General features: G+C 39.8%; 10 protein-coding genes and 2 long non-coding RNA genes across 19 annotated transcripts; 3 read left to right on the top strand and 9 right to left on the bottom strand.

Moving 5' to 3' along the window:
* Positions 1-2,848: 2,848 nt before the first annotated feature.
* On the bottom strand, positions 2,849-17,505 carry stum (stum, mechanosensory transduction mediator homolog). Its single transcript, XM_034162064.1, has 4 exons — positions 17,084-17,505; positions 8,510-8,692; positions 5,186-5,194; positions 2,849-3,015 (listed from the first exon to the last, which is right to left on the bottom strand). The coding sequence occupies exons 1-4, from the start codon at positions 17,292-17,294 to the stop codon at positions 2,981-2,983; spliced, it is 438 nt and encodes a 145-aa protein (XP_034017955.1). The 5' UTR covers positions 17,295-17,505; the 3' UTR covers positions 2,849-2,980.
* Positions 17,506-25,463: 7,958 nt separating this feature from the next.
* LOC117502920 (monocyte chemotactic protein 1B-like) lies at positions 25,464-26,863 on the bottom strand. The gene is made up of 3 exons (XM_034162065.1): positions 26,646-26,863; positions 25,725-25,836; positions 25,464-25,615 (listed from the first exon to the last, which is right to left on the bottom strand). The coding sequence occupies exons 1-3, from the start codon at positions 26,722-26,724 to the stop codon at positions 25,474-25,476; spliced, it is 333 nt and encodes a 110-aa protein (XP_034017956.1). The 5' UTR covers positions 26,725-26,863; the 3' UTR covers positions 25,464-25,473.
* Positions 26,864-35,110: 8,247 nt separating this feature from the next.
* Positions 35,111-36,034, bottom strand: LOC117503332 (EH domain-containing protein 3-like). The gene is made up of 3 exons (XM_034162552.1): positions 35,836-36,034; positions 35,193-35,749; positions 35,111-35,140 (listed from the first exon to the last, which is right to left on the bottom strand). The coding sequence occupies exons 1-2, from the start codon at positions 35,962-35,964 to the stop codon at positions 35,222-35,224; spliced, it is 657 nt and encodes a 218-aa protein (XP_034018443.1). The 5' UTR covers positions 35,965-36,034; the 3' UTR covers positions 35,111-35,140; positions 35,193-35,221.
* Positions 36,035-52,179: 16,145 nt separating this feature from the next.
* On the bottom strand, positions 52,180-53,769 carry LOC117503393 (monocyte chemotactic protein 1B-like). The gene is made up of 3 exons (XM_034162606.1): positions 53,552-53,769; positions 52,631-52,742; positions 52,180-52,521 (listed from the first exon to the last, which is right to left on the bottom strand). Exons 1-3 carry the CDS (start codon positions 53,628-53,630, stop codon positions 52,380-52,382), a joined length of 333 nt encoding a protein of 110 aa, XP_034018497.1. The 5' UTR covers positions 53,631-53,769; the 3' UTR covers positions 52,180-52,379.
* A 5,757-nt stretch (positions 53,770-59,526) lies between these two features.
* On the top strand, positions 59,527-71,168 carry LOC117502746. The gene is made up of 3 exons (XR_004558395.1): positions 59,527-59,612; positions 67,774-67,775; positions 71,157-71,168. It is a non-coding gene; the product is annotated as an uncharacterized LOC117502746 (long non-coding RNA).
* On the bottom strand, positions 60,244-78,501 carry LOC117502745 (EH domain-containing protein 3). The gene is made up of 9 exons (XM_034161853.1): positions 77,409-78,501; positions 74,036-74,212; positions 73,187-73,284; positions 66,484-66,625; positions 66,297-66,396; positions 64,983-65,153; positions 62,782-62,946; positions 62,139-62,695; positions 60,244-62,087 (listed from the first exon to the last, which is right to left on the bottom strand). The coding sequence occupies exons 1-8, from the start codon at positions 77,633-77,635 to the stop codon at positions 62,168-62,170; spliced, it is 1,608 nt and encodes a 535-aa protein (XP_034017744.1). The 5' UTR covers positions 77,636-78,501; the 3' UTR covers positions 60,244-62,087; positions 62,139-62,167.
* Positions 78,502-83,347: 4,846 nt separating this feature from the next.
* Positions 83,348-92,865, bottom strand: LOC117503173 (interleukin-20 receptor subunit alpha-like). 6 transcript variants are annotated; one of them, XM_034162364.1, is made up of 8 exons: positions 92,708-92,865; positions 90,650-90,773; positions 87,578-87,774; positions 87,318-87,493; positions 87,093-87,237; positions 86,806-86,945; positions 84,669-85,695; positions 83,348-84,464 (listed from the first exon to the last, which is right to left on the bottom strand). In XM_034162364.1, exons 1-8 carry the CDS (start codon positions 92,754-92,756, stop codon positions 84,202-84,204), a joined length of 2,121 nt encoding a protein of 706 aa, XP_034018255.1. In that variant the 5' UTR covers positions 92,757-92,865; the 3' UTR covers positions 83,348-84,201. The 6 variants fall into 6 exon arrangements, with proteins under 6 accessions (XP_034018255.1, XP_034018257.1, XP_034018258.1 ...); XM_034162366.1 differs by having other exon boundaries at positions 83,348-84,455; XM_034162367.1 differs by having other exon boundaries at positions 83,348-84,455; positions 84,879-85,695.
* A 5,831-nt stretch (positions 92,866-98,696) lies between these two features.
* si:ch211-278j3.3 (E3 ubiquitin-protein ligase RNF19A) lies at positions 98,697-118,420 on the top strand. Of its 3 annotated transcripts, none has more exons than XM_034162808.1 (10): positions 98,697-98,840; positions 106,302-106,868; positions 108,075-108,559; positions 110,300-110,505; positions 110,666-110,807; positions 114,067-114,229; positions 115,617-115,731; positions 117,049-117,180; positions 117,330-117,600; positions 117,961-118,420. In XM_034162808.1, exons 2-10 carry the CDS (start codon positions 106,716-106,718, stop codon positions 118,223-118,225), a joined length of 1,932 nt encoding a protein of 643 aa, XP_034018699.1. In that variant the 5' UTR covers positions 98,697-98,840; positions 106,302-106,715; the 3' UTR covers positions 118,226-118,420. The 3 variants fall into 3 exon arrangements, with proteins under 3 accessions (XP_034018699.1, XP_034018700.1, XP_034018698.1); XM_034162809.1 differs by having other exon boundaries at positions 110,660-110,807; positions 117,351-117,600; XM_034162807.1 differs by having other exon boundaries at positions 110,660-110,807.
* On the bottom strand, positions 117,689-136,417 carry LOC117503552. The gene is made up of 3 exons (XR_004558587.1): positions 136,303-136,417; positions 129,337-129,342; positions 117,689-117,700 (listed from the first exon to the last, which is right to left on the bottom strand). It is a non-coding gene; the product is annotated as an uncharacterized LOC117503552 (long non-coding RNA).
* Positions 124,358-178,814, top strand: si:dkey-71h2.2 (low density lipoprotein receptor adapter protein 1). The gene is made up of 10 exons (XM_034162810.1): positions 124,358-124,614; positions 156,562-156,704; positions 159,949-160,061; positions 167,189-167,303; positions 167,539-167,611; positions 167,723-167,809; positions 169,719-169,846; positions 171,231-171,265; positions 176,525-176,553; positions 178,580-178,814. Exons 1-10 carry the CDS (start codon positions 124,530-124,532, stop codon positions 178,624-178,626), a joined length of 855 nt encoding a protein of 284 aa, XP_034018701.1. The 5' UTR covers positions 124,358-124,529; the 3' UTR covers positions 178,627-178,814.
* An 8,967-nt stretch (positions 178,815-187,781) lies between these two features.
* Positions 187,782-225,908, bottom strand: fndc4a (fibronectin type III domain containing 4a). Its single transcript, XM_034162811.1, has 6 exons — positions 225,488-225,908; positions 211,978-212,093; positions 208,805-209,009; positions 193,436-193,525; positions 190,585-190,718; positions 187,782-187,936 (listed from the first exon to the last, which is right to left on the bottom strand). Exons 1-6 carry the CDS (start codon positions 225,561-225,563, stop codon positions 187,895-187,897), a joined length of 663 nt encoding a protein of 220 aa, XP_034018702.1. The 5' UTR covers positions 225,564-225,908; the 3' UTR covers positions 187,782-187,894.
* A 12,326-nt stretch (positions 225,909-238,234) lies between these two features.
* blk (BLK proto-oncogene, Src family tyrosine kinase) lies at positions 238,235-251,157 on the bottom strand. The gene is made up of 13 exons (XM_034162501.1): positions 251,098-251,157; positions 249,889-250,209; positions 249,736-249,766; positions 248,710-248,803; positions 246,273-246,371; positions 245,620-245,723; positions 245,360-245,509; positions 241,842-241,994; positions 241,568-241,747; positions 241,263-241,339; positions 240,032-240,182; positions 239,749-239,880; positions 238,235-239,475 (listed from the first exon to the last, which is right to left on the bottom strand). Exons 2-13 carry the CDS (start codon positions 249,982-249,984, stop codon positions 239,273-239,275), a joined length of 1,470 nt encoding a protein of 489 aa, XP_034018392.1. The 5' UTR covers positions 249,985-250,209; positions 251,098-251,157; the 3' UTR covers positions 238,235-239,272.
* Positions 251,158-263,456: the final 12,299 nt, after the last annotated feature.

Below are 263,456 nucleotides of genomic sequence, written 5' to 3'. Positions count from 1 at the left end.
CACAAAATAATTTGACTAATTTGACTTTTTTTTTTTGCATGTTAAAAGATGCCAACATGCCCCAAAATAGATTCACTGACCCTCATCTGTATTTATCAGAACTCAAAATTCCAGAACTGAATACGTAATAATTCTTGCAGAAATTCTGCAGACCTACCGACTCCATTAATTCTAATTGCAGGGGACAATAAATTGCTCATATGCCATTATGGTCTTTAGTCGTAGAGCCCATATGCACGTGTTTATTCAGGAGTCACACAAATATTTACACATTGTTTACATAAAAACCTGCACACGTACTAAAAGTGATGTTTGCAGAGTATTTTGCCCTGCAGGATTCCTGCTTTCCACAGCGTAAACAGTCCGATTTTGCTTGTCAGCTGGAAATGGGAATACGCTCCTCTCCTGCTCCGGTGGTGGTGGCAGCGTCCCCCGTGCATGGCTGTGAATTTGCACCTGCTGTAGTTTCAAGGATGAATTTGCAAAGACTGGAGAGGTATGCAGTTTGATGCAAGCTGTGTTCAAAAATTTGTGTTAAAAAGGGCTTGGAGCCAGTGTTTAAGGCCAGTACTGATTCAGTCTCAAATGGCTTGTTTTAGGTCTTTGTGACATATGTCACAGAAGTCCATATCTGGATGCCTGTGTTCCTTTTCCGTATAAAGCAACAGGCACAGAGTTGTTTCTTAGAGATCTAAAAATCTAATATCTTTTTAATGGCATTTTAAAAATATCTGTCTTTCTATTGAACCTCACTGGCCACCGGATCCAGACTTATGACAGAAACTGACCGACCACATCTCCTGCAACTAATGTCCATCATCAATGTGATTTTATTCCCTGAAACAAGACCAGACATGTCTAATCGATGTGTTCAGCAAGTTGCAGACAGGTCGATGGGAGATTACAAAAACAAAAGTGTGTTTTTTGTCCATTGATCTAATACATTGAATTTCACCAAATTTCAATCGGTTTCTCTTCATTATATGCCCTTTTATTTTGAAGATGTACAAGATGATAGCATGTATTGTTTTAGAGTTATCCCTTTAACAAAGCCTGCTTGTTTTTAGATGTGTGTGTCTAACCAAACTCACTGAGGAGATTTAACCAAATTTTGCACTTTTGCTAAGTCCCTCCCAAGGAAGAGTCCACTAAATTGTCAGATTCTGGGCTCAAAGGTCAACATGCAGGGTCAAAATGTTTGTCAAATGTGGGGGTGTGAAGTTTGGCGGTGGGATTTTCTAAATTTTGCAAGTCATAACTCACAGGTGATTGACCCATTTTGTATTATAAGCAACAGGCTGGTCATCGTGATGTCCCAAGGTTCTTGAAATGGAGCAATATTTCCACCTGGTGGACATTTACCATTAATGCAGGTATAATAGATTTTCACCAAGAGCTCTATCGGTTATCCAGCTCACGCCCTATGACTGCTGGGATTGTGGGACCCTTTTGAAATATTGATAAGTAAGTGCTGTTGACCTAACATATTCAAAATTGTCCAAAAAAATTTGTTTACTGGTACCGGAAAATGTTTGATTGGAGGGATGCATGACCTCAATGTTGATGTTGTACTTTAGCTGCAAACTGCAAAGCTCTCTAGAGACCAAAAGGAAATTGAAAAGAAGGACCCCCCCGACACACACACACACACACACACACACACACACACACACACACACACACATTCAGCTGTTTAAACATAACTGCCATCATCTTATCACTGTATATATATATATATATATACTACAAATGCACCACTAGTCAACTTAGAAAAAGAACGCTGGCCTTGTTCTTCTCCTACATCTGAAAAACACTAACATTTTTACATCTTATTTGGTGCAGCCGATCATCCGAGCTGTTATTTTCAGGAGTCTTTAATTAGATGCATCACTCTAAGGTTAAATATCCCCTTAACACTGATTTACACATTTAGGAGATGTGAAAATTCTTATTGGGTAATTATGCGGAAGGATGACTCGCTTAGAGCACGCTGATCGCAGCCCTGTAATTTTAGGTCGACACTAATCTTGTGACTAACGTTGCGTGGAAAGGAAATGACAGCAGCCGCGTCGATCGGTATTGCACGTGGAACAGCGGGAAATCTCAGAACAGAATTAACTATGCTGTACATTTTCAGAGCAGCAATACGGCGAGAATACCACATTTGGAAATGACACCTCCACCACAGCAATGACATACAATGATTAAAAAAAAAAAAAAAAAAATTAAAAAGGAGTTCCAAATGCATGAGCTGAATGCTTGTTTAAAGTATTGTACAGCAAATCTCAATGTGTTTTCTGCACTTAAAGCAACAGTCTTGGATTTACGGGCTTTTTTTTTTTTTTTTTTTTTTTTTTTTTTTTTTTTTTTTAAGAGAAATTGAATATAACCCTTTTTTTTTTTTTTTTTATGAAATGCCGGTTCATACACGTTGATTATCACAATAGAAAGCAAACGAGCGCAAATCCTTATTGACAAAGAAGGAAAAATGTGAAGGAAAACCAAATCATAACCTGCAATCTGCAACCTCATCACTAGATGGCAGTAAATCATGCACACTGTAGCTTTAAAAAAATTATTTCTGAGATAATAATAAAATTCAAACATCAATACTCAATCAGTAAATTGTTCTCCTTACACACAAGAAAATATGTATGTTAATTTCAAATAAATCAAATATCAAAAAACAATATATTGAACGTGACAAAGTAACACTGTTAATTTTTGTTTTGATGTATCAGTTTAACTTTCCCCTTCCTTTTTCCTTTAATCTCATGTTGGCCGGGTTAGCAGCGAGCAATTGCGATTTCCCGACAAAGAAGACAACTCTTTGGTCAACAAGTATATTTCTTCTGTTGCGCTTCTGTCTTTCTCTCTTTGTCAGAGTTTTAAGGACAGAGGAGCCGCCGGCGGAAATCATGGGGTTCAAAGAGGTCAAAGCGTCCACGTGATCGGTTGGCTAACCCGCGATCGGCTCCTCTCAGACGTCCTGAGGGACCCCCTGGTCTCTGCAGCCTGGGGGAGCAGGATAAAGATAGAATCAGTTCCTGAATGCAGGTCACACTTCTGCAGAACATCACTTTGTGTGAGAAGGCACTGACTGACTTTTCAAATACCGTAGAACAGGCCTTTTTTGACATAGCTGTATTTTTCCCATACCACTCCATACCAACAGGGGATGAAAAAAGTTGCTGAGTCACCTAGTGTAGTTACTCACAGTGCAGGAAGACAACTCCTAAAGGACACTTTATCACAAAGATGCGTGGTTAGCGAATTTAGCCCAAAGGTCCCCCACAGATTACCAAATTAGCCACTTCCTTATTGACCCTCCCTAGCGACTACAAGTCCTACTTAGTGACTAGCAACAAATCATCATTACAAAGTACGCATCAATCTTCCCCACCCAAGCTTTCTGTCATATCCAGATTAGATGTGATTACGTCATCACATAATCTTTTTAAAGACATTTCACAGACTGGTGAGATGTTTTTTTGGAAACGCTGCCCAGAAGTTGTTACATTGACGTAAACATAGCTGTCAGTGTTTGTAATTTATTCTGTGTTCAAAACCCAAGGAAGCTCGGAAAGACCCGATATAAAAAAAATCCCTACTTCTAGAAAAAGTGCGTTCATGAAATTACCGCTGAGAATATGGATGTTTTTGTTGATGTGTGGTGCTGCTAGCTTAACTAATTGTACATAAAATGTGAATATATTACATATAGTACCAATGTCTTTTCAAATTTTGATTTTAAAGGTACATTTTTGCATTTTTAGCATTAGTAACATTGTTGTCTAACCAGTCGCAAATGAGGGTACCATAGCTGTGACGTCAACTCAGAATACTCGGCTTGCTTCATTTCCTAATGAGTTTCCGAGTGAAAATTCCAGTCCGACTGAGCATTTGAAGCATTTTTTCCCTGAGCTAGAGGTAGGAATCTCTGACCTAAGTGTTTTCAATGCAGCATTAGCCACGGTGGCTAACACAAGCTTCTCATTTTAGAATTACCTTTCAGTTTTTTCTATGCCTGTAAACATATGAAATTGTCATTGGAAAAACATCCTTATAAAAGTGTGCTTATTACTTGTGTATAAAGTTTAAAAACTCAAAAGTGAGGAACTAGTTTTCTTAAATTTTCCCAGCCATTATTTTTGTTAATAAACAAGCTCCTTAATGGCCTTCTAGCCAAAATTGTTACCATGCATGTTGTTGCACAGCGTTTGACAACATAAAGCTTGTGTTAGCCATCACAGTTACCGTAGGTCTTGGCAGCTTTGTTTAAATTAACACAATTTATTGTCCCAATACGTTATCTACAGGGGTGTTTGGCTATTTTGCCAGTCACATGATTTCAAGGAACTGAGTCTCTTTTATGAAAAAACCACACTAGGCAGAGTTGCTAATATCGCTTGGAGAGGCTAACAATTGTCAGTAGCTATGAAGACTAAAAGAAAACACAATCATGAGGTTTGTTTCTAACCTTTTCTAAATTGATATCCATACAGTAGTTTTGCATCTTTGTTCAAAGTGTGTTTGTTCACTGTTTGCTAAGCTTGGTGCGGACATGCTAGCAACACGCTGCTTTCACATTAGCAGAGAAAGTAGGAAATAAATCTCATGTGTCAAAAAAGTGATTGATTATCGCTGGAAGACTGTTGTCAACTAAAGAGTACGAATAGAAAGTTTAGTTTTAGGGACTTAAGAACTCAGAAAATAATTCATTTGGAGATGTGAAGTGAAATTCCACATGGCAATTTTAGCAATAGCAACAGCCACCGTTTTAAGGCGCCTCCAATGTGCAAGTAAATGTTAAAATGACAATCAAAATGCAAATTAAACTTATTTTATCATATGCTATAAATTTAATGTGAAATAAATATCATGGAATTAATTTTTTTTAACTTACTATAATATTTATAGAAATGTTTGCTTGTACAAAGTCAATTTTTATAGACATTTTACAATTAAATAGAAATAAATACTTAGATTTCAGCAAACATTACTTACAAAGATACTAAATGTGAGTGTGGGTGAAATATTTTTATATTTTATTTATATATTTTTATTTTTATATTTTGAAATATTTTAGTTCTTTGCTTGGCAAATCTGGTTAATCTCATGGACATTATTTTATGGACGAAAAAACATGTCTTTGAATGGGGGAAAAACAACCAAAAAAACCTACCGTCAGAAACTTTGGGTCATGAAGACACGGAGCAGAACCATAGGAGAAGAGACAAGAGAGACACATTAGTAATTACAACTAGAAGCTTCATTTGTTTGAATCCTTTACAAGTGTGTCATTTTGTTGTGAAGATAGATTACACACTTCATTTTTCTACAGGCACATGACATGATCAAATGAACACGAAACAGTTTGCAGGATCGATAAGCAAAGCGATAGAGATGGGAGCAAAACTGAAGACAGAACAGAGGCACAGAGGGAGACGGGGGAGTAGGCCGAGAGTGGGAGGAAGCATGTGAGAGAGAGAAGGAGAGGGAGCAAGGATGGAGCCAGATCAAGTAGGAACATCATTAGCTGGAGAAAACCGGAGAGTGGGAAGAAAAAGCAGAATCTCGAGTTATAAAGAGAAAGAGGGAACAAAAGCGTGATCATATTTAACTTGACAAATGTGCCACATTATCAGAGCGGTTCATTGCATAGACTTAAAAAAAGGACAGAAAGTTAGAGTGAATGCCTGGAAAAGAATCGCTTTAATGAATAGCTGAATAATTTTTGTTGGAAGCAAACAAAAGTATGTGAACAGAAAAGTGTGACGCCAAAAAAGTGGTATAGCTAGCTTGATGGGGTAAAAAAGATTAAGGTGGATAGATAAAGATAGACATACAGACAGATCAAGCCAGATAAAGACCAAGATAGAGCAATGAGTTTAAGTTTGAGACTACTAGAGCTAGGTAGCACAAAACATAGATGTAATTGAGTAGAGATAACCAGGTCATGATAGACATCTAGATGCCTAGAGATATAGATAATGTAGCTCAAGCTAGATAGAGTTAGCGTAACAAGATAAGAAGAAAATATAGGATTTAGGGATAGATATCAAAATACATAGAGCCAAATTAAGATAACTAGAAATAAGGATCAATACCTCAATTAAGAAAGATCAAGTCAGATAGATCACAATAGAAATAGATCAGATAAGCATTGAGTTAGCAACTACAGATATAGATCAAAATAAAGATAGAGTTGGTGTGACAAATCTAGAGATAGCTCAAGCTGGATAAAGACTGAGATAACCACAGAAAGATGAACTAGATAGATAAATAAAATGTATTGAGATAGATGCTATAGAGATAAATATAGATAAAGAAACATCTTGATCAATATTGAAATGAACATATCTACAGATACATGAGTTGGGGGCAACTAGAGATAGATAGCTCAAGATATAATAGAATTGGGTGGCAATAGAGACAGGTCAATATAATTTGATATAGATAGATAATGTAACTCAAAATAGGTGTGAAAAATAGATGAACAAGATCGATACTAGGGATAGATCAAGATAGAGATAACTAAGGAGACAGATATCTACATCATGTAGATACATGTACAGAGTCAGAGATAGATCAAAATATACTCAACAAAAATATAAATGCAACACTTTTGGTTTTGCTCCCATTTTCTATGAGATGAACTCAAAGATCTAAAACTTTTTCCACATACACAATATCACCATTTCCCTCAAATATTGTTCACAAACCAGTTGAAATCTGTGATAGTGAGCACTTCTCCTTTGCTGAGATAATCCATCCCACCTCACAGGTGTGCCATACCAAGATGCTGATTAGACACCATGATTAGTGCACAGGTGTGCCTTAGACTGTCCACAATAAAAGGCCACTCTGAAAGGTGCAGTTTTGTTTTATTGGGGGGGGATACCAGCAGTATCTGGTGTGACCACCATTTGCCTCATGCAGTGCAACACATCTCCTTCGCATCATCCGTGAAGAGAACACCTCTCCAACGTGCCAAACGCCAGCGAATGTGAGCATTTGCCCACTCAAGTCGGTTACGACGACGAACTGGAGTCAGGTCAAGACCCCGATGAGGACAACGAGCATGCAGATGAGCTTCCCTGAGACGGTTTCTGACAGTTTGTGCAGAAATTCTTTGGTTATGCAAACCGATTGTTCCAGCAGCTGTCCGAGTGGCTGGTCTCAGACGATCTTGGAGGTGAACATGCTGGATGTGGAGGTCCTGGGCTGGTGTGGTTACACGTGGTCTGCGGTTGTGAGGCTGGTTGGATGTACTGCCAAATTCTCTGAAACGCCTTTGGAGACAGCTTATGGTAGAGACATGAACATTCAATACACGAGCAACAGCTCTGGTTGACATTCCTGCTGTCAGCATGCCAATTGCACGCTCCCTCAAACCTTGCGACATCTGTGGCATTGTGCTGTGTGATAAAACTGCACCTTTCAGAGTGGCCTTTTATTGTGGGCAGTCTAAGGCACACCTGTGCACTAATCATGGTGTCTAATCAGCATCTTGGTATGGCACACCTGTGAGGTGGGATGGATTATCTCAGCAAAGGAGAAGTGCTCACTATCACAGATTTAGACTGGTTTGTGAACAATATTTGAGGGAAATGGTGATACTGTGTATGTGGAAAAAGTTTTAGATCTTTGAGTTCATCTCATACAAAATGGGAGCAAAACCAAAAGTGTTGCGTTTATATTTTTGTTGAGTGTACATAGAGATAGATCAGGATATAGATAGACAGATATAGAGAACTAGTGATAAATAGTTAAAGCTAGACAGAGATAATTAGAACGAGATATTGATAACTAAAGAATTCAATGGATCAAGATTTAAGTAGAGATACACAGAACCAAAGCATAGTGCAGATAATGGAGATGACTTTCAGCTTTAATTTGGGGTGTTTACATCCACATTCAGTGAAGACTGTGGAATTGCAGCCTCTCGGTCCGTTTTCAGGAAACAAAATGCAAAAACAACTAGGCAGTTTTAAGACTTTCCGTCATATGTGACTGAAGTTTGCACCTGGACTCCTCCTTGGTGTGTGTGACACACTCACCATTTGGAGTGTAAAGTGTTGAAGAAAGAGACAGAGGACGTTCACCCCAACTTCCACCGACTCTTTTAAGAATAGTCTTATAACATTGCCTATTTGTTTGTTTTTTTTAATCTTCTTGTAATTATTTTGCTTGTACAAAATTGTACAAATTGTTTTATAGATTTGTTTTTACTGCATGATATGGGGATCTTTTTTAATGTTGTTATAAAGTGCTTTATAAATATTTTTATTATTATATTATTAGGACATATTGTGCAAATGCACAGGTGCCTGTTTGAAACTGAATAACTGCACATATGTATAATGCACTTGTAAATATCTTTGCATGCAAGATTTGCATGAGTTGACGCCCCTAATGCATATGCACACCCACCTATGGTCCTTACTGCCTAAAATACCCCCCCCCCCCCCCAAAAAAAAAGCATTTAGATGAGAATTCTACTGACTTGCCAGGATGACCATGTCCATTCCCCAGAAGATGCTCATGATCCATCCGACCATGATGACCGCTGTCAGTATCTGGATGAGAGCAGCTGCCACGTTGAGCCAGAACACGCAGCACACGCCTCGCTCGGAGACCAGCTCGCTGCGAGCGCCGCACAGCACCGTGAATGCAGAGATGAAGGTTCCTGTGGGAACATCAAATTAACAATTACATCACCGCCTCACCCTGTCAGCACATCCCACGCAGTTTGTTTCACGCAATCATGCACGCATTGATGTCTGACGGGTCACAAAGCATAAATTATAAAGTTATTATACTGTAGTTTTTAGGAAACATATACTGCAGGAGTTTCAGAAAGGGACGTTAAACATCACTGCTGAAAAAATACTCCACAGAAATGAGCCTGAACATTTTTTTTTCTTATTTCCTCTCCCATTCTCCAGGAATCATGTGGGTGTGCCACAGGGAGCCCTAAGTGACTCAGTGGGTGTATCTCACAGAACAAGTTGGTGCTCAACTGTGTGCTTCTGTGTCATATGTCACAGACATCCAGAACGAGCCATTTCCCGCCTAAATTTGTCTTATCAGAATGCACGGTGGAACTTCGAGGATGTTTAAATTGAAAATCAAACACGTTTAACTGTTAATGCAGATGGAAACTGGTTTTGCAGTTTGTCTCCTTTAAAATGTGCAGCGTGAATGTTGTTGTCTTGATAACACTGAACACTGTTCCTGAAAATGACCTGTTCTGATCTTTGACCTTGAGCCAGTGGTATTTTGCTGTATCTGAGTTACTGCCGAGGCTAGAGAACACGTGCATCTTAAATTACACAAAGACCACAAGTTCACAAGTTTCTCTTTGGTACCATTGAACATTGATCCTGGAAATGATCTCTTCTGATCTTTGACCTTGAGCCAATGATATTTTGCGGTATCTGACTAATTGCTGAGGCTAGAGAGCATGTACATCTTAAATTACACAAAGACCACAAGTTCACAAGTTTCTCTTTGGTTCCATTGAACATTGATCCTGGAAATGACCTGTTCTGATCTTTGACCTTGAGCCAGTGGTATTTTGCTGTATCTGAGTTACTGCTGAGGCTAGAGAACATATGCATCTTAAATTACACAAGGACCACAAGTTCTCAAGTTTCTCTTTGGTACCATTGAACATTGATCCTGGAAATGATCTCTTCTGATCTTTGACCTTGAACCAATGATATTTTGCGATATCTGACTAACTGCTGAGGCTAGAGAGCATGTACATCTTAAATTACACAAGGACCACAAGTTCACAAGTTTCTTTTTGGTACCATTGAACATTGATCCTGGAAATGACCTGTTCTGATCTTTGACCTTGAGCCAGTGGTATTTTGCTGTATCTGAGTTACTGCTGAGGCTAGAGAACATGTGCATCTTAAATTACACAAGGACCACAAGTTCTCAAGTTTCTCTTTGGTACCATTGAACATTGATCCTGGAAATGATCTCTTCTGATCTTTGACCTTGAACCAATGATATTTTGCGATATCTGACTAACTGCTGAGGCTAGAGAGCATGTACATCTTAAATTACACAAGGACCACAAGTTCACAAGTTTCTTTTTGGTACCATTGAACATTGATCCTGGAAATGACCTGTTCTGATCTTTGACCTTGAGCCAGTGGTATTTTGCTGTATCTGAGTTACTGCTGAGGCTAGAGAACATGTGCATCTTAAATTACACAAGGACCACAAGTTCTCAAGTTTCTCTTTGGTACCATTGAACATTGATCCTGGAAATGATCTCTTCTGATCTTTGACCTTGAGCCAATGATATTTTGCGATATCTGACTAACTGCTGAGGCTAGAGAGCATGTACATCTTAAATTACACAAGGACCACAAGTTCACAAGTTTCTTTTTGGTACCATTGAACATTGATCCTGGAAATGACCTGTTCTGATCTTTGACCTTGAGCCAATGGTATTTTATTGTATCTGAGTAACTGCAGAGGCTAGGGAGCACATGTACCTATTAGATTACAGGAGGACCCCAAGCTTCTCTTTGGTGGCAGTGAACACTGACCCTGAAAATGCACCTGTTTTGATATTTGATCTTGAGCCAGTAGCACTTTAGTATATCTCAGTAACTGCTGAGGATAGAGAGCACATATACGTCTTAAATTACAGGAGGACCCCAAGTTTCTCTGTTGTGGCAGTGAACACTGGTCCTGAAAATAACCTGTTTTCATATTTGACCTTGAGCCAATGGCAGTTTGCTGTATCTGAATAACTACTGAGGCTAGTGAGCACATGTATATCTTAAATTACACAAGGACCCCAAGTTTCTCTTTGTTGGGAGTGAATGCCAATCCTGAAAATATCAATAATGTTGATATTTGTTGATACCTTGAGCCAGTAGCAGTTTGTTATTGCTCAACAATTCACTGCATTTATTTTTACGCATCCAGTGTAAAAATGTCAACAGTCACAGATAATTTTGTACTGGCACATCAGGTTTTACATCAATAGCAAGACTGTACAACCAGTCGGAAAATCTGTATGTGCTGCAATTTTCCAGCATAAAGGATTGTGTGCTGTTGGAAAAGTATGTAGGATTATCTTGAAAAAGGAAAATGATACACACACCACAAACATATACGCTGACGTGCTCATAAAAGTGAATAGGCACTAGAATATTTATTTTCACATGCCCTACAGTGGCCTTATCGAGGGTGGATTCCAAAACTTTGGAATAGCACAATCCCAAAATAGTAGGCCACGCCAGGGAAAGGGGCGGCGGGGGGAGAGGGGGGCGACTTTGCTCTCCTTTTCGATGTTGTTCATTTTAAAGCATCTGAAAACAAGCGGGGGTGGTCCGAAATCAGATTCCACATTGGGCCGATATGGATTGATCAGACAGGAATTTTACTTTTTTTTTTTTTTTTTTTTTTTTTTGCAGTCTCCGAGGCCTCGCCCCCTCAGCAGATACTCGGGTTGCCGCCCACCTCCACACACATGATGTACTGAGTTACACCAGCTGGCATCTGAACAGTTACATACAACAGATTTAGAAATTCTCCTCAGACTTGGGATAGGGCAGTGAATGTACTGCTTCAACAAAAGCTGGAAAAAAAAAACAACAACCAAACAATCCTTTAATCTTTGTCGGCGAAATCGACTGTTCCTTCATGTGTGAAGAGCTTTGGAATCTTTTGTATGTGGGAGAATATGCATGCCCAGATATCACCCAGGCTAATGACTATAATTACACAAAGAACGCTGCCACACACCCACTGCTCATGTGGGAGGTTAATGGCGGAGTGTAAGTGTGTCTGTGAAGGATGGTGGAAGATACACAAAGGGACAGACAAGAAAACCGAAAGAGGAAAGGAGTGATGGATCGAGAAAAGCGGGCTTACTGTGGAGAAGTAGGGAAGGGGGTAAGAAAGGGACGCTGCTATTTTTAGCTATAAGTAAAGCATACGCTGACTGACTGACCAGAATTTACGCACAAGCAAACGTAGGAGCTTATTGCGTATTATTGACAAAATTTTTGACAAAAGTAAAAAAAGAAAGGAGAAAAATCCCAAATTTCAACACATTTCCCTCAAACCTCCTTTATCCTAAGTGTAACCCTAAAATATGTCAAATTCACAGCCCATGGGCCAGACGTACATGGATCAAAATACAGGTGGAACTGGGTGTTATTCCAAGATTGTGACAGTATAGTGTGAAGAAATTTTAGTTCAGTGATTAATTTATACTTTATATTTGTTGTCATGAGTATATACTGTATATATATTTATATATGCATATGTATGCATTTTTATGGTAAAAGGGGTGGGTGTTTATATGCTTTTGCTTCTGTCTACACCCTTTGGGCCACATTTGTACGCCGTTAAATTGTTCTCTTGAAGAGCTTTTTGTTATTTTTGAGTCTGTGTGCCAAATAAATTCATTCATTCATTCATTCGAAAAATGGACAAAAACTGCCATTGTTGTGTTGCTGGTTGTTCCAACCGCAGGGGCTTCGTTTTGGGGGAAGTAACCGATATTTGCCACTGTGTTATCCATAGATTCAGTCACGTCTGTGTAGCTTTCGGAAGCGAGCATGTCCATGAACTTCTCCCAATCACTGTACTTATTATACTTCTAGGCAGGCCAACTAGCTCACTGGAAAACCTTTGGTTTGCTCCTTGATATGTACTTAATAAATTCATACTTGCACAATGTACAATAGTGTAGTGAAGTCAAACTTGCAAACTATGGAGATGAGTAGCTCATACAGGTTCCTAGCGATGAGTATTCATACACCCTATGGATTGTAACGTTGTGCTTTTTTCCTAATATAATAGAAAGCTCGTTCGAGGATTCAGATGCAGTGACAGATTGTGTCATATATATATATATATATATATATATATAATTTATTTATTTTATTGTCTAAGATATTGGGTCTTCTAAAATGGGAGTGTTCTTGTAAAAAAAAAAAAGAGTTGTGTTTACTGAAATCTGGTGTTTCCCAAAATATATTCAGATTTATTTTAAGAGGTGTAGATGTTTTTACACTCACCGAAATATTTAACCCTAACTTTTAAGATTTATGTAATTTTATTACATGATAAATTCCCATTTACTTTTTTTTTTTAGATAATTTTAATACAAACCTAACAAATAAACCTTACATGATGCATATTCATTACTGTAATAAATCCTATTTATTTTAAATGCATAATCTTCAGCTTTATGTATTTAGTGACTCTAAATCAATAATAATGACAGTATTTATTTAAAATACATAAAGTATATTGTTTGAATTGCATAATAATTATGTTACCTATACAAGATAAATGGCATAGGTAACATAATTATTAAAATATTTAAAGTATTTAAAATATATGAAGTATATTGTTTGAATTGCATAATAATTATGTTACCTATACAAGATAAATGGCATAGGTAACATAATTATTAAAATATTTAAAGTATTTAAAATATATGAAGTATATTGTTTGAATTGCATAATAATTATGTTACCTATACAAGATAAATGGCATAGGTAACATAATTATTATGCAATTCAAACAATATACTTTATGTATTTTAAATACTTTAAATATTTTAATAATTATGTTACCTATGCCATTTATCTTGTATAGGTAACATAATTATTATGCAATTCAAACAATATACTTCATGTATTTTAAATAAATACTGTCATTATTATTGATTTAGAGTAATTATATTTTATTAATACTAAATACATAAAGATGAGGATTATGCATTTCAAATGAATAGGATTTATTACAGTAATGAATATGCATCATGTAAGGTTTATTTGGTAAGTGTGTATTAAAATGATCTAAAAAAGTAAATGGGAATTTGTCATGTAATAAAATTACATAAATCTTAAAAATTATGGTTAAATATTTCTGTGAGTGTATATTCAAGTCGATTTTGCAACATGCAGCCTGTTTTGCTCTTGTAATATTTGTGCCGTGAGCGTTCAGCAGTCTGGCAACTATGAGCAAGTTTGCTGTTCCACAAAATGACCTGGATAAATCCTAATCTTCTTGGTAATAAAAGTGTCAGGCAGCATTATGTGCATGAATGTGTATGTGTGTGTGTGCTTTTTAAAAAAAATCATAATCATGTGTACACTCTGACTTCAACTCTTAATTCAGTTACACATTTCAAATTGAATTGCGGCTGCAGGTTGAGTCGAACAAGATGCTGTTCTCAGTCCCAATCAGTTACACGTGAGCGCACATGCACCCGCACGCATTGTGTGCATAACAGCATTGTCATGGCAACTAGAGGCAGCTATTCAATGAAATGTCAAGGCATTCAGGCATATCTGCACAATCACAATCATACGTGTGCACACGCATGCCTACCATAGGTGTCACTTTGATGCTTTAGGGACAAAAAGGTTGACGCGCACAGATGGCGATAGTTTTTGCAGTCATTGCAATTGCATCGTTGCAATTAGGAACAAGCAGGTCCAAAGTTGGTGATGGTTTTTGCAGTTTTTGGACTTTTTTTTGGTCCATTCCGTAATGTAGTTGGTGTTTATTGTAGAAAGGTTGCAGCTCATGCACTGGTGCATCTTTGGATCGTGAGCAAAAATAAAATAAAAAATAAAAAAAATCAAGCAGAGTGTAGAAAGGTTTGGTATCTGAAGCTTCAAAGCAATTGAAGGAAAGAGGAAGGCATATGAGTCTCTAGAGTTATGAGCAATAATTGAGAGGTGAGCAGAGGACACGACTCATCATGGCTTATTTATTGAAGGACTCAAGTGATTGCTATTGAGATTTACCCTCATAATTCCCTCAGATGAAGATCTTTTTTGTGTATTTCTCTTTTGTTTCTCTTTATTATACAATGGTATCTCTCACACAAAACAGAATTCTTTTTTTTTTTTATCCTACCTATTTTTCAGTAATTAAAGGGTCATATTGTCCAAAAATCTAATATTAATAGTTACGAACGGCTTTTTCATATTATATATCCTTAGAATTTGGCACAAGTTTTATGCTGGATGGATGCGTTTGATTGGATGAGCATGGTGGGATTTGAACCCTAGAGTTCCACGCCACCCTGCCCCGCCCCATCACCCTGCCGGTCCACCTTTGAATGAAGATGTCTACCTAAAATTTAGATTTGAAATCACTTGTTTTACACAAAACAAGTCTACATCTGGACCCCTGCTTTGGTTTGTTGGACACGCCCACTCCCACACATTCTTCGATATTTAAAAATAGGTTTTACAAGAGTTGGACTGAATTTATAAGAGACCTTATGATTTATATTAGCGTGCCCAAAATGTTCAGAATATGACCCATTTGAGGTGTATTTATTCTTTTGCATGAAATGTTGCCACCAGATGCCAACGATATCTAAAGCAGTTCACCGAAACGCATTCAGCGCACAGCGCATGCTGCTTAACTCTAGTTGGGGAGCAAGCTCTGGTGCCGCGTGTCATCGCACTCAACACACAACAAAACCACCCTTTGTTGTACATGGCAACCACTCAGGCAGATAAGTGGTCCATCACCACTTCTTGATGGTGAAACATGGTCTTCTCCAGCTACTGGGGTCATCAACACTGAGGAAATTAGGTCAAAACTTCAATTTGCTAGACCACCTGCAGTTCAAACTGGATCAGTCTGAAAGTTCTACCATGCAAACTAGACCAACAGGAAAACAAACAAATGGAGCTGGAATTTTAAATTTTCAACTTTCACATCTTGCGGCAAATTGAAATTTTTAAAATTCCAGCTCCCGTAGTTTGTGGTCCTATGAGCCTAGGTTTCATCCTATAAAATGTAGACGAATCCAGTAGAAATGTTCGGAGGGCCAGTGAACTGAAGCTTCAACTTGATTTTCACAATTTCCACTTCCTGTGGAAAACTGTAGAAGGAAATTTAAAATTCTAGCTCCATTCATTTGGGGTACTATATGGGCTGAGTTTGCATGGTGGAACATTCAAACCAATCCAGTATGAGTGAAAATTGTGGAAATCAAATTGTAACTCTGGAAGGGAATTGGTAGGATTTTACCCATTTTGATGCCATATTGATTCAGCCTATCGGTCTGATTCTTTTCTGATTGCCTTCTTCTTCTTCTTCTTTTCCCAGCCACTCTCGTTAGGTGTCACCACAACAGATCAATTGTTTCCATCTCACCTTGTCCTCTGTATCTTCCTCTGTCACACCAACCACCTACATGTTCTCCCTCACCACATCCATAAACCTCCTCTTTGGCTTCCCTCTTCTCCTCCAGCCTCAGCATCCTTCTCCCTATATACCCTGGGTAACTCCTCTGCACATGTCCAAACCATCTCCTAATCAATTTTCTTGTGGAAAAATGAAAGCAGACAGAGGTTTTCACTGCCTATGGAACTGTTTTCGTGGCTGAAATCATGAGACGTGAGCTTGCAATGTGGATATGAGACAACCATAGAATTGATAATATGTGGCGCATATAATTCGAATATATTGAAAAAATTTGGAACCAATTCACAAGTGGAACTGCTTCTCCATTCCCATCTGTAATTGAAACTTGGATTTCCTCGTGCTATTGGGTTTCTGATTTAATCCGTCTGAATTTTATACCATGCAAACCCGGACCATAGGGCCAAAGCTAATGGAACCAGAATTTCAAATTTCCATTTGTAATTTCTGCAGGAAGTTCTTTTTGGATCACAGCCAGAATCTGCAATTCGAAACTTGGCCAAACTACTCCTCAACTACTCCTCTTGTGTTTCTCAGTAGATCACTCTAAAATTCACAAAGCAAACTTGGCCCCCAGGGTGACAAACTAATGGCTCTTGAATTTTAAATCTCTATCCACGGGTTAACTTGTTTCTTTTAACCAGACTAAATTTAGGCAAGATGAATTCCCGAATGCCTCATGACTAAAACTCTCCACATCATCTGTAGCTGAGCTATTTTCCACCCATATAACATTACCACCTTCTGTTTTGTACCTTCCTTTTATGGACCAACTTTTTTTCTCTCTCTCTCTGTGGCTCATCTGGCATCCTAAAAAGAACACATAGGATTCAGGAAAAAGAAATTTCCAACTCACCCAGTCCAGGGATGAAGGTGTTGAGAAACAGACAGATGACAGCCAGAGGGAAAGGCATTGTGGGTATGGCAGCCCGAAGGGGTCCTTTCTTCTCCCTGACCTCCACCACCACTCCTCCCCCTACAGTGGGCGCCCCGGCCACAGCTTTGGCTCCTAGGTTGTCTCCAGGCGCAGCTCTCACCTGCTCCGTCACTCCTTCTTTCTGAGCCATCGGTTGGTTCGTGCTTTGTTTTCCTCACTGGTTTTAAGACTAAAAATACCCAGCAGTAAGTCAGTTGATTGGTTTCTGCAGCTGAAATTAAGCGTGTTTCCTTTCAGTCTGCAGATGCAACCAAATTTTGGGTGGCTGAAATGTTGAGCGGTAAAAATGTGGCATAAAATCAAAAAAGAGTTAATCAAAAAGAGTTAAAAGAGTTAATCAACAAAATTCCAAGGTTGATTTCTTAATATTGCATTGTCGTTGTTATATATCTTGTGTCAACCTTCAGTTACCAGCTTGAAGTTACCTCACAGCTGTTCAGGAGAATCTGAAGCTGCATTAATTCCTGCAAAAAATCTCACTTGTTCTCATTTAAGTCCCTCTTTAAATCCTCAAAAGTGACTGAACTGTCTCACCAGAGTTCAGTCACATTTCATTCGGAGTCCATAACATGTTATTAATATGATTGCAGAGGAATGCAGAAATCAGCAGCAGATCCTCGGAAAAAAAATCTTCAAGAAATTGGCAAAATCTCCTCTGAAGTCTTTCTTTGAGTTCTTGCAGCAGAAATCGCTCCCCAACTGCACACCTCTCCAAGACAGAGAGGAGAAAGTGGCCACAACCTCCCTTTTTCTACTATCTCTCTTTCCTTCCACTCCCTGCTTTCTCATTTAAAGGAACAGTACACTTATCTGGCATTACAGTTCAGCAAGGTCACATCCAGAAGACTGTCTCACAGCGACTGACTTTAAAAATCGCATACGGAGAGGCTTCCCACAGGGCTCGTGTTCGTTTGCATCTATCCCTTCAATCCCAGCAGATTTAAGCCGAGAAGCGCGTGAGGAACGAGCCCCGGGACGCCGTTGAGGGGTAAAGGTCGTAACATCTGCTGGAACCTTCGCTGCAAGAGAGGAAAGCGGAATTGACAAGAAAAAGGCATAAATGAAGAGGAATGAAAGCATGGAGCAAGTGGATGAGGGAGGAGAAGGAGAAAGATGATGGATGATGGAACAACGATGAGATGAAAAGGCAACCAGTGTCAATAACTCAGTAATTATTCATGCAGCACAATCCCCCGTAGAACAGAAGCATCTCTGCATCTCCTCAAGCCAGCGTTAGACTCTCATTTGTATTTTTCCGCTCCTCATATGCTCTTTCAACGTTGGCGAGAAGTTGTATTAAAAACGACAGAACGTTTCTTTCTATGACCGATTTTGTCTTCGTTGCCTCTTTTCCCTCATCTTTATTTGGTCTCCTAGCAACCCAGGAAGCCCTGCGTAATTACCAGGGAGATATTGATCTTTCGGTCTTTCTTTACCAACATCCAGCTCCCAGATTCCCACTTTAAATTTCTTAGTAATCTCTGACACGCTCGCTGTAAAGCTGTTGTTCTCTGATTTGTCTCCCAAAGTGGCATCGCCTTGTGTTTGTGACACTCTTGAGCTCAGTAATTGCTGCATTGTTCAGTTGAACACTTGCAGCGTTGAGCTGTATTTCCATGACGACCGGAGAAAAAAAGCGGTATGGCGGTTCTGTGAAAGTGAATGTTTGTTTTGACATGCGTGTAGTGACAAGCATCACAATGACCTTTGAGCACCGTGTGTCCGGGTTCAGAGAGGTGGTCTTGATGGTGGTCTCGATGGTGTGGGTGCGTGTACGACGCAGGCAGGACGTGGACGGTGCACAGGAGCACTGCCTGCCCTTGCCCTGTTGGATGATGTCAGATGGGGCACTGGTGCCACTTTTGACTGGCCTGTTGCCAAGGAACAGTAGCCACTGCAATGGCACCCCGCCCCCACATACACACATACATAACCCCCACACACCAACCAGCTCGTAACCCTAACCCCCCCTAACCCATACTAACACAGCCAGGATTTTCTCATGTAACCTCAGTGTTACAATTACAGAAACCTTTTTAGCTGTTAAAATTTCAGAAGCGTTTCCTGTTTTTCCATTTCACAGTATGACAGTTTACTAAACATCAATATCACACTGCATTAGTGGCTTTAAAGTGTGAAACATTGAACTAGAACACAGATTGCTTTCACCTGCATCAGGTGGGTTACGATACTCATAACTAAAAATGTATTTTTTCTGCTAAAAGGTCAGTCTTCATATGGAACAAAAACTGTTGCATTTTGGTTTGGATCAGGATTAGAAACACAGAGCTCGGAATTTTAAAGTTTCCAAACATTGCAAAATTGGGTATTGAAAATATCCATCTAAGTACAAATAATAATAATAATGATCGTAATTATTATTACGATCATTATTATTATAATAGTAATATCAATATCAATATCTGATATTATTTTTTTCATATGGCAGGACTCGCATTTAACCTTTATTTAACCAGGTTAGTCCCATTGAGATCGAGACCTCTTTTGCAAGGGAGACCTGGACAATTATATAGTTTCCAATTCACCTAACCTGCATGTCTTTGGATGTGGGAGGCATCCAGGAGGGATCCCAAGCAAACACAGGGAGAACATGCAAACTCCACACAGAAAGGCTACGGGTGGGAATCGAACCCATGACCTTCTTGCTGTGAACTAACAGTGCTAACCACTAAGCCACCGTGCTGCCAATATTACTACTACTACTACTACTACAAATAATAATGATAATTATCATCATTATTATTATTATTAGGGGTGGTGGCCAAGTGGTTAATGCACTTGGTTTCAGTGCAGAAGGTTCCGGGTTCAAATCCCACCCCTGCCACATTTCTCCATGTAATGTGGATTTGCGTCAGGAAGGGCATCCGGCCTAAAACCTATGCCAATTCAACATGCAGATCCTTCTTGGATTTGCTGTGGCGACCCTAAGTGCAAACAAGGGAGCAGCCGAAGGGTCTTATTATTATTATTAGTAGTAGTAGTAGTAGTATCATAATAACAAAAATATTGTTATTGATATGAATTTAATCATAATAATAATATAGTACTATATAACAATAATTATTGCATAATTACAATATGATGTTATTATTATTATGAGCAATAGTAGTGGTATTAATACTACTATAATAATAATAGAAATATGATTTGGGACTTGAAGGTTTTACCATTTTTTTGTAACTTCAACTGTCAGTGATCTGTATCTTTTACACCTTTATTTTATCTGATGCAATTTTATATATATATATATATATGTATATGTATGTATGTATGTATATAAAACAACCCTGCAGTGTGATCATGTGTGACTGACATATTGTCTATTTACATGCTGTCACACTTTGTTGCTATAAAAAAAATTCTTGCACATTCGACTCGGCGAATCTCACTTCTGACACGTGTTTGACTTGTTCTCTGTTTTGACTGTCTCCCCGGAGTTTAATTTATGTTGAGCTTGCCAGTCATGAAAAGCTGACATCACATGCCAGTTCTTTATATATGCATGTTTGCATGTTCCTGATGGCACCCCATTGTGTCCGCCACCTTGCGCTGGATCATCCCCATAGCGTTCACACTGCTTTTCTCCAACCTTTCATCTGCAGACTCTCTCGGGTGACTCTCGCTGGCTTTTATGTCTCTGCGGTTCCTCTCTTCATCGTGAATCCTTTGTGTTGTTATGTATGTGTGCACCACTGTACTTTTATTTATGTAGTTTTGTGATTCTAACCCTTTAAGAGCGAGAGAGAGAGAGAAATATTGTCCTGGCACCTGAGCGTAAATTAAGTATAGTGTTTTTACTGTGTCAATTAACACAAACAAAGTATTGAGGTAAAACTAAGAACTCCCAAGGGACCAGGCAATATAGTCACGTGGGTGTGGCTATTTCTGTTTCATTTCTAGTCCCATCTAGTGGTGGGTTGATGGAATTACAGCAGATTGAGTCGAGCTAAGCTGTCACAAACAATAATAATAATAAAAATGAATTTTATTGAGTTGGTTTTTGGAAACTGTCACACAAAATCCAGGTCAGGGTCCATCTGATTCCCTGAACTATATCTTTTCTGTCAAGAGTGAGTGATTTCTCTTGCTTCTGTTTGCCCAGCACATAGCCAGCAATTTTCTTCCCCAGCTGCAATAAAATTAATGATATTTTGAAGTCAGTAGCCTGAGGTTTAGTGATTTATTAATTATTAAGAGTGCCCAACAATCTTGCTTGTTTGCTGTGCTAAAACATGCCAGTGGGAGTGCTGTTACACTAAACTACAAATGTCTTGGAAACCAATGGGAGCAATTATGCCATCTCTCATCATTTTTATTTATTTATTTTTTTTTTTATTGTGACCAGACGATAACGATCAGCTCAAAAATCAAATCAGGTGTCGCCAGGCCTAAGGTCTACTGCGCACACTAATTTCATTAAAATCCATCCATAGCCAGACAAGCTAGGATGAAACCTTTACTACTGGAGGTAATAAAGGAGCAGGAGCCTCGTGCACAGCCACAAACATTTGTTCTCATCTGCGATGGATCTTTAGATGAGTGCATCTTGAGTAATGGCAAATCAGGAGAAATGATGGTTTGTCTTTCTGTTTGTTTCCCATCTCCTTTCAGGTCCTTTGGCTGATTTCAACCAAACTTGACATGTGGATGAAGCCTTACCTGAAAACTGGTAACTGCCAACAGTTAAGGTTGTGGGGTCAAATGTCAAAATTTAGATTTATTTATTTATCCGCTCCAGTGTCCACCAAACCTATGGAGGTTGGTTCTGGAATCGCTCAGGTATCTAATTTGCATAAAAATTGACCAAAAATCAGTCACTGGGGTCAAGATCACGGGGGTCAATGATCAAAATTTTAAATTTTCGGGCTGATTTGCCTAAAATTTGGCACCTATATGGAGATGGGATCTGGAATTCCCCAGGAAAGGTGAAATTGGTGAAACCTTATGGTCATTGTGATAAGGCTCAAAGGTCAAAATTAAAGTTTTTCCATCCAAATTGGCCCAGACATGGAACAATAGATTGGAACAATCGTCTTCCTCAACATGTTTTGGTCAACCAAGGAAAAGACATTTTGTGTAGAGGCCTATTTCACCAACAAATCATACCCTTTGAAGCATATCTTTGAAAGAACATGACTTTTATGCAAAGCGACTAAGATAACTGAAACTTTGGGGAATGACCGTACACATACTGAAGTTTAAATCCAGCAAATTTCAGGAAACTTGCTGGACCTTTGTAGGATTTATTAAAATTTTATGGGTTCTGGATTTTTTGGGGGGGGGGGGTAGTGACCCTGTATATGTAGGCGTATTGTGGAATTGTCCAACAAGTTCACATTCACCAGAGGCCAATCATTGGAGGCCAATGTCATGTCTGCCTGTTTGTTTTGTTGGGCTACTCCTTCCCAGGTTCTTTAGCTGGTTTCCACCACACGTGGTATGTCAATGAAGAGTGACCACAAAATTACCCTAAAAGAATTAATTTTGGTCAAGATCATGGAATTTGATTTTCTGCTCCATTTGGGTCAAATGTGTCACAAAGTTGGTTGGATTTGAGAAGGATTCCAGAAGTGCCCTGGCAAGGTCAGTGTGAGGTAAATATGCAATTTGGGTGAAGATCAAGGTCAGTGGGTCAAATGTCAGATTGCCGCAGTCCTTGTCTGCATGTCTATGGGTACTAGCACCTCGTACTTTACAACCAGTGAGATAGTAGGAGCCATGAAAACTCACTCTCAAAACAGTCATTTTCTCTTGAAAATTGACAAATGCTCCGTGAATCCAGGTGTAATACAAAACGTCAGTCTGCTGTCCCAGTTTCACCCTGACAATGTGCATATGTGCAAATTTAGTAGGACACCTCCAAGTTTCCCTTCCACTTCTCACCAATTAGTATTTTACAGTATCTCAGAACAGAACTTTGAATGATGCATGGAGATTTTTTAAACACTACCAGACTGTTTTGTCTTGCGGTTTGATGCTTTGATGAACGTCAAACATGGGACAACAAGAGGTGCACCAACCGCCTCGTCTCCTGCTTTTCTTCCCCCCCTTGATGCACATTAACATGCAAATTCATGCAGCGAGATCCGCCAAAATCTAATTAGACTGTAATCACCTGTGGTGCGAGAACAAGGCTTCCGTCATGTGCTCCTATACTGAGTACACCAGCAGCATGGTGACAGAATGTGAAAACACAAATCTGGGTCTGGATCTATTAAAAGAGCGCAAATGTGATGATGTCACTGCATCAACATAAGCAAGAGCAGCTTTTTAGGTCAGTTAGTGGTGAATTTTTAAATTTTTTTTTGAAGTGTGTAAGAAATTAATGATGGTAATTCATCTTGCCACCAGCTGCATCATGTCCCTCATGAAATGTAATGAGAGAAAATTAAACATTAGAGCTTAATAACTAACAAACCCGAAAGGATTTTAGCGAATTGATATGGCTGATGAATTGTGCACGTCTCACTGAGTTAGTGCTGTTAAGAGGATACAGTTTGAAATGAAACCATTCTTCTTTCAGCTGTAGTCCACCTGGAACAGTGAGGCTGAAAGAGCTGTTAGAAATGAAAAGAGTACAACAGTGGCACCTGCTGGCCACACGTGTCTATTCCAGAAGGTCAGGCAGATTTGTTTATTATCTTGATTTTTATTTTTCATCATATGTAACCATTTTCCTTCTGTATTACATGAGCATAACTTGACAGAGAGGTGTTTGGCTAATGATTCTTTATATTCTGTAAAGTCGGCCGAGTTGGTAGAACTCAAAAAAATTGATGTGACTGATTAACTTAAAGTTTTTAAGTTCATACACTAAAAATGATCAGAACTGAAATAATTTAAGTTCATCTTCCACATATTTTGACAGCAGCAAAATGAAATAAGATCAACTTTATTCATCCTGAAGTTAATTATTTATCAGTTACCATAAAACTTATTTTGTTTGAGTAAACTGAATTTGTTCATTTGAGTGAAATCAACTAAAGTGAGTCCAATAATATGACCTCACCTCACTGCTTCTTTGTGTTATTGTGTGAAATGCTTAAAGTTTTAGGATGTTACAAACTAAACAAGTTAATTTTACTTCAAGCAAATTAAGTTTTGATTCAGCTTGTTTAATTTAGCTGCAATCAAATGATATATGTAACACCAACTTCATATATTTAAGTTCTAACAACTTATTTGTGAGTGCATTATGCCCGGATTTACTGTGTTCAGTAAATACAGCAAGGGAGTTATTTCTTTGGTGTCATGTTTATTTATTTACTGTAATTTTCATGGAAAAAATATTCAGTTGGATCCAAATAGAACCTTGGGGTTCCTGAGTAATTTAAGGCAATAATCTGCTCTCTAACCTCAGTGGTTACTGAGCTACAGTGAGTAACCTTTTCATTGGGGTCAAAGGTCAACACATGCCATGTCTGCTCCATTTTAAGAAATATATTTAACTGAAGCAAAAAGAAAGCTGGTGTCACTGAATAATTTAACATGGACATCTGCTCTCCAGCATCAGTATTCTGATACAGCAAAGGGTGGATTTTGGGGGGTCAAAGGTCAAAACAGACATGTCGTCTCTGTCAGGACAAATGTTAAATTGGACCAACAATAAACTTGGGATCACTGAATTTAACTCCAAAATGTACTGTCTAATGACTTTTATGATGTTTGCATGTTACCATGGCAACACTTCTGATGTAATGTTCCATTGCAACACATCAAAACATCAAAGCTGCAAATAATTTGACACCACAAACTAATAATTTGGCACTAAAGTTAAGGCTGAATGCAGAGCAGTTCCTGAGATGGCGTGCCACAGAGGGAAGCACACACCTAATTTATTTTTTATTTACTTTTGAATTTGTACCATTTCTAGTCACATCAGTGCATGAAAGGTGCAACATTTTTTATTGTCTGCAGTTTAAGATGTGTGTGCATGCTGTTTTCCAATATAAAACCAAAATGGGATTCATAGATTGTTTATATGCCTTAAAATGGAAATCACCTGTAATTTGTCAATATTTCAGCATCCTGTGGATTGCTAAACCATGTGGAATATGAATCTGTTGTGCAAAGCATATGAGAACAAATGTCACACACAAATGCTTATTGTATCTGAAACAACAAAGACAGAGCTGATCTTTCAGTACACCACCCAAGCCATCAAGTGCATTATATTATTAAAAGATCTGAGTAATTATATGTTTCATTTTAATATTTGAGACAGAAGAAATAGAGAAATGTGTGATAGAAGCTCTGTTAGGTGGCTTTTTGCACAGAGTGCAGGTGGATCAGTCAGACTGCTCGGCACTGGGTCCAGATCCACGATTCTTCGCCATAGCAGTTTGGACCTTGGTTTTGGCCTTGATGATTTTCTGTACCCACGGCTGCGCCAGTTCGGCACAAATTTCAACGCCATTAAGCATCTTGAAGCTGGAACACAGATATCACAGATTTGTGTGGTCCTTTGAGTTAAAACACCAACACTGAAGCCTGGATCACCTAAATAAGGTTTTAGGGTTCATTTACAGGAGACACTCACACTACGGCGTCTTTGGAACACATTGTGTTTGTGCGCTTGAAGCTCACCACCTTGTTCTTATCCAGACGTTTGGAGATGAAATTAAAGCAGCACTCGTCTGGACCAAAGGTGCCTGTGGAACCAAAGACAGAGACCAAGATGTTATGAACAAAAAGACACAAAAGACTGAAAGAGTGACATCCTCTCAGAAAACAAGTGGAAAATCTACCTATATTTTTAAGTTTTTAAAATCATCTATTTATTGACAGTCCTGTGCCAGTATTATATACCATTGAATTTTTAATATTTTAAATGTCAAAACATTAATTTTCCAGAAATAAAATTCAAGGTGTGTTCCATTTTATTCAAGCAACAAATGAATTAAGTAACAAGCACTAATTTCATATAATTAATAATAGTAATTACAATAATTACATTTATAAAGGGCCCGATACATAACTGAATAAGCACTATTGCTGATGATCTATAAATAAAAAATGTTTTAAATAAACAACCTTAAAAAGATGTGATTTTCTTGTAAAATGCAGGCCACATATATATTTTTAACATACAGTCTGTGATTTTTAATTATTCTCCCCATCCCACCCAAAAAAGTATTTTTAAAGCTCAAAAATTAAAAAAAGGCCAAACATTTTACTTTGAATTTACTTAAAAAATGTTTTAATGTTATGGCCACTGTAAATGCGCCTAATATTTTTACACAGTATTGTGTGTTGGAGTCTTAATCAGCAGTTTTGCTATAAAAAAAAAAGCATTGAATTAAACTGAATAACACATTGTAAAAGTGTAACTGGGTCTCTTGTTTTACTGACTGCTATTAATACTTCACTTATGGCTCACGCACATAAATAAATTCAAATGAAACGTATGATTGATTATTTTCAAAAACATTTTATGAAAATAAATCTCAAACTAGCTTACGTGAAGATGCCGAGACAGCGAGAATGGAGAAAAGCAAGGCGCACATCACCAAAGGGACAAATTTCTTCATCGTTTTCATCGTTGTGATCGATCTTTTCTGTCTGACTCTACGCTTTGATCATTGTGGACGGTTTTCTCAATATCTCTGACTTTTATTGCTCCAGTGTGGGTTTGGTGGTTGAAAGTATGCAAGGTCGAACCTTTTCCATGACAAAACATAACCCTTCATATGAAACTACCCAGAATGCAATCAAACTCATGTGGTCAGTGGTTCTCAGTAAAATACAGAAAAGGGAGAGGGAGGGGGGTGTAAAACCATGAGGTAAGGACATTGTGGGTGAAGGTATTTTCCATGAAATACAAAATCTAAAAGCACTTGAGTGGCTGTGCATGTATGTGCATTCGTAAACATCTGTGCACGGTGCAAATGCACTGTGGTTTGCAGATCTGCTGCTTCATGTGGTTAAAATATGGTTTCAAGTGAAATGAACTATGTATATTCTTAAATGTTAGTAACATGTGGAAACAAATGTTCATCTTCTCTAAAAGTTTCTGATTTCCTTTTTTTAAACTGTGTGTTCCATGTGGTTTTTGCTGGTACAAAAACTTAAATTTATATTTACTGATTGTTACACGTTGGACATTTGTGCTTCAGTTAACCACCTTGAGTGTCTTAACAGGATCTTCCCTGTTTTCAGAAGGCCCGGTTGTCAGAAAGATGTGTCTTTTGGGGCATTCAATACTTTGGTCATAAATGTATATGTTTTTCAGAGACTTTACTTTTGCAATGAACATTGTGTAACAATTTATTGTAATAATGGTATAAAAAAGGTGTTTTGTTGGCTAATGTAGCTGTTGTTCACGGTTTGTTTGTAGACTTCTGTGCAGTTCCTCTGCTTGCAATGTTGAGATAAGTACGTGTTCATATGCATGCTATTAATTCAGACTGGTGTTTATTTAATTTTTAAATTATATTTTAAATAAAGTTGAAGACATTTTCTACTTTTCACTGTTGTTCAGAGGTTTTTCTACTCAAACCCAACTGATTTTCTAGCTAATGAGCCTTCTGACTAATGGGCCTTCTGAAAATAAGGTGGGTACCGTAGTAACTTAGTTCAGCGCTAACTAATGTTAATACTTAGTGTTTGGGAACAGCAGCAAGCAATGCAAATTTGCTGAAACTAAATTCTCATTCGTGTCAGCTTTAGTCAATTGAATTCACTCGCACTACTAATTTACTAAAATGATGGCTAAGCGCAAGCTAGCATTAACATATGTGACTAATCAAACTCACTAGTAATGCTAATTTGCTTATGTGTTACCTAAACTCTCACTAATGTCAGCTTGACTCAAATTCACAGCCAGCAATAATTTACTAAAATGATGGCTAAGAGCAAATTAGCATTGACTAATCAAATGTATGAGGAATGCAAATTTGCTAAAGTGTTAGCTCATACTCTCACGAGCACCACTAGCTTAGCTTATGGCAAGCTGAAAGTGGACATTCTCGTTTTGGCCGAACGTCTATACAGTTTTTGTATATTCTGTGTTTATACGTGCCCTCCGCCAACATGCTTGATGAATTCCTGCACAAAAAGTAGTTCCCACATAATTATGATATCTGACACAAGAACCTGTGTATATGGTGTGTTTTTACAGGTAAATGATCGTACGTCACACTCATAAAGCAGCACCTTCTCATGTTGACAAATTCAGCGCCATTTTGCAAACAACTGGACACTGGGTGGAGCAGGGTGGTGTTAGCTAAACTCTCACTAAAGTGTTACTAAGTGTTAGCAAAGCCGCATAACTCATGTCAGCTTTGGTTATGCAGATTCAGAGCTAAAATGTTAGCTAAGCATCAGCATTTGCTTGACTGACTAATCAAATACTCACAAAAAACATTGCGTTTGACATGCTAAAAAACAGAGTCGCAATGCTAATATGGGCCTTTGTGATCAAGAAATGTGAAAGTGTGAATAAATCTCATTGCTATGCATGAAAAGTAGAGCAACTTCATACATCAAAATCAGCTGTGGAATGGAATGTGGAATGAACCTTATAGGTTGGTATAAGGTTCATTCCACCACATTAAGCAACATGTGGTGTTTTTCTACAAAATAGACATACGTAAACATTAAATTGGTAGATGGTGTCAGCATAACTTCCCTTTCTGACAAGTCAAAGTGAAACCTGTGTGGTTTTTTTAAGTGAGACAGGGGTGTACAACATTAGTACATAGCCACATCCCCTTAAAAAAAGATGATATAAACGATTGCCATATAAATATTTACCATACAAATTTAAAAAGTACAATGGAAAAAAAGCACAATAACACCAATTCAATGGCATTCATTGTCTAGTCTAATTTGAAAACCTGTCTTTAATAATGAGTGAAATAGACCATGTAAAAGCTAAATCAATTTAATATACTTTATCACCCACACAGGGAACTTTGTCTTGGGTATATGTAATCAATCAATAAATGTATTCATTCATGAACAAAATCGAAATAAAAAAATTAAATTGAAAAATGTTTCCTCTTTACAGCTGTTTTTCACTATTAATTGAGATTTTTATGCACTGATGTATTAATATGTTGTATGTATCTGTATAATTTGCATGTGTATTGCACTGGATCTGTGTGATAATATGCACATACAATATTTAGTATATTATCTCTGACAATCTCCAATAAAATACAAGAGGGGAGATTTTTTTTGAAATTTGAGATATTTTCACTTTCCAATCTTAAATTCTACATGGTTGCCAGTGTTTCACAGCTGCATGAAAAAATTTCATTTTATAGAAAAATAACTAATGAAACTAAAAAATAATACAAAGATGACGTGCTTTGATAGCATTTCTTTGAGTATCATACTCTTATCTTTATAATATTAAAAAACATCATCATGCTATTGTGTGTAGAGAGAGAGAGAGAGAATGTTTTCAGCATGAAACATTAAAAAATTACTTTATACTACCATAAATAGAAATCATAATGGTTGATGAAGAAAAGTATTAAAAATACATCCAAATCACTGTGATTAAACAATAAGACCTTTTATTGTTTTTCTTTGTAGCCGCATTTGCTATATCCGGTCATGAATACATGGGATAAATTCATATCATTCATTATTCACATGATGTGCCTGCATTATGGATTATTCATCAGTTCTCTGACATACTGTTATTTTGAAATGCCGTACTGACGTCATCTCATTCAGTTTATGCACGTGACGCCTGACCACTATTTTCCAGTTTTCCGTGACTGTTCTGTTTCTTCTAATGGTAAAGTATTCTCTTCATGTTCCGTTTGTTTTTAATTTTGAATCTCTGGCTGAAATTTGTCTGAACTTTGCCCGTTTGTTCTTGTTGTTTTTTGTTTCATTTTTATTTTTGCTGCCTCGCCCCCTGCTGGCACAATCAGTCACTACATTTTAACAGGCACTGACACTTTCTATATTTTTTCTACATATGAACACTTTTTACCTGCATATTCTCTACTATTTCCACATTTATTGAAAACAGCGTATTTGAAAGCCAGTTCTCTCATTTTCTTCGTCTCAAATGCCATTATAGATATTTATTGATCGCATGGAATGCACATGATCTATAAGTCATTTACTGACTGGTTACTATTTAATAATCCAGTATCGAGAAAATATTTTTTTTATAATGTATAGAATTAAAATAAGTGGCCTAATCTGGAAAAAAATGTAAATTAATTCAAACTTTTCTGCAACTTTTGGTCCATAGACAATTATAAATAAGTGAGAGCCCCAACTGACAAGTTCACTTCAAGCTGCATTAGTGCAGCGGATAAGATAATATTTAGAGGGGAATCCTGCAAAAGGTAATAAAAGCATCAAATTCGGCAGAAATACTCCTCAGACAATCCTCTTTTGAAAAAACTGATTGGCCACTTGAATTTTCAATCGTGGTCAGGTAGGGGTCAATTGAAGAATTATACAGAGGTCAAAATTAAAAGATGCTCCAATCATATTGAAAATATTCCACATTATTGCCTGATCATAAAGATTCCCAAAAGGTATAGTTTGGACTATCTGTGACTGAATTCTATGGAGTTTACAGGGATAAAAACAGCAAGAATGGTGACAAAGGTCAGTTTCATTATGTACAGGGGTCAAAGTTAAAGGTTGCTCCAATTTTGGTAAAAAGTGATGCAAATTACTAGTTAACACGGTTTTAAAAAGGAATAGTTTGGACCATGTATCATCCTTACTTATCACGTTACGGGGTAACATATGTCACATGTCATAGAATCCAATAGACGTTGACCTTGTTTGACCTTTACTTTGGAGACCAAGCATTCAACACTGTCACATTATTCCATTTATTAATCCTATTAGCTCAAACCAATAATTTGCATCACACACCCTCCGTCTCACATTGAACCAGTCATTGTGATGTAGAAGGTGAAGCTCTTACGGTGCATCCGGAGTGCTTCACTTTTTCCCACATTATGTTGTGTTACAGCCTTACTCCAGAATGGAGTAAATCCATTTTCCTCCCTCAAAATTCTATTCACAACACCCCATAGTAAGTAAGCCCCTTTGGCTCTCCCTTGTTTGCAGTCGGGGTTGTCACAGCAAATCCAATGTGGATCTGCATGTTGAAATGGCACAGATTTTACGCCAGATGCCCTTCCTGACGCAACTTCACATTACATGGAGAAATGTGGCAGGGGTGGGATTTGAACCCGGCGCTTTCTGCACTGAAACCAAGCGCATTAGCCACTTGGCCACCACCCCTGCATTCACAACACCCCATAATGACAACGTAAGACATGAAAAAATTTTTTGCAATTTTTTTTTCAAATTCATTAAACAAAATAAACAAACAAACCTGAATGTCATCTATCTTGTATGTTTTCCAACTTTCCCCGCATCCGCCCACTGCTAATTAAGTCAAGTGTGTGCAGCCAATCAAGACCAAGGAAACGCTAGACCTGTCTCATCAGCTGTGGGTGCAGCAGGTACGCATGGACACCTGCAGAGCAAAGTGATGTCCAGGAACTGAGTTGGTGATCCTCGATCTTAAACACTGAATCATGAATGTTTCCATTTAGTCTACATGCACTGCACAACCCTTTATGATGCAAACATCAAAGCATGAAAAAAATGTGATTATGAAGCACTACTGAACTATTTTCAACATCTTTGAGACATTTTATTGTGATCTGATAACATATAGTAGAGATTTGCAGGAAAAGGATCAAAATGTTCATAAAAGGAAATAAAGTTGGTAAAATGATACTTCTTGTTTAATATTGTTTGTTTTTAAAATCACAGTTTGATTTAATGGACTACAAACTGTTAACATCTATGACCGTGAGGCAGTCGGAGTCCGTGGACATTTTTAAGTCAAGACTTAAAACCCATTTTTAATTCTCATTTTTATGAATAGTTTTTATTTTTTTATGTTTTATTCTTTTACTTTTGTTTTTTTTTTTTATTTTTTAAATTCGTTTTTAATTATTTAATTTTTATATTGAATTGTTCTGTGTGAGGTGCCTTGAGATGGCTTTTGTTGTGATTTGGCGCATTATAAGATGATTAAATTGAATTGAATTTGTTCAATTCAGACCAAAATTGTTAGACAAGATCATTATACTATAGGTTTAAACCCCTCCCAAAATTCCATGCACAGTGATGGAAGAACAAGACTACGTGAAATTTTGATCTGTATAAAATTTTTGTTATTAGAAATTATTCACCTTTTAGAACCAATAATAAAAAAGAACTGCTTCAGATGATTTATTTTGAAATGTTTCAAACACAAAATGAGACAACTGCTTGATATAAGTCTGTTTTAAAACACTCAAAAGTGTAAATGACCCACCGGCTTCATACAACAATTCACTGCATGATTCACAAAAGGCCCGAAATGAATGCCAAATGAAACAATTACCGTACCGCAGTCAATGATTCATTCTTTTGGCATGATTGACACAATGAGACAAATGCTTCAGGAGACGGGTCAATATTTCAAAACACTAATTGAAACACTTACTTCATAACACAAAGTGCTTTCAAAACAGTCCAGAACTTATGGGCATTTTTGCTGAAAGAAAGAAAAAAAAAACCCTTCCTGGCTACACCCTCTAAGGCTCTTTATAAAGACAAATTAAATTTAAATTTGTACAAGCATGAAGCCACGTTTTTCCTCCAATAACACAAACATTAGGAAATGAGCATTTTGTTTTGAAGAATCTGTGGATTGATTCCATATTAGTCTATTATCGATTCATCACCTCTTAACCAATAACCCACTTTGACTCAACAGCCTATTTAGAACTTAACATATTAATTACAAGCAACACTGATACATGAGGTCACAGACAAACAACAGTCAGGACGTGTACACGCAGAACCATAAATGTCCTTTTAAACACTCAATATCAGCTGTTTGGTGGGAAAACAGACATTTGATAGAACTTGTGCACAGTCATTTTTTAAAATTACATTTGATACACTAGTCGAGTTAATTGGGAATGACTTAATATAGTTGGCTGCAGCCCTACAGAACAATTTAGTTGTGTTTCTGCTTAGCGTAGTTAAAATCGTGCAATTGTCGTTCTTTATTTCAAAAGCCCCTGTGTATATATATATATATATATATATATATATATATATATATACCTACAGCAAATGATGTGATAAATTCAGTACGTCGAATTACCAATTGAAGCTAACTTTTATGTAACTAAGTTGTGTGTATGTGCGTGTATACACACACATATACATACACACACCCTAGAGCTCTTGGCAAAATTCTCTTGTACTTGTCTTAAAGGTAAATGTCCACCAGGTGGAGATATTGCTCCATTTCAAGAACCTTGATTACAGGCTGCTGTGTCCCACAGCTACCTGTATTCAAGGTTCTGACACTAGCTGGAAGAGATGTAAAAACTGTCCATCAGGTGGTACTTGAGGACCAGGTTGAAAATCACTGGCTTGGAAAACTGTGGGATCACAACCCAAAGGATGGTCTACAACCTCTAAACACAAGGACTGTTGCTTTTTTTTTTATGTTTCTTTGGAGTATTGGAGCCATAGTTTTCTTTTAGACAAGTCAGATACGTGAATATTTCCAAGTGACTGAATATTATTTGGATTTCATTTGTGTCCATCATGAAGAAATGCAGAAGTGTGTTCTTGTGATGTTCTGAGTTCAGTGGTTCTCAAAAACTGAGAGACTGTGCAAGAGGGAGAATCATGGGGGAGGCAATGAAGACAACCATGACGACTCTTGAATTATAGGCTTCTATGACTGTGATTGGAGAACCATTCAGAGCTTCATGTTGGAGTGGGGCAGAGAAGAGTGGTCATGCCAAAAACTGATCAAATCCAGGCTTCAATCTTAAGAGTCTTAAGAAAGTGCTGTTTGCCACTACCACTATAGGTGGTACCAGTAATTTTGAGCATGACTATGTTTTAGGTGCAAGTCCACCAAACTACCAACTAGAGGTACTCAACAATTGGATAGTAAATGTGCACATCAGATTTTTAAAAGGTTTGAACATTTAGCCATAAATCACAAGGATGGGTACAGATGTCATACCAAATATGAAGGTAATCCACCATGGTGTTGTTGACATCTTGGCCAAAGATCTTCAAACCTTTGATAAATATATTCTACCAGTTTTACGGATGTAAAAATAATTTTTATGTGCTTTGGTATCAAGCCAGATTTGAAATTATTATGCCAATTAAAAAGGAGTAGTTTCTGTAATCTACCTCCAGACAGATTAGATCATAAATGCTATAATCAATAATCCTAAATGGTCCTTAAGAATCCCCCCAAAAAAGAGTGTATGTTTCATGAACCAATCTGTTGACAGCTTCTGCATATTTTCTTGAATTCCTGGTGGAGCCTTAACATAGTTAATTTGTTGCCCTTAGACATTTTAGCATTTTATGCATTTACTCCACTGCTTCCTGATGAATAGTGCATTGAAGAGTTGGAATGGCATCTGGATTAGTTTCTTGCAGCTTTGCCTGAATTAAGACCCTTAACCCATTGTAATTGGTAAGGTCCAATCAGCACGTCACACGCATTGGACACCCTGTGTTGTGATTGTCCAGTATAAGGAACCTGCAAACTTTGTGTGTTAGACAAAGCTCTTTGTAAATGTTATTTCTGACCTGCCACTGTATTTGCACATAGTTCTCGTGGGCAGTAAATGTAGCCTAAATAAGAGCTCTAAATACCAGCATGTAGCAACATTGTTGTTAAAATGTACTGCATTAAAATAATGAATGAGCCAGATGTTTCCCTTGCATGGTATTTTGCAGCTAGCATGCATAGAATAGTATTTATATATTACTTATATCAGAATTGGACTCAAATGAATATTTTCCTTTCAAGGGTAAGGAATTGTTGCATACATATGTACAGAAGACATCAAGCCTGCACTTGGTTGGTTAAATGTTGTTTTGATTACAATGCTACTGGAAGATTCCTTTTTTTTTTTTTTTTTTTTTTTTTTTAAGTAGCGAGTGAGCTGCTTGGATGTTTGTGAGATTGGGGATGGGGTAGTTCCGATATATTTATTCTGGTATTTTCCTCTTTGTTGGAGGTACCAGGTGTGCCGGCAGCTCTGCTGGCAGTTCATGTCCCTCCAGTTTTACTTTTATCAAATGATTTGCCAAAGCAAATTCCTCATCATCAAGCATGCCATCCTTATCAATATCTGCCAACTTCCAGATTTTTCCAAGCACTGTGTTGGGCAATTTGGACTTCACCATTTCCTTCTTGGCGTTGGCTCCGGTTACTTTCCCATTGATTGGGGATAATGTGTAGAAAATCTCGTCGTAGGCAGGTTTGTCACGTGCGACGACCCACTCTGCTTCGTCAATGCCTTCGCCGGCTCCTTCGCCGTAACCGTGGCCGAACGGGCCGTGTAAAGTGCCATCGAATGCCCCGCCTTTCACAACTGGGTTTGGACGTTGGGTTTCCTCTTGTCGGACCAGGATCATTAAGCTCGCAATGTCATGGGCCAGCATGTCATCGACTGCCTCCAGGAGTTTGGGCTTCAGAGGCTGGAATCTGTTAAGATCCTGTGCTTGGAGCTGGTCCTGGGAAAGATGATGGAACAGTCACTCCTGTGTTACATCTCATTCATGCATGATATAAATCTGTTCCTTTGCTCCGCCCCCATTACCTGCATCTTCTTCAGATTAGGGAAATCTCCAGGTGATATCTGATGTTCTCTTTCTATATGTTTGTAAATGTCTCCGAGACTTGCGATCAGTTCTTTTTTCTTGTTCTCCTTCCCAAACACAGACGGCATCTCTTTCTTCAGCGAGCTGATGATATAAGCATGAACCTATGTTTTGGAGACAAAACATGTCTGTCATTAAATGAGAAAGGCACCGATTACAGCCTTTGGGACCTTCTTACTTTATTTGGTCCAAAATGCAAAATTATTACAGCTTGGGCACACACACACACACATATATATATGCTTCTGGACTGTTGTCCAGGTTCATTACAAAATGTAAAAGCATCTCCTTTAAGAAAAATCTTTATTCACACATACATACATGACACGAGTACAGCTAAAGAAAAAGGAGAAAACATCACTTGAATTAATATTCACACAATGGCTAAAACCACAATATGAAATGTTTCCCCCAATTTTCTGAAGAATCTTTTCATTAGTGCGATATGATCAATAAAAATTAAAAAAATTATTTTCAAAATTGTATTTCTTATCTTGGCCACTTTATGTGGCTCCACCTCTAAATTGCACAACATTTTCAACAGGTTTCGTGAAAAATTGTTCTTTTCTGAATAAGCAAACATAAAACACAGGCAATGAACATAACCTCCTTTGATAAGGTAATAATTTTAACAATTTTTTAATCTATGTATTTTTCTTGTTTCAGTTTTTAAATTGTAATATGGATGAATATTGCGAGCTTCTGACTCCACTTTCTGTCCTTGAAGCTCATCGTATGAACATAAACACTATCAGTTGAGCAACAGGAAAAACATTCTCAAATCTCACTTTGAGTACACACTCTTCCTCCATGTTTCCTTGACCTGACTTGCTACCAGAAAAAACAGGAATAAGTCACTCAATATGGAATCACATTTGTCAGATTCTATCTCTTCGATGACAGCAGTTATCTTTTTCTGTCAAGGTCAGTGGCAGGACATGAAGAAATGTTGGACAGAACACGGAAATACATCCACGCTGACAATCTAAAGGTCTGGACTATAAATCCCAACATAGTCTTTAATGCAGAAAGGTTTCAGAAAATGACTTGAATGTAGGTGTAACCCTAAATTGGAGAACTTTAAATTTTTCTGCCATGTGCTGGATGGTTTTTCGGTGATGGATTACAATATTATCTGAATGATTCACAGCAGTTGCGTAGACCAAAACTCAAGTAACATGGTCATACCGCCACACAAGCCCGCAAAAATGATTTTGTACAAATTTAACTGCAACAGAAAAGAAAGCAAGGGAAGTGTTCGACCAAAGAACAGTAATGTATTAGATTGATCCGGAAATGACCTGTTCTGATCTTTGACCTTGAGCCAGTGGTATTTGTGTATCTGAGTTACTGCTGAGGCTAGAGAACATGTGCATCTTAAATTACACAAGGACCACAAGTTTCAAGTTTCTCTTTGGTACCATGAACATTGATCCTGGAAATGATCTCTTCTGATCTTTGACCTGAGCCAATGATATTTGCGATCTGACTAACTGCTGAGGCTAGAGAGCATGTACATCTTAAATTACACAAGGACCACAAGTTCACAAGTTCTTTTGGTACCATTGAACATTGATCCTGGAAATGACCTGTTCTGATCTTTGACCTTGAGCCAATGGTATTTTATTATCTGATAACTGCAGAGGCTAGGAGCACATGTACCTTAGATTACAGGAGGACCCCAAGCTTCTCTTTGGTGGCAGTTGAACCTGACCCTGAAAATGCCCTGTTTGATATTTGACTTGAGCCAGTAGCACTTAGTATATCTCAGTAACTGCTGAGGATAGAGGACATATACGTCTTAAATTACAGGAGGACCCCAAGTTTCTCTGGTTGGCAGTGAACACTGGTCCTGAAAATAACCTGTTTTCATATTTGACCTTGAGCCAATGGCAGTTTGCTGTATCTGAATAACTACTGAGGCTAGTGAGCACATGTATATCTTAAATTCACAAGGACCCCAAGTTTCTCTTTGTTGGGTGAATGCCAATCCTGAAAATATAATAATGTTGATATTTTTGATACCTTGAGCCATAGCAGTTTGTTATTGCTCCAATTCACTGCATTTATTTTTACCACCAGTTAAAATGTCAAATGTCAGTCACAGATAATTTGTACTGGCACATCAGGTTTTACATCAATAGCAAGACTGTACAACCAGTCGGAAAATCTGTATGTGCTGCAATTTTCCAGCATAAAGGATTGTGTGCTGTTGGAAAAGTATGTAGGATTATCTGAAAAAGGAAAATGACCACACCACAAACATATACGCTGACGTGCTCATAAAAGTGAATAGGCACTAGAATATTTATTTTCACATGCCCTACAGTGGCCTTATCGAGGGTGGATTCCAAAACTTTGGAATAGCACAATCCCAAAATAGTAGGCCACGCCAGGGAAAGGGGCGGCGGGGGGAGAGGGGGGCGACTTTGCTCTCCTTTTCGATGTTGTTCATTTTAAAGCATCTGAAAACAAGCGGGGGTGGTCCGAAATCAGATTCCACATTGGGCCGATATGGATTGATCAGACAGGAATTTTACTTTTTTTTTTTTTTTTTTTTTTTTTGCAGTCTCCGAGGCCTCGCCCCCTCAGCAGATACTCGGGTTGCCGCCCCTCCACACACATGATGTACTGAGTTACACCAGCTGGCATCTGAACAGTTACATACAACAGATTTAGAAATTCTCCTCAGACTTGGGATAGGGCAGTGAATGTACTGCTTCAACAAAAGCTGGAAAAAAAAAAACAACAACCAAACAATCCTTTAATCTTTGTCGGCGAAATCGACTGTTCCTTCATGTGTGAAGAGCTTTGGAATCTTTTGTATGTGGGAGAATATGCATGCCCAGATATCACCCAGGCTAATGACTATAATTACACAAAGAACGCTGCCACACACCCACTGCTCATGTGGGAGGTTAATGGCGGAGTGTAAGTGTGTCTGTGAAGGATGGTGGAAGATACACAAAGGGACAGACAAGAAAACCGAAAGAGGAAAGGATGATGATCGAGAAAAAGCGGGCTTACTGTGGAGAAGTAGGGAAGGGGGTAAAAAGGGACGCTGCTATTTTAGCTATAAGTAAAGCATACGCTGACTGACTGACCAGAATTTACGCACAAGCAAACGTAGGAGCTTATTGCGTATTATTGACAAAATTTTTGACAAAAGTAAAAAAAGAAAGGAGAAAAATCCCAAATTTCAACACATTTCCCTCAAACCTCCTTTATCCTAAGTGTAACCCTAAAATATGTCAAATTCACAGCCCATGGGCCAGACGTACATGGATCAAAATACAGGTGGAACTGGGTGTTATTCCAAGATTGTGACAGTATAGTGTGAAGAAATTTTAGTTCATGATTAATTTTACTTTATATTTGTTGTCATGAGTATATACTGTATATATTTATATCATATGTATGCATTTTTATGGTAAAAGGGGTGGGTGTTTATATGCTTTTGCTTCTGTCTACACCCTTTGGGCCACATTTACGCCGTTAAATTGTTCTCTTGAAGAGCTTTTGTTATTTTTGAGTCTGGTGCCAAATAAATTCATTCATTCATTCATTCGAAAAATGGACAAAAACTGCCATTGTGTGTTGCTGGTTGTTCCAACCGCAGGGGCTTCGTTTTGGGGAAGTAACCGATATTTGCCACTGTGTTATCCATAGATTCAGTCACGTCTGTGTAGCTTTCGGAAGCGAGCATGTCCATGAACTTCTCCAATCACTGTACTTATTACTTCTAGGCAGGCCAACTAGCTCACTGGAAAACCTTTGGTTTGCTCCTTGATATGTACTTAATAAATTCATACTTGCACAATGTACAATAGTGTAGTGAAGTCAAACTTGCAAACTATGGAGATGAGTAGCTCATACAGGTTCCTAGCGATGAGTATTCATACACCCTATGGATTGTAACGTTGTGCTTTTTTCCTAATATAATAGAAAGCTCGTTCGAGGATTCAGATGCAGTGACAGATTGTGTCATATATATATATATATATATATTTATTTATTATTATTGTCTAAGATATTGGGTCTTCTAAAATGGGAGTGTTCTTGTAAAAAAAAAAGAGTTGTGTTTACTGAAATCTGGTGTTTCCCAAATATATTCAGATTTATTTTAAGAGGTGTAGATGTTTTACACTCACCGAAATATTTAACCCTAACTTTTAAGATTTATGTAATTTTATTACATGATAAATTCCTTCTTTTTTTTTTTAGATAATTTTAATACAAACCTAACAAATAAACCTTACATGATGCATATTCATTACTGTAATAAATCCTATTTATTTTAAATGCATAATCTTCAGCTTTATGTATTTAGTGACTCTAAATCAATAATAATGACAGTATTTATTTAAAATACATAAAGTATATTGTTTGAATTGCATAATAATTATGTTACCTATACAAGATAAATGGCATAGGTAACATAATTATTAAAATATTTAAAGTATTTAAAATATATGAAGTATATTGTTTGAATTGCATAATAATTATGTTACCTATACAAGATAAATGGCATAGGTAACATAATTATTAAAATATTTAAAGTATTTAAAATATATGAAGTATATTTTTTGAATTGCATAATAATTATGTTACCTATACAAGATAAATGGCATAGGTAACATAATTATTATGCAATTCAAACAATATACTTTATGTATTTTAAATACTTTAAATATTTTAATAATTATGTTACCTATGCCATTTATCTTGTATAGGTAACATAATTATTATGCAATTCAAACAATATACTTCATGTATTTTAAATAATGTCATTATTGATTTAGAGTAATTATATTTTATTAATACTAAATACATAAAGATGAGGATTATGCATTTCAAATGAATAGGATTTATACAGTAATGAATATGCATCATGTAAGGTTTATTTGGTAAGTGTGTATTAAAATGATCTAAAAAAGTAAATGGGAATTTGTCATGTAATATTACATAAATCTTAAAAATTATGGTTAAATATTTCTGTGAGTGTATATTCAAGTCGATTTTGCAACATGCAGCCTGTTTTGCTCTTGTAATATTTGTGCCGTGAGCGTTCAGCAGTCTGGCAACTATGAGCAAGTTTGCTGTTCCACAAAATGACCTGGATAAATCCTAATCTTCTTGGTAATAAAAGTGTCAGGCAGCATTATGTGCATGTATGTGTGTGTGCTTTTTAAAAAAAATCATAATCATGTGTACACTCTGACTTCAACTCTTAATTCAGTTACACATTTCAAATTGAATGCGGCTGCAGGTTGAGTCGAACAAGATGCTGTTCTCAGTCCCAATCAGTTACACGTGAGCGCACATGCACCCGCACGCATTGTGTGCATAACAGCATTGTCATGGCAACTAGAGGCAGCTATTCAATGAAATGTCAAGGCATTCAGGCATATCTGCACAATCACAATCATACGTGTGCACACGCAGCCTACCATAGGGTCACTTTGATGCTTTAGGGACAAAAAGGTTGACGCGCACAGATGGCGATAGTTTTTGCAGTCATTGCAATTGCATCGTTGCAATTAGGAACAAGCAGGTCCAAAGTTGATGGTTTTTGCAGTTTTTGGACTTTTTTTTGGTCCATTCCGTAATGTAGTTGGTGTTATTGTAGAAAGGTTGCAGCTCATGCACTGGTGCATCTTTGGATCGTGAGCAAAAATAAAATAAAAATAAAAAAATCAAGCAGAGTGTAGAAAGGTTTGGTATCTGAAGCTTCAAAGCAATTGAAGGAAAGAGGAAGGCATATGAGTCTCTAGAGTTATGAGCAATAATTGAGAGGTGAGCAGAGGACACGACTCATCATGGCTTATTATTGAAGGACTCAAGTGATTGCTATTGAGATTTACCCTCATAATTCCCTCAGATGAAGATCTTTTTGTGTATTTCTCTTTCTCTTTATTATACAATGGTATCTCTCACACAAAACAGAATTCTTTTTTTTTTTATCCTACCTATTTTTCAGTAATTAAAGGGTCATATTGTCCAAAAATCTAATATTAATAGTTACGAACGGCTTTTTCATATTATATATCCTTAGAATTTGGCACAAGTTTTATGCTGGATGGATGCGTTTGATTGGATGAGCATGGTGGGATTTGAACCCTAGAGTTCCACGCCACCCTGCCCGCCCCATCACCCTGCCGGTCCACCTTTGAATGAAGATGTCTACCTAAAATTTAGATTTGAAATCACTTGTTTTACACAAAACAAGTCTACATCTGGACCCCTGCTTTGGTTTGTTGGACACGCCCACTCCCACACTTCTTCGATATTTAAAAATAGGTTTACAAGAGTTGGACTGAATTTATAAGAGACCTTATGATTTATATTAGCGTGCCCAAAATGTTCAGAATATGACCCATTTGAGGTGTATTTATTCTTTTGCATGAAATGTTGCCACCAGATGCCAACGATATCTAAAGCAGTTCACCGAAACGCATTCAGCGCACAGCGCATGCTGCTTAACTCTAGTTGGGGAGCAAGCTCTGGTGCCGCGTGTCATCACACTCAACACACAACAAACCACCACCCTTTGTTGTACATGGCAACCACTCAGGCAGATAAGTGGTCCATCACCACTTCTTGATGGTGAAACATGGTCTTCTCCAGCTACTGGGGTCATCAACACTGAGGAAATTAGGTCAAAACTTCAATTTGCTAGACCACCTGCAGTTCAAACTGGATCAGTCTGAAAGTTCTACCATGCAAACTAGACCAACAGGAAAACAAACAAATGGAGCTGGAATTTTAAATTTTCAACTTTCACATCTTGCGGCAAATTGAAATTTTTAAAATTCCAGCTCCCGTAGTTTGTGGTCCTATGAGCCTAGGTTTCATCCTATAAAATGTAGACGAATCCAGTAGAAATGTTCGGAGGGCCAGTGAACTGAAGCTTCAACTTGATTTTCACAATTTCCACTTCCTGTGGAAAACTGTAGAAGGAAATTTAAAATTCTAGCTCCATTCATTTGGGGTACTATATGGGCTGAGTTTGCATGGTGGAACATTCAAACCAATCCAGTATGAGTGAAAATTGTGGAAATCAAATTGTAACTCTGGAAGGGAATTGGTAGGATTTTACCCATTTTGATGCCATATTGATTCAGCCTATCGGTCTGATTCTTTTCTGATTGCCTTCTTCTTCTTCTTCTTTTCCCAGCCACTCTCGTTAGGTGTCACCACAACAGATCAATTGTTTCCATCTCACCTTGTCCTCTGTATCTTCCTCTGTCACACCAACCACCTACATGTTCTCCCTCACCACATCCATAAACCTCCTCTTTGGCTTCCCTCTTCTCCTCCAGCCTCAGCATCCTTCTCCCTATATACCCTGGGTAACTCCTCTGCACATGTCCAAACCATCTCCTAATCAATTTTCTTGTGGAAAAATGAAAGCAGACAGAGGTTTTCACTGCCTATGGAACTGTTTTCGTGGCTGAAATCATGAGACGTGAGCTTGCAATGTGGATATGAGACAACCATAGAATTGATAATATGTGGCGCATATAATTCGAATATATTGAAAAAATTTGGAACCAATTCACAAGTGGAACTGCTTCTCCATTCCCATCTGTAATTGAAACTTGGATTTCCTCGTGCTATTGGGTTTCTGATTTAATCCGTCTGAATTTTATACCATGCAAACCCGGACCATAGGGCCAAAGCTAATGGAACCAGAATTTCAAATTTCCATTTGTAATTTCTGCAGGAAGTTCTTTTTGGATCACAGCCAGAATCTGCAATTCGAAACTTGGCCAAACTACTCCTCAACTACTCCTCTTGTGTTTCTCAGTAGATCACTCTAAAATTCACAAAGCAAACTTGGCCCCCAGGGTGACAAACTAATGGCTCTTGAATTTTAAATCTCTATCCACGGGTTAACTTGTTTCTTTTAACCAGACTAAATTTAGGCAAGATGAATTCCCGAATGCCTCATGACTAAAACTCTCCACATCATCTGTAGCTGAGCTATTTCCACCCATATAACATTACCACCTTCTGTTTTGTACCTTCCTTTTATGGACCAACTTTTTTTTCTCTCTCTCTCTGTGGCTCATCTGGCATCCTAAAAAGAACACATAGGATTCAGGAAAAAGAAATTTCCAACTCACCCAGTCCAGGGATGAAGGTGTTGAGAAACAGACAGATGACAGCCAGAAAAGGCATTGTGGGTATGGCAGCCCGAAGGGGTCCTTTCTTCTCCCTGACCTCCACCACCACTCCTCCCCCTACAGTGGGCGCCCCGGCCACAGCTTTGGCTCCTAGGTTGTCTCCAGGCGCAGCTCTCACCTGCTCCGTCACTCCTTCTTTCTGAGCCATCGGTTGGTTCGTGCTTTGTTTCCTCACTGGTTTTAAGACTAAAAATACCCAGCAGTAAGTCAGTTGATTGGTTTCTGCAGCTGAAATTAAGCGTGTTTCCTTTCAGTCTGCAGATGCAACCAAATTTTGGGTGGCTGAAATGTTGAGCGGTAAAAATGTGGCATAAAATCAAAAAAGTTAATCAAAAAGTTAAAAGAGTTAATCAACAAAATTCCAAGGTTGATTTCTTAATATTGCATTGTCGTTGTTATATATCTTGTGTCAACCTTCAGTTACCAGCTTGAAGTTACCTCACAGCTGTTCAGGAGAATCTGAAGCTGCATTAATTCCTGCAAAAAATCTCACTTGTTCTCATTTAAGTCCCTCTTTAAATCCTCAAAAGTGACTGAACTGTCTCACCAGAGTTCAGTCACATTTCATTCGGAGTCCATAACATGTTATTAATATGATTGCAGAGGAATGCAGAAATCAGCAGCAGATCCTCGGAAAAAAAATCTTCAAGAAATTGGCAAAATCTCCTCTGAAGTCTTTCTTTGAGTTCTTGCAGCAGAAATCGCTCCCCAACTGCACACCTCTCCAAGACAGAGAGGAGAAAGTGGCCACAACCTCCCTTTTTCTACTATCTCTCTTTCCTTCCACTCCCTGCTTTCTCATTTAAAGGAACAGTACACTTATCTGGCATTACAGTTCAGCAAGGTCACATCCAGAAGACTGTCTCACAGCGACTGACTGTTTAAAAATCGCATACGGAGAGGCTTCCCACAGGGCTCGTGTTCGTTTGCATCTATCCCTTCAATCCCAGCAGATTTAAGCCGAGAAGCGCGTGAGGAACGAGCCCCGGGACGCCGTTGAGGGGTAAAGGTCGTAACATCTGCTGGAACCTTCGCTGCAAGAGAGGAAAGCGGAATTGACAAGAAAAAGGCATAAATGAAGAGGAATGAAAGCATGGAGCAAGTGGATGAGGGAGGAGAAGGAGAAAGATGATGGATGATGGAACAACGATGAGATGAAAAGGCAACCAGTGTCAATAACTCAGTAATTATTCATGCAGCACAATCCCCCGTAGAACAGAAGCATCTCTGCATCTCCTCAAGCCAGCGTTAGACTCTCATTTGTATTTTTCCGCTCCTCATATGCTCTTTCAACGTTGGCGAGAAGTTTATTAAAACGACAGAACGTTTCTTTCTATGACCGATTTTGTCTTCGTTGCCTCTTTTCCCTCATCTTTATTTGGTCTCCTAGCAACCCAGGAAGCCCTGCGTAATTACCAGGGAGATATTGATCTTTCGGTCTTTCTTTACCAACATCCAGCTCCCAGATTCCCACTTTAAATTTCTTAGTAATCTCTGACACGCTCGCTGTAAAGCTGTTGTTCTCTGATTTGTCTCCCAAAGTGGCATCGCCTTGTGTTTGTGACACTCTTGAGCTCAGTAATTGCTGCATTGTTCAGTTGAACACTTGCAGCGTTGAGCTGTATTTCCATGACGACCGGAGAAAAAAAGCGGTATGGCGGTTCTGTGAAAGTGAATGTTTGTTTTGACATGCGTGTAGTGACAAGCATCACAATGACCTTTGAGCACCGTGTGTCCGGGTTCAGAGAGGTGGTCTTGATGGTGGTCTCGATGGTGTGGGTGCGTGTACGACGCAGGCAGGACGTGGACGGTGCACAGGAGCACTGCCTGCCCTTGCCCTGTTGGATGATGTCAGATGGGGCACTGGTGCCACTTTTGACTGGCCTGTTGCCAAGGAACAGTAGCCACTGCAATGGCACCCCGCCCCCATACACACATACATAACCCCCACACACCAACCAGCTCGTAACCCTAACCCCCCCTAACCCATACTAACACAGCCAGGATTTTCTCATGTAACCTCAGTGTTACAATTACAGAAACCTTTTTAGCTGTTAAAATTTCAGAAGCGTTTCCTGTTTTTCCATTTCACAGTATGACAGTTTACTAAACATCAATATCACACTGCATTAGTGGCTTTAAAGTGTGAAACATTGAACTAGAACACAGATTGCTTTCACCTGCATCAGGTGGGTTACGATACTCATAACTAAAAATGTATTTTTTCTGCTAAAAGGTCAGTCTTCATATGGAACAAAAACTGTTGCATTTTGGTTTGGATCAGGATTAGAAACACAGAGCTCGGAATTTTAAAGTTTCCAAACATTGCAAAATTGGGTATTGAAAATATCCATCTAAGTACAAATAATAATAATGATCGTAATTATTATTACGATCATTATTATTATAATAGTAATATCAATATCAATATCTGATATTATTTTTTCATATGGCAGGACTCGCATTTAACCTTTATTTAACCAGGTTAGTCCCATTGAGATCGAGACCTCTTTTGCAAGGGAGACCTGGACAATTATATAGTTTCCAATTCACCTAACCTGCATGTCTTTGGATGTGGGAGGCATCCAGGAGGGATCCCAAGCAAACACAGGGAGAACATGCAAACTCCACACAGAAAGGCTACGGGTGGGAATCGAACCCATGACCTTCTTGCTGTGAACTAACAGTGCTAACCACTAAGCCACCGTGCTGCCAATATTACTACTACTACTACTACAAATAATAATGATAATTATCATCATTATTATTTATTAGGGGTGGTGGCCAAGTGGTTAATGCACTTGGTTTCAGTGCAGAAGGTTCCGGGTTCAAATCCCACCCCTGCCACATTTCTCCATGTAATGTGGATTTGCGTCAGGAAGGGCATCCGGCCTAAAACCTATGCCAATTCAACATGCAGATCCTTCTTGGATTTGCTGTGGCGACCCTAAGTGCAAACAAGGGAGCAGCCGAAGGGTCTTATTATTATTATTAGTAGTAGTAGTAGTAGTATCATAATAACAAAAATATTGTTATTGATATGAATTTAATCATAATAATAATATAGTACTATATAACAATAATTATTGCATAATTACAATATGATGTTATTATTATTATGAGCAATAGTAGTGGTATTAATACTACTATAATATAATAGAAATAGAAATGAAGGTTTTACCATTTTTTTGTAACTTCAACTGTCAGTGATCTGTATCTTTTACACCTTTATTTTATCTGATGCAATTTTATATATATATATATATATATGTATATGTATGTATGTATGTATATAAAACAACCCTGCAGTGGTGATCATGTGTGACTGACATATGCTATTTACATGCTGTCACACTTTGTTGCTATAAAAAAAATTCTTGCACATTCGACTCGGCGATCTCACTTCTGACACGTGTTGACTTGTTCTCTGTTTTGACTGTTCTCCCGGAGTTTAATTTATGTTTGAGCTTGCCAGTCATGAAAAGCTGACATCACATGCCAGTTCTTTATATATGCATGTTTGCATGTTTCCTGATGGCACCCCATTGTGTCCGCCACCATTGCGCTGGATCATCCCCATAGCGTTCACACTGCTTTTCTCCAACCTTTCATCTGCAGACTCTCTCGGGTGACTCTCGCTGGCTTTATGTCTCTGCGGTTCCTCTCTTCATCGTGAATCCTTTGTGTTGTTATGTATGTGTGCACCACTGTACTTTTATTTATGTAGTTTTGTGATTCTAACCCTTAAGAGCGAGAGAGAGAGAGAATATTGTCCTGGCACCTGAGCGTAAATTAAGTATAGTGTTTTTACTGTGTCAATTAACACAAACAAAGTATTGAGGTAAAACTAAGAACTCCCAAGGGACCAGGCAATATAGTCCACGTGGGTGTGGCTATTTCTGTTTCATTTTCTAGTCCCATCTAGTGGTGGGTTGATGGAATTACAGCAGATTAGTCGAGCTAAGCTGTCACAAACAATAATTAATAATAAAAATGAATTTATTGAGTTGGTTTTTGGAAACTGTCACACAAAATCCAGGTCAGGGTCCATCTGATTCCCTGAACTATATCTTTTCTGTCAAGAGTGAGTGATTTCTCTTGCTTCTGTTTGCCCAGCACATAGCCAGCAATTTTCTTCCCCAGCTGCAATAAAATTAATGATATTTTGAAGTCAGTAGCCTGAGGTTTAGTGATTTATTAATTATTAAGAGTGCCCAACAATCTTGCTTGTTTGCTGTGCTAAAACATGCCAGTGGGAGTGCTGTTACACTAAACTACAAATGTCTGGAAACCAATGGAGCAATTATGCCATCTCTCATCATTTTTATTTATTTATTTTTTTTTTTATTGTGACCAGACGATAACGATCAGCTCAAAAATCAAATCAGGTGTCGCCAGGCCTAAGGTCTACTGCGCACACTAATTTCATTAAAATCCATCCATAGCCAGACAAGCTAGGATGAAACCTTTACTACTGGAGGTAATAAAGGAGCAGGAGCCTCGTGCACAGCCACAAACATTTGTTCTCATCTGCGATGGATCTTTAGATGAGTGCATCTTGAGTAATGGCAAATCAGGAGAAATGATGGTTTGGTCTTTCTGTTTGTTTCCCATCTCCTTTCAGGTCCTTTGGCTGATTTCAACCAAACTTGACATGTGGATGAAGCCTTACCTGAAAACTGGTAACTGCCAACAGTTAAGGTTGTGGGGTCAAATGTCAAAATTTAGATTTATTTATTATCCGCCTCCAGTGTCCACCAAACCTATGGAGGTTGGTTCTGGAATCGCTCAGGTATCTAATTTGCATAAAATTGACCAAAAATCAGTCACTGGGGTCAAGATCACGGGGGTCAATGATCAAAATTTTAAATTTTCGGGCTGATTTGCCTAAAATTTGGCACCTATGGAGATGGGATCTGGAATTCCCCAGGAAAGGTGAAATTGGTGAAACCTTATGGTCATTGTGATAAGGCTCAAAGGTCCAAATTAAGTTTTTTCCATCCAAATTGGCCCAGACATGGAACAATAGATTGGAACAATCGTCTTCCTCAACATGTTTTGGTCAACCAAGGAAAAAGACATTTTGTGTAGAGGCCTATTTCACCAACAAATCATACCCTTTGAAGCATATCTTTGAAAGAACATGACTTTTATGCAAAGCGACTAAGATAACTGAAACTTTGGGGAATGACCGTACACATACTGAAGTTTAAATCCAGCAAATTTCAGGAAACTTGCTGGACCTTGTAGGATTTAGTAAAATTTTATGGGTTCTGGATTTTTTGGGGGGGGGGGTAGTGACCCTGTATATGTAGGCGTATTGTGGAATTGTCCAACAAGTTCACATTCACCAGAGGCCAATCATTGGAGGCCAATGTCATGTCTGCCTGTTTGTTTGTTGGGCTACTCCTTCCCAGGTTCTTTAGCTGGTTTCCACCACACGTGGTATGTCAATGAAGAGTGACCACAAAAATTACCCTAAAAGAATTATTTTGGTCAAGATCATGGAATTTGATTTCTGCTCCATTTGGGTCAAATGTGTCACAAAGTTGGTTGGATTTGAGAAGGATTCCAGAAGTGCCCTGGCAAGGTCAGTGTGAGGTAAATATGCAATTTGGGTGAAGATCAAGGTCAGTGGGTCAAATGTCAGATGCCGCAGTCCTTGTCTGCATGTCTATGGGTACTAGCACCTCGTACTTTACAACCAGTGAGATAGTAGGAGCCATGAAAACTCACTCTCAAAACAGTCATTTCTCTTGAAAATTGACAAATGCTCCGTGAATCCAGGTGTAATACAAACGTCAGTCTGCTGTCCCAGTTTCACCCTGACAATGTGCATATGTGCAAATTTAGTAGGACACCTCCAAGTTTCCCTTCCACTTCTCACCATTAGTATTTTACAGTATCTCAGAACAGAACTTTGAATGATGCATGGAGATTTTTTAAACACTACCAGACTGTTTTGTCTTGCGGTTTGATGCTTTGATGAACGTCAAACATGGGACAACAAAGGTGCACCAACCGCCTCGTCTCCTGCTTTTCTTCCCCCCCTTGATGCACATTAACATGCAAATTCATGCAGCGAGATCCGCCAAAATCTAATTAGACTGTAATCACCTGTGGTGCGAGAACAAGGCTTCCGTCATGTGCTCCTATACTGAGTACACCAGCAGCATGGTGACAGAATGTGAAAACACAAATCTGGGTCTGGATCTATTAAAAGAGCGCAAATGTGATGATGTCACTGCATCAACATAAGCAAGAGCAGCTTTTTAGGTCAGTTAGTGGTGAATTTTTAAATTTTTTTTTTGAAGTGTGTAAGAAATTAATGATGGTAATTCATCTTGCCACCAGCTGCATCATGTCCCTCATGAAATGTAATGAGAGAAAATTAAACATTAGAGCTTAATAACTAACAAACCCGAAAGGATTTTAGCGAATTGATATGGCTGATGAATTGTGCACGTCTCACTGAGTTAGTGCTGTTAAGAGGATACAGTTTGAAATGAAACCATTCTTCTTTCAGCTGTAGTCCACCTGGAACAGTGAGGCTGAAAGAGCTGTTAGAAATGAAAAGAGTACAACAGTGGCACCTGCTGGCCACACGTGTCTATTCCAGAAGGTCAGGCAGATTTGTTTATTATCTTGATTTTTATTTTTCATCATATGTAACCATTTTCCTTCTGTATTACATGAGCATAAACTTGACAGAGAGGTGTTTGGCTAATGATTCTTTATATTCTGTAAAGTCGGCCGAGTTGGTAGAACTCAAAAAAATTGATGTGACTGATTAACTTAAAGTTTTTAAGTTCATACACTAAAAATGATCAGAACTGAAATAATTTAAGTTCATCTTCCACATATTTTGACAGCAGCAAAATGAAATAAGATCAACTTTATTCATCCTGAAGTTAATTATTTATCAGTTACCATAAAACTTATTTTGTTTGAGTAAACTGAATTTGTTCATTTGAGTGAAATCAACTAAAGTGAGTCCAATAATATGACCTCACCTCACTGCTTCTTTGTGTTTTGTGTGAAATGCTTAAAGTTTTAGGATGTTACAAACTAAACAAGTTAATTTTACTTCAAGCAAATTAAGTTTTGATTCAGCTTGTTTAATTTAGCTGCAATCAAATGATATATGTAACACCAACTTCATATATTTAAGTTCTAACAACTTATTTGTGAGTGCATTATGCCCGGATTTACTGTGTTCAGTAAATACAGCAAGGGAGTTATTTCTTTGGTGTCATGTTTATTTATTTACTGTAATTTTCATGGAAAAAATATTCAGTTGGATCCAAATAGAACCTTGGGGTTCCTGAGTAATTTAAGGCAATAATCTGCTCTCTAACCTCAGTGGTTACTGAGCTACAGTGAGTAACCTTTTCATTGGGGTCAAAGGTCAACACATGCCATGTCTGCTCCATTTTAAGAAATATATTTAACTGAAGCAAAAAGAAAGCTGGTGTCACTGAATAATTAACATGGACAGTCTGCTCTCCAGCATCAGTATTCTGATACAGCAAAGGGTGGATTTTGGGGGGTCAAAGGTCAAAACAGACATGTCGTCTCTGTCAGGACAAATGTTAAATTGGACCAACAATAAACTTGGGATCACTGAATTTAACTCCAAAATGTACTGTCTAATGACTTTTATGATGTTTGCATGTTACCATGGCAACACTTCTGATGTAATGTTCCATTGCAACACATCAAAACATCAAAGCTGCAAATAATTTGACACCACAAACTAATAATTTGGCACTAAAGTTAAGGCTGAATGCAGAGCAGTTCCTGAGATGGCGTGCCACAGAGGGAAGCACACACCTAATTTATTTTTTATTTACTTTTGAATTTGTACCATTTCTAGTCACATCAGTGCATGAAAGGTGCAACATTTTTTATTGTCTGCAGTTTAAGATGTGTGTGCATGCTGTTTTCCAATATAAAACCAAAATGGGATTCATAGATTATGTTTATATGCCTTAAAATGGAAATCACCTGTAATTTGTCAATATTTCAGCATCCTGTGGATTGCTAAACCATGTGGAATATGAATCTGTTGTGCAAAGCATATGAGAACAAATGTCACACACAAATGCTTTATTGTATCTGAAACAACAAAGACAGAGCTGATCTTTCAGTACACCACCCAAGCCATCAAGTGCATTATATTATTAAAAGATCTGAGTAATTATATGTTTCATTTTAATATTTGAGACAGAAGAAATAGAGAAATGTGTGATAGAAGCTCTGTTAGGTGGCTTTTTGCACAGAGTGCAGGTGGATCAGTCAGACTGCTCGGCACTGGGTCCAGATCCACGATTCTTCGCCATAGCAGTTTGGACCTTGGTTTTGGCCTTGATGATTTTCTGTACCCACGGCTGCGCCAGTTCGGCACAAATTTCAACGCCATTAAGCATCTTGAAGCTGGAACACAGATATCACAGATTTGTGTGGTCCTTTGAGTTAAAACACCAACACTGAAGCCTGGATCACCTAAATAAGGTTTTAGGGTTCATTTACAGGAGACACTCACACTACGGCGTCTTTGGAACACATTGTGTTTGTGCGCTTGAAGCTCACCACCTTGTTCTTATCCAGACGTTTGGAGATGAAATTAAAGCAGCACTCGTCTGGACCAAAGGTGCCTGTGGAACCAAAGACAGAGACCAAGATGTTATGAACAAAAAGACACAAAAGACTGAAAGAGTGACATCCTCTCAGAAAACAAGTGGAAAATCTACCTATATTTTTAAGTTTTTAAAATCATCTATTTATTGACAGTCCTGTGCCAGTATTATATACCATTGAATTTTTAATATTTTAAATGTCAAAACATTAATTTTCCAGAAATAAAATTCAAGGTGTGTTCCATTTTATTCAAGCAACAAATGAATTAAGTAACAAGCACTAATTTCATATAATTAATAATAGTAATTACAATAATTACATTTATAAAGGGCCCGATACATAACTGAATAAGCACTATTGCTGATGATCTATAAATAAAAAATGTTTTAAATAAACAACCTTAAAAAGATGATTTTCTTGTAAAATGCAGGCCACATATATATTTTTAACATACAGTCTGTGATTTTTAATTATTCTCCCCATCCCACCCAAAAAAGTATTTTTAAAGCTCAAAAATTAAAAAAAGGCCAAACATTTTACTTTGAATTTACTTAAAAAATGTTTTAATGTTATGGCCACTGTAAATGCGCCTAATATTTTTACACAGTATTGTGTGTTGGAGTCTTAATCAGCAGTTTTGCTATAAAAAAAAAGAAGCATTGAATTAAACTGAATAACACATTGTAAAAGTGTAACTGGGTCTCTTGTTTTACTGACTGCTATTAATACTTCACTTATGGCTCACGCACATAAATAAATTCAAATGAAACGTATGATTGATTATTTTCAAAAACATTTTATGAAAATAAATCTCAAACTAGCTTACGTGAAGATGCCGAGACAGCGAGAATGGAGAAAAGCAAGGCGCACATCACCAAAGGGACAAATTTCTTCATCGTTTTCATCGTTGTGATCGATCTTTTCTGTCTGACTCTACGCTTTGATCATTGTGGACGGTTTTCTCAATATCTCTGACTTTTATTGCTCCAGTGTGGGTTTGGTGGTTGAAAGTATGCAAGGTCGAACCTTTTCCATGACAAAACATAACCCTTCATATGAAACTACCCAGAATGCAATCAAACTCATGTGGTCAGTGGTTCTCAGTAAAATACAGAAAAGGGAGAGGGAGGGGGGTGTAAAACCATGAGGTAAGGACATTGTGGGTGAAGGTATTTTCCATGAAATACAAAATCTAAAAGCACTTGAGTGGCTGTGCATGTATGTGCATTCGTAAACATCTGTGCACGGTGCAAATGCACTGTGGTTTGCAGATCTGCTGCTTCATGTGGTTAAAATATGGTTTCAAGTGAAATGAACTATGTATATTCTTAAATGTTAGTAACATGTGGAAACAAATGTTCATCTTCTCTAAAAGTTTCTGATTTCCTTTTTTTTAAACTGTGTGTTCCATGTGGTTTTTGCTGGTACAAAAACTTAAATTTATATTTACTGATTGTTACACGTTGGACATTTGTGCTTCAGTTAACCACCTTGAGTGTCTTAACAGGATCTTCCCTGTTTTCAGAAGGCCCGGTTGTCAGAAAGATGTGTCTTTTGGGGCATTCAATACTTTGGTCATAAATGTATATGTTTTTCAGAGACTTTACTTTTGCCAATGAACATTGTGTAACAATTTATTGTAATAATGGTATAAAAAAGGTGTTTTGTTGGCTAATGTAGCTGTTGTTCACGGTTTGTTTGTAGACTTCTGTGCAGTTCCTCTGCTTGCAATGTTGAGATAAGTACGTGTTCATATGCATGCTATTAATTCAGACTGGTGTTTATTTAATTTTTAAATTATATTTTAAATAAAGTTGAAGACATTTTCTACTTTTCACTGTTGTTCAGAGGTTTTTCTACTCAAACCCAACTGATTTTCTAGCTAATGAGCCTTCTGACTAATGGGCCTTCTGAAAATAAGGTGGGTACCGTAGTAACTTAGTTCAGCGCTAACTAATGTTAATACTTAGTGTTTGGGAACAGCAGCAAGCAATGCAAATTTGCTGAAACTAAATTCTCATTCGTGTCAGCTTTAGTCAATTGAATTCACTCGCACTACTAATTTACTAAAATGATGGCTAAGAGCAAGCTAGCATTAACATATGTGACTAATCAAACTCACTAGTAATGCTAATTTGCTTATGTGTTACCTAAACTCTCACTAATGTCAGCTTGACTCAAATTCACAGCCAGCAATAATTTACTAAAATGATGGCTAAGAGCAAATTAGCATTGACTAATCAAATGTATGAGGAATGCAAATTTGCTAAAGTGTTAGCTCATACTCTCACGAGCACCACTAGCTTAGCTTATGGCAAGCTGAAAGTGGACATTCTCGTTTTGGCCGAACGTCTATACAGTTTTTGTATATTCTGTGTTTATACGTGCCCTCCGCCAACATGCTTGATGAATTCCTGCACAAAAAGTAGTTCCCACATAATTATGATATCTGACACAAGAACCTGTGTATATGGTGTGTTTTTACAGGTAAATGATCGTACGTCACACTCATAAAGCAGCACCTTCTCATGTTGACAAATTCAGCGCCATTTTGCAAACAACTGGACACTGGGTGGAGCAGGGTGGTGTTAGCTAAACTCTCACTAAAGTGTTACTAAAGTGTTAGCAAAGCAGCATAACTCATGTCAGCTTTGGTTATGCAGATTCAGAGCTAAAATGTTAGCTAAGCATCAGCATTTGCTTGACTGACTAATCAAATACTCACAAAAAACATTGCGTTTGACATGCTAAAAACAGAGTCGCAATGCTAATATGGGCCTTTGTGATCAAGAAAATGTGAAAGTGTGAATAAATCTCATTGCTATGCATGAAAAGTAGAGCAACTTCATACATCAAAATCAGCTGTGGAATGGAATGTGGAATGAACCTTATAGGTTGGTATAAGGTTCATTCCACCACATTAAGCAACATGTGGTGTTTTTCTACAAATAGACATTACGTAAACATTAAATTGGTAGATGGTGTCAGCATAAATTCCCTTTCTGACAAGTCAAAGTGAAACCTGTGTGGTTTTTTTAAGTGAGACAGGGGTGTACAACATTAGTACATAGCCACATCCCCTTAAAAAAAGATGATATAAACGATTGCCATATAAATATTTACCATACAAATTTAAAAAGTACAATGGAAAAAAAGCACAATAACACCAATTCAATGGCATTCATTGTCTAAGTCTAATTTGAAAAACCTGTCTTTAATAATGAGTGAAATAGACCATGTAAAAGCTAAATCAATTTAATATACTTTATCACCCACACAGGGAACTTTGTCTTGGGTATATGTAATCAATCAATAAATGTATTCATTCATGAACAAAATCGAAATAAAAAAATTAAATTGAAAAATGTTTCCTCTTTACAGCTGTTTTTCACTATTAATTGAGATTTTTATGCACTGATGTATTAATATGTTGTATGTATCTGTATAATTTGCATGTGTATTGCACTGGATCTGTGTGATAATATGCACATACAATATTTAGTATATTATCTCTGACAATCTCCAATAAAATACAAGAGGGGAGGATTTTTTTTTGAAATTTGAGATATTTTCACTTTCCAATCTTAAATTCTACATGGTTGCCAGTGTTTCACAGCTGCATGAAAAAATTTCATTTTATAGAAAAATAACTAATGAAACTAAAAAATAATACAAAGATGACGTGCTTTGATAGCATTTCTTTGAGTATCATACTCTTATCTTTATAATATTAAAAAACATCATCATGCTATTGTGTGTAGAGAGAGAGAGAGAGAATGTTTTCAGCATGAAACATTAAAAAATTACTTTATACTACCATAAAATAGAAATCATAAATGTGTTGATGAAGAAAAGTATTAAAAATACATCCAAATCACTGTGATTAAACAATAAGACCTTTTATTGTTTTTCTTTGTAGCCGCATTTGCTATATCCGGTCAATGAATACATGGGATAATTCATATCATTCATTATTCACATGATGTGCCTGCATTATGGATTATTCATCAGTTCTCTGACATACTTTTATTTTGAAATGCCGTACTGACGTCATCTCATTCAGTTTATGCACGTGACGCCTGACCACTATTTTCCAGTTTTCCGTGACTGTTCTGTTCTTCTAATGGTAAAGTATTCTCTTCATGTTCCGTTTGTTTTTAATTTTGAATCTCTGGCTGAAATTTGTCTGAACTTTGCCCGTTTGTTCTTGTTGTTTTTTGTTTCATTTTTATTTTTGCTGCCTCGCCCCCTGCTGGCACAATCAGTCACTACATTTAACAGCACTGACACTTTCTATATTTTTTCTACATATGAACACTTTTTACCTGCATATTCTCTACTATTTCCACATTTATTGAAAACAGCGTATTTGAAAGCCAGTTCTCTCATTTTCTTCGTCTCAAATGCCATTATAGATATTTTATTGATCGCATGGAATGCACATGATCTATAAGTCATTTTACTGACTGGTTACTATTTTAATAATCCAGTATCGAGAAAATATTTTTTTTTAATAATGTATAGAATTAAATAAGTGGCCTAATCTGGAAAAAAATGTAAATTATTCAAACTTTTCTGCAACTTTTGGTCCATAGACAATTATAAAATAAGTGAGAGCCCCAACTGACAAGTTCACTTCAAGCTGCATTAGTGCAGCGGATAAGATAATATTTAGAGGGGAATCCTGCAAAAGGTAATAAAAGCATCAAATTCGGCAGAAATACTCCTCAGACAATCCTCTTTTGAAAAAACTGATTGGCCACTTGAATTTTCAATCGGTGGTCAGGTAGGGGTCAATTGAAGAATTATACAGAGGTCAAAATTAAAAGATGCTCCAATCATATTGAAAAATATTCCACATTATTTGCCTGATCATAAAGATTCCCAAAAGGTATAGTTTGGACTATCTGTGACTGAATTCTATGGAGTTACGGGATAAAAACAGCAAGAATGGTGACAAAGGTCAGTTTCATTATGTACAGGGGTCAAAAGTTAAAGTTGCTCCAATTTTGGTAAAAAGTGATGCAAATTACTAGTTAACACGGTTTTAAAAAGGAATAGTTTGGACCATGTATCATCCTTACTTATCACGTTACGGGGTAACATATGTCACATGTCATAGAATCCAATAGACGTTGACCTTGTTTGACCTTTACTTTGGAGACCAAGCATTCAACACTGTCAACATTATTCCATTTATTAATCCTATTAGCTCAACCAATAATTTGCATCACACCCTCCGTCTCACATTGAACCAGTCATTGTGATGTAGAAGGTGAAGCTCTTACGGTGCATCCGGAGTGCTTCACTTTTTCCACATTATGTTGTGTTACAGCCTTACTCCAGAATGGAGTAAATCCATTTTTCCCCCTCAAAATTCTATTCACAACACCCCATAGTAAGTAAGCCCCTTTGGCTCTCCCTTGTTTGCAGTCGGGGTTGTCACAGCAAATCCAATGTGGATCTGCATGTTGAAATGGCACAGATTTTACGCCAGATGCCCTTCCTGACGCAACTTCACATTACATGGAGAAATGTGGCAGGGGTGGGATTTGAACCCGGCGCTTTCTGCACTGAAACCAAGCGCATTAGCCACTTGGCCACCACCCCTGCATTCACAACACCCCATAATGACAACGTAATGACATGAAAAAAATTTTTGCAATTTTTTTTTCAAATTCATTAAACAAAATAAACAAACAAACCTGAATGTCATCTATCTTGTATGTTTTCCAACTTTCCCCGCATCCGCCCACTGCTAATTAAGTCAAGTGTGTGCAGCCAATCAAGACCAAGGAAACGCTAGACCTGTCTCATCAGCTGTGGGTGCAGCAGGTACGCATGGAACACCTGCAGAGCAAAGTGATGTCCAGGAACTGAGTTGGTGATCCTCGATCTTAAACACTGAATCATGAATGTTTCCATTTAGTCTACATGCACTGCACAACCCTTTATGATGCAAACATCAAAGCATGAAAAAAATGTGATTATGAAGCACTACTGAACTATTTTCAACATCTTTGAGACATTTTATTGTGATCTGATAACATATAGTAGAGATTTGCAGGAAAAGGATCAAAATGTTCATAAAAGGAAATAAAGTTGGTAAAATGATACTTCTTGTTTAATATTGTTTGTTTTTAAAATCACAGTTTGATTTAATGGACTACAAACTGTTAACATCTATGACCGTGAGGCAGTCGGAGTCCGTGGACATTTTTAAGTCAAGACTTAAAACCCATTTTTAATTCTCATTTTTATGAATAGTTTTTATTTTTTTTATGTTTTATTCTTTTACTTTTGTTTATTTTTTTTTATTTTTTAAATTCGTTTTTAATTATTTAATTTTTATATTGAATTGTTCTGTGTGAGGTGCCTTGAGATGGCTTTTGTTGTGATTTGGCGCATTATAAGATGATTAAATTGAATTGAATTTGTTCAATTCAGACCAAAATTGTTAGACAAGATCATTATACTATAGGTTTAAACCCCTCCCAAAATTCCATGCACAGTGATGGAAGAACAAGACTACGTGAAATTTTGATCTGTATAAAATTTTTGTTATTAGAAATTATTCACCTTTTAGAACCAATAAATAAAAGAACTGCTTCAGATGATTTATTTTGAAATGTTTCAAACACAAAATGAGACAACTGCTTGATATAAGTCTGTTTTAAAACACTCAAAAGTGTAAATGACCCACCGGCTTCATACAACAATTCACTGCATGATTCACAAAAGGCCCGAAATGAATGCCAAATGAAACAATTACCGTACCGCAGTCAATGATTCATTCTTTTGGCATGATTGACACAATGAGACAAATGCTTCAGGAGACGGGTCAATATTTCAAAACACTAATTGAAACACTTACTTCATAACACAAAGTGCTTTCAAAACAGTCCAGAACTTATGGGCATTTTTGCTGAAAGAAAGAAAAAAAAAAACCCTTCCTGGCTACACCCTCTAAGGCTCTTTATAAAGACAAATTAAATTTAAATTTGTACAAGCATGAAGCCACGTTTTTCCTCCAATAACACAAACATTAGGAAAATGAGCATTTTGTTTTGAAGAATCTGTGGATTGATTCCATATTAGTCTATTATCGATTCATCACCTCTTAACCAATAACCCACTTTGACTCAACAGCCTATTTAGAACTTAACATATTAATTACAAGCAACACTGATACATGAGGTCACAGACAAACAACAGTCAGGACGTGTACACGCAGAACCATAAATGTCCTTTTAAACACTCAATATCAGCTGTTTGGTGGGAAAACAGACATTTGATAGAACTTGTGCACAGTCATTTTTTAAAATTACATTTGATACACTAGTCGAGTTAATTGGGAATGACTTAATATAGTTGGCTGCAGCCCTACAGAACAATTTATAGTTGTGTTTCTGCTTAGCGTAGTTAAAATCGTGCAATTGTCGTTCTTTATTTCAAAAGCCCCTGTGTATATATATATATATATATATATATATATATATATATATATATATATATATACCTACAGCAAATGATGTGATAAATTCAGTACGTCGAATTACCAATTGAAGCTAACTTTTATGTAACTAAGTTGTGTGTATGTGCGTGTATACACACACATATACATACACACACCCTAGAGCTCTTGGCAAAATTCTCTTGTACTTGTCTTAAAGGTAAATGTCCACCAGGTGGAGATATTGCTCCATTTCAAGAACCTTGATTACAGGCTGCTGTGTCCCACAGCTACCTGTATTCAAGGTTCTGACACTAGCTGGAAGAGATGTAAAAACTGTCCATCAGGTGGTACTTGAGGACCAGGTTGAAAATCACTGGCTTGGAAAACTGTGGGATCACAACCCAAAGGATGGTCTACAACCTCTAAACACAAGGACTGTTGCTTTTTTTTTTATGTTTCTTTGGAGTATTGGAGCCATAGTTTTCTTTTAGACAAGTCAGATACGTGAATATTTCCAAGTGACTGAATATTATTTGGATTTCATTTGTGTCCATCATGAAGAAATGCAGAAGTGTGTTCTTGTATGATGTGTCTGAGTTCAGTGGTTCTCAAAAACTGAGAGACTGTGCAAGAGGGAGAATCATGGGGGAGGCAATGAAGACAACCATGACGACTCTTGAATTATAGGCTTCTATGACTGTGATTGGAGAACCATTCAGAGCTTCATGTTGGAGTGGGGCAGAGAAGAGTGGTCATGCCAAAAACTGATCAAATCCAGGCTTCAATCTTAAGAGTCTTAAGAAAGTGCTGTTTGCCACTCTACCACTATAGGTGGTACCAGTAATTTTGAGCATGACTATGTTTTAGGTGCAAGTCCACCAAACTACCAACTAGAGGTACTCAACAATTGGATAGTAAATGTGCACATCAGATTTTTAAAAGGTTTGAACATTTCTAGCCATAAATCACAAGGATGGGTACAGATGTCATACCAAATATGAAGGTAATCCACCATGGTGTTGTTGACATCTTGGCCAAAGATCTTCAAACCTTTGATAAAATATATTCTACCAGTTTTACGGATGTAAAAAATAATTTTTATGTGCTTTGGTATCAAGCCAGATTTGAAATTATTATTATGCCAATTAAAAAGGAGTAGTTTCTGTAATCTACCTCCAGACAGATTAGATCATAAATGCTATAATCAATAATCCTAAATGGTCCTTAAGAATCCCCCCAAAAAAGAGTGTATGTTTCATGAACCAATCTGTTGACAGCTTCTGCATATTTTTCTTGAATTCCTGGTGGAGCCTTAACATAGTTAATTTGTTGCCCTTAGACATTTTAGCATTTTATGCATTTACTCCACTGCTTCCTGATGAATAGTGCATTGAAGAGTTGGAATGGCATCTGGATTAGTTTCTTGCAGCTTTGCCTGAATTAAGACCCTTAACCCATTGTAATTGGTAAGGTCCAATCAGCACGTCACACGCATTGGACACCCTGTGTTGTGATTGTCCAGTATAAGGAACCTGCAAACTTTGTGTGTTAGACAAAGCTCTTTGTAAATGTTATTTCTGACCTGCCACTGTATTTGCACATAGTTCTCGTGGGCAGTAAATGTAGCCTAAATAAGAGCTCTAAATACCAGCATGTAGCAACATTGTTGTTAAAATGTACTGCATTAAAATAATGAATGAGCCAGATGTTTCCCTTGCATGGTATTTTGCAGCTAGCATGCATAGAATAGTATTTATATATTACTTATATCAGAATTGGACTCAAATGAATATTTTCCTTTCAAGGGTAAGGAATTGTTGCATACATATGTACAGAAGACATCAAGCCTGCACTTGGTTGGTTAAATGTTGTTTTGATTACAATGCTACTGGAAGATTCCTTTTTTTTTTTTTTTTTTTTTTTTTTAAGTAGCGAGTGAGCTGCTTGGATGTTTGTGAGATTGGGGATGGGGTAGTTCCGATATATTTATTCTGGTATTTTCCTCTTTGTTGGAGGTACCAGGTGTGCCGGCAGCTCTGCTGGCAGTTCATGTCCCTCCAGTTTTACTTTTATCAAATGATTTGCCAAAGCAAATTCCTCATCATCAAGCATGCCATCCTTATCAATATCTGCCAACTTCCAGATTTTTCCAAGCACTGTGTTGGGCAATTTGGACTTCACCATTTCCTTCTTGGCGTTGGCTCCGGTTACTTTCCCATTGATTGGGGATAATGTGTAGAAAATCTCGTCGTAGGCAGGTTTGTCACGTGCGACGACCCACTCTGCTTCGTCAATGCCTTCGCCGGCTCCTTCGCCGTAACCGTGGCCGAACGGGCCGTGTAAAGTGCCATCGAATGCCCCGCCTTTCACAACTGGGTTTGGACGTTGGGTTTCCTCTTGTCGGACCAGGATCATTAAGCTCGCAATGTCATGGGCCAGCATGTCATCGACTGCCTCCAGGAGTTTGGGCTTCAGAGGCTGGAATCTGTTAAGATCCTGTGCTTGGAGCTGGTCCTGGGAAAGATGATGGAACAGTCACTCCTGTGTTACATCTCATTCATGCATGATATAAATCTGTTCCTTTGCTCCGCCCCCATTACCTGCATCTTCTTCAGATTAGGGAAATCTCCAGGTGATATCTGATGTTCTCTTTCTATATGTTTGTAAATGTCTCCGAGACTTGCGATCAGTTCTTTTTTCTTGTTCTCCTTCCCAAACACAGACGGCATCTCTTTCTTCAGCGAGCTGATGATATAAGCATGAACCTATGTTTTGGAGACAAAACATGTCTGTCATTAAATGAGAAAGGCACCGATTACAGCCTTTGGGACCTTCTTACTTTATTTGGTCCAAAATGCAAAATTATTACAGCTTGGGCACACACACACACACACATATATATATATGCTTCTGGACTGTTGTCCAGGTTCATTACAAAATGTAAAAGCATCTCCTTTAAGAAAAATCTTTATTCACACATACATACATGACACGAGTACAGCTAAAGAAAAAAGGAGAAAACATCACTTGAATTAATATTCACACAATGGCTAAAACCACAATATGAAATGTTTCCCCCAATTTTCTGAAGAATCTTTTCATTAGTGCGATATGATCAATAAAAATTAAAAAAATTATTTTCAAAATTGTATTTCTTATCTTGGCCACTTTATGTGGCTCCACCTCTAAATTGCACAACATTTTCAACAGGTTTCGTGAAAAATTGTTCTTTTCTGAATAAGCAAACATAAAACACAGGCAATGAACATAACCTCCTTTGATAAGGTAATAATTTTAACAATTTTTTAATCTATGTATTTTTCTTGTTTCAGTTTTTAAATTGTAATATGGATGAATATTGCGAGCTTCTGACTCCACTTTCTGTCCTTGAAGCTCATCGTATGAACATAAACACTATCAGTTGAGCAACAGGAAAAACATTCTCAAATCTCACTTTGAGTACACACTCTTCCTCCATGTTTCCTTGACCTGACTTGCTACCAGAAAAAGAAACAGGAATAAGTCACTCAATATGGAATCACATTTGTCAGATTCTATCTCTTCGATGACAGCAGTTATCTTTTTCTGTCAAGGTCAGTGGCAGGACATGAAGAAATGTTGGACAGAACACGGAAATACATCCACGCTGACAATCTAAAGGTCTGGACTATAAATCCCAACATAGTCTTTAATGCAGAAAGGTTTCAGAAAATGACTTGAATGTAGGTGTAACCCTAAATTGGAGAACTTTAAATTTTTCTGCCATGTGCTGGATGGTTTTTCGGTGATGGATTACAATATTATCTGAATGATTCACAGCAGTTGCGTAGACCAAAACTCAAGTAACATGGTCATACCGCCACACAAGCCCGCAAAAATGATTTTGTACAAATTTAACTGCAACAGAAAAGAAAGCAAGGGAAGTGTTCGACCAAAGAACAGAGTAAATGTGATTAGAGACATACAGATTCCGAACATAAATCTACAAAATCAGAGAAACCAAAATTTTCTGGTTGTTAAACTGCAGTTATGTTAGAAACGTCTAAGATTGTCATACAGCCACTCCAGCCAGAAGAAAGAACCTGTTTTTCATTTCCAAAGCCTGAGTCTGGTGGCTCCCTACCCTACGACTGCTTGTATTACTGGAGAAAAGATATCAACTTTACTTATCCCGAAGGAATAAACAAACATTGATTTTTTTTGATGCATTAATTTACAATAAGTACAACAAATTTATATGAAATGACTGGATGACATTTGCATAAGATGTTTGATAATATTGCACATAACTCTGAGGAACTGAATAACTGAATAAATCTGTTAATCTGTATTCATCCTGCAGAAGTGGGAGAAATAATACAGTCTGATTGCCACAGGTAGGAAAGACCTCCTGTGGAGTTCTGTGGTGCACCTCGGTGGTCTCAGTCTATGCCTGAAGGTGGTCTGACAGGACATCAGTGTGGCATACGGGGTGGGAGGTGTTGTCCGGGATGCTGAGCAGTTTCCTCAACATCCTCCTCTCTGACACCTCCACCACAGACTCCAGCTCAACCCCGAGGACAGAGCCAGCTGTCCTGATGAGCTTGTTGAGTTTGTTTGTGTCAGCGGCCTACAGCCTGCTGCCCCAGCACACTACAGGTGTAGAAGATGACACTAGAGACCAACGAGTGATAAAACATCTGCAACAAATGTCTGCAGACACTGAAAGTACAGTTGACTCTGAGCTTTCTTATACACAGCTTCTGTGTTTAAAGTCACTAATCTAGATCTGCTCGTGTGCTGGTTTCTTTCATTACCTTACCTTGGCTAGTCTTGCCCTCTTGATCAGATCGTTGAGCTTGCGAAGAGCCGCATTCCTCGGTAAAGACTGAATGTCCTTGAACAAATCCTGCTCCTCTGCTTCAAATAGCTTTCTGTTGTCAGGAATCAACAGAGGGTGGGACCAGAATGAACCGATGTACACACGGATCACCTGTCAGCAAGGGACAGTGCATGACACAACATAAATCACAGCATTCTGCCTCAGGCAGGTCTATAAGTGAGTTTGTTGACCATTTTCAAAATGAAGAGCCAGTAACTGACCGGTAAATCACATCAGAGAAATTAAACTTACTGAAAAGTAAATTATGGTTTTCTATTGCATTATAAAGAATCATTTGCTCAAGAACAATAGGAGGTGAATAAGTACAGTAGTGTGTAAATGTCTTGGGTATGATTACAATTTTTTTAATAATGCTGCAAAAATAATGAAAAACTCCTCAATATCAAATAGTTTACAATAAACAAATATCTGGTTCAAGAAGCCTTTACATTTAAAACTGGTTTTACAAGAACTTCACGTTAATCAAACCACATATTATTAACCTGATTGTTGTTTTTGTAGAATCATGCAATCATATGGTTTTTTTTTCCAAAAAGGTCTGTTATATTCTTTTGTAGAATCATGCAATCATATGGTTTTTATCCGAAAAGGTCTGTTATATTCTTTTGTAGAATCATGCAATCATATGGTTTTTATCCGAAAAGGTCTGTTATATTCTTTAATATACTACTTTCATTCATAAAATAAACATAATTCTGTAGCTTTTTTCCCTCTTTCAATTACCATTTTGAATTTTAATCAGTATTTTACTCAGTTATTATTGAGGGAACAGGAATCTAAAACATTTACAGAGAAATAAAATCTGTGTGGCTTGTTAAAGGCCTTCAGATGGGAATGTAAATAATATTTTCAAGAACAATTCATATTTTTCAATATTTTAACATACTTGAGGTACAGATAAAGTGGCAATACATCCAAAAACATTTTAAATCTTAAATAGGGAAATATTTTTCAAGGAATTTAAAGATTAATACATTTTATAGAGTTGGGTTGTATAAATGTAATTAAGTTTTACATACAAATTGATGCACCATTTATACAAACAAACAAAACAAAACAGTACTTTTTGGGTCAGGTTTGGTTGAATTTGATACCTGATACCAACAAATATTCAGTTATATAGTGAAATTTATTTAAAATGTTTACACACCCCCGTATAATAAAATTTGGGGTGGGAAATTTGACTTTTCTATCTCATACAAGTGTCCTGTAAGAACTCTATGGTTACTATACCTCAGGAGTATTGACTATTTTACCAAGTGACCACATCAGGGCGCCATACACTCTCATCAGCTGCTGGGTTTCTATTTGGTCAGCTTTGTTCAGCACAACCCTGGAGAAATGACCACAATGATTATGTTGAAAAATGAAATATTGCAGACATTAACACTGCAGAGATATGTCGTTGAAAATTTCCTGCCTGATCTTGTCTTCGTGGTTCTTTAGGGCCTTTATCACTTCAGAGAATTCATCAGATATGTCCAGCTTGTGAGCATCAAAGAGTAAAATGATCCGGTCCACTCGCTCTGCAAACCACTCTAACACTGCCGCAAAGTCATAGCCTGAGATGAGAGTAACGGAGAACAGCGACACGTTGAGGGAAGAAGAAAACAAGACCATAGATGATCAACTTCCCTTTTTTAATAGAGCAAATAAATGCAAATTTTCTGAGATATAGCTTTTAAAAGGTGATGCAATCATGAAAATATGCACTAATATTCAACTGGATCCTGTTTTTAAGAAACGTGCTCATCATGGAAGCACCGTTTACTCAAATTTTATTGATCTTTGTGCCAAAATGTTACATTTTTGATGATGCAGAATGTAAGTTGATATTTAATTTGGGGTTTCTTTGAAAATTGTGTAAGATTCATGGTGCTGCTTTTACGTTTCTAATAATACAGTGCCTCAGTGATGATGATATACTGAAGTGGTATTTTTAATTCATAATACTTAGTAGGTGCCACTTATGAAAAATTGTGACTTCCTGCATCAAAGGTATTTTTAGTTTTTGAAAACAGGATCCCTGCCCAGCTGTAATGCTTGCATTGTCATTTGAAAGATGTTTGACTTTATTTGCTGCAGTTTTTCCTCATACAGTATTCTGTCAACATACAACCACAGGCAGAAGCAGCGTGTAAAAGACATTGCAGTAAAGGGACAGACATTGATTGCGTACCACGTTTGATCAATCTGGTGACATTGTATGCGAGCCAGATTGTCTAGAGTCCAAGAACTGGACCGTGAACCTCACCCGTGGTGTTGAAATATTCCCAATACAATGGCTCCAGTGTGATAAGACTGGAAGCTGATATTACAACATGTTGACAGAAAAGACAGAGGACAGTCCCATCAGTATTAACAGCTGATAATTTGAGCCTCAGTGTTTGAAGGGGGGAAATTGGACTTGATTCCAACGTAGCCGTGATAAATGGAGTAATTCCTGCATGAGTTTATCCAGGTCTTTTAACTTTCTGTCCCAGTCAAGGACAGCTGTGCTTCCTAACCTCCTGAAATTCCACAAGATATGAAAACAATGAGTAAACATGATAAAGGATTAGTGAGGTCAAATTTCCAACCGCAGCAGCCAAAGTAGACAGTAAAAGCTGCGAGAGAAGTGATTATCATGTTAATGCAGCAAACGTCAGCTTGACTTTCTGCAGAGCTGAGTGTGTGTGTGTGAAATACACAAGAATAAATCTAAGACTAGTCGTGTCTCAACATACAAACACGGCCATAAAACAAATTCCACTTTTACATACTTTGACGTCTGATCTTTGCCATGACTGTGGCTGCGTTGCTGTTCTTCCCAGCAAAGAAATTATGGCAACACGAGCCCCTAATGACGCTTTTCAGTCATTGTGCTCAAGGACTGTCAAAAATTCCCAGCTAGGATGGGAGCAAATGTTTAGCAGTAGCAGCGGTAAATATGTAAACATGGAAAATGTGTGCGTATCTGGATCCTGTCGGAACAGGCCGGGTACAGTAAAGACAGAGCGAGTGCACACGGCTGTTTGAGCCAAGCTACAATAGGCACGCCTGCAAGACAGAGATACCTTGAAATGTAGAATTTTGGTGGATTTTTCTTCACGCAGAGTACTTTTCACATTAAGATACGATTGAATGTGCATTTTATTTAGCATGCAGAAAGGATTAGCATTTACTGGTTTTCGCATGATCCCAATTATGTCACTCTGTGGGTGGCACTAGAGTACGACAGCATTTTAGGGCCACATTGAGGTTTTTTTTTTTTTTTTTTAAGACTTTGAGAATAAAGTTAAAATTTTATGAGAAAAAACTCGTAATATTCCGAAAATAAAGACATAATATTCCAAGAATAAAGTCCTAATTTTATGAGAAAAAACTCATAATATTAAATTATAAAATTACAAATTTATTCTCGTAATATTAGGTTTTTTTCTAAAAAAATGACAACTTTATTCTTGTAATATTACGACTTTATTCTCGTACTATTATGATTTTTTCCCTCATAAAATTACAACTTTATTCTCGTAATATTATGACTTTATTCTTGTAATATTACAAGTTTTTTTTCCCTCATAAAATTACTTTATTCTCGTAATATTCTGACTTTATTCTCAAAGTCTAAAAACAAACAAACAAACAAAAAAAAAAACAATGTGGCCCTAAAATGCCATCGTACTAGAGCAATACCAAAACTAGTTTATTTATTTTTTCTTGTTAAAAAAACAAACAAACTGGGAAACATGAAATGACTTGGATGCTTTAAAAGGGCCATATTATCGATCACACAGTATAGCAAGTTCACACAAATAATCATACCTAAAAAAATGATTAAAGTTTGCAGACAAAAATACTACATGAACACTAAGGTTATGCATCTGTTAAAAATTATATGCATAACTTAAAAAAAATCCCTCAAATGGAGTGTTTGTGTGCCTCTTACTTGGAATGTAAATGGTGAATTCTTTTTTTTGCTCCCCCTCTTAATGCGGTAACTTCCACATGCACAGATATTGAATTGTGAGAGTCTAAAGATGTTTAAGATATAAAACCTCCAAAATAAAAGCATTACCAGGTGGATCTGGTTAAAACATGATCTTGCAAAATATGACCCCTTTAATGGCATTTACTCCTTAAATTACATTTTCATGTGTACAAGTGAGCAGTTTGCTTTAACTGTGGTAAAATATTAGGGTCAAAATCCCTTTAGGACTTTTCTTGTCTAGATGAGGAATTAAAAAAAAAAAAACCAGTCACTTAAATTTGTAATTACATTATGTCTAAAACCACGTGACAAGTGTCTGGTGAAGTTTCCAATTCTTCAAATTCAAGATATCAGATTTTCCTTCTTTTTTTTTTTTTGTCTTTGCAGCTGGAGTAAGCCCAAATTTTTCTACAATACCTCCGTAAGGACATTTATGTAGACAGCTATAACCTGAAGACTCCTTATCTGCACACATACACAACAAAAAAATGACACTGATGTGAGGAAAGAAAGTGATTAACATACAGTGGACATGCAAATTAACTGTGAAAAAAAAACTAGAATGGATAACAAACCACTAGAATGGATAACATGCAGTAAACACAGTAAATTGGACAGGCAAAAAAAACAAAACCATGCTGACTTAGAGTCTCACTTGTGCATGTAATTTATTTATTTTTTTTAATGTCCAACAGACAACAGCGGGGTCAATCCACCACGCTGTGTTGTTTATTTTGTTTGACAGACCAAATGGGAAACAGGGTCTGCTCACTCCTGGCCAAGACAAAGCAATCATTCTCACAGCCCGAAGACGACTTTCTCATGACAAATGTTGGGTTTTTTTCCCCCCGTTTTGAGGAAAATTCAGACCCAACCCTGCTATGAAGTAATGTGCTGAACTCAGCGACCTGGGTTTGTTTCACGATACTGATGAGGCACAAAGCACGAACAAAAGAACTATTGCCTTGAGTTAGGGTAGACACGGGGATGCGGGGGGGAAGTGTTTGCGAATTCTTTATGAAAAACAGCTGTCGTGCCTTATTACAAAGTAATAAACTAAACAGAGGTAAAATTGCTTTTTAATCACTATCAAATTGTTGGGTGGGCCAAAATAAAAAGGAATGCAGGCCAAATATGGCCCACGGACCCCAGATTGGACACCGCTCATCTAATGGAACCAGCATGTATTTTGAAAACAACTAGACCCTTGTAACAAGAACTAATCTAGTGATCTAAAAACAACATACCAAGCAGGAATTCTACCGACAACTAAAATCACAGAAGACGTCATGAGCGATACTCCTCGATGACACGCCGGTCTCCGTTGTGCTAAGAATTGCATTCAGGGCACGTACACGAGTGAAAAACGCACATCGGGTAATATGAGGGTAAAGGAACACAATGGAATACAAACAGAACAACTGGGAATGGAGAGACACAGAAGAGCAGTGTGAAGAAAGGAGCACAGCAGGGACGTAAAATATGGCACCGCTTTTTGTGAATGTTTACTGTTGGCATGGCGATAGCAGCGGCTGCTTGTCTTTCAGACCGAAACCTCACAAGGGGGGCGCGCTAATGGATAATCAGGCACGCAAAATAATGGGGATTAAAATAAATGTGGACAATCTACGTAGTTACGGTGCTTCTGGAAACATCTTATGTTACAGCCTTATATCAAAATGGATTTTTTTTTTTCCTTAAAATTCCACACACAGTACCCCATAATGACAATGTGAAAAAAGTGTTTGTTTTTTTTAGATTTTTGCAAAACTATATATATAACTATATATTTTGCAAAAAAATTATTTATATATATATATATATATATATATATATATATATATATATATATATATATATATATATATATATATACATACATACACGAGGTCTATTAGAAAAGAAACCGACCGTTTTATTTTTAAAAAAAAACTATATGGATTTGATTCATATGTTTTTACGTCAGCCAAGCTTGAACCTTCGTGCGCATGCGTGAGTTTTTCCACGCCTGTCGGTGACGTCATTCGCCTGTGAGCACGCCTTGTGGGAGGAGTAGTCCAGCCCCCTCGTCGGATTTTCATTGTCTGAAAAGTTGCTGAGAGACTGGCGCTGTGCTTCATCAGAATTTTTCAAAAACTGTGAGGCACATCCGAGTGGACACCATTCGAGAAATTAAGCTGGTTTTCGGTGAAAATTTTAACGGCTGATGAGAGATTTTGGATTGTTCCTATCGCTGTAAGGACTTCCCACGGAGCGGGACATCGCGCAGCGCTCCGAGGCGACGTCGTCATCCTGTTTCAAGCTGAAAACCTCCAAATTTAAGCCTCTGTTGACCCAGGACGTCGTGAGAGAACAGAGAACTTTCAGAAGAGGTCGGAATCAGCAGTTTATCCGGACATTCCACTGTTAAAGGAGATTTTTTAATGAAAGACGTGTGGACGGATTGGCGCGTCGGCTCGCAGCCGGCGCGGTGCGCCCGCCACAGGAAAAACACCTCCGTTGGAAGCCTTAAGGACAAGTTGGAACATGCCCTGCTGTTAAACAATTTCTCAGATACTCACTCAGCTGAAAGCCAGCAAAAGCCGCCTGGATTTTACAAATGGTTATCAACACGGAGGTGTTTTTCCTGTGTCGGGGGCGCCGCGTCGGCTGCGCGCCACGTCGGCTCCATCCGCATGTCTTTCATTAAAAAAAATCACCTTTAACAGTGGAATGTCCGGATAAACTGCTGATTCTGACCTCTTCTGAAAGTTCTCTCACGACGTCCTGGGTCAACAGAGGCTTAAATTTGGAGGTTTTCAGCTTGAAACAGGATGACGACGTCGCCTCGGAATGTTGCGCGACGTCTCGCTCTGTGGGAAGTCCTTACAGCGATAGAAACAATCCAAAATCTCTCATCAGCCGTTAAAATTTTCACCGAAAACCAGCTTAATTTCTCGAATGGTGTCCACTCGGATGTGCGTCACAGTTTTTGAAAAAATTTTGATGAAGCACAGCGCCAGTCTCTCAGCAACTTCTCAGACAAAGGAATTCCGACGAGGGGGCTGGACCACTCCTCCCACAAGGCATGCTCACAGGCGAATGACGTCACTGACAGGCGTGAAAAAACTCTTGCATGCCCACGAGGGTTCAAGCTTGGCTGATGGAATCACACGTGATTCAAATCCATATGTTTTTTTTTTTAAATAATAAGGTCGGATACTTTTCTAATAGACCTCGTATATATATATATATATATATATATATAAGTATTCACAGCCGTTGCCATGAAGCTCAAAATTGAGCCCAGGTACATCCTGTTTCCATTGATCATCCTTGAGATGTTTCAGCTTCATTGTAGTCTACCTGGGGTAAATTCAGTTGATTGGACATGATTTGGAAAGACACACACCTGTTTACATATAAGGTCCCACAGTTGACAGTGCATGTCAGAGCACAAACCAAACACGAAGTCTTAGGAACTGTCTGTAGACCTCAGAGACAGGATTGCCTCGAGGCACAAATCTGGGGAAAGGTTCAGAAACATTTCTCCTGCTTTGAAGGTCCCAATGAGCACAGTGGCCTCCATCATCTGTAAATAGAAGAAGTTCAGATCCACCGGGACTCTTCCTAGAGCTGGCTACCCATCTAAACTGAGAGATCAGGGGAGAAAGACCTTAGTCACTGAGGTGACCAAGAACCTGATGGTCACCCTGTCAGAGCTCCAGCATTCCTCTGTGGAGAGAAGAGAACCTTCCAGAAGGACAACCATATACTTATATGCACATGATTTTAGCTTTCTATTTTTAATAAATTTGCAAAAATTTAAAAAACTTTTTTGATGTTGTCATTATGGGGTATTGTGAGTAGAATTTTTACAGTTACCTTTTGCAATCTGTTTCTAAAATACAGACTTAACATCAAAGCAAAAAAAAAGTATTATTTCTGAAAGACATGGCAAAAGATCGATTTCCTGAAAAGCTAAAGACACAACGGGACAAATACGTATAAAACTGCTGCCATTTCTTTAAAATGAATGAAGCATAATTCAGCTACAACAAACACATTTGTCACAAAGGAAATGCCCACAGCATTGTGTGGATCCATTCACTGAACTGACTGAAACTTACAGACACAACTGACAAACTGGAAAGAACAAACTTCTGCACATCACCTCGGCTGATCCTCTGTTTCTCTCCGGACAGGATTCCAGGAGTGTCAATCACACTGATGCTTTCCAGCACCGGGTTCGGCAGCTGAGCACAAACAAACCTAAGAGACAACATTAAGGCCAGTTAAGACCTCTGTCGCATATGACGTGTGGAAATATGTGATCTTTGCATGATGGCACGACTGACGCGTACTCTATGCAAGAACCAAAAATTCAAAATGCATCATTTTCATCATAAATTAGGGAGGAAAGGTGGTTAACTGAATGTTATAACAGATATTCTGCCAGTTGTTGACTGTTTTGGGTGATTTTCTGTAGTTGTCGGTAAAACAAAGGGATCACAATGAGGAAAAATGCCTATTTTAGCTGTGTCGATCGTATGTGGATGGACGTATGCTGGCATCAGGAGGGAGTTTGCATTGTGCAGATGTCACCATAAAAGTATAAAAGCTTTAAACAACAAACATCCTCCCATGCCAGACCTCTTCCTCGCTTTTTCCACATTGATAAAGCTGCTCTCTTCTTTCTCCAGCTGCATAAATAGGAACCATTCTCACAGTAAACACCCTCTTCTGTCTCCGTGCAGCAGCAGCGTTAAGTGAGGATAGGTTTTAGTCTTCCTCTTCCAGAAGGATGAGCCTACAAAGATGACTGGCCGCCTTTCTTTCTTCTTTGGCAAACACCCACTAACAGAGGGAACGCCTGACCAGTCAGCAGAGGGAAATTCAATCACCCTGGAATGTTGACCCGTGGTGTGGATTCTCGCTCTCTCTTTCACGTATCTGTTGCACCATTTTCGACTCTGCGTTCCTACATTTCGGGCCACCGCGTTGTGTACGTGTGCACGTTTACCTGTTGAGGAATGCGTTTCCGAACGCGTTCAGCTTTCTGAAGGGCTTCTTAGGGTCAACCACCAAAGCGTTGCCTGGGATGACACCCTCTATGTCGCCATGCATCACCGCTATGAAGGAATCTGTGGTGGGTTCAGGCCCGATACGCATGCCAGGAAAATCCTGCTCCAGCAGGTAGCTGTAGGCGAGACAGGAACAAATACCGATAACGCACAAGACACAGCATATGGCAAAACACTGCATACAGAAGTAAAAATAAATAAATAATAATAAATAAACAAATAAACAGTTGGCACTCTTCTCTTTACAACCATAAGAATAGATTCACATCTTTGACCAGATTTAGTGAGATTCAGTGAACATCCTTGATCATTCTGTGTCTGTTAGTGAAGCTTAGGGCTAGTGGCCGGCGATCACCTTAGTATTTCCTGTTTTTCATGTTTCATGCTGACAAATTATACTGTATTTCTTATCTTTCTGATGCTTGATTCTGTTTTCTTCTCTCTGTTTAAGGTGCAGCTCCATCCAGAGATGGGTGTAGTATTTGTGCTGGAGACCCTCCTGTCCTGTGCACCAACAGCATTTCCTGTATATTTGTTTTGTGAATTGTTCTGTAATTTATGTCTGTAGCATGGCCCAAGCAGAGGGTCACCCCTTTGAGTCTGGTCTGCTTGAGGTTTCTTCCTCAGAGGGAGTTTTTCCTTACCACTGTTACTCTGGAGGATTAGTAAGGCCAGACCATATTTGTGTGGAACGCCTTGAGGCAACTCTATTGTGATTTGGCTTGATATAAATGAAAATAAATTGAAAACCGAAATTAAATTTGACCAGAAAAACTGGTTTTTAAATTAAATTTTTTTGTCAGTCACATTACACTCAAATAAAATATTTGATTCTGACTGTGTTCTAGTTTTAGGCTTTTAAAAGGATTATTATTCTGTCCCTAGAAAATGACACTTATGCTGTAACCTTGGTCAGAAACTAGACACACTAGATACGTAATGACGACTGTTACATGCATACTCGCGGAGATGCCAACTTTGCCATGACATAAATGTTCAAAACTTCACGTTGCACATTTCAGGGGAGAAAAGTTAATTCGGTGACATCACATGAACATTAGTTTGAGAATCCCAACAATGTATTGAATGTGAATGCAGGAAATAAAAAGTGGATTCAGACGCCAGATTTACAGCTAAGAGGTCCATAATACTTAAGCGTGAACGTTGGATGTTCATGCATTTACATTGCTTACAGATGTCAGGTGCCATCTGTACATCTTTTGCATCCACACCTTGTCAGAAGAGCCAGCAGCGCCTGGCAGAGCCGTCTCTCTGCACAGCGTGTCTCACAGTGGGAGTCATCTGCTGGTAGGTTGTGCAATCCATACGCACAACCACATGCATCGACACACATCATGCTGGTTTGATAACACAGCCAACCTAAGGGCTCATGTGCAATAGCGAGAACTTGCTCGTGGCTCTTTTCCAACATAAATTCTCAGAACATCTCAAGCAAAGAAGAACTCGCTGTAGATGTTTTGCACTTTTGTTCACTGGGTTCAAAAGGGACAAAAAAGGGGAAACTGATTAAAATCAGATTTGAATAAATGGTCTCAGACTACATTACAAACAGTGACCTCCAAATACGCCTGCCAAAGTGTGGATGGTTAACAACATCAGGCCTAAGTTTCACCTATAACAGAGTTTGTATTTTACTAGGGGAGCTAGTACGTTTTTAGGTTCCTTAGATGACCCCAAAACACAATCCAAGATGGTGTCCAAGATGGCCACCAAAATAGGGTTTTTTCACTTAAATACCAATGATTTCTGTCATTATTAAGTCTATTGTTTGTTCCTACTATGTATTTTAATGATAAGGGTCTATTGGCAGCCATTTTGGACACCATTTTGAATCATAAACCCATGAATGAATTTAGTTTAGGCACAAATGAGTTTGCTGTGACCTGCAATGGTCTTCCCATTGAATCGCTGTGATATTTAAGCTGTTTATATGTTGTGTAAAGATGTTTTAGTGAAAAAAAAACAAAAAACTATTTTGGCGGCCATCTTGGATAACTGGCTTGAGGCCAGTTTTTATTTTTGGGAACATCCTGATTGTGTTTTGGGGTTATCTAAGAACCTAAAACAGTTGGTTTGGTTTAGTCCGGGGGGGGGGGGGGGGGGGGGGGGGTGCAAAGGTAGTGGTCATAGCTCCCCTAGTATTTTATCTGCATGCAGTACAGTCACAGATGTGTGACGGTATTTAACCTATAATTCAAACCATATTTTACTGCAAAGGTGCACAAACAATTTTGCTAAATATCACCCCTTTAACATTCCAAAACAGGCCATTTATAGTCCTTTTTGCCAATGCAGTACAAATGCACATATCGTAATAGCTGGATGCACTTGTGTGGCAAGATCCAGATCCTGTAGGACCTTTGACAGCCATACCTCTAACAAGTACTGCTGTTGTGTATTTTTTTTTAAAGGTGTGCCGTTTTCAAAGTTCTTCCTATTATTTTGAGTAAAGTTAACAAGCTTCACGTGGCCTCAGTGACATCCCAATGACCCAATCCCAGCTCAGAAGGTGTAACCCCGCCGATACGAAATGGCTGAGAGCTAATCAGCATCTTTCTTCTAAATTCTGCACATGACCGTTACAATGCTGATGGTGCAGAGTCCAGCTGTGAACTGGGTGGAGAGAGATTTAGTGAAAATCAGAAACAGGACACAGGAAGAGGGAACAGGAACGTGTGCAGAGCGAGAAATCACTTCACATTATCCTTTCTGTGGGGTATTAGAAGTCCGTAATTACCCACAGTGTTCTGTAGGCGTGGGAAGAGGATCCGATCCATCATCCAGCTGATGATATCTGTGTGTCACACATAGGGTCAACAAAACCTGACATCTTCAACTTACTGCCTGAAGACACAAACTGTCTGCTTAAAAAAAAGGCAAGACCACAAACGAAGGGCACTCATTGGAGAGCGTTCTTCAGCCAAGGCACAACTGGCTGATGCATATTAACCCCAACCTCTAAACATATATATGATAACCACCATAACCACCTGAGACTGACTTATTATCACTTGATCCACAGTTATCCTGCTCTCTGCTGTGTTTTATGAAAGGTCTTGTAAATACTGCTTGCTATAAGAATTGGACAAGCACTCATTAGAACTCATACCTTTGCTCAAAGGCAATAGTCTAGGGGCAAGTGATAAAAAAGTTTAGATCTGAGAGCATCAACTGCCACTTTGGGACTGTCCTAGTCTCCAGTTCCATTTCAGTCTCTCCATAAATTTCTATATAACACAGTATTTCATACACAACCAGTGTTTTCCTGTATGTCTGCATCTGGCGTCTTACCGTATGAAGCTGGTCTTGCCCGTGGAGTACTGGCCCACCAGTAAGACCATGGGCTTGTTGTCAAAGTCTGCATCCTCTAGGGCTGGGGAGTGGAACTCATGGAATTTGTAGCTCTCCTCCAGCGGCAGGAGTTTTGTTTTATAGAGCTTCTTCAGTCCTTCACTGACGGTCTGGAAGACTTCTGGCTCCTTTTTCCGCCGGTCGTCTTTCCCAAGCCAACTGAACATGGTTGCTGATGACTTGTTTCTGGACTTGTCGACCTTCTAAAATGCTGTCTGTTGATCAGCTTGTCCGTTTAAAGAACTAATTTTGTCCTTATTAAAGTTTACAGATACTAACCTTGAAGGTCAAGGTAGAAACATGGTAACGTCAAGACAAATACATGCATGTGTTTTGATACCACTTATTTTATTTCAATCTGTTGCTCAGTAAGTGCTGTTTAAATGTAAATTATTAAACTTAGATGGTAAATTTCATTAAAGTAGAAGGATAAAAATGATTATATTGTTAAAACGTTTTTTTTTTTTACACGTTCTTTTATTAATTTTATTGCACCTGTTGGGTTCAAAATAACAGTATCCTCCTGTACCAAGTGTTTTTCTTTATAATGATGTAGATTTTGAGGACAGGTATTTAATTTTGTTGTTCTTCCAATTTTAAGAAATAAATGCTTAATTTAAATTGTTGTACAGATTGATCACCATTTTGAACACCGTTTCAAATTATTATCGGTCAAAGTCCAGCCAAAAAAACAAACAAACAAACTATCAATAAAAAATACCTCCAATATGGTTTATTTTGTTTATCAGTAAACAACCCGAGCAGCCTGAATCAGGGCGCTCGCGCGCATCACGTTACCGTCCGCGAGATCCGTCCGCGAGCCCAAACAATAAAAGATGCTTCCAGACAGCGCAGCGTGGGGAAAAAGGGAAAAAAAACACGAGCGGGCTGTTTTTGTTTTTTATTATTATTATCGGTGCTCGGTGCAGCAGCTTCGCTCCAGCAGCTCCATTTAAACGCCGCCGTCGAAGAAACCCGAACGCACCGGAAGTGCCTCACCGCCGGCTGTCCGACCCACCGCGGCTCCGCCCAGTGATGCGGAACTGACGTCGACAGCGCGCCCTCTACTGGTCACACAGTTGGGTAGGTGGATATTTCACCGAGATATGAAATGGTCTCCGTGAATTTTGTGAGAAGGGTTTGGCTGCAGCACATGCACTTTCTGTCATGTGCGCGCTCTGCCACACAGATTTCTTTTTTAATAAGTTTAACTTGTAATCTTGTAACTAATCTACTTCAACTGCAACCAGGAAGTGGTTCAGTCGTTACTTTTCTGGGTGGGCAATCATGTGCCATAAAGGGCCGAGACACTGCAGGTTTTCTGTGCAACCAATCACCTCAGCAGGTGATTTCATTAATGATCATGTGTCTCAGCAGGTGATTTCATTGACAACCAGGTGTTTATGTTCAGAGCAGAAGCTCATCACCAACCCACCTGCTGAGGTGATTGGTTGCACGGAAAACCTGCAGTGTCTCGGCCCTCGATGCCCACGGTAAACTTTGTTGATATAAAGCACAGGGCAGAGCTCCTTTGATCACTGATCAAAGGCGTGTTGGAGACTTGCACTTTATTCTCTAATGACATCATAAAGAAAAACTTGACATTCTGGCCGTGAGTTATCAAAATGGAAAACATTCTCATAGCCAGGATGTTCATTTATCTGGGTCATGGTGGTAGCAGACCAAGCAGCTCATCCCGCACTTCCCTATCATCGGCCAAGTCCTCTAAATTTTCCTGGGGGATTCCACAGTCTTCCCAAGATAGCTAAAAGATATAATTCTTCCATTCAATTCAATTTCAATTTAATTAGCTTATAATGCGCCAAATCACAGCAAAAGCCGTCTCAAGGCGCCTTACATAACACAATTCAACATAAAATTTAAATAAATCATTAAAAATGAATAAAAAATTAAAAACAAGTAAAAGAATAAAACAGATAAAAAAAATAAAAAAAAACTATAAGAAAGAGAATAAAAATAGGTTTTCAGTCTTGACTTAAAAATGTCCACGGACTCCGACTGCCTCACGGTCACTCCATTGTGTCCTGGGTCTTCCCCCAGCGTCCTCCCAGTTCTCTAGGAAGACAACCGTGTATCCTCAAAAGGAATCATGTCAGCTGGGTCCTTTTGATGCGAAGAAGCTGTGGCTCTACTCTGTATCCTTCCAGGATATTCAAGCGTCTCACCCTATCCCTGAGTGTAAGCCCAGATACCTGATGGAGTAACCTCAGTTATGCCACTTGTATCTGTGACCTTGTTCTTTTGGTCATTATTGTTGTGGCTGGCGTGCCTGGCTGGCTTTTGTTTGTCTTCTGTTTCTGTCTTTTGGTTTTCCTTCCAGGTGGTGCGCATTTAGGACTGAGTGGCTGTGTGGCTGAGTTATCAGGACCTCACCCTGATCACCTGCGGCTCGTCAGGACTCACAGCTGTGGTGCATCTACATGGATTGGAACATGGTGGCATTTAAGTCTGGAGTACACAGTGTGTGTTTGCCAGAGACTCGACCTTGTGACCAGACGGGTGAGATCGTCGTCTCGAGAGCCATCTCATCATCAGTGGATGCAGAGAACGTCCAGGTTTGATGCACGGTCTGTGAAAGAGGAGGGGGTGAGGTCTCACGCTCGTCAGCACACTTCCTGAGGTACGTTAGATTTTGTGACTAACATTTATACAGTCAGTAAATGTGGTGTCCCTCACACCTTATTATATTGAGCTGTATGTAGTCGTTTAATCAGCTTCCACTGCAGTGGAGTTTTGTGAACAGGGTGTTCCATGCCTGCAGGGTGGGAAGCTGATTAGTGATTAAGCCAGGAAGTGTTTGCTGTTTGTGCACCTTTGAGTGGTCTCTCTGTGTGTTGAGTGTGGACTCACATAATGATTTCTTCTTTCACAGACTCGGTTTGTCGCGGCCACCTGGGGGGTGTCGGCGGGGTCCTTGGGTCCGAACTGGTTCTGGCTCCGGACCGTTTTGTGCTGCTAGGAGCGCACCGCAAATCCGCCATGCCAGACCGCGCACTTATTTGTTTGTATTTTTTCACATCACTGTTATGTTTATTAAACTCAGTTATCCTTTGTACCGTGCTCTGCTTATTTTATACTTGGTCCTTCAAACGCTGGTCGGTTCTCCGGGCTGCGTCCGACACATAACAATTATCTAAAGTTCATGATCATAGGTGACTTTTATCAATTCTTTCTTCACCATAACAGCCCGGTACAGCCCCTCACATGCGGCCCCAAGCCTTCTGCCACTCATGCCATGATCCTTTTTTGGAATGACACCCAAAGAGTTTTTTTCTGTCTAATATCAATATCTGTTGCAAAAATTACAGGACTGCATTTTTGAGTTGGGGGTGCAGGGGGTGCAGGGGGAAAAAAAAATCTAATTTTCTGCTTTTTTTTTTTCTGCCAACCTCGAGGATGCCTGGAGGAACACTGATCTAAGAGACCACAGTTGCACTATACAGCATTAAAAATGCAGCATATATGTCTTTGGTTGAGAATTAAATTTATATTTAATTAATGCCTGGATTTATAATTTATTCCCTTTACCAATACGATTACCCTTGCTTCAATATTGTCAGGAAAATATAATGTACATATGTAAGTGTTCACAATTTGTCCAGCAGAGGTCTACATTTGCTCTTTTCATTTAGTTTGATTGACAGGAACAAAGATTAGGATTATAAAAATAAAATACACTTAAGGATTTTTAAAGCATTCAAACATTATTCCTTCTTCCTGACAATATCAAAACGCAAAAGCACAATGAACATACTGCGAAATGAATGAATGACTTACAGATAATCATTAACACAACAAGAAACTGTGTCAAAAGTGGACCTTTATTTTTGTTTATCTGAACAAAACGATGAGGAAAAGCATTACAGGCTGATTTACCAGCATAAACCCGATTTCAGTGAACCAGATACAAGTTTGTGTGCAGCAATGGACTAATTATTAACAGCGTTTCACATTCCAGATAATCTAAAGTTGGTAAATATTTGAACACAACTCTACTCCTTACTGTGGCTCGGATGCATACATAAATGATTTAAAGAAGGAAGAAATTTTCATCACATATTTCAGGTACAACACATAAATTTGCACCACATAGACACATTAAAGTAACAGAAACAACATGACACATTTTCCTTCATTAAAAACCAGAAATATGTTTTTTATATGGAGTGATTCCCTAACAGTACACAAATTTAAGTATTTACAATTTTTTTGAAACAAGAAAACTCAATATAAAATGTATACATATGAGCATGATCGTGCTTGTTTTGTATGACAGAGATTTATCCATTTATTTGTTTGTTTGTTTGTTTGTTTTCCTGGCACTTTCAGAAAATAAATGCAAACCAATTACTCTAATTGATAATTATTTTTGCCTTATTGGCTGTATTATTATTATCATCATCATCATTATTATTATTATTATTATTATTATTTCTCCTGCAGCATATGGCAGCCCTCAGAATATGACCACAGATAGTAAGCAAGCACCCTATTTGTTAAAAGTGTTTTTTTTTAAAGAGTAAAGTGCTATAGTTTGTCTTCAATAAATAATAAAGAAAAAGTTCTATTCCTTTGAACACAGATATTTCCTTCATGTAATTGTTTTTTAGCAATATAACTGCAGTTATCACATAGAAAAGTAAATCAAAACAACCACCAACATGTAAATGAATACTGTTTAAATATTAAGTGCTTGTACAACAATTTAAGTACTTTACCTGAATGTAAAAATCAAACAGTGTTTACTTGAAAAGCATTGTCAACTAAACACAGATTACAAGTAAAGAATGTCACAGAATGCAAGTGCAAAATCACCTGAACACCTTTTTTCTTTTTTTTAAGAAACATAAATTTGATTTCCATTTTCATCCTGTGTTCATGTATGAGTGACATTTGTATTCTGGAAGACTGTAACTTATTTTGGAAAAATACTGTGCTACTGGGTGAATAACGGGGTCACAACACAAACATACAACATATTAATCATCTAGGGAGGTGTCACAGCTCTTAAAGCTACAGTGTGTATGATTTAGTGTCATCTAGTGGTGAGTTTGCAGATTGCATTATTTGTTTTCCCTCACATTTTTACCCGAGGCCTCAAATATGGCCATCAGGTATTGTGAAGACTGTCTGTCCGTCTGTCTGCACTCAGTTTAAGTGCAGTTATATTACTGCCAGAGTCTTCAAATTCACAGGAAACATTCTTGGGACACAGACCTTGGACAGTTTCAAAGATGGCTAACCTTGACCTATTTTAAGAGGTATTTTGAGAGGTTAAAAAGTCACATTCTGTTTTATTCTCTTCCATTTATTTATTCATTAAGTGGCGGGGGTGACAGCCAATCAGAGTAGAGCAGCACCGTGACATCACTGGCTCGAGCTAGCTGCATACTCTGTTTGTGTGTAAATATAACCCCTTTGGCATATATTATGTAAAAGCTAGTGAGAAATAAACACTTCTAAAACTGATAATGCTGTTTTTGTAACCTGATAACACCTCTGGAGTGATTTACAAGATATTTCACGGACGTCAGCATAAACACTAACTTCCGCCAACTCAAAGCTAACGTCCGCTCCTGTCAAAAGCCCATGTACACTCACATGCACACTCTCCTTTAGATGCCTTTAAAATGTAAATATTGTTTATAATTGATTGATTGATTGATAGAGGGGCTTTATTGAACATGTGCAAATTGTACGCAAGACAGTAGGATCTTAAAAATTAATTAAACAACTGCAAATTATAAAGAAGACAATGCTCATACAGCCAAGGGTATTTTAGCATTGTGTCATATTTGCTTCTTTGGTGATGGAATTAATTCTCTCTTGGTTTCTCTTGTGATAGTTATTTTGACTTCATGAAAAAAATTTAATGATAAAATTTTAATCAAAAATTTGCATATATTCGTATGTGGGTTTTTTGTTTGTTTTTGGTTTTTTTTTACTGAATTTGTGCATATGTGTGTATGTGTGTGTATATAGTTTCCTGGTGAAACCGTCCTGTTTCATGGGCTTAGTTTCTCTTATTAACCAGTTTTGAATACTGTTTTGGTTATGTTTGTTCTCTAACATAATTGTTGGTTAGCTATTTTTTTCTAAATACAATTGCATGTGATACTTTCTTTAGATAATGCAGTTTATAAAAATGCCAGTTATTTTGACTTAAATAAGAATCACAGCTAAATTCTTTAAACATTCTAGCTATGCTTAAACACCATCTTGCTTGTGAACACAGTTTGTCAACTGGTTTGTTCTTTACTCATTGTCAAACATCTTAATGGAACATGTGGATTAGATTTTTGTTGTATTTGCCACATCTGCCAGATGGCTGATTTTATGCAACAAATTTATCTGATGGTTATCAACTTTGAGTTGTGGATCTTTGTGTTTTTGTCAGTAAAACAGTGGATCACAAAGTTGTAACAATCCCTGTCCTAGGATGGCAGATGAAATTTGCTCAGTATCTTCTCTAATGTTTATTTATCTCTATTGGGACAACATGTCAACCTCAATGAGGGGGTCTCCTCTCCTGTAAATATCATTCAAATGATAATATTTTGGTAATTCTATGGTAGCAGAATAGTAAGCTAAATATGTCCAAATTTTGCTGTCATTGTAATTCTATGACCATAAAATTGCTGTTCTGAGTAGTATAATTATGCCTTGTCACGTGAAACCTTTCAAAGAGGATTGTGAATATGATTTTGATCATCTATTGGGCTAGTGAGATCACCAAGTCCCATTTGGCCATGAGGTCATCCACCCATTGTCTTGAAAATACACCATCCAGCCTCAGTCTGCTCTCGGTGGGCTGCGTCTCCTCTTCTTCTCCCCTCTCTTTCTCTCCCTGCGCCACGTCCTTCAAACTTCCACCTCTAGTTGACTCCTCTATCTGTGCCAGCATTGGGTTCCCTGTCTCTGGAGCCCATTTATAAGTTCCCTCATCCATCGCTTCTTCCTCCTCTTCTTCTTTTTCCATTCCCTGCTCGGTGGCCAATATAAGAATACCGTAGTCATCTGGCAAACCGTCTGGCTGGTCAACATGGCAGTTCGGTATGTGCTGTGAGGCATAGCCGGAAAGAAGTGGCGCCCTCTCGAACTCTGCGTTTTTTGCTACAGTTGCATGTGTTATTTCATGTACCACTCCAATCATCTCCTTCTCCTCCTCCTCTTCTTTTTTTTCCATTCCCTGCTCGGTGGCCAATCTAAGAATACCGTAGTCATCTGGCAAACCGTCTGGTTGGTCAACATGGTGGTTCGGTATGTGCTGTGAGGCATAGCCGGAAAGAAGCGGCGCCCTCTCGAACTCTGCATTTTTTGCCACAGCTGCATGTGTTATTTCATCTACCACTCCAACCATCTCTTCCTCTTCCTCCTCCTCTTCTTCTTTTTCCATTCCCTGCTCGGTGGCCAGTCTAAGAATACCGTAGTCATCTGGCAAACAGTCTGGCTGGTCAACATGGCCGTTCGGTATGTGCTGTAAAGCATAGCTGGAAAGAAATGGCGCCTTCTCACACTCCATATTCTTCGGAGCACCTGCATGTACTATTTCATTGACCTTTTCAACCATCTCTTTCTCCGTCGCTCCTTCCGTTACCTTCATCATCCCTTTCTCAGGCTTTCCTTGTAGATCCAACAGAAACTTAAAGGAGCCTGTTGTAGGATCCTTCTTTATATTTATGACCAGGCACTCTTGAGAGTCCTTCTCCGTGGCCATTTCTCCCTGAAGAGCTGTCGCTGATGCTTGAGATTGAGGGAAAAAAACTGGACCCACTTGTGAGAGTGGTTGCATCTCCACACACTTGGTCATATCGGTGTGCCTGTCAGCGCTCATTGATGTGTTTAGCAGAGTAGCAACTTCAATAGAGTGAAGAGCTACAGTTATTCTCTCTTTGATCTCATAACTACTTTGAAATACATCTTCATTCCTCTCTCCTTCTTCTCCCACACTGATTTGGAGAGCTGCTTGTACAAATCCATAGTCTTTTACCTCTTCCTCCAAGGGTTCCTCAAGCTCTGATGGTGGTCCGTAGGAACTGTGTACTGGTGGAGAATCCCGAATATGCTGCTTTTGCTGGGAACATGAGGATTGTCGCATGTAGCTGCATGTTCCCAGTGTTGGCTGGTCTTTCATGACAGAGGTGGAGATGAAGTTGGTCTTCTCAAAAGATAATATGGGAGGATAATGGTGAAATGCATGCGTGTCCTGGGAAGTTGATGGAGGAGACAAAAAGCTTGAAAATTAGAATTTGTAACAACACCATCAAGATATGTTAGTGGAATGCAGTACAGAATCAAACAATAAAATTACATGATTTTCAGATGGGTTTGGGGGTGGGGGGGTGGGTGTCTCCAAAATAGATCTACAGTGGGATTTGGCACAAATTTCACACCGGCTGAAACTTTAGTTCTACATAGGGACATATGCTCACAGCTTCTGGTTTTCCTTGGCAGTCTCTCAGTAAAATACTAATCAGGACCTACCAAGCTTCCCTTCTGAGATCTGATGGATCCAGTAGTGGTGTAACAGATCATGGCTGACCCGTGATCCGTACTGACCGCTGCTCACAGTTTGGAATGCATGTGAGCGACAGATTAATTGCAGAGTTTCCAAAAGTGTGATTTTGTGTCATAGTGACTTGTTTTTAATGTGGTAACTATGTTAATTTTATAATAATCACACAGCTGTAGAAAAAAATTTAAAAGTAGCCTCGTGGAGAGAACCAAGCTCACGCAGTCTTTAGCCTCATGCTCAACTAAACACAACAAACTCAGCACATGCTCTTCTGCAAAATTAAATAAATACATCTCCATTCACATTAAAGGGTTTGAGGACAAAGTGACTGTCGTCTCTTCCCTGTGCAGCCGTGTGCCCACTGACCTGAGCGTTGCACTGGAAGCATGTGCACAGCAGAGGTGGCTGAAAGTTCACAGCTCCGGAAAAATAGCAAGTATTCCCGACTGTTTCTGAAAGTACACTTGCCAAGATCAGTGGGTATGATGAATGTATTTATCCAGAAAGGGTTATAAATAAACTTATGTCAAAGCTAACACTCCCTCACAATGCAAGTGATGCTCCTCCCTAAATAATTCCTCTTTTGACACAAAGTCATTCCAGCAGTAACCAAGGAGGCTTCAAGAAGAATGAGTACCAAAGACATCCAGTCATTGCCTTCGGTCACTGGTTAGTGTCCAAGTCTCACAACCATACACAGTAAGACAGGGAGCAGTTGGGGGTTATGGTATGACATATTACCGATTAATTATAGAAAATCAATAACTCAGTGCCCCATCCTTTTCTGTGTGTGCCTCTTACCGCCAGTATATCTGGGTTGCTCTTGCCTTTTCCTGTCAGGTAGTTAAACAGAAAGTAGCCGCCCACCGACAGCAGACAAATGCACAGCGATGGAACAACAATACTTGCAATCACCCGCTGTAGCTGGCCAATGAGCGGATCTGGAAGGAGAAGGAAAAAAGAATCAACCGAGGGGCAATAATTAAGATGTCTTATTGCACATGCGTGATGCAGGTTGAAAGTATTCACATCATGTAGTTTGACATCAAAGATTCATTATCAGTTTGCCAAACAGGAAGCGATCGTACCTGGAGGCGTGGTTATGCAGTGCCATTCTGAGGGTTGACACCAAATAGGCATGGAAATGAGTCTTGTTCTGGCAGAGAAGCAGTATTCTGTAGCGTATTCCATCATGCGATATATGTACGTACTGGAGTCCATTAGGATGTGGCGCTACACAAATGCACACAATGTAAGAATTGTTTTAATAGGGGTTCTTTTAAGGCTTGGAGGATAGGACCATTTCTGCTCACCATCTGGTGTTTATGGGTGTTGTGGATAGAGATGTTGTAGGTCATCTCGTGGTAGAATGTTTTCATGGGAATCTCTGGGGTGATGTTGTTTGGTTGATATCTCATTGGCCCCTTCATAGTAATGATGGCAGTATTATCCTCGATTTCCACAGAAACCAGCGGCGGCCCTAAAGTCGCTGCAGGGATGGATTTGCATGGACAAATCATTACGCTGTGGTTCTGCAGTACAGATTGTTAGACAGAATGTAACCTCAACTTACTGTCTAAAATGGGATCAAATCTCCTTTGTGTCAGTACCCATTTTGAGTATGCTCTTCTGCCTATGGCGCGAACTCTGGCATAGTATCCCTCCTCCAGATCCCATGTCTCATTGGTCAGATCACACCAGCTCCGAGGAATGTCTCTACAGTGACGCACCACCCTCCAATTTATCCGTGTTCCTTTCGTGTCTCCGTAGCTGAAATAGACAGATAACAGAGCTGAAGTAAATTCCCATTGGAACTGAAATTGAATTTAGGCAAAAATTAGAGAAGTGAAACTTGAGTTGAGTGATCCTGCCTTCAAGTCCAAAAGACATTTTCAACTTTCCCTTGGTAAACATATGTAACAGTTCCACATGGCTCATGTTATAAGGCTTAAATAATTGATTACTGTGACCCAAATAGCTTGCAAATATTTCTGTACACCATCTTCCACAGCCTCTATTGAATCATTTTCCAGCACCGCAGGAAAGATATTTGGCGCTAAAATGAGTAGAATCATTTCAGGACTTGACTAAGTCTTAAACTGATCTTAAACCAGACCTAACACAATGAATGATGCTGATATATTTGGCACAAGATCTTTTTAAATGACTGAACATTTAGAATTACCTTAAATAACTGTACAATGATTTTAAATAATTGAACAAGACTTCAAGTAGCTTACTGAGGCAAAAGTCGAAGCCGATGGTCGTGAGCTTTGGTCACAAATACACAGGACAGAAATACGGTTTCTCTGGTGGGTATCACACTAGGGGACAGGGTGAGAAACTCTGCTATCTGGGATGGACTCTGACTAGAGTGACTGCTCCTTCAAATCAAAAGGAGCCAGCAGAGGTGGTTCAAGCATCTGGAGAGGATACCCCCGATCATCTCCCCATAGGGAGGTCTTCCAGGCATGTCCAACTGGGAAGAGGCGGGAATGACCCAGGACACGCTGGAGGGACTATGTCTTCTAACTTGACAACACCTTTGGATCCCTCAGGAAGAGTTACAGGGCTTGGCGGAAGACAGGGAAGTGTGGGATGAGCTGCTTAGTCTGCTGCCATCACGACACGGACCCAGATACATGCCCGAAAATGAATGAATCAACATTTTTGTTCTGTGTTCTGAAAAAAAAAAACAAGTACAATAATATATTTGCTTCAATATCATTGCTTGGAATTACAATGGAGGAGTAGTTTGAATTAGTTTGGAATTGAAACCTGAGGAAGAAAAGGAGCTCAGAATTGTAATCGACAGACACCTGACCTACGGTAAGCACAATGACCAGAAAATCAACAAAGCCAACAGCATGATGGGACCGATAAGAAGAAACTTCATTCCTTTGAATGAAACCACCTTCAAGTGCCTCTACAAAGCTATCGTCCATTCACACCTCAAGTTTGGGAATTCATTATGGAGTTGAGCATTAAAACATGATAAAACATTGTTAGAGAATGTGCAAAGAATAGCCAGAAAGAGGAAACAGAATCTACTAATCCTCAGGTATACATAGACGTGTACATAGTGATTTAATGCTCAAAATGTTGACTGTGTGTACAACGAGGAAGTAATGCCTTACCAACTCAGGACAGATATGGGGAAGTAGTCTAATGCTTCATCAAACCACATTTTACAACTCACTTATCTGAACATCGAGAGAGTCATCAATGCCTGGAATACTTTGCCAGCAAAAGTTGCTTCAGCTCCAAGTGTTCCTGCATTTGAGCAAAGGCTTAACTGCCATTTGATTTGACTAATCTGAACCTGAAATATAGTTTAGAAACTTATCTTGACCTCGAATCAAATGCTAAAACCAAACAATCAAAATACCACAGGTTAACCAGGTAGATTCCAGGGTGATACTGTGTACTGTGCCAATAAGGGAGAGATTTTAATTACTCTGCTATTTTAAGACAGCAACTATGTTCTTGGCATCAAAAATAAAGAAAGAGAAAAATGAATAACATGTGCTGTTGTCTTATGGCATTTTTGCCCCTGTTTGTTTGTTTGTGAACACCCTGGAGCCCACAATTTTCCATTTTCAAAGTCAGTCATAAAAAATCTTGGAAAATTATAAAAATCCCTATCTTTAATATTCATAACTATTTCAAAAAAGAACAAACTTCTTTCAATTTCTTTCATAGGATAGTATCCTTTATTGACTGACAAAGTTTGATCTGGATCTGAATGAGATTACAGATTTTGTGGCCACTTAAATTTAAATAATGTTTTTGGCCTGTTTGTCTGTTTTTGGAACAGCCTGTAACCCACAATTTTTCTCATATTGTTATGATATTTTTTACAGAGGATTCATATCCTGATAGGCAAGAACTGATTTAATTTTCAAGGTCAAAGTCAGAAAAAATCTTGGAAAATTGGAAAATCCCTATCCTTTAACATTGAACGCATTTTCAAAAATTCATAACTCCGTCAAAACAGATTGAATTTCTTTTATATTTGACAGTATTATGTAGATTGGCATCCTTTATTGACTGACAAAGATTGATCTGGATTTAATCCAGATTAAAGATCTTGTGGCCATTTAACATTGAAAACCTCATTTAATGTATATTTTACATTATATCTTAATCAAAGGTGCCCCAATCACTCTCATATTTGAACGTGGGGTGCAGACTGGCACTCACTGTCACCTGACAAAGTTGGATCCGGATCTGATCTGATCTGGATTGTGGTTTTTGTGGACATTTGAATTTAATATAGAAAAGCCCATTTGGTGTACATTTTGCATTATATCTCAAACAAAAGTGCCTCAGTCACTCTCATTTGTGACAATGAGGTGCAAACTGTCACTGTCAATGAACAGACTAAGTTTGATCCACATTTGATCCATATTGCGGATTTAGCAGATATTTGATTTTAACATTAGAAAGCCCTTTTGATCTACTATATTTTATTTTTTTTCTTGTTATTATTATATTTTCGCTTATGAAAAGCCACATCTAACAGGATTTTGACCTTGAAAATTTTTTCCAAGATAAAAATTTGTGCAGTTGGAAACTAGTGTTGGCGGAGGTTTGCGAGTGCAGTGCTCTAGTTTAATTTTTTTTTAAGTCTCTGTTTACTTACATGGCATACTGGACTGCAAAGACTGTGTTGGCTGGTGTGTTATTACCAGGGTACCAATGCAACACATTCTTCAAGTTCACTGAAGAAAAGACAACATTGACGGGGCTGGGAAGAAAGGAGCCGACTGCAGAGAGAGAAAAAGGGTTGAAAATAGACAGAGACAAAGCGAGAATGAGAAAATGGTCAGACAGACAAAGACAGAGACATAGGGGGAAGAACTGATTTAGATTAAACTTCTTTTTGTGTTGAGTTTTTTTTATGAATACGGTTTTACTTTATCTCCTTTGTTTCGTTCTTAGTCGGTGAGCTGCCGACTGACCTTTGGTCTTCCTGCTCATGTCGACTCAAAAACACATACAGCAAGGCGCTGTTTCTCAACCACCGGTGGAGGGCCGACAATTATTCCAAAGTGTTTGTTTCTTTTACAGCTGTTTATTATCTGATTGGCTGATTTATCAACCCTGTCTGGCTGTAAAACTCAGAGGTTACAGATTATGATGACATTTTCCAGCAGAGATTGTTGACTTTTGTGTTGTTTTTTTCTTCCTTTTAAGTTTTCTTTTGAGTTTTTGCCTTATGACATCACAAATATCTGATTGGGGGGAGTCATTTTTGTGTGCACTTTCAGTTGAAGTAATTACTGTGCTAAAAGGGCACACAGAGTGCATTCTTGCACTGGGGTAACACTAGAAAGCCATGATTACTCCACCAGGTAAAAACCTTTGTGACATCATAGATGGAGCTACTGTTAAAGAATGAGAGAAGAGAAAAGGCCATATGAGAGAGGGATAAAATCTTTGCCTAAAGTATTGCAAAACCATTAACTTACATCTGTAACATGTCTTTTCAAAAGGGTACATTCCCAAATAAAGTAAAAGTAGCTAAAGTAATACCATTTTATAAAACATGACAGTCACCACTTTACAGATTACATGCCTGTTTTATTACTCTCTCAATTCTCCAAAATACTTGAAAAAAGCTAATAAATAGGCAGCAGTTTGTACAATTAGGTGACTATAAATCAGAGTGCTTGTATATAAATTGCGGAGTACCTCAAGGGTCACTACTAGGTTGGAAACTGTTTATTTTATACATTAATGATATTCGTAAGGTCTCAAAAATACTGAAAGTTGTTTTGCTTGCAGATGACAAAAATATGTTCTGTTCTGGGGAGAATTTGCAGTCAATTTTGGAAATCATGACAATGAAATTAAAACAGCAACAAAAACAGTGGTTCAGCATCAACAAATTTCCAATAAATCTGAGCAAAACAAAGATTATGCTGTTTGGACATTATGTGTAAATTTTCAAGTACAAATTGTAATAGTGTCAACATAATATCAGTATCATCTGATACAATTTTAGTGGGATTTATGTTTATAGTGTTATTGTACTGTGTGTGTTGTATATAGCGATAGTATTCATATGGGTTGGGTATTGAATTGTATAGGAATTATGATAATTGAATGAATAAGTCTTGTTAATTTTCTCAAATAAAATTCTATTTTTATGTGTTCAAAAAAAATCATTCAACCATTCTCTAACACCAAGGGCCGTCTGGGAACCGAGGTCATAGGTTATGTCATATAAATGGTGTTTACTTCTAAACCCAGTTCATCAGTGAATAAATATCCTCAACATGAATGCACTTTATTTTTAATTTGAAGATCTTAAGTACTGTAGTGTTTTACTTCCACCAAGAAAAGTCTGTACATTTTACTTTTAAATTATTATTATTATTATTATTGCAATCACAATGTGATATTTTCAGGCATGTTATTTCTCTCACATTCCAAACTTCTGAAAATGGTGAATTCTACAACAAATAGAGGGAAAAAACCTCAAAGAACCATTAGAGAGACATAAGAGAATCTAAAACCAACAAAATGTTTAGCTATTTTTTTTAACAGAAGTAATTGTTATGTTGTCAAAACAGATTTTTGCCAATTTGTTCATGGAATCTGCACAAAAACTGCACAAGATTTTAACTTCATGGAAGTAAAATAGCCTAGTTTACTATCTGAAACTGCAGTAGCTTGTAAACAAAGTTGATTTTACCTGTATTGCGCAGTACTCCCAAGTAGAGACAAATAAGTATTGACCACATGGCTCATTTTTCAGCAGAAATCTGTATCATTTTCAAACCTGACAACCGCAAAATCATCTCTCCATTGATGACATCTGCTCAACTCTCTTCTTAAAGAAGGAAGTAAAAAAAAAAAAAAATGAAACTGGCTGGTAAAAGCACGGTAGGAATGTGACCTCACTTGTTTGTGCACATTTTATACCTGCAGCAGGAGGAGCACCTGTGCGTGCGCAGGGAGGCAGGAGGAGAAGAACTGCTTCAATAGAATCAAAGCAGGAGAGAATGGGAGTGTTTGTTGCACTGGTAGATTTCCTCAGTAAAAGTACCTGTTGGTGTGAAGAAAATAATGGCTACGACAGTCTGACATTCTTTTGCCAGAGCAATTCTGGAATCCAGCTAACTGTGTGCCACATTTGGTCCAGATAAAGCTGAAATTCAAATTCCTAAACTAGAAGCACTACTAGAACTAGAACTAGAGTGCAAACCTCCGCCAAGGCCATGGGGTCACTGACGCCATAACATCTACACGCCGTGGAATCATTGAACCTAAAAAAGTCTAACAATGATGTTTGCTCAGTAGTAAAAAAGTTTCATCTGCTGTGACTGGATAGCATGTATCCTTAGTGCTTGGCATCACAGTTTATTGCAACTTGCACCTTTCCCAGAAGCTACTGTCATCTGAGCACTGATATTGATACTGCATGTGCTTATAGACAAAAACAAATAAGAGACAAAATTCAATTTATTATTCAACTAAACTGCAAATAAATGAATTTTTTTAACATTTATGAAACACTTCTCTTAACAAGGCCAAAGGGTCACTGACCCTAAAGAGATTCCCTCCTTGGCACAGTGATCTATTTCTTTTTGTCTCTTTCTCTAAAATTGTATATAATAATCATTAGATTATTAATATATAAACAAAAATAAATTTAAGAAATATTACAATTTGAAAACAAATGCACCCGAACGTGATGACAGCTGCAACTGCTTAATGCTAACTTTTAACACTGAAAATGCCATAGACATGCTAACGCGTTAGCATCAGGATCCGGATCGTGATCTGGATCACCACTAAAATTTAATCACTTGTTCCTCTTGTCATTTCCTACCACTCCACAAAATTTCATCAAAATCCGTTCAAAACCTTTTATTTAGTTATCCTGCTGACAGACAGACAAACAAACAAACGCGACCGAAAACATAACCTCCTTGGCGGAGGTAATGAACCAATTGCTTAGTAAAAAAAAAAGATTTACAGTTTCTGAAACCATTTGTTTCCGAAAATGATTCAAATGTATTGAAACACTCTGAACACAAAACGAACCAAAAGTTGAAAAACAAATGCTGCACTTATGAAATGAAACAGTTGCTGTAGAAAAATGCGCAACCCATTGTTCAAGAATATCTGCTATTGAAATGCTTAAAACACAAAATGAAACACTTGTTGGGGAAATTATTCAGTGTTGTATGTGTTGTGAAAGTGTAGGTACATGGACCCACAACAGGGGGCGCAAATGAACGGACAATGGAATAAGCCAAAATATAACAATTTAATGTTGTGAATGTGCACAACAGAGCAACAGACAACACAATTGAGATCAACAGTCAATAATTCACGGTGACGTGTGGGCAGGCTCGAGGATAGAAGGCGCCCGTCCAGAAAAGAGCCGGATCCCACACACTTTCCACTGCCACCGGATCTGAAGCACCCCGGAGCCACCAAGCGCTGGGTCCCTAGGTGGCCACTGCCTCCGGCTGTCAGATCAGGTACTGCTGACAGGAAGAACAGACAGGTGATGGTGGGTGCGTGAACACCCAGCAAACAGAAAGGGTGGGGAAACACCTCCACCTCTTAAGCACAGTCACACAGGAACAAAAACGTGCAGCGCCTGAAAGACTACTTATCCGAGGAGCGAAGAACGTCGTCTCCTCCCAGCTTCCAGCTGCTGACCAGTCAAACAGGTACGCCTGCAAATGTTCAGAATGTTGTATGGCACAAAACAACGGCTGAGTGTTTACCTGATTGGTAGACGATTTCAAGATGCTGCCTGGCTTTTATGGAGATGTGGTTGTGGTGATGATGAGTGACAGCTGGTGTTGTTGATGAGTGACAGCTGCCACTCCCAGTTGCTCCGGCGCCCTCTTGTGCCTGAAGCCCGCACTTCAGGCAGGGCACCCTCTGGTGGTGGGCCAGCAGTATCTCCTCTTCAGCGGCCCACACAACAGGACCCCCCCTCAACGGGCGCCTCCTGGCGCCCGAGCAGGTTTGTCCGGATGACGGCGGTAGAAATCGGCCAGGAGGGCCGGGTCCAGGATGAAGCTCCTCTTCACCCAGGAGCGTTCCTCAGGTCCATACCCCTCCCAGTCCACCAAGTACTGGAACCCCCGGCTCTTCCGACGGACATCCAGGAGCCGGCGTACTGTCCATGCCGGCTCTCCGTCGATGATCCGGGCAGGAGGCGGCGCCGGTCCGGGAGTGCAGAGCGGTGAAGTGCGGTAGGGCTTGATCCGTGACACATGAAAGACAGGATGGATCCGCAGTGAAGCTGGTAGCTTCAGCTTCACTGCGGCCGGACTGAGGACTTTGAGGATGGGGAACGGTCCAATAAATCTGTCCTTAAGTTTTTGGGATTCCACTTGCAGTGGAATATCTTTGGTGGATAGCCAAACCTCCTGCCCGGGCTGGTATACAGGGACCGGGGAATGCCGGCGGTCTGCATGGGCCTTGGCCCTGATCTGGGCTTTCAGCAGGGCAGAGCGAGCCGTACGCCACACCCGACGGCACCTCCTGAGGTGGGCCTGGACCGAGGGCACCCCGACCTCTCCCCCCACGAGCGGAAACAATGGGGGCTGGTACCCCAAACATACCTCAAACGGGGAGAGGCCGGTGGCAGATGAAACTTGGCTATTGTGAGCGTACTCGATCCAGGCCAGATGGTTGCTCCAGGCCGTCGGGTGCGCGGAGGTCACGCAGAGGAGAGCCTGCTCCAAATCCTGGTTGGTCCGCTCCGCCTGTCCGTTTGTCTGGGGATGGTACCTGGACGAGAGGCTTACGGTGGCCCCCAGTTCCCTACAGAAACTCCTCCAGACTTGCGAGGAGAACTGGGGACCACGGTCAGTGACAACGTCAGATGGAATCCCATGCAGACGTACGACATGGTGGACCAGGAGGTCTGCTGTCTCCTGGGCCGTCGGGAGCTTCGGGATGGCCATGAAGTGGGCCGCCTTGGAGAACCGGTCCACTATCGTGAAGATGGTGGTCATGCCCTGGGACGGCGGGAGGCCCGTGATGAAGTCCAGGCCGATGTGGGACCAGAGGCGGTGAGGCACAGGTAACGGCTGGAGGAGTCCCTGTGCCCGTTGGTGGTCAGCTTTTCCCCTGGTGCAGGTGGTGCAGGCCTGGACATACTCCCGGACGTCGGTTTCCATAGATGCCCACCAGAAGCACTGCTGGACCACTGCCACGGTTCTTCGCACCCCTGGATGACAGGAGAGCTTGGACCCGTGACAGAAGTCCAGGACTACAGCTCTGGCTTCTGGTGGGACGTAAAGTCTGTTCTTTGGGCCGGTCCCCGGGTCTGGGTTCTGTGCCAGGGCCTCCCGGACGGTCTTCTCCACGTCCCAGGTGAGGGTGGCCACGATAGTGGACTCGGGGATGATGGAATCCGGTGGATCTGACAGCTCGGCCTTGACTTCCTCTTCGTGGACCCGGGACAGGGCGTCAGATCGCTGGTTCTTGGTCCAGGGCCGGTAGGTGATCCGGAAGTCAAAACGCCCGAAGAACAGTGACCAGCGGGCTTGCCTGGGGTTCAGACGCTTGGCGGTCCGGATGTACTCCAGGTTCCGATGGTCCGTGAAAACCGTGAAGGGCACCGTCGCTCCCTCCAACAGGTGTCTCCACTCCTCAAGAGCCTCCTTCACCGCAAGGAGTTCCCGATTGCTGACGTCATAGTTCCATTCTGCCGGGGTCAGCCTACGGGAAAAATAGGCACAAGCGTGGAGGACCTTATTGGACTCCCTGCTCTGGGACAGCACGGCTCCTATCCCTGAGTCAAAATCAATGCATGGAGTCCGTCGTCTTTCTTGCCCACAAAAAAGAAACCAGCACCCAACGGGGAGGTGGAGTTCTGGATCAACCCAGCAGCTAACGAGTCCCGGATGTAGGTCTCCATTGATTCGCGTTCCGGACATGAGAGGTTGTACAGCCTGCTGGACGGGTACTCAGTGCCCGGTATCAAATCAATGGCACAATCGTACGGACGGTGCAGGGGCAGCGTGAGTGCCAGATCTTTGCTGAAGACGTCAGCAAAGTCATGGTACTCGGCTGGCACCGCCGCCAGATTGGGGGGATTAGACCCTCTTCCTTAGTTGTCACGCCGGGTGGAACCGAGGATCCTAAATACTCCCGGTGGCAGGTTTCGCTCCACTGCGTCACAACCCCAGACGGCCAATCAATTCGGGGATTGTGTTTTAACATCCATGGAAAACCCAAAATCACTCGGGAGGTAGAAGGTGTTACACAATCTCCTCCCTGTGATTCCCAGACACAACCAATGTCACTGGTTGTGTCTGGTGTGTGATTAGTGGAAAAAGGGTGCCATCTAGTGCCCGTACCTTCAATGGTGAAGGAAGGGCCACTAGAGGGAGCCTCACTTCCTCTGCCCATCTGCTATCCAGCAGATTCCCCTCCAACCCCGTGTCCACCAGTGCTGGGGCGTGAAGGGTTAGATCCCCACTCAGGATCGTAACTGGGATGCGTGCAGATTTACAGGGTTTCCCCGCGTGAGTATTATGGCCCACCCTTAGCCCAGTCTCTAAGGCGAGTGTTGCTATTTTGACCGTTTGGGGCAGTTTTTCTGCATGTGCTCGGTTGAGCTACAGTAAAAACACTCCCCACGGGCCAGCCTCCTTTGTCTCTGATCTGATTTTCTTTTGGCCCTGCTCGTTTCCCTAACAATCTCAGCAGGGGGAGCTGTCGTCACGTGGAGTGCTCTGGCTGTGGAGCATGGGGAAGTTTTCTGTGTGGTGTTTGCGTGTTCTCCCTGTGATTGCGTGGGTTCTCTCCGGGTTCTCCGGCTTTCTCCCATATCCAAAAACGTGCATGTTAGGTAAATTGGAAACTTTAAATTGAACCCGCCTCATCCCCTATGAGTGCTGGGATAGGCTCCACCCCCTGTGACCCTTAATTAGAGTAAGCAGGTATTGAAAATGGATGGAAAACACTTGAAACAAATTGATTCAGTTATTCCAGAAAGGATTCACAATTTTGGAATGCCCAGAATACTAAAAGAAGCAATGTGTTGAGGATTACCACCTGGTTGTCTCCTGAAGGAGGTCTTCCAGACAAGGGGACAACCCAGGATCCGGGGGGGATTATATCTCCCAGCTGGCTTGGGAACACCTTGGAAACCCCCAATGGACAGGCAAGTGTGGGACAAGCTGCTTCGTCTTCTGCCACCGCAGCTTTGATGTGGATAAGCAGCATAAAATTAATAAATAAATGAATTTTTAGCTTTCTTTTTATTGTTGTTCTGTATAAAATATTTGTTTTTTGTTTGTTTGTATTGTAAAGCGTATTCTGACTTTGTCTCAGAAAGCTGCATTACTGACTTCAGCCTTGTGAAACAAAACACTGTAACAGTGCCATCTGCTGGACAGTGGGAACCCGCCTTCCCAAAGTAAATTTCTAGATACGCCCCTGGAGGTCACGTAATGTAATGTGTTGCTTTTTCTGACCTAAGTGCTGGTTTGATCTTTTTAGTTCATAATTTATAAAACATCACCTACACAATATCTTAAATATTTTGCGTAAATTCTAAAGAATTTATGTGCATCCTTTATTTATTTATTTATTTATTTATTTATTTATTTATTTAGGCACTCATGCACAGTTCCTTTGTTTCTATTGGTTCCTGGCCCTGCAGGGTGCCTCCCCTCGGGCCGCCGCAAAGCCGAGCCGTCAGTCTGCAGCAGAACGGGCGGATTTCCCTCTCCGTTGCTTTCTGGACCGGACCGGACCGTCGCCGCTGCTGCTGAGTGGTCCTGGAGGGGAGGAGCCAGCTGTCAGATCGACGCTGCTGCAGAGAGAAATGCGCCGCAGAGGTAAGAATAAATTAAATTTAAATGTGCGTTTAATGTCACTTTGGGTGCGCGTCTGTTGCATTGTGGACGGCATGTGTGCGCGTAAGGGAGGCCCGACGTGCATGTGAACAGAGAGCCTGTTAAACATGCCACTCCCTGCATAAAAACCCGCGACGCCCCCTGACAGAGCTCCCTTTAATTACCGAACCAAAAATACACACGTTTAATTAAGCGCAGTTCGTGCGCATCCATCGCGCCTTTTTAAAAATGTTTTATTAATTGCTGCTTTGCCTCCTGTTTACGGCGCATTCGGCGCTAATGAGTGTGATGATCGGGGGTGCCTGGGTCAGTGTTCGAGGGCGCACACACGGTAAATCCCTCAAAAACGTTGCAGATTGTTGCGCGCAGGGATGCCCAGGACGCAGGAGCGCGCGGATCAGGTTGCGCTCTGAAACCCGCAGTGCTGATGCGCATCTGTTTTGGACGTAACAGGGTTCACCCAAAGGCCAAAATTCCGCAAAAGCTGGATGTTTGGTCTCAGGAAAAACAGCGACATTTTCAATGCAAATGCTTTACCCTCAATGAAATAATAATAATAATAATAATAATAATAATAATAAAGAAAGGCCTGAGATTAACCTGGTAGTGCTTTGTTTAGTTTATTTTGCTTAATAGTAATGACAATTATTGCATATATTCTTTCGTGAAAATGTGATTGCAGGTGTTTTAAATAATCATCATCAAATGTGAACATTAAAATAACTGCAATCAGATTTTCATGAAAGAAAATTGAAGAATGGTTGTGACATGGTTATTATGTTAGATTATCAATAAATGTGGGGTGTGTTGGGGGGTGGTGGAATCAATAATTTAAGCTTCAGCTTAAATTCAGCTTTCAGGCTCCTCTCCTGTGGAACCAGCTCCCAATTCAGATCAGGGAAACAGACACCCTCTCTACTTTTAAGATTAGGCTTAAAACTTTCCTTTTTGCTAAAGCTTATAGTTAGGGCTGGATCAGGTGACCCTGAACCATCCCTTAGTTATGCTGCTATAGACGTAGACTGCTGGGGGGTTCCCATGATGCACTGAGTGTTTCTTTCTCTTTTTGCTCTGTATGCACCACTCTGCATTTAATCATTAGTGACTGATCTCTGCTCCCCTCCACAGCATGTCTTTTTCCTGGTTCTCTCCCTTAGCCCCAACCAGTCCCAGCAGAAGACTGCCCCTCCCTGAGCCTGGTTCTGCTGGAGGTTTCTTCCTGTTAAAAGGGAGTTTTTCCTTCCCACTGTAGCCAAGTGCTTGCTCACAGGGGGTCGTTTTGACCGTTGGGGTTTTACATAATTATTGTATGGCCTTGCCTTACAATATAAAGCGCCTTGGGGCAACTGTTTGTTGTGATTTGGCGCTATATAAAAAAAAATTGATTGATTGATTGATTGATTGAATAATTTGCAGGGGTGGTGGTGCTGGTGAAGTGGTTAGTGCGCTTGGTTTCAGTGCAGAAGGTTCCCAGTTCAAACCCCACCCCTGCCACATTTCTCCATGTAATGTGGAAGTGCGTCGGGAAGAGCATCCGGCGTAAAACGTGTGCCAGTTCAACATGCAGATCCACCTCGGATCTGCTGTGGCGACCCCTTGTGCAAACAAGGGAGCAGCCGAAGGGTCTTACCTTTGGAATTTTTGAGACATGAGGAGGGCAACAACTGCAAAGACAAAGAAAAAAGTTTGATGGTTTGAAATTCATTCATAAATTCTGCACATGCAATTTTAAAGTTGAAGGACACTCATAGGGCGCATACTTCAGCAGTCACAACTGTGGTCTCTACTAACCAGCAGAGGAGAGCGATGAGAATACAGAATACTGTTGTTTCATCATCTGGTCCATACCCGCTTTTGTGGATTATAATGAAATGTTGATGGAAAAGAAGTCACTGGATCAACAAAGAGCTCAACAAGTCCTGGTAGTGATCGGAATCTGCTTTTTACATTTATCAGGTTTTGTTTTTCAAATCACTAGTGAAAGGTTTTGCTTTGATCTCACTGTTTGATATTCTTGCCTTATGATGCCACAAAGATCTGATGGGGATAGAAGTCAGATGTCTGACTGCTTTGATTTTGTTTACACCACAAAATAGAGAATCCCTTTGCAGCTTTCACACCCTTCCCCTCCTGCACAAAGTACACAAATGAAAGATTAACTTCTGATTCTTTTCAGAAACAGTTCCACAAGCAGACATTACCATTTCTGGAGGCACTTTATGTTTAAAACATATTCCAACACTGCAGAGAGACACTCTCCAGTGGACTCGAGTACTTTATTATTACTTCTGAAAATGTCAGTATCCAGTGAGACTGAACTCCCATAAAGCATGATTCACTATTTCGGAGTTTCCCCCTCCATAGTACAGCCTATAGGTGTTTGTGCTCAGCATAGATAATGTAGATCCAATGGGAAGTTTACCCAGAACATGATCAATATTTCCAATTACCATAGTCCTGTCTGTTTGTCTATTTGCTAGAAGCTGTTGCCTTCAAAATTGGAAATTGGTGTGTTTTTAGCTTTGAGATGATCTTAAAGAGATTTCTCGTTAATAGATTACATTAACTTTCTATTCAGTGTCATTTTAATGTATTTAAAGCAAATTTTAAAGATTTAACTATGGATGGATTTAACTAGCGAAGCTGTGGCACATGCTTGTTTCGAGCTTTGGCACACTTGATCAAACCACTTGCATATGACTTCCTCACCAAACCCAATGGTCTGTTATTAGGAAGATTTTGAGCTAGCATCAGCAAAGCGCTGCTAACTTAGAAATGCTAGCGTGACGCAATGATGCTTCGACTTTCACAGTAAAAGTTTTTGCATGTGTGGTTGCCAGTGATTTTACATTTCAATTCTTTTATTGTGAAGCTCAATCAGGAAAATGTATGAACAGCAGAAGTATTACGCATTTAGCTTTACCACATGCAGCAACCGAAACAGGCATGTTCGTAACAGTTCCCCACTGACATATTTTGTTATCGATTTATGCATCAATTCTCATACTATATCATTTGCTTGTAATTTTAGAAGCTATAAAGAGGGGAATGCCAACACTAACCACTGTGTGAACAGTTCCACATGTCTTTCTGACTGTTTTCTCTCATATTTGCAAAATAAATATAAAAATAAATAAAAATTCTCCAACTAACTGGAAATTTTTATGCAGGTGTCACCTGATCCATAATCCAGCTCTGAGATCAGCTGGACTCAGGTCTAGAATTTTTATTTTACAGCAAAGTTGAACTTTACAGCAACTGGATTTTATTTTGGTCTTTAAGACCCATCCTAATAACTTCTTCAACAGATTTTCAAACTGAAGATGTTGTATGGCTGGGGGGGCCTGGCTGCCTTTTTGTTTCTGTCTTTTGTTTTTCTTTCCAGGTGGCTTGCATTTGGGACTGAGTGGCTGTGTTGCTGAGGTTATCAGGACCTCACCCTGATCACCTGCGGCTCATCAGGACTCACAGCTGTGGTGCATCTATATGGATTGGAACATGGTGGCATTTAAGACTGGAGTATACAGTGTGTATTTGCCAGAGACTCGACCTTGTGACCAGACGGGTGAGATCGTCGTCTCGGGAGCCATCTCATCATCAGTGGATGCAGAGAACGTCCAGGGTTTGATGCACGGTCTGTGAAAGAGGAGGGGGTGAGGTCTCACGCTCGTCAGCACACTTCCTGAGGTACGTTAGATTTTGTGACTAACGTTTATACAGTCAGTAAATGTGGTGTCCCTCACACCTTATTATATTGAGCTGTACGTTAGTCATGTATCGGCTTCCACTGCAGTGGAGTTTTGTGAACTGGATGTTCCATGCCTGCAGGTTGGGAAGCTGATTAGTAATTAAGCCAGGAAGTGTTTGCTGTTTATGTACACCTTTGAGTGGTCTCTCTGTGTGTAGAGTGTGGACTCACATAATGGTTCCTTCTTTTACAGACTCGGTTTGTTGCGGCCACCTGGGGGGTGTCGACGGGGTCCTTGGGTCCGAACGGCTTCTGGCTCCGGACCGTTAGCGCTGCTGGGAGCGCACCGTATCACCACCACGCCAGACCGCACACTCTTTTGTTGTTTTTGTATCACATCACTGTTATGTATTAAATTCAGTTAGCCTTTGTACCGTGCTCTGCTTATTTCATACTGGGTCCTTCAAACGCTGGTCGGTTCTCCGAGCTGCGTCCGACACATAACATAAGAAGTCATTTGGATGAGTGTCGAAACATTTTGAAGCCCAGACTTATAGATATCTCTTACCTGGTTGAGTAAGAGCCTTCATTAACATGCAGTGCTTCCAGAAAGTATTCACAGCGCTCCATTTGTTCCACATTTTGTTAAGTTATAGCCTTATTCCAAAATGGATGAAAATCATTTTTTCCTCAAAATTCTACACACAGTACCCCATAATGACAATGTGAAAAACATTTTTTTTTGTTTTTTTTTCAAATTTATTAAAAATTAAAAAAACAAACTAAGAAATCACATCTACATAGGTATTCACAACCTTTGCCATGACGCTCAAAATTGATCTCAAGGTGCATCCTGTTTCCACTGATCAACCTTGAGATGTTTCTACAGTTTATTTGGAGTCCACCTGGGGTCAATTCCGTTCATTGGACTTGATTTGGAAAGGCGCACACCTGTCTACATATAAGGTCCCACAGTTGGCAGTGCATGTCAGAGCACAAACCAAACATTAAGTCAAAGAAATTGTCTATAGACCTCTGAGCTTGAGATGTGCTGCAAAGAGGAATGGGCAAAACTGCCCAAAGATAGGTGCACCAAGTTTGTGACATCATATTCAAGAAGACCTGAGGCTGTAATTGCTGCCAAAGGTGCATCAACAAAGTATTGCGCAAAGGGTGTGAATACTTATGTACCGTACATGTACAACCTACCATCCCTGGTTCTCAAGACCAGGCACCTAAGTGGGTCTACTCTACTCTTTTCTACTCTTCTATTTTACTCTTCCTTTTTAGATGTTTAAATATACCTTAGTATACTACCTTAGAATTGGAATATAATATATAAGATACACCTTACTGAATTTTCATGTAATTTCTTAGTTTTTTTTTTATTGCAAAAATTTCCAAAAAAAACATTTTCATCTTGTCATTATGGGGTGTTGTGGGTAGAATTTTGAGGGGAAAATTAATTTACTCTATTTTGGAATAAGGCTGTAACATAACAAAATGTGGAAAAAGTGAACTGATGTGAATACTTTCTGGATGCACTGAATTTTTCTAATTCATAAGAATTGGAGAAACAAGGCAGTTTTTTTTTTACATTTGGGCTTCTATTTAAAAAAACAAACAAAATTTTGAATTAGCTAATGAAATCTTTACCAGTCTGGCTCATGTGCTGGGTTGAGATAGACATTTCAGTTCATGTTGCTCTTGCTTATTCACTTGTGCTAAAAGGAAGTTCTTGTTTAGGTGCTTTTACTGGATTGCTCGTCCTCTAAGGGTTCAGTTCTCTCGAAACTGAGTGACGTAAGGAACATTACATTGTTGGTTGTATGATGAGGGAACCCAAGTGTTTAAATGTTTTTTTTGTTTTTCCACATAAGAGCTTTTTACAGTGTGGCCACATGCAGGCACTTGTTCCCTGGAACTGTAGACTTTTTTCCCAAATTGCAACTGCGCCCTTCCCTGATGTTGATGACGACATTGAGCCTTGTGAGCAATGACATCAAAGAGAGCACAATCTCTTTTCTTTTCCGTGCTACTTGCTATTCCTTCTTTGAACATATTCAGAGAAAGTTTCAGATAATGTGCTTCATATTTCAAAGCATCATGGAACAGATGTGAGTGTAGTGCTGCAACTCATGATTATTTTAATGGATCAGAGTTATGTTGGGCTTCTTTTTTTTAATTGTTAACGCTGCAGAGGAGTTCATGTTCTCTGCCCTTTGTGGTTGTTTGAATAGATTACTCAAAAAGTGCTCAAGTACTTTTTAAGAAACTTGCTAGTGAGGTGGAGCATTACTTATGGGTGAATATGTAATATTTCAGAATGCCAGTGAGGGGGATATGATTTATATATGATACATTCAGGTGCAGAACTGTGTGTGTTGGTGAGGGAATGCTCAGCCTTTCTAGAAGTATGCACTTTTAGAGTGGCCTCTAGTTTAGTCTACAAAATGAAACAATTGTTTCCAAATTAAAGTAGCTGATACAAATTTTTAGTGATTAATTAATCAGGTAATTTACAAATTCTTTTATCCCACCAGACACATTTGGCAGAATTAGCTCAGTTGAACCAATAAAATTTTTGTTTGGTGTTGTTTGTGAAGATTTTCTATTCTTATTTCTCTCTCCATGGTGCTGAAACACTTAAGGTCACTCTCTGGGGGCCTTTGCACCCACGCGAGTTTGTCACGTGACACCTTGTTTACAACTACGACTTGGACATACAGTATGACTCTTGGAGGAATCAAGGTTGTTCTCTGGTAAAAGTTTGCCTGCATAACAGATGAACATCCCAGTAGAGGTGGGCGATACCGGGAATTTTGGTCTTGATCCGATACCAAGTAAATACAGGTCCAGTATCGCCGATGTCAATACCGATAACGGTACTTTTCATATTTAAGCTTCATAGATCCAAAGGATCCAAAAGACCTAGGATAGATTTTTGCAAACATTGTACGTTACAACAAAATACTTTATTATCACAATCAGCATTTTTGTTTAAAAAATATCACTCTACACAACTTAAAACAAAATCTCCTGAGGTAGAGGGCTAACAAACCACAATACAACAAAATTAACACACCACAACAAATACTGTAAACAGTTTCTACCTTATTCTGTTTTTCAAGTCGAACAATACAATAAAATAATACAAAAATAAGGAATTTCTTCCCTTCAGTACACTTCTCTTGAGTATCGATCTTTTTATACGAGAATCGTTCAGTATCAATACCAGCATTGGTAGCGATATTATCGATATTAGGATCGATCCACCCACCTCTACATCCCAGACGTTCGATAGATGGGGGAACGCCAATAAGGTTATTAAGAAAGAGAGCCCCTTCTCCAATTTTCTTCACAGCAAGTTTGACAACCTTCATTTTTCTGAAATGACGGATCAGTGGTGACCTTCATCCACATATCAACTTTGGTGGAAATCAGCCAAAGAATCTGGGAGAAGTAGAGGAAGAAAAAGAAACAGAAACAGACACATATAGCAAAGTTTTAACTTTTGACCCCAATGACCTTGACCTTTGCCAAAACAAACCACATAAGGGAAATTCTGGGTTCAAGCTACATGCACAGGCATCTCAGATTAGTCATATGACAGTATGATGACAGCATGATGCATGGATGTTAGTCTCTCTCCGTGGTGCTGAAGCAGTTATGGTTATGGTTATTCTTTAGGCTTGCTTGTGCTTGTCGCTGTCCATGGTTTCTGAAACACTTTTATCTGTTCTGTTAATGTTCAGGGAATGGCCCTGCTGTCAATGAAGAGTCCTAAAGCAATGGAGGGCCATCAGCCAGTCCAGAATTAGCCCAGGCTGAGAAAACTGCAGTGGAGCTCGGAAGAAGAGGAGGAGGAGGAGGAGGAGGAGAGAGGGGAAACCCACATGACTTGGGATCATAAAAGATCCAAATTAGTTATGTTCCCCTTTGGCAGCGATTACCTCCTCCCCACTGTCTCCCTCTGGATCTCTCTGACTCGTCCTCCATCAAACAGCACAGTAGCCACTCTGCTCATAGATTGTGAGCCGTGGTAACTCACTGTGCACGCCCCTCCCCCACCCCACCCCACCACCCAAAACACACACACGCAAGTTGCATCCTGCTAATGGTTATTGGCCTGCCCTCCTCAGCTGCTTTGTCTGCTCCAGTCCGACACCATGAAGAGGCCCAAGCAGCAGACGGGGCCCCTGAGCTTCTTAAACTTCTTCAGCCGAAAGCCCAAATCGGAGCCGAGGACCGAGATGCCTATGGAGTCCTGGCCCAAAGAGGAGCTGGCTATCACCCTGACTCCAAGCGAACACCCAGAACAGGTCAGAGCACGGTGGCTTTAATCCTCTTTGAAAGCACTTCTCTGTTTTCTCTCTGTTTTGTATCTTTCACTGAATTCCAGTGACAGTTTTTCCATCCCGATTTTTCTGCTTTTGAGTTCCATTTGTACAGTGTTTTATTGTTGAGCCTTGTTGTGGTTCCTGTTGTTAGTTCTGGCAAAGAAAAACAACATAGTATTTACATGGTGCTGTTTTAGGCACCCGAGAATTTTTATAAAAAAAATAATAATAATAACCCTAACCCTAAAAAAAAACTAATTTGAAATAGCCAATTTACTATTTCAACAATGTGAGATTTTTTTAATTTCATGGAAAAATTTATTTTGTCATCGATTGCTCAGTTATAAAAAAAATTTAAAATCTGATTAAATCCAAGCCACATTTTTTAATTAAAGAACAAACAAACAAACAACAAAAAAACAAAACATTTTTTCAAGATGATTTACTGATTTGTGTCTGTTTTTAAATATTGGTATAGGGGTAGCAATTTTTTTTTATTGTGCTTTTTTTGTTGTTGTGTTTTACATGCACACTATTCTTTTCATTGCCTTTTATTCCTTCATTCAAACATGTATATGTTTCATAGCCTGCTACTGAATTATCATTAATTGTTTAAAAATGCCTTATTTGAAATGTTTAAAATTTTAAATCTGCACATCTACATTCCTGGAGTGAATTTAACTTTGGAATATAGGAAAGAAGACAAAATAATGTCTCATTAAACTAGTAGGTTATTCTTTATTAAAAGTTTACTTATCTATTTGTATTTTGAGTCAGACAATATAAATAAAAAATATGCTCTTCTTTCCTTGTTTTTTCTTTTCTTCTTTTTTTTTTTAAACCCAGAGCTAGAAATACATCCCCAGACCCAGCGGTGAATCTGTAGATTATTAACTCTGGACATATTAGCTGCTTCTTCTCTCCCGTACTGTTATAACCCAAATCCATTAGAGTGTTTATTTAATTAACTGGTTGATTTCTGGATATTGTGTTGCTTAGAAACAGAAGTAGACCGAATGGAGTAAGTGTCCATCTACATGCTCAATTATTCTAGTGACCCCAGGAATAAAGCTACATTCCACATGGGTGCCTTTATTCCCAGATCCCTATAATTCCTGATGAGTTTCTCTGCGTGTGTTCGGAATGATTTTAATTGGTGCTGGATTTTATTTTATTTATTTTGCACAGGACGTCACAATAAACGAGGCTGGAGAACCGAGAGTTCCTTTAGCCGAAAAAGGAGAAGGAGGAGGCGTGACTTCAACTGCTGAGGTGGGCGGGGACAGCGGTGCCACAGCTGACTGCGTGGGCGGGGTAAGCAGCGGCTCCACTGGCGTCCTGTCGCTTTCGTCCTCCAGCCAAGATCAGCTCTTGGATGAGCACACGGAGGAGTGCCCACTGTGCCTGCTCAGTCAACCGCGCTGCCACTTCCCCCGGCTCACTTCCTGCTCTCACCGCGCCTGCTCCGACTGTCTCCGCCAGTACCTGCGCATTGAGATATCAGAGAGCCGGGTGAGCATCGCGTGCCCGCAGTGCCCCGAAGCGCTGGCACCGCTGGATGTTTGTTCCATCCTGGATGATCGGGCGTTGCTGGAGAGGTTTGAGGAGTTCCAGCTGAGGCGTTTTCTGGCCGCTGACCCAGACACACGATGGTGCCCCGCGCCTGACTGCAGGTAAGACCACAGTCAGGCTGGAACCGCCACCATCAGCAGTACAAACCACCAAAACAACTCGCTTTTCTGCCACAGTACCACACAAGCTGCATGTCAAGCAGATTTTTGTTTCGGTTGTGATTTTGAGGTCAGATTATTCCAATGTACAAAAACGGTTTCACTTCTCCAAAGTGCCAAAAGTTGATAATTGGAGTGAAATATCAGAATTTAGGTTTTTGACTGATTTGCACCAAACCTGGGGCCTATATGGAGGAATTTGCCGAAGGTCAAGGCCAAAGGTGTTTCTTGACTCCTCTCAGGTCCTGTTGTTGATTTCTACCAAACCTGGTATGTCAATGAAGGTTGACTCTAAAATTCAACTTCCAAATTTGATGTTTTTAAAACCTTATTTGGATGAAATCATCTAAGTGTATTCCAAAATTGCACTTGCAAGGTCAGCCAGAGGTTAATCATTTGAAGGACAAGTTAATAGGGGTCAAATGTCACATTGTTATAGCTGTTGATGCCTTCATGTCCAGAGAGACTGTTACATAGTATAATGTAAATTCACCGATGTGTGCAGAAACTACAGCAATCCACTGCTGGCTGGGTGACATGAATTAGCAGCTAATGGGACATTATAATGTGCTGGCAGTGATCATTTGTGGCCAAATGCATGCACGCACCAGACATCATGCAGACTTTGTGTCTCCCTCACTCGACCCACAGCCTGGACATGTTGAACGACAGGAACAAAATCAATACAACAATCTATGCCGTGCTGTGGTGACTTAATATAACACAGAGGGACGACGGATCAGTTTTCTGAAGGACTGCAACACATTTGAAGTGTTGGAACTGAGTGTTTGATACATGGAAAAAGTGTGTAACATGTCCCTGCACTGATGGTACGTGTGGGTATAGGCTGCAAAGTGTGAATACATTATGTAAATCAGCCATTCACAGTGTGTTCCCAACGTTTTGGGGGTTTTTTTCTGTGTGGGTGCCGTTTTTATATTTCTTCTGAAGATTTCAGATCCAAATTGGTGATGAGCTTTCACGCAGGCACAGACACAAAAGCATCGCCTGCGTTTAAGTCATCATATTTGAAAAGCGCTGACATTTGATGACAGCTTCTTTGTCACAAAATGAAATGTGGAGTTTAACCCAAAAAACTGGCCTATGCCTGGTTAAACTATTGCAATCGAAAGCTATTTGTTTAACAATGATAATTAATTTTCCTAGGCTTTAACTCTAGATTCTTAACACAATATCTCAAATAATAAATGCTTTCATATTCTACATCTCTGAACTAAAATGTCACATCATGTTTATAAACTGATTACAATTTGGTTAAATTTGATGCATCAAAACAATATTAAAAAGCAAGGGTTTTTTAAAATTAGTAGTATTAAATATACTTGTCTGCTATCTGGGCATGTCTGGAAAACTTTACATGGGATAATTACATCACATGCATGATGGAAATTGGAGCAGGTGTGTTCGAAGTTATTTATGTTTTTTTTTTTTATCTTTTTGTGACATTCAGCAGACCAAATGGCGAACTGTATGAGTAATATTTAAGGAGAACCCTATTATGGTCAACATAGATGTCAGAAAGTTCAGAAATGGAAAAAAAGTTAAAAAATCACTTATTTGAATTATCTTATTGCACGCAAAGTCTCATGTTTTCCACCATCATTCAGTTAGTCGTCTTTATCCAATACATGTCTTGTAGTAAAAAATTTTGTCACTTCTCAGCTACGCAGTGATCGCTTACGGCTGCGCCGAGTGTCCAAAGCTGAGCTGCGGCCGTGAAGGATGCGACACAGAGTTTTGCTACCACTGCCGTCAGCTGTGGCATCCCAACCAGACGTGTGACCAGGCCCGACGCCAGCGAGCCCGCCACACCTCAGGCGGCAACGACGCCTCCACACTTTATGTCTTCAGTGAAGAACCTGGAGGAGGTGCGACCCCTGCTACCGGTGTCATTCCAAACCTTGTGGTCCTAGAGATGTTTCATGCAGCTTTTCCAAAGTTTGAGATCCGGACCTCCAGAAGGGGGCTGCCGAATCATTTTGGAATACTGCGTTAGATTTTGCTGTTGCTCTGTTGCTGCAGATGCAGAGGAGATCAAAGCGTGTCCTCGCTGTGGTGCCTACATCATGAAGACTAACGATGGCAGCTGTAACCGCATGAACTGCACCGTGTGCGCCTGTCAGTTCTGCTGGCTGTGTATGCAGGAGATCACCGACGTGCACTACCTCAGGTACAGAGGCACATATTCCACAATAGAACTCATCGTACATATGATTTTTACCTTGGAAAAAATTTTTCAAGGTCAAAGTCCTCTTAGAAGTGGCTTTTCATGAGATAAATTAAATGTGATAAATTGTCAGGAGTATGCATTTGGTTTATGCACTTGAATCAAAGTTTTTTTTTTGTGGTGTTGTCAGGTTTGTTTGTATGTTTTGTCAACTTTTTCAGTTTCTGAATTCTTTTTCAGATAATTTTCACAGAACATTGGTTATCTCTGCTGTGCACAATTTGTTATTGCTTTTTGGCACTTGATTTCCGACTGATAACTGGAAGATAGAAAAACAGGCATAAAATTTGAAGCCCCTTCCAATTTTGGTTGTGTAGGTGAATCCAGAACAGAAAAAAATGAGAGCGATTGAGGCACTTTTGATTGAGATATAATGCAAAATGTACACCACATGAGCTTTTCAACATTAAATTCAAATGTCCACAAAATCCTCAATCCATATCAGATCCGGATCAAAATTTGTCAGGCCATAGTGAGTGCCAGTCTGCACCTCACTTTCAATTATGAGAGTGATTGGGGCATGTTTGATTAAGATATAATGTAAAATATACATTAAATGGTGTTTTCAATGATAAATTTAAATGGTAACAAAATCTGTAATCTGGATCAGATGGGGATCAACTTTGTCAGATGATAGTGAGAGCCAGTCTGCACCTTGTGTTCAAATATGAAAGTGATTGGGGTAAGTTTGATTAAGATATAATATAAAATATACACTAAATGGGGTTTTCAATGTTAAATTTAAATGGCCACAAAATCTGTAATCTGGATCAGATCGGGATCACACATTGTCAGGGGATAGTGAGTGCTAGTCTGCACCTTGTGTTCAAATATGAAAGTGATTGGGGCATGTTTGACTAAGATATAATATAAAATATATATTAAATGGGGTTTTCAATGTTAAGTTTAAATGGCCACAAAATCTGTAATCTAGATCAGATTGGGATCAAACATTGTCAGGGGATAGTGAGTGCTAGTCTGCACCTTGTGTTCAAATATGAAAGTGATTGGGGTATGTTTGATTAAGATATAATATAAAATATACATTAAATGGGGTTTCAATGTTAAATTGAAGTGGCTACAAAATCTGTAATGTGGATCAGATCTGGATCAAACTTTGTCAGTCAATAAAGGATACCATTCTACATAATGCTGTCAAATATGAAATAAATTTTTATCTTTTTTGTCAGAGTTCATAACTTTTTGAAAATTTGTACAATGTTAATGATTGGGATTTTTCCAATTTTCCATGATTTTTTTCCTGACTTTGACCTATGACCTTGAAAATTGAATCAGTTCTTGCCTAGGAGGATATGAATCTTCAGTAAAAATGTCATAATGATATATGAAAAAATGTGGGCTCCAGGCTGTTCACAAACAAACAGACAGACAGAGAGACAAATGGACGAAAACATATCCTCCTCCAACTTCACTGTCTGATTGATTGGAATATTTTACGCAGTAGGGTGGCAGCTTTGCTTAATCCTTCTCCTTTAGTGATATCCCTGGAAGCTAAAAACGTTTCAGTTCGTAGTTTGTGAATCCGGATGTTGTGAGGAGTCCACGGAATGTGATTGGTCGTGATACCGTCACAATGCAGATGGTGAAAAATCTCTTTCTCATTGCATATATCAGTGACGAAGATTCTTTTTTCCAGACAGATCAAGTGAAATCTCAGCGAAAAACATAACAGAATTTGATCCGAGCCCACGCGGCAGTCTGAGCTGAGACGAAGCTTGACGTCCGACGGCGAACACAGTCGTTTATGGCGTGATCTGCTTTTTATTAATTATTCCGGAAGGGTAACAGCCAGCCTCATGTTTATGCTAGTAAATGGTGTGTTAAAGGCATCCTTTGCTTTTGTGGTTTTATAGCAGCAACCAGCTGGAGATGGAAGCTGTCAGTCAGCAAAACATTTTTGTCAATCAGGCCTTAATTGATTTTTCCAGTCTTAGGAAGCAGTCCGTGCTGACTTGAAACCAGTAAATGGACTCTGCCTGTATCTATATTTCCATGTAGCAAAATATGCAATAAAAAAAAAATCAAAAATCAGTTTGTTTAAAATAAATGGCTTGATCTTAATATGAAGCATGTGAAATTTAGTCTTGGTACTTAAAATCAATAAACTGTGGTGAGACTCGTATTGTTTTGGTGGTTTTGTTTTCTCATTTGTTCTGTCATGCTTCAAGATATTTTCAAAAATGTAAAACAAAGATTGAAAAATTCTACAGTATCTTCAGTGCCTGACGTGAAATAACTTTGCACACAGGGGCGGATTAATATGAAGGGCTTGCATGGGCTAAAATCCAGGAGCCCCAGGTCACATTGGGCCGCTCATGTTTCTCCACTAATTATTGTGGGGAAACACGCAGACAGTAATAACAGCAACTCACAGAGCACACGTAAATATAACAAGAAATACATATTATCGTGTGCAACAAATGGTAAATGTTTGTTTCTTGATTTAAATCAAAAATAATTTAAAGCAAAAACAAATATAATAAATTAATAAAAATATAACAATTAAAAGGAATATTTTCACATATTTGTATAAAAGCATCCCAATAAATAAAATTATTTTAAATGGTAGAAGGTTCATCTATTCACCTACATTCTGTGATTCTAATGGGATCTAAAGGGCCCAAAGACAAGTGAAGCTTGATCATTTTCTTGACCATTAACATAACCTCACCAAATCTAATTAACCAAATCTGCTGATCCTGATTAATAGAACAAAATGTAATGAAAAAGAAATCTGAAAATATCCTACTTTTAAAAGGCTCAAGTGTTTTTTTTAAATGTTACAATCCTGCTCCAACAGTCTGAGAGAAACCATTCCAGTGTATTAAAGTGGTTTCTAAAATATAATTACAGCAGGACCCCAAATAGGTTGACACTAAATTACAAAATAAAATACCAATTTCAGGCAAACCAGACGGCACCATATAGTAACATACTAAAGGACATGCTGAAAACTCATTTAATGCACATTTACTTGGCAAGATGTGCATAGTACATTCTTGTGAGCATGATAACGCTAACATGATACACGCTCGACACTTGACACCTACACCACAGTTACCCCATGCGGAGTAGATGATCTGATTACATTTTAAAGTTGTTTGTGGCATATACTTGCATATTGTTGTAGATTAAAGGATTTTTTTCAAACCTACTGTGTGTCCTCACTTCTCTGTCTTAGTCCCTCCGGATGCACCTTCTGGGGAAAGAAGCCATGGTCTCAAACCCGAAAAGTACTGTGGCAGGTGGGCATGTTGTTGGGAGCACCAGTGGTCATCTCCCTAATAGCTGGCATCGCTATCCCAGTCATCATTGTGGGAATACCAATCTACATGGGCCGCAAGGTACCAAATAAGACAAAAACCCTTATTGCCTCCATCAAGAAGGTTGTTTTTATTGTTGTTTATTACTCTTAGTTCGCAGAGTATCTCCAAAGAACATGAAGCATGTCAGTAAAATTTGGAGGAGCAATGGTCTTGGTTCAAACAATAGACGCTTGATCCTGATTACACTTGATCCAGCTTTGATCCTGACTACAGGCTCAAATCTGAACAATAACTTCAGCATCATGAAGGTCAAATGAGAAGATGAGTGATTGGGATAAAAGATGAGGATCAAAGATGAGTGATCAGCATTCAGGATGAGGATCTATGTTCTGTATTCTGCAACAACGATCAGGATCCAAATGACTGATCGGAAAACAAAGATGAGTGATCCTGATTAAACGTTGTGATCAGCATTTAGGATGAGCATCAGATATCAGCAGTCTATATCAAAGATCAGCATCCAGATGGGTGATCTGGATCAAAGACTATTAATCAGTAAAAGATGAGATATAAAGATTAAGGTTTGGCAGTCAGGATCAAAGATCAGGGTCAAAGTGAGTAATTGGGAACAAAGGTTAAGATCAAAGATGAGTGATCGGCATTCAAGATGAGCATCAAAGGTCAGCAATCTGGATCAAAGATCAGCATCAAAGTGGAGTGTTCAGAACCAAAGATGAGAAACCAGGATTAAAGATGAGTAATCAGGATTCAAGATCAGGATCACGATTCAGCAGTCTGTATCAAAGACAAATCATCTGGAACAGAGATCAGAATCACGGGTCAGCAGAGAAAGAAAGATGAGCAATCATGATCAAGATCATTATCAAAGTAGAAGCTTAAGGAGCCTGATTGTCTATCCATTGGTATGCTTTGGTCCAGATCGAGATAATGAAGTGGATCAAAATGTGTTTGGACACTGGTGGTCTGGTAGAGTGAACTAAGGATTGGAATTTGGTTTGGGCCTTAAATTAAAGGGGACTGGTAGGAGATGGATAGTGGATTAAAGTGCTGCTGAGTCAGTACTACAAGTTGTATGAATATGTGGTTTTGTAAACATGAGATTGTTAAACAAATAGAACGTTCACAACAGACATGGATGCAATGACGGCGGTAGTGAGTGCTACTAGTGCAAAAAGCAGAGTAAGCGCCGTAACCTCGGTACTGCTGCAAGCACGCTGCAGGCGCTTTACACGCTGGAGGTCACTGTTGGTCCAGAACGAAACACTGACATGTTGAGCAGTTTCACCACTTGTAGAGACGCTAAATTAGTTTTTCTACTCAGTTTGCTTAGCCCAAATGCATGATGGGACACAAATTAGGTGAAAATACTGGATGCAGATACCAAAATTCCATGTTGTCATATCCGTTCTGTTTTGTTCACTTTGTTTGTTTGTTTGTCTTTAAGGTGCACGGTCGCTGTAAGAAAAACAACATCTCAGGAAGTAAGCACTATTTGACTGTGGCGAGTGGCGTGATGATGTCGGTATTTGTGTCGCCAGTCATAGCCGCTGTTACTGTGGGTAAGAATTAAACGACACTCCAGCTGATATATTCAATAAGGGGAGCCTTTAAATTACCATAATAATAATCATTTTCAATAAGATGTTTTTTAAAAAAATGTCATATTCCTAAAACAAAAATAGTTTTGCAACATGTACGAGTACCTCAGTGAAATTATCTTTGTGGTATCTAATTAAATACTGGACAACAACACAACACTTTTTCTGTGCCTGTTGCTTTAAATGGGAACGAACTGCTAGCCACGCCCCCTCTGGCTCCAGAAAAGAGGCTTCTTTTAGTTCAGCCTGAAATTTTGCTTGTAGGAGAATAAATTCAATATTTAATCTTAGATTTGGTGGATTTTGGAGAAGTTTAACACAGATTCTGCAAAATGTGGCCTCGTTGTGATTAACTCAAAAGTCTTGATTAATGTTGCAACAGAAGTCGCGACTGGTTGTCGATAAACGCGTAACATTTTCAGTTTGAACTTGCACCTTCTGGATGTTATTCTGTTTTTCACGCTTCGCTCACTGCTCTCCTTCTTTTTGTCTCTCTCTCTTGGCCTCACACGGTTTGTGTCTTTGTGTGGACTCGTTGGCTGGCAGGCTCATCCTCTTGCCCCGGTATCACCCTGAAGCCGACTCAATAGTGTCCCGGCGTCTCCCTCAGCACTGTTAATGATGTCCCTTTCTTTGTTAGTGCTGAGTGTTCCCAAATTCCAGATGGGGTTACATAATCATACAGAACAGGGAGGCTTCAGTTTGGGGGATTGTTGGGATAGGGTTTGAAAAATTCGGAATGGTTTTGGGAATGAAATATTAGAAAATCCAACTTTGCTTTATGATCGTGTGATTTTGCGGTGTCTCTTTGTTGTTGCATTAAAATCCGATCTGAAAGTCACTTTTCAGGTTTAGTCCCACAATCCCTGATTTTGTTTTTTTTTTTTAAAGAGCAGTAGGAAGATTAGATTACATAAAACGGCATTAATCACTTGGGAAGACTCCCTCAGGAAAATTGAGTTTTCAGCAGCATTGTATAGCAGCACACAGAGTATCAAAAGTGAGATTTTGCAGATATAAATATAAATACCAGAAATACTGCTCCTCTCCTTCCCGTCTTCTGTCTTCCTGTTAGGAAGGACTCCCCCTTGTGTTCACTTTTAGTCATTCATGATGATTTTTTTCCCCCCGCTTGTGAATCGCTTATTTGATCTGTGCCTCTAAACTTTACCTGCACACTTGAATTCTGTAAAACTCTGCAAAATTAGCGTGATTACTTTCTGTGACTTTCGCTCCAGCAGCGTCCTCGATGATTTATCCCAAACGTGTCTCCTGCAGGTGTTGGTGTGCCGCTCATGCTGACATACGTCTACGGGGTCGTTCCCATGTCGCTCTGTAGGAACGGCTGGTGCCGCCCGCAGAGCGAGCCTCCTGAATCCCACAAGATCCAGCTGGAGGATCTCGCCAGCTGTGAGTACAGAACCAGATTATGGTGCAGTGCTCCTTCATCTACTTTTAAACTACTGATGGGAGCATGAAGTGCATTGTAGATTTTTATTTTTTTTCCATTTTCCTCCAAGGCGTGGCCTGATCTGATGGCGTTTCAACTTCTCTTATAGATCTTCTATTCTCTCATGTAGTTAGTGACCACTGGACGGGTCAGAAGAACCCGACGCTCAGCAACACCAGCGTCCAAGAAGTCAGAGTGAGTGTACAAGAAGTGGGCTTCCTTCCGAGTACAAGCACCACGCCCCCAGGGCTAGATAGCTATGTGGGATTGGATAAAGCCACGAAACGCCATGGATACCCCCAGCAGGATAGCCAATTAGACTGCGAGGTGGTTATTGTGCCTGACAGCAAGTCGAATGACACGCTAGACGCTCCTTTGAGGTGAGTGAATCTGTTTTTGACTCGTTTTTTGAGTGTTGTTTCATTCCAGATCAATTCATTGAGTTATGCAGACTGTTACTACCAGAGGAGGGTTTTTAAACTTGGGTCTTTGTGATGTCATAAGGCAGACTGAGGATGATGTCAGATGTATGTCACCAGCAAATGTATGGAGCTTTGTGATGTCATAAGGCCAGTTCTTCAGATTATTTTGAATTGGGTGGAGATCTGGCTCGGTGCTGATCAGATGGGCCTCACGTGATATTTCAGGATGCTTTGGTGTCACATTCGTTCCTCTTGGCTCAAATCAAACATTTTGTGAGACGCTGTTTGAGTTTTATGAATGCTTCTATGCCACCACAGGGAAGGAACCAATATTGAAGTCCGAGTGGAAATCGAGTCACACCCCAGAGGCGCTCGCCAGTCCAGCCTAAGTAGCATCCTGTCCAGCCGCAGCCTGTCTGTGGAGTCCCTGGGACACTCGCAGTCCCAGTCCCAATCCCAAGACCCGTGTGCCACAGAACTGGACAAATGGCGAGAGGGAACAGGAGAGCAGGAGGGACAGGAGAGGCTGAGTGGCGAAACGGGAGAAGACATGACTGTTTGCTCAGTCTTTGACGGCGTATGAGGTCACCCGGTCCAGGGCTCTGCACTCGGTATGAGATTAGTCAGGTTTATGGAAATAAATCCACGGATTGACCTGAAAATCGTTGGCCAAAGCCACATCCTGCTTCGTTCTAAGACAGGCCCTCCCACTAGTTGCCTTCAAGCTCCAGCCGCTAAAGAAGACGCGGGTGTTGCGACAGCTCATGAAAAAAAGATTTGAGATAGCACGAGAAATAAAAAGAGTAAAGCCGAAGGAATCCATCGAGGAAACGGGAACGAGAGAGAAAGCATGCATAGTTGAGCGGAGCCTGTTTTTAATTTCTTGTCCTGTCTGAAACTACCTTCTGTATGAACCTGTTTCATGACACCTCTCCTTTTAGTCACCTCCTCCAGCTCCTTTTACAAATAAAAAGACATCTGCAAGCATGATTTCTTTTATGGGGGGATCTAACACTCAGCTGTCTTGTCACTGAATAAATAAATGCTTCCCATGCTGATGCCACACTGAGAGATTGATTTTTTTTTTTTAATTTTCCAAGAATTTAACCCTAAATTACATGCATTCTGGTATCTAAGGGCAGGAAAGTATTTCAGTCATTAATATTTTTGTGCAGGATTACGAGCTGATTACATATCAAAATAAATATAAAATTAATACATTTTTGCATTTGCCAGAAAATAATTTTTCTTCTAAATTGTAACCAGAATTTCCAAACATCACCATTTGAGTTGAAAGTAGTTATATATTTTTTATTATTATTATTAATTCAATCTATTTATATAACTTAGCTGAATTTTTATTATTAATCTGTTTTTAGTTCGGGGGCAGAACAAAGAATTTGTTTTGGAGGTAGCGGGGCATAGAGGCCACTAGATGGCGGTATACACTGACGTTACTGTAGAGTTTTAAGCGTTATAAAAATTTCTAAAGCAATTATTTTAGGGCGTTTCTGCGACAATTAACTCGTGAAGGTACACTTTAATGTATCAAGTGTTTTTAAATGGTGTTTTTGGATAATTGTTTTATTTGTATAATATGTAGTGAGAATTTAATAAATATAATAAGTAATAATTCAATAATATGTGATAATTGTTTTTTGTTTATAAATTTTTATTTAATATTGTTTTATTTTGAGCATTTTGAAATGTTTCCTGGGGCATTTTGTTACTTTTTGATAGGTGTTTAGAAATTCATTTTAGAAAATTATTTTCTGAAGCAATTGTTTGATTTTCAAAACTGTTTTGAAGCTGTGAATCATGATTCTGAAATCATTTGTGGTTTTGAACATTCCAAAAGTGAAATGATTTTTTAAGACTGTTTTTAGGTTCATGTATTTCAAATCATTCAATGCCTGAAACAATAGTTTCATTTGATGTTTTAAGTGTTTTGATGGGGAATCATTTTCCGAAGCAAAAATTCCAACTTCAAATGAAACCGTGAATTTCCAAAGTAATTACATACTTGTTTTACTGCTTTGAGCATTTTGAAAAGTTAGTAATTCTGAAAAGCAGTTAGCTCATTTATTGTTGAAAATTTTCAAATTTCCCCATTCATAGAACGAATAAAGGATTATCTTAAAATATTTAAAACAATGAATCACTGTATAAAGTAACTTTCATTTTGTGTTTCAAGCATTTTGAAACATAGAATTAAGTAGTTAATTCACTGTTTGTAGTGTTTTGACACAGTGAATCATTTTGTGAATTGTTTGGTAAAGTGTTTCAAGAGGTTTCATTTCTTTCACAATGTGTGCAGTATTTATTATTTATTCAGTCTAAATCCAAAAGAAATCCATTAAAAATGTAAAATAAAGATGAACAAAAATTCTCATATTTGAAAACGCGGGAGTCATTTAAAATTTAGAAACTTAACTCTGAAAATAAATTTTATGATTCATTTTCCAGCTTTGAAGAAAGGTGAGTGTGACAGGTTGTAACCGCCAGAGGGCGCTAATGTTCAATAATTATCAGCCTTTACAGTTTGAAATCTAGCCAAAATGAAATAAAGTGTAAAGTTTTATTTTTGTAAAAATCTAAGCTAATAAAACAGGAATATGAAATGTTACCTTAGCTGCAAAGTAAAAAAAACAAAACAAAAAACATTTAATTTAAAAAATGAGGTTAAGATGAGATACCAATCCAATAGTTCCTTTCACCTGAAATGATTGATCACATTTTTATATTTTACAGTTTTGGAGTCCAATAATTTCTTTAATGTGTTGGATTTAGGCAACTCATTTTATTACCAATCACACCTGAAAAAAACATTACACTGAGCACTGTCCATTCAGTAAAGCTTTTCAATTTTATCTCTAAATACGGTTTTATCATTATTATTTTGGTGTCACCTGAAATAAGAGAATTCCAAGATCCTTAATGAATAAAATGGAATTCAATAAAATCATAAGATCCTGCTGCGTGAAGGGCAATTGCAAGCTCATTAGTCATAAACTCATTAAGATTGATAGATTTTATCTATCTAATATTTCAAGCTTGAATTACATACATGCAATCAAAGTAATGTGATTGTATAAAACATAATGTTTTTAATCATTATTAAGTGGTGTATCTTCTTTCTTGTGCACAGAAACTCAACCTACATTGTTGTGTGGGCCGCTGAAGAGGAGGTACTGCTGGCCCACCACCACCAGATGGCGCCCTGCTTGAAGTGCGGGCTTCAAGCACGAGAGGGCGTCATAGCAACCGGGAGTGACAGCTGTCACCCGTCATCAGCACCAGCGTCAACCATCGCTTGAACAGCCAATGGAAGAGCGAGGTGAACAGGCGTCAGCAGGAGGCGTGTTAGGTGAGCTGCAGCAAATCTTGACCGCTTTCACTGCTCGGCTGGACTTAGTCACCGAGCAGAATGTGATTCTCAATCGGAGGATGGAGGCTCTCACCACCCGGGTGGAAGCACAGGCTCAAGGCGCTGCTGCAGCACCTCCTCCCGCTGACCGGAGGCCTGAGACAGACATTCCGCTGGTCGTTCAACGAATCCCCCCACCATCCCCTGAAGCTTACATAAGCCCTCCGGAGCCGTACGGAGGCTGTGTCGAGACGTGCACGGACTTCTTAATGCAGTGCTCGCTCATCTTTTCACAGTGTCCCGTCATGTACGAGTCAGACGCCAGACTGCAGACCTCCTGGTCCACCATGTTGTGCGTCTGCATGGGATTCCATCGGACATTGTCTCAGATCGTGGTCCCCAGTTCTCCTCCCAGGTCTGGAGGAGTTTCTGCAGGGAACTGGGGGCCACAGTAAGCCTCTCGTCCGGGTACCACCCCCAGACGAACGGGCAGGCAGAGCGGATGAATCAGGAGTTGGAGCAGGCCCTCCGCTGCGTGACCTCCGCGCACCCGACGGCCTGGAGTGACCATCTGGCCTGGATCGAGTACGCTCATAATAGCCAAGAGTCATCTGCCACCGGCCTCTCCCCATTCGAGATATGTTTGGGGTACCAGCCCCCATTATTTCCGTTGGTGGAGGGAGAGGTCGGGGTGCCCTCGGTCCAGGCCCATCTGAGAAGGTGCCGTCGGATGTGGCGTACCGCCCGCTCTGCCCTGCTCAAAGCCCGGACGAGGGCCAAGGCCCATGCAGACCACCGGCGTGCCCCGGCCCCTACGTATCAGCCCGGGCAGGCGGTTTGGCTATCCACTAAAGACATTCCCCTACAAGTGGAATCCCAAAAACTAAAGGACAGATATATCGGACCCATCACCATCCTAAAAGTCCTCAGCCCAGCCGCAGTGAAGCTGGCAGCTTCAGCTTCACTGCGGATACATCCGGTTTTTCATGTGTCAAGACTCAAACCCTGCCACTCCTCTCCCCTCTGTGCCCCCAGACCGGGGCCGCCGTCTGCCCGGATCATTGACGGGGAGCCGGCTTGGACTGTGCGCCGGCTCCTGGACGTCCGTCGGAAGGGCTGGGGGTTCCATTATTTGGTGGACTGGGAGGGGTATGGACCCGAAGAACGCTCCTGGGTGAAGAAGAGCTTCATCCTGGACCCGGCCCTCCTGGCCAACTTCTACCGGCGGCACCCGGACAAGCCTGGTCAGGCGCCAGGAGGCGCCCGTTGAGGAGGGGGTCCTGTTGTGTGGGCCGCTGAAGAGGAGGTACTGCTGGCCCACCACCACCAGATGGCGCCCTGCTTGAAGTGCGGGCTTCAAGCAGGAGAGGGCGTCATAGCAACCGGGAGTGACAGCTGTCACCCGTCATCAGCACCAGCTGTCACTCATTCACATCATACCACCACCACCATAAAGGCCGGACTGCAACTCCACCTCCCCGCCGAGAAATCAGCTACCTTGGAGGTACTTTCTCTGCTGTAATCAACTTTGACAAGTAGTCTGAACTCTTTTTGCAGCCGTTTTCCTGTGGTGTTGCCTTATCTGGGGAATTGGCGTTTGGTGTGATCAGCGACGGCTTCGCTTCACACTTCAACCAGATAAGTGGTTAGACAGGAGCTGCACGAGTGTGTGATTGGAGGTGGAGGTGCTCCCTCCCAAAAGAACACAGACGGTGGAATTAATGAGTGTGCGAACTCACACTCATCTAAACTGTTTCTGTTCTCTGCCAGAAGTACCCGGTCTGACAGCTGGAGACGGTGGCCACCTGGGGCTCCAGGACTTGGCGGCTCCGGTGTTCTTCAGATCCGTTGGCGGTGAAGGCTGTGTGGGATCCGGCTCGGTTCTAGACGGACGTCTCCTATCCTCAAGCCTGCCCACACGTCACTCAACATTTAATTGTCTGTGGTACCAAAACTGTGTTTGTCTGTATTCTGTTGTGCACTTCACAACATTAAATTGTTACTGTTTGGCTTATCCATTGTCCGTTCATTTAGCTCCCCCTGTTGTGGGTCCGTGTTCCTACACCTTCACAACATACATGGAGGTTCTTCCAAATAATTTGTACAAGATCTTGTGGAATATGTTAACAACTATTTATTTATGTATTTGAGAGAGAGAGAGAGAGAGTGAAGAGAAATGAACCAAAAGCAAAAAGTCTCAATAAATTGACTGTATATACAGTATACTGGACAAATCCTACATCCCCGATTGGGTCTCTCAAGATGGGATGTTTTCAAATGTCACCATCTTTGCATTGCTTGACTCCACCTAACCTTCGATCAACCAATATATGGTCGAGGTGGGCGATACCGGGAGTTTTGGTATTGATCCGATACAAAGTAAATACAGTCCCAGTATCGCCGATATCGATACCGATATGGATACTTTTTCATATTTAAGCTTTATAGATCCAAAGGATCCAAAAGACCTAGGATAGAATTTTGCCAAACATTGTACGTGACAACAAAATACTTTATTATCACAATCAACATTTTTGTTTTAAAAAAAATCACTCAACACAACTTAAAACAAAATCTCCTGAGGTAGAGGATTGACAAACCACAATACAAGGGTGCACTGCTCCGTGTTGTGTGACACAGCGCAGCGCTGCTCTTACAGACATAGAGTAGACTTTGATGAATCTGCGTGCGCAGCAGTCAGTGCGTGTGGGAGAGAAAAAAAGCTTGAGTATCGACCTTTTTACACAATATATCGATATTAGGATTGATCGGCCCACCTCTAATATATGGGTAAATGGAGAATGGGCAAGAGTGGTGTGATGAATGAAGCATGAATACCCCCCCTCTCCCCATGTCATGCTTGCTAACAAGCTAACACTGACAGGCTAATCATGGTTTGGGTGTTTAAATAACATATTTTTGTAGACTGGGCAATGGTTTTCATAACTGGTAATTTGGATGCAAGTATTAATAGTTATGACCAGCATATTGTGCCAGTAACCATGGAGTAACAGTGGAGTGAATGTCACCAAGCTATTGATACTACTGGGTAGTTAGTGCTAACGATGATAGCATATAAATTAAATGACATTAAAGTTTAACTCAACTGAAATACTAGCGTTCCAACTTCTTAGATGGTCCTTTATTACAATTAACTATATAATATATATATATATATAAAATAAAAAATATGAATAAATAATAAATGTATATATAAAATAGAATATTAATTTAGAATAATATAGAATTTACAGCCTTCAGACAGGACGAGGCACCAAGCTCCGCCCCCTCTGGCTACGCTCGTGCGACAGCCAAGGTTGGTCACGCCCTTAAGTTTGGAAACACAGCGGCTCGTGCTCATTAATGGCTGTCAGCAAGGAAGGAAAACCAGGAATTTTGTCCAGTTATTTGTTCTTTTATTTTTATTTTACTGGCGCATAAGCCGCCGAGCTGCTTTTCTCCCGGTGCGGTCCGAACACTGAAGAAAACACCTGCCGGGAAACAGTCGCACACCTTCGGCATGGATGCGCTGAAATCCGCCGGCAGAGCGATTATCAAGAGCCCCGGAGTTCCGAGGCACACCTGGGGAACTTCCAAACACAAGAGTGAGTGGCTGTTTGAATAACATATGTGGAATTATAAGTCATAAAAAAAACAAATATGTTGGCTCAGGCTGTTTGTGCAGTTACAACGCAAAATAACCACTTTTCTTTTTCTAATTAATCTGCTGCTTTCACTAAATGGAAAAAATGTGCGTTGGGCAGCCAGAGCCAATAATTTTAACAAAACGCAACATATGTTTTTAAATGAATTTTTAAAACACACACACACACACACACATATATGTAATGTTGCGAAACAGACAAATACCGAACCAAAGTTTGATATTTTCCTATCAGGCACTTTGTGACTTAAAGGGGTCATATTGTGGAAAATATTTTTGAGCTGCGTTTTACAGTTCATGTGGGTGTGTTGTACAAAAAAAAAGGTAAAAAGTCTCACAAGCCTGTGTGCACGTGTTGAAAACATTTTCTGACAAATTTAAGCCTGAAACATCTTGTTTTTGATTTTGAGCCTTGTTTGGCATATATGGATTGCTGTTTATTAGTTTGGATACCCCCACTGCAAAGGTCTACGCAATCAGCAAGATAGTTATATTCCACAGTTTGGAGCTGGCGCAGCACAATGTCTTAGTGGTTAGCACTGTTGCCTCTCACAGCAAGAAGGTCAAGGGATCGATTCCCACCTGTGGCCTGTCTGTGTGGTGTTTGCATGTTGGCCGTGGCTACGGGTACCCGTATCTACAGAGATCGTTCTAAAGATACGGAGGGTATTCCCTGGTGACATACCACATGCAGCTAAAGGTACGGCAGAGCACATCCATACATTTTTCCATTGTCCGTATCTTCAATGTACTGACTAAAGGTACGGACTGCCCATAGAGCTATCTTTCAAAAAAATCATTAAAATGCAAATATTTAGTATTTGCTCCAAACGTGCAGTTTGTTTATAATATTTGTTATCTGTATTTTATTGTTCATCTTAACACTTATTTATGAGCCTATAGTGTTTATTTGTTTCTTTTATAGTTTATCCTATGGTCGTAGTTCTCATCGGTCCTTTAGCAGTCCCGCAGTATGTATTATAGTAGTATACATATGTACGAGGGCTGTCAATAAAGTAACGGTCCTTTTTATTTTTTTCAAAAACTATATGGATTTCATTCATATGTTTTTACGTCAGACATGCTTGAACCCTCGTGCGCATGCGTGAGTTTTTCCACGCCTGTCCGTGACGTCATTCGCCTGTGAGCACTCCTTGTGGGAGGAGTCGTCCAGCCCCTCGTCGGAATTCCTTTGTCTGAGAAGTTGCTGAGAGACTGGCGCGTTGTTTGATCAAAATTTTTTCTAAACCTGTGAGACACATCGAAGTGGACACGGTTCGAAAAATTAAGCTGGTTTTCAGTGAAAATTTTAACGGCTGATGAGAGATTTTGAGGTGATACTGTCGCTTTAAGGACTTTTCACGGTGGGAGACGTCGCGCAGTGCTCTCAGGCGGCGTCATCAGCCTGTTCAAGCTGAAAACCTCCACATTTCAGGCTCTATTGATCCAGGACGTCGTGAGAGAACAGAGAAGTTTCAGAAGAAGTCGGTTTCAGCATTTTATCCGGATATTCCACTGTTAAAGGAGATTTTTTTTAATGAAAGACGTGCGGACGGGTCCGCGCGTCGGGACGCAGCCGACGCGGTGCGGCGGCACAGGAAAAACACCTCAGTTGAAAGCCTTAAGGACAAGTTGGAACATGTCCTGCCTGTTAAACAATTTCTCATATACTCACTCAATTGAAAGCCATCAAAAGCCGCCTGGATTTTACAAATGGTTATCAACACGGAGGTGTTTTTCCTGTGCCGCCGCACCGCGTCGGCTGCGTCCCGACGCGCGGATCCGTCCACACGTCTTTCATTAAAAAAAATCTCCTTTAACAGTGGAATATCCGGATAAAATGCTGAAACCGACTTCTTCTGAAACTTCTCTGTTCTCTCACGACGTCCTGGATCAATAGAGCCTGAAATGTGGAGGTTTTCAGCTTGAACAGGCTGATGACGCCGCCTGAGAGCGCTGCGCGACGTCTCCCACCGTGAAAAGTCCTTAAAGCGACAGTATCACCTCAAAATCTCTCATCAGCCGTTAAAATTTTCACTGAAAACCAGCTTAATATTTCGAACCGTGTCCACTTCGATGTGTCTCACAGGTTTAGAAAAAATTTTGATCAAACAACGCGCCAGTCTCTCAGCAACTTCTCAGACAAAGGAATTCCGACGAGGGGCTGGACGACTCCTCCCACAAGGAGTGCTCACAGGCGAATGACGTCACCGACAGGCGTGGAAAAACTCACGCATGCGCACGAGGGTTCAAGCATGTCTGAAGTAAAAACATATGAATGAAATCCATATAGTTTTTGAAAAAAATAAAAAGGACTGTTACTTTATTGACAGCCCTCGTATGTATGTATGTTTAGCCACTTCGTTGCATGTTCTCCCCGTGTTTGCGTGGGATCCCTCTCGGTTCTGATTTTATATTATGTGTTTTCATTTCTTTGTCTGCGTGCACTTCCAGAAATGGTGATCAGACTCCTGAATTGTCAGAATAAGGATCTAAACCTGATGTCTCGCCTGCCTGGCAACCTTAGAAATTGTTTTATTTTACATGGATTTGGGTTGGGGTTTCATTTTTTTTTTTTATGACACATGCAACAAAAAAATTGGAAATTTGAACAATAATTGTGCTTCCAGATCACCACTTCCAGGAATCTTGCTCAGTTAGTACCATTTTACGATTTTGGGAATTTTCTGATTTTCAAACTGCCCTGAACCTCCACAAATGCACTCCTTCTCTTAGGAATTGGGGAATTGTTCCAATTTAAAGTGATAGGTACAGAAATTTCCTTGGCAAATGTTTCTAGAATGCATTGTCCTGGTTTAAAAAAAAAAAAGTGATTAATAATAAGGTGATTAACGAGTCATTAAAACAATGAAATATTGATATTAAAGCAGGTATGTTGTGTGGTTTGACGAGTCATTGCTATTGTAGTAATAATAATCAGTGAATCAGTTCAGCTATTTGATAATTGTATGTGTAAGTTTTTTTTTTTTTTTTTGTTTGGTTTTTTTTTTGGTCAGTTGAAGCTTTTTTTTCAGTGATAACTGAAAAAAAATGCCTGTTTGGTTAATTGAATACTTGTTTCAGCGCTGTCATTCAACAGCACAATGTCTTATTGGCTTCAAGATGATTGCGTTCAAGATGATATGGTTTTCAGATGCCCTACGTCAATTACAACCTCAATTCAAGATAAAGATCAACTTTATTTATCCCAAAGGTAATTATTTTGCCAGAGTACAGGACAATAAACAAGGTTAGTTAAATACACACAATTACAGAAGGTGTAGTAGTTAAATAGAAAAAAAAATAGAAAGCAAGTGTAGAATAGGTCCTAAAACAATAAAAAAAATACAGTAAGTACAATAAAATTTAAGATAAATGACTGTTATAATTGTAAAAACAATTATAACTGTTATGACACTTTTAAATGGAGGTGAAGTCAGATATTGGGTGTCTTTTGCCTGATTTGATGTGGCTCAAATCTACAAACAAGTTTTAATTCATTAAATTGGCAAGATCTGAGGTAAACGTAGGACTACCCTCAAAATGATCAGAATATCTTTGAGATTTGTGCCAGTTTTTAATGAAAACCAGTTGTTTGAAGAGGTCTTCTTCGGTTACAAAGGCGACCACGTTCAGACTGCTGTAGCTCCTGCACCGTTTGCTGGATTTTGATGGAACTATCCTTAAATTAAAGGTGACAGTCTGCACTATGAGCTCATACCACTGCTGTAGGTATGAACTCCATCTGTCTGTGATCTTGGTTCTTACTCTACACTAAATCATCACACACCCAAGACATTTGAGGTACAAGTTGATCTTATAAGTGACTCACGCGAGGCCCAATGGTCCCATCGTTGATCAACTGTTTCTGGGTCACAGCTGGGCAAATGTGTAAAAATAGGCTTTCTCTGCAGGATTACTCAACACCAAATTCTCACAGACCCAAGGTGTTTCAGATACAACAATTTCATCTTGTTTATGTGAGTTCAAAGGGCACCAACCTTAATATACTTGTTCTAGGTGAAATCCCGGGGGAGTATCAAGTGTCAGAATACCCATCTCTCTGTGTGACATTACCAATTCAGCAAGATCTGCTGCTCCTTGTGGACAGATTATTTTCAATCCTAATTCCTAATGAAATGTGATGGACAGCTGAAATAGCAATCTTTTCCAGTGATGCACAGTGGTATTGGCAGATGAAAGCTTAAAAGGGTCATTATTGGAATTGGGAGATTGGATAATTTCTCCCAAACCCGATAAGGTGACCGATTACAGCTCAGAGTTTGAGTTTATGTTCGATGGGTAAGTTAGCAAACTACATCCTGACAAATGCATTTAGGCAAAGGCTGTTTGCCCAACCGTTGGGCAGATAAGTCATACATTGAACATTACATGCCCAACTGTTGGGCAGATTAATATAATGTCTTTCCTTATTCGCTCAACTGTGATTGTGTATTTGACACGTTTTGTGCATCTAAACTACATTTTTACATCACTTTTTAAAGGCTCTATTGCGACGTGAAAAGCGCTGTATGTTTGACACATTTAATAGCGCCATCTTTAATTACTGCGAAAAAAAAAAACGCAATGGATGAAAGCAGACAAACTTCATAAGCATTTTGAACGGAAGCCTGTTAATGATGACGAAACAGTTTTTATGAACAAAATGCTGCTTGTTGCCTGTAAGATGGTGTTAGTTTGACACAGTTCTCTGGTTGTGATCAGCCAAACAGAACCGAATTAGATCACAGCCCCTCCACGGGCTGCAAACCCTTCCGCAGCCGGCGAGAAAATATCAGCTGTTTTTCCCTCCGAGTTGAAACCGGAAGTGAACTTACAAGTGCGCTCATTGGTCGGTTGTGGTTGGGCATATATGCTTGCGTATTTACTTTATTGACATAACGGTTGGGCGTATAGCCACTCCGATGCATTTAACTGATTACTTGTTTTAAGACGGTGAAAATGTTAGTGGTATCCACAGACATGGAAGGTTCCAGCATCAGTATCGTATCACACATGAGAATGAGGTATCATGCCATCCATCGGGTTTAAACACAGGCATATCGAATATCGGTAAAAATCCAGTAGCATATATCCAGAACTCCGACTTCACAAAGGAAGGATGCAAACACTTTAATATGGATCAAAATAGAAGTTTTTTCCATCAATGGAGTAATAGTTTGCTTGCAGAACACATTTCTTTATGACTAAGGGTGACAAACAGCCACAACACCTCGTCCGTGCTATCTTGAAAGACGTTGCCAGAGTCCTAGCTGTTGTGCTGTCATTGTCTTGTTGTGGGAGTTGGCAAATGAATGAAGAAAAAGCAGGATGTTATAATTAGAATCCAGCTGGATTTCAGTGTGTGACGACTGAACCATTTTATGTCTGAGAGCCACCAGAGGAAACGGGCTGGAAAAATGTGAACACAGCACTCGCAAACGGTACACACACATCGATCGCCCGTGTCCGCAAGCTATGTAGCAGACGATTTGGTCAGACAGCCTCTTTATGCCAGTGTGTGTCAATGCGTCAAAGTTGGCTGCAGGAAAGATAACGGACTGTACTGCAGATGTTTGTCACATATCGAAATAAATTAGATATTATTTGTGGCAGGTTACCTGAGGTGGAATATTGCGTAGATATACAGAATTTATTGCCAGTACTGGATTGGACCACTTTTGCCTTCAGAACTACCTTACTTCTTTGTGGCATAGATTCAACAAGGTGTTGGAAATGTTCCTCAGAGATGTTGGTCCATATTGACACGATGAGATCACACAGTCGCCCATTCTCCTCTGACCTCTTGACAAAAACAAGGCATTTTCATCTACGCAACTGCCACTCATTGGATATCTTCTGCTATTTAAAGTTAATGTCGGACTGTTTGGAACCCCTTGACCTCAAAGGACCAGTGACGCACACCAAAATTTGTCTTTTCTCTGGTTTATAAATTAATAAAATATCAAATGACAAGGATCTATTTTAGGTGTTATATAATACAAATAATGAATATCCGCCTCGTTGAATGGAACATTCCATCTTTCACTTCATGAAATATTCTTACCATTGCACTCGGAAACATTCATTATTTGTATACTGTTAAATATGGAGAAGGTTTTTGCAAAGAGGTGGCTCGAGTGTAATATAATCTTAATATGAGGTGATGAATTTCAATCTTGAGTGGAAGTAGTGTTCCTGTTTTGACATTTGACATTTTTGGGGAACATTATATCCCCTTTGTTGCTGTGTGTGTTCTCTCCTTTATCATGCATTTTGGAAGCCATAAAAAGGCAAGTTTATCCCACAAATTAATGAAGTAAGATCTTGATTTCCATCGAACCGGCAGAAAAACTCTGCATGCAGCAGCACTTTCTCCTCAGCCCTCGCTGTTGTCAGTTGTCATCTGTTGAGGTCAGAGCCAGTGGCAGGACAAAGGAGGACACAGCATGCGCCTGCAGTATAAACCGTCCCTTTGGATCATGTCACAGAGAAGCAGGAAGGAACTCTTATGGTGCAGAAGTCGCGCTCACTTTCCCTTTGCACTAAGCATGCTTGCATTCAGTGCACGTATGGAGGCTGTGAGATGAACTGTATCTGGACTTGCCTTGTATTTTTAGCACAGTTTTAATCCACCTGTACTTGCTTGATGCTCCTTCAGAGGGAAATGCAGAACGCGCCACACAGAGACTGATCTGAAATTAGCGGACTGACAGGTATTATGTCAAACAGGTTCTGATCTCTGACCGTGTCGACCACCTGCGGTTCTATTAGACGTGACAGGAGTTTGACTGACTGACTGACTGACTGACTGCGCAGGAGGCTGTGGTGTCAGTTAGCACGGCCCTTCCAGGCGCAATTACGATTAGATGGCTCGTTAAAAAGCAGGCAGTCTTGCTTCAGAGAGTTGTTGCTGGAGGACTGGTGAGTATATCGGAAGATGAAGGCCAACGCAATGGTTTGGCCATTTTTATTCTTTCAGTGTAACATATTTGAGAGATTCTTTCTTCAGGGTCAACATTCATTGATAGATCAAGTTTGGTAGAAATCCATCAAAAGGACCTTAGAGGAGCAGGTCAACAACCAGACTGACAGATGTGACCTTGACCGTAATGATTGATCTTGGTTAACCTGATGTTGCCTGTGCAGTTCCAGATCCCTCCTACATATGTTTTCCAAGTTTAGTGGACATCACAGTGGGGAAAAGAAACAAACAAACAAACAGAATTTTGAACTTTAACTCCAGTGACCTTGACCTTTTGCCAAAACAAATCCATCGAAGGTAATTCTGCGGTTGTCTGTCACCCACATAGAATCTTTGGTGGAAATCAGAGGACCTGAGAGGAGTAGGGAAGCAAAAACAAATATAAACCAAAATGTTGACCTTTGACCTGTATGACCTTGACCTTTTTCAAAACAAACCCTACAAAGCTAATACACAGGTCAACCTACATGCACACAGTTTGGGAATTGGAACAAACAACATGCAAACAAATGTTTCAGTTGCCTCAAATTTATTAATTTATATAGCGCCAATTCATGACGAACTCGTCTCAAGGCGCTTCACACAACATAAAAAAAGAGACTGAATTAAAAATTTAAAACACAATAAAAAGATGACCATAAAAGAATACAAGAATAAAAACACATCATAACACTAATGATAAAACAGGGAAAACAAATGAGTCTTTAAACGTGACTTAAAAGTCTCCACAGTATCAGACTGCCGAATGTGTGCTGGGAGATCGTTCCACATAGCTGGAGCACGGTAGGAGAAAGCTCTGTGACCGGCAGACTTTTTATTCACCCTGGGAACACACAGAAGTCCTGCACCCTGAGAACGCAGGGCCCAAGCCGGTACATAGGGGCTTACCAGGTCAGCCAGATAGAGAGGTGCAAGTCCATGAACAATTTTATAAACTAATAACAGTACTTTAAAATCCGATCTTGCAGCAACTGGTAGCCACAGTCCTCTGTTGATCTTATTTCTGACTAAATAACAAGTCAGTCATGAATCTAATTGCCGTATTAGTCAGTAGTGAAAATGAGGTGCAGGCCTAATGTGGGCATTAATTATATTTTTGTTTGTTCCTGTTTCAGAGTCAATTATTCCAGTTTTTCTGGAATAATTGAATATTGAATAATTGATTTTCTGGAATAAAAGTTATTTCTTTTTACTCGATTATTCGACTTCGACTTCAAGCCCTGATTACACTGGATGAGTTTAAGGCTCTGCTGAAAGTGCTTTATTTGAGCAAGTTTTAATGTTAATTTTATTTTGTTGCTTACGTATTATTTTTAATGTAACTGTGATGTTGCCCTTTTGGCCAGGTCTCCCTTGGAAAAGAGATCTTGATCTCAATGGGACTAACCTGGTTAAGTTAAAGAAAAATATGTATATTCCAGATTTTCTTGCCAAAGTTATTTCCTTTTTACTCAGAGGAACATTTTAGCAAAATTATTCAGAGTTCATAAACTCCTTTGTATGAGCAATTCTGAAAGTGGAGTTTTTAGACCTTTTGACTTTTTCCACTTCGAGTCTTAGTTGGATCAGTGAACAAAATATCTTGTAAGACGTTTAATCTTATTTGCACCAACATTAGTGAAATAATTGAAGGTATTTAAAAATGAAAATGTGAATTTTGACCCACTGGTTCATCAATAACATGAGATCACATAACTTTTGTGTTGGTCACATGGCTTTTGAAAAAGTCATCTCAAGGTCATAATAGTTTAGCTCCAACAGTTTGGAGCACAAATCATGTCAGATTTTGTGCTGTGCAACAAAAAAGTAGTTCAACTTTTGCACAAAACTGATCAAATATCAAAGAATTAATTTGCAAGTCTTTGTGTCAAACATGTAAGGGTGCCTCTTACTTTTTTTTTTTTGATGGCTCTGCAGAGCAGTGGATGTCAAATATATTGAATAAAATATTAATTTGAAAGTATTTTTCTCTCCACTTGCAGACATGCACAGTGTCTGACTTTGAAATGTTTCAGTTCTCTGAGGTTATATTGTGCTGTAGTTATAGTGTGAATGATTGTCTTTGTTTTCCTTCATGCTTTTGTGAATTTAGTTTTGTGGTGGTGGAGATGCAGCTTTTTCCCTCGCCCTCAGTCTGGGGATTACCATTAAATGGATTTTAGATATTTTCTCAGCAGCGCAGTGTTACTTAACTTGATGCTGAGGTGACGACTCCTCCACTGCTCTAAATATAAAAATTTTCTCCTCTTATCACACTTGTCTGCTCGTGTTTTGATCCCGCAGTTGCTATTTGGAAGTTAAATAAAACCTTGTTCTTTTCCTGTCATAGGTCTGATCTTAATCAAACTTTGGGTAGGAGCCCTTAATTCCAAGAATATTTAAAAAAGATAAGCCATGACAGTAAGTCCTTACTTATTAAATCGTAACAAAAGACACTTTGAACATGCACTAAATGGTCAAAATGAACATATAAGATGTATTAAATAAAACTTTAATTTCTATGCTCAGTTCTCTGCAAAAATCTTTACATCTAGTCTGTCTCAAATGTAAAACGATAAACAACAAACTGCTCTCTGAGTGCTGCTTTAGTATAAGGACTAAATAATTATTAAAAGATCTTATCAAATGATGCAAGTTTTCTTATTTGTGGTTTTCATAAATTTGCAGTTGAGTCTGTAAAACTGTAAACTTTCACACATCCTTGCAAGTGCAACACGTAAAGGTTAAACTGATCCTCCAACACCTCAGCTTCACTCTTCATGCATTAAAGTCAGTTTGCTTGATGAAAATGTATTTTTACTGTAAAGCGCTTTTACTCAAAGCATTGTGCGTTTTTTTTTTCGTTTTTTTTTCTTCAATGTTCTGCCCTTCACATATTGATTTTTAAAACTTTGGCCTGATGTTATTAAAATGCTCCACAGTGTGTACAGATATTGATTTTGTGTGTGTGTAGTATGACACCCTTGAGAGGTGTGTTATGGCAAGTGTGAAGCACTTTTTTTTATTTCCATTGGTGACATTTTATACTATATATTGTAATGTTAGCTGCAGTCTTTTAAACACCACTTTGATCTTTTAAGATCTTTTCGATCTTTTAAGTTTTACCGTTGTCAGACATTGTAATAAAGATGCATATTGTGCGAGAGCATCCTTTCCTTCAGTAGATACTCATCAGGTTGTTTCCTCTTTCAGCTGTGCAAACTCAGGTCTGCTCTAACTGTGCTTTTTTTTGGTGCTGCAGCATTTTTAGCACCAAGATTCCATCGCCTGCAGCAAAGTGAATTATGCAACTCAAAGAATGTGAGAAAACACATCTTTGAAAGGTTGCATATTCCAGCACATGCATGCACATATCCTGACAGTCTCCCCAAATTCTCTCTGTGTGCATTTCCATAATCGGCACCTGTTACTCATTTGGAGATCTGCTCTATGTGGTCCATTAAAAAGTTCAAGCTCCCCTCATTATTTATGACCCCTATCTGTCGCTATCGGGGCTCATCATCAAGAGCAAAGTAGCCCACTCCTAAAAATAACCTCATACACTCAACATGGAAATGGAAAACCTGTGTACTGCAAAGGTGCACAGCAGCAAATCTGAAAGTTGACCTCGGCATTAGAATGTATCTGCAGGAAATCAGTTGGACACCTATGCACTTTTTATTGATATGTGTATTAGTTTCAGATTTGTTGATTTTAAAAGTTCAAAAAGAAACTGGGGAAAAATAGTTCAAATCTCAAGTCAATTAAAATTTCAGCCCCATTGCCCTCAGTGAAAAGGTACAGAAATTGAGCCCATTCTTCCCAGTTTAACATGATAAAGAACATAAAGGACGTCATCTTGCATATCTCAAATGTTACAGCACGTAACTGGATCAATTTAATTACAATTTGATGCACCAGATCAATTAAAACAATAGATTTGTCTGCTACCTGCTGGGTGGTTAGTGAATGCTGTGTTGATGATGGAAAATTAGGAGCAGGTGTATAGTTGTCAGTGAGGGAAATGGACTGAAATATACAAAATTTTAGGCCCTTACCATTTTCATGGGGAGGGGGAGGGGGGGGGGGAAAGGCTAGGCCAGATTAACTGTTTATTTCACAGTGGTTCCTCTGTAAAATTCAGATCCTACTTTCTTACCTCCACATAACCCTGCTGAAAGGATTTTGTGTGAATTTTGCTGTGAAAGAAAAACAAAGCGAGGGAAGTCAGCGACGTATGGAGTGCATGGATTTGATGAGATTAAGAAATAGTTGCAAAATGATGTTTCCATTGAGTGATTGAATGCCAATGCTGGGTTTTGTCCTTTTGCGATAACTGTCATTCAGCGAGACTCTCTCTAGAACTGCAATTCCAGTAGTCCAGCTAAATATTACATTTTATTGTTTTACTTTTTTAATATTTTAATCCAATATTGTCATCTCTTATAACATTTTAACAAGCTCTCTGTCTCTTACATCGTTTAGACGTACGGCACCATGTATTTTAGAATGTCATGTGATGTTTTCTGTAGATCATGTGATTTGTAATGGTGGAAAAAGTTTTTTCTGTTTTTAGAATCACCTGAAAAACCACCTTGTGTGAGTGTAAAAAATCTTTTCAGAAATTAGTTTTTTTTTTCTTTTTCAAAATGCAGCGTGTTTAACATATATAATTTGAGATGTAAATATCTGAGTAACTACACTGTCTATGCAAATGAAACTAAACGGGCTTAATGTTGAGCACCATAAGATTTATTAATCAAAATTTGAATGAGAAATTCAAAGGAATGATGAATGATTTCACAAGTTTTCAGTATCTGCACCACCTGAGACATGGCACATGTCAAATCTGTGATAACGCCAAACTTTCTTTGGAGGAATCTGGGTTTCCAGACTTGGGCTTCTTATGGACTTCCTGGGATTTTGCAAAATCTATTTCTTTCCTCCTTGAACTTCTTGTGCCATGTCCAATTCTGCATTGCACTTGGTGAATTTTTAGCGAATTCTCTCACAAATAGATGCTGCCCAGTCTTGTTCGACTGTGTTCGAACACACGCTTAAACAAAATGGCCTTTTTTCCAGCAAATGGCATTTCTAAACCTGAAAAGAAAAATACATAAAACGTTAAACATACAATTTTGAGTTGTTTCTACACATGCTGTTAAAATTTGGGATAATTTGAATGAAAATTGGTTGAGTTTTTAGATTACAAAATATCAGTTTGAAACACATTTGAATGAAGCATATTTTGAATTTGCTACTTCAAATTGTGCAGTTTGGAGAGTAATGGAAACCCTCCTAGTGACTGTTTATTCATGGAAATGTACTAAATCAGAAATAAACTTTTTATTATTATTATTAATGTTGTTCTAAAACCCAAATATCATGGTCACAAGTCCACACAACCCTGGACAAAAAAAGCATTTTTGCATGAATGTAGCTGATGCAGACACTTCTTCTTTCTCTCTCTTTTGCAGTATATGTTTGGTTTTGATGTTGCATAGTTTTACATTTTAAAAGTTGAGGTCTGATTCCTGCAAACTTTAAATAAAATTGGTTTAATCATGCAGAGAAAATAACGGATAAAGAAAATCGTAGGTGAGAAAACAAAGTAACCCCCTTACTGAAGGTGTAAGTATGTAAAATTGAATTTCGGCTTGGGGTCAGTACTAAGCGAGCACTCGCGCTGATTAGCCGTTCATTATTCTGATAGTCCGGAGGATGCGACCTGAGGAACAGAAGTAATCAGCTGTGCACAGCGTGCATCCGTCATTCAGCTGGAAGAGTCTGAAGCGTTGTCAGGCATTAGAGAGGATGTCTGCTGGGAAGCCCTTGTCTGTTAATGGGGCGCAGGCAGACTGACTGTCTCAAACCCGATCAGTATCTTGCAAAGGTCAAGTCCTCTGACGTGATAATGGTTGAGAGAACTAATGATTGCTCAAGATGAGTGTTGTTTTCTTAGCACGCAGCTGGGAACTGGTCAACTTGGGGATTTGGCCTCATATGGCAAATTTAAACTTGAAAGGAAACAAAATGCTACAACTGTGCTTACTATTTCATGAATGATTTGGGGCTATTTATAGTGAATGAAGGTGTTGACACATAAGCCAGCAGACTCCGGTGGGGTTAGGAGGAGAGAATCTGCATCCACCAAAGAAAATCAGCCACTGTTTGAATTGCTAATGGAAACAATCCTTCCACGGTGCTGAGCGATTACGCTTGGCCCTGAGGAGAAATGTCGTTTCATCCAGAAGACTCCTGCATTTGCTGGTTTGATAAGTTGGAGTTTGCATGATTCTGGAAATGTTTGTCCTTCCCCTCATGAACATTATTCAATCAGCTGCATAAATCAGGCCAAGGACCTGGGAGACGTAAAGATGCATAATTTGTGTGTCTTGGTGGCTTCCCTTACTTGCCTGCTACTTGGAAGTTCACTCAGTTTTGGAGACCTGCCTACTCTAGACAGATTTACTGTTCAGATTTCTTAATGATTGATATAAATGAAGTTCAGGACTTGTCCATTCCTTGACTTGTCTACAGTAAACTGGCTGTACAGGTGATTATTAACGATGACCTTTATATTTTAGTTTGTCCAATTAGTTATGGACCCTGAAAAAGAAGGAACTGAATTTTAAAGGCTGTAGTTTCTAAATGGTGAATGTGGTGGTTTTGTTCGAAGGTCTCCACTGTAATCACATCTTGATTGCTTCATTCCACCTCCACTCTGCCAGCAAAATTACAAAAATGGCCAAACTGTCCAAAATTAGTACGTGGACCCAACTGTATGTGTTGGGCATCGACTATGTGCCTGTTTAACTCCTGCATGTGAAACATACGTACATTAGCTACAGAGTCATTTCATACGTAAATATAACGAGGTTGTTTTCGTGGTCATTTACTTTTCAAGTCACCTTCATTTTTAATGCCCCCTAGTGATAAATTAACTGGTGGGACTTTTGTAAACACCCTGTAAACAACTTCCTCTGTAATTGAGTGGTGGTTTATGTTCAGCATTAGGAGGGAAAAAGTTATGTTGTCTGCAACCATCAATATGTGCAATATGTGTATTTGCATTGCATTTCACCATACTCACCAAGTCCCGCCCACTTTTAGATATTCTAAGCAGGTTTGGTTCCTGTTTCACATGGATCTGCATCTGGTTAATTGTCAAATGAGGTTCCTCCTGCACACCAACTGTCAGTGTCCACAGAACAAATATTAGCAAAGGTTTTTCTCTGGGGATGGGGAGTAAAACTGGAGCACAGCAGAATTCTTGAATGAAGCTCCATCTCTGTTTGTTTGGTTTTTAAAGCTACAGTATGTAGGATTTAGTGTCATACATGGCGACCTCCATGGGGGGGGGCTCCCATGTAGATAAGAAGGGCTCTTTCTAATTTTAATAAAACACAACAGTTCATTGTTGCAGGTAATTAATTACCTCCACCAGGAAAGCTGGGTGGAGGTTATGTTTTCGCCCTGTTTTTGTTTTGTTTGTTTTTGGAACAGCCTATAACCCACAATTTTTCTCATATTGTTAATGGTATTTTTTTTTTTTTTTTTTTTTACAGAGGATTCATATCCTGATAGGCAAGAACTGATTCAATTTTCAAGGTCAAAGTCAGAAAAAATCTTGGAAAATTGGAAAATCCCTATCCTTTAACATTGAACACATTTTCAAAAATTCATAACTGTCAAAACAGATTGAATTTCTTTTGTATTTGACAGCGTTATGTAGGTTGGTATCCTTTATTGACTGACAAAGTTTGATCCGGAACTGATCCAGATTAAAGATTTTGTGGCCATTTAACATTGAAAACCCCATTTAATATATATTTTACATTATATCTTAATCAAACATGCCCCAATCACACTCATATTTGAAAGTGAGGTGCAGACTGACACTCACTATCACCTGACAAAGTTTGATCCAGATCTGATCCAGTTTGTGGATTTTCTGGACATTTGAATTTAATATTGAAAAGCCCATTTGATGTACATTTTGCATTATATCTCAATCAAAAGTGCCTCAATCACACTCATTTGTGACAATGAGGTGCAAACTGGAACTCTCAATGAACAGACCAAGTTTGATCCTCATCTGATCTGTATTGTGGATTTAGCAAATATTTAATTTTAACATTGAAAAACCCTTTTGATCTATATTTTAGCTTATGAAAAAACACTTTTAACAGGACTTTGACCTTGAAAGTTTTTTCCAAGGTATAAAAATGTGGAGTTGTAAACTCCACACAAGGGCAGTGCTCTAGTAGCTTTAAGAATCTAATTGTTGCTGTCCATAAAATGATCTTAATGTGCATCCCATTGAGTTCCCTCGACGTTTCTAAGAGGAGATGCTACATGCAGAGAAGACGAGACTGTGTCACTGCTGTATGTGCAAATATTAGTTCCATGCTTCCTCCTTAATGAGTCACAGGGCCTTTTGAGGACAGTTCCTGTTGGTGGAGTTGAGGATTATGTTTGGAATATTAAGTACAGCCAAAGGCACTTGACCTCTGAAACAACACGGAGAATCATTTCACGACATTTTGGCTGTTTTCATTTTTGAATTTTAATATAAAGTTAACACTGATATCTGTGCACCTCCCAGGCATCACTGATTACTGAGTTCCCCTGAACTAGAGCAGCGTTCGTTACGGCGTGTACCACTGCCAGGAGCTGGCACTGAGCTGAATCATTAAAAGAATATCGGTTGAGGATGCTCATCTTTTAAGTCGACATCATTTCTGCTACGCTACATTGGATTGAAGTGGTAGTTTGTAGTCTAATTTATTTTACCCAGAAATCCTCACCCTGAACTCAGATCTCACCAGGCACAGTGTGATTCTCTTAAAATTGTTTTTATTTTGTTTCTTAACAGTAGACTTGTTAGTTTTTGACCTACTGGAGTAAAATCATGTATCACCTGTATTCACAGTAGCATTGCACGCTCTGCACATACTCTGCTAAAGCCCCCCAAAAACATTGTGCATTGTAAAAGTCTTGATGAACAAGTGCTATCATCTTTTAAATCACAATTGTAAAAGTGCATATAATAATGATAAACTGATTGCAGTCTGGTAAATGTTGATGCACCACATCAGTTGAAAAAGCAACTTTGATTTTCTGTATGTATTATACTGTAGACCTTCTTGCCCCCTGCTGAACACTGCCACCTGCTGCATGGATGGATGATGCAAATTGGGAGCAGGTGCGGTTGGTTGTCGGTGACACAGACGACGTTTCCACACACATCACTTGCATTCTGACGCTCTACACAACTCTCCAGAAAAGATTTTGTGTGAATGTAACTGCAGCAGACGCTTCTTCTTTTCTTCTCTGCCTGTTTTGCATGATTTTTATTTATTTATTTCCAAACCTTGAGTTTAGCCACCGTGGCTTCTTTAGAGCTCAGCTGAACCAAAAATTTAATGGATTTTTTTTTTTTTTTTTTTTTTTTTTTTTTTGCAGAATCTGCATGCCTTACAGGAAGTCATAATTTTTTGCAACATCCCTAGAAATGTATCCAAGGTGACATCCAACTTTGGAAGTGTGTTTTAGGAAAATCAGTTCATTATTTTATGATAAATAAAAAAGAAGTGGGTTTAAAAACATTGCTTTCTGAGCAGAGCCAATAAATGCTGTCTTGTCAGTATTGATTTTACCCCATTTGTTTAAATAGTTGTATCAGACATCACTGTGCAGGCACTGGAAATGAAGAATGTGTGGGTTTTTGCACGTGTGTGTAAATGTTAAATTATGGAGATGCAGCTTTTCTGCGGCGCTCTTCAATTCTACAGGTGTCGGATCATTTCAGGTAGTTCATGCACCTGTTTTGTTGCATCCAAGGTGTTCAGTCATCTCATTTGGATGTAGCAGCTTCCCCTGCTGTTGTTGCTGCAGGATCACCGTTGATGCACGCTGAGGCTGCAGAGGGAAAACAGCGGCGGTTTGATCCCTTGACTGCTGCACCTCCTTGTTGTTGTTGTTTGTGGTTTCTCTCCTCCTCACCAGGGAGGTTATATTTTTACCATTGCTCATTAGGAGGTTCGCTCAAAATAATGAAGTGGTTTGTTTTTGTTTTTCCTGCAGGAAGGAATTCTAAATCCTGGTGAGGCTGTGAATTCATGAGCCCATAGGTTGTTGTTTATTTTGTTGTTTTTGCCAATAATAGACGCATATGTTGATTGCTTACCAATGGAATTTGATTCGTATGCGAGTCGAAATTCAGATTCAGTGCATATAAGCAATTCTGTGTCAAGTTTTTAAAATATAGTGAGATTTTGCTTTGATTGCAATTCTGTTACCATCCAATTCCCCATTTGACTATTTCTTTTTATTTATTTTTTGTCATGCATTGCAAATAAGAGGATACTTCAGAGGAGGACACTGGAGTGTGTAATCTTGGGAAGATAGACTTGTTATACGGGTGATTCTTTAACTACGGGCACTATTGGCCTTGTAAATGTAATTTCCACCACACCATTGCCTTACAATATAAAGCGCCTTGGGGCAACTGTTTGTTGTGATTTGGCACTATATACATGTGCTCTGATGTCACTGTTTATCTCCATAGAAACTACCCAAACAATCTTTCATACAAACTGTTTAAAGGGACATTAGTGTTGTGGTGGAAATTACAGCAATAGTGTGGGACAACTACATTTAAAAAAAAAAAAAAAAAAAAATCACAACAGTTGTATGACATTGAATACCCCAATTATGTTTTGATTATTTTACTGATATTTTATTCAGAGATATTTTAAAACATTAGAAAAAATGTTTCTTTACCATTCATTTTTATCATTGAAGATCAAAAGTCTGGGTGTGGGACAAGCACAAAACGGCAATATTTGCATATAATGATGCTGAAAAAAAGGTGAAAAAGTCATCATAGACTACTAGAACAAATTTCTTAACACACTTTCATTGTAAAGATAACTATAAAAGTGTGAAATTTCTCCTTTTTTCTGTTTTTCATACAATATGATCAAAGGACATAAGTGCCCGTAGTCTAAGAATCACCCATACGCTGTGCAAATAAAAATTTGTGTGTGTGGTGGAGTTGGGGGGGGAGTGGTACGTAGAACTTATCATTTCTGTCCACACGTTTGAAAGAGTAACTTCTCCTACACAGTTGGGTGGATTACATTGAAGACCATAGAAAGATGGGCATGAAGGACAGTAATTCTGGTCCAATGTCTATAGTGCCTTCAGAGTTGTCTGAGTGTCTTGGTGGCGTCTCCTTCCAGCATTAGAACTGCCTGCCTGACACAGACATGGCATGCAGTATCATACTGGCAGCATTTTTTTATTTTTAGGATTAATGTCAATGAACTCCAAGACTCTGTGACTTAGAAATGTTCATGTATCCATCCCTTGACTGGTTGTAAAAGTGATTATTTAATCCTTGTAATTAGAATAAATTGCCCTGTCCCAGTTTTTTGTAGTTTGGAATATGTTGCAGACCTTAAATACAGGAATGGATGTATATTAACAAAGTTTTTCCACAGCCTGTTCAGTGGATTTTTATTTTATTTTTTAGCACTGTTGTCGTGTGTTACCTGTGCTGCTCCACAGCCTGTTCAGTGGATTTTTATTTTATTTTAGCGCTGTTGTCATGCGTTGCCTGTGCTGCTCCACAGCCTGTCCAGTGGATTTTTATTTTATTTTTTGGCACTGTTGTCGTGTGTTACCTGCGCTGCTCCACAGCCTGTTCAGTGGATTTTTGTTTTGTTTTTTGGCACTGTTGTCGTGCGTTACCTGTGCTGCTCCACAGCCTGTCCAGTGGATTTTATTTTATTTTTTGGCACTGTTGTCGTGTGTTACCTGTGCTGCTCCACAGCCTGTCTAGTGGATTTTTTTTATTTTTTACCACTGTTGTCGTGTGTTACCTGTGCTGCTCCGCAGCCTGTCCAGTGGATTTTTTTTTTTTTTTTTTTTTTTTTTTTTTTAGCACTGTTGTCGTGCGTTACCTGTGCTGCTCCACAGCCTGTCCAGTGGATTTTTATTTTATTTTTTAGCACTGTTGTCGTGCGTTACCTGTGCTGCTCCACAGCCTGTCCAGTGGATTTTTATTTTATTTTTTACCACTGTTGTCGTGCGTTACCTGTGCTGCTCCACAGCCTGTCCAGTGGATTTTGATTTTGATTTTTTTTTTTTTTTGGCGCTGTTGTCGTGCGTTACCTGTGCTGCTCCACAGCCTGTCCAGTGGATTTTTATTTAGCGCTGTTGTCGTGCGTTACCTGTGCTGCTCCACAGCCTGTCTAGTGGATTTTTATTTTGTTTTAGCACTGTTGTTGTGCGTTGCCTGTGCTGCTCCACAGCCTGTCCAGTGGATTTTTATTTTTATTTTATTTTATTTTTTAGCACTGTTGTTGTGCGTTACCTGTGCTGCTCCACAGCCTGTCTAGTGGATTTTTATTTTGTTTTAGCACTGTTGTCGTGCGTTACCTGTGCTGCTCCACAGCCTGTCCAGTGGATTTTGATTTAGCACTGTTGTCGTGCGTTACCTGTGCTGCTCCACAGCCTGTCCAGTGGATTTTTATTTTGTTTTAGCACTGTTGTCGTGCGTTGCCTGTGCTGCTCCACAGCCTGTCCAGTGGATTTTTATTTTTATTTTTTAGCACTGTTGTCGTGCGTTACCTGTGCTGCTCCACAGCCTGTCTAGTGGATTTTTATTTTGTTTAGCACTGTTGTCGTGCGTTACCTGTGCTGCTCCACAGCCTGTCCAGTGGATTTTGATTTAGCACTGTTGTCGTGCGTTACCTGTGCTGCTCCACAGCCTGTCCAGTGGATTTTTATTTTGTTTTAGCACTGTTGTCGTGCGTTGCCTGTGCTGCTCCACAGCCTGTCCAGTGGATTTTTATTTTTTAGCACTGTTGTCGTGCGTTACCTGTGCTGCTCCACAGCCTGTCTAGTGGATTTTTATTTTGTTTTAGCACTGTTGTCGTGCGTTGCCTGTGCTGCTCCACAGCCTGTCCAGTGGATTTTTATTTTTATTTTATTTTTTAGCACTGTTGTTGTGCGTTACCTGTGCTGCTCCACAGCCTGTCTAGTGGATTTTTATTTTATTTTAGCACTGTTGTCGTGCGTTACCTGTGCTGCTCCACAGCCTGTCTAGTGTCGGATTCCCTGTTTGGGAATCCGCTAGCTTAGCGTAGCTACTAGCTCTTAGCCGTTTTAGCATGGCGGCTTCTCCTGTCTCTCCCGTACTTTTCTGCTCTGGGTGTGAAATGTTTAGTTATTCCTCGGCCTCTTTTAGCAGTAACGGTACTTGTAATAAGTGCAGCTTATTCGTAGCTTTGGAGGCCAGGCTGGGCGAATTGGAGGCTCGGCTCCGCACCATGGAAAATTCTACAGCTAGCCAGGCCCCTGTAGTCGGTGCGGACCAAGGTAGCTTAGCCGCCGTTAGTTCCCCCCTGGCAGACCCCGTGCAGTCGGGAAGGCAGGCTGACTGGGTGACTGTGAGGAGGAAGCGTAGCCCTAAACAGAAGCCCCGTGTACACCGTCAACCCGTTCACATCTCTAACCGTTTTTCCCCACTCGACGATACACTCGCCGAGGATCAAACTCTGGTTATTGGCGACTCTGTTTTGAGAAATGTGAAGTTAGCGACACCAGCAACCATTGTCAATTGTCTTCCGGGGGCCAGAGCAGGCGACATCGAAGGACATTTGAAATTGCTGGCTAAGGCTAAGCGTAAATTTGGTAAGATTGTAATTCACGTCGGCAGTAATGACACTCGGTTACGCCAATCGGAGGTCACTAAAATTAACATTGAATCGGTGTGTAACTTTGCAAAAACAATGTCGGACTCTGTTGTTTTCTCTGGGCCCCTCCCCAATCAGACCGGGAGTGACATGTTTAGCCGCATGTTCTCCTTGAATTGCTGGCTGTCTGAGTGGTGTCCAAAAAATGAGGTGGGCTTCATTGATAATTGGCAAAGCTTCTGGGGAAAACCTGGTCTTGTTAGGAGAGACGGCATCCATCCCACTTTAGAGGGAGCAGCTCTCATTTCTAGAAATCTGGCCAATTTTTTGGGATCCTCCAAACTGTGACTGTCTAGCGTTGGGACCAGGAGGCAGAGCTGTGGTCTTATACACCTCTCTGCAGCTTCTCTCCCCCTGCCATCCCCCTATTACCCCATCCCCGTAGAGACGGTGCCTGCTCCCAGACCACCAATAACTAGCAAAAATCTATTTAAGCATAAAAATTCAAAAAGAAAAAATAATATAGCACCTTCAATTGCACCACAGACTAAAACAGTTAAATGTGGTCTATTAAACATTAGGTCTCTTTCTTCTAAGTCTCTGTTGGTAAATGATATAATAATTGATCAACGTATTGATTTATTCTGCCTAACAGAAACTTGGTTACAGCAGGATGAATATGTTAGTTTAAATGAGTCAACACCCCCGAGTCACACTAACTGTCAGAATGCTCGTAGCACGGGCCGGGGCGGAGGATTAGCAGCAATCTTCCATTCCAGCTTATTAATTAATCAAAAACCTAGACAGAGCTTTAATTCATTTGAAAGCTTGTCTCTTAGTCTTGTCCATCCAAATTGGAAGTCCCAAAAACCAGTTTTATTTGTTATTATCTATCGTCCACCTGGTCGTTACTGTGAGTTTCTCTGTGAATTTTCAGACCTTTTGTCTGACTTAGTGCTTAGCTCAGATAAGATAATTATAGTGGGCGATTTTAACATCCACACAGATGCTGAGAATGACGGCCTCAACACTGCATTTAATCTTTTATTAGACTCTATCGGCTTTGCTCAAAAAGTAAATGAGTCCACCCACCACTTTAATCATATTTTAGATCTTGTTCTGACTTATGGTATGGAAATAGAAGACTTAACAGTATTCCCTGAAAACTCCCTTTTGTCTGATCATTTTTTAATAACATTTACATTTACCCTGATGGAGTACCCTGCAGTGGGGAATAAGTTTCATTACACTAGAAGTCTTTCATAAAGCGCTGTAACTAGGTTTAAGGATATGATTCCTTCTTTATGTTCTCTAATGTCATATACCAACACAGAGCAGAGTAGCTACCTAAACTCTGTAAGGGAGTTAGAGTATCTTGTCAATAGTTTTACATCCTCATTGAAGACAACTTTGGATGCTGTAGCTCCTCTGAAAAAGAGAGCTTTAAATCAGAAGTGTCTGACTCCGTGGTATAACTCACAAACTCGTAGCTTAAAGCAGATAACCCGTAAGTTGGAGAGGAAATGGCGTCTCACTAATTTAGAAGATCTTCACTTAGCCTGGAAAAAGAGTTTGTTGCTCTATAAGAAAGCCCTTCGTGAAGCTAGGACATCTTTCTACTCATCACTATTTGAAGAAAATAAGAACAACCCCAGGTTTCTTTTCAGCACTGTAGCCAGGCTGACAAAGAGTCAGAGCTCTATTGAGCTGAGTATTCCATTAACTTTAACTAGTAATGACTTCATGACTTTCTTTGCTAACAAAATTTTGACTATTAGAGAAAAAATTACTCATAACCATCCCAAAGATGTATCGTTATCTTTGGCTGCTTTCAGTGATGCCGGTATTTGGTTAGACTCTTTCTCTCCGATTGTTCTGTCTGAGTTATTTTCATTAGTTACTTCATCCAAACCATCAACATGCTTATCAGACCCCATTCCTGCCAGGCTGCTCAAGGAAGTCCTACCATTATTTAATGCTTCAATCTTAAATATGATCAATCTATCTTTGTTAGTTGGTTATGTACCACAGGCCTTTAAGGTGGCAGTAATTAAACCATTACTTAAAAAGCCATCACTTGACCCAGCTATCTTAGCTAATTATAGGCCAATCTCCAACCTTCCTTTTCTCTCAAAGATTCTTGAGAGGATAGTTGTAAAACAGCTAACTGATCACCTGCAGAGGAATGGTCTATTTGAAGAGTTTCAGTCAGGTTTTAGAATTCATCATAGTACAGAAACAGCATTAGTGAAGGTTACAAATGATCTTCTTATGGCTTCGGACAGTGGACTTATCTCTGTGCTTGTTCTGTTGGACCTCAGTGCTGCTTTTGATACTGTTGACCATAAAATTTTATTACAGAGATTAGAGCATGTCATAGGTATTAAAGGCATTGCGCTGCGGTGGTTTGAATCATATTTGTCTAATAGATTACAGTTTGTTCATGTAAATGGGGAATCTTCTTCACAGACTAAAGTTAATTATGGAGTTCCACAAGGTTCTGTGCTAGGACCAATTTTATTCACTTTATACATGCTTCCCTTGGGCAGTATTATTAGACGGTATTGCTTAAATTTTCATTGTTACGCAGATGATACCCAGCTTTATCTATCCATGAAGCCAGAGGATACGCACCAATTAGCTAAACTGCAGGATTGTCTTACAGACATAAAGACATGGATGACCTCTAATTTCCTGCTTTTAAACTCAGATAAAACTGAAGTTATTGTACTTGGCCCCACAAATCTTAGAAGCATGGTGTCTAACCAGATCGTTACTCTGGATGGCATTTCCCTGATCTCTAGTAATACTGTGAGAAATCTTGGAGTTATTTTTGATCAGGATATGTCATTCAAAGCGCATATTAAACAAATATGTAGGACTGCCTTTTTGCATTTACGCAATATCTCTAAAATCAGAAAGGTCTTGTCTCAGAGTGATGCTGAAAAACTAATTCATGCATTTATTTCCTCTAGGCTGGACTATTGTAATTCATTATTATCAGGTTGTCCTAAAAGTTCCCTAAAAAGCCTTCAGTTGGTTCAGAATGCTGCAGCTAGAGTACTGACGGGGACTAGCAGGAGAGAGCATATCTCACCCGTGTTGGCCTCCCTTCATTGGCTTCCTGTTAATGCTAGAATAGAATTTAAAATTCTTCTTCTTACTTATAAGGTTTTGAATAATCAGGTCCCATCTTATCTTAGGGACCTCGTAGTACCATATTACCCCATTAGAGCGCTTCGCTCTCAGACTGCGGGCTTACTTGTAGTTCCTAGGGTTTGTAAGAGTAGAATGGGAGGCAGAGCCTTCAGCTTTCAGGCTCCTCTCCTGTGGAACCAGCTCCCAATTCAGATCAGGGAGACAGATACCCTCTCTACTTTTAAGATTAGGCTTAAAACTTTCCTTTTCGCTAAGGCTTATAGTTAGGGCTGGATCGGGTGACCCTGGACCATCCCTTGGTTATGTTGCTTTAGACGTAGACTGTGTTTCATAATTATTGTATGGCCTTGCCTTGCAATGTGGAGCGCCTTGGGGCAACTGTTTGTTGTGATTTGGCGCTATACAAGAAAAAAGTTGAAGTTGATTGATTGAAAGTTGACCATACAAAATTATCTTTGGTTAATGCTGTCTGCAGTGAAATAGAAGTCAAAGTAAATGCACTTTTTAAAAATGCATTTTCCAGATCGCCCCAACTTTTTACGATTTGTGGTTGTACCAAACAAGACATCATGGAACTACATAGACTACTCACCCATGCAGAAGGGAAAATGACCAACATGTAAAGAAATGTGCTGCTGGTGGGATCATGATGATCCAAACAGCAGCACATGTGGAGTGTTATGAAGTTGCACCTGGTGGAATCAGGGAATCGTGCATTTGGCCGTCATAACTAGGGATGGGTATTGATAAGGTTTTATCGATGTCATTATCGATTCTGCTTATCGATCCGATTCCTTATCGATACCTCGTGAATTTTGTACTAAAAGTAGGCTTTACAGGTTTTCTTTGTATTTCATTGAGTCTTAAAGTAAATAAATATGAAATTAGTCACTGTATCCTTGATCTCTGGACATAAATAAAAATAAACAAAACTGTTTCGCTTTGAAGTTATTAATTCAGACTGAATTCTATCATTCTATCTTGACTTGTCAGAGAGCCGTGCAATGTTTGGAGCTGTGTGAACAGAACGGAGGATGATTCTCGTTTCTTTCTCGCAACAAGACAGGAGTCCCAGTTTGTAACTTTAATCTGCACAAAAGTGAATCACAACTCATATTCAGGGATGAAAGTGGTGAAAAACAAAAAAAAGCTGAAACCCAAAATTACCCCCCAACACCACCTGCACGAAAATGTTTGAATTCTAGAAGCTCTGAAATGCAGTCTGGGACTATTCCAGACAATAAACTGGAGTGAGTGCAGCATCCATTTAGGTGAGGAAAAAAAAAAAATCATCTTTCCTTATTCAAAGATGTATGCTCTTTAGGGTTTTAGCGGGGGAAAATTAAACGAAAGAAAGAAATATACGAAGCAATCGACCGAAGCATTGCTTCAATCTGCGAACCACGCTTTGATAGGTTCAAAGCAAAGTCGCGCTGCAGAAAAGTTGATTAAGGACCCGCTGCAGGGTCTGTAATCAATGTAGAGAAAGGATCATTTTCCTGACAAAAACCCGCCAAAACAACGGCCACTCTGAAGGACCGATAACAGAATCGTTAAGCACAAAGCTTATTGATGTCGGTGGATTGAATCATTTCTTAACGATACCCGAAAGGAACCGGTTCTCGATACCCATCCCTAGATAACTATTGGTCTTTGGAGTGCCGTGCTCCGAATTCTGTTCTAGTTTGCAGCTGTTGCACGCCTGAGGCTATCTGCCCCTTTCGGAAAAACCAGCTTTGTAGCCGTGAGAGGCTACCAAGTGTTGGAACTATGTACTGTACTGTGCTTATGCAGTGAGAAGTAACGCTCACTGAGGTGTGAGCTGATGAAAAGATTAAGAATACAGAAAAATGAGAGTCCGCCCCCGGGCCTGAATCAGAAAACCAGTTACACCGGGTGTACCACATCAAACCCACACCATGCGGCCTATTTTCCCAGTGAAGGTGCTGTCCTAGATTCGGGGTTTCATCAGAGGAGTAAAACAGCATGGCAGAACAATTTTATCAAGGATGGAGAAGCATTTGAGTTTTTACAGATGAATATTTAACTTACTCCTGTCAGGATTTTGTAAAGATTTGTGAAATCTTATAAAGACAACACCTACTTGCAAATAAATGGAAATAGGTGATGATCACTCTTTTAAAAAAATTTTGAGCATTACTTGATTGTAAATAAAATACTCAAAGATGATGATCCATTATTATTTCCCAGATTCTAAGGTGACATTTTTTTTTTTGACAGACTAAACTTCAAAATGTAAAAATTTTTAATTGTGCAAAACAGAAAAATAAGTAAATCCTCCATATTTAATAATCAAGATTCACAGAATATCGCACACACACATCTTCAAACTCTTAGTCCACCGGAGAGAGCACCCACGCAAACACGGGGAGAACACGCAAACTCCACACAGAATGGTCACAGGTGGGAATTGAACCCATGACCTTCTCGCTGTGAGGCACCAGTGCTAACCACTATGCCACCATGGTGCCCAACAAATAGCAATCTAACATTTTTCCTTGACACATTCCTTGACTTCAACTCAAAATGATTGTCAGTTAATTTCCTTCTAGTGAATTCTGGGATTCACTGGGGATTTATTGGAATTCAGCAGCTTCGGCGCCTTTGGCAGTGAGGTAAAGTTTACCGATCTTGACTTTGAGGGTGACGCTTTGGTCTTCATGGAATCAATGGATGCCCTAAATATAGCACTTGAGAAGCCAAGTGAGGCATCAGAGTACCTGGATTTACAGTTTTCCTGGATCAAGACTAAGATCCAGGGCTTCTATGACTTGAACTAAGCCATTAGAAGTGTGTCTGCATATAGTGGAAGTGTCAAAGTTGTCGAGAGATTCACTCATCTCACCAGCCACATTTATGTCTTTAGGTCTCTGAGATCGAGAGATGCCTGAGAAGAGTCTATGGCTTCATGAGGGCACTGGTCAGAGGATTTTCGAGACGCAGACGGCCCAAGTCTTTAGGGTCCTGGTGCTTCCCATCTTATTGCATGGTTGTGAGACACTGACCAGCGATCGCAGGAGATGGCTTCATGGCTTTGGTACAAGGTCTCGTCAGTGGATTCCTCAGTACAGCTGGAATGACTTTGTGTCAAATGAAGAATTGCTTAGTTGGTGTTGAGGACCTCAGGACCTTTTTGTAGATGGGGATGGACCAGTGGCGTGGTGGATTTAGCACCAGGACATTTTCACAGATCAAAATGGAGCTAATTTCCTTTGGCTTGAAAAACCAGTGTAACCCTGGCTAGGCAAGAATTTGTTCTGCTCGTATATTAAAGGGATGAAATTCTTTGTTGTCCCCAGTGATTATAAGTCCCACACGTTTGAAATGGTGTGCCAAAGGAAACTATCTTGGACCTCTTTTGTTTCTCTCCTTCTACAGCATTCCTCTGGGAGATGGCTTAGAAAACACTTTATTTTCATACTTTATGCTGATGATACAGTTATGTATTTCTGTGGCTCTTTATGATCACAACAGTGGGAGGAAAAAATGAATAACCAACAATTTCTTGATTCTTCTGCGTAAGCTGTAGCTTTAACTGGAGCGCATGCACTTCTTTTAACAGTTTTTATAATTAACTCGTATGGTTGTCGCTTGGGGAAAACGTGTGTTTTTCTGATTGCACCCCCCCCCCCCCCCCGCATTTCTGCACGTGTGCCTGTGTTTGCAAGATTGTTTCTCTGTCTGTGCACATAAGTGCAAGTGTTTGTTTTTAATTAATTGCGAGTTTAGGTGTTCAGCCAGAGAAGAATGCACCCGGGTATGATTTTTGACTCCTGCGCGCAAATTAAATTACGGAGCGTGTGTTTTGGGGGAAAACAGGCAGCTGGTGATCACCACATGCAGAGCGCAACCATGATATTACAACAGCACGTCCCCTGGCTTAGTTACCGTGAAATGCTACACTCATCAGTAGTTCATTTTTTTTATATAGTTGGCGAGCATTTTACAGCACTCAGCATCTCAGGGAATTTATGTTTTGACTTTAAACAGCCACCGTGACGTGAAATCTTATTGTAATGCATTGTTTTAAATGTAAATTTGTAGCGTGAAGGAAACTGTTGACTTGCTACAGCAGCCTGAGCGTGAAAGCATTTCCAAGCATCCGTTTAATAAAGATGTAAAGCTCAGCAGCTTCTTTCTTCTCTTTTAATCTCATTTTCCGCTTTTTCAAATTAGATCACCTTGGCGCGCACAACACGTGCACCTCTAGTTGCAACAATGACCTCCTTCAAAAAAAAAACACTGTACTCCACTGAACTGCATTTATTTATTTAAAGTATTCAACATTTTAAAATCCAATTAGCTTCCCTCTGTTTGGTTGTGTCACTCTTATCAGCCCTCGTCCCTCTGTAGTCTCACACAGGATTTATTAAATATTTAAGCTTCCGCCTCTTTAAGGAGATCATATATTGGAAACCCTGCAGCATCAACATGAGGCTCTTTTAATAATTCATGTGTGTAATCTGCTGGAGACGCAGCACCAACTGCAGACACCGAGCAGCGTAACGCTGTGACATGTTTCAATCTGATGGGTTCCAAGTCATGCACAAGCGTTGGCACAGAGGGATGTCCAACTTGGACGTGAACAACTGTGAGAAAAGTGATAGAACTTTGAAATTTAGTCATTGTGTGCTGAATGCAGCTATTGTTTACTATGAATGATTATTTTTCTAATACCACAAATACCTCATTAAGTCAGATATTGTAGTTGGATTTTGAGAGTTTAATTTTTTTCCCCCACTCAAGTGTCTTTGTGTATTTTCACCTGGGAAAAAATATTATAGCTTTGAAGACATTTTTAAACTGGAATATCTCGACAAATTCAAATCCCACGGCCGCGAATTTAGATGACAGTCAGAAAGGTTGCTAGAAAATCAAAATGATGTAAATCCTCCAACTGAGGCATCAGTTTTTATTTTTGTCCCTTTTTAAAATTCTGGGTGGTGGCATGGATGCAAATCTATGAAGACTAGTTTTAGGGGGCTGTTTTTGTGCTGTAATGACAAACAAAAATACCGGTATGTGCATTATATTATGGACTGTAGATGATGGAATCCCTAAAATGGTGGAATCCCTGTAATGACAAACAAAAATACAGTATATCTGTACAGATATACTGTAATCAGTAGCACTGATTAACCCAAACGTGGACTTGAAGGAGCATGGAAAAATGGTATGCAGTTGGAGCAACATATTATTTTACACACAAAGCTCCACATTTCTTCTATCTTGTCTTCATTTTGAAATTGAACAAGAATTGAGGGTTATTTTGCTTACCCCATGCCGCCTGTTTGTAATACTATTGACATTAGAGCTCCTGAAATGTGGTACAAAGTCAATTAAAGATAGTATTTTTTTTTTTTTTTTTTTTTTTTTTTAAAGAGCCCGACAGATATATTGGCCGATATAAGCCCTTTTCATATTACTCACTATTGGCTGAAATTTTGCCGATAGAACGCAGATAATTTCTCATAAACAGAACAGTTACTGAAATAATGTTTGTCAGCAATGTAAAATGTCCTTGCACCATTTGTCCAGTAGATGGAGCTCTGACTCCATTCAACTGAGAGCTGCTTACACCCCTGCATCAATGTGTTCATCACCGGCCCCCGTAGTTCACCGTCACACTGCACTGATCGGCTGACAAAAGCATACAAGTAAGTTTATAAGAATGTTGTTTGTAATAACTTTGCAGTTACAGTCACCCCACATTTCTCCCGTTTCAGTTCAACTCAGTTTATGTAGTAAGATCAGATGTTTTTCACAACTCTTTAAGGATATGTATTTGCTAATTTCACAAAGGTTTAATTCTTGATTGCATTTTTAGAACTTGAAAATTCTTCTCTGTTATAAAGTTAATCATTATGAGGACAAAGCTTTTAGCTCATACCTTTTTTTGTTAAGGGTCCAAACAAGAACATTTTATTCATTTAAAAAAAATATATATCGGCTGATTTATCAGCTATCGGCAAATCAGCTGATTTATCGATTATCTGCATTTTTTTTCATTCAGATATCGCTATCGGCATCGGCCTCAAAAAAATCCATATTGGACGGGCTCTAGTATTTTTTACTAAATATGGGAACTACAACTCAATAAGCGCCACGTAACAAGAAATGTTAATGGCACAGAATGCCTGACCTTCACTTGCACACAGCAGAATTACATCCGTTTAAACTTGCATTCACATTTAAAGGTTTTTATACTAGCGAGCATCCATAAACAATTGTAGCTTTACACATTTAGCTTTCACTGTTTTTAATAGCTGAAGGAAAGACTGTTTGAATTTTTATTTAACTAGAACATGGCCCATCTGCTAGCTCCATCAGGCAAGAGGAACATGTGTCATAATCCAGTATTTTATCACTGTTTGAGGCACGGTGGACTGTCCTACCAAGCCTATGGTAGGGGAAGCAGTGTCTCCATAGGTTTTCCACCTCCGACTAAATATGACCCTTTTGAAATGTCTTTTCTTTGCTCATCTTTTGTAATCTACATGGAATTTCTGCAAGTGCCAGTATGAGAATTGAGGAACTTTTATGCAAAAATTAAGTGTTTATTTATGTTGCAAAGTAAAATATATGTAACACGCCTTTGACATTTCTTACTGCAATGGTAAAGAAATCATTGCACAGCATCTCGGATGTCCTCCCTGTATATGAATTGGCCCGGTTGTGTGGTTGAAAGTAATTATGAATGAATAATTTAGGTTCGTTAGAAGTGCTGGAAGAGTAGCGGTGTGCTCTGCTGTGTGCAGTAACAGCTGCATGGGGCCTCGATGGTGACAGATGGCTGTCTCCACAAGGGGGATTTGGTGCCAATCGATCCCTGTCGAGTGCTGGACGCGGTTTGTGTGCGTGCCTCGATTTTTCTTTGTGCTCATCGCGTTCACACTCAGTCTGATTCTGTCGTCTCCCTCTGCTGTTACCAACAATACCTCCTGTATGTAGGAGGAGAACCGAATTCTCAGGTTCATTTGCCGTTCGTCGGGTTTTCACGCTTTTGTTGTGCGATTGTCGTTTTCACAGCAGGCCTTGCTTTTGATGGATTCTTGGCTTTCACCAATTGCACAATGGGGTGTTGCATTGTTTTGTAAGCTGTTGCTGTCCTGATGTTCCATGCTGCTGAGAGATATTTTAAGCTCTCCGCGTGTGCACGCTCCCCTCCCTCCCCAACTGCTGGAGTCAGCCCAGGGATGACTTCACACAACCTGTTGGAAATCATCAGTATTTTATTTACTCTTGAAGAGTAAAACACACTTCAGTGCTATATTTTTATCTCCTGCCTTCACCCTGCAATTATTTGGCACCAAATTGTTTCAGACCCCAGATAACTGGGATGTGTCTTGCATGGGTTCAGTTGAATTTCGACCTTGACTGGCTTTTTCTGGGTGAAACCTGCATTACTGCATAACAAAACCTTTACCATGTGACTGAAAGTAATTCATGGTAGATATTTGGGATATATGTTAGGGGTGGTGGCCAAGTGGTTAATGTGCTTGGTTTCAGTTCAGAAGGTTCCGGGTTCAAATCCCACCCCTGCCACATTTCTCCATGTAATGTGGAGTTGCGTCAGGAAGGGCATCCGGCGTAAAACCTGTGCCAGTTCAACATGCAGATCCACCTTGGATTTGCTGTGGCGACCCCGAGTGCAAACAAGGGAGCAGCCGAAGGGACTTACTATTTGGGATATATGTTAATCTCCCAACCCTCTTGTGTAAGTTCAATTGGTGCTAAAGTTGACGTATTTCATCTGGGTCAACTTGTAAAGTTTACAACTTTACAGGCCCTAGATATTTGGGATATAAGTTCACCTCAGTATTCTCTTGCATTAGTGCAGCTGCATGGTGACCTTGACCTACTTTTTCTTGGTCAAATGATGGAGAATTCAAATATTTGTGAGTGCCTCAGTGCGTTTCCCTCTTCAGTACCAGTTCAGCAGGTGGTACTGGTCCTTTATATTAGGACAGCTCTCTTGTCCATAGTGTCTATCTGAGCTAGTCGATAATTTCTAATCTCCTTTTTGTTCTTTCAGAGCTGCCTGAGAACTGGACAGACACCAAGGAGACTCTTCTGGAAGGAATGATGTTCAATGTGAAGTACCTTGGAATGACTCTGGTGGGTCAGCCCAAAGGAGAGGACATGGCCTCAGCTGCTATTCACAGGATTGTTACCACGGTGAGCCTCCAGAAACTTATCATTTTAGATCATTTGAATACAAGATTAGCTAAAATAAGATTTTATGTTTTCCTGATGGCTTGTTTTTTTTGTTTGTTTTTTTTTTTTGTCTTTATGAGCCCTTTTTTTCGTTGAACCACATCTTTGTAAAAACATATTAGCTCAGTCAGGTCCATGCATTGCCACATCCACCACACTACAGAAACGCATTGGGTTCTGGATAGCAACCACCCAAGTAGGTAATCAGTTCACTCCCACCTCTCGAAAATAACCTGAGGCCAGGTGAAATGTGGACGTCCCCTTGGCCTTCTCCAGCAGCTGGGCTCCTCAAAACTCAAATACCTGCGTGGTGATTCACACCCTTTTACCTTACATCAGTGACTATAGCATCAAAATCAAGCAAAAAGGACAGCACCAGGACCCCAAAAGACCAAGATGCAGCACTTGCTCTTGCCACTAGTGAATGGTAAATGGACTGCATTTATATAGCGCTTTTCCATCTGCATCAGACGCACAAAGTGCTTTACAATTATGCCTCACATTCACCCCGATGTCAGGGTGCTGGCATACAAGGCGCTCACTACACATCGGGAGCAACAGGGGATTAAAGGACTTGCCCGAAGGCCCTGAGTGATTTTTTTTTTTTTTTTTTTTTCTTCCAGTGAGGCGGGGATTTGAACACATGATCTTCTGGACTCGAGCCCAACATCTTAACAACTAGACCATCACCTTCCCTAAACTAGTGCATCACAGCGAGAAGATTGTGGGTTTAATTCCATTTGCGTCCTTCTCTTATATCTCTCTGGATTTCCTCCAGAACGCCTTGGTTTCTTCCCATCATCAAAAAAATGCACTTCTGTGTAAATACCCAACAGGTCTTGGTTGCAGGATCAGGATTGCGACTCCTGTCATTAATAATAAGAAGAAAATAGAAGAACATACAGTGGGTTGGTGTTTGGATCCATTCCAAAGGAGATCCTAATGGGGTTGGTGTTTGTTTGTGCTTTAATGTGTATCACACAAGTTCTTGTTTTGAGGTGAAATCCCAAAAGGATCTTAAAACAGTCAGTGGTTTGGATGTGTAGCTTTCTGAAAACTTTTGTTGTGCACAGTGTTTATAATCATGTTATTTTTTCTATCACGGACAGTGCATGAGGTGTTTCGAAACAGAGCGAATCCAGGATTATTAAAAGGTTTCACATGTGCAGCAATTTATTCTGTGATATGTTTACTTAAGTGAGGCTCAGGAGAGATTTTCTGTGCCTGGTTTTCTGTTTCAATTCAGTTAAACTGTTGAACTTAAATCTGTCTGTAGTCTGAAGAAACCCCAGGGATTCATCTGCATGTGTTCACTGCAAAATCTCAGGCATAATAGTGTTTTACTTTAGTTGTATTCATGCTTAAACGCACATATGCACACCTGTGCACTGCCAGCAAGAAATTCGTGACATTTTCTGCATCGAAGAAGAGCCTAGTAGAGTAACCCCCCCCCCCCCCCCCCACACACACACACGTCTTAGTGAGACACTGAGCTGAACATGAGAAAAATTAAGATTCAGTTGATTTCTCACATGACAGAAACAGTCATTTATCTTCGTTACCTAGGAAACAAGGCATCCAGACGATTACAGTACCTCACTCGCTGCCCACAGCTAATTTTTCAACTTTGGTTGATGTCGTCACTTGATGTCAGGCCTCTGACACATTTGTTAGCTCCAGGAAAGCAAAGGATTATGCAGGAAACTGTTTCGAGGTCCTGTGTACGTCCTGAGATATGGTCATTGAAGTATGTTGGACAGTGACCTCAGATTTGACCTTGACCTGAGACCTATGACCTGTTGTGAAAAGAGGGTCCACTGAGTTTCCCCAGCAAATCTGGTTGAAATTGCTCTTTGCATGTGTTTTATTTGACCTATGACCTTGACATGACCTGTTAAATGGTAAATGGACTGCATTTGTAGCACTTTTCCATCTCATGCATATGCTCCAAGCGCTTTACCAAGATGCCTCACATTCACTTGTTCACAGTCGGCGCAATTGTGTGATTTCAAGATCTTGTCCAAGGGACTTTCCTGATTTTTCTGTCTGACGGGGAATTGAACCAAGGATCCTCTGGTCACAACCCCACTGAGTTTATCCACCATGTTTTTATTTAGGTTTTTTTCTAATTGCTTTTTGAAGATATTGTCATGATGCTAACAGAAATCAGCCTGACTGGGATTACCACATTCATTGTGCTACACGCTTTAATGATGAGACGAGACCAAGAAACTACTTGGTGCATCTCAAACTGACAGCTTTTCTTTTTCTTCCCACTAACTGCACAACACGAGTGACATGACGTGAGGAAACGCGAAAGCACTTCCTACATGAATGAGCTGCTGCAGTGAGCCTCTGCGCTCTTTCTGTCTCTGATATTTCCCGTGTTATGTGATGTGGGTTGATGCAGAACACTCCGTTCCCTCGCTCTCTCCAGAGCATTTGGCAGCACGGTTTGGCACCATTCCTGATGACCTTGAGGAGTCCCAGATTTAGGGTTGTTTTTTGTAAATGAAAGTAATCCCATTTTTGCACCTCACTAGTTATATAAATGCACAGTAAATTGCTTTCTCTGTTGTTTAGATGTGAAGACTAATCGCTTCTTGTAGAAGTAGGTAAGGAGGTCGCTGTCAATGAGCGCCCAGATGGAGCAGAAGCTCGGCACTGTTTCCGCGTTTCCTCGAAGTCCAGATGGAGCAGAGCGGCAGGGGGAGCCGGTGCCTGCCAGCCTGACTTCGAGTCCACATTCTGGTCTACGTGTACCAGCCTTCCTCCCCCTGCTTTGTCACCTTCTAAAAAATTCTTTGCATTTGTGGGACAGTTTGTGCAGCCTGCTTAATTTTGCTTGGTGCTACATTCACAATTGAGGTTTTTTTTTTTCTTCTTCTTCTTTTGTGACATCTTAGATGAGCTTAGATAGAACTTTATTGATCCCTTGGGAAGACTCCCTCAGGGAAATTGTGGTTCCAGCAGCATTGTATAGCAGCACACAGGGTAAGAAGCACACAGTATCAAAAGTGAAAGTAAAAAAAAAAACAGTTTGCAAAAATACACAAAATAGAAATACCAGGCATACTGGTGTACTGGCTACTACTGTTCCTCTCATGTTGTGTTAATGTTTGATTTTGATTGTCAACTCTATTTTTTTACTTGATTTTTTTTTTTTTTTTTAATGTGTTTGTGTTTTCACATTTCATATCAACAGGCCAGAGCTGGTGCTAAGAAGTTCAGGAAAGTCACTTTGACCATTTCACCAAAAGGCATCGTCCTCACAGACACGGAGACTGCAGACCTCATCGAGAATGTTTCTATATACAGGTAAAATGAATAAATTTTAATTTTTACTCACCAAGGAGGTTATAAGTTTGTGTCTGTTGTTATAAATGGAAGACCATCTCAGTCAACTGGATGAAAAACTGAGAAGCTCGGCTGCAGAGACATTCTGCCAATGTCCACGCTTAAGACAACTTAATACAGTTTTATTTCTTCATTTTTTTTATTATTATTATTAAAAATTGGAGGAATGTAACATTCATGAATGTAGCTTAGATTAGATTATATTTCCCATCATGCTAGTTTCTGGGAAGGGAATGAGTATGTATGAGTTATGATTGTTGTTAGAATTTAGCACCAACGGTTCACAATCCTTTTCTGTCCGTTCCCTTTTTTGCCAAAAAAATCAATGACAAAAAACAGCCACTCTCCTTTCAAAAGCACAAAACCAAGACGCTAGTTTCATCCAAGGCTTTTCCGACGAAGAACAACAACTAGTCGATTCTTTGTTGGCCATTTGGTACCGGTGGACAGTTTACGACTCCCCCTGAATGGGACACCAGTTACTTCCCCAGTCAAGGCCAGTACCCAGTTAGCAGCTGGATCTGACTACGACCGTGCAGGTATAGTGTTTTGTCCAATGATGCAGATGAGCTGCAAGACTGCGGTGCTCTACAAAGCCTAGAACTCAACTAAAGTCTTACTTTTGTGGCAAATGGCAGGAATCTGGTGGCAGATATACTGGACAAATATTCCTTGTGGGGCAGCATTGAGCTTTATTAATAGAGATTAAACAGTTATGACTATTTTATTTAAAGCTCATACAGAGAAGTTTAGATTTTTTTTTTTCCTGTGGTTAAAACCATGTATGTAAAAACTGTGTTCTCATTCTGTGAGTTGAAGGTACACAGATTAAAAAGTGTGTACGTCGTACCGCTGAGGATTAGAGTCTAAATATCACATGGCTGGTTTATTATGGAGCCAGCTGAGATAAAGATGGGGTGTTTGTTTGTGCAGCCGTGAGTCCGCATCCTCTTCTGATCCACCTTATCAGCAGTAACAGACCACTGTCCAGGGGAATCGCTCTCGTCTTTGATCCCCTTCTCTCTTCAGTGTTCTGCTCCCGCTCTTTGTAGCTAAATCTTTCTTTTCTCCTCATATCAATATAACCTGAACACAGGAGTCACTGTAACTGATTGTCCACTCTTGACTTTTTGCCTGCCAGTCTTTCCAGAGTAATCTGACATTGCAGAGCGCAGACTGAGCCCAGGTCTACCGAGGATTGATTTACCCGTCTAATAAGAACCAACCCCCCAACCTCGTGCTCCCGGTCTTGTCTTGTGCTTTTGTTGTATGTAATCCATTTATTGGTCAACAAAGGACGCGAAGGCTGGAGGAAAATGAGTGCAGGACAGTCGATCGAATTAAAACAAGCAGGAAAAAAAGTGCATCACAATCTGTGGATGCACATTAGTGCTACAATGACTAAAGAAACTTAATATTTAATATATAAATATTTTATTGTCATTTAATAATTTAATTTGTCCAGATACTATGTACTTCAGACTTGACTAGTCACGCTCACCAGGATTTATAATAATAATAATAAAAATAAAAAATTCAGTGTTTTGAGAAAACTGGTGAATTAGTTTTATAAGTTTTTTTTTTTTTTCTCAAGAGAAGAATTTTCACACAAGAAAAAGGAAATCTAGGCTCGAGTCTCATGTGCCTTCTGGCAAAGTGTACCTGACATTTTCAAGATAGAATTCTTGCACTCTGCATAGTTTCTCCAGTCACACCCTCAGATGCCTGTAAGTCCTTCAAAGTTGTCTTGGTGGCTTCCCTCACCAGTCTTCTTCTTGCGCAGTCACTCAGTTTTTGCCTACGACAGACAGACCTACTACACTGTTTGTTTCTTTATTGATTGACGTACATGAACTCTAAGACATATCCAGTGACTTTTAGGATACTCATGTACCCATCCTCTGTCTCGCATACCTAAAGAAAACTGGCTGTAAGTGATGATTTGTAAGAACAATAATCCTTATTTTTAGGCAGTCCACTTATGGCCTCTGGGAATGGCGGGACTTTGTATAAAAATGGCTGTAATTCATAAATGTTAGTACATATTTTTTGTTAATCCTTTTGTTACACTTTTTTTAATGCGTTAATAATGAAAACATACGGAAATGACACCATCTGCTGGTGAGCAGAACATTGTGCGGTTTCTTGCCTTCATCCCTTCATCTGGACCAGCGTTGCCAATTTATATTCTGATGCACTTTGGTGTGTGTGTTTTTCTCACTATAAGTATGATGAAAGTATTTGCTATTAATCGTCATTGCAGTAATATATTGTGCACAAAGTTTGCACTATTGTTACCTTTACTTACTGTTTTTGTTGTATTTGAGGCTTTGATGTGAGGAGTTCTATTCAATCTTTAATATTTAAATTTTTTTTTCCCCCCTCACTGAACAGCGGGTGGATCAAAGGCTCGTGGTCCTTTGAGCCCGTTTGGAGATATGATGCAGACTGGCAGCTCGACTTCTGGTGATCAGGCTTTGTCAAAGCTCTGATACTGTCAGTTTTTTGTTTCTAGCTGAAGGTTTATTTTTCCCAATTGGCTTATTCCGCTGTATATTTTTGACAGTAATACAACTTATAAAATAAATTTGACCTCACACTGACAGTAATATATACTATATATGCATTTGTTGTTTTGTTTTTTGTTAGTTTTTCTCCCCCAAGTCTAGAATGCATGGTGTGTGTGTGTGAAGATTGTCATTATTTTCACATAGATGCTGTATTGTAATGAGCACACTTATTTATTTATGCTGGGACTGGCATACTGTATAAAATGGAACAAATCTGTTCAAAATCATTCAGTCATATATTCTTTCTGTTGCACATATTTGGGCACAGTGTTGTTTGTGCACTGACCTATTTGCTCAATTTCTTTATTCCTGCAGCTGAATTTCCAGGGAAAAAACAGTACACCAAATTATGGCACGTCTTCTGTTAATTGGACTTTAAGCAGCGGGATCTCTCTGCAGTAAAATATGATAAACAGTTAGTGTGTTGTCATCTCACATGTAAGTGAGGAACCTTTATCTGGAAAAGCTCTCAAAATTGTCGGGCTGAAAAGGTTCACCAGTTAGTCAACTGACACAAATGTCATTTAATATGTTGATAACTTCTCAAATTGACTTGCTCGAGCTTCTAAGATGAATTTGGAATTGCTTTAAACCACCTTGAACACATTTTAAGTACTTTAAACTTGGTTATTTTACAAATAATTTTATAGAACCTTAAAGCATTTGGAAAATTTCTTTGAAATTGATAAAAGATGAGACAAGAATTTTATAACTGTTTCATGCCACAGTTGGACTGGTGTAAAATGCTTTTAAGATATTCCAAGTGGTTAATAAACTGTAATATTAGCTAGCTTTAAACAAATGTAAACCAGTGGTATGGTGTGCTAGTTTCACTTGCTATGTCATAGGAGAGCTACAACCTCCCTTAAACGAAACTAACTTAGGTTTCAAGGTTCTTTTAACAACCCCAAAACACAGTCGGGGTGAAAATAGAAAATGGCCTTAAGCAAGATATTCAAGATGCCGCCCAAAATGGACACCAAATGTAATGATCAGTTACTATTATAATATTAATAATAATTACTATTGTTTGTTGCATTTTAATGGAAAACATCATTAAATGGCCATTTTGAATTTAAAACTTGTGAATGAAATTTGGCACCGATGTACTGTATTGTGATGTAAAACTTTTTTTCACATGGAATATTTTTGAAAATTGTTTTGTATGTTGTTTTGGTGGCCATTTTGGATATTTGTCTTGAGGCCAGATTTTATTTTTTGGGAACATCCTGATTGTGTTTTGTGGAAAGCTATAAAGATGGTTTTGTTTAGTTCTTTCTGGTGGTGCAATGGTGTGTGTGTGTGTGTGTGTGGTCCTATCTCCCCTAGTATTGGACTCGTTCTCAAAAGTAATCAAATATTTTCAATTAAGGTGGGCAGAGTAACTTATGAACAGATAAAGTTGTAAGTCCAGTGTGTGTAGCATCGAGAGATGAGATCAGTTAATAACTCAATGATAGACTGATGGTAATTAAGTTCATACTGAGCAGGAACAGCAGTCTGGTTTCACATACAAGCATAAATAGTCTGCTCCTTTCAACTTATAATTTATCCTCAATTAGAGCCTGAATATGCGCACTAAGTTAGCGAGGAGGGGTGAACACTTCACTGGGTGTCCTGGGCTTTGCTATGTGGGTCGTACATCAGTGGTGCCAGCCAGCAAACAATCTGAGGCAGTTCTGAAAGCTGGTTATTTCATGGTGATTGTTGTTTTGATAGAATAAATTACTGCATTTTTAGACCCCTCTGAAGCTGGGTGGCAAATTACTGGCTGCCTTCTGTGCATCCCGACTGTGTACACTTTAGAAGTCACTGTTGTGACAGACCGTCCTCCCTCACTCACGGTGACTAAATGCACTCAGAGACCTTTAGTGCCCATGTTTAACTGAGATCGGATCTTTTGATGTGCTATATTTAGAAAGAAAAGAAGAAAAGAAATAGACTTGCGTCCGAATGGTGAGCAAGGCTCCTAAACTTGTGCTTTTGCTGCTAAAAATAAACATAATAGTGTCTGTTGCTGTGAGCAGGATGAAGACTCGACATCAAACCCGCATAAAATATTGACTGAGCAAACCAAACGGTTTTATGTTTGTCTCTCAGTTCAGTGAACCCACAGCAGAAGCGCACGGCCTGGTGGATTTTGTTTTGATTGGTTTAGCAGAAATTGGATTTATTGAAACCCAGATATTTGGTTCAGGAGAAATTCAGCACGACTATCAAGAAAGAGGTTTGAAATGTAATATAAGCAAAGTGGAAATGGAATCATAATCTGAGACTCTCACTTCCCACTTTCATGCAAAACTGGAATATCTGTTTTAAAAAAAATTGAATAAAATTTTGGTCATATTTGAAAGTTTTCTGTTCTAAATTGTTACAGTTGCCCCTCGAATTTCACAATCAGCTGTTCTCAGTCATTTGAACATCGCGTAGCAAATCTACAAGGCAATGTGACACCATGGTTTTAAGTTTGCACGCTTTATCTGAAAGCACTGAAGAGCTCAATCAGCGCTTCAAGCATCTCTGGTGGGTGTCACTGCTGCTCGTTTGTCTGCCGCTCTAGCAATGCCAGCTGAGAGACCTAATCAGCATAATATTCATAACCAGCCGCTCTCATTACACTGTAATTGGCTGCTTGTGCACATAGAAAGGGGTACAAACAAAGGCGAAGTCATGCTTCAACAAACGCTTCAGTGGGACCTGATGGCATCTCATCACCTCTGCTGGGGTTGGAGATCATAGAAGAATGTCTCCTTGACTTCTGTGGGCATGATTAATCAATTGCATCTTTATTTTGCACCTTTCCATCTGCACATTTTGAGTGTGCATGCATGTATATTGTGTTTGTACGGAAATGACAGTGTAAGTGTGCAGGTGTGCTACTCTGATATATCTTTGATATACAGTAGTCTTCAGAATAATAGTAGTGCTGTGTGACTAAAAATATTAATCCAGGTTTTGAGTATATTTCTTATTGTTACATGGGAAACAAGGTACCAGTAGATTCAGTAGATTCTCACAAATCCAACAAGACCAAGCATTCATGATATGCACACTCTTAAGGCTATGAAATTGGGCTATTAGTAAAAAAAAAAAAAAAAAAAAAAAGTAGAAAAGGGGGTGTTCACAATAATAGTAGCATCTGCTGTTGACGCTACAAACTCAAAACTATTATGTTCAAACTGCTTTTTTTTTTAGCAATCCTGTGAATCACTAAACTAGTATTTAGTTGTATAACCACAGTTTTTCATGATTTCTTCACATCTGCGAGGCATTAATTTTGTTGGTTTGGAACCAAGATTTTGCTCGTTTACTAGTGTGCTTGGGGTCATTGTCTTGTTGAAACACCCATTTCAAGGGCATGTCCTCTTCAGCATAAGGCAACATGACCTCTTCAAGTATTTTGACATATCCAAACTGATCCATGATACCTGGTATGCGATATATAGGCCCAACACCATAGTAGGAGAAACATGCCCATATCATGATGCTTGCACCACCATGCTTCACTGTGAACTGTGGCTTGAATTCAGAGTTTGGGGGTTGTCTCACAAACTGTCTGTGGCCCTTGGACCCAAAAAGAACAATTTTACTCTCATCAGTCCACAAAATATTCCTCCATTTCTCTTTAGGCCAGTTGATGTGTTCTTTGGCAAATTGAAACCTCTTCTGCACGTCTTTTATTTAACAGAGGGACTTTGCGATTCTTACAAATAAATTAGCTTCACACAGGCGTCTTCTAACTGTCACAGCACTTACAGGTAACTCCAGACTGTCTTTGATCATCCTGGAGCTGATCAATGGGTGAGCCTTTGCCATTCTGGTTATTCTTCTATCCATTTTGATGGTTGTTTTCCGTCTTCTTCCACAGGTCTCTGGTTTTTTTTTTTTTTTTTGTCCATTTTAAAGCATTGGAGATCATTGTAAATGAACAGCCTATAATTTTTTTTGCACCTGCATATACGTTTTCCTCTCTCCAGTCAACTTTTTAATCAAACTGCGCTGTTCTTTTGAACAATGTCTTGAACGTCCCATTTTCCTCAGGCTTTCAAAGAGAAAAGCATGTTCAACAGGTGCTGGCTTCATCCTTAAATAGGGGACACCTGATTCACACCTGTTTGTTCCACAAAATTGACAAACTCACTGACTGAATACCACACTACTATTATTGTGAACACCCCCTTTTCTACTTTTTTTTACTAATAGCCCAATTTCATAGCCTTAAGAGCGTGCATATCATGAATGCTTGGCCTTGTTGGATTTGTGAGAATCTACTGAATCTACTGGTACCTTGTTTCCCATGTAACAATAAGAAATATACTCAAAACCTGGATTAATCTTTTTAGTCACATAGCACTACTATTATTCTGAACACTACTGTACATCAGTTCACACAGAAGTGTTTATATGTTAGTTGTAGTTAGAAATGTGTGATCCTGATGCTGGTGATCTGGTAACCTCCCTGGTGAAGGTAAATATTATCAATCCTGTAATTTTTGTTCATTGTTATATTTCTTGCAGAATCTCCTACTGCACAGCCGATAAAACTCAGGATAAGGTCTTCGCCTACGTTTCTCAGAGTCAGTTCAACGAGACCCTGGAGTGCCACGCGTTCCTCTGCCAAAAGAAGAAAATCGTGAGTTTGCTCAGTGACTCCAATCTGCTGTTTTCCTTGTTTGAGGTCATTGTCTTTTGATTTTAACATCTGTTGCCTGAGTTGTAAGTAGCAGTTGTATGATTGTAGATGGTGAACATTGCCATCTTGTGGCAGCCCTTTGAAGGGCATCTGAACTCCAACTAGATGCATCTCTTTAAAAAAAAAAAAAAAAAAAAAAAAAAAAAAAAATTAAATGAGAACTTTTTCTTTCCAGGCTCAGGCTGTGACGCTAACAGTAGCTCAGGCGTTTAAAGTTGCCCTGGATCTGTGGGAGCTTGCTCAGGAAGGTGAGGTTGCGAATAGAAAAAGTGACGCCTTTGAGTGAAGAAAGTAGATAATCCAGCTAATTACAGATTGAAGGATGTTGGCGATCATTTTTCTCTGTTCTCCATCTGCAGACAAAAGTAAGAAGGTGAGAACCTGCTGTTCCTGTGCAGCGACTGACAGGCAGATGGAAACCACAGACTCCCCGAATGTTCCAGCAGGTGGTGCTAACTTCACTTTATTAGATGTGAAATGTTCAATATTCTGCAGTTCAAGGCAACAATACTTGCAGTCTATAATTTGTAATGTGGGAGAGTGGCATTGTTTCTTATTTAAAGCTACAGTATGTAGGAAACAGCTTACTTTTTCACACACGTTTTGCATATATTTGAATATATCAGGTGTGTTTGACTAATCTGTGCAGAAAGAGGATATACTTTATCCTTCTAACCATCTGTTGTTAAATGTTATGAGCAATAGACAACATAATCATCTTCTGTCATTTGCATATCATCATAATATGTTTGTTAGCACATCTCTTGACAAAATTAGAAAAAAAATGCCATGATCCAGTTATATATGAACCTAAAAAGTAATAATGGTGTATAAGAATGAGAGTGCACAATGTGGGTGTCTGTGGGTTTTGGACTCTATGTGCCCCTGCTCATGCATAAACTGTTCCAGCAGAAGCAGAGGTTTTGGATTTGCTAATGAATTACTGGTGGAATCATATTGTGTACGTCTGCGGTCCATCATGGCTTCATCATTTCAAAATGCAAAAGCACACATGAGCATGGGGCTGCATGCTCCCACCGAACTGACCTCTACACGCTGTGGGTGCACAAGTGGCTGTTGTTCTCTGTAGTGGTGATTCTGCACCGTTTCATGACTTTTCTCTGCAAAAACATGATTTTACTGTTATTACAACTGCAGTGCAGAGAGTACTTAATGCACCCCTGTAGGTGTTTATATTCTTTACTAATGCAGTGTTTTTACTTTGAGCTGGTTGCAGTTACATTATTTTAACCACAAATGCACAGATTTGGCAGACAGGGATTGGGCTAAAATAACAATGATGTACAGAATTTGAGAATGCCTCTTGGGAAGTAGTGTATGACCACAAAACCAACAGACCACAACAGTCATTTGTGCAAGATTACAAACGTTTCAAGTTATAAGACTGTTCATTTTGGCTTCTCCAAGCATTTTCATATCTCTGAAAGAACTCTATGATCTGTGGATCCCAGACGCCTCGTCATAATATCACACAGGTACCACTGGAATGACTTATGGAGACAGATGAGGAGGAATGCTTGCATTGTGTGGAGCGTCCGCTACAGTAATTTGGCCGCGTGGTCTGCCGTGGTCTTGCGGATCTCAGTTGCTGCAGCAGGACGAAAGCACAGCTGCCCATCATCTGTCTGCAGCAGATAGATGGTTACTTTTAAGAGATAGGGATGGATTGATTGTCTGCTTGGGTGCTTGCCATCCAGGTCCAGAGGTGGTTCTGTGGCATGGTAGCTGCAGCACCACATGGAGTTAATTGCACCATTAAAAAGTCATGACTTTGAAATGACCTTTTTAGGTCTGGTATGCTCATGCATATAGGAATAGTAAGTTTGTAGTTTGCAGCCTCTTAAATCCAGATTTAGCTGACGTCTGTTGCCTCTCACTCACTGTGGCCAAGTCACCTAATTATACGTGACTCATTAGTCATTCAGTGGAGCAGTGGGGTTTCAGCACGTAGCAGTTATGGTGACATTTATAGGTCAGACTGTTTTTCTGTTCCTCGGGGGGGGGGTCAAAGGGCCCACAACGCGAGACTTATTCATTGACGGTGTTGTTGCTTTTGCCAGCTTCTCCCAATTAAAACACGCTTCGCTCCCAGCGCTCGTGGCCCACGGACATCCACCAAATGTGGTGTAAAATCCTCAAGGACTCGGACAGCAACGTGAAAGTTTTACAGAAATGATTTAGATTATTTCTGATGTAGAGGAAGTTGTGACGGTCTGTCGTACCTTCTAACTTGCGTTCGTGTCTGTTTTTCTTTACTCCATCTGTCTTCTTGTTTCCCATTTCCACCTGTCTTACTTTTCCTCCCTGTCATCCTCTTGTCGTCACCTCATTCAGATCCAGCAGTAAACGAGCCCAGTGGGACAGAGGAGATGCGGCGGAGACCCTTTTTCTCCACGTCCATCAGCTCGCCTTCACCCCGCAGTAATCCCACTCGGAGGCGACCAATTAAACACGACTCATGGGTAGGTCACGCCCACTGCCAAGTTATTGCTGATGACAGTTGCTGATGCTGATGAAAGCATCGTCTGTGTATTTGTAACAGCTGATCACAGTTGTTCTCTCTAGTTAGTGTTATGTTTTAAATTATATAATTGCTTTAACTTTGCTCCTGTTGGATGAATCTTCTTCAAATTTGGCACACAATATTACCTCAGGGTTAACCAGTATAGCATTAATTTTTGTCACAATCTGACCACAACCCTAAAAGTTATGGTGGTTCAATTTTTTTTTTCCCTTCACTGTGAATTGCAGAATTCAGGAATTATACTGTGTTCCTGATGAAAGGATCCTCTACCACAAACCAAAACATCTTTTTTGGGGAAAAAAAAGTGCATACTCAGTGCATACGCCAAGTTCTTCCTTGTTTGTTTAACAATTTCAGAAGATGTTTGATATAATGAAATCACTGTGTGATGTATTTCATTGAAATTTAATGCAGTTTTGACTTAGTTTTGGTTAGTGTCTACTTAATTTTTGTCATGATCCTACCAGCAGCCTTTAAGATGGTTTTTGTTCATTATAGCATTTTTTTAAACAACTTTTTGTTTGCACTTACGTAATGAAAAGACAAAAATCTTTTTACAATGCAAACCATGAAAAAGAAGTTACAATGTAAACCATTAATAATAAGAGAACAAAAGAAGACAACATCTCCTGCTATTCACAGTAAGACACACAAAAAAAGCAAAATATAACATCATTTTCCAGAACAATATAGTGGATGAAGAAAACAAAAACAGAAAGGGGCTATGATTAGTTATTATAGCATTGTAGCAGCTGTTTGATTGTCAGTTACAGATCAGCAACACTAGATGGCGCATTCTTCCTAAGAAAGCATTTCCTGCAGACTGCAAACTGTTTGTTTGGAAGGTGGGGGCACTTTGCATGAAAGCGTTTTCCTCTGAAAGGGAAAATCTTCAGGCCAACCTCATTACAAACATTTTTGGCTTGACTCAGTTGTGCAGCTCAAATACTCTTAACCACAAAATTAAATATAATGCAATATTATTACAAGTGAGCTACAGAGTAGAATGTTTATTGCTCACTTTTATTAGGAATCCCATGAGACTATTTAAGGAAGATGGACTAATCTGTTCCCATACACTTTCAAAGTCCTGGAACGTACAAGTCATGCAATATTTGCTCGTTAGTTTTGATTCATGTCATTTAAAAGTAACAAGCTTTTAGCAAAATTATCCACTGTGCAGTTTTTGATTGCAATACCCATAAATTAATTTGTTGCGTGATTTAAAAAGGGCTGACTCAGAGTAGAGATGCAGCGAGGCTTAACATACCGACGCAGCGCCGTAATTTATGTGTATTGATTCACATTGTTTGTCTCAATAGGATGCTGAGGACGGACTTGACGATGCATTCTCAAGGTAAGATGCACACGTGTGTAGGCCTGGATTTTATTATGCGAGAAGTCCAAAATGATGTGTCCAAGAAAGAAAAGTAGATGTGCCTAATTTTGAGGTAACTGCATGGAGAGCGATGGTGTTTTATATCAGTGACTTTTAATTGCCAACATGATTATTCAGTGGTGCAAGGTCGAAAAATGATCGGTTTGTTGCCAGCAGGTGTGACAAATCAGAAATTTAGTTATTGTATTTTTTAAATAGATAAACATATTGGAATTTTTTAAGAAAAGTGATTTTTATCATTTGTTTCAGCTTCTGCACTGATTTTATTTTAAGCTGTTTTGAGTTTTGTTTTTGCTGAACAACTCCCATTACAGCTTTAAGCAATTTAGAGTTTTTCTTTCTTTCTTTTTTGCTTTAAGCATCTCCGTTTTAGGCCAGTAGAATAATTCCAAAAGTGTCCTATTTTAATCCACTTTACAGTAAAGTACGTGGTGTTTCAAGTTGAACAAATTCTGATTATTCATAACAGGCCATACATCTTTATGTAGTTGATGGTATACCATTAAGATATACTTCAATGGTAATCATTTGATACACCAAAAAATACCATTATAGTGGTTTAATTTCCATGAAATTGAGGGAAATATCTTTTTAAAAAAGCACACTACAGTCGTTCCAGCCTTGAGCTGTAATTACATGCTTTGCAGTGAGATGCATTTCCTGACTTCCTGCACACCCGCTTCCTGCACAAACTCTTTAAAAAAAATAGACCATGTGATCAGTGCCTCTCTTGAGCTGGAAAAATAGTTTCTGAGTGCTGTGCACGATTTTTAATTTCCCTGTGCTTTCAGCTGGTATTTGCACTTTTTTTTTTTTAACGTGTGCATTCAGTTTCTCTTTAAGTGCACTGAGAGGAAGGTGTCCCACACATTAGTGAAGTGGCAGCTCATTAAGAGGCTAATAGATGTGCTAGAGGTGTCGGAGCATGAAAGTGTTTGGTTAAAGCTAATGGGTGAATGTGGAGGAGGCCTTTATCTGTCTGTGGAGGACTAACATTCTTTATCCAAGAGTTGGTGCACACTGATTTTGTGAGTGCAAAGCAGAGGGCTTATTTTTTTTATTTATTTTTTTTTTTGCAGTGATTTTAAGTTAAATTATGTCTGAGTTAAAGGAAAGGTCAAAACAAGATCAGACGACCCTTGGACTAACTCTGTTGTAATGAATTATTATGTGGTTATTATTATTCTACAGCACTGCAAAAATAATTGAGGCATGATCCCACAGAGAATGTTTCATGCAGCATTGTAGCTTTATATGCATTTCTATTCCTGATCAATTCTTAATCAAAGTGATACTTGGATGATGCATTTGATTTATGTTCACTGATGTGTTTAATGCACCGGGACGACTATGCATGAATGCAGCGCACAGTTGTGTTCTGCAGCCATTTTTGGGTGGAAGTGATGCATATGCAGGATTTCGAGGGTGATTAACATCGTGACGCATTCGAGCAGATGCAGCACAGACTCATTACATGTGTGCACCATATGTTAAGTCTGGGCTGCAGTTAAGCGTGTGCACATGCATGTAAATACGTCATGACGACACAGAATGAAGTAACTGCTGTTATTGACAGGTTGAACTCAAATGTCTGCATGGTTTGCTCTCTGCACTGATATCCAACTTGAAAATAAGGGCTTATCTCACCTGTGCCAGAGAATCTCAGGATTAATTCCAGCCTCACAGCAGGAGGAACACAGTATCCCAATACACTATATGGAGCATAAACATTTTCAATAACCCTGTATGTCTTCATTCTGCAATTCCTGCGTAAGTCTTTCAAAGGAGCCATACAGCAGAAAATATTGAAGCGTTGCATTTTTTTCCTGTCCTCTCCCAGTCTCTGACCAGCAACAAAGTCGCCCCACACTGTGCAAAGTGTCGTCTCCATATCCATGCCTTCATTTTGTTCAGATAAGTGGAGGGTGTCATTACAAATATGTCGGTGAACTATGGTCAAAATCAGCAGCACATGCATGCAGTGCAGAACCTTGGGTTGCAAAATGAGTTGGGGCTCATGCTGTGCATTAATGCAAGCTGCACCTGCATCGCATCCGCTTCACTTGCAGTAGCGTAAATACAACGCGGGCGCTACATATCTTTTCAGCTGTAGCTATGGGGAAGGAAAAGCAGTGTATGCTCATGATGCGCTTCATATATCATACTACAAAAGATAAGTGCGACATTTTGCGTGTATTCTGGTGAATTTCCACACACGTGCAACATGAATTTCCCATTTAGGCCCAGTTTCATAAAGCACTGTAATCTTTGTCTCCTAAACTTATTTAGTTGACTACAGTTAGTCGCCCAACATACAGTAGTGTTCAGAATAATAGTAGTGCTATGTGACTAAAAAGATTAATCCAGGTTTTGAGTATATTTCTTATTGTTACATGGGAAACAAGGTACCAGTAGATTCAGTAGACTCTCACAAATCCAACAAGACCAAGCATTCATGATATGCACACTGTTAAAGCTATGAAATTGGGCTATTAGTAAAAAAAAAAAGTAGAAAAGGGGGTGTTCACAATAATAGTAGTGTGGCATTCAGTCAGTGAGTTCGTCAGTTTTGTGGAACAAACAGGTGTGAATCAGGTGTCCCATATTTGAAGCCAGCACCTGTTGAACATGCTTTTCTCTTTGAAAGCCTGAGGAAAATGGGACGTTCAAGACATTGTTCAGAAGAACAGCGTAGTTTGATTTAAAAAGTTGATTGGAGAGGGGGAAACTTATACGCAGGTGCAAAAAATTATAGGCTGTTCATCTACAATGATCTCCAATGCTTTCAAATGGACAAAAAAACAGACGCGTGGAAGAAAATGGAAAACAACCATCAAAATGGATAGAAGAATAACCAGAATGGCAAAGGCTCACCCATTGATCAGCTCCAGGATGATCAAAGACAGTCTGGAGTTACCTGTAAGTGCTGTGACAGTTAGAAGACGCCTGTGTGAAGCTAATTTATTTGCAAGAATCCCCCGCAAAGTCCCTCTGTTAAATAAAAGACATGTGCAGAAGAGGTTCCAATTTGCCAAAGAACACATCAACTGGCCTAAAGAGAAATGGAGGAATATTTTGTGGACTGATGAGAGTAAAATTGTTCTTTTTGGGTCCAAGGGCCACAGACAGTTTGTGAGACAACCCCCAAACTCTGAATTCAAGCCACAGTTCACAGTGAAGACAGTGAAGCATGGTGGTGCAAGCATCATGATATGGGCATGTTTCTCCTACTATGGTGTTGGGCCTATATTTCGCATACCAGGTATCATGGATCAGTTTGGATATGCCAGAATACTTGAAGAGGTCATGTTGCCTTATGCTGAAGAGGACATGCCCTTGAAATGGGTGTTTCAACAAGACAATGACCCCAAGCACACGAGTAAACGAGCAAAATCTTGGTTCCAAACCAACAAAATTAATGCCTCGCAGATGTGAAGAAATCATGAAAAACTGTGGTTATACAACTAAATACTAGTTTAGTGATTCACAGGATTGCTAAAAAAGCAGTTTGAACATAATAGTTTTGAGTTTGTAGCGTCAACAGCAGATGCTACTATTATTGTGAACACCCCCTTTTCTACTTTTTTTACTAATAGCCCAATTTCATAGCTTTGAGTGTGCATATCATGAATGCTTGGTCTTGTTGGATTTGTGAGAATCTACTGAATCTACTGGTACCTTGTTTTCCATTTAACAATAAGAAATATAGTCAAAACCTGGATTAATCTTTTTAGTCACGTAGCACTACTATTATTCTGAACACTACTGTAATCCGTCTAATCTCCGTTTCACATCGATCGTTGAACTTGTAGATTAGCCGTTTTATGTTAGTCAATGATTTTCACAGGCATAACAGCCTCGTGAGCACCGGTGCCACGAAAGGCCTCAAATGCGCAAGAGTTGTGCGTACTTTCGGGTTGGTTGTTGTCCTGAGCTATCCAGCATTTTTGTTAAGTGGCTTTTTTAACATTTACGGACATATACAAACTGCAGAAGAATGGACTGTTAGCTAAATAGTTCTTCTACACTTCTGTCGAGCCTTTTTGTGCACACAAAGCTACTCAGTGTAACAGCGATGCCCGGTGGCTAATGTGCGAACTGTCACACATACTTCATGACAGTCGTCTGCTACAACTACGGCCAAAAGCGAAGGAAAGTGTCCTTTTGGAGGAATACGAGCGACGTAGGGGTGCTCTTGAGTGTTCCATCAAGTGGTGGTACATGATAGCTGCCATTTTTTGAGGTAAGACATTGAAGTTTTGTCAACTAAAATAAGATTAGCCTCCTTTGTACCAGGCTAACATCAAAAGATTAGTCTATTAAGTGAGTTTAGTTTACTAAACAAAATTAGATTGCTTTATGAATCCATGCCCTAGCTGTCAGAAATTTGCGTTACGGTTAACAACAATAAGCATATGAGGAATTTTCACCTTTTTGGTCAGTGTGTAGGGCAGCACAAGTGTTATTCCTGTTTGGATGCTAAAATGCATCCATGAGTTGTCATTCTTGTGGCAGAATTGTCTGCTGGAGCAGCTCTAAACGGACCACTGTTGAATAAACCTTTAAACACTTCTGCTAAACTTAAGGAACATGTATACATGGATGACACTTGTGCTCATCTTTGTTGCATTGCATAGCAAAGTAAACAGTTTTTGTGCCTTAATGTTCATTGGCATTGTGGAGAAGCATACCCAAGACTAATCCCATCCACGAACACAGTCTGTTACTTGGATTTCAAGATGTTTGTTGTTGATGAGCCACAAAAAATACATCAAAATGCAGCCAGAGGTATTTTTAATATTTTGACATGCTTTGATTGGTGTTTTTGTATTATTCACTGGTTGTTTCATTAAAAAAAAGAAGAAAAAATTCAGTGTGGTGGGCTAGGAATTATGCAAATATGACCAAATGGGCTTTCAAAGTGTATGATTTGGATTGAAGACTTCTCACATGCAGGAACTGTGGCTTTGCAGTTAAAGTGGCTTTTACATAACCGCTGTCTTGATGCTGCGGTGCATTCACACACTTAAATAATTCAGCACGATCAAAGATGTGAGTTTCTCTCTTGTGATTTGCTCATGCTACATTGAGTGTTTATGTATCGCGGGGCTGGAACATCGCGATGTCGCGCCTGTGCGTGCACCATATATTTAAAGACATTTGTGCTTGTCATGGAGATATGTGATAATGTTTTCCTTTCTTTTACTTGGCATGCAGCAATATGAAAGTAGAGGAGGTGGACACTGGTGAGTGTGAGAGGTTTTTTTGTTGTTGTCGTTATTTCACAGTATTGCATTAAATATGAGAGCTTTACAATACCAAGAACCATCCATCTGCTCTTGTCTTTCCATCACCCACATCAATCCATGTGATGTCGTGAGTGTTGAATCCATCAGTGACCTCAGACTGCTTGTAATTCTCCATATGTCTGCCTTTCATTTATATATATATATATATATATATATATATATATATATATATATATATATATATATATATATATATATATATATATATATATATATATATATATATATATATTCCCACGTTCTTTCAGCCGTTCCACCACAAAATCAACATCTCGCTTGCCTTTTATGTTTTGTTGCTATCATTTCCACTGCTTTCTTTTCTTTCTAGTTCTGCGAGGGCAGCTGTGTTCTCCTCTGTGTCAGTCTTTGTGCAGGATTATTCAGAAGCTGAACAGATTTTAAGGATTTTTGAAACGTTGGTTGTTTTGAGAGGAGGGTTGCATTCACTGTGGCGACCATCTGAATGCGTGGTGGAGTTCATTAACTGGCCTTTTAACCTCCTCCAAGATGCAACAGATCCTTCAGCCAACCATTACACTGTTTTTAAATTGAGGTCTGTGCATCCTTTGAGTCAAAAATGAATAAAATTACACTAAAAAAAATCATGACTCTGCACCAAAATATAATTGATTGCTCCTTGACTCAAGACTCACCCCTCTATCAGGGTTCTTGAAAGCAAAATGGGCTCGCTAGGTCTTTGGGCAGTCCCGATGAGAAACAGACAAACCAAACAACAGACACGAGTGAAAGAATCATTTTATAAATAAATTTAAAAAAAAATCAGTTAAAGCTACTGTGTGTAGGATTTTGTTATTACCATAAATGGACTATTGCCATCTGTTCAATAATCACCTGCAACATGAACTGGTGAGTTTTCACAAGTTTATAATGAGCCCTTCATATCTACATGGGAGTGGACCCCTTTGTGGTTGGTTATCGATACACGGTCTACTGGTTGCTAGTGCAGGCTAACAAGTTTGAGAACCCTCATTTTTTGTGAAATACATATTGCTCATCACAAGAGAAGGTAAGAGAACATGAATCCCCACCGCCAAAGAACTGAAAAGTTGAACGGATACAATGTCGTGACTGGCGACACTATAATGCAGTCTCCAACATAGCCACAAGATGACACTAAATCCTGCACACTGTAGCTTTAACTGCATAATAATGGACAAAACCAAAAGGTACATGAGCAGTTTGATCTGGATCTAAGTCAAGCAAATTGTGAAATGTATTTGGGAGAAGTCTCAGCATGATTTAGATTCTGGAGAATTGTTTTATCCGAAACAGATTGAGTATGGTTTCATATACTAGGGGAGCTACGACCACTACCTTTGCACCCCCCCCCCCCCCCCCCCGGACTAAACCAAACCAACTTTTAGGGTTTTTTTTTTACTTAAACACCAATAAACAACTTCCTACTATGTATTTTAATGATAAGGGTCTATTGGCGCCCATTTTGGACGCCATTTTGAATCTTAAACCCATGAATGAATTTAGTTTAGGCACAAATGAGTTTGCTGTGACCTGCAGTAGTCTTCCCATTGAATCTCTGTGATATTTAAGTTGTTTATATGCTGTTTAAAGGTGTTTTGGTGAAAACCCCATTTTGGCGGCCATCTTGGATAACTTGCTTGAGGCCAGTTTTTATTTTTTGGAACATCCTGATTGTGTTTTAGGTCATCTAAGGAACCTAAAAAAGTTGGTTTGGTTTAGTCCTGGGGGGGGTGTGTGTGTGTGAAAAGGTAGTGGTTGTAGCTCCCCTAGTAAAATACCTGACTGTTTTGTCACAATATCAGACTATATTTGTAATAGCCACACAGTATTCCATCCCAAATGTTTTTGGTTCTAAAGCATCCTCATCACCTCTTCAGTTGAGTGCATGTGATTTCTCTTTGGCATAGTTATACCCTGAGGTATCCCACCGGTCTTATATTTTCTTTCTTTGTCTCTTTGTCAGACTGGCTGAGTCCGGCACCGAATGAAACTCTGACAATGCAGCTCTGAGTCCACAGACGGTTTCTCATGTGGATCTGATGTTTGTCTGCAACAATGAGCTAGAATAACCCGAACCAGCAACGCACTGCCACATAATCCTGAAACAAAACACGTCACAGTCCTCAACAAAATGTCACAGCATTGCCTCAAATATATCCAACTCCCTGAAGCACAAAATTCTGTGAACCCCCTCCCCCCCCCCCCAAAAAAACTCATGCAAACTCCTGCCTGTCAGCACGTAATTCACAGTGTAAACAACCGTCCCTCGCCATATTGAAATTTTCAGAGACTGTCACTTGAAAAATGGTGCACGTAGTGTTTCCCTACCCCGACCTGCACAGATAGGACGTGCATCCTGTCACACTGAATTCCACAAGGACAAAAGATGTCGTCTTTTCCTGAAAAGCATGAAGTTTTAAAAAGTAACAGTTGTCAACATCAGCTGTCCTAAATGATAAACATTTAATGAACACAATTTATTGTTTTGGATTAATTGTGCATTTCAAATTCTGGATTTTATTTAGTTTGCAGATCACAATGTCACGAATTTGGTATATAGAGGGTTTTCATGTGACGTATCGGTCACGTCATTTTGTGTCCCGCGGCCATTCTGGATTACAACGCGGTGGCCGCTGTGATTACACTTCGTGCATTTGGCGAACAATTGCACAAGTTTCAACGTCAATGCGAAGAAGCCTCACGGCACCGTGGCGCTGTGAGAGGTCCGCCGCTAACAGAAATCCACTGCTCCCAGAATTTTATTTTATTTTATTCGGCAATAAAATTATATAACAATACATAAAAATACTGCAGAGGATAACGCAAGAACGCTTCCAATATGGATGCTTATTTGCATTGTGGTCCTCGAGCACCAAGCTGCTGATCCACAAGCTGCCCTTCTAGCGCCTGGTGAGAGAAATCGCTCAGGACTTCAAGACCGACCTCCTCTTTCAGAGCTCCGCTGTGATGCTCTGCAGGAGGCCGGCGAGGCTGACCTGGTCGCCAGCTTCCTAGTTCACAATATCGCAGTGTGACACTGTCAGCCAGTTCGTTACATTAACACTAAACTCACTATCTGGTATAAGATACGGATCCACTGAACCAACTGCTACACATCTATCACGATAAATAGCTTTATCTCAAGGATTTAAAGCCTCATAATAACCGGACATTCTCTTCATTTTTCTATCACGCGCCAGCCTCCTTGTAATCCAGAATGGAGACGGCACCTGTCCTGCAGCAAATCGGTCACGTGATTGAAAACCCTCTATAGCAAAAATGTTCCCACATAATTGTCTAGTTGTTTTGTTTTAACTTTAAGATCAGAATCATTTGGAGTATGTTTAAAAATTTTTGAGTGGTTTGTTGAAGAGCTATACTGTACACTATACTTTGTGCAAAAGGCACATTTAGAACATTTCATGCTTTTAGAACTTATTCACAATTGTAAGATGTGCTTGTCAAGAGAAATTGCTGTCCTTCTGTCTGTCCGTACGGCAAAACATTCCAACTCCTAAAACGCAAGAACCATAAAACTCTCATAATCAAAATTTTTATACATTAATACAGGGAGTTCAAAGCTCCAGAAAATCATGAATTTCTGACATTTATAAATGCATTTCCCCCCCCTTTTTACTGAATTTTGGTTTTCAAGTAGGAAATGTTCAGAAGCCCTGAAATGCTCACATTGCCCGCTAGATGGCGACAAAAGCTGCTCATCTGTGCGGCAAGGTGTCGACTGTTTATTCATTTAACAAGTTAACTTTTGGTGAAAAGAAGATGGGTTGCTGCAATTGGAAATTTACTTTTTTGGTTTTATCTGGCCTGTATAGAAATGTTACCAAGCGTATCAAACCTATTTTTAATGTAATGTATCCCAGTCATCAAAGTATTTATTTATTTAATTCATTTCTTAAAGTATTCCAGTGATTTTTTTCTACAAAGTGCAGTGTTGAAATTTAAAAAAGTGCTTTAAAACAAAAAAATTAGTGACACCGTTATGAACACATTGACTGGGATAGCAGCATCGCATCACTGTGACATTGGCTACTTTGTTTTCCGTTAAATTGTGCCTCACCTTGTTGTTCCTATTTCCAAGAGATCCTGGTGATCATCAGCAGTGATAATGACTTCAAAACAAAGCTGTTTATCGTTTCAGGCTCCAGCTAACAATTAATAATGAAGAGATTAATCACTTCTTGGTAGAACATAATGAGAACTCTCCTCAATCTGCCAGAACCAAAAGTGATGTTCAAACACGACATATTTAGGCAACTTTTTGAGTCCGACCATCAGGCCAAAATGAACTTTTATTTTGATACAACATAGACAAAAACACCAGTTTTGTAAAGTTTGAGTAAACAAGTGTCATTTTTACTTGATAAACGAGCTACAACAGAAATGATTCATTATGAGTTGATAAATGCATCTTTTAAATTAATGTGAGGGAGAATGAATTTCTCAGTTTTGCTTATTTTTATTTGCATATTTGGTGTAACTTCATTGCAAATCCACATCTTGTAAAATGAAGCGTTTGTGTTGCTGAGCCCATTTTCATATTTGCAAGCTGAAGCGTTTGTCTTCATCAAGAAAGTCGCTCGGCTTCCTGCAGACTGACTTGGTCCCCATGGCAAATGGAACAGAAGCGATGTCATGCTGGAGGTGAATGCGGCGGTGTGGTTGAGGTGTAGTTGCACAAAGGTGATCATTCGTCTTGCCAATTTTGTCGTATTGACTCCGGTGTAATTCTACACTTAAGGAATTACAGTTATAGCAAATTACTACTGTCCAAAATTGGAATATTGTATTATTCACCCAGTATTTTGGATGCATTGGAGGCTTTTACTCAAAGATTCTCTACTTTAGTAATCAGTATGCCCAACTAATTGATAAAGAACTTTGTATTTTCATTGATTAGTTGCTCCATTTTTTTTTTTAAATCAGAGTGAAAAAACTCATTACTTTATTTAAAGTGCGTACTTGGCACCTACCTAATGAGAAATGGGGATGAATTAATAACCCACTGATGACTTTAAATTAACTGTGTTAGTAAGATATTGTTAAATTAGTGCAGCTAAAGGAGGCGGCAAATATCATTCTCATCGCTGCATCGTGGATTCTACATGCAATCAACTAAATTATCTGCACAACAAATATACAGGCAGTTTTATAAAATGGGACTTTCAGTGCCAGCTGGACATAAAGATGATGAGGTTGCTGGAGCCGAGTGTTTTGTCGGGTCCAAATTCAGTGTTCCATCCCGATTGTCCTCGTTGTAAATGAATACAGTCATGACTTCACACAATTCTACTTTCAGTGCTGTATTGTGACTGTATAAATAGTTGTTTCACATTATATCGGAACAAAAAACATTGTTACTGCAGCAATTGCTCTTTTTTTTTTTAGTTTTTTTTTTTAGGCTATTTGTGTATATTCGATTAGTGTGTGATTCCTAAAAACTTTCCCCATCTTGGCTTATATTTTCTCCTCTTTACTGCGGTTCATGCCTCAAACTAAACAGTTATTTATTTTCCTGTGAACGCCGTCTCTGCTGAGAGTGTCACTGGGGTGTTTTCTTGTTTTGCGGCCTGCCTGAAGAGGCCGTGCTCTCTGTATTCATGGCATCGAAGCTGACAGTAATTGTGATGGTAGGAGGTAACGGGGCTGGGGGGGGCTGTGTTGTCATGACTCCCGCTGCAGAATAACTGCATGTCTCACTGACACATGCCATTAAGAAACGCATACATATCTGACATGTATACATCGAAGAATGAAAATACAGTCATACTGCGACTTATTTGAGCAGCATTTGCAAAGTCCAAAGATTTTTATTTTACTGTGATATAAACATAAGTATGAAGATTTGTGCATTTGTGCAGCTAGAACCAGGTTTTGCATTCGTCGTTAAAAAATTGAGGCGGTTAGTCATCAAAATCGATAACCAAAGTGTTTTCTGCCGACTGTTTCATCTACAACCCCTGGCAAAAATTATGGAATCACCAGCCTCTGAGGATGTTCATTCAGTTGTTTAATTTTGTAGAAAAAAAGCAGATCACAGACATGACACAAAACTAAAGTCATTTCAAATGGCAACTTTCTGGCTTTAAGAAACACTATAAGAAATCAAGAAAAAAAAGATTGTGGCAGTCAGTAACGGTTACTTTTTTAGACCAAGCAGAGGAAAAAAATATGGAATCACTCAATTCTGAGGAAAAAATTATGGAATCACCTTGTAAATTTTCATCCCCAAAACTAACACCTGCATCATATCAGATCTGCTCGTTAGTCTGCATCCAAAAAGGAGTGAACACACCTTGGAGAGCTGTTGCACCAAGTGGACTGACATGAATCATGGCTCCAACACAAGAGATGTCAATTGAAACAAAGGAGAGGATTATCAAACTCTTAAAAGAGAGTAAATCATCATGCAATGTTACAAAAGATGTTGGTTATTCACAGTCAGCTGTGTCTAAACTCTGGACCAAATACAAACATGGGAAGGTTGTTAAAGGCAAACATACTGGTAGACCAAGGAAGACATCAAAGCGTCAAGACAGAAAACTTAAAACAATATGTCTCAAAAATCGAAAAATGCACAACAAAACAAATGAACGAATGGGAGGAAACTGGAGTCAACGTCTGTGACCGAACTGTAAGAAACCGCCTAAAGGAAATGGGATTTACATACAGAAAAGTTAAACAAAAGCCATCATTAACACCTAAACAGAAAAAAAACAAGGTTACAATGGGCTAAGGAAAAGCATTCGTGGACTATGGATGACTGGATGAAAGTCATATTCAGTGATGAATCTCGAATCTGCATTGGGCAAGGTGATGATGCTGGACCTTTTGTTTGGTGCCGTTCCAATGAGATTTATAATGATGACTGCCTGAAGAGAACATGTACATTTCCACAGTCATTGATGATATGGGGCTGCATGTAAGGTAAAGGCACTGGGGAGATGGCTGTCATTACATCATCAATAAATGCACAAGTTTACGTTGATATTTTGGACAATTGAAAGGATGTTTGGGGATGTTTCAAGATGATAATGCATCTTGCCATAGAGCAAAAACTGCGAAAACATTCCTTGTAAAAAGACACATAGGGTCAATGTCATGGCATAGGGTCAGTGTCAACGAGCAGATCTGATTTGATGCAGGTGTTAGTTTGGGGGATGGAAATTTACAGGGTGATTCCATAATTTATTCCTCAGAATTGAGTGATTCCATATTTTTTCCTCTGCTTGGTCTAAAAAAGTAACCGTTACTGACTGTCACAATCTTTTTTTCTTGATTTCTTATAGTGTTTCTTAAAGCCAGAAAGTTGCCATTTGAAATGACTTTAGTTTTGTGTCATGTCTGTGATCTGCTTTTTTTTCCACAAAATTAAACAACTGAATGAACATCCTCTGAGGCCGGTGATTCCATAATTTTTGCCAGGGGTTGTAGTTGAGTTCGTGTGCGGCTGCCTGAACAAGACCAGCCATGTCCCACTGTGCCAGAATTGCTATTTATGCTAATAAAGGAATGAGGTGCTCCAGTGCTTCACCTCAGAGAGACTTGGTGGATGCTCCTGTGGACTTTGACACATTGCACAGATCCAAAATCTGTGCAACGTGTCAAATCGGGGTGAATGTGAGGCATTATTGTAAAGCGCATTGAACGTGTGATGCAAATAGAAAAGCACTATATAAATGCAGTCCATTTACCATTTTATTCAAAACACCGCTCTTAAAGGCAGTTACAGATGACAATCTAATTGGTTCCACTCAAATGCGCTTTAGATTGTGCGCTGTACATTATACAGATAGCACCCAATATGTGCTATATTCAGCATCTTCCCCCTTTTTTTCTGTTGTAAAATTTGTAAAATCTTATTTTGCTGTCAGGAACATACTGGATGATTCAAATTCAAGCAGGAGCCCTGTAAATAATGTGTTTTGAGGCAGTCCAGCTTGACTGTGTGGACGTTTGCTTGCGTAGCAGAGCACCGTGTGCAGCTCCTCGATTCCCAGCGAATCTTAAATGGATGCCATTCTTGGCACAGCTGAGAGTGATCCGTGTGGGTGGAGGGCAGCCCCTGCACTCGGAGGTAAAGCGTGCCAATCTGCGTCTGGAATGCTCTGAATCCAAACAATCCCACGCGGGGCTGAGGCCACGTCGCACCTCATGCCCCTAAAAATTATATTTACATTTTGCCCCAAATTAACAGGCGATGTTTACACGCTCCGTTTAGAAGGTGCTTATTATCTATCTATGCAATGAGCAGGTTTTCAGCAGCGCTGTGATGATTATAAAGGTAATTTGGGAATAAATCGCACGCAGTCGTCCTGTGAAGTGACTTATACAGACTTTGGGAACTGTTGTTGTTTCTTATGTATTTATTCACAATAAAAATGACTTTGTACACGAGTACTGAATCTTCTTTCTTATGGTTTTTGTAGTGTGACAGAGCTACAAGTTGCCTTTCAACACCAGTTGGACTAAACAGTCGAATTCAACACATGCTCTGTGATGTGATCAGTAAAGCACTAAAGTTCATTAAAGCACTTAAGATCTGAGACATAAAGTCAAAAGTCGTGAACGACGGGGTGGGGTGGGGCAGGGTTATGGTTTCTTTTAATCATTGCTTGATTTGCGTTCAGTACTTTCAAATGAATTTGATGTAGTTTTGCAGAGCAGGTATCTTAGTGGGATGAAGAGCTGGACAATCAATATGTAGACCTGGGTTTGATTCCCAGTTACGCTACCTGTCTGTGTACCTGGAGAATTCATCTGCGTTGTCCCAGTTCCTCCAGCTGTAAATGGGGACTGGACTGGCGTCTCATCCAGATTTGAGGCGGAGACGCTCAACTGCTTCATGCTGCAGAATTCGAGGATAAACACCAATACAGGACTGACTACTACTATGTTTTCAAAATGTTCAATGTCATTTTAGGCTTTGCAGTGTGATCTGACCAAAAACTTTCTCATCAAACGTAAAATTTACTCAGTTCTAATTTTTCCCCCTTGTTCTCCCATCAAAAACTGTGTTTACATGGAAAGCAATATTCCGATGCAAACCCGATACTCTGAGGACACTCCTGTGTAAATGGTATTTTCCGATGACCCTAAGCCAAATGAGGTCACTGTCAGACTACTAAAGTGCATTTTTGCACTTGAAAGAAAATCCACATTTCTCAGCCTCTATAGACGTAATTACTTTTTCCTATTTTTAATACTTTCATATTTTTAAGTAGCACAGAGAGAGGGAGAAATGACAACGTTAATCCCAAGGACGCTGGAAAAACATTCTATTTTAGGATGAGCTGCGCTCACACATACTGAAGTGTAATTGCATTTTTGATTAGGAACTCTAGTTTGAAGGCCAGGTGAAACGGCTTATTAAATTTGCTATCTAAAACACCTCAGCAGACAATTGCGCCTCGCTGGCTGCTCAGTGCAAATTACTATGAATAAATAGCTGCAATTCGTGTGCTAGATTTAGCTTTGATAATGGATTTGATGATTTATTTCTGAGGTTTTAGTCGATTGTGTTTAACAACTTGGATATAACAGTGTTACTGTTTGAAACTCAAGTCCTTCACCAAGACTACTGCACAAAGATGTATATATGTGTGTTTGTGTATTTGTACAAATTGTAATACATTTCCCCATTTCATGCACTTGTAGTCACTTTTTTTAGTGACAGCAGTTCATGAGGTGCACATTAAAAATGGAACATTCAAAAGAACGTTTATTGCACACTTCAGTTATTACAATTGTCAGGAATTGTACAAGATCTAAAACTAAACACTGGAGGGAAAACAGAATTATTCTCGAAGATATAGTTTTAAAAAAAAATCAGTTAAACTTCACAGTACTACAATTACAATGTTTATTCATTTTTGGCTTCTAACGTAACATCAAATGCTATTCTATTGTCAGATGACCTGCATGCAGCTTCATTTAGTTTGTGAATGAAATACATGTATGTATATACAGTTATAATGAAAAAATAGTGTCATCCTGAAGAATTTTGATTGTAGAATTAAGAAATGTATGCTGTAGAATGTATTTGGTCCCCCCCCTTTATATTTTAAAGGTGTCCAGCGTGACATTTTGCACATTAATATAGCAGCCGACCAATATTTTTTTTAATGTAATTATTTAGTGGCTTAATGGCATCCTGCACAGAGAATGAAGCAACGCTCTCTCTGTGCTCTGAGCTTTTCTTTTCCCTGTTTATATTTCCAGTCTAATCACACAAGTATGTTTAGTACATGTGATTTCTGCATGTGCATGCAAGTCCTGTGTGTAATTTTTGCACTTCCCTCCACTTTGAAAGAAACTAGTACTCAACGCACAGTTGGTGAATTTGTTGTTTTTTTTTTGTTTTTGTTTTTAAGATTGTGGACAGCAGGTTGTTCCAGAAATCCATCCAAGAGGCTTAAAATGCTTGTAACCAAGACTGTGGTCAGACTAGAATCCACAAACATCTGCCATTTCCCAGTTACAGTGGCTAGACCAATAAAACTCCAAATGCTGATCATTCTGGTCAATGTCCAGGAGGGATGTTGGGGGAGGAGTGGCCGAGGAGGGAGGGAAGCAGTGTTTTGATTTTGAAAACTGTGGTAGTTGGACATCTTGTGGCAGAAAAAAAAAATAATTTAGGACACCTTTAACCTAGTGACTGATGATTATATTCGGGCAGCACATTAACACATTCTGCATTTAAAAAAAAGAAAAAAAAAAAAAGAAAAAAAAATTAACATATCAAATAATTGCCCATGAATGGTGAACATGCCAATATCAAAAATATACTGGTTATTTACAGTAAAGTCGTGGTGACAGACCTCCCAGAGCTGAAAATTGTACTGTACGTTATGTGTCTTGTATTGCAGTAACATACCAAACACCTGGCAAAGTAATTGACGTAAACCACCCTGTACGGAAACGCCGCATTGTCAGCCTGCAAGAGGAGCTTTCTTCAAGCTCTTGTGCAGTTTGTGTCTGTGTGTTCAAGTGTGCATGTATATCATTAATGCACTACAAATACTGTGCATGTATATCATTAATGCACTACAAATACTGTGCATGCATGAGAGCTTTTTTTTTTTTTTTTTTTGCAAGAACGTTTAAGAAGAAAACGTCAAGAAGACGCCGTCACTGATGGTGCCATAAACAAAACAAACTGTCAGGATTATTTATTTTTCCTGCTACTCAGGCAGAAAAGTTGAAAATGTCTTGATGTGAGAACAAAGACAGATCTCTGACGTCTGCTGTTGCCGCCTCCTCACACCTCAATTATGTTGATAGATGGCACAGAAGGATGAAACTGCAAAAGAAGAGATAAAAAATGTTTAAACTTCACAAAAAACCAAAGATCTTGGAAAATTGGAAAAATCCCTACTTTAACATTGAACAAATTTAAAAAAATTCCTAACTCTGTCAAAAAAGATCAAAGTTTGTTTCGGATCTGTTCTAGATTACAGATTTTGTGGCCATTTAACATTGAAAACCCCCCTTTTAATGTATATTATACATTATATCATAAACAAACGTGCCCCAATCACACTCATATTTGAAAGTGAGGTGCAGACTGGCACTCACTATACCCTTACAAATTTTGATCCGGATCTGATCTGGATTGTGGATTTTGTGGGCATTTGAATTTAGTATTGAAAAGCCCATTCGATGTACATTTTCTATTATATCTCAGTCAAAAGTGCCTCAGTCACTCTCATTTGTGACAATGAGGTGCACTTGGCACTCTCAGTAAATAGAATAAGTTTGATCTGTATCTGATCCGTATTGCGGATTTAGCAGATATTTGATATTAACATTGAAAACCCCTTTTGATCTTTATTTTGTATCACATTTTAGCTCATGAAAAGCCACTTCTAACAGGACTTTGACCTTAAATTTTTTCCAAGGTAAAAATTTGTGGAATTGGTGTCGGCAGAGGTTTTGTAAAAGTTATGAAGATAAAATGTTAAACGTCCAGCTAAACTTATTAACTGCAGAAGTTGTTTTATGACATAAAATGTTTATGAAGGTTCGCATTTGTTTATTGATAAGTTACATATTTAGCGTTTTTATCCACTATTTATACAATAGTTTAATGTAACACAACTTAAAAGCTGACATTTCAGCTTTTCCTATAATAAAATTTACCTTTACTGTTTCCCATCCTCACAAATCCTTTAACTCTGATTTGTCGTCATCCTTCCCTCTGCCACCGGGGGGTTTATCGTCATTAAGTTTTGCCCTGACTCAAAACTATAATTGGACCTTGTATTGTCTGATCATAATTGCTCTGGTGTAAAATTTTGGCCGACATAGACGGATCAGCCGACATAATCCTACAACGATGACCTCGCAGCCAGAGTGGTATGTTGGTGAGTCGGACTGAAGAGGCCCTAGGGGTATCGATTTGGTCGCAGCCTCATTACACAGCCTTCACTGCCAGTGTCTGTCCACTGGCGCTTAAAACCATTTCTTTATTTCAGAACACATGGCAGCCACAGCTGTATTTTGAGCAACGTGCACACTCGTTGAAAGCCCTTTAGAAAACACAAGGGAGCTGCTATTTCTGTGATGCACTCAGCAGAATGCAAGCTACTGTATCACTTCTGTGTGGAATCGAGCCTTGCAGATGTATTTTTGTCTGAACTAAAAAAAAAAAAAACAAACCCACAAACTTGTCATAGAGGCTACAAAGGTCTCCTTTAAGAATACATCCAATAAGAACACCATCAGTATGAGGATGAATTCAAGTGTAAAACTGCATAATGCAGCTTTCTGTACAGCGGTACACAAAAAAAATCTGCTGTTTGGAATGGCTAGCGCTGTATATTGTCTGAAAATTGCTCAGCATGTGTGGAGGTAGACGTCTGTTCACAACATTTTAAGTAAGCCTTTATTGCCAGTTAGCAGAATTACTGAAAATACTACACACACACACACATATATATACTTATTGTATTTTTTTTATTTTGTAGTTATTTTAAAAATAAGATCAGATTTTTACCAGCACTAAGTTTTGTATTTCACAGTGAAACTAAACGTAAGCCATTAGGGCATTGCAGTTGTAATTGTGGCCACCAGGGGGTGGCCACAGAGTGCCTGAAACCTTATGTATGGGATATCTTGAGAAAGTGTTCTTGTATCAAGGTTTAACATGGTACACATAGTCACCTCGCTAAGACACTGGACAGGTTTGATCTTGGGTATGTTTCAGTTCTAACTGTGGCCACCAGGGGGCCAGGTCTCTGAAACCTTCTGCACAGGGTAACTGAAGATGGTGATAAAGCTTACTTGTTCCTTGTTAAGAGACCCTGCACAGATTTGAGATGGAGGCTTGACCTCGAGTCATCATTAAGTTAAATCCCTAAATAACTTAAACAGACACACCTTAATTACAAAAAAAAAAAAAAAAAGTCACGTGTGTGTGGTTTGGATGACGTCATGTATGCACCCGATTGAGTGCTGCTTAGCTTAGTTTTGTGGTTAAGGACAGGAAGGAAGAAAAAAAGTGCAGGAGGTTGGTAAGTATTTTTGGGCCATGTTGGCATCTTTTTACATGCAAAATAAAAATGGCCAGACAGGTCAGGTACCTAATATTATAAGGTAATGCTTGAAAAGCTGTTCAAAGGGCTTGAACCATCCTGTGGTTTATATTCAACTGGCTAAACAATGTTACGCGTTTTATTTAGTTTGGATAAATCTCCTGTCCGTGACATTTTGCACATTAATATAGCAGCCAAACAATATTTTTTTTAATGTACCCGTAATTATTTAGTGGCTTAATGGCATCCTGCACAGAGAAAGAAGCAACGCTCCCTCTGTGCTCTGAGCTTTTCTTTTCCCTGTTTATATTTCCAGTCTAATCACACAAGTATGTTTAGTACATGTGATTTCTGCATGTGCATGCAAGTCCTTCTGTGTCGTTAGGTGTCGCTGTTTGCGTCCGTGTTGCCTCACTTTGCTCCTCAGCAGCCCCCCACTGTGATGCTCTGGCGTGCTCCTCTCCGATGACGGCTTGGCTTTCTCCTTATTGTTACTGGAGTCATTGTCCTTGATGATGTCATACTGCCGGCAGAATAAGGCGATAACGGCTACCGGGAGGAGAAACACACACACATTTAGACATGCAGTCAGTGGTAAGGCGGCAGCTGTCACTCAGATGCGTCACCTCCTAAAAGGCCGTGTGGATAATGTCATTCTGCTCCCAGGGGACTGTGATGGATGGTCTTTTATCAGAATGCTTAGGCAGGAAAAATTCTCCGTGGGGTTTTTGTTCACATTTTCCTCACGCATTTGTGCTTCCACGTCAGTTACCTTCAAACATACAGAATTAATTCACTGACTTCACCGACGCTGTCGCCACAGGTATGATAATAAAGACGATAAACAAATGTTAATGTCTGAAAAAGCTGTTCATAACTGTGCTTTTTGTTAATGGAGCTGGATTTTATATTCGTTTCAACAGAAATATATCAGGGTAGCAGTCGTTTTTCATTATTTGTCATTTTGTTAATTATTTATTGGACTGTGTATTACAAAAAAATAGCAAATTCCTGTATGTAATCCAACAAATGCACCAAAGCTGCAGCTACGCCCAAATGTAAAGTCCACAAAGGGAACTGAGACACCCCAAAACACAGCTGCACCCCAAATGATGTGGGTAGCACTGACCGGCACCCCGTGAATGCAGATGGTCACTGCAGTGGCTACAAGGTGGGCATCCAGCTGTTTTCTTATTGTAGGAAGGGCCTGTAGGCAGCGACGCATGCCAAGGATCACTGGTGAATGTTCAGAAGCATAGCACCACCCTCACCCATAATGAGGTAATTCACCAAATGGACCCGCCAGTTGATGAGCAATAGGTCATAGTTTACTTTGCATTTGGCCAAGACCCTTTGACCCAGCATGACATTTGTCATGATGACGTATAGGGATCAACCACGTGGCTAAGATCTTGAAATAAACTGCTCTCAAATAAATAATCCAAGGGCCTGTATTTTAAGTCTGACAGTTTTTTTTAATGCTGCATTTACACATAACAGCAAGTCATGAATGCCACAAAGTACACATTCTTGGCCTCTGATCACGAATGTGATGATTCGGGGCAGAGGCGTCAGGTGTCCTCAGGAACTGCTGCAACCTGTTATCACGTGTTACGATTAATGGCACATGTTGCTGGAGAATTATCAGGAACCATTACGCACGGTCAAAAATAATGTTCCATGTTGTTGTGCGCTATTGCCCGTAACAAGGCATCAATATACATTCTGTCACGTTGTGAATGAGGCACATTGTCTCTACACACACCCACACCCATATTCATCCTACTGTCATTTGCTGAACAATTCAGATCATTCCAGTTTGCTCCTCAAAATCCACAGCAGAAGAACTTTGTGACTGCATGCTTAGTTGGGCTCTGTGCCATGGAGTGACGCAGAGAGGAGGAGGAGACGGAGAGAGCCAGATGTGTAGTTTCACGCGGCTCTCATCTCGCTTGTTTTCTCAAACATCAGGCACAGCAGCAGGTGGAACATCTGCAGGAGCTCGCTGATGAGCATTGGAATGAGACTTTTATCCCACTTGGTGTCACTGTCCTTCTTCAGCATACTGCAACAATGAAACTGAATGCGGTGCAGCAAGGTTTAATTGTGCACACATCAGAGAAGAACGCTGTCACGCTCTATTAAGGATCACCACTAATCAAGACAGATCAACACGCTCAGTTGCGACCTCCATGACATCAGGCGAAATGAGGGTGGTGCATGACATTCGTGGAAGATTTTTTGACAGCCAAAAACGTTCCACGAAAATCACGAATATCACACACCGACACCTATTCAGGTGCGTTAAGTCACATTAAGAATGTCAGGAATGTGCCAAGAATGATGCAAATATGACATTCATAGCGCATCTTGCCTATGTGTAAACGCAGCATTAGATACTTGCCCAAACTGACTCTCATAGTTGGAAAACGCTGTAGATCTGACAAATGAGCAACTTTGACACAACTTGAAGGTCATGTACTTTAATGATGGCAAAGAAGGAAGTTGTTTTTGTCTTCCCAGTCAGTTTTTTATTTATTTATATTGATGGTCTTTTAGTGGCCCTCGTTATGTTCAGGGGTGACACAGTGGATCAAGTACAGATCCACGTTAGGATTTTGCACAGATTTTTATGGAGGTTCTCCTTCTTGACATAACCAGTTTTACCCGAAGAAAAACTCGCTTCTAGTTGAAGTTCTCCGTCAGCGTTGGTGAGTGTGGCAGTGCTATTCACCGCCAGAACAGTAGGGGGTGCAACGTTTTTCATGAAGACTGGCCTACTATTCCATGACATCTATGGTAGTGAAAGTTGTTGATTGTATCAGAAAAATGAGATTTTGTAAATGATGTAGCTAGCAGACCAAGCTAGCTCATGCAGTCTCCGGTGTCTTTGTGTAGTTAGTTTTTGGGATGTGCATGTCCAGCTACAGAGAGGTTTCCAAATGACACAGAGGGTTCTGCTGCGTGGCTACAGAGTTGCAGATTCCGAATAGCAAGAATTGGACTTAAGAGGTCTCCCATCAAGGTACTAATTAGGACCAATTCTGCTTAGCTTCTGAGATCTGATGGGATCAGACATGCACAGAACAAATTGGCTGCAATTTTTTGGCTGTATGAAAGATTAAAATTTACTGTCATTCAGGACTTTTGTTTTACATTTCAGATTTAAAAGCCCGTTTTTGACAGGGAATTTAAATACCAATATTTAATGTGATGTGTGTGTTTTTTGTTTTTTTTCTTCTGAGTGATTTCACCTGCAAACTTACCTGCCCACATGATCAAAACTACCACAATGATGATCATCTCGCCAGTTTGCAGATGCCGGAATTTATCCAGACCTTGCACAGTGGGGTCATCTGAGACAGAGCAGAGACAGGACAGTTGCAGTCACTGTGGATTTTGTATCATTAAACACGTTTTTATTACATACTAAAAACTGAACATTTCCCATTTAGAACTGGGGTTTTCAGAAAAAAAGAAGCTGAGGGCCTCCAGCTGCAGGAGAAGGAACAAGGGGATGCCCATGGTTGACAAGTCTGTGGCAGGTAGATGGTAACGTACAAGAGGTAGGGATGGAACAGGTCTCAGCCTGGTTGTTTGCCATCTAGGACTCAAGACTGTTCTGTGGAGTGGTCGATGCGGCAAGGCCCAGCACCCAGACCTGATCTTACCTGATGTAAATAAAGTCCAAGACCTATTTAGTCGCTTGGACATATTGCATGTATTCATCCCCTGACTTGCCAACAAAAACTGGATGTAAAAGTTATTATTTAATCCTCATCACACTGTCTTTGTTCCCCTACTGCTTTGTTTCTTGGGCCAATTTCCACCCAATGTGGTATGTGGATGAGGGTCAACTACAGAATGATTTGTTTTGATAAAAGTCAAGGTCACTAGGGTCAAAGGTTTTGGTTTTTTTACATCCTTGTTCCTGTGTCCATTAAACGTGGTGGTAAAACTTTACCGAAAACTTTACATGCATATGTTTAGCAGGTCTGCCATCTTATCATGCCCCCTCACTCACACACACACACACACACACACACACACACACACACACACACACACACACACACACACACACACACACACACACACAACACCAATAAAAAGTGCAACTAAATAAACAAAGCCAGTGCAGTTTTCCCCTTGCCCGTCTTGGCAGTTAGTACTGTGTGAAAAGAGCTGGCAGTCGTGGCCAGAATCTCAACAGCTTGATTCGTGAAAAGAGGCAATTGGGAGGAGTGGTATGCTGGAAAAGTTCCATCTCTGTAAGTTAAGAGGTAGTTTGGAGAGTCGACGTCCCCCAGCAGTCAGAAATGCTGTAAAACATTTTTGGACCAATTTGAAGTTCTTTTTTTTAATGCCAAAACAGTCAGAAAAGATACAAGAAACATCTAATTTTAGTCGGCCCATTATGGACAGGATGTCAGTCGAAAATCGACCAGTGTGAGATAATCCAGGAAAACCAATTTTTGCCTTTGTCTGGTTTACTCAACTATTTATGAGCCAATTGTTATGAAAACTGATGGAATATTTATTGCTTATGGGGGGGGCATTCAGTTTTAATATGAAGCCATGCACATATTATTCTGTTGTAAAATTTGTCTTAAAATATGTATTTTGGTACATTTCCATCAGATTAAAGTATGTGTGTGTGTGTGTGTGTGTGTGTATATATATATATATATATATATATATATATATATATATATATATCTTGGCACCCGTCACTGTGTCTTATTTAATGAATATGAGAACCTGATAAAATCTGTGTGGTAGCATGGTTAGGTTGGCAGCACAGCTGGTTCTTCTTATTTTGAAATACAGTATTGGAGCATCAGTGAATAACTCCTAATTTACCAAACAACACTAAATCAGCGTACAAATTACCGGTGGAGTAAGCTTGTATTTATTCAAGCGACCATTCCTGGACAATGCTTGATGACGGAGACTTTATGTTCAGAATGTGTGCATATTATAGTGACACAAATAGGACAACATGCAGAAATGGTCATTTTTATGCTAATCTGCTGTAATGATTATCACCCATAACACAAGACATCTTACTTTATATTCATAATCAGTGTGATGTTGACACGGATATGATGACATACATGTTTGTGCTAATTAAACTGTTGATTTGCAAGCATTACATTTTATTTATTTATTTATTTTTTTACATTTCTAGGGTGTCTCAAATTTGGCTACTTTTAGCTGTTGTAAACAGCGGTGTGAACTCTGACTGCTGCTCAAATTAATCCACATCTTCATTTCTGTCATCATTCCTGAGCCGACATACCGTAACTCACCCACCTGGGTCAATTTATGCATCAGGTTTGGTGTGTGCATCTGGATTTGTGCATCGGTTTGGTGCGTGCATCTGGATTTGTGCATCGGCTTGGTGCGTGCATCTGGATTTGTGCATCGGCTTGGTGCGTGCATCTGGATTTGTGCATCGGCTTGGTGCGTGCATCTGGATTTGCGCACTGGCACGGTGCGTGCATCTGGAATTGCGCACTGGCACGGTGCGTGCATCTGGATTTGCGCACTGGCACGGTGCGTGCATCTGGATTTGCGCACTGGCACGGTGCGTGCATCTGGATTTGCGCACTGGCACGGTGCGTGCATCTGGATTTGCGCACTGGCACGGTGTGTGCATCTGGATTTGCGCACTGGCACGGTGCGTGCATCTGGATGTGTGCATCGGTTTGGTGCGTGCATCTCGATGTGTGCATCGGTTTGGTGCGTGCATCTGGATTTGTGCATCGGCTCTGTGCATCTGGATTTGTGCACTGGGACGGTGCGTGCATCTGGATTTGTGCATCAGGTTTGGTGCGTGCATCGGCTTGGTGCATCGGGATGTGTGCATCAGGTTTGGTGCGTGCATCGGGATGTGTGCATCAGGTTTGGTGCGTGCATCGGGATCTGAGAATCTGTCTCAATTTGTGCATCTGAGTAAGTTCTGCATTTGTTTTTAAATTATGTTTCATACACATTTGATTTGTGCTGCAAACAGCTGAGTACAGTTGCACCCTGAGTTGAGATTTCTGTATGTTTGTGTCTGAGCCCTGGGAAACTATTGTTGGAAGCATTGTAGCGATGACAGCACATCAAAGGTTGTTTTGGTAATGAATGTAGTCTCAGAGGCTTACACGCTCTGCACACTTTCTATCTCCACTTCTACTTATTGATACTTCAAGTCGATCTAATGAGGTGATGCAAAAAAAAAAAGGATTTTGGTGGGTACATGTCGCATTCAGGTTACAGTTTGCAATTCAAGAGTTTTCAAGTAAAATGAATACCTGTTCTTTTTTTTCTATCATGCCTGCGGCACCTCTTAAGGCCTTGTTTTCAGATAATTAGTTGATCTTCCTTTTACACCTCTCAAATCCCTTGGTGATCTTTGTGGCTGTGAACTGTCATGCAACGATGTAAGAACATGCCGACATCATCATCACCTCTTTGAGACAGCGCAATTACTTGTATACAATGTGTTCATTAGGCTTCATTAAATGGTTATAACGTATTCCTCCTTTAGAATTGAACCAACAACACGGCCTTTTTATTTATATCGACAGTATATTGCCAATTATTTTGTCTGTACAGTGCATTTATGGTCCTCAAACAATTAATTCTGAAGACTTTATTGCACAAGTTGACCTTTAGCATTGTTATCACTTGTCTGCAGTTAGCATATTAATGCAACTGGCAACACTAATGATCTTTATAAATATTGCAATGAACATTTATAACACCGGTAACAATCTGACAAAAACAACCAACCACAGAAATAATTACAAAGGCCCTGTTAACTAATATTTATACCATGCCTGTACCAGGGACCAGTAGTCCACCAGATGATGTTAAATTGCTTTAATGAGCACTGCAGCACTTCTCGTGCATCCAAATTATCATTAATATTTAATTGGTTTTGTGAAAATCTGTTTCTGACTCATCCAGCAAAAAGAAAGGAAGAAAGAAAGAAAAACAGTGGAAAAGCATTAAATCCTTGTGGTAATAAGGTATGATAATGTAAAAGAAAACTTAAAAAAAAAACTGTGTATTGTATACAATAATTTAATTAAACTAATTTATTTAATTAATTTCATTTTTTCATTTATATAGTGCCAAATCACAACAAAGTTACTCCAAGGTGCTTCACACAAGTAATGTCTAACCTTACCAACCCCCAGAGCAAGCACACAGGCGACAGTGGTAAAGAAAAACTCCCTCTGATGACTTGAGGAAGAAACCTCAAGCAGACCAGACTCAAAGGGGTGACCCTCTGCTTGGGCCATGCTACTGACACAATTTACAAAATGAATATACAGGAAATTTTACTGGCGCACAAGACTGGAGGGTTGCAGAAGTAGACACCCACTCCTATGGAGCCGCACCTCAAACAGCAAGAAAAAACAGAACCAGGCATCAGGAAGATAACATACATTTATAATTTGTCAACATTAAGCAACAAAAAACCCAGAAGAAATACTAAGGTGATCGCCGGCCACTAGCCCTAAGCTTCACTAAAAGACCCAGTCTTTAGATTAAATTGAGGTCACGGCCCACTCCTTTTTTTAATAAAATTAATTTAAAAGGGTATAAAGCATAGTAACATACTATGCCAGTATGCTACCCATACGAAAGGGAAAATAAGTGTGTCTTAAGTCTGGGCTTGAAAGTCTCTACAGAAACTGACTGTTTTATTGACACAGGGAGATCATTCCACAGAACAGGAGCATGATAAGAGAAAGCTCTGTGACCCACAGACTTTATATTCACCCTATGGACAAAAAGTAGTCCTGTACTGTGAGAACGCAGTGCCCGGGCCAGTACATAGGGTTTAATTAGGTCAGCTAAGTAGGGAGGTGCCAGTTCATGAACAGTTTTATAGGTTAGTGACAGAACCTTAAAATCTGATCTCACTGGGACAGGAAGCCAGTGGAGAGATGCCAAAATGGGTGTAATGTGGTCAAACTTTCTGCTTTGTGTCAAACGTCTGACAGCAGCATTTTGAACCAATTGGAGACCCGTAATGCTGGACTGCGGTAAACCAGAAAATATAACATTGCGGTAGTCAAATCTAGAGAGACAAACACATGAATCAGGGTCTCGGCATCAGCTATAGACAGGATGGGACGAATCTTCGCTATATTTCGCAGGTGGAAGAAAGCACTCCTTGTAGTATCTCTAATGTGGAGGTCAAAGGGCAGTGTACGATCAAAAATTACCCCAAGGTTCCTCACTTTGTCAGTGTGATGTATGACACACGAGCCTAGGCTAAGCAGCCAAATTGATGCTGATGTCTCACTGGACCAAGAACCATCATTTCAGTCTTATCAGAGTTTAAAAGTAGGAAATTGCGAGACATCTAGCTTTTCACTGATGCAAGGCAATCTTCTAAGGATTTTATGTGGATGAGATTACCAGCAGTTATCGGCATGTATAACTGAGTATCATCAGCATAGCAATGAAAGGTAATCCCAAAATGCTGCAATATGTGCCCAAATGGTGCTATATAAAGGGAGAAAAGCATGGGGCCCAAGACGGACCTCTGTGGAACCCCAAATTTCATGTCACTAAGGTTAGAGGTAGTGTTACAAAAGTACATTTATGTCTTAAATAGGCCTGAGGTTGGTACAGGTACCAACCCTGCAATTAAACAGTGAGAAGCAGATGAAACTGTGCAACTTTCCCTGGATTGGACACCAGTTCATTGCATAATTCTTTCCCAGGCAAGGCTGGTGACCATAGGCATCTGGGTAGACTGGGACAATGCTGATGAAGTGTTTTGTCCAAGGACACGGACAGGTAGTGTGACTGGCAATAAAACCCTGGTGTACATATTATTAGCCAGGCCTGAGCTGCATACTTTGCATGTTTGTTAATGCAGTGTATACACCTGTGCCCCATGCTGCCCCATTGAGTCCAAGAAGGACCCAGAACACATCCCAGACAAATGACCAAATTCACTTGGAAGAAGTCAGAGACTCAGCCTCACAGTACATGTATGTCCAACAACTTGATCTCGCATATTTCCATGATGTCCTAGAAAGCAGCCCGGCAAACCAGGCTTCATGAAACTCACTATAAGCTCCAAAGAAGTTTGTCTGTATTCATGCTTGCATCCAGTGAGTACTCTAATGTGGTTGATTGTTCACTTTTTAGGTGTGAAGCCAGACTCCTGTCTCTTAGCGACATGTTACTGTAAGTGAATCTAATAAGAATAATCAATGCTTCCCAGCACAGAGGGCAGTGCAGTACCCCTGTAGCTGCTGCAGTCCAGGCAATCACCCTTTCCTTTCCAGTAAGTCAAGATGATATTTATCTCCCAGGTTGAAATAGAGTATTTGCAATGTCAGGAGAACAGTGTCTCCACCCACATGGAGAGCTTCACCAGCTTGGAACCACTGGCTTTTTTTTTCTTTTTTGCAATGTCAAGAAACCTTGATTTTGAGCCACTTCTGTTGCAGAACATTTCAATTTTTCAAGCTTGATAAATGTCTGACATTTCCCAGCCTTTGAGCTTGTAATAATGGGCAAGTGGCTACTTTGCGCAATGTAGCAAAAAAGTGAAAGTTCCTCAGTTTAATTGTCTGTTTGTATCTCTTTGTTGTAGATGGCAACTGTGGCACTGAATTTTGACAGGCAAAGTTTATTTCATTTTTTTCAGTTCCGTTAATGAGAGAGCCATTGATTAGATTTTGACTTGACACAAACAACTTACTATCTGTCTAATCACAGCAGGACATATGTCACTCTTGCAGGACAGACAGATCCCATGAATATACAGTATATGATCTGATTAAAATCTTTTCAAGAACTAATGAAATTGGAGCACACTTTGTATAGAGGCATTGATTTTTTTTTTTTTAAACTGTCCATGATGGTCCTTTTTGAATTCAGATTCTCTGTAACCGGCATCGTCTTCCCGGGGAAATGCAAAGACTTGCATTGCGCGAAGTAATCACATTATCAAAAAGCATGAATTTGAGGTACAACAAAAGCATTATTGATTTGTGGATCTTGCAGCTCTCCAGGCTTTTGAATTGTAGATACTGATAGTTTCGTCATTGTTGCAGATTGAACTTGACCAAAACAAAGGAGGAACGGGTGCAGTTAGATTAAAAAGCTTTTTTTTTTTAAACGATGCTGTAATCAGAAAACAGAAGCTGCTTATAAATATATTTCACCAGGGATATATTTCACCAGCCATTAAATTTTGTACTCCCTAATGATGGTCTCAACAGGGGTTGTGACCAGAGGATCCTTGGTTTGATTCTCTGTCTGACAGGAAAAGCATTGCCCTACCCTTAAGCCCTAGTCCCAGCTTTTTTTTTTTTTTTTTTTTTTTTTTTTTTTTTTTTGGTATGAGCCCAGTTATTCAACAAATGCGGAAGAATAGTGGCTCTGAGAGGCTCTTAGAGGCAGAATATTTGGCTAACGAGGCTCATCTCTGAGCGTGGAGCTAATTTCATGAAGTTCAAAATTTAGCAACAACAGCGTGGGGCAGTTTGTGTAGGAGTTTACTACGAGGACAAACGAGAATTTTAGAGGCATGTTTGTAGTGGGGATGAGGCCATTATCATGCACCTGGTGGCTATGAGGACAGGACAGGCTGTTTTGGCTCTGTCCTCTTGCGCACTACAATCCCACCTGCTTTGTGCGCTGGACGCTGTATATAAAATAATTATTTTGTAGCGGATTAATCATTTTCTGTCACAGTTGGGCAGTTGAAAACACTTCTAATCGCTTCTGGAATCACAGAGGACTTTTTCATCTGGATTCTTTTTTTTTTCCTCTCTCTGTCTCTCTCTTGTGCATTGAGGTGGAGAACATATTTGGAATAGCTTAAAAGGTAATTATTTGTAATGTTTATATTGTAATAGCTTGGTAAAACAGTTGCATGTTCATTCCTTCTTTATAAGCAGCTGTAAAAGTATGCTGATATGATAGATTTAACATCTTGTTATAATGGATCAGATGAGCTCCTCACTCCTGTGTGCGTGCTAACGCAATGACTTGCACTCAAGATGAGCATTTACACAGAACGGAAGCTCGCAAAAGAGCGATTTTGCAGTGAGTAACGGACGAACACAAAGTTAAAAGTTGGATCAAGCTTGGTAAAACAGTTGCATGTTCATTCCTTCTTTATAAGCAGCTATAAAAGTATGTTTATGATAGATTTAACATCTTCTTGCTGACACGATTCACGGTCAAGACGAAAATTATGCAGAACGCGAGCTTGCAAAAGTTAAGTTGGATCACGGTGTCAAAATGACTGTAAGCCTCGGAAGAAAAAAAACCAGCGAGAAGAAGCGCAGAGGTAACTATCCAGGAACCCGTGGTTTGGTTCTAGCTGGTCTATGGATGTGTTTTGTATTGTGAGTGCTTTGTTGTTGTTTTTTTTTTTGGGGGGGGGGGGGGGGGGGGTAGTGATCCACAGCAGCCACCTCATTGTGGTGTATTCTTTTTTTTTTTTTTTTTTTTGGTCACAGAGAGTTGGGTGTACAAGCAGAAATGGTGCATTTAATGACTCTGGAACACAGGTGAACAGCAGCCTGGCGCACGGATGCACACACCAGCCGGACTGTGCAGGAGCATCTTTTTTTGGACTGCATTTTAAAAAATGTGATAACATCTTGAATGGATGCTGTGAATTGAAAACCCACATTTTAAAGGAACATGTGTGGGAGGGTTGGAGGTTTGGACCAAACCCATGCCTAAACGTGCACCAACATCACGTTACATGGCACTACATGGATCATGTGTGGCTTGACATGGATCATATGCAGCGATACGAGCCATTCGAGGCTGGACGGGGCTCAAATGACAGGTCAGTCATGGCTCACTAGAGGCTGATACGTGGCACATGTGAGGTACATAGAGACGCCTTCGTAGCGGATATGTGATAGCTTAAAGTGAATCAATCTTTGAATAATCGCTGACACACCATGTGTGGCTCATTATTCTTGGCTTATTATTCGGTGGAACCGAGGCTTTAATCTCCAAGTTGCACCCAGTGTGCCACGTGTGTGCATCTGTAAAGTGCTTGCCTTTGAGTGTCTGCATCAGATGAATAAAGCACTGTATAAATGCAGTCCATTTGCTAAATTTAATTTTATTTGGTGCAGTCAGTAAAATGCATGTAGCCAAATACTACCCGTATGAGCATAGCTGTAAATGTACTTTAATACCCCCAACAGCACATTTGCACCAGTGCATTTACCAGTACTTGTAATTAGAATAAAAAAGATCATTTGTAATTTCAGTGCAGCACGATCAGCATTTCAAAGGTCGCGTCTCAACTTACTGCCCAGCATAAATTGCATGCGATTTGTATGTCTGTTCTTATGGGTGGTCAGACTGTTTTGTGCTGGCTCCACATCTGGTCCCCTCACTACTTCGCCAACCTGACTGAAACAATAATGTGTCACTTCATAAGGGTCTTAAAATCACTGTTAGTGTGGCGCCTTGTGCTTGAAAGCAATTTTCCTTGGGAGACATCACATATTTCACACATTCTTTCAGGGGCTTAGATGGATACTGGATGGAAAATTAGATTTTTTTTTTTTTTTTTTTTTGTACCCTCCAACCAAGAGGAACAGGAGTTGCTCCAGTGTGGCCCTATACAAGGCCTAGGACCGTGTCCAAAATAGGGAGTATGGAGTGGTGGAACATTTGCTGTGGGCTATACAATCCAATATGGCTGCAGTAAGAGTTACGTCTACATTCTCCTAAAACCATCAAACATGCTGTCAGTGGGCTTTGGACTCCGTCATGTTTGTACATTGGTGGGCTTGCCATTTGGTTCCTCATGTTAACTGAAATGAATAGATAATCCGGATGTGAAAGTACGAGGTATCTTATAAAACTAACCGGCAGTTTTAGATAAAAAAAAAAAACTATATGGATTTGATTGACATGCGATTACACCAATCATGCTTGAACCCTCGTGCGCATGCGTGAGTTTTTTCACGCGTGTCGGTGACGTCATTTCCCTGTGGGCAGGCCTTGAGTGAGATGTGGTCCCGCCCTCTCGGCTGAATTCCTTTGTTTCACACGCTGCTCGAGACGGCGCACGTTGCTTTATCAAACTTTTTTCTGGACCTGTGAGGAATATCCGAGTGGACACTATTCGAGAAATTCAGCTGGTTTTCGGTGAAAAGTTTAACGGCTGATGAGAGATTATGGGGTGTTTCTGTCACTGTAAGGACTTCCCAGGGAGCGGGACGTCCTGCAGCGCTTCCAGGCGCCGTCGTCGGCCTGTTTCAAGCTGAAATCATCCTAATTTAAGGCTTAATTCACCCAGGACGTCGTGAGAGAACAGAGAAGATTCAGAAGAGGCCGGCATGAGGACTTTATGCGGACATTCCACTGTTTAAGGACATTTTGTAATGAAAGACGTGCGTGCAAATTCGCCAAGTCGTTTCCGTGACGACTCGGTGAATCTGTGTGCGCCGCAACAGGAAAAACACCTCCGTGTTGAAAACCATTTGTAAAATTCAGGCGGCTTTTGATGGCTTTCAACAAGTGAGTAACTGAGAAATTGTTTAACAGCTTGGGCATGTTCCAACTTGTCTGTTAAGGTTTCCAATGGAGGTGTTTTTCCTGTCGCGACCCCCCGCGGTCGGGTCCGGCCCGACATGCGACTCTGCCCGCACGTTCTTTCATTACAAAATGTCCGTTAACAATGGAATGTCCGAATAAACTCCTCATGCCGACTTCTTCTGAAAGTTCTCTGTTCTCTGAGGACTTACTGGGTCAACAGAGCCTGAAATGTGGAAGTTTTCAACTTGAAACGGCGAGACGCTGCCGCCTCGAAGCGCAGATCGCCGTCAGGCGCCGTGGGCCGTCCTTACGGTGACACTACCAGACCAAAATCTCTCATCAGCCGTTAAAAGCCGTTTACAGAAAACCAGCTGAATTTATCGAATGGTGTCCACTCAGTTGTGCCTTACAGTTTTGAAAAAAATTTTATCAAACAAAGCAGCAGTCTCTGAGCCATTCCTAAACAATGAAAAAATCGATGAGAGGGTGGGCGACTCCTCACTCAAACACTGCCCACAGGCGAATGACGTAACTGACAGGCGTGAAAAAACTCTCACATGCCCACGAGGGTTCAAGCATGTCTGATGTAATCACACGTGATTCAAATCCATATGGTTTTTGAAAAAAAAAATAAGGTCGGATACTTTTCTAATAGACCTCGTATATGATCCTTTTTTGTAATCTAGGGTAAAAAAAAAAATTGGTACACTAGGAATTAGAAAAGGAATAATGCAAAAATATCTGCCGTTTGCTTGTCTAACATATACAGAGATTTGTCATCGGTAAAACTTAAGATATTAATAAAAGTGATGAAGGATAATTTGCCGAGTTTACAGTCATGTACTGATGGATAGATTTGAAACACCCCCTGTGTTCAGTGTTTATGTCAGGGACATAAATTATTGCCAGTGACTGTATTAGCTAAATGGAACACTGGCTCCCTCTGTCAAAACCTGAGCTTGAATTAGTTTTTCCTCTTTCATTTTGGCTGCTGTTGCCGGCTTAACTAATGGTACCCAACCTGAGTCAGCTGAACAGATCCATTTAAGATTCACTTGCATCAGCAGTACCCACATTCCCAACTCGACATGACCATAAAATCCCAGAGGACGGAGGTCCTGTTTCTAGACCTGTATAAACTTAATGCTGTCATTATTCCCAGATGAGAGGGGAAGCCGACTGCAGGCATTCCCCGATTTCCCTGCAACAAAAAGTTGAAGCCAGTCGCGGTCTTCATTCTTTACATTTATTATTACATTATTTTGCTATTATATTCCTTTCTTTTCGGTGACCCAGGTTGACTAACAAGAAGGGAATTAATGCAGACCTGGAAGAAGTAATACACAACATCCAAAATTACAGCGCCAGTTGCCTTAGCTAGCAGTGATAATTCATATCATTTTTTAAAATTAAGCCCGACCAAAGTACAAACTGTTCAAAAAATAGATTTATAAGATTTGTAGCAAGTTATGACAATGATGGATGGTACAAATACCCTCCCTACTCATGATTGTTGAGTTACTTTTGGCAACCATCTTCAATAGGCTGTGCAAAAATAGCAGTCACTTTCAGATAAGCTAACCATAATTTGAGAGTTGACATTGAGCTACTTGAAATGATAATGTACAAAATTGCAAGCGAAATCATGTTGGCTAGCTGTGACAAGTCATCTAATGTTATAAAATTAAGCAATACCAAAGTATAAGATGTTTTAAAAACAGATTTATAATATTTGTAGCCAGTTGTAAGATGATAATGAAGGGTTGAAATATCCTCCCTACTCAATGATTGTTGGGTGACTATTGGCTAGTGGCTTCAGTCACCTGTTGATCCCAATATATAATTATGCTTATTAAGTAAAAACTACTTTTAATTTACAGTCAAGCATAAGATATTGGATACCACAAATACATTCCTTTCATGTAAGTCCCCCTTTAAACAGACGGAGATCGTTGGGTGACCACCGAGTGATCAAAAATTGGCCAGATCTCTAAATGATTTCTTAAAGCCTCGAAAAAGCAGTTTCAGTGTAAATGTTTGGGAGATCCTTGTGTGCTCGTTGTGTGATTAAAAATGCAATTTTTGGAGTCCCCTGCAGCGGCTGTTGAGAGTTTGCAGAGCGCTCATTGTGTAACAGAGATCTCACTGAGAGATCTATGCAGACTGCCAAGAGATCCAGTGCGATCAAGAGAGACCAGTGGGAGATTGTTGAGAGATTAAGCATTCATTGAGCGACTGTTGAGAGTTTGTTGAGAGATGGCTTCCCTTGGTGATTGTTGAGATTGTTTTTGACTGAGTCAAAACTTTGAGGAGACCATGGTGTCTGTAGAGATCACTGGAAGATCATTGAGGGATTGTTGCGAGATTATTGAGCATTCATTGAGCGATTGTTGAGAGATGACTTCCCTTGAAGATTGTTGAGAGACTGTTTTGGATTGAGTCAAAACTTTGAGGAGACCGTGGTGTCTGTAGATCGCTGGAAGATCATTGAGGGATTGTTGAGCATTCATTGAGTGATTGTTGAGATTGTTGAGCATTCATTGAGTGATTGTTGAAAGTTTATTGAGAGATGGCTTCCCTTGGAGATTGTTGAGAGATTGTTTTGGACTGAGTCAAAACTTTGATGAGACCGTGGTGTCTGTAGAGATCACTGGAAGATCACTGAGAGATTGGTGATTGCTGGACATTCATTGAAAGACTGTTGAGAGATCTAGCCGTTTCTTCATCTCGCAATGATCCCCACCCTGTGTAAATGGGGTTTCATTGTTAATTTATCGAATTAGCAGCTGTACAAGTTATTTGTTACATTTGTTTTTGAGCAAATTGTTGTGTGTTGGGGGGGTGTGGCTGGACATTTTGGTGTTCTTTTCTTTTCTTTGCTCTCCAGGTGGTATGAAAACTGATTTGTCTGTGGAGAAGGTGCTGGCTGAAGAATCCTTCACCCTCATCAACATTATGTGCAGCACCTGTGGATGGTGCTCACATGCAACCTTAAAGACTTTCAGCTGAAGCAGATAATTAGATGGCGTTCTGTATTTAAGCCATGTGTGATTCAAGCAGAATTGCCGGGAACTCGACCTTGTGATGTTCATTTGTGAGACGCTGAGGACCGCGCCTGGGTTTGACACATCGTGCCTGTGAAGCAGGAAGGGTGAGGGACACATGCTGTCAGCACACATCAGAGGTGATTAATTGTTTAACTACTTGTTGATAGTAACTTGGTATTTTGTTACGCAGTATATTTGAATTGTGATGAGAATTGTGCAGCTCGCTTCTCACTGCTGTGGCGTGCAGACAACTGATCCTCCACCTGTTGTGAGAAGCTGCTCATTTACATAAAGCTTAAATACAGACCTGAATGTGTTGCTGATAGTGTGTGCCTTTTGAAGGATATTGCTTGGAACTGCTGACTTACCTCACCTCTTCTATCCTTCGCAGAGAGTCGGTTTGTCGTGTCCACCTGGGGGGTGTTTGGCGGTAAAGTGAGTCCAGAAGCACCGGGCTTCGATCCTTTTAGGCGCTGGAGAGCGTGCCAGCCTTCACTCCACCAGACTGACGCATCTTTTGTTTATACACCTTGTTTTGCACCAGAGGGTGAAGTAATAAATTGTTTTGTTATTGGAACCGCTTTCTGGTTATTTTAGCGCTGGGTTCCGTCGGACGCAGGTCCGCTCCTCAACCTGCGTCGACACATAACACAAATATTGTTTTCATCATGGTATGCCCTGTTAATGATTTATTTATTTATTTTGTAGTATAACCTTATATTTTAATGCTACATATTGGAAAATGTTTAGGTCCATCCACTGTGTATTTTTGTCTTATTTCACCATAAGAAATAAATATTATGTTATGTAACTTCTTTAAGCTGGTTTGTTTATGCTGTGAGCTATTTTTAATCCGGATTTTAGAATAATTTTATCACTGAACGATTCCCAGTAACTGTCTTTGTGTTATGTGTCAAGCAGTACACCTACTAAGGAATCAAGCCTGTTTTTTTTTTTGTTTTTTTTTTGTTTTTTCTTCTTCTTCTTCTTCTTCTTCTTCTTATTCTTATTCTTCTTATTATTATTATTATAAAATATTTGTAACTTGATAATTAGTTTTTTTTTTTCTTTTTTAATGCATTAGAGTTTAAATGGACATTTCTGCCAACCCGCTGATGAAGAACAAAGAAAAACACTACATTTTAGTCAAAATGGTTTGTCAGATAAATCAGTTTAAATGAGCCTTTTTAGGTTTTTGCAGTTGCATAGAAATAGCTGTTGTCCCATTCGTTGGTCATCCATGCTGTTTGTAACTGAGACCGCGTTATTCTCTGTTGGTCACAGTCTTGCAGTTTCATTTAGCTGAGCTCAGATGTTGACCAGAAAGTGTTTTTAAATTGCGTGTCAGAATCCTAATTAGTCTTGACAGTGATACGGAGTTACACATATTCAGCGGTGCTTGTCTGTAGCTATGCTTGAAGAATCAGTCTCTTAACGATTGGCTCACTGAAAGAAAATGAATGCGCAAGAGCAGCAGTGATGCCTCGGAGAGTCGCTGCAAGTGGATGCCTCGGGTTGTAGTGAGCGCGACCCTTCAGTGTGCCTCAATCTCAGTGTCGAGGACCTGAAAAGCATTCAACAGCCAGGAGAGCCTTTAGTGCAGCGGCGAGGACAGCAATATGTGGCTCCTGTCGGAGCCTCTGGGAAAAAAGGCTGCTGGCAGCCGGAGTGGCATGAAAGGCAACTATTCATTTTCTGCAAGATAAATGAATTGGCTGTGAATAACTGCAGGTGCAACCTCAGGACCTGGCCGTTTATATTTTATTTAGGTGAGCCTCATGCGTGACATGAGAAGCGATTAGCCAGAGACTAGTGTTATTCCATCCAAAAAGAGCCCCTGCTTTCAACCCGCTTTTGGAAACGGCCCTTTCGGCTTTTGATCACTAGAGTGTAACTCTCTGTCGGCCAGCATGCCAAATTACTAGCGCTGTGTTCAGCGCAGTAAACGAATGCGGCTCATTTGGGCTCCCACAATCTGAGCACAAACACATTCTAAGATGTGCTCAGAGCCGTTGCTGTGTCAGTGCCGCTTACCTTGATTGGAGCTGTTGGAGGGGAAGCGGTCAGACTTCTTGAGGGTGCGAAAATGAACTTTCTTGCTGGCTTGGCTTTCCCCGTAGAGACCGATTGACTGGACTTGGATGATATAATCCGTCTCCTCCTCCAAGTCCCAAAGAACGCACGAGCGACTGGTGGTGTTGACCTCACGGATGAATCGCAGCATGTGCCCGTCCTGCCTCTGGGGATGAAGAGATGGCAGAAAACAAATCAGTAAAAGGATAGGCACAAGAAAATGGGTCATCAATTAAGCTAAAGCATCCATGAAACAACCTTTTGCCTTTGTGTGTTTTAACAGAATTATTCCAAGTTGTCACCCATTATTTATGAAACTGGGTGTTAATATAAAGGGTCGAAGCACATTAAGTTATGGTATTAATTTGCAGTTAACCGTCACTTTCTTTAACCTTGTGCAGTGGGGTGTTGACTGAATCAAAATTAGTTGGCACATTTTGAGATCTATTGCTTTAGAATATTGGACCTTGATGGAGGTATGCTTTGGAGGGGTGTGGCTTGGCACTGTCTGTGAGGGGAAAAGTAGCTGTAAAAGCAACTGTGATGCAGTACCGTCTTTGCATGAGCAGTTATTCATGTAACCACATTCTGTTTAAACTTGGTGATGCAGGAACTCCAGGGACATGTCACACGGATACACTCTATATATCCTGGAAACAACCCTTTGGTGACATCGCCATCTAGGTAGTGTCTGACTCCGCCCAATGGATTATGGAGAAGACCAGCATGATCTGGCCATGATGAAGCCAGAACAGATCCATCTGTCTCAAAGATACCAAACTAGATGAATCTAACAGGAAAGGTCACATGAAGTATTTTTTTTTTTTTTTGGTTCTTGTAACAGGTGACTTGAGTGTGGGTATTAAAAATGATGAATGGCATACTGCCACATGTCAAACTATCAATACCTGATAATTAGGCCTAATTGTGCAAACACAAATTAAATATTAGAATTTCACTCAACAAAAATACTGACGCACCAACTTCATGCATATGCAATTGAGTCTACAGCAGCTAACAGCCACCGCTAGCTTCTAACCCATAACACTGGTTGTCACTCAATGCAACCACGCCCCTAATTATTCATATCGTATATGTATAGCTTGTATGTATGACTTGTATAAAAATTCACTCATGTACAGTTGTCATGAATGGGGAAACTAGTTATAGAGACCAGAATGTTTCATTTTTTATTTATTGTATTTATTGACAGTTTAACATGGGCTTCTGTGGGCATTAACTCGCTTTTGAAGGCAGCCTTAAGTGGCCATTCAAGGAATTGCATTATTTGGCACTTCCACATTGGCTTCATTTTTTCAGCACTGGAGGTTGGTGTTTGGCCACATTCTGGATGACAGCCAGTTAGAGAGAGAAGGAACTCCCGTTTGGGCATTTTTGCTTCATAATGCGTAAATATACTGTGACTTGTCTCCAAGTGAGCCTGTGTGTACGATATTACGTAAACTTTCTCATAAGATACTTCTGCATGTGGTGTGTTGGTGCAAGATGCAGGTGAACTCCCAGAAAACCTTCAATGAGTCCAAGAATAACACACGGAATACTTCATTACATGAACAATTGGCACTTTATTGTCACCATATGGAGTCTTGACTGGAAATTGAAAACTTGGGTAGTCCATATTTTGATGAGATTTGGGAAGAGGTGTTTTGCGTCAAAATCAAAGTATCAGACTTTCTTTATGATCTTTTAGAAAGTTGTTGAAGGATTCAGACCCATACAGTGTGGGAAATATCCATCCCACTTGCCTGCAGGGCTTTCTGCTGCCACCTCCCAACATCCCATCTGAACTCAGGCTGTCTTTGGGCTAAACACCTTTTGTGTGTGTGTGTGTGTGTGTGTGTGTGTGTGTGTGTGTGTGTGTGTGTGTGCGCACTTTTAAAGATCCCAAACAATTTGAGTATCCAATTGAAAAAGAAACATTTCTTTGAAAAAGGGATAACAAAAAGGTTAAATTCAGCCACATAATGAAATGCCTGCAGGAGACATGTATACATGAAGACAACTGTAAACTCATATTTTGTTTTTAAATTAGAAGGCAACACGTCAGCCTTCCTTCAGTTTCAAAGAGGTCATATAAATGTACATACAGTCAAAAAAAAAAAAAAAAAAAAAGGCGACATAATCTGTGCTTTGAGGTTCAACCTCACCATCAGTGTACTGTCCATTTTTAGTTGCGGTACTGTTTCATTTTCCAAAAATATTTTGTCAGTTTTCTTATAATCCTTTTATCCCAGTACGTCTGACAGAGCATCAGTAATTGTGACAAAGTATTAAAATGGAAACCAGACACATTTGTTGAGTGATGCGCCAGATCAGGGCTCAAATCCAGGCTTCCGATGATTTCCTGCACTCGGACATCAGAAGTGTATCTGTGTGCGGTGAAAATGTTGCACTTGTAGAAGCAGCAGTGACATTGTGTCTTCAGGTCCTTTGCCTTTGAGATCAACAGACACCTGGGAAGAGCGTTTGGAGTCATGAGATCACTGGACTTCCTGATATTTTTGCAGGAGAATGAAGGTTGAAGTCTTAATCATCCTGGTGCTTCATGTCTAACTGCACGGTTGTGAGACGTGGACACTAACCAGTGACTTAAGGCGTCAACCGGATGTCTTTGGTAAGAGGCTTCTTCAGAGGATCCTTGGGTACTGGTGGAGTGTTAGTGACAGACAAGCTGTTACTTACGGTTACTCCACTGAGGAGCATTAGATGCATTGTATGGACGCATCAGCAATGACATTTTGGACATGTGGGACATTTCTCTCTGCCTGATCCAGCATCTAGTTCCCTCAGTGTTGAGTGAGTCTAGAAGACCAATGGGACATCCAAGTTTCACCTTGGTGCAGCAAATAAATGGTTACTTTTGAGCAGTAGGGATGGAACAGTTGTCTGCCTAGATGCCTACTTCCCATACTTGCCTTGACTTGGGAAGAGATGTTGCAATACCTTTGCAGCAGGACACAATGAAGGCTTGATGCCAAACAAGAAATGTAGCCTTAGGTGCACAAAACTGATGTCCTTCATCCTTTTTCTTTCAATCTTTTTTCTTGCTAAAACCATTTTTTTTCTGATCTTTGGTGGATGGACTCGTGTGGTTTAAGAATTGGACGTCTTACTTGTTGTGAGATGGAGAAACCAATTATTATATCTCCCTCTGGAACATCCCAGGATACAGTTGCTGAATCAGCCCGTAGGTGCATGACGGACACGTTGACAGGTGCAGGTGGTCGATCTGCAAAAAATAAACAGAACAGTTACTAATTAGATCACTATGGTATGGCAGTTATGTTTATTCCCTTTGCAGAACAACAACAAAAAAAGAGAAGAAACCTTCTGCGTTTGACTTCCAAATACAATTACAGTTGAAATGAATCTAATACTTTTTTGTTGAAGTTCTCTGGGGACACTGAGCAGCACTCTCAAATCACCAGTGGAGCTCAGTAATTGTCACTGCAAAATATATTCATTCAGAAAATAACTGCACAATCACATTGTTGCTGTGAGGAGTCGGCCTGTTAATGCTGTTGGCTTTTAATGGTGCTCCAGAATGACTGATGCCAGTTGCACTCAAGAGCAAAAGCTTTATGAGTCCATTAGGAACTAGTTTCAGCGTAGGAATACGTTTAATCCCCAAGTGGATCTGAGCTGGTTTATGATTGGCTCTGAAGTTCGGTCATAACCACTGGAGAAGACAAATTGTGTTTGTGGGATGAAGACTAGTGCGGAGCCTACATCAGTCTGAAGTAAAAATCAGCTCTTTGTCTCATTCTCAGTTGTGTGAACTTGTGTAGCAGGCCAGGTTAGCTCAAACTAAATATACACCAGGGTGTAAAATAGTCTAAGCTGGTTTATACCTCTGGGTATGCTTTGGGCTAATGCCAGGCCCTTGAGTATAAACTGGACTAATGTATATGCTTATACTTGTGTAAAACAGACGACCACACTTTAATACTGGATATAGTCTGATCATGGGACTGTTGTTCTTGTATAAAGCAGGCGGTCGTTCTTTTAAAGTCATCAGATTTGTAGCAACAGCATACTGAGGTTTTGTTATGCTCCTACATTCCTGGTCTTGCATTGTCCAGATACCAGCCACACTTTTTTTTTTCTCATCTAGACAACTGAATCATGAGGCTACGGCTTGGACGTCCTCAGAATCACAATAATTACATCGTTCTTCAGTTGATAATGTGGAGCAGGTAGCACGGTGGGATAAGGAGTTGGGTTATGTAGACATAGATTTGATTCCCGGTCATGCAGCCTGTTTGTGTCCTTTGGGAAAACACTTTATTTACATTGTCCCAGTCCACCCAGCTGTTAATAGGTATCAGCTTCGGCTTGGAAGTAATCGGAGTCCGACTAGCATCCTGTTTGGAGGAAGTCATAGTCAGACTGTCATCTGCATATGGCTAAAGAATTCCAGGATAAACACCGGCGATAAGGGCCTATATGGGACTTTCTTCTTCTGTCATTGCTACTAAGTTACTCAGGAGGTAGTCTTGGTGTCTCTGTAGGGACAAATCTCTACTCATTATGTAGATTGGAAGGACATGCTTAATTTTCAAAGGTGATCTCGGTAAAAACACAGCTTGCATGCTCCGCCCCCCTTTCCGGACCTAGCATTGTCAACCTCACAGATGCGGACTGGTCTTTTTAAAGTAACTATTTCACATCCAGTTCCCTTGGACAGGGTGACGCTTCCTCACCCCCTCCCGTCCCCTCAACATTGCTACCATTTGTCATGATTTAGTTGCTGGTGGACACATCGATTGTGGAGTGAGGACAAAAGCTTGAGGAAGAAATGGACAGGCCCAGTGGAAGGCTGGAACAGCTTTGGTCTCTAAGCAATCGCTTGAGTCTGATGGACGGAGAAGATAAGATTGGATGGGGAAATAGGATCCTCGAAACTGTCCTCGCAGTATTTGTTGGCCAAATTGGGTGAATACATTTTTAATGCAGGTTCTCCCTGTTCATACCAAGGAGTTTAGCACGTATGAAAATGATCTACACATTGTATCCAGTCTTAAATTTACTGGCTTTTTGTGCATTTCACTCGCAGGCATAATAACCCGTAACGCAGTGCTGTTCATGGACAAACTGGGTCATCCAAAATGTAGTCAAGAAAGAAAGATGAAAGACAAAATGATGAAATAGTTAGTAATTTTACAGTGTGTTGCAGTTTCTACCCTGCAATATCACATTCTGTCCTCCTATTTCCCTGCTTTTATCGCTCACATATCTTGCAGCCAGTCTGTTTTATGTCAGCAAATTCAACAGATGTTTTTGTGTTCTCTTGCACAACGAGATGGTGACGGAGGTGCCGAGACCTTCTACCTGATTAAGCAGATCAATGTTGGGCACGGTCATGGTGCTCATTGCTCACTCACTGATCTGAGCTAATGGTTATCATGTGATAGACAAAAGAATATTGTTGCACTTACAGGAGAAAGACCGGCAATAAAGCGGATTGGCTGTTGGGAACGGTGCCGTCAAGATGTTTAAAGGTTATGCCTGTGTGGTTTTTCCACTTTAATGAGCAGTTCCTATGTGGGAGCAGGTGCTTGAAGAGACGCACGGCGGGTTAAGAGGGGGAGAGTCTGAACTGTCCTTGATCCTTCAAGTGCCGCAGGGAATGAGTTATACTTACTTTAATGGTTATTGTGTGCTTGTTTCTTCACTATGTGTCATGAACACAGTGACGCAGAGTTTCATACTGACATAACCAGTGCTTCTGTGCAGCCTGTGTTGATTTTCACAAAGCGTTTGATTCAGTTGATTGGACTGCTCTTTGGGGCATCCTGAGAATTTGTAGGATCCCCAAGAAGTTACTGGACATCATAGCTGCCCTATACACAAAAAACAATGGGCCACTTGAATTTTCAGTAGGCGGCCACATAGGGGTCAGTTGAAGATTTACACAGGGGTTAAAATATAAAAATGCTCCAATCATATTGAAAACTATACCACATTATTTGTCTGATCATAAAGATTCCAAAAAGGTATAGTTTGGACTATCTATGACTGAATGTTATGGAGTTATGCGGTAAAAACCTTAAGAATGGTGACAAAGGTCAATTTCAGTTTGTACAGAGGTCAAAAGTTAAAGTTGCTCCAATTTTAGTAAAAAATGGTGCAAATTGTTGATTGCGCTACTTGGATTAATAAATGGAATAGTTTTGATTGTGTTGGTGCAAACTATTCCTTTTTGAAACCCTCTTAACTCAGCCAATAATTTGCATCACCTTTGAACAAAATTGGAGCAAATCTAACTTTTGACCCCTGTACAAACTGAAATTGAACTTTGTCACCATTCTTGTTGTTTTTACCCCATAACTCTACAGAATTTAGTCAGAGATAGTCCAAACTATACCTTTTTGGAATCTTTACAATCAGACAAATAATGTGATATAATTTTCAATATGACTGGAGCATTTTTATATTTTGACCCCTATGTAATTCTTCAATTGACCCCTACGTGGCCTCCTATTGAAAATTCAAGTGGCCCGTCTGTTTTTTCAAAAGAGTAATATCTAAGGTGTACTTTTGCTAAATTTGGTGCTTGTATCACCATTTGAAGGATTCCTCTGTAAATATTGTGTTATCTACTGCGCTATAAATAGATACTGTAATTGCAGCACGTGAGAGACTGAATGAAGAATCTGAGTGTCTGAGTTTGAGAATGTCCTGGATCAACGACTTCCTGGACTCAGCCATCAGAAGCGTATCTATATGTGGTGAAAGTGTTGACATTCACTTATTTCTGCAGTGACATATCTGTCTCTGGGTCCTCAGCCTTTGAGCTTGAGAAGTGCCTGGGAATAGCTTACGGAGTCACAAAGCCGTTGGACCTTGTAGGGGAACGAAGGTTCGGGTCTTTTGGGTGCGGATGCTACCTGTCTTAATGTATGACTGTGAGACTTTTACGCAAACTGGTGACCTAAGTGGATGACTGGATGTCTTTGGTACTCAGCCTCTTTGGAGGATCCTTGGGTACCACTGGAATGACCGTGTATAAAATGAGCAGTTACTAAGAGAGAATGACTTGAATTGTGAGAGAGCATCGGCTTCAACATTTTGGCCATACAGCACGTTCCTCTGAGCATAATCCAGCATGCAGGTGCCTGAACACTGAGGACCTCAATAGCTGGAAAAGGCAAAGCGGATGCCTATGTTTCACCTGGCTCCGGCAACTAAAGGTTTATTTTAGAGACGTTGTCATCCCGGACCCAAGATGGTTCTATGGTGTCATAGATGCAGCACCATCTCCAAGAGTTGACTTGAACATAGTGACCAATGAAGACAGTAGAATTTAAACTGTTCTTAGTGAAATCATGTGCCGAGTCTATAATTGGCTGCCTATGCATGAAAGACATGAGCCTGTGCACCAGCCCAGTGTTTCACTGGTCGTATGGTCTTTATTTCACCATGAAATTGTTGGCAAGATTCAAATTCTGTGGGCTCTAATGGAACACTTTATCAGAAACTGAAGGTTTACCACGGTAATAGCCAAAAATAACAAATTATGCCCACTTTCAGACCTCTGGAACTACAGGCGCTCATGTAGGCCTTCAGTTACTTAAATTTGGTTCCAATTTAACTTTTTTTTTTTTTTTTTTTTTTTTTTACTCAAAGTGATTTGGAAATGCTTGTTTTGATCTTTGGCCTCTAACTCTATCACTTATAACTGAGGCTGGCGTTCTTCAGCTTACATTAATCAGGGAGCCAAAGTTTATATTTTATCCAATTGAACGTTTCACCTAAAAATGATCACACATAATTTGACACCAGAATGTGGGAAGCAGCTTTCTACATAGCCGCTCATGCACCATATTAAATCGAACTGACCCATTTTAAAAGCCTGTGTAACAATATAAAATCCCCCACAATGCAGCATAGCTGTTCCAGTTGCTATGTAACAGCAAGTAACCGTCTAGGAACAAGGATATCTATTTTATTTTTTCCTTCAGGGTAACTATAAATCTTTAGTTGTCTCTGCTAAATAGGTTATCAGTTTTGCTTTTTTTGTTGAAAATGTTTTCAAGGGATTGCCATGAAACCTGGTGGACTGATGGAGGAACCCGTAAAAAATAGGTGGCTATTGGGTTTGGATGTAGATTGTGGAACATTTATGTTTAAACTTTTTTTTACCTCCGCCAAGGAGGTTATGTTTTCGGTCGCGTTTGTTTGTCTGTTTGTCAGCAGGATAACTCAAAACATTTTGAACGGATTTTGATGAAATTTTGTGGAGTGGTTGGAAATGACAAGAGGAACAAGTGATTAAATTTTAGTGGTGATCCGGATCACGATCTGGATCCAGGAATTTTTTTAAAGGATTCTTCACCATTGTGGGATAGGGGGACTTTTGACATTCTAGTTTCTAACTCCACAAAAACAAGGCATAAAGGCTTGAAAAAAAATTAGGGTGTAACATAGTCAAATGTTCTATCTAACAACAAAGTTTGGTGATGATTGGATCCGGATTCCGGATCTGGTGATCCAGAATATGCAAAAATATAGGGAAAATAGAAAATGTGTCAGTGTGAGGTGACAAATGAAGCTAGAGATGCACAACTAACACCAAATTGTAGCTGAATCTGTACTGATTCAGTAAGGTGTCATCAGATTTGATGTAGCTTCAAATGTTATGGAGCCAGATCCAGAAGAAAACCGCCATTACTGAAAAATCGTTTTTATACAATAACTTTTGAACTAATAAAGACATAAAAGTGATTCCAAGTTCTAGTGGTATGTTTTCATGGTCAAGGATGTCAAATATAAAGGAAAGAAAAGTGTATGTATCATAGTTTTGGTTGTAACACTGAATTGTTGAATAGATCACTGTGCCAAGGAGGGAATCTCTTTAGGGTCAGTGACCCTATGGCCTTGTTTAGAGAAGTGTTTCATAAATGTTAAAAAAAAATTCATATAATTGCAGTTTAGTTGAATAATAAATTGAATTTTGTCTCTTATTTGTTTTTGTCTATAAGCACATGCAATATCAATATCAGTGCTCAGATGACAGTAGCTTCTGGGAAAGGTGCAAGTTGCAATAAACTGTGATGCCAAGTGTTAAGGATACATGCTATCCAGTCACAGCAGATGAAACCTTTTTTTTACTACTGAGCAAACATCATTGTTAGACTTTTTTTAGGTTTAATGATTCCACGGCGTGTAGATGTTATGGCATCAGTGACCCCATGGCCTTGGCGAAGGTTTGCACTCTGAGTGCTTCTATTTATTTATTTATTTGCATAGTGACATGAGGAATCTTATCGTTTCTTTTTTATTTTATTTTTTTTTTTTTTTTGGGGGGGGGGGGGCATTTTGATCAATTTCTCTAAAACTAATCCACTGAGTTTGATAAAAGTTGTCAGGCATATGATACATATTCCATGATGGATAGCAACCAGCAGCACATTTGTTCGAATCAGGTGCACTCTGTGTCTGACAGCACACTTTTACACATGGGCCAGAACAGCAGGCAGTACCCATGATGCATTGTCTACGGGTCATTTAATGGTGATGGAGAAAGTGACGGCTCGGTCGAAGCAGCCCATGAATCATCGTTAATGCACAAACGCCTTGTTCCTGTAGTATGGAGTTTCCATTGCAGGCAGTTGAGGAGGAGACGGTTATTTTCACCTTCAAACACCTGAGGTTGGCTGGAAAATGCACAATCCCATAAGAACTGATGTTATACTGAAAGAGTGAATCAGGACTTTGATTTAATTACTGCTTTATGAGAGCACGTAATTTTTCCAAAGCAAATATCTGGTATCGACATAAGTCCAGTCTTCCTCTTTTGAATATTACATTCTGGCTTGCTGAAATGAAGTGTCACACAGAATTATTCAATATTATTTACCATCCATCCCGAGCACATTCAGGCCGGTGTTGCGCAATAACCCACGTCCAACCGCAGCTGGAGCACAAGCGAATGGGAGGCCCTACTGGGATGCAAACACGCTGCCAGGATGAATCATAGCATGTCACTGCAGCTCACTCGGAGTTCACTCGGAGGAAGTGAAAGTGCATTTCTGAATGGTCGACAAGACAACGTGGAAAGGAGCCCAGCAAGGGCCACGACATTTTGCATGTCATCCTGTGCTCTTGCTTGCAAAGCAGAAATGCTTAAAAATTTTCAAGCACATTTTGTTTTTGGAGTACCTATTATATTAAGTTTTTGTGAAAGTTCAGGCATTTGCACCTTTTCCAATAAAGGTTTTTAAGCTGTATTGTTGATGCGTCATAACAGTTGATTCTTCTAAGTGGCTTCAATTCATGATTCTGCATATTCATGCTATAACAATGATAGCCTTCTCAAGATATAACTATTAAACGAACATCATCATACCTATGGAAGATAACTTGAAATAATATCTGCTTGGAAGTTGGTGATGTTTTGGTTTTATCTTGGTTGATGAATATTGTAGATTCTGAATGTTTAATAAATGTAGAAATATTTGTTGATTGGTGTTGATGATTTATTTTTTTCCAGTTGCTTTGTTGGAGGTTGACAGGGTTTTCTATATATCAGCAATATGATTATCAAATATTGTCTTTACTTTGATGTACTGTCTTTGATCTTGTCTTTGATTCTGTTCTCTATTTTTATATATATATGTGTGTGTGTGTGTGTGTGTGTGAGTTCATGTACCATTACTCTTTTAATTAATCACTTATTGTTAAAGCAATCATATACACTTAACTGTTCAAATAATCATTACAACTGCTCACACGGGAAAGTGAACAGATGATCTTCGGCTTAGTGAATGTGCAGACTGTTTTGCTAAAGCTATGTTTTTGCTAAGCGCAGATGTGCGTCTTTAATTAATGGGTCAGCCTTGAGGGAAGAGCGGTGTGACCGGCACACTGGTTCAGGGCTGAACGTTATCAGAGGACTAGGAGACTGGAGGCTTAAAGCCGTAACAGTTTTCATATCAAGGTGAGACCAGACTCTGTCTTTTCCTTGTTTTGTCCTATATGCTTGTATGTAACTTTATTCAATAAATAGGAGAGGCAGATGGGCGGGGCCCTTCAGAGCGGACGAGACGGTTGTTGGCGAGGGGTCACGCTCGTTTGCTCTCTCTCGATCAGGAAAAAGAAATTCAGTGTCTTCTGCGTGATTATTTTCTGTGTTAACTGAGTTCTTTTCAGGTCCAACTCTGAAAAACTCTGACAGAGGTGTTTTATGGAATGCATATGATAGGTGTAATAATGGTCTCAGCTTTTTACTTAACTAAAATAAAGGTACTTTACTTAAATAAACATATAAAATATATAGAAAATAAGTTTCTATGGCTACTCCCTTGTTTTGACTCGGGGTCACCACAGCAGATCCAAGGTGAATCTGCATGTTGATTTGGCACGTTTTACACTGGATGCCCTTCCTCATGCAGTTCCACCTTACATGGAGAAATGTGGCAGGGGTGGGGTTTGAACCAGGAACTTTCCACAGTAACCACTTTTCCACCACCCCGGCCACAAATTTTAAAAAATATATAAAATAATAAATTAAAAGGCAGCTGAAACAGTAAGTTTCAAATCTAAACGTAAAACAATGCTTTCATATTCTTACACACCAAATTAAAATGGTATATAAGGAGGATAAATGTATTAAATTCAAGTGACCTTTCATGTAACAGATAATCCAAAAACCAACTTGCTTTTGCTTTTGTCCTATGCACGTCTGCCACCTACAGGATGGTTGGTGAATACCGGATTTGTGATGGAAAATTAGGAGCAGGAGACACGATTTCTAAGCAGAAATCTTATGAACTCAATCTCAATTCTAATTTATTTATAAAACACTTTAAAATCAATACCAACGACCAAAGTGCTGTACACAACAAGAACAGGCAAGTTAAAATAGATAAAAATAAATAAATAAACCACAGTTAAAACCAGAAACACTAAAAAACCAATGTGTCAAACTGCGTTAAAAGCCAAAGAGAAGAAATGTGTTTTAAGAGAAGATTGGAACTGGAGAAATAAACCTTTTTTTGTTGGGTTCTAAAAGTCAAATAAGTCATACCACTACACAACTCTGCAGAAATGATCTACTTTGAATGTGGCCAAAGCTGACAATTCTTCATTCTCTCTCTGTCTGTCTCAACGTGTGTGTGCGCTTTTGACTGATGACAACTGGTGGTTGTCCAGATGTGACATTAGAAAGATTCATAATTCAGTTGGTGTAAACTTTACGAGTGGTTGAGCACTGAAGAAACATTCCAACAAGCCTCACGTTGCTGCATCACATTCTTCCAAACACTGAGAAGATTCACCTCTGTGGTTTATTGAGGTGATACACTTTGCATTTTTTTCTCATAAATCTTCAATTATATCTAATGTAAGTTCAGGTTAAAGAGCTGCTTGTAATCTAATCTCCTTCCAGTTGTAGTGCTGTCGCCCCTTGTTTAATAAGGCATTTGTACCAAGTGCCTTATAAGTACCCGATGCACAGCGTGTCTTGAAGTAGCCTAAAGTGTTCCACATGCGGAGACTGATTGTGCTGTTGCACGGAGGCCTTGGTGCCAGACCACCTTGTTGTGATGCTCTCAACCGATGTCATTCTGCTTTTATCACTGTCTGTTCCCACATTAGCGTAGGAGACATCTTGTTTTATCTGTAAACGGGATGTAAGCAGCATCTGTAACTGGTCTGTGACTCGCAGCTTCTAGTACTGCAGCATTAAGCGGCTACGGTGTGACCTGATCCAGCCAGGTGTGGCTCAATCCTGTTTTTGTGTTTCTGAGGAACTCGCAGGTTGTGCATTCAGGTGCACACTGTGGCATAGCAGACGGAGCATATGGGACCAGCCATCAGTCTAAGGTCAATGCAGTCACCGCCCAAACCCTGGTGTCAGGCTGCATTATAATTATAAAGCACGAGTGGACGTCTAACCAGCCACAATTTTCACCACCTATTTTCTAAGTCAAACCAACAAGTGTGAATAAACCACTTTGTGTGTGTGTGTGTGTGTGTGTGTGTGTGTGTGTGCGCGCACGCACACGCTTGTTTTCATGACAATTCAGTACATTTTTATGATAACACACCTTCAATATCAGAACATTGGGAAAAACGAGGACATTTTCCATGTCCTCATATTTCCAAGCACTCTGAAGCATTCTAGGCCCCCCCAACATGCTCCTAGACCAAAAACCTCAGCTGTCCAAAAATATCACAATTTTTGGAAAATAAGTGTGTGAGTGCGTTTATTGTTTTTGCTCATCTTCAATTTCACCACCTAGTGGAAGTAGGAACTTAACACACTTTTCACACACTTTGTGTGACGTTATTGTACTCATAAGTCACGTACTCATATGTAACATAAAAATCAGGGTTGACCAAAATTTAGCCCTTGCCAAAAACTCAAACAGATGGACATATTCCTGTAAGCATGGGTCAGAATGAGTATGAATCCCAGGCCTTGGGAAAGGCATGTTCCCATTTTTCACATTTCTGTCATATGTCCTGATATGTCATGAAAACACGTGTGCGTGTTTTTTGCATTTTGCAATTTTGTAAAATGTCTGCCATGTTGCCAGACTCACTGTTGTGTTTTTGTACAATGACAATAAAGAAAGTCTATGTGACAGCAGATGAAAATATAAGCAAAATAAGTAAACACTGGCTTTACTGTGATGATTTAGCTGAAATGCAGCATCTTTGTCAAAACAGTACCATCAGAATTATAAACGGCAGAGTGTTGATTTGAAAAAAAAAATGGCATAATGCCAACCCAGCTATACCCAGTAAATTCTAATTCACATGTGTTTTCAGTGTCGAAAGAGCTGGATAGATTTTATTATGCGATAACTTCCCAGCATGCTTGTTTTCAGAGCATGCAAAGATCAGTACACAAGCCCAAAAATTTCTTGTCATTAACCTGCAGCAAGTGATTAAAGGTCTAACCTTACCTGCCCCTAGAGCAAGCACACAGGCGGCAGTGGTAAGGGAAAAACTCTCTGATTTGAGGAAGAAACCTCAAGCAGACCAGACTCAAAAGGGTGACCCTCTGCTTGGGCCTTGCTACCAGCATAAACATATGAACCGATCTACGTCATGGTGCAGGACTTCCTGGTAACCGATCAACTGACGTTTTCCACCCTTCAACTTAAAGTCCTGATTATCTGTGAAATTGCCTTTTGAAGTGATTGGTTAAGGAAAACCTGCACCGTCTTGGTCCTTCATGCCCACCCCTGCTTTATATTGTTATAAAGAAACCCTCATATTTTAATGTGATATTACAATGTCAAAAAGCTAACTTATAAAAACCTAAACATTCTTGCCTTTATGTTGTTGCAAAGAATAATCTACCCTTCTTCCTTTATGACATCATACACATACCCTAGCTTTCATGGTCATAGAAAAATCAAATCATCCTGCTTCCTGCTATATAATCTCCTGAACTGAATCAAAATGTAATTCTTGATCTTATATAGAAAAGCTTTCTATTTGTCACATCTTGAAGAAATATACAACTTTACAGTTTTAAGTCACAAAAAAACATACCCTTTTCCCATTATGACATCATACAGACACCCTTGCTTTCTTGTATTCATAAAAAAGTCAAAACTTCCTGCATCATGAGATTATACATGAAAATCTTTCATTGCAACATGAAAAAACACCACCACCACCAAAAAAAAAAAGACTTTACTGTTTTCTGATGCTATGCAGCAAAACTCCTGCATTACATCATAAAGACAATGGAACCTTTGTGCCTTATGACATTATAAAAGAAAAAAAAAATTTATATTCTTGTAACATCATTAAAACCTGTCACCTTCTTGCTTTGTATTTTCAGATTAATTTTAATAGTGTTCTTATTAATTATCATGATACAATAGACACTGATATTTTAATGGGTGAAATTTGGACAAACACATTGTGTGAATACATACAACACCATCCCTCAACAGCTTTACTGTTGTCACATCATTCAAATAAAGTTATGTAAGCGTGACATGAGAGAAGTATTTTTTTTTATACAGTCATGTCACTGTGACCCAAAAAGACTTTATTTATTTAGCCCTGCCTCCTCGTGATGTGCCGCTGTAAATGTCCGTCCAATTTCTGTTTCAATCGTATCTTTCCGTGCTCATGACAGCTCTTGACAACTTCTTTCAACACTGCGATGAGAGATGGTCTTAAATCTCGCACGTCAAACCAGAAGAAGACAAAAGCCTTGATTATTTGTCTTCTTTCGACAGCACGCACGACCTCCAGAAAATCAACGAGCCTCTCTTGTTCTTACAGTGGACCAAAACATGTCGGGCTCAATTCCCCAGAGCAGGAAAGAGAGGCAACCATAGATGCAAGACAAGAAAATAATAAAAATACGAAGATGGATGAGAGAGAGAGCTGGGTGATGTCTATTTGAGAAGCGAATGGTTACAGGGGCTCTGATGTAATGAACTGTTTTGTAGTTTTAGATGATTCTTCATAGATGATTAATACACAGGAGATAATAATCATTAAATGATCAATTGACCAACCGAGTTTGCCCAAAGCCATTCCATTTTAAAGACAAGTTAATATGCACCATGATGTGCCAATCAAATACTCTTGGGTTTGGTTCCCATCCAAGCTGAATCAGATTTGAGTCTTGGTTAATAAAAAAAATAGTTTTTTTACCATTTAAATGCATTTTTAACTTGTTACCCACTACTGACTGAAAAGAGAATGGGATATCACTTCAGGAACTGACAATCTACATGAAATGATGTAGATGGACTGACCCATATGGAGTTGGTGATAGATGGATGGATAGATAGCTCATTTGGTTAACTAAATTCCATATTATAAATGGCAAATGGACTGGCGCTTTTCCATCTGCATCAGAAGCTCAAAGTGCTTTACAATGATGCATCACATTCACCTATTCACACAAACACACTCACACACCAATGTTAGGATGCTGCCATGCAAGGCGCTCACTACACACAAGGATCTTGCCCAAGGTCCCTTAGTGTTTTTCCGGTCTGGCTGGGTTTTGAACTGAGGACCCTCATGTTTGAAGCCCAACACTTAACCACGAGACCATCACCTCCCTGTGCAGGATTTCCATCCATCCATTTGTGCAGTGTTTCCATAAATATATGTAACTCTAACTCCAATTCAAATATATTGCATGGATGTATGTTTTTGAGTGCGTCAGTTACATTTATTCATTTGCTGAATTTAACTGAGATCATCCAGTGAGGGTTTTTGTTTTTGTTTTTGTTGTTTTGCACGTAGAACAGTGTTATAACAGGTGAAAGGGATGTTGTTATACATGTATGTGCTCAGATTAAAAGAACTAATCAATTGCATCTTGTCAAAATCAATTTTTAAAGTTTTTTTTTTTCAGTGAAATAAGAGGGGGATTTTTCTAATATGACAACAGAGTGCACGTGATGTCAGGCTTGTGTTGTTCTGTCCTGGCCAAGGTTATTCTTATTGATAAGTGTGCACCATGCCGCTTTTATTTTTAAGTGATCTATAACCTAAAGCTGCGATCCTGTAATCCACATCTAACCATTTAATGCACCGTATGCACCATTCTTCAAAATCTGTTTAAAAAAAAGAGTGACCCTTTGACGTTTTGAACGCACAGTAATTCATAAATCGTGCTTTACTTACTCGCTCCGACCAAGAACACGTCGCTGCCAAAAAGCAACAGGACCACAGAGTTGATCAGAACAAGCAGACGAGCCATTTCTTGCTTTCAGGAGTTCCTCTTTTCAGATAAAAAACCTCAGATCTCCAACGCTTGAAGGGCACCTATATTGCTGTGGTTCATTTTTCGCATGAAATCGATGCAGCTACGAAAGTGTGCCACACATTGACGTCTGGAGACGCATGCTGCCGAGTGTTCATTCCTGCTTTAATTCCACAAGTCGTCCGTCCATGTTACTGTGCGCGGTGACGTCGGATGCGGTTTTGGTTCATGCCATGGCTGGGAACGTCGGTTGGTCGGTGTTTGGCCGGAGCTCGGGTCAGCACAGGTCCGAGCGGCGCGTCAGCACCGCGGTCAGCGCCTCAAGTTTTCACTCCGGCTGTTCGGAAACACCAAAACACCTCCTCCGACTTCGGGAGGCACGTAGCTTTTGTGGAACGTGTCCACGCAGTGTGGTATAATTAATCAACCACGTGCCCGCCCACCGGAGGTTGGCTGAGCCCACCTGCACCGCAGACACCGCGCACGGCGCCGCTCTTTTACGCAGTGCAATGACACGAGGGCGAAGCAACAGGGAGCATCTGTGTTCAGTGTTTCTGTGACAAACATGGAATGGGATGGTTTTTGTCCATGTGTACATCCACCTTAGGTTGCATGGATACACAGGAGGCTCCAGGGTAGGGGTTGTTAGGGTTGTACCAACCCCAGAATCTCAGTTAGACCCATAAGAAATTGACAAAATTCAGCCTGAGTTTGTGAAATGTGCTGATCCAGTTTCAGCACCTATATGATCTTGTTTATGCACTGCGACTTTAAGCATCTTTGTTGGCGAGGAAAGACTGAGCTTAACTTCATGGATGATGCTATTACCTTTGCAAAATCCATGCAGTCCCTCATTGCAACACTGGTGAGGTTCTGCAAGGAGTCAGAGTCTCTGGATTTGTGATTATCCTGGATCAAGACACAGATCCAGGCTTTTAACAACCTCTTAAAATAAATAAATGGATAAGTGCAAATTGCACATTAGGGCTCACTCCTTTCTCTGCCCTTGACCAAGTCTGTAAATCTTTTTCAGCATCTCATTGTTTTGTGTGTCAAGATATGCATTATTTTGATGAGAATTAATCTTTTCTGCAAAATTAAAGAAAGAGTGTTCATAGATTTTGAGTAACTACAAGTTCATAATGTAACATCTTTGGAGATGATAACTGCAAACAAATCTCTGTCTGCGGCACTGTCCAGCACTTTAACCTCTTAAACCCTAGAGTCCCCAAATTTGGGACTTGCCTTGTTTTGGAACATTTGAACACTCATAACTAACCAATGCCGACACCAACATACACTTATTATACATCAAAATGTCAAGCGAAGTCTCCTCTACAAAAGTATCCACTTCAATCACATATCAACTAACCACAGCTGAAACGCCAAGCAAATAAAGACACAAATCGGAATTCATATTTGGGGGGGAACTAATTTACTCCTACCAAGTATTATTTACTTTAATTTTTTTGCATCCACAACATCCTCTATGACCTGTGTTTTAGCTGATCCAAACTTTTGCATTTTTGAGCTTGTACAAGGTGAGAAATAAATCATAATGTATGGGTATGTGATTTTGGTGAAATAGGCTCTAGGGCTTAAGGGGTTGGTCCTGCACCCTAGGGTAGACTGACCTCATGATGCCCTATCCAGGACCTGGAAACAGGGACTAGGCACCAAGATGGACCATTTTTTATCTCAGTAACAGACTCTGTTCTTGTTGCTTTTCTGTTTTTTTTTTTTTTTTTTTTTTTTTCTGTTTCTTCTGTTTTTGTTTTGTTTGGTTCTTCATCTTTTGTATAAACCTTGTAACTGTTAGAGTCTGGTCTGCTTGAGGTTTCTTCCTCATAAATGCCAGAGGAAGTTTTCCCTTACCACTGTCGCCTGTGTGCTTGCTTGGGGTGAAAATGTTTGACCTTCCCATGTGAAGCACCCTGAGGCAGCGTTGTTGTGATTTGGTGTTCTATGAATAAAATGGATTGAATTTGAACTGTTCGTTATTGACGTATTCATTAGATTTAATCCAGTCATTTTGGCTCTGCTTTTCTCGAGTGTTCTGCTCGCAGTTGTAGCAGGTCAACATGCCTTTGACCTGTCACACACAGCGCAGCATATCGAACACTCTGTTATCAGGAAGATGAATCTTGATAATATGCTGAGTGCGTTGCACCACAGGGCAAACGTTCACATCAGATTGCTCGTCTACACAAATCTATGTGTACACTGACTATTGCAGCCAATAATGAAACACAAAACAGAAAATGTCTGCAGGTCTCTTTGCATATTATGCAGATTCCAATTAGGAAACTGGAGTTTTTTTACCAAGGAAGGAAGAGGCAAATGGACTACATTTATATAGCGCTTTTCCATCTGCATCAGACGCTCAAAGCGCTTTACAATAATACCTCACATTCACCCTGATGTCAGGATGCTGCCATACAAGGCGCTCACTACACACAGCAACTAGGGGATTAAGGACCTTGCCCAAGGGCCCTTAGTGATTTTTCCAGTCAGGCTGGGATTTGAACCAAGGATCCTCTGGTCTCAAGCCCAATGCTTAACCACTAGACCGTCGCCTCTGGAAAAGGAGCATGTTCCCTTTTAATGCTATTCCTCTGCATTGGAAAAGCCTTGGTACAGACCCTGAAACATCCAGTGAGAAAGTGAATGTTCATCCCCTCCAGTTTAACAGCAACTCTAAAACAGTAAATCTAAACAATAAATCATCTTGTAACTCACCAAATTAAAATGGCATATAATGAGAATAAACCCATTAAAGTTTAGTTAACGCTGCTGCTCCAGATCAATAAAAAAAACTAGTATGTATTGCTTATGTAATATCCCAGAGACCTGTCTGCCACCTGCTGGATGGGTGAATGCAATTAAGGAGCATGTGTGATTGAAGTAACATGTATCTTGTCTGTCACATATCTCACGGCAGTTTGTGACGGCATTACAAAAAGTAAATTAATCTAATTAATCTATTAATCTATTAATCTATTAATAATCTATCTTAATAGATAGATAATCTATTAATCTATCTTTCGTGATACCATCACGAAAATGCAGCGCTTTTCATGATGGGGGCACAAAATGTGGGGTGACGGGGGGAGGAGGAGGGAGACACTTACGTTATGGTTATGGTCAGAGTTAGGAGAAGGGGGAGGAATATAAATGGTAAAATAAAAAAATAAAAAAAACGTGTCACAAAAATGGGACGCTTTTTATGATGGGGGCACGGAAAAAGTGCAAGACTGGTAGTCATCACCACATGCATGATGGAAATTAGGAGCAGCTGTGGTTGAAGAGTTCTTAACACAAACGTGCCTAATTCACAGAAACGTAAAAGAGAAAAACATCAGATCAGTGTCATTAAAATTAAACTTTCTACTGATTCATAAACAAAACCATATCGCGGTGAAAGAAAGTTGAAGCAGAGGTTTGTTTTTTTGTATTAAAAACAAACTACATGATGTTCAGGAGTTATGCAGCTTCATGGTGAAGTGGGACAGAGAAGGATTTTCTAAAAACCAAGTGAAATTTCAGTTACAGTTTGCCAGAAGGCACATGGAAGCCTCTCGAGCCTAGATTTGCTGTGTATTTTTGCATGAAATGTTTTTGTGCATTTTTGCTGTGTTCCACTAAATAAATCCTGAATCCAAATCTCAGTTCGGATCATCTCTCCATTTTCTTAAAACCATCGCAGTTTCCACCCAGTTTCATAAGACATATACTCAACAAAAATATAAACGCAACACTTTTGGTTTTGCTCCCATTTTGTATGAGATGAACTCAAAGATCTAAAACTTTTTCCACACACACAATATCACCATTTCCCTCAAATATTGTTCACAAACCAGTCTAAATCTGTGATAGTGAGCACTTCTCCTTTGCTGAGATAATCCATCCCACCTCACAGGTGTGCCATATCAAGATGCTGATTAGACACCATGATTAGTGCACAGGTGTGCCTTAGACTGCCCACAATAAAAGGCCACTCTGAAAGGTGCAGTTTTGTTTTATTGGGGGGGGATACCAGTCAGTATCTGGTGTGACCACCATTTGCCTCATGCAGTGCAACACATCTCCTTCGCATAGAGTTGATCAGGTTGTCAATTGTGGCCTGTGGAATGTTGGTCCACTCCTTTTCAATGGCTGTGCGAAGTTGCTGGATATTGGCAGGAACTGGTACACGCTGTCGTATACGCCGGTCCAGAGCATCCCAAACATGCTCAATGGGTGACATGTCCGGTGAGTATGCCGGCCATGCAAGAACTGGGACATTTTCAGCTTCCAAGAATTGTGTACAGATCCTTGCAACATGGGGCCGTGCATTATCCTGCTGCAACATGAGGTGATGTTCTTGGATGTATGGCACAACAATGGACCTCAGGATCTCGTCACGGTATCTCTGTGCATTCAAAATGCCATCAATAAAATGCACCTGTGTTCTTCGTCCATAACAGATGCCTGCCCATACCATAACCCCACCGCCATCATGGGCCACTCGATCCACAACATTGACATCAAAAAAATGCTCACCCACACGACGCCACACACGCTGTCTGCCATCTGCCCTGGACAGTGTGAACCGGGATTCATCCGTGAAGAGAACACCTCTCCAATGTGCCAAACGCCAACGAATGCGGGCATTTGCCCACTCAAGTCGGTTACGACGACGAACTGGAGTCAGGTCGAGACCCCGATGAGGACGACGAGCATGCAGATGAGCTTCCCTGAGACGGTTTCTGACAGTTTGTGCAGAAATTCTTTGGTTATGCAAACTGATTGTTTCAGCAGCTGTCCGAGTGGCTGGTCTCAGACGATCTTGGAGGTGAACATGCTGGATGTGGAGGTCCTGGGCTGGTGTGGTTACATGTGGTCTGCGGTTGTGAGGCTGGTTGGATGTACTGCCAAATTCTCTGAAACGCCTTTGGAGACGGCTTATGGTAGAGAAATGAACATTCAATACACGAGCAACAGCTCTGGTTGACATTCCTGCTGTCAGCATGCCAATTGCACGCTCCCTCAAATCTTGCGACATCTGTGGCATTGTGCTGTGTGATAAAACTGCACCTTTCAGAGTGGCCTTTTATTGTGGGCAGTCTAAGGCACACCTGTGCACTAATCATGGTGTCTAATCAGCATCTTGATATGGAACACCTGTGAGGTGGGATGGATTATCTCAGCAAAGGAGAAGTGTTCACTATCACAGATTTAGACTGGTTTGTGAACAGTATTTGAGGTAAATGGTGATATTGTGTATGTGGAAAAAGTTTTAGATCTTTGAGTTCATCTCATACAAAATGGGAGCAAAACCAAAGTGTTGCGTTTATATTTTTGTTGAGTGTAGTTTGTTTTCAAATGATCCTGCTGACAGATAAACAGAAGGGAAACCGTAGCATTATCAGCACAAGTAATTACATATTCATACATATTTCCAATGAATACTTTGCATAGTTGTCAGATTTCTGCAAATGACGTGTTGTACCTCATTATTTTCAGCAACTTGCATTATAGGTAAGATGAGCAGAGAAGAAGTGATGAATGCATTTGATGCGTCAACCTTCTGCACACAAACTGCTGGGACGGCAATAGAGATGGCGGGGAGCTTTAGATGCGAAGATGCACAGCCCTGCATACTGATCAGACAAGATCAGCAGTCTCATAGAGTAAACAAAAGCCATATTTCAGCACTGAAAACTAGACTCACTCATTTCAGTTAAAAAATAATCTTTTTAGTGTTTATACAATGGCCAAGAGAGGCCACAAAGCTTCTGAATTTGGATAAAAAAACAAATGCAGAAAACAGTGACACATCAAAAACCAATGAACAAACAAAACCTGACATCAATTCAATAACAAGAAATTGAGAAAACACATTTAATGTACAATATCTCTAACAGTTTAATATGACAATGCATCTGCTGCTAATTCACACAACACTTGCACAAATAGTGTGCTGCAAAGGAGCACTTATTCCTGTCATTGTTGTTCTTCCAACAGTCTTCCAGCCATGTTGCAAAATGCAAAAGCCAGAGAAAGTGTGCCGCTTTTGTCATACTGTATCAACATGGCATTGCAACATGGTGGCCTCCATGAGGCGGCACACTCCCATTTAACTATGAAGAGCTCATTCTCAGCATTGAAAACACATCTGTTTGTTGTTACAGGTAATTAACTATGCACTCATTCACAGATGGTTACGAAGGCTTTATTCAGTTTCTACTCATATAAACGCTCATAAATCCTGCATACTGTAACTTTAATATTAAAGGGAAAACGTGTTTAATCCTTTTAATGAAAGTCAACAGGATGGATACCATCAATATTTGTGCACCTGATGATTTTTAAAAAAATAATTTATTTATTTATTTTTTTTCCCTGAAATTTGGCCCAGACATCCTTTGGGGTTTTGTGTGGTTGTGATACGTTAGAAGTTCTGATTGAATCCCTGTGGGCCCCACAGGGTCCCCAAAACAAGGGGAGAAAAGCCATTTTTGCTACACTGTTTGATTTGTTGCAAAAAAAAGCTGTTTTCTGTAATTTTGCCAAACGATTCTTTGGGAGGTTGCGGACAGACAAAAAAAAAAAAAAAAATCTTGTTCTTGAATGATTCTAAGAGTCCCCAAAAGGGCCAAAAAAAGTAGGGGAGGTGATGGTCTAGTGGTTAAGCGTTGGGCTTGAGACCTCTGTTCAAATCCCAGCCTGACCGGAAAATCACTAAGGGCTCTTGGGCAAGGTCCTTACTCCCTTAGTTGCTCCCAGTGTGTACTGAGTACCTTGTATGGCAGCAGCCTCACATCGGGGTGAATGTGAGGGATTATTGTAAAGCGCTCTGAGTGTCTGATGCAAATGGAAAAGTGCTATATAAATGCAGTCCATCAACAACTAGTATCATCATATTTGCTCAAAATTACTCTTACTTTGTTCAGAGGACTTCAAATGCATGATGACTGAAACCCGAGAGAGTGAGTGTTACATAAGTTTCCAGCTGTGTGAGACATCACAAATGTAGCTCAATGCTTCACTGCACAATAAAAGCTTTTAATGCGTCACTTTTCGATACCAGCAGCTGCGATGGGGAAAAGTATTTGCCCATTCATACTGCACGCCATTCATTAGGATGATTTTTCTTAAGTGAAGCGATTATCTCTTAACAGTGGAGACATAAAGCCTGTAAGTACACTCAGGGCTCACAAAGCGTCAGCCAGAAACATCCTCCAGTATTTTTAACTGCATCAGTACACAGATGATTAAATTTCCTTGTAGTTACCGGTGCGCTTGTGTCATCACTGAGCTCAGTTGGAGTGGTCAGTCAGCAGATATACTCAGGAGGGGCCGTCGGTGCTCCCATAAGACTTCATGCTACAATCAATAACTTCAAACTCACATGTCAAGAAAATGGAGGAATGTATCAATCAGGCAAATGTTTTCTATTTATAGCCTCAGAGAAAATAAGCAGGCGTTCATAAATTATGCAACTGGGTGCAGATTTCTATTGTATGGCTTCTTCAAATAAACTTTCATTTGCACATTCTAGTTTGGACGAAAGAGAATCTAATCATTTTCTGTAAATATATAAGATCAGCAAAAAAGCAACTCAATGAGCAGGATTATTCTCACTGAGTTTGAAGTTGGAGCTGTTGATTGTTAGATGGTCATGGGTTTGGTTCCCCCAGAACTCAGTTTTGGTTTCATGTTTTTTGAGTTTCATCCAGGTACTCTTTTTACCAGCCTTGGCTTGGGAAGTAACCTGCTGTGGACCAACGTCCACTCCAGCGAATGGACCCGCAAGGCCTCTATATACAGTAGTGTTCAGAATAATAGTAGTGCTATGTGACTAAAAAGATTAATCCAGGTTTTGAGTATATTTCTTATTGTTACATGGGAAACAAGGTACCAGTAGATTCAGTAGATTCTCACAAATCCAACAAGACCAAGCATTCATGATATGCACACTCTTAAGGCTATGAAATTGGGCTATTAGTTAAAAAAAAGTAGAAAAGGGGGTGTTCACAATAATAGTAGCATCTGCTGTAGACTCTACAAACTCAAAACTATTATGTTCAAACTGCTTTTTTAGCAATCCTGTGAATCACTAAACTAGTATTTACCTGTACGAGGTCTGTGAGAAAAGAAACGGACCTTTTTATTTTTTCAAAAACTATATGGATTTGAATCACATGCGATTACATCAGCCAAGCTTGAACCCTCGTGCTCATGCATGACTTTTTTCACGCCTGTCGGTTGCGTCATTCGCCTGTGGGCAGGCTTTGAGTGAGCACTGGTCCACCCCTCCCGTCGGAATTCCTTTGTCTGAAAACTTGCTGAGAGACTGGCGCTTTGCTTTATCAAAAATTTTTCAGAAACTGCGAGGCAGATCCGAGTGGACACCATTCGAGAAATTCAGACGGTTTTCGGTGAAAATTTTAAGGGCTGATGAGAGATTATGGAGTGTTACTGTCACTTTAAGGACTGCCCACGGAGCCGGACGGCGCCCCGAGCCGCCGTCGTCAGCCTGTTTCTAGCTGAAAATTTCCAAATTTAAGCCTCTGTTGACCCAGGACGTCGTGAGAGAACAGAGAACTTTCAGAAGAGCTCGGGATCAACAGTTTATCTGAAAATTCCACTGTTAAAGGAGATTTTGTAATGAAAGACGTGCGGACGGATTTGCGCGTCGGCACCCAGCCGCTCATCGCACGGCACCACATGAAAATGCCTCAGTGTTGATAACCATTCGTAAGATTTAGGCGGCTTTCGATGGCTTTCAGTCGAGTGAGTATCCGAGAAATTGTTTAACAGCTGGGCATGTTCAAACTTGTCCTGGAAGGCTTCCAACGGAGGTGTTTTGCTGTGGCGCCGCGCCATGAGCGGCTGGGTGCCGACGCGCGAATCCGTCCGCACTTCTTTCATTACAAAATCTCCTTTAACAGTGGAATGTCCGGATAAACTGCTGATCCTGACCTCTTCTGAAACTTTTCTGTTCTCTCACGACGTCCTGGGTCAACAGAGGCTTAAATTTGGAAGTTTTCAGCTCGAAACAGGCTGACGACGGCGGCTCGGGGCGCGGCATGCTGTCAGGCTCCGTGGGCAGTCCTTAAAGCGACAGTAACACTCCATAATCTCTCATCAGCCCTTAAAATTTTCACCGAAAACCGTCTGAATTTCTTGAATGGTGTCCACTCGGATCTGCCTCACAGTTTCTGAAAACATTTTGATAAAGCAAAGCGCCAGTCTCTCAGCAAGTTTTCAGACAAAGGAATTCCGACGGGAGGGGTGGACCAGTGCTCACTCAAAGCCTGCCCACAGGCGAATGACGCAACCGACAGGCGTGAAAAAACTCACGCATGCGCACGAGGGTTCAAGCTTGTCTGATGTAATCGCACGTGATTCAAATCCATATAGTTTTTGAAAAAATAAAAAGGTCCGTTTCTTTTCTCACAGATCTCGTATAACCACAGTTTTTCATGATTTCTTCACATTTGCGAGGCATTCATTTTGTTGGTTTGAAACCAAGATTTTGCTTGTTTACTAGTGTGCTTGGGGTCATTGTTTCACCCATTTCAAGGGCATGTCCTCTTCAGCATAAGGCAACATGACCTCTTCAAGTATTTTGACATATCCAAACTGATCCATGATACCTGGTATGCGATATATAGGCCCAACACCATAGTAGGAGAAACATGCCCATAACATGATGCTTGTACCACCATGCTTCACTGTCTTCACTGTGAACTGTGGCTTGAATTCAGAGTTTGGGGGTTGTCTCACAAACTGTCTGCGGCCCTTGGACCCAAAAAGAACAATTTTACTCTCATCAGTCCACAAAATATTCCTCCATTTCTCTTTAGGCCAGTTGATGTGTTCTTTGGCAAATTGTAACCTCTTCTGCACATGTCTTTTATTTAACAGAGGGACTTTGCGGGGGATTCTTGCAAATAAATTAGCTTCACACAGGCGTCTTCTAACTGTTGCAGCACTTACAGGTAACTCCAGACTGTCTTTGATCATCCTGGAGCTGATCAATGGGTGAGCCTTTGCCATTCTGGTTATTCTTCTATCCATTTTGATGATTGTTTTCCGTTTTCTTCCATGCGTCTCTGTTTTTTTTTTTTTTGTCCATTTTAAAGCATTGGAGATCATTGTAGATAAACAGCCTATCATTTTTTGCACCTGCGTATAGGTTTTCCCCTCTCCAATCAACTTTTTAATAAAACTACGCTGTTCTTCTGAACAATGTCTTGAACGTCCCATTTTCCTCAGGCTTTCAAAAAGAAAAGCATGTTCAACAGGTGCTGGCTTCATCCTTACATAGGGGACACCTGATTCACACCTGTTTGTTTCACAAAATTGACAAACTCACGGACTGAATGCAACACTACTATTATTGTGAACACCCCCTTTTCTACTTGTTGTTACTAATAGCCCAGTTTCATAGCCTTAAGAGTGTGCATATCATGAATGCTTGGTCTTGTTGGATTTGTGAGAATCTACTGAATCTACTGGTACCTTGTTTCCCATGTAACAATAAGAAATATACTCAAAACCTGGATTAATCTTTTTAGTTACATAGCACTACTGTAAGATTTTGTCTTCTTTTTTTAGGCAGCTAACACATACTGCAGCATGGCTAGCAGGAAATGTAGAAGTTGGAATTCAGTTTACACTTGGATCATTGTGTCAAAAAGGCAAGAAAGTTAAAAGAGATAAAAGGAGCAATTTTGAGCCAAATTCAAGTTACCAACAAAATATATTCTTTTTTTTTTCCTGATTGACAGCCTTTGTTCCTACGAAATTCCATTTAAATCCACTCTTTTCTTTTTGAGATATTTTCTGCACGGATGTGGAGGTAAGAATGAGTCTAGAATTAAATAATACATAATATTGTTCAAGTGGGGAAAAAATGGAGCATTGTTTCAAGACTGGATGATTTGGCTTCATTTTTGTAATTCTAAATTGAAACGTGTGAATCGTGAAAGCCAAATTAGCTTTGAGGTCATGTTTTGTCGAATTTTTGTCCACGTTCTTTTAGATGCACGCACATCTATTGGAAGTGATTTATCGGCACCATTATTTTACCAACGTGTGTTTCTGATGAGTGTTTGGCCGACAGAACACACGCAAAATCAACATTACTGAAAGATGGGGCACATCTCTTCATCTGAAGCTATGTGCTCGTTTTATCTTCACCAGATGCTAATGGTGCACCTCCTACTCAAGGGGTCGGTCATCAATCTGTGCACAAGCCACCGTTTCATCTTATTTTGTCTGTTACCGAAAAGAGTGATGAGCAGGAAAAGAAATATTATGCCTCCCAGCATTCCCCAAACCACGTCATTTGTGTTAAAATTATCGCTCTTTTCAAGGTAAGGCTGCTCATCAGTCATACGCAGTGTGACGGTTACAAATGGTCATATGTTCAGCTCCAAATATCCAGTAACGTCTGTCTCATCAAGCAACTCCTGTTTTACACAATTAAAGATTAATTTCAGTTTCACTTCAGAGAACATTTAAGTCATCCATAACTAATTCTTGTATATTTCACTGTAATGCTCATGTTAAAACATTAAAAAAGAATTCTGTAAAGTAATAAAAGTAACAGGATGGGATCCACTGGACTAGAAGGAGGAGCGATTTCCCATCAGTATTTATTTAAATGGAAATGATTCCTTATTGGTTCATATATATACACACACAGCAACATTTTCTTTCAATAATTCAAATATTGTAAAATAAAAATTAAAGCTATAGACGTGTCACTCCATGTCTTCTCCAAAGCTTCTATCAGGGATAAGCTAAAATATACAGACCCTCACTGGCCACTTTAGTAGGTACGCCTGTACAATTGCTTGTTTGACACAAATAGCTAATCAGCCAATCACATGACAGCAGCTCAATGCATTTAGGCATCTAGATGAGATGAAAACAACTTGCTGAAGTTCAAACTGAGCATCAAAATTGGAAATAAAGGAGATTTAAGTGACTTTGACTTGTGGTGTGGTTGTTGCTGCCAGACGAGTATTTCAGAAACTGCTGATCTTCTGGGATTTTCACCTACAACCATCTCTAGGGTTTACAGAGAATGGTCCAAAAAAGAGAAGATATGTAGTGAGTGGCAGATGTGTGGAGGAAAATACCTTGTTGATGTCAGAGGTCAGAGGAGAATGGGCAGACTGGTTGATTGGATGACTGCGCGATAACATCACGTCAATATGGGCAAACATCTCTGAGGAACGTTTCCAACACCTTGTTGAATCTATGGCATGAAGAATTAAGGCAGTTTGGAAGGCAAAAGGGGTCCTAATAAAGGAGCCGGTGAGTGTAATGTCATACACTTTGTTGGTTCCCCAAACATTCTCACAATCTCAAACCGGTGTGACACTGACCTCTAGGGGATGGAAAGGGAACAGACAGCAGATGTTGATGTTTTTGCTGTTCTGCTTTTGTACATTTAAAGATTTCTTCCTTAATACTTTGTGGGTGATGGCTCGGTCAGACTCCGTTCTTCTTCTTCTTAACTGTAAATGACTTGGACTAAGAAACTTCTTTTTCAAACATAATTCAAATGTGTGTGTGTGTGTGTGTGTGTGTCGGGGGGTGAAGATCAACTGTCTCCCACAGCGTTCTGGCGCCGTGGCTCCCTTCAGAACAAACATATGTGTGAGTCTGAGCAGGGTTGAAAAATGTAAAGATCTCAACCCATTTGGGTAATGAGGAGGGCGTTCTTGATGCGTGGCGTGAGAGGGAAGCTGACTTGCACTGCTGGTTTCCTGTCCATTCGGGAAATGGCAGCGTTTAATTCCTGTTTGGTCACTTATCTTTAAGATTCTGCCCTCCTTCCTCCACCCCCCACCCCACAGGGAAGGTTTAGTTTCTCACACAGTCAAACCTACAGTTGAGGAAGGTCAGATGACTATTTATCGAAGAAAGTAGCAAGTGAGTGTCGTTTTTCTCTGCCAGGATTGTACTGTAGTATTTCAACACCAGTAATCGCTTTTAAGCCATTCATAGTTCAACACTGCTGTGTCCTAATGTTGGATAATTAGTGCAAAAATGAGTTAGTACAGCCTATAAATGTGATTCGTTATTGTGGTCATGTAAAACATCTGCATACGCCACATTTACACCACAATCTGACAAGACCAGATAGTAACACACATAATATAAAATAACATTTAAAATGCATGAGAAGATCCATGAGAAGAGGGACTTTTGCAGCAGCTGGAACTGAGCACAGCAACATTTTTATTTACAAAAACTATTTATGCAGGTTTAAATTCCTCCATCCTCCTTGCTGCCCTTTTTTTAAGCGCCTTTTTAATATAATTAATTACTTGACAAAAAGTGCAAACTGTTGTGCATGTAATCTCAGAATGGTCATTTCTCAACAATGCAAGTTTTTAATCTGCACATTTACCTGTGTGCACTTCTGCACCAGAAGTGTGTATATATGTGTATTTCTGTTCATCCACTGTCCTCCAGTCTGGGTTATGTGTCTTCATGTGCACACGGTTTTGTCAAAATGGTAAAGCGTTGGCGTTGTAGTTTAGACTTTTGAATCAGACTTTGACACGTCATCATAAACGTCTTTTCCACTCATGTTGAAGGCCACCGTCAGAAGTTATTCATCCAATTTTTGCCTTCAAGAGAATTAATTTTTTCCTTCAGGCAACTGGCAGAAAAATTGTCCGCCTTCTTTTAAGTCACGGCTGCGTTTCATACTGTCCTTCTGTGGCAATGAAAAAGTCATTGAGAACATTCTGCAGATATTCAAACGTGGGCCTGTCCTCAGGGTTCTGCTTCCAGCACGTGGTCATGATATCGTAAAGGTTTTTGGGGCAGCCGTCCGGGCAGGGCATCCTGTACATCCTGTCCAGGCTGCTGATTACCTCCAGGTTCGTCATCCCTGATGAAAGACAAAGAAAATCCAGCAAATGTGAGGTTGTAGTTCATATTTTGAAATTTATTTAGCTGCAACATCTGCTTTAGTTTCAATTTTGGGGAAGGGAGGGGTGGGGGAGTCAACACTTGGCAATGCATTGATTCATGAGATGAAAAAAAAAAAAGTCCCACCCTGAATCATGGTCAAACATTGTGAATTAGAGTCCTGGAATAATTTTTTAATAATGACTATTGCAGAATAGAAAAGGTGGGCGGATGGACTGTGGTTTTTCTGTACCTGGGTAAGGTACTCTCCCGTAGGTGACTATTTCTGTCAGGACGATCCCAAAGGACCAGACGTCCGACTTGATGCTGAAGGTGCCAAAGTTGATGGCCTCTGGAGCTGTCCACTTGATGGGAAATTTAGTCCCTAGTTTGAGAAAGCACCAAAGATGGAGCAGAGGGAAACGGTTATTTTGTGGATGGTTTGCACCAGACGTTTGCATCATGTTGCCAGAATGCTACATGAGATGACGGATGCTTGCGTAGTTTGATCTCAGCAGATGGAGAGTGTGAAGCACCTTCTTGGGCGGTGTATTCTGTTTCAATGATCCTGGCCAGGCCAAAGTCAGCTATCTTGCAGTGCAGTGTCTCACTAACCAGGATGTTGGCTGCTCGCACATCTCGGTGAATGTAGTTCTTCTTCTCAATGTACGCCATGCCTTCAGCTATCTGTCATAAAGACAATGGGAGCTATTAGACCAAATGCAAAGATAGAAAATGTAGTCAGTTCTTTGGCTTCAAGTATGGCTATTTTCAGTATTGTTGCTTCATGATACATCTTCTACATGGAGAAATGGTGTTCCAAAGCAGTCTCCCAGCCAAGTACTAATCAGCACTTTGGGCAGTCTCCCATTGCCGATTTGTGATGACAGTCTACATCTTGGTGCAAACAATTATCGGATAACCAGTCGTGGTCTGGGTGCAAGTAGTTTTCTGGTTCTGGAACATTGTGAATTCTGAATAGAAGCCTCCTTCTAATTCTCCAAGTCGAGTGTGTGAAGATACGCTGATGCTGTGCTCTGCTGCATCCACAACACCACGGAACCACCTTGGGTTCAGATGGCAGCCACCCAGGCAACCAACCGGTCCATTCCTGCACCTTTAATAGTGTTTAATATGAATTTTCCCTGCTATTTTAATAAACCAGGCTGGGATTTGTCAATGTCTTATCCGAATTCCAAGAATATTTATTGTACTCTGTTGAAATAACAGAATCACATGAGGAAAATAAAAGTATAACATAGAACACAATAATTTAATGAAGATATTACAGCAGGGTGAGTTCGCAAGAAGCCAAGTGCACTTTTTTTCTTACAAGTGATTAAAAAAAAAACCTTGCGAGAATCAGATAGTGGGTGGGAAAAAAGAAAGAAAGAAAAAAAAAACCCACCACAATTTCCTGTCTAGATTTTAATAGTTGATATAACGTGAAGCTTCTGATGCAGAAGTGTACAAAAAATAAATAAATAAAATAAAAAAAGACGACGCTCCACCACAGCAACTACTGACATTTTCCAGTTGTGGTGACATCGTGTCAAAGTACATCAATATCAGCGATTTGAGAGTGTTCCAGTCGACTGCGCTCAGAGCAACAAGAACCAGGATTTTAAAGGACACAGTTCCACTTTAGAGTTGACAGAAACGATGACAGATACATTAATTACAAATAAATAGTGTTTTTTATTGTTACATTGTTTTTAGCATGATTAAAGAAAACCATATCTGATTAAAAACGAGAAGAGATCACACCTGTGCTCCCATGTCTATCAGTTTATGAATCTTGAGCTTTCTTCCCTCGTCTGTTTTTAGAAAGTCCAGAAGACATCCTGGGGTTGGGGTGGGGGGGGGGGGGGGGGGGGGGGGGCAAAAAAAGGGCAAAGCACAAGTGTGTTATTTTTTTGAAGTACAATATATACAGAACAGAACTTCAAAAAGTGACAATTTGTTGAATAAAACACTCAAAATATATTATTTTAAAAGTTTTAAACACTTTCTTACTCAATCAGTACTGCTGTCTGAATATGGGAATGCGGTAGTCATAATTTCTGTCTCACCGTTGGTCATGAACTCGGTGACTATAAGAATGGGCTCCTTGGAGACCACAGCGTGGAGGCGAACCAGTCGCTCATGCTGCAGCTGCTTCATCAGGTTGGCCTCATGCAGGAAGGCCTCAGGCTCCATGGTGCCCTTCTTTAATGTCTTAATAGCCACCTTTTGGTTGTTCTTATAGTATCCTGGGGAGATATAAACAGTTTGCTTAACTCGCATGCCTGCGATGGTTCAAAACGTGTCCAAAGTGTCGGGACTAACAGAGTAACTTCCTCTCACCCATCCAGACTTCTCCAAACTGTCCCGCACCCAATTTCTTCACCATTTTCAGAGTGTCTCGAGGAATCTCCCACTCGTCCTGGGCCCACGGCTGCTGCAACTCTTTAGGCTTACAGGGCCTGTCGAGCCGCTGACACAAACCATCTGCTGTAACTGCAAAGACAAGTCACATGAAACACCATGACATGAAGTGATTGCAAGTCAGCCAAAGACACAGTTATTTAATTTTGAGGGAAGAATCAATTCTAAACCAAGGTGACAGGCCAAGGTCAGATTTTGACGTAATGCTTATACATACTGGTTGTTCACAATGGCTGTTTCAAGGAATTAGTTAAAGATACACTTGTGGTTACTATGGAACACTAATATAAAGTCATACATCACCTTTCTATTGGTCACATAACCTTTGAGCTATGGTGACCTTGAAAGGTCAAACTCAAGGTTATAACTATTTAACTCAACCAGTTTGGAGCAAAGAGGTCACGCGTTAAAGGATAAAGTGGATCAATTCTGGACAGAATTGATCAAATGGCAAGGCCACACAGAACCATATATTATGGTCTGACTGAAGCCCAAAGAAAATATTTGTAGGAAAGTCTGGGTGTTTTGTGTAAATTTTGTGTGCCTTGTGTACTCAAAGTTGTCTTTCGTAGCCTCAGAATGTTTGTTTACCTGTTGCTTTTGTCATTTTGTTCATTAATCTGCAACATACCTTTATAACGGCCACTAATGTGGTGCTGGATCATAGCCAAAACCAACGTGCCACATGGCCCAAATGTTCAAAGGGCAACTGACAAGTTTTGTGCCTGACCCAGAAACAGTAGGGCGTGGCTCTCCATATTTTGCATTCTGAGAACCCAACATTTCTTGAGAATGTGTGACGTTTTGACTCGTAGCTCATGTTCTCTCACAATGCCCTCATCTTAATCTCCTTAATTAACCATTCCTTTGAAACAAAGCAATTCCAGCGGTACCCAAGGATACTTGGACGATGCTAACTTTTAAAGACATCCTGTTGTCACCTCAGGTCAAGTCGTCACCGCCATATAGTAAGAGAGGAAACTCCAAATACTTAGACCTTCATTCTCCCACCAAGATATTGGCAACACCAAAGATCTCTGTCCAGCGACCCCATGACTCCAAACCTTGCCTGCAAACCTTAATAACCATTAAGATGCACAGTGATCGACTGGACACAACCTTCGTACAAGAATCTGTTGTATCTTATTTACTTCTACATTTGTTTGTGTGTCAGTGGGTTTAGCAGATTTGGGGTCTTACTCAAGGATCCTTCTACACTCAGCCACAGTTTGAGATAAGACCCGCTGGCCCATCGGTTATTCAACAAGCTGCTCTACGAGGTCTATTAGAAAAGTATCCGACCTTATTTTTTTCAAAAACCATATGGATTTGAATCACGTGTGATTACATCAGACATGCTTGAACCCTCGTGGGCATGTGAGAGTTTTTTTTTTCACGCCTGTCGGTTACGTCATTCGCCTGTGGGCAGTCTTTGAGTGAGGAGTCGCCCACCCTCTCGTCGATTTTTTTTCGTTGTTTAGGAATGGCTCAGAGACTGCTGCTTTGTTTGATCAAAATTTTTTCAAAGCTGTAAGGCACAACTGAGTGGACACCATTCGATAAATTCAGCTGGTTTTCGGTAAAAATTTTAACGGCTGATGAGAGATTTTGGTCTGGTAGTGTTGCCGTAAGGATGGCCCATGGTGCCTGACGGCGATCTGCGCTTCGAGGCGGCAGCGTCTCGCCGTTTCAAGTTGAAAACTTCCACATTTCAGGCTCTGTTGACCCAGGAAGTCGTCAGAGAACAGAGAACTTTCAGAAGAAGTCGGCATGAGGAGTTTATTCGGACATTCCATTGTTAACGGACATTTTGTAATGAAAGAACGTGCGGGCAGAGTCGCATGTCGGGCCGGACCCAACCGCGGGGGGTCGCGACAGGAAAAACACCTCCATTGGAAACCTTAACGGACAAGTTGGAACATGCCCAAGCTGTTAAACAATTTCTCAGTTACTCACTTGTTGAAAGCCATCAAAAGCCGCCTGAATTTTACAAATGGTTTTCAACACAGAGGTGTTTTTCCTGTCGTGGCGCACACAGATTCGCCGAGTCGTCACGGAAACGAATCAGCGAATTTGCGCGCACGTCTTTCATTAAAAAATGTCCTTAAACAGCGGAATGTCCACATAAAGTCCTCATGCCGGCCTCTTCTGAATCTTCTCTGTTCTCTCACGACGTCCTGGGTGAATTAAGCCTTAAATTAGGATGTTTTCAGGTCGAAACAGGCCGACGACGGTGCCTGGAAGCGCTGCGCGACGTCCCGCTCCATGGGAAGTCCTTACACAGACAGAAACACCCCATAATCTCTCATCAGCTGTTAAACTTTTCACCGAAAACGAGCTTAATTTCTCGAATAGTGTACACTCGGATATTCCTCACAGGTCCAGAAAAAATTTTGATAAAGCAACACGCGCCGTCTTGAGCAGCGTGTGAAACAAAGGAATTCAGCCGAGAGGGCGGGACCACATCTCACTCAAGGCCTGCCCACAGGGAAATGACGTTGACGACACGCGTGAAAAAAACTCACGCATGCGCACGAGGGTTCAAGCATGATTGGTGTAATCGCACGTCATTCAAATCCATATAGTTTTTTTAAAAAATAAAAAGGTAGGATACTTTTCTGATAGACCTCATACTAACTGAGAGCTCCAGTGACAAACTGCAGAACTTTCAGAGGTTTACCTTGAAGACTCACTTCTATTTACTGTAACTGCATGAATAGATGTGATACCTTTTAAGCGTTTACATTTGTCAACAAGCTGTTTAAAGCACTTACAGTCTTCGATAAATATCATGAAACTAAAACACAGTATGTGCTTCTGTCTGTCACAAGCTGCTGTGTGCTGCTTTTAGCCTTCATATCTTGTGGTTTCATCAGAGGAACAACTCTTCTTACACAGGAAATCCACAGCACATCATGAGGGTCTAACTTTTGCCTGTAATTGAAATTGAGAGCAAACGTCTTTCCGTTCTTATTAACGCCTCATTGTAAAACACGTAGGCTGTTCAGGTGGGCTTACTCATTTTTAATTTCAGTTTCAATTTATTTAATTTATATAGCGCCATATCACAACAAAGTTGCCTCAAGGCGCTTCACACAAGTAAGGTCTAACCTTACCAACCCCCAGAGCAAGTAAACGGGTGCCAGTGGTAAGGAAGAAACCTCAAGCAGACCAGACTCAAAGGGGTGACCCTCTGTTTGCGCCATGCTACCGACACAAATTACAAAGCAATTCACAAAACCAATATACAGGAAATTTTGGTGGTACACAATACAGGAGGGTTGCAGAAACAGACACCACACCCATCTCTGGATGGAGCCGCACCTCAGAGAGAAAAAAACAGAATCAGGCATCGGAAAGACAACGCTCACTCACTCACTTTTAACTGCTGCAGCTATGAATTTGCGATCGCATGCCTGTGTGTATTTATTACTTACGACTGTAGTAGTTCACTAACTCCTGCAGAGATGGAAATGTGGTGGAGGGCGAGATGTAGTAGCCACCGGTGTCTAGGCGTCGAATCTTGTAGTGTTTTACAACGTCATCTTCCTCCTGTGTACAATCTCTGATTGACAGCGAGAAGGAGCCTAAAGAACAAGCGGACAAATATGTTGCACAATTTCAACACACTCACTTTTCCTTGAGTGAAAAACTGAAATTGCAGACTTGTTGGATGATCAGGAAATGTGGCGCTCACCTACACTCGTCTCACTTTCCCGAACCAGGAAGGATCCCGGTTGATTTCCTGGAGACAAAAGCAGTCGTTCGGTTTCTCTCCTGCATATGTCCCTGAAAAACCACCTGCAGGAGAAAACTGAACTCAAAACATATTTTTATCTAGAAGGGGCACTCAGAGTGCAACCTTAGTTGCTAAACACTAATTGGTGTTTCCTTGATATTTAATCACTTCTTTCCAAACTTGAAATACTTTACCCTTGACAAACACAAAACCCTTAAACCGCATTTAATCCACATTGGCTCCAAGGTGTTGTATGACTTCATATTGGTTGTTACTAGCAACTATAGATGAATTTTTATCACAGAAGCACTGGGTTCAAATTTTGACTTTGGACTGTGACCTTGTCTTTAGCAGATTATTCTCAATCATTTCAGTTTGACCCTCAATCATTCTAACAATTTTGGTCCAAATTGTATCAAGACTAAGTCATTTTGTTCACACGTTGATAGACACTTGGAGCCAAAAGCAACATCCATGCAACTATACGTGCTATGGTACCACGTGTGGGTGTAATTATTTGTAATTGTCTACAGATGAAACAGCTGATGTCATTTGGTTTCTGTGCTGAAATGTGTTTTGCTAATATATTTGTCGCGTGTGAAGCTGCTTACTTGTTCATTTCCTGCATATCTGCTCTGACTACGAAATTACATGGTATGTAGCCCTCCAGTCCAGTTAGCAACGACCTCGCCAACCACCATTCTCCATTTCTGCAAAGTCAGGAACAAAGCTTGAAAACTCTGCCAACACAAAGTAAATTTGCAATTGAGGACGAGCAACGATTCACATTTACAGTAATGTGCAAAAGTTAAGACGTGTTTGGGGTGGGGGATCAATTAGGGCCCTTCGTCTCCTCCCTTGTGTTCACTTGGTGTCACCACAGCAGATCTGAGGTGAATCTGCATGTTGATTTGGCACGTTTTCCATCACAATGCCATTCCTGACACAACTCCATATTAGATGGAGATTGGGCAGAGGTGGCCTTGAACCAGGAACCTTTCACACTGGAAGCAAGCGCACTTAACCACTTGGCCACAAAGAACAAAAACTAAATTCATAAATCAAAGATGCTGTATAAATAAAGACAGAGCTTCTTACTGAACTTTATCCCCTGTTCTTTTGTAGAATCATGCATTGTGTTAATACTAAAAATATAATCAGGTTTTAGTTGATTAAAAAAAGGATTGCCATTTTTTCCCCTCACATTTTATTCAAAGTTGTGTAGATTTTTGTTTTGGTGTTTTACTGAGAGGAAAAACCACATGTATATAGAAACAAAATGGGGCCTAAGACTTTTGTACACTATATGTATTTTAGATTTCAGTTATTAACAAAAATGACCAACATTAGAGAAAAGATGTACGAGGTCTGTCAATAAAGCAACGGTCCTTTTTATTTTTTTCAAAAACTATATGGATTTCATTCATATGTTTTTACGTCAGACATGCTTGAACCCTCGTGCGCATGCGTGAGTTTTTCCACGCCTGTCGGTGACGTCATTCGCCTGTGAGCACTCCTTGTGGGAGGAGTCGTCCAGCCCCTCGTCGGAATTCCTTTGTCTGAGAAGTTGCTGAGAGACTGGCGCGTTGTTTGATCAAAATTTTTTCTAAACCTGTGAGACACATCGAAGTGGACACGGTTCGAAAAATTAAGCTGGTTTTCAGTGAAATTTTTAACGGCTGATGAGAGATTTTGAGGTGATTCTGTTGCTTTAAGGACTTCCCACGGAGCGAGACGTCGCTCAGTGCTCTCAGCCGCCGTCGTCAGCCTGTTCAAGCTGAAAACCTCCACATTTCAGGCTCTATTGATCCAGGACGTCGTGAGAGAACAGAGAAGTTTCAGAAGAAATCGGTTTCAGCATTTTATCCGGATATTCCACTGTTAAAGGAGATTTTTTTAATGAAAGACGTGCGGACGGGTCCGCGCGTCGGGACGCAGCCGACGCGGTGCGGCGGCACAGGAAAAACACCTCCGTGTTGATAACCATTTGTAAAATCCAGGCGGCTTTTGATGGCTTTCAGTGGAGTGAGTATATGAGAAATTGTTTAACAGCAGGACATGTTCCAACTTGTCCTTAAGGCTTTCAACAGAGGTGTTTTTCCTGTGGCGGAGCATCGCGTCGGCTGCGTCCCGACGCGCGGACCCGTCCGCACGTCTTTCATTAAAAAAATCTCCTTTAACAGTGGAATATCCGGATAAAATGCTGAAACCGACTTCTTCTGAAACTTCTCTGTTCTCTCACGACGTCCTGGATCAATAGAGCCTGAAATGTGGAGGTTTTCAGCTTGAACAGGCTGACGACGGCGGCTGAGAGCGCTGAGCGACGTCTCGCTCCGTGGGAAGTCCTTAAAGCGACAGTATCATCTCAAAATCTCTCATCAGCCGTTAAAATTTTCACTGAAAACCAGCTTAATTTTTCGAACCATGTCCACTTCGATGTGTCTCACAGGTTTAGAAAAAATTTTGATCAAACAACGCGCCAGTCTCTCAGCAACTTCTCAGACAAAGGAATTCCGACGAGGGGCTGGACGACTCCTCCCACAAGGAGTGCTCACAGGCGAATGACGTCACCGACAGGCGTGGAAAAACTAACGCATGCGCACGAGGGTTCAAGCATGTCTGACGTAAAAACATATGAATGAAATCCATATAGTTTTTGAAAAAAATAAAAAGGACCGTTACTTTATTGACAGCCCTCGTATATACTTACTTGGACACAAAGTGCCCTTTCTTACTATTCTTACTATTTTTTTCCTCCTATGATGCATTTCTTTAGTTAGATCATCCAAAATTTTATTAATTTCCAGACCAAACATGATCTTTTTAGCAATTTATTTAATTTTACTTTTGTATTTATTTATAAGACTGCAAACAAACCAATAGACATAACTTTGCCAAGTGAGTTAACAGAAAGTGAGTTAGAAAATAAACAACCAAATGTATTCACCAGTTTTTATTCAAAGCAATTTTGAGGATTATAGTGCATTTTAAAATAATTCTGCAAAAAAGTATATCTTAATTAGTTATTTTGAATGAAGGGTCACTTACTCGTGCAGAACCTTGAGTCTGTCTCCCTTTTTGAAAGAGAGATCGTTGTCGGTGGTTGCTTTGAAGTCATGTTGTGCCACATAAACTAAGTCATCTGGAGATAAGTGGAGCAAAAAAAAAAAAAATTTATAAGAAGCCATATGAAAGTCAGAACAATGTTTTCGTGTGACTTTTAATTTAGAGAATATTATACACTGACATAAAATCATGCTTTAATTTGTCTGATGTTGTCCCTGTTCCTCACAGGTTCCTTGTCCAACATCCACCAAACTTGGTATATGAATGGAGGTCAAGCTTGAAGCTGCCATTTAAAGATTAGTTTCAGTATAGTTCAAGGTAAAACAAAAAAGTGTGGGTGAGAGGTTAAAAATGATCTTTTTCACTCCAGTTTACATCACATGTGGCTCATATATGGAGGCAGGTTTCAGAAAAAGGTCATTCAGTGGGATTGAGGTCATGTCAGCCTGTCTGTTTGTCAGTGTGGTCTTCCAAGGTCCCTTGCTGATTTTTTTTTTTTTTTCTTCAAACCCTGGTGTGTCAGTGAAGGTTGACTCCAAAATTGCCTTTAAATTCATTTTGGTAACGGTCAAGGGATTTGATTTTCAACCCATTTTAGGCCAAATGTGGGACAAACTTGGCGTGGATTCCAGAACTGCCCAGGCAAGGTCAACCAAAGGTCGGTCATTTGGATGAAGGTCAATCTCCCTGGGGTCAAATGTCAGATTGCATTAGGCATTGCTGTCTTCATATCTAGTGACATCAAATTCCCAACAGATGCATTTAACTGTGTGACGTGAAGCTGTCTGAATTCCTTTCTTCTGTGAGGACCGAGCGCTCTGTAGATTTTCTAACGCAACTTTCACAATCAGACATCTTTTCCCCAGACGAGGAGAGGAAATCCCATAACGATTTTAGGGTTATGTAGCTACTGCTGCTAATGTGACCACAAACAGCAGCAGGCTGCAGAAACCTTTGAATTTTCTGCTACAGAGTTTATTATAAATTTGCCTGGGGTTCAGTGATTACCGTCATCTCTGTGCGTGTTGACCCTTCGGACCTACAAAACAGACAAAATGCATGGAGACAATCAGAAGAAAACATCAAGTAATATTCAAGATCAATATCATTTTTTTTAATTCTAATAGTCAGTGCTTAGATTATTTGGATTGATCCACTTACTTCGTGCAGGGACGGCTGTGAGGGGGGAGACTTCTGCATTGCTTTCTGGTACTTGTCATCTTGCAGGGGTTTCTGGCCACTGCACATGCAGCCCATCTTCGACTGGAAATGATCCCCCCCGGCCTCTTCAGTTCTTCTCTTCTGACAACATTTTCTCAGTCGTATTAAAGCGTTTTCTGCTTCACGCCATGCGGTTTAGCCACGGTGCGTTGGTGCTGCGTCGCCGTGCAGGTGGTTACAGTGTGTTGGTTACCCGACGAGGCAGGCTTTAGTCCCCGCTCTTCTCTCTGCAGATCCTGGTCCGTGAGTTCATGCCCGAAGCTGGAAATGAATCAAAGTGACACCGAAAAATGAAATTGAATAAAAACAGTAGTGCTTTAAAAAAAAAAAAAAAACAGCTCTCATGAGGGGAAACTATTGATGCAGTTTTGTACAATTATATTAAAGGAAGGGCTGCCAAAGAAAGAATAAACTATATCAACAAGAGTAACGGACATGATGCAGAATTATAAATTGAACTTTGTGTTTGCTGCAGAGTGAAAACAATCTTTTCAAATTTATGATTTGCACACACACACACACACACACACACACACTCATCTTCAACTGCCTACTCCAGTTAAGGTTCGCAGGGAATTTATGATTTACTTGTTAGTTATTTCTGAATCTATTCCCAATAAAATTCATATTTTTTATTTTTTGGGGGGGGGGAAAATTCAGTGTCAAAAAAATAATAATACATAATTACTTCAAAGAATATTTTGTGTGGATTCACAGAAGTAAAATGTCCCATGTGAACAAATTGCAAAACCGTTGCAAAACCAGCAGGAATTTCATTCATAAACAACAAACAGTAAAAAACATTTTTAAAAAAAATTACAATTTAGCTTCCATCTGGAAAATTTATAATTCTTCAGCATTTTTTGACATAAAAAAAAGAATTTCGATTTACAAAAATATGATGTTGTGGCTAACCCAGTATCCTGTAAGTGTACGTTTAAACATTTTAAATACGTGAATAAGCAGAGAAAGCAATGAGTTAATATTTAAACAACAAAACTTTGTACTTCCACACATACAAGATAGCAGTTACAATCAAAAAACAGACTAATAAATTCAGATCATTTCAATGAATCCCAGGTTTTCAGTTTTTACATTGTCGATTTATGATTATAAGTTTACAGTGCTCTGAAATAAGAAGGTTAATACCTTACAGAGGTCTCAGGGTCTTCAACTTCCTCATCACTCTCACTCACTCACTTTGTGAATCTCTCTCTCTCTCTCTCTCTCTCTCTCTCTCTCTCTCTCTCTCGATCAGGGTCGGCTCTCTGGGATTACACTCTGTTTACTGTAAACATGAAGACGTTCTTCCGTTTTTCACCTCACGCAGCTTTCAACTAGTTACTGAACATGAAACGTCATTCGTATTAATATCCACTGAACTAATCTCTGACATTTAGAAAAATGTGACTTGCATTTATGCTTGTGTTCTTTTCTTACTAATAAATGCAGAATGTAATTTTTTTTTAAGCTGTTGCTGGATGGTGTTGTGTTTTCATGTCAAATCTGTAGTGTAATATGGTTTTGTTGGCTGTTTGTGGGTGTGGCTTTAGAGTATCTGTGAAAAACCTTGTCTGTCTCTGGCACTTTATCTTTTTTTTTTTTTTTTTTCTTTTTTTGCTTCAAGACAGCAGTACACATTCTTACCACAAGATGGACTGACTGCATACTGTATGTAATTTTATTTGTATGGCACTTTATGAACAGTTACATTACAAAGTGCCTTCTACCATCAGTACATTACATTTTACAAAAAATGTTATTAATAAAATGTCATAATTTTTTTGATATGAGAATTATTGTTAGATTATCAGCACTCGTGTAATATTTTTCATACATGGTCAGTGATGAATAACCTTCAAAGGAATATACATTGTAGCATGTTTTAAAATTTATAGCATGCTTGCTATATTCAGGTGGAGATTATCAAGTGTAAAAAAAAAAAAAAAGCGTGAAATGATATTTTTATGTTGCAGCTTGTCAGCACATAGTTTCCTTTTTCATTTTGGTTGAAGAGCTCAGATCTGACCTACAATCAGATACATATCACTTTTTTTTCAACATGTTTCAGCATTTTACACAGTCTATAATGCAAATCTTAGAAAATATAGTTTTTTATTTTATGTTGGTTATTATTATTATTGTTATTGTTATTATTATTATTTTAATTTATTCACAAGGGGTCGAATTATGATACTGTGCATTTTGTTGCCAAGTATATAAATTTTCTTTGCGCTAACACCTGCTTACATTTTTTTTAAAGGACAGAAAATGCTAAAAACAATAGAACAACTAAATGATCATAGACTTGTGAGATTTAGTAGAATAACATGCAAAAAATGCACTAAAATCCATTTGTGTTTTCAGTGCACAGAAATCTTCGGCAGATTGCAAATTAAAGTCAGTGCAAATTTTTTAAAATGCACGTTAAATTTGTTATTCCTTTTCATTTAATATTTTGACTTTTTGTCTGTCTGCTCCAATTTTGTGAGATGAGCTAGTGTGGTTTTTATAGTGTATATATTTTTGTGTTTTTTTTTTTTTTTTATGGCGAATACAAATTTTTAAAATTTTGATGTCGGACTTTTGTACTCTGATCTCATTATGAAGCAATTTGTAACGTCTGCATTTAAATATTTATATATTTGTTTGCATACAGTTGAGAGAACATACAGAAAGCTAATATGCACAATATTGCAAACATATATAAAAACACATAAAAATGGGTTTGATGCTGTACTGTGCAGTATTGCTTTTTTATTTTTTTGCAAATAAAAATAGAATACACTGATGTACATGAGCTGATCCTGCAGGATAAATTTCCTAACAAAGCTTATTTTCATTATTATTTTTATTTTTTGCATGTTGGTGTTCACTTGAATTGACACTAGAGGGCAGATAAACGCCTGTTTAAATTTTTTTGCCATCCTTTACCAAAATTCCTGCTGAACCTACTATTACTAATCTTGACCTCCTGTGTAGATATGATTTTTTTTTTTTTTTTTTTTTTTTTTTGGAATTACCTTCATGGTGGTGTATTTGTATCTGGTGCAGAGGGCATTGTGCGGATGTGAAAGCAGATGCAAACTCTATCACATTGGGGAAAGGTGGTGGTTGTGGTGGGGTGGGGGGGGCAGCGTGCACGCTAACGTGTGGTCAATCCATCAAACTGTAACAATGCACTGAGTTCTCACACTGTACAGTTAACCAGGTCTTTCCTATTCTCAGCGCACAATGCACTAAAGAGAGAATTCAGCACTCTTCTTCTGCGTTACAAATAGGAAACACAAAACCACTTACCTGATGCATTTTGTTGAATTTTCATATCTTATATTGCACTTTTGTGCTAATAAGAATGAATCAAAGAGACATGAAAGGATGTTTTACCCAATAAGCGCAGAGAACAATAAATCTTACAGCACCGGAAGTGTTTGTTTCCTATGGGGGGCTTTATACAACGCCTAACGTGGGGATATTACTCTCTGGGCAACACTTCACTTGTTTTTTTGTTTGGACCACCTGTGCTGTGGTTCTGTGTGTGCGCACACACACACGCACACGAGCACACACACACACATGCACACACACCCGGGCTGCAGGTGCACGCTGAGTGTTATTGAGTGCGTCCTATCTGCTCTTTCTCTTTATGCTCCCTTCTGCTGGGTTTTCATCAGCACTTGTTTTCTTCCCAGGACTTGGCGGATGCTTGTGTACAGCTCTGCCGGGGTCCCCAGACATTGCATCCTGCCTGCCGAAGGGTCATAAGTGGCCCCACAGGATGACGCGAACAACGGTGGGAAAGAAAGGGAGTGTGGGTCTCCGTTATTAACACAGACCTGGTTACCTCTGTGCCAAAAGCGTACATGCTGCCAGCTATCACAATCACAAGTATGAGCGCTATTATTAGTATTTGGATGATTCTGGGTTAAACTTGAGATGCTCAGATGAATGTTGTCAGATTTAAAGCAATATAATCTGTGGATGCTATACTGTTCCGAGAGTAATATTCTAATTAAAAAAACTTAGTTGTCAATGAGGTTTTTATACGTTTCCCGTGGCGTGAAACAGATCCATAGCTCCCCCCGATGGGACGGCAATCCATCCATCACGGCTTCCCAGCCAAGGCCGGTACACGTTTTACTACTAGGTGGACTGAGACAATGCACATTAAGTGTCTTGTACAAGGACACAGACAGGTAGCATGAATGGGATTCAAACTCAGATCTCCATATTGGTCAGCTCCTTATCCACTGAGCTACCTGTGCTGTATGTTTTTGGTGGTATAGAATAGTAATCATAGATGTATATGTGACAGGTCTTCAAAACAGCCATTCTAAATGACTTTGACCTATAACGGTGACCCAAGTTCAACGGCCGTGTTGGACTTCATATTACTGCTTCATAGTAATCACAGGTGCGTCATGACCGATTCCTCAAAACAGTCATTCTAAATAGATTTGATCTTTCAAGATCACACAAGGTCAAATGTCATGTGACCAGTGGAAAGGTGACTTCTGCCTCCATATTAGTGTTTTGTAGTTGCAACGGGTGTGTCTTTAACTAGTTCTTTAACTAGTATCTCCTGTATACTGTATAAATCTTGGTCCAAAAATGTCTTTGGCCTAGAACCTTGACCTTCACCTGATTGTTTTTTTCCTCTAAATCCAGTCACTTTGTCCTTTGTCCTCAATCATTCCACATCACTCTGCATGTGTATTAAAAATGGTTGCAACCATTAAAGGCAAAAGATTGTTTATTCACATTATATTTACCTTATTGTGTCATAAAGGTTTGGTGATTCTTATATCCCGCCACTATGGACGACATAGTACAAATGATGCATTAACGTCATGTTTGTGTGTGTGAGTGTGTGAACACATTCCTGTAAATATAATAACTCGTGATCAACCACGGGTATCCCACAGGGATTAGATGAGCGGATTATACTTGAAGGTTGTTTGATGTATATTAATAAGGATGAAGTAATTTCTCTTCTGAAGATGTTAACTCATTAGCAATACATCTCAGATACTTATACCCTAAGTATCCCATAAGGTGTATGGAGAAGATGAGCTGACTATATTTTAGGGGTCTTGGCATGGCGAACACGATCCTTATACACCATAAGCATCTGAGAAATCGATGAGTTGATTCATATTTTGGTTATTTTGGACAATGACATTGCATATTAATGATGTTCAGTTTATTTATTTTATATCCCAACAGCATTGCTGTTGAATAGTCTATGATCAAGTTTATGCATAAAAAGTGTGCATATTTTGACGACACAAATGGGACGACAGATGAAAATATGGGCATTAATTTGCATATATCAGTCCAACTGCCTTAACTCAAAAATGACACTTCACACAGTCGCACTTAAAATTATATCGACACATATGATAACATATGTTGATAAGCTAAATATGCTTCTGATTTCTGAACTTTTAATTGTCAAAATCTGGAACCCTTGCTGCCATGGTGCCCTCAGTGATTATAAATTGAACAGTAATCATATATAGAGATGAGAGTTCAGCAGGTGCTTCATGTTTTGTTCAGTTTTGATCCCCCTCTGCTTCACAGGAGGCCCCTCTGTGTCTTCCTGTGTGTGTGGGAACCAGTTTTATCCACTGTCACACATGTAGAAGGTCTCACTCCTGGACTAAAAACACAAAGAGATTGTCAACGTGGACTCTTGTGATCCTCATACATTTTGTGAGACCCTCGTTTTTCCTGTTGCATTTCCTCCATGAGGAAAGCCGACACAGTATCGAGCATCACGGCGCTGAGCTGCTGCATTGTCATCAGATTCTGGCCCAGTTTGTGGACTTTACAGTCAATCAATCAATCAATTTTATTTATATAGTGCCAAATCACAATAAACAGTTGCCCCAAGGCGCTTTATATTGTAAGGCAAGGCCATACAATAATTACATAAAAACCCCAACGGTCAAAACGACCCCCTGTGAGCAAGCACTTGGCGACAGTGGGAAGGAAAAACTTCCTTTTAACAGGAAGAAACCTCCAGCAGAACCAGGCTCAGGGAGGGGCAGTCTTCTGCTGGGACTGGTTGGGGCTGAGGGAGAGAACCAGGAAAAAGACATGCTGTGGAGGGGAGCAGAGATCAATCACTAATGATTAAATGCAGAGTGGTGCATACAGAGCAAAAAGAGAAAGAAACACTCAGTGCATCATGGGAACCCCCCAGCAGTCTAAGTCTATAGCAGCATAACTAAGGGATGGTTCAGGGTCACCTGATCCAGCCCTAACTATAAGCTTTAGCAAAAAGGAAAGTTTTAAGCCTAATCTTAAAAGTAGAGAGGGTGTCTGTCTCCCTGATCTGAATTGGGAGCTGGTTCCACAGGAGAGGAGCCTGAAAGCTGAAGGCTCTGCCTCCCATTCTACTCTTACAAACCCTAGGAACTACAAGTAAGCCTGCAGTCTGAGAGCGAAGCGCTCTATTGGGGTGATATGGTACTATGAGGTCCCTAAGATAAGATGGGACCTGATTATTCAAAACCTTATAAGTAAGAAGAAGAATTTTAAATTCTATTCTAGAATTAACAGGAAGCCAATGAAGAGAGGCCAATATGGGTGAGATATGCTCTGTCTCCTTCTAGTCCCTGTTAGTACTCTAGCTGCAGCATTTTGAATTAACTGAAGGCTTTTCAGGGAACTTTTAGGACAACCTGATAATAATGAATTACAATAATCCAGCCTAGAGGAAATAAATGCATGAATTAGTTTTTCAGCATCACTCTGAGACAAGACCTTTCTAATTTTAGAGATATTGCGCAAATGCAAAAAAGCAGTCCTACATATTTGTTTAATATGCGCATTGAATGACATATCCTGATCAAAAATGACTCCAAGATTTCTCACAGTATTACTAGAGGTCAGGGTAATGCCATCCAGAGTAAGGATCTGGTTAGACACCATGTTTCTAAGATTTGTGGGGCCAAGTACAATAACTTCAGTTTTGTCTGAGTTTAAAAGCAGGAAATTAGAGGTCATCTATGTCTTTATGTCTGTAAGACAATCCTGCAGTTTAGCTAATTGGTGTGTGTCCTCTGGCTTCATGGATAGATAAAGCTGGGTATCATCTGCGTAACAATGAAAATTTAAGCAATGCCGTCTAATAATACTGCCTAAGGGAAGCATGTATAAAGTGAATAAAATTGGTCCTAGCACAGAACCTTGTGGAACTCCATAATTAACCTTAGTCTTGAAGAAGATTCCCCATTTACATGAACAAATTGTAATCTAAGATAAATATGATTCAAACCACCGCAGCGCAGTGCCTTTAATACCTATGGCATGCTCTAATCTCTGTAATAAAATTTTATGGTCAACAGTATCAAAAGCAGCACTGAGGTCTAACAGAACAAGCACAGAGATGAGTCCACTGTCTGAGGTCATAAGATCATCATTTGTAACCTTCACTAATGCTGTTTCTGTACTATGATGAATTCTAAAACCTGACTGAAACTCTTCAAATAGACCATTCCTCTGCAGATGATCAGTTAGCTGTTTTACAACTACCCTTTCAAGAATTTTTGAGAGAAAAGGAAGGTTGGAGATTGGCCTATAATTAGCTAAGATAGCTGGGTCAAGTGATGGCTTTTTAAGTAATGGTTTAATTACTGCCACCTTAAAAGCCTGTGGTACATAGCCAACTAATAAAGATAGATTGATCATATTTAAGATTGAAGCATTAAATAATGGTAGGGCTTCCTTGAGCAGCCTGGTAGGAATGGGGTCTAATAGACATGTTGATGGTTTGGATGAAGTAACTAATGAAAATAACTCAGACAGAACAATGGGAGAGAAAGAGTCTAACCAAATACCGGCATCACTGAAAGCAGCCAAAGATAACGATACGTCTTTGGGATGGTTATGAGTAATTTTTTCTCTAATAGTTAAAATTTTATTAGCAAAGAAAGTCATGAAGTCATTACTAGTTAAAGTTAAAGGAATACTCGGCTCAATAGAGCTCTGACTCTTTGTCAGCCTGGCTACAGTGCTGAAAAGAAACCTGGGGTTGTTCTTATTTTCTTCATTTAGTGATAAGTAGTAAGATGTCCTAGCTTTACGGAGGGCTTTTTTATAGAGCAACAGACTCTTTTTCCAGGCTAAGTGAAGATCTTCTAAATTAGTGAGATGCCATTTCCTCTCCAACTTACGGGTTATCTGCTTTAAGGTGCGAGTTTGTGAGTTATACCACGGAGTCAGGCACTTCTGATTTAAAGCTCTCTTTTTCAGAGGAGCTACAGCATCCAAAGTTGTCTTCAATGAGGATGTAAAACTATTGACGAGATACTCTATCTCACTTGCAGAGTTTAGGTAGCTACTCTGTACTGTGTTGGTATATGGCATTAGAGAACATAATCTCTGACAGTCATAATGGGAACTTGCATTTGATGGCATTTAAATGCATCTAAGTGCTTCAACTTGACCTTTTCAACAATTTCTGACAAATGTGGTGAAATACTCAATCTCGCCAATGATCCAGGTGTGGATTTGGAATATTTGTTCATTTTAAGCATCTCAGTGAATATTAATAAAAATGGGTAGGCTGCAACAGGTCATCAGACCCCAATCTTTTGGGATTTCAAGCTAAGGATCTGTCAAGAACCATGTGTTTGTCACTGTGCAACAAATTCCAATGTTAAACAAACCCATGCACAGGCATCTCGAAATTGACCTTTGATGTGGATATCTATTCCGGAAATTGATCAAGAACGAGCTTCCTCCCCAATGAGGGATTGACCTGACGATATAATATATATCTTATGGCCTTATGGTCTTTGCAATTAATCCTGTAGAAATCCCCATTACAATTTGCCACAGGTTTTCCACCAGATGTCCTTCCTGATGTTGCTCCAGTTCTGCATGGAGAGACGTGAGGCCATCACGACTAATCAGGACCTTCTCTGCTTAACGTCTGAGATCTGATGGGCTCAGGCATGCACAGAGTAGCATGGCTACACCAAACCTGGTGTCATGAGCCTTCTTATCAAGGAAACATTTTGTCCAGATCCAAAGAAGCATTTGCTTCAGCTACAATAAAATGTTGATTCATACAGCGTGTAACAACTCATTTTGTAATACTCCAACAAAATGTAATAACATTTCAACTAAATGGCCACATTTTGTAATAATCTGGATCATTTCACCATAAACAGTCTGAAAGCAGTATATAATAACTGACCGTATATTTTGTGGTTAATTATTACATATTTTAGTGGTTATTACAAAATGCAGGAGTTATTCTAATGACATTGTGATCATACAGTGTAATAACCAATCAAACTGGATGTCTTCATTGGTATACGAGGGCTGTCCATAAAGTATAGGTCATTTTTATTTTTTTCAAAAACTATATGGATTTCATTCATATGTTTTTACGTCAGACATGCTTGAACCCTCGTGCGCATGCGTGAGTTTTTCCACGCCTGTCGGTGACGTCATTCACCTGTGAGCACTCCTTGTGGGAGGAGTCATCCAGCCCCTCATCGGAATTCCTTTGTCTGAGAAGTTGCTGAGAGACTGGCACTTTGTTTGATCAAAATTTTTTCTAAACCTGTGAGACACATCGAAGTGGACACGGTTCGAAAAATTAAGCTGGTTTTCGGTGAAAATTTTAACGGCTGATGAGAGATTTTGAGGTGATACGTCGCTTTAAGGACTTCCCACGGAGCGAGACGTCGTGCAGCGCTCTCAGGCGCCGTCGTCAGCCTGTTTCAAGCTGAAAACCTCCACATTTCAGGCTCTATTGATCCAGGACGTCGTGAGACAACAGAGAAGTTTCAGAAGAAGCCGGTTTCAGCATTTTATCCGGATATTCCACTGTTAAAGGAAATTTTTTTAATGAAAGACGTGCGGGCGGATTGCAGCGTCGGCTCGCAGCCGCTGCGACGCTGCGCCACAGGAAAAACACCTCTGTTGGAAGCCTTAAGGACAAGTTGGAACATGTCCAGCTGTTAAACAATTTCTCATATACTCACTCCACTGAAAGCCATCAAAAGCCGCCTGGATTTTACAAATGGTTATCAACACGGAGGTGTTTTTCCTGTGCCGCCGCACCGCGCCGGCTGCGTCCCGACGCGCGGACCCGTCCGCACGTCTTTCATTAAAAAAAATCTCCTTTAACAGTGGAATATCCAGATAAAATGCTGAAACCCACTTCTTCTGAAACTTCTCTGTTCTCTCACGACGTCCTGAATCAATAGAGCCTGAAATGTGGAGGTTTTCAGCTTGAAACAGGCTGATGACGACGCCTGAGAGCGCTGCACGACGTCTCGCTCCGTGAGAAGTCCTTAAAGCGACAGTATCACCTCAAAATCTCTCATCAGCCGTTAAAATTTTCACCGAAAACCAGCTTAATTTTTCGAACCGTGTCCACTTCGATGTGTCTCACAGGTTTAGAAAAAAATTTGATCAAACAAAGCGTCAGTCTCTCAGCAACTTCTCAGACAAAGGAATTCCGATGAGGGGCTGGACGACTCCTCCCACAAGGAGTGCTCACAGGCGAATGACGTCACCGACAGGCGTGGAAAAACTCATGCATGCGCATGAGGGTTCAAGCATGTCTGACGTAAAAACATATGAATGAAATCCATATAGTTTTTGAAAAAAATAAAAAGGACCTATACTTTATGGACAGACCTCGTACATCAGCAACCAAATATGTTAAAATGATGCACAAACTGTGCAGTTAAGTAGAAAAAAACTGCACAGAAGGTTAATAAAATAGTCCAGTATTATGCAGCACAGCCTCCAGTATTTGTTTTTTTTTTTTAAACAAAAGTAGGGAGAGCAACTCAGAAGTAACATTTTGTTTCTCTGTGATCATGCATACTCATTTAGGCTGCATGATCATCATATTAAAATCACCATCAGTTGGGATTAGATCCTTGCAGAAGCTGATGGAATCATTAGTTATTAAATTCTGGAATAAATCAGGATGCAGATTTCACAATTAAAATTCACTTTTATTAATTGAGTGAGTTTTAATCAGATATTTTTGTCAGACATTTCAGAAAAAAAAATGCTCTATCTTAATTAAAATGCAGGGAATTGTAAGACTGTCCACATGAGGCATTGTAAGTGCCGCTCTAGTTTTCAGTGCCACTCTGGACGTGTGAATCATTCACTTTAGTGTTAATTTAAAAGTGTCATATTAGTGTTTTCCCCCAGTGAAAGGCGACCTGTCCGTCTTTGTTTCAAATACATCCGTGGTTGTGTTGTCATGGAGGTGGGAGCAGGTCTCTGCAGCTGGTCAAGTCGCTCAGAGGTAAACACTACGGAGGGAAAACCCCCTCATTATTGTGTGCCGGATGACGTTTCTCACTCTTCCAGTGTTTACTGTGGAAATAACTCTGTGCCAGCGAGCAGGTGCTTCCTCCATAAACTCTTTGCTTTTCCAGAAGGTGTAAGGATTAATTTCTTCCGACTAAATCAAAACCTGGAGATGCATTTTGAATGAACAAATAGGGATTATTGTCATGGATTTTATGGAATCGGAGAGGAAAATCAACCAGGCGGGTTTACACAGCCAGGTTGTAGTAGTCAAGGGTGTGAAGACACTGAGGGCTGTAGCACTTAAGTATAGCAACAAGATGGACATGACTGCCTTGTTTAGGATAGAATTCCCTGGTAAACAGTGTGATTAATTGTCTGGTAAAAATCTGAAATCTTACCTTGATCTTCATCTGAATGATTGACCTTTCAGGGATGTTGCCAGGGATGTCACTTCTGGAATCCACCTCAAATCCTGTTGAGGATTAAATTCCTTGACCCTACTAACTTCAGCGTTTGCCATAATTAAACCTTTAGAGGTGATTCAAAAGTCATCTTTCATCTACATGCCAAATTTGGTATGAATCAACCTCAACACACCGACGTGACCTGGAATTTGACCACGATGATTGACTTTTCACAAATTTAACTTTGCGTGGGCAATTCAGAAGCTCAGCTCTGTATGCGTGCCATGTTTGGTAGAAATAAGACAGTAAATTCAAAATTTTGATCACTGACCCCACTGACCTTGAAGTTTGTCCAAGCAAATGCTTTAAGGGAATTCTGGGGTTGACCTTCATCATCATTCCAAGTTTGGTAATAATCAACCACAGGACCAGGGAAGAGCACAGGCTAACAAACAGACTTGACCTTGACCACCATGCCCAGGAAATTCCAGAAGCCATCTACATATGTGTGTCAAGTTTGGTGAAAGTCAGAGAGTAAAATCAAACTTTTGAGGTTTAATCACATTTTTCTTTACCCCATTGATTGATCGTTGGAAAACTGGACCTCATTTAGGCAATTCAGGAGCCCACTGACGTGTGTGCCACGTTTGGTGGAAAACAGAGTGCAACATCAGAATTTTGACCATTGACCCAATGATCAGGGAGGAATAGGGGAACAGACAAACAATGCTGGAATTATAGTAGAATAACAACAAAGAAAATGACTAGAAAGTACTGATCAAGCAGTAATTATAGTGTCATTATTAGGACAACAATCCCAATCTGAGAACAAATAAAGAACTTTAATAATGACCTTCATTTAGATTCTTGTACTGTAAAAATCAGTAAAAACGATCATGTACACATGCTCACCTCATGGAATAACAGATAATATATAATTCTGTTAATGACCAGTCAGGCAGATAAATCTGTTTGGGAAAGTACAAAATTAAACACATCCTTCCATCTTCTTCTGGGTCATGACATTTATCCCAGCATGCACTGGGGACACAGACAGACATTAACATTTGTTATAAACTATATGGAATTTTCAAAAAATGACAATATTAGCACAAAAAATACACACGTTGCTCCCAACGATGGAATATCTTTACAGAAATACTGCGAAAGATTTGCATAATATTGCACAAAAATGTTTGTAATGTAGCATCAGACACTTCACATTAGCATATATGTGCATACAATGTAGGTGCACGTCTTGTTTTAAGTGATTAATGCAACAGCTGCAAGTGCTAAAAAGTGCTTTAAAACATATATTTTCATTGGCTCTGCCGACTAAGGCTTAAAGTTGCAGTGTGTTATAGGAGTCAACTATGATTCACGCATAATAAAATAAGTCACATTTAGCTCTGTACAAACATCATGTAAACTTCCTGCGTACAGAACTTGGTTTCAAGTCTGTTCCATACACAACACTGTGACAAGTGCTGCAACAAAGTGCTTCTATTTTTACAAAGTTTGCTGAACAAGAAACTGAATCTGTGTTTTGCCCACAGATAGGTTTTTAGTTTACTAAATGTGGAGTGTAGAGCTGTTTATACCAGACGCGACAATGACAGTGCTGATGGACCACATTAAAGCTACAGTGTGTAAAATTAAGGGGTATTTGTTTGCAGAGAAGGGTGGTGGCCACGTGGTTAGTGCGATTCGTTTCAGTGTGGAAAGTTCCCGGTTCAAGCCCCACCCCTGCCACATTTCTAAAATGTAATGTGGAGTTGCATCAGTAAGGGCATCCAGTGT

This window comes from Thalassophryne amazonica, chromosome 21, assembly GCF_902500255.1.
Source record: "Thalassophryne amazonica chromosome 21, fThaAma1.1, whole genome shotgun sequence".
NCBI classification, from domain to species: Eukaryota; Metazoa; Chordata; class Actinopteri; order Batrachoidiformes; family Batrachoididae; genus Thalassophryne; species Thalassophryne amazonica.
The sequence above is the reverse complement of the archived record's forward strand: the minus strand, read 5'-3'. Positions and strand labels throughout refer to the sequence as shown.

Bases quoted from the DNA above. Each gene is read 5' to 3' on its own strand.
- stum (XM_034162064.1), bottom strand. From the start codon at position 17,294: ATGGCTCAGAAAGAAGGAGTGACGGAGCAGGTGAGAGCTGCGCCTGGA. The intron at 8,693-17,083 runs GTGAGTTGGAAA...ATGTTCCCACAG, and splicing joins CACCTTCATCCCTGGACTGG to GAACCTTCATCTCTGCATTC.
- LOC117502920 (XM_034162065.1), bottom strand. From the start codon at position 26,724: ATGAAAACGATGAAGAAATTTGTCCCTTTGGTGATGTGCGCCTTGCTT. The intron at 25,837-26,645 runs GTAAGCTAGTTT...TTGGTTCCACAG, and splicing joins CGCTGTCTCGGCATCTTCAC to GCACCTTTGGTCCAGACGAG. The intron at 25,616-25,724 runs GTGAGTGTCTCC...TCTGTGTTCCAG, and splicing joins TGTTCCAAAGACGCCGTAGT to CTTCAAGATGCTTAATGGCG.
- LOC117503332 (XM_034162552.1), bottom strand. From the start codon at position 35,964: ATGCCGTCTGTGTTTGGGAAGGAGAACAAGAAAAAAGAACTGATCGCA. The intron at 35,750-35,835 runs GTAATGGGGGCG...CATCTTTCCCAG, and splicing joins CTAATCTGAAGAAGATGCAG to GACCAGCTCCAAGCACAGGA.
- LOC117503393 (XM_034162606.1), bottom strand. From the start codon at position 53,630: ATGAAAACGATGAAGAAATTTGTCCCTTTGGTGATGTGCGCCTTGCTT. The intron at 52,743-53,551 runs GTAAGCTAGTTT...TTGGTTCCACAG, and splicing joins CGCTGTCTCGGCATCTTCAC to GCACCTTTGGTCCAGACGAG. The intron at 52,522-52,630 runs GTGAGTGTCTCC...TCTGTGTTCCAG, and splicing joins TGTTCCAAAGACGCCGTAGT to CTTCAAGATGCTTAATGGCG.
- LOC117502745 (XM_034161853.1), bottom strand. From the start codon at position 77,635: ATGTTCAGTTGGCTTGGGAAAGACGACCGGCGGAAAAAGGAGCCAGAA. The intron at 66,397-66,483 runs GCAGGAAATTTT...TCATTTCTCCAG, and splicing joins AACCACGAAGACAAGATCAG to GGTTGTGCTGAACAAAGCTG. The intron at 62,696-62,781 runs GTAATGGGGGCG...CATCTTTCCCAG, and splicing joins CTAATCTGAAGAAGATGCAG to GACCAGCTCCAAGCACAGGA.
- LOC117503173 (XM_034162362.1), bottom strand. From the start codon at position 92,756: ATGTGGTCAATACTTATTTGTCTCTACTTGGGAGTACTGCGCAATACA. The intron at 87,775-90,649 runs GTAAGTAAACAG...TGTCTATTTCAG, and splicing joins TTTGCAGTCCAGTATGCCAT to CTACGGAGACACGAAAGGAA. The intron at 86,946-87,092 runs GTACGATCGCTT...TTCTCCTTCCAG, and splicing joins CTGCATAACCACGCCTCCAG to ATCCGCTCATTGGCCAGCTA.
- si:ch211-278j3.3 (XM_034162807.1), top strand. From the start codon at position 106,716: ATGAAGAGGCCCAAGCAGCAGACGGGGCCCCTGAGCTTCTTAAACTTC. The intron at 108,560-110,299 runs GTAAGACCACAG...GTCACTTCTCAG, and splicing joins TGCCCCGCGCCTGACTGCAG to CTACGCAGTGATCGCTTACG. The intron at 115,732-117,048 runs GTAAGAATTAAA...TGTCTCCTGCAG, and splicing joins CATAGCCGCTGTTACTGTGG to GTGTTGGTGTGCCGCTCATG.
- si:dkey-71h2.2 (XM_034162810.1), top strand. From the start codon at position 124,530: ATGGATGCGCTGAAATCCGCCGGCAGAGCGATTATCAAGAGCCCCGGA. The intron at 156,705-159,948 runs GTGAGCCTCCAG...TCATATCAACAG, and splicing joins TTCACAGGATTGTTACCACG to GCCAGAGCTGGTGCTAAGAA. The intron at 160,062-167,188 runs GTAAAATGAATA...TATTTCTTGCAG, and splicing joins GAGAATGTTTCTATATACAG to AATCTCCTACTGCACAGCCG.
- fndc4a (XM_034162811.1), bottom strand. From the start codon at position 225,563: ATGGCTCGTCTGCTTGTTCTGATCAACTCTGTGGTCCTGTTGCTTTTT. The intron at 212,094-225,487 runs GTAAGTAAAGCA...TATTTTTTGCAG, and splicing joins CGTGTTCTTGGTCGGAGCGA to ATCGACCACCTGCACCTGTC. The intron at 193,526-208,804 runs GTAAGCGGCACT...GCTCTGTCTCAG, and splicing joins CTCCAACAGCTCCAATCAAG to ATGACCCCACTGTGCAAGGT.
- blk (XM_034162501.1), bottom strand. From the start codon at position 249,984: ATGGGCTGCATGTGCAGTGGCCAGAAACCCCTGCAAGATGACAAGTAC. The intron at 249,767-249,888 runs GTAAGTGGATCA...TCTGTTTTGTAG, and splicing joins CACAGCCGTCCCTGCACGAA to GTCCGAAGGGTCAACACGCA. The intron at 245,510-245,619 runs GTGAGCGCCACA...CTTGTTCTTTAG, and splicing joins GGAAAGTGAGACGAGTGTAG to GCTCCTTCTCGCTGTCAATC.